General features: G+C 38.7%; 2 protein-coding genes and 1 long non-coding RNA gene across 6 annotated transcripts; 2 read left to right on the top strand and 1 right to left on the bottom strand.

The window, feature by feature from the left end:
* The first annotated feature begins 18,735 nt into the window (after positions 1-18,735).
* Positions 18,736-36,276, top strand: SERINC1 (serine incorporator 1). Its single transcript, XM_036380933.2, has 10 exons — positions 18,736-18,867; positions 24,503-24,664; positions 26,146-26,339; positions 29,150-29,229; positions 29,418-29,555; positions 30,816-30,985; positions 31,094-31,184; positions 32,489-32,630; positions 32,738-32,968; positions 34,725-36,276. Exons 1-10 carry the CDS (start codon positions 18,829-18,831, stop codon positions 34,861-34,863), a joined length of 1,386 nt encoding a protein of 461 aa, XP_036236826.1. The 5' UTR covers positions 18,736-18,828; the 3' UTR covers positions 34,864-36,276.
* A 685-nt stretch (positions 36,277-36,961) lies between these two features.
* HSF2 (heat shock transcription factor 2) lies at positions 36,962-52,050 on the bottom strand. Of its 4 annotated transcripts, none has more exons than XM_036380930.2 (13): positions 51,830-52,050; positions 48,440-48,548; positions 48,108-48,235; positions 46,584-46,708; positions 44,557-44,632; positions 43,344-43,405; positions 43,145-43,229; positions 42,148-42,317; positions 40,582-40,860; positions 39,883-39,988; positions 38,939-38,998; positions 38,274-38,340; positions 36,962-37,900 (listed from the first exon to the last, which is right to left on the bottom strand). In XM_036380930.2, the coding sequence occupies exons 1-13, from the start codon at positions 51,989-51,991 to the stop codon at positions 37,611-37,613; spliced, it is 1,719 nt and encodes a 572-aa protein (XP_036236823.1). In that variant the 5' UTR covers positions 51,992-52,050; the 3' UTR covers positions 36,962-37,610. The 4 variants fall into 4 exon arrangements, with proteins under 4 accessions (XP_036236823.1, XP_036236822.1, XP_036236825.1 ...); XM_036380929.2 differs by having other exon boundaries at positions 38,256-38,340; XM_036380932.2 differs by lacking the exon at positions 38,939-38,998.
* Positions 52,051-57,689: 5,639 nt separating this feature from the next.
* On the top strand, positions 57,690-187,374 carry LOC118685177 (uncharacterized). Its single transcript, XR_004979939.1, has 5 exons — positions 57,690-57,798; positions 71,253-71,359; positions 121,456-121,545; positions 183,523-183,698; positions 186,979-187,374. It is a non-coding gene; the product is annotated as an uncharacterized LOC118685177 (long non-coding RNA).
* Positions 187,375-288,358: the final 100,984 nt, after the last annotated feature.

Consider the following 288,358-nt stretch of genomic DNA (forward strand, 5'->3'; position numbering starts at 1 on the left):
CCTTCTCCAGGTTATAAGGAAGGTTTATTCAGAAGAATGATTCTGCAGTTATTCTCTCACAAAATTAGTATTTGTGCTATAGATTTGCATTCAGCAGAAACTGAAATCCAGTGTGCTGGTCACCTTCAGGGCTTTGTTTACGTGAGAACACGTGAGCTAAGGAGAATACACAGCAGATATTGGTGCCAAGGTCCTGTCCTGCACTTAGCAGGGTAACATGGAGGCCTTGACATCCTTCTAGCCCACCTGTATCTCTTCTGAGGGAGAACCCAAGCCATGTATTCCTTCAGGCTGAGGCAGTGGTAGGAGTTGTGAGGTAGCAGGAGATGCTCCTCACCTTTCCTGCTGCGGCTGGCAGATGCTGTGTGCAGGTGGGACACCGTGCGTGGGGTTTGGAGTGGAGCCCTGCAGACACCTGCTCTGAATCAGATCCAACACGAACGCCTGGAGGAGCCACTGATGCCTAAAAGTGAGATGATTATTCCATGACAACAAGTTCTTCAGGGATGTGTGTGTCCCCAGTGTGGCACTGAGAGAAAAATCCTTTCTGCAAAGGAGTGAATCAGATACCTTAGTGGTGTTCAGCAGTGGAAAACTGCTTTGAAGCAGCTGGGATCAACTTATTTTCTGCTGTGGGCATGCCTTGACAGAAATGTGGAGCTTCCCTACTTAGTTCCACAACTGGGTATCTCTTTCATTTCTTTATTATAAACTGCTATTTCTTTATTTTAATTTCTCCTTTCTTGTAGGAAAATCAATGTCACTTGAAAAAGAGGTTTTGTATTTGTAAGTCTTGCTGAGAATATTTTCATATTGTAGCCCTGTGCAATTTCTGTATTTTCAAATATCTGCAGGATTAGGAAAAAATCATAGTGTACTTTAATCATAATCATGCCAAATCCACAAGAACTAGGAAGTTCTGCAGAGCTGAGGGATTACCAAGGACTAGAAGGACCACAAAAAAGGCCGTGAAAGAGATGCTAATGTAACTCTTTCTTTGCAGTTTCTCTACCAAAGAGCTTGGAGACATTCACATCCATCCACTTTCTTTACAAAAATCAGATCTGCTGAGTTTTCCCATATTGAATGGCTGGAAGGAGGAAAAAAAAGCTCATATAAAGAAAATGGATAATAAAACCAGCTTGCCTGAGTCCTATTCACCTGTAAGTATCTTGAGAAGTCAGGTATTGAACAACTGTCTCACTAACTTTGAGGTAAATTTGCCATTCAAATACTTCTTGAACTCAGCCAAATAGAAAGGTACAAAATCTTGAGAAGGGCTCCAGAGGGTATTTGTATTTGAGATAATACACTTAAAAAGAACCTAAAATATAGTATCACTTGGCATATGAATAACTGAACAAATACCATCCTGGCCTGTATCAGCAATAGTGTGGCCAGCAGCACCAGGGCATTGATTGTCTCCCTGTACTCAGCAGTGGTGAGGCCACACCTCAAATTCTGTTTTCAGTTCTGGGCCCTTCACTGCAAGAAAGACATTGAGATGCTGGAGTGTGTCCAGAAAAGGGCAATAGAGCTGGTAAAATTCTGGAGCACAAGTCCTGTGAGGAGTAGCTGAAGGAGCTGGAGTTGTTCAGCCTGGAGAAAAGGAGGCTCAGGGGGACCTTAGAATTCTCTACAACTGCCTGAAAGGAGGGTGTAGCTGGGTGGAGTTCGATTTGTTCTCCCAGGTAACAAGCAGTAGGATGAGAGGAAATGGTCTCAAGCTGCACCAGTAAGATTTAGATTGGACATCAGGAAAACTTTCTTCACCATTGGAAGAAGCTGCCCAGGGAAGTGGTTGTGTCCCCACCCCTTGGAGGTGTTTAGAAGATGTGTAGAAGTGGTGCATAGGGACACAGTTTAGTGGTGCACTTGGCAGGGCTGGGTTAATGGCTGAACTCGATGATCTCAAAGGTCTTTTCCAACCTAAATGATTCTGTGATCCTATTGTATGATTCTATTGTATAATTCTTGTGAGGAAGCTGTGCATCCTCCCATCTTCTGGAGGCTTCATCAAGCTCCTTCATATCTAAATGATCCAATTTATTTAAAAACTCTTATATTTCATTAATACTTCTGTCTAGGTCTTTCAGGAAAGAACTGTGAAGACCTTTATAAGGAGTCTCAACTACCTTGAGATTAAAAGGATTAATTACTACTTAAAGGCCCATCACAGGATATTAAAGAAAGTCATCCAGATTCAACTTCTGTCTCACAAAACAAGAATCACTGAATGAAATCCTTAGGCATTATGTTTGAAACAAATAAAAAAAAGTACTTGTTCTATGCCACACATTATTAAATGACACTTTGCCCACATAATCAGAAAACAAAAATCATAAATGCTTAAAAAAGTGCAAATTATGGGAGAAATATTTATCAGGTGCAATTAAACACAAAAATTGAGATTCCCAGTTCTTTATATATATAAGAGGCCTCTAATAAATGACCCAAAACAACAAGGCTTATAATAGTCTACAGAAACAAAAAAGCAAGTGCATCATTTGTGTCTCAGCATCTTGCAGCTTTAATACCTGTAGTCTTTCCTTGAGGAAAGCTCAGACTCTGGAGACATTCAGAAATCTTCTCAGAGAGAATGTTAGTTGGGAAAGGTGCACACTAGGAATACTACTTTTTAAAATTTACTTATTTACTAATATTTCCATTAAAATACCAGCAGCATGAGCAGTGCATGCTCCCTCCCTAATTTGCATAGCACACTTACTCTAAATGACAGATCTTGTTCTTGTTACCATCATACCCTCACATGGATCCAAAGCAGGACAGGGCCTCCACTATGCTGGCTTCCAGCAACTGCCCTCTGAATTAGCACAAACCAAGAGTGAACTCCACAGAAGTTGAAAGGAACTGTGAAGCAAAAATTGAGCTTCTGAGATTGATTACATGCATGCATCCAAATACATGGAAACTGTCGGCCGTGATACAGCATTAAGCATCACGTCTTGCTGTGACCTTGAACAGAACTGACAGCTCTAAATGCGCTTCCAGTTAAAGCACTCTAAAGAGAAGGGAGAAGATGACATTGCCCAGAGGATCTGCTGCTGAAATGTGTGTTTGCATCAGAATGACAAAGCCAGGGTTTGAAAGAGATGCTGCTTTTTCAGCCCAGAGTTGGCCCTGACAGGTTGCATGTGCGATGTGCTTTGCAGATATCCAGTTCCTGCCTCCTGCCCATCTTCATGTCCAGGCTTGCACATGAATTCATAAAAGCCTTAGAGGATTTAAATAGTCTGGTTACAAAATTGTATTGAAACATAGATACTGATGCAAATTGTACAGCCTGTTGGCACTGCATGAATCACGCCAGGCCTAGAAAGAGTCTACATTAATTCCAAGTGTATTTCCATTTCCAAACTGTTCTCTTTTCATATTCATATTGTGTGTTGCCTTCATTTAGATTATTTTCTTTCTTTTTTTTAGTTTTCTTTTGCATCTGTTAATGTTTTTGCCAAGTCTCTGTATACATAGCTAATTTCCAAAGCTTCCCTCATCCTGTTCTGTGTTTGATCTCCAGTTCTTCCAAAGAAATATATACAATGGCAATCAGAAATTGAGATAAAGAAAGAAGTATCTCTTGAACTAGTTGTTACAAACAAATCCCTATTATAAACAGAACAAAAAGAATAAGGAAAGGATCTTTCCCACTATAAAGTTGTTTTTTTGCATCCCATATATACACGCAGTGGATTGGTGTCCTACGATTTTGGTCACCCTTACTTCTTTTGTATGAAAAATTTATGCTACCCTTTGAAGGCTGTTTCTGGTTTCCAAGGGAAGGGGAGCAGCTCCCAGGTCACTGCCATGGGGAACACAGGCACACAGGCAGCCTCACCAACAGCACATGCACCATGCCATTGACAGCAGTCTGCTCTTCAAAGGATGGAGAAGAAGGAAGCCCAGTCTGGCTGGGCTGGTGACACTGCCACTGAGCAGGCACCTCACTGAGATGGCTGGTGTGAAGCATGGCCACGTTCAGGAGATGCATTTGAGAGGGGCTGTAAAACACCTGCCATTCGGAATCTGCGTTTACAAAGTCAGACATAACTTTGGTGAATCTGATGCCTGGGGGGATTAATGGGCAAGACATGCAGCTTTGCATGCTGCAGCAGCTGCCATGAAATCACAACACTGCTGTTCGATGTTAGCTTCTAAAAATTACAGAAGCACTTGTAACAAATACAGTTGTTCATAAATCCCTGGAATAGCCTGCTGGGTGAAAAGTTCATTAAAAGTCACATTCAATTAACAAATGACTGTCACAGCCAGATGTGTATATCCTGAGGTCCAGTTTAATATATGTCAGACACAGGCAAAATGACAGGCTAAATGATGATTAATGCTTAACTGACAATTTCACAAAGCATCACACTAAGTAAAGAAATGCCTCTGAAATCAACAGCCTAATTTACACAGCGTCAGCTAACTCGGGTGAAAGCATGAAATAAGGAAAAATAGATTATATCCAAAAAAAGAAGGAGAAATGCAATGTGCTTGCAGTCATTCCCCAGTCTATCTTTCTGTTTCACCCAGCTGGGGATGAAACATTTCCCTTTCAGGTCAATAATTAGACAAAGATTTTGTTTAAAGTAATGAATCAAAGCAACAGAGCTGTAAGTACATTTCCCAAAAGACAAAAAAGGCAAGGTAGGGTGTCAAATGTGACTGGACTTCTGAAGAGAAGCAGCATCACACAGAGGCTCAGAAGACCCAAAGTGGATATGTTCATGAGCCTTTCCAGAGCTTTGTGAAACATCCTCCAGGCCTGACACATATTATTGTGATGTTACAACAGAAAGACAGGCAGCTGAGACTGTGCTTTCATTATCTGAATGTGCTGGTAACAACACCGAGTTAAGGATTTCTTCTGCCTACTTCACAGATGGTCACTTTTAGCTCCATGAAAAGGTGCATCACTTCCCACAAATGGCTGTGGGCTCATGCTGGATCCAGGAGCAGCAAATGGAGCATATAGGGTGGGCCACAGGCATTAGTGAATATTGCCAGAGGGTTATCAGGAAAGCATGGTCTCCATTTAAGCTCTGCAGCCATCAACATCAACATGTGCTTAATTGTGTGGGTCAAGACCTGGGCTGATTTGGCAGAGCTGTGTGTCACCAGCTAGAGTGTGTTCACATGTGGTTCTGCTGGGGTGGTGTCTAGTTTATGCATCATCATTTAGAGAGAAGACACTGACTCCTTTTGTCACACAGATCCAAGTTCCTAGTGCAACTGAAGCAGTGTAGAAAGGTTGCCAGGCCATTACCTATGCCCTAATAGCTTAGCAGCATGAGGCACAGAAAAGGCACAATGCAGGCACTAGAAAATTGCTGTCTGTTAGCTTTATAGCAGTGAGAAAAACAATCAAAATTGTTCTTGTTTTGTGAAATAGTTTCCTAACCATCTCTAGTGTTCACGATTTTGTCTTGTCTATTCAGTGACCCCTGAACTTCTGGTGACAGAAATTACATAGCAAGTTAGTTCAGTTGGAAGATTCACACAGTTCCTGATCTCTGGGGTTAGAAGACATTTACTTGTGTGGCTGTCTGGAAGGTGTTTCTTTACAACTAAGGTCAGTTCTGTCTTTCAGAGCTGCTAACACTGGCTGCTGCAGTAATGTCAGAAACTGTATGAATTCCTGGGCTGAATTTTTCACTTTTTCTGAGCTATCTGTCCTCTGCACACCATAGCAGATAGACAAAAGGATCATATGGGATGGGGATATGAACCAGTCCCAGGTAGAAATGTTGGGAAATTTTCCTACCAGGAGCAGTTTTCTCAGATGCCCAGAATAAGCTGTAGTTACTGGGAGAAAGTGCTAAAAAGGCAGTAAACTGAGAAAAAAAAAATAAGAGAAAGAAAAATAGTTGCATATGAAGAATAATTTTCAGTTTTCACAGTCTACAAGGTTCCTCTTGTTCATTTGTTTATGTCATAGATATACAGGCTGCAGTGACATCTCTGAGGTCTTCTCATGCTATTTTTAATCTACTTGATACTTCTGTAAGTGTTTTACAATATTATTGTCTCAGATTTTTTGGGGTTTTTTTAAGTAAAACAAATAATAAATTCTCTTTCAGCTATAAATGCCCAGCTCTGGGAATTTGCTTAGGAGAACTCCTTCTTTCAGATGGCAGTCCCAGCTAAACATGTGGCGTGTTAAGGTACTCAGCTTACCTTGGTTGTCTGGACAAAGCCAGGCTGATCCTCAGACTTCTGTTAAGTAGTGAGCAGTGTGTAAAGGATCTGGAGCTTTTAAAGGGACAGGAACAGGACTCTCAGTGGTTGCAACAGCTGGAAGAGCCAACAAGCACCGAGATGCATCAGTGACAAATGAAACACGAATCAGTAGACAGACAAAAGACAAAAGAAACAGCATTGGGGAAAATTAAGAGCATGTCATCACAAGGTGATTGGAAAACTGATATTACAGGCTTCTAAGCACATCACTAGCCATTAATTTGGTGTTAGCTGTCATTTAAATTTAGTATCTGAGTAATCTGGACTAAAAAGTTCCAGTTATAGAAGACACTAAATGCAAGTAATTTGGACTAAAATAAATCAGACAATAGAGTGGACTTGAATCTGAGTTTCCACTTCAGATGTAAGGATCATTATGTTAAGAATGATGTAAGCAGTAATAAGCTTGCTTTTTGTCTTCCTGGGAGGTACTGATTTCATGGCTGGTTGAGAGAAGTCTCCAGGGAGAGAACACGTGGATACTGAGATACCGAAAAGCAAAAAAATAAATTGCCAAGAGGGGTGAAAGGACATTTTGTCTTAGAAAAAAAAAAAAGAAAAAAAAAAAAAAGGACAAGAGAAGATGTTTCATGAAAGAACCTCTCAGAATGAATCAGCTCCTTGGAGTGCATCAAGTTAGCTTTACAAAACAGACTGTTTCTATGTATTCACCATTCAGGAACCTTCAGTGATTCAGTGAATTAATTTCTTTCAGGAAGTTTCTCAGAAGTGTCTCACCAACATTACTGGAGAATTAATCTTTATAATTCAGTTGTCAAGCAGTGTGACTGATCACCTGTAGTCTAATTCTTGCTCCCTCATTAAATGGTCTGTGTTTCAAAAATACATTTTCCCGTAAAAAAGTCATGACCTAGTCACAAAATTAATCTCAACTTTAAGCAGCCTTGAAGATCAAAGTTCTTAACTTTGTGTTTATTAGTCTCAGGAAGTGAACATGTCTAGGGCATAGACAATGGATTTGAAGATACAGGCTGACCCTCTAAAATAACCTTGTATAAGATTATCCAGGGTCTTGTAAGATGGGAGTATTAATAAATCAGAAAATATTTAAGATTTTTAAGAGAATGATGGATTTGGAGGTCCAAAATATCATACCAGGTAATGAGACTGTAGGGAAAGAGATTAAGGATGAAAATACCTGAGATTTGATCAGTTCTGAGGTAGGCAGTTTGAGCTAGAATCTATCCAACAGAAAAACCATCAATGGAGGGTTGGGGAGAGATAAGAAGTTTTAGAAATCAGAACAGAGATATGTCTCCCTTGGTGGTAATTAAAATGGGAACCTTTCCAACCAAAACTACCAAAACAGTTACAAGAAGAAATCATATTCATTGCCCTTATGCAGAGCCACTAAACAGGCCTATCTCCAATTTATTCATACATTATTGGGCTGCCAGAGCAGCACCTCCATTCACAGACTCTCCAGGATGGTGAGAACAGCTGCAGTGATTCACACAAAAGTTTGATGACTACAGAAATCGTGCATGCGGTCTTTCCGTAACTCAGACTTACAATGAAGTTCCTTCCTGCCACAATAATTTAGCAACAGTAAAGGGCTTGGTTTCTGTAGAATGCTAAATTTTCAAATCATCACTATGTAGGGGACACACAGCCTGAGGGTTTTTTCCACTTTCATAATCCCTGAAAGACACATTTCCTCTAATTGTCCACTAGAAAATATTATTTCCTTTTCAGATTTGTAGACATACCATGGGACAGTTTACAATGTGCAGAGATGGCTGGAGCTCTACATTAAGTAACCATATTATTTGAGGGGCTGTCACTAAAAAGTTCATTTGCTATATTGTCTAGAGTTTATGCAATGTTTACTCACTTGAATGTGCTTTTAAATTTAATAGAGCTGCTACTATAATTAAGTCTTCACATAGAGGACAGACAATGTGGTTCTTGCTACATGAGAAATGCTAAATATAGACTTATATATTTTTTCTGTTTTGGTTTCATGCAAGAGAACCGAGAATTTCCTCTGCTGCACTACAGATGTGAAATATGCAGCAAAAAGATGTTTCCCAATCAGAAAAACAGACACTTTTTTTCAGTGTGTGTGTTTTGGGGGGTGTTTTGGGTTTTTTTTTAGTTTAGTTAATTTAGAACAATACAACTTGATCATGACAGAATAATGTCTGGAATCAGAATGTGAAACTAACAAAAGAAAAAATGCTTTTCATTGAAACACTGAAACGGAGTGAAAAAAAAAAAATTTCCAAACTTTAGTCTTAATTAGCACCTATGAAAGTACAGCCCCACATCCAAAGCAAAAGTATGACAACATCTTATTCCGAAAAACCTAAATGGCAAGATATAACTTCCACAGGGGTTTTCACCATTTTAAGGATCTTCTAAGGATGCTTAAATGCACATGAACCTCTTAATTATTTTGCTCTTAAGCATTAACTGGGTAACCAGGTAATGTCATAGATATCAGGAGCAAAAAGGAAAAAATATGGTACCAAACATAAACAGTTTGAAGGTGAAACTACCTTAGACGTGGTTGTTCCAATGCACATTTTTATTGTAGACAGTTCTCCTTCAAATTCATTATATTCTTATTTCATCTAGGTTTTCTTTCTCTTCTAGATCACACAGTGCAAATTGAGGAGGCGTTGCTGCCTTAAGACTCCCTTCCACAAAATCCCCATGAGATGGTCACAGATGTGCCAGTGTAGGAGTACAATGGATCTATAGTTAGCTCCCTTTTTTTCATTCCCTGGAGCATGAAAGTTTCTGTGCCTGATCTTTTCCCTTTCCTGCAGTCACCTTTAAAAGCCCCACTTTTTCTGCTAATGGCACATCTAGTCTTGACATGAGAATGACAGAGTGATCCACAAAATGGTGCCAGCCTTCCCAGCTCTTTTGCACTTTCTATCTCTTGTGCTTTCTTTAGGAAATGTGCATAAAGACTTGTATAAACATGAGTTCCAGCATTTATACTGTTGCATATGAAAATACCTGCTACTACATGGAATGCTAGGAATGTTACCTGGTGATCAGGATAGCATCTGTCACTAGCAAAGCTGACAAGGATAAAAACATAACACTGTAAATTCAATTTATAGGCATGGTATAATGGAAAATATTCATTATGGGTTTTACATATTCCTTTTGCACTAATGTCTGTGTTTTATATGCAAAGATATATGCTGCATATTTATAGGCCCAAACTACATCACACATATTTGGACACCAGACTGTGCCTGCTCAGATGTGCAAATCCAGATTCATCCCATCCCCATCCCTGAAAGTATTCAATGCTAGGCCAGATGGAGCTCTGAGCAATCGGGTCTAGTGAAAGGTATCCCTGTCCATGGCAAGGAGGTCGGGACTAGAGGATATTTATGGTCTCTTCCAGCTCAAAGCGTTCCATGATTCACTCCAATTCACTGATCGTGGCCTTGTAGGCCGCTCTCCACTTTCATTCTCTATCATCTGTGTTAGGATATACAGACAGGAAAGAGATTGTCTGCCTCCTGAAACATGTCTCCAGTCCTGAAACTTGGGGTCCCGTCACCAATAGCCCAAAGCCCTCTGCCCCAAGTCTCCATCTTTAAATCAGTAAGAAAAACACTGGTGGGTTAACCACCATCTGCTCACTGACCATGTAGGGTGGGGGAGCTTGGGGAACCAGATGTTTATCTCAGGCACATAATTTAAGAAAGCACTGGGAAAGCTTTAGAGTTGCCTTCTATTTGGTATATTGCAAGAGATAGATGAGGTCATCCCTGGGCTTGTAATTTACCCAAGATGATGGATACTGGATAGTGTCCTTTAATCCAGCACCACCTTGACCACTACTCTTGGACCTTTCTCTTTCACCATCCTCACTGTCCTAAAACTGTACCTGACCTCCTTCAGGCCTGTTATATCATCTGCCTCACTTGACACAATGCTGTCACAGGTTTTACCACTTCAGAAAGAAGACAAATTCTATTTTATTCTTTTTCTTGGAGCACTGAAATTTAAGTCTGCCTCTGTTGTTGGGTAGCTTGGAGCTGGCTCTTCTAACCTCAATTTCAAGTGGGTAGGCAAGAACATTTTTATCCTCAAGCTCTGGTTCACTGCTCAGAGCTGGCAGAAAATCTCACTGCCTTTTTTACTGGATCTTGCATGCCCACCTGAAATAGGTTTGTTGCAAGGAGATAGGCCGTTTCTGTCTTGGCTAAAGTCCTAGAGTCAAAATTAGGAGTTAATCTAGTTCAGCATTTGGATGGTTCATGTCAGGATAGGTGTGAAAACAGTATGGCTGCTTGTGGCAAGACAAAAGAGAGTGCAAAGAGGAACTGGCAGAGAGTCTCTATTTAAAGAAGAAAATTACTGAGAGTCCTGTGTTTCTCATTACAAACTTCCACATGCTGTGTACTGAACCAGATGTGTGCAACAAAACCTTGCTGTGCTTGGGTAATCTCACAGACACAGAGAGGAAATCAGTGCTGAGCATATTCCAAAGCAGTCTCAGAAATACCAATGCTTCTGAATGCTTCCTCTAGCCAATGGCTTTTTCCATCATTGCTACAAAGTGACTGCTCCAATACCACTACTCCAGTGCAGAACACCACAAATTATGAAATTCAGATTTAGCTGATTTAAACACTGTTCCAGAAACCAACCTGTCAAGCCAGAGAAGAAAAATGGCAGAAGTATGTTTTTGTTGACCAGTGTGTGTTTTTTTTCTTTCATGGTATTAAATCAGTTTAACTTTGATTTCTGCAAAATAACTCAGTTGTCCATCATCACAAATAAGCGAGTGTTGAAAGAGAATTTTGGATCTAAACATTCTCTCAAGGGTTTTTTTTATCTTTGAATTAGGGACTCCAAATTAGGCATGATTGGCCAGAGTGATCTGCTAGCAGGAGGTCCAGAGAACCAGACAGTTCAGCTGAAGTTAACAGGACTGCAGAGGAATTTTTAACATATTAATTTATATTACTGAAAACATTGATTCTTCTTCTCCCTGTTTAAAAACTGATTCCATATGAAGTCGAAGTATTCTGAAAATAAACTCTGATTTACTTCCTTGAATGTTCCTTGATCAATATATCCATGGTGTGTTTTACTATTAGGCTATATTTGCACACAGGCAATTTGTTCCACTCCAAAAAATAGCAGCAAACTGTTGTTGCTGCCAAGAGATCATAGCGACAGCTTAACAGATTGAGAGAGCAATTTGCCCATTTGGTACACAGACATAAATCTTTACACCTAACAGCTTTGTTTTAGGGCCAAGACTGCTTGCTCCTACACCTGAACCTGCCACCAACACATGTATGGTTGCGCTGGGAGAGAAGCGGCAGTGAGAGAGAACGCTTGGATTTACAAATATTGACTTGAAGAGTGTTGCTTTCTCTTAAGTGAGTTTACACAGATGCAGAGCTCATGCTGTCATCCAAACTTTTTATATTCAGTCCTCCAGTGCTTGTGGCTGTGTGAGCTATACATGTCCAAATTCCAGCTTCGCCTTCCCCACACAAGTGCAGCTCTTTGGTTGAAGGATTATGGTCAACTTGTGCCCTTGACTGGTCTCTCAGGATTCTGCAGAGGAGGGATCTTAGTACAACTTAGCAAACTGCAGGTACCATGTTCCTTTCTCCAAAATCTTCTAAAAACAAGAGCAATGACAGATTTCAGCACTGCCCCCCCACAATATGCTCAGAGGGCTGGAGCACCTCTCCTATAAAGACAGGCTGAGAGAGCTGGGCTTGCTCAGCCCAGAGAAGAGAAAGCATCAAGGAGACCTAATGAGGTCTTTCAGTACTTAAAGGAAGCTTATAAAAAGAAGGGAGAGGGACTTTTTATATGGGCAGATAATGACAGGACAAAGGGCAATGGTTTTAAATGAAAAGGCAGCAGTTTTAGGTTAGATGTTAGGAAGAAATTCTTTACTCAGAAGGTGGTGTGGCACCTAAACAGGCTGCCCAGAGAAGCTGTGGATGCCCATTCCCTGGAAGTTTTCAAGGCCAGGTTGGATGGGGCTTTGAGCAATCTGTCTAGTGGAAGCTGTCACTCCCCATGGTAGGGGGCTTGGAACTAGATGATCTTTAAGGTCCCTTCCAACCCCGACCTTCCTATGATTCTATGTGAAAATTATTGCTCTATTTTTGACTAAAATTATTAAGTTACAAAAGGAAGAGTCCTTTTATCATTAAAAAAAAACCTACATAGTTGCTACAACTTGGTGCACAGTAAGACACTTAGCTAAGAGTTCAGTACTAGGTCAGGGTAAGTATCCTCTTGCCCAGCATTATGTCCCTGAATAAGACCAATAGCAAATGCTTCAGGAAAGAGTGTAGCTGAAGGACAAGCAGGTGGTGACAGCCTTGCCATCCCAGTTCCAGCAATTACCATTTTAAGGATTTTCTGAATAGAGATTGGAGCTGGACAATTATGCTTAATAGCCCTCAATGGATCTTGCTAGTAGCTATTAATCGTAAAGGGAGCCTCTTTTGTCATTTTGTGACTGATTAGTTGCTTTTAAAGCCCTTAGTGAGGACCTTGTGTAAGGCTTTTTTAGAAATCTAGGTAACTGCAGAAGCCAAATCACCCTTATTCATACATTCACTAACTTTTTGAAATAATGCTATTAGGTTTCTGCAGCATGTGTTCCCAAGGGTCTAAGCCGTGCAGGTGCCTCCAGAGCCTTTGTGGCACTACATTTGTTGCTCCCTGTTTTCTGGGACAACTCCCACAGCCAGTTAAATAACAGCTAGTGGTTCCACATGCTCACATTTTAATTTGTTCAAAATAGCTGGTAAGCTGCATCTGATCCCACCAATGTTATTAATATCTTCAAAATCAGCCACAGTGCCCAAAGTATCAGTCCTAACAGCAGAATGATCCCTAAGTTCCTGCTTTCTTGTTCCAGCTAAATGCTTTTATGGAGCAAATACTAAAATCCTATGTCTTTAGTTCCTCATGATTACCTTTTAAGAAGATCAGAATCTCTGTATTGCTGGCTCCTGACTGGCAAACTTTATTCTTTGCCAAAACTTGTAATTGAGGGTAATGTCTTCACTGCCTCTAAGAATGAAAGAAAGGTCATTGATAAAACACACCACTAACAGCTGGTGTGAATCAATGTAGCTTCAATAATATCCCTGCAGATATATAAAAATAAATAAAAATATTATCTTCTCTTTAAATACATAAATGTTCCCCAGTGGTTCTGCTGGCTGACTGGCTGGTTGGACAGACGAATGGATGTATTTTAAGGGTTATTAAAAAAAAAAAAAACTTATATCAGTAATCAACTGGCTTCAGATCTTGGCCACCTGGGCACACACTGGCTCATGCTCAGCTGACTGTCAACCAGCATCCCCAGGTCCTTTTCCACCAGGCAGTTTTCCAGCCACTCTTCCCCCAAGCTGTAGCGCCATTTGGGGTTGTGACCCAGGTGTGGAACCCAACACTTTGTCTTATTGAACCTCATCCCATTGGATGTGGCCCATCGATCCAGCCTGTCCAGATCCCTCTGCAGAGCCCTCCTGCCCTGCACCAGATCAAGATTCCCACCCAGCTGTGTCACCTGCAAACTAGGTGAGGGACTACTCAATCCCCTCATCCCTATCGTTGATGAAGGTATTAAACAGGACTGGCCTGTTATAGATGGATAATGAGATGATTGGCTCTTGCAATTAAAAGATAACTATTGTATGAATATTAAGAAAAGCTTTAGTGATGTATAGTTATGTTATTGTAGTTTAGATGTCCTCTGTTCTCCCCATAGTTCCCTCTCCCCTCCCTGTATTGTTGTCTAGGTCACATATAAAGAAGGTGTGCACGTGTGTCCCTTACCTGGGGCAGTTGGGAATGGAAAAAGCTTGTTGCTTAGGGGGTGTGTGGCATGGCAACACCTGATCTCCAATCAAGAAAGCAGTCTCCACAGATAAATGGCAAAGAAGAGCTGACTGACAGACTTTGGGAAGGGCCAGGGCTGGCTGATACAACCCCCAGGGGTATAAAAGACTGAGTATCCATCTTGAAGATGAAGTGGCTGTGTGGTATGTACAAGGGGCAGCTCCCAGCTGCCTTATGTAGTCCTTTGTTGTATTTTTGTTAAGATTTAATAAGCCTTTTTCAATTTTTAAAGTGAGCAGTTGTTTCTTACAGGCTCCAGCCATGAGCTGGGGGGACACCACTCGTGGCCAGCGTCCCTCCAAGCTCGTGCTGAAGGCTGCCTGCAGCACAGCCACTGTGAGGATTCTCTCTGGAGACTGGAACCTGCCTAATGCCCTGCCAGCCAGGCATCCTCAGGTACTCTCAGGCATCTCACCTGCCTGAACCTCCCAATACACAAGGCAGGGTGATTCTGAAGAATACAGATGTATTCTAAATTCTTGCTGGCTGATGAAAAATAAGGGTAATAAATCATTCCTTGATGAATTCTATTTGTTTCTTTAGACTTATGCCCAGGATAAGCAATGCAAACACAAAGCTTCTCATGGCTGGACCAGTAAGGAAGGTGGAATTAGACTGAAAGTTGTCAGTATTGGGTTTTAAAGGCATCCATCACACTCTGTTACAATGCTAGCAGCAGTCTCCAAAATGCCAATTATTTAGAAACCCTGAACCATGCTATTCTATACAAATTGAATGGGGCTGATTTTATTACAAATATTTCTGTCTTTTCCAATTAAGAATGTAGCATTATATAGTGATGTGAGACTGTCTTGTTAATTTACCCTCGGAGTGCATTTATTCCAGTCACACAATAACAGTAACAGAGTAGAAATTAGTTTTCCTCTCTCACTTGCAATGATTGTGATGGGCCTTAACAGGAACGTTAAGAACAATCTTGACCCAAGCTGCATCTAATCTTCTGCTGCTATAAATGGAGTGACAGCAGTTTGCACAATCTGATGATATTTTGTTCTTTGCTTCATGGCAGTAGCTGTATAAAAAAATTTCAGATTATCCACTCTTTTCTAAAGAAGGATTAAATCCATACATATTTACAAAAAAAAAAAAAGTTGTTACTCAATTTCTACTCAGTAATGTATTTTTCAGGATGATAAAACATCATTTTAGAAGCATACCTGATAATGCTTTACCATTTAAATCCATTTCATTGTTTGATTTTGATCTACATAAACAGGTTTTAGAAGAAAAAAATTACAAAATCCACAATGTTGTAAGAGGGAGATAAAGAGGAACATTTATTCTATACTCCTATCTATTTGAATCTATTAGATTTATATCTAGGTCAGTCCTTGAATAATATAGCCTCTGAATTCCATTAACTTTCTGATAGCTGTATTACAAGTCCTTGCACAGTCTATCAGAAATAAGAATTTTATTCTTTCGTGTTCCACTTCTCTCTCACAATAGAGATCAAAACCTGGGTATTACAATCTGTTGTCACAGACATTATTTCAATATTACTTTTCATTTAGAGGACAAAGAGGGGAAAAAAAGGGTGGGTTTTGTAGATTTCCCTTAAAAATTACATAAATTAAGTGAAATATAGAATCGTACTGCGTACACAGATTCATTCCAGAAAATACACCCCCGTAGAGTATTTTTCTGTGAACATTGTTGAGATAAAAACACATCTTCACATTGCCGATTTCCATTTGAACGCTGCCAGGAGAGATTTCAATTCTTTAAGTTGCACTGCCCTCTAGGGGAAAGGATCTTCAGCTGTCGCTCCGCGAGAACAAAAGCCACCCTGGCCTTTCTCCTTCAGTTTTCAAGGCTGAACACTTTGCTTCCTCCAAATGCTACGCTGATGCTTGGTATGAACTCGGCATGAGTAGCACAAAGATGAGCTTTGTACAGTACAGCCATGTTTATTTGCATTTTTATTCCCTTAGATGTTCTATTTGTGTGTGTGATGCCTTGCCCGAAGCATAAACCTGTTTAAGTAGTGAATCTTGCCCTGTCGAGCTCACCCTTCCTCTCAGTGGTCTGGGGGACAAAATGGTTACCAGGGTTTTTCTGCTGGAGGTTAAATCTTGTGTGGCCATGTTTGGGATGCTCCATAAGGCAGCTCTGGGCTCTCTGCAGATCTGGTGTGCACTGAAGGAGCTGATCACGGTTGCTTGTGCAGACCATGAAACTGAAAGGTGGTCTCTAGTTTGGAAAAACTATCATATTCCAACAAACAGCTGACAAACAGGCAGGTTTTAGTAAGAAGCTCCCAAATACAAACAAGGAAAAAAAAAACCCTTTTCTGCTATTTGAGTCCTGGTATTTTCTAAAAAGAAATAATCAGAGAGATAGTCAAATAATGGACAACTATGATTATCATATTCAAATTCAAAAGGGTCACAGGGAATCGAAATACCACACTGGGGAAGCCATCTGGGACATACATCTGGGTATGATGAATTCCATCCCCCTTCCGATGAAGTAAAACATGGAACCAACATTATGTTGGTATTTCACAATATAATTTAATGCTGTCAGGCAACTGTATGGCTTGAAAATGGAATACAATTCCAGAAGAGAAATTCCTATAGCAGATCTTTTCTCTTTTACAATTTCTTAGAAAAGATGTGTATTGAAGGAGGAGCAGGATGTGGTTCAGTGAAGCGTACATAATGCTTCAGTATCTTTCCACAGTGGATACTCCAAATAAGATAGCAGAAGTAATGACTGAATCAGAGAACAATGATTGGATTTAGTATTTGGAAAAAAAAAATAGATCAGGTTGGTATAGAGAGAAATAGGCTGCCATGGCTATCAGAAATTCTTGTAAGGAAAAAGAGCACACTGTGAAAATTGTGGGAATACTGAAGCAGAAAAAAATCAGTAACTAATGACAACTCATCTTTGAAGAAGATTAAAGGTTCCACAAAGGAGAGGGAAAGGAGATTATGCATTCATCACATGAAGCAAGCTGCAATGTTAGTGTGAGCTGATGTTGTGCCTCCAGCACCTTGTGGCTACCGTGGTGGTGTTATGTGGGAGATGAACACAGCACACTTCACTGGCTCAAATCAGTGCACAAACGAAAGTGAACATTAAGAATTACTGTTCTGGATCTACTGGCTGAAGTAAAGATAGTCCAAAATTTTTCAATGTCCACTTATTCTGTGTACTTACCTTTCAAACAAATAGCTATAACAATTTTATTAATTATTCCCACTTTTTCCTCACTAGACAATTGCAGCCTTAAACCTTCAGCCTGCAAAAATTCCTTCTCAGCCTTTTCATGTTTGATTTTGAAAATAGGATTGCCTTTAAAATCAATTAAAAGCGACAGATTTAGCAACATCCACAGATAAATCAAATCTGAGCTCAGCATGTAGTAGTGTAATAAATACACATTAGTAAGAAGGGAAAATTGTAAGAGACAAAAATGTTCTTAACTTGTAAAATAATGTATACTTCTAAGTATTTTATTTAAAAATCCAATTTCTTTAGGTATCCTTCTTAAGTGTCTAGTTTTGGATCTTAAGATTTTTTACAAATGAAAGAGTTGTACTGAGATGGTATCCTTGGTATTAATACCCTTATTATTAAATATTCTTAATAAATATAAGTATATATTATAATGTTTGTATTATTAAATATATAAGTAAATTTTCTGGTCCTCTCCTGATTGTTTTTAAAAGATTTTTAGGCCCTACTTTTTCTTTCAGGACTATTTTCTTTTTTTGTGGGCCTTTTCCCTCTTTTGGGGCTGTGCTCATCTAGTGTGATTAGTTGGTAATTTCCATACAGTCTACATAACCCCAGCTAACATCTGTGCACACAGAGGGTGAGGGTCTGCACCTGGCAAGGGGTCTTTGTGACCTGTGGGACTATTAGTATTGTAATGGATATAGTTCAGCTATAGGACGCATGGACATTAAATATTTTGCCAAGTTAATAATGTATCCATAGACGTGCATCAACACCTTGATTTATTACATCCTCAAAGTTTGTTAGCTCCTAGGTGTCCTTGGCTATCTGTTTTACTGACATACAACATTTTGCTTTACTACATCCAGTTCGCTGTACCTTGATTTGCTACATCCACAGCTGACAACTAACAAGCTTTAGGCTTTAGCTCCCTTGACTGAAGGATGCTGGCTGCTGCTGTTCCCCTGGCTGGATCTCCTTTCCTTATTACTGACAGAACAAGAGGACACAGTCTCTCTCTCAAAGCTACATCAGGGAAGGTATAGGTCGGATATTAGGAAGAAAGTTTTCACCGAAAGAAGAATTAAGTACTGGAATGCTCTTCCCAGGGAAGTGGTAGAATCACCATCTCTGGATGTGTTTAAAAAAAGACTGGACATGGCACTAGGTACTATAGTCTGGTTGAGGTGTTAGGGCATAGGTTGGACTTGATGATCTTAGAGGTCTCTTCCAACCTCATTATTCTGTGATTCTGTGATTCTGTGATTATTAGGCCTGAGGCGTACAGAGCCCCGATCCCCAAGAACACCCCGGCCCCACACAATCCCAGCGCATTCCCGTGCCAGGCCGGCAGTGACGTGCCCGCGCCGTCAGCCGGCCGGAAGCGCCGCTGGCAGCAGTAAACAACGGCGTCGGGAGCCGCCGCTTCCATCTTGGAGGAGCCCGAGCCCGAGCCCACCGGGGACCATGGGGAGCGTCCTGGGCCTCTGCTCCATGGCGAGCTGGGTAAGGTGAACGCGGACGGCGCGGGGGTCCCTCCTTGCCTTTCCCTGCCCGCCGCAGGCTCGGAGCCGGCGGCCGGTCCTTTCCCCCCCCCCTCCTTCCTTCCCTCCCTCCGCACCCGGGCCTCGCCCGCCGCCTCCCCACGCCTGTGCCACCCAGGGCGGCTGCGGCGCTGCTTTCCCTCCTGCTCCCGCGGCACGGGGAGGCTGGCGGGCCCCTGCCCGGCCCCATCCGAGCTCTGTCCGCCCCAGTGGCCGCGGCCCCCGCTCCGCCGGGCAGGGCTCTCTCCCCGCCGCGCTGGAGGGGGCGGGCCCCGCCGTGGTCCCTCTCGGGCTGCTCCCGGGATCCCCAGGGATCCGTCGGAGCCGTTTGGCCGGTGCTGTGGGGAGCTTCGTCCTTAACCCAGACAGGCCGGCCTGTCGAGCTGCTGGGCGCCGCTTAATCCGCGTTGCTGTGCGGGAGGTTCCGCGGTGTCCGCTGAAATCACCTCTCCCCGAATCTCTAAAGAGACCGGTCAAATGCTTTGAACTCAGCGTTTCTTTCGGGAAAATCAAAACCCGCACGTTTCCCCGATTCTAATATTTGTATTTAATGCCTCTTTATTACGGCTTTGTCTGTAGCAGCTCCACCCTTTGTAGCATCTTTGTCTCGCCGAGCCATCCTTTCCTGGCGGCACAGTAATCCGTGGTAATGTGTCACCACGTCAGTCAGGTGATTTTTGTTCATGGGAAGCAGTAGATTGAGATGGCATTAAGACTCTTGGCACGATGCAGGAAAGCGAAGAAGTTGGTAAAGAGTTCAGCTGAGACACTGCTTTTTTATCAATAAGGGATATCAATAAGGGATATCAATAAGGCATATGTCTTTCCAAGTCTAGTCCCTGTCTATATTGACACAGTCAAGTGGTTTGTGAGTTTTTAGATGTTTGCAGTAAGAATGTCACTGGGATTGTGAAAATCTGAATTTTTAATACCAAAAATAATTGTACCATGCATGAATCAAATTAAATTACTTATTATTAGAGCATTCGTGCACACACTTCTAGTGATATAACAAGACCTCATATTTATCCAGGCTCCTACATCTGAATGTATTGGTTTGGGCTCTTCTAGTACAGAGTGACCTTTAATTAAGAGAGATGATCCATAATCCCCTAATCTCATGTACAAATTATATGAAATTATCATAGAATTGGAAAATCTGCATAAATTAACCTCCAGGCTGATATGCCTGTAAATAATCAACTAGAACACTGATAATATCCTTTTAACTAATTACTGTCAGGGTTCATTTTGCTCTCATTAACATTTTAAATACTACTTAATGGTTTAGCCAGTTAGGCTTGAATTACTAACTGGATATAGTTAACAGTATTATTTTTAATTATTGTTAAATACTTCATGACATTGTGACTATAGACTTTATTTCAAATACTTGAGTTAATATATACTGCATTTTCAAGTTCATAAACAGCCTCTCTGACAACTGGGTGGTGTTTGTATTGTTTGAAGAACCCCTGTCTACTTGTTCTTGATTGTTTTTCTGCAGAGAAATTCAGCCTGTTAGATAAAATGATTTCCATGAAATCATAATCTTAAATCAGATTTACTGTGACTAGTTAACCCCTGTCCCTTCCTTTAAAGTGCCCAAACAAATCAGGGTGAGTAGATTTTGTTGGTATTATTTTTTACTTTCCCCTGGTGGCTTTATAGGGATCATTTTCTTTCCACATTTAAAACCACAGCTAATCAGCCCTTGAAGCTTGTACAGCAGTTCTGAGCAGGAGAATCTGTCCACGCTGCTCTCTAGGGATATGTCAGTACAAACTCAGTTTGTGGCTCTGAGAAGGAAGCACCCAGTGAGGGCGAGGGAGCCGCAGGACCAGATGCAGTGGGGTTGGTGTGGTGCGGGCTGTGGCACGGCCGGCAAAGCTGCCCTGCCCCTGGGGACGCTGCTGTCACTGCTGCTCCTCCGCAGGGCCCCGTGTTGTGCTGTGCAGAGCCGCTCTGCTCAGGCCTCCTGCCGTGCTTGTGTCTCCTGTGCTTTTGTGCTGTGCTGCTGCTGTGTGTGACTGCTCTGTGCTCCCCTGTGCTGATGAGGGAGTGCTTCACGTTAGCATTTTTAAGAGCAAGGGGAGCCTGTCAGAGATGAGGTTGAGGCCAAAGCCATAAGAGCAGAGCCATCTCAGCAAAAGTCTTCTGCTCCTGTCAGCCTAGGTTGGTAAGGCAGCACTGTTTTCCCTCTGCTGTGTCTTGCCTCTATTGTTCTCTTCTCTGAAACAGCTGAGCTGCTGTTTTGCTCTTTTAATATTCTCTGTCAAGGCAAAGATCTTGATTAATTCAGTGTCTATAAGCTTAAGAGTAGGGATGATGTAGCTAAACCTTGACTAGGCACATCAAGGGCTTAGTGTTTTTGCAAATAATTAATTCAATATATAATCATTTAGTCTTTACTCCAGTAGGAAGATTATGGTTAATATTAAAAACTTGTTCTGTGTGCATCAAGGGCAGTAAAGTTTGTCCTTCCATGATTTTGTGGGGTTTTTTGTCTCCTCTCTCCTTCAGTATACATCTTGTTAACATGTTCCTCATGCAGTTTCCACTGCCCTGGGGAATGAAATGACTCGTGTCTCAGGCATGAATTAACTTGTATGCCCTGCTGGCTGATCCCAGAATAGGTGTGTGGGTTTGTCTTTTCTTATTTTGCCTTAGTAAACACCATTGAGCTGCTTATTTTTCCTCAAAAATGTAAAGGGATATGAGTTGGTAGGTAAGTAAAGTTTCTGGAAGGCAATAGATTTTATTCAGTTGTGTCTGAGTAACTTTTGTCTAAGCTTCCTTATGGAAGGAAATGAAAAAAGTACTTGTGGAGTAACTTTTTGTCTGCATCTGTGACTAAGCTGAGTCACACTGGGGAGTTGAGCTTTGATCTCCATGGTAGTATCTTGCTGTGTGTACTACTGAAATTTTTGTGGGAGGCGTGCTTTAAATTTAGGAAGAAAGTGGCAGGAACTCACCTTGTCTCCTCTGCTGATAAGCTGAATTCCATGGGCTGAATGTTCCTTGGTTCCTGTTCTTTGTGAAGTCTGTAACAAGTAGTTTTGCTGTTAGTATACTGCTATTTTGTTGGAATGGTATGTATCTTATTCTCTTTTGCCAAAGGAAGAGAGAATTGGACTGTAATATGATTCCTTGTGTAAGGAGCCAGCTTGTATGAATAGTGTCATGTATCAACAGGTGTCTCTTGTTCAGAGGTGGATGTGCATGAGCTGTTTAGGGGCAAAACGTTTTAAAAGCTGGTCTTGGAGCTCAGACACTCCAGTGAGGTGTATGGCCTCTCTTGAGGCACATTGTTTCCCAGTGAGGTGGAGACAATCATCTTCATTTCAACTACTGCAAGTCTCTCCTGTCTGTAGAAGCATTCATGCTTGTGCTTCCACTGAGGCAAAGAGCAAGTTGCTTGAATTATTTAGGTATGTAGCAAACATTGGGATTCCTTACAGAAGTGAATTTTTGTAACCAGTGCTTCTGTTCCCATGTTTTCTGCAGCAGATGAGCTTAATTATATATTCTATTCTGCCAAACTCAACCATTTATTCAAAAGTATGTTTAGAAATATTAATGCAGACAGAATTAGTTCAAGAAAGTAGTTTTTTGAACAGAGAAGTGAGATATTTTTCACTGGAAAGGTTATTTGTGTTTGTAGGAAATAGTGTAAGGACAGTAGTACTGTAAAATTCTGATGCATTTGAAGACTATTTGCCATACGTTTCCTGCTTACGAAGCGTAGATGTAGTGTAGTTGCTTGCAGTCGTAGAGCAGGCTCAAAGGTCCACCTACTCCATCTTTTATGAAGAGGAGGGCCTGAGTGGGAGGATGTGCTACCCTGTCCAGTTGCATCTTGAACACCTCCAGTGATGGAGACTCTACCATATCCTCAGGGAGGTTGTTGCAGGGACTGGTTGCTCTCAGTCTAAAAAATTTCTTTATTATATTGAAATGATATCTCCTATAATCAATGCTTTCAAATTATTTGTGCTGCACTGAGTGGAGGAGAAGGTAAAAAGGGGCAATATAATAACTATTACATCCCAAAATACTTACAATGAGAATCTGCCTAGTTTCAGTGGTTTAGCAGACAAATGTAATGGTGAAGTTTGCCAATTTAAAGATGATTCTGTAGCGTAGTGGAGTGAAGATTGTTGGCTCCTTGGGAAGGAACATGTACCAAAAAGAATACAGGGAAGTTATTTAAAAGACAAAGTTTGTGGGTTCGGTGTGTGAGTCTGGTTGAAACTGTAGGAATGATAATCGGCCTTGTCCGGAGGGCTTCTCTGGAGTGTTGTGGCAGTCTGTCTGCTTTTCCCGGCAACCCCTGGGGCTCTTCCGGTAGCAGCGGACTGCTGGCATTTTTGGTTGTCATATGATTAAACTGCTGAGAACTCCTTCTGACACATGCCTGTCATACTGGGTGACTGGAATGTCCTGGTCATGTGGCCCTCTAACTACTGCTGTCCTTCGGTGACTGAGTGTCTCTCATACAGTGGTGGACACCTGTGGCTTTTGTCCCATGGTGGAGTTGTCCCTGGATGTGTGCTGGGGGAGAAGCTGGGTTTTAACCCTGTTCTGTATCTTTCTGTGTCATGGTTTGTTGTAGCTCAGAGAAGCCAGTCATCACACATTCTGATTGTAACTTTCCTCCTTTGGCTAATGTTTACTTGTGGGACCTTGCCTTTCTTTTACATCCCAAATTGTCACACTGCACGTGGCAGAGAATTGTTCCCTGCTTCCCAACCTTTTCCTGGTGAAACAGCTCCCTTTTTTTCTTCCCACAATTTTCTATGTGAGAATTAAACACAGGTAAATTTTGTCTGTTTGGTTTTCCCCCCTTGTAGTATTACAACTGTACCGCATTCCCCATGATACCATGATACTGGTATCAGTATCATACAGTATTGATATCAAATATCAACTTTTGCTGTTGATATTTGGTATCAATAAGACATGTTCTGCATATTTGCTCTGTTCTTACTGTTTGTAACTTTTACATTTCATAAGTTAATTTTGCAGACTAACAGAATCATGTGATCTGTGAGTAACTGCTAATATGAAATAGTTTGCAACCTAAGATTTAATCTCTATCACCTGTTTTTTTGTGTTTTGGAAATATTTGTGGCCCCAATGAGGATTTTATCCCAGCTGTGCCAGGTGCTGAGAGTGTACCTACATAGCAGTTGTGTCGTATCTTTTTCCTGTGGTGTGTTTGTTTAGTCTCTGCAGCTGTGGAAGGGAGGATGTAGTTGCTAACAAAAGCATTCCTTGCATGTCATTTGGCTGAAATGAAATAAAACTCAAGAGAACAAATGAGCCTGAATCCAGTCTTTATTTCTTCTGAATGGCTAAATGATTACTTCTAATCATTGAAAAGTATTAGAAATCACTAATTTCACCATGCAGCGGCGCATTGGGAAGCGCTGTTGTTTGGTGGCTGTGTAGCACGTAACTTAGTCTGCACCAATGGTGGGGTGCACAGGATGAGTAATTTTCCATCATATCTGATGATCTGCGCAGCCTGATTAAATATTGAAATCTAGTAATCCAAAGCTTCTTAAATAATTCATGTTCTGTCTTTTTGTCAGATACCATGCTTGTGTGGAAGTGCCCCGTGCCTGCTTTGCCGATGCTGCCCCAGTGGAAACAACTCCACCATAACGCGGCTGATTTATGCCTTCTTTCTGCTTCTTGGCGTGAGCGTCGCCTGTGTGATGCTAATACCAGGCATGGAAGAGCAGCTGAAGAAGGTCAGGTTATTTATTGCTAGCATTTTTGGGAGAACAAATGTCACAAATAATAGTAATTGACATCTTGAAAAGCATGGGTTTTATTTGGAAATATGTCATTTTACTACCAGCTGTGCTTCACAGTCACCATTAATTTGTTTGTGAGTCAAAGAAGTTGTGGGAAGATCCCTCTATAAATGAAAAGCACTCTTTTGAGGTAAAGCCTCTTCTTTAAGTGCTCAGAGCAGAAAAAATAAAATTTTGCATCAAACAAGAAAATTTATGTATGTGTAGTTCCAAATTAAGTATTATTGAGATGCTTGTATTTATGGCACTTAATTGATTTTTATTGTGGTTGTGGTTAAAAAAAATAACTACACCCTAAGATCCTTCTAGTTTTGTCATGCTGTACTAGTTAAAATTCTGTTTTAAAGTCTGCAGTGTGTAACAAAAATATTTTTCACTCATCATAGTAGCCTGTTTTCCACCCAGGGAATTAGGAAGACTTTGTAGGATCTTACAGTTTATTAGCTATATGAAGATGCAATATAAAACTGGAGAATGGTAATGTGAGTTCAGTAGAGCTTACAGGTTCCTTGAACTTGGGTTGCATGTACTTCAGTTCTGTTTTGCAGTCTTAAGTTTTTTTCAGTAGATAGTAGCTTTGGTTAGGCATGATTTTCATGGTTTTCCTCCCAAATTATTCACCTGTAAATGTGTATTGTAGGTTTGTATAGTTACCACTTTAGAGCTTCAGTGAGAGCCATGTTAGTCACCTAGGAAAGAAAATTACAGCCTTCTGGAGTATGATTTGACTTCTGAAAGATATTGCTCATATCCTGGTAGTGACTGGAGAGAATGTTCTCAGCTGTTTCATATGGAAATTACAGATACACCTAATTGATAGGGAGGGTACTTTCTTTGGGAAAGGCTGTGTCTGTTTTAAAGAGATGTAAGCAGGCTGCCACTTCCTAGCTATGTCATAAGCCTGATAGTAACTGTCAAGTCAAATCTACAAGTTCACAGATCTTTAATTATCTCTTGATTCAGATCAGCAAGGGAAAACTGCATTTCTTTGAGAAGTTCTGAAATTACTAATAACATAAAAAACCTGTTCATAAGATCCCTGTCCCACTCATGGAAACATTCAAGGTCAGGTGGGATGGGGCCTCAAGCAACTTGATGTCGTTGAAGATGTCCTGCCCATGGCAGAGGGGTTAGTCTAGGTGAGCTTTAAAGGTCTTCTCCAACTCAAACTATTTTATAGAAAGATTTATTTTATTTTATCCTGCCTATGCAGGTTTTTTTTTTTCCTTGCATGTGTTTGATATTCTAGTTGGACTGCAGCTAATGATGCAATCCTTCAATATCATATTTTCTAGCAGTGTTAATAGTTACATAATGTTACAATATTAATAAATTGATTATTGGAAATGTATTAATATTCATTTACTGACAGGAAGTCATTTAATGATGACTGATGTGTCTTGTATTTATCACAGATTCCTGGATTTTGTGATGGAGGGTTGGGAACAAGTATTCCTGGTGTGCAGGGCCATGTGAACTGTGATGTGCTGGTTGGCTACAAGGCTGTGTACCGCGTGTGCTTTGGCATGGCCATGTTCTTCCTTCTCTTCTCCTTGCTGATGATCAAAGTGAAGAGCAGCAATGACCCCAGAGCAGCAGTGCACAATGGGTAAGATGCAGAAATGAGTGCTGAGATGAGTTAGTGATTAATTTTTGTTTCATTCCACAGAGATTTTTTTCAAGAAATAAAAATATTTAGGAGCCTCATCTGAATTATATTCCTCTTAACTTTGAAGTTTGTAAGAACTTTTTTTCTTTTCTGAACAGTTTTGTTTTAAAGGTTATAGCAGTTACACATATATATCGATATAGATGTATAAAACATATCTTTTCTCTTTCTGCTATCTTCTCAGTTGCCCCTCTGCAAAAAGAAATGAATTATGTATCTAGTTTCTGAGCTTCCCAGTGAATTTTTATTTGTATTTCATTTTAGTTAAGATTATCAGATGGAAAAATATAGTGGAAATTCAGCTTATGTACTGACACAAGCGGTAGTTTTCATCCAAGTTCTGCCCATGTGTAATGTAGCTCCTTGAACCAGGAAAATGTAAATATTTGTGAGAGGACATGATGCAGAAAAGCCTAAAACCATTTGTGGTGCCTAATCTCGGTGGTCACAATGATTGCTTAGACTACTGCTTTTTAGAGGTGACCGTATTTAACAGAACCTATGAACAGCTAAGCCAAAAATTATATTTTATATTCAGTATAGTAAGATTAAACATGTCTAACATAAAAAGAGAAAAAGCTTCAAATTATTTCTGTAGGGGAAAATAATTAAGACTGAGAAGAATATTGCTTTGTTTACTTCTGGGTTTTTTTGGAAAAGAAAGAGTACATATTAAGATGCATTAGCAAGAGTAACTCAGTTCAGCCTTTCTCTCCACCCTGCTTTGTTCAGGAGAACATGCTTGTTGCAAGCAAAAAGAAAGTGGTTCAGCTACATTTGGTATCAGAGCTCTGTTGTTTTTTGGTTCTTTTTCAGAAAAAGGCACATGGTGATTTTTCATAATGAGGAATGTTCTTTTACCTAAATTTTTTCTAAAGTGTTTGGGATCTTCTTGATAACCTTATTTGGAGTTGTGCTCTCCAATACAAATTTAGGTACTGTTTATGCAACCCACAGCAGTATGCTCTTCTTAGCCAATCTAACCATCAGCACTAGGATAAAAGGAAAAATTTAACTGTTGCTGGTAAAATATTTAATAACGTTACTGTCAATACTTCTGTAATAACTCGTTGCTTCAATAATATGCATTACAGTGAGCTTTATGAAAAGCATTATGGCTTTTAATTTTTGAAATTGTCTGTATGTTCAGTAATATTTTGAGATGTAATCTTTTTGTCAGTAAATTGAAATATTCAGAATATTAAGTTTTTGCATATATGTGTACTAACTTTTTCATGCTTGCATGCAAGTTAAGCTCAATAATACAATTTGGTGCCAATGTTCACCTTCTCTGCTTTATTAATGCAAGTCAGAATGGTTTCTTGCCTCAGGTTTGTGATGACAATGGAAAAAAATCAATTATATCTACAAGATAATTGCTAGCTTGTACAGAATGCACAGCAGCTTTAGGTATTATTTCAGATGACTATTGTTTTCAATTGTAGAACAGGGGTAGAGCAGTAAGATCCATCAAAAAAGTCTAGAATTAGAGATTAAATATATATGAACTTGAACACATTTCTATTTCTATTATTGAGAATGACATTGATTAAAATACTGGATTCTAAAACTACTTTTAGTGGGGTTTGTATTGCACTGTAAATGTTACAACTTAATTCAACTTTCAGACTGGATTTTGTCACCTCTTTATATCCCAGGGAGTTAGTCCATTTTGGTTCTGTATTCTACACTCCTGTCATCTCACATAGTTCCTCTCCACACAACTGGAATTTGTTCTTCTGGTATCCATCACTTGATTGTAACAGCCAGCAGGAGAGAGTAAACTTGCTTAAAGTATGGGAATAAATGGGAAGGGATAGAAAACTTGAAAAACTGACAAGTGGTTGACATTGTGGGGGTGTGGTACATATCTTTGTGGTGTTATATTCAGTTTTGAAGTGCATGTAGATGGCATCATGCCTGTTTTTGGAGCTGCCTGTCACTGGGATCAGAAAAAATAGTCTTTACCTCTTACAGTTTTGTTGGCATAACAGTTTGAAGTTCTCTATGCAGGGTATATTTATACAGTTAGTGTTTGGGGTGAGTTTGTTATATCATTGGTGAAGGATATTCCCATGTATGCTTTCTGAAAACATCTGATCTCTTTTGATGGTCTGTGAGTTCATGTCTTTTACTGGAAGAAAAATTCCAATGACACTGCCCTGAAGCAGGGACTTGGAACTTGATTGTGTCTTTTCTGTGCAGGATAAGTGATTTGCTTTTGTTTTTGTGGTAAATCCTCATCAGCTCAGTAGGCCTAAAGAATCTGAAGTTGGATGGGAAGAATCTAGACTTTTGTATATTTCTCTCACGTAGGAAGTGAGCCAAGACTGGTAGGGAGCTCCAGCATAATATTTTATGTCTTGTAGGCATCAATGCGATCTTTGATATTAAAAGTACAAAGAGATTTTTTAACCCATTTTTCTGATATGCAGACAAACCAACAGTCTCACTGCTCTGGTTTAAAACATTCTTAGGAAGAAAAAAAGCAGCTCACAATTGGCCTAATTTGGAATTCACAAGTGAGAGGATACCTCTGGGAAATGTGTCAAACTCTGTGTCACTCTAGCACAGGTTAAGCATAATTTTTTAGAGAGCAAAAATCTTGGGCAGATAAAATTTTTATCCTGCTTCAATTGAGGCAAGTTAAGAATGAGCAAATTAAAAAAAAAAAACAACTCTTAAAGATGTGTATTTTATATATGAATTAGACCAGACTTAACAGTTGCCTTATTTTTATTTCCCTTTAGATTCTGGTTCTTTAAATTTGCGACGGCGCTTGCAATTAGTGTTGGAGCTTTCTTCATCCCAGAGGGACCATTTACAACTGGTGAGGGATTGTTGTCTTCCTCTGTATCATGGTGCAATCATACTTAGTTTTAAATAAAGTAAGTGCATGCTGATGTCATACAGTTTTAATTGTAGCTGTGTAACTGTAGTGCTTCTATGTGTTTAGGGACACTGTGATGGGGGGTAAACCTATGGTTCTTAAATGATTTTGTTTTACTTCTCTTCTAGTGTGGTTTTATGTAGGTATGGCTGGAGCATTCTGCTTTATTCTTATTCAGCTGGTCTTGCTTATTGACTTTGCCCATTCCTGGAATGAATCTTGGGTTGAAAAAATGGAGGAAGGAAACTCAAGATGCTGGTATGCAGGTATGGAGGGACTATACTACAGTCAAGTTTTAACTTTAATTTAATGTGCATTGTGTTAAATAAGTTACTCACTGAATAGTTCATTTCACCAATGCAGAAAGGGCTGCTTCATGCAGGAGTGTCATTTTCTCAGGTGTGTAGTTCAGCTCCATTGATGTCCTTTTGTTGTCAAGTTAAATAAGGGGAAGCAGGGAGAGATGCAGCAGCCTCTGAGTAATAAGATCTGTTCCCTGGGTGCAAGGCATGAGTTTCAGAGAATCACAGAATGGGGGAGGTTGGAAGGGACCACAGCAGCTCATCTGATGCAGCCTCCCAGCTCAAGCAGGGTCATCCTGGAGCACACATGGCACAGGATTGTGTCCAGATGGTTCTTGAATATCTCCAGTGAGGGAGACTCTTCAGCCTCTCTGGGCAATCTATTCCAGGGTGCAGTCATACAAAGTAAAGAAGTTCTTCCTCATGTTCAGGTGGAGCTTTCTGTGCATCATAGTATCAGAAAAGTGGCAACTGCAGCTTTTTGGGTTTTTCTTGTTTTGTTTTTTGGGTCAGTTTGGGGTTTTTTTTTGTTGGGGTTCTTTGGTTTTGGGTTTTTTGTTTGTTTGTTTTGGGATGTTTGGTTTTTTTTTTTAGTCATAGCTTTTGCTAGCCCTTCAGTGCTGATTAAAAACAAAGTAACTTGCTATTGCATCATGTTGAGTAGAATCATCTCAAACAATTGTTTTTTCTGGTTGCCAGTTAATCATTCTTTGAAGGTATATGCTGAGTGAAAGGTCAAGGTAGTGAAGGAGGGTAAAGTCATCTCACTGGAGAAATGTTATTTTAATAAAGTGTTTCAGATTTTATAATTTAGGTGTTTCAGAAGACAGTATGGCCTGTCTTAATTCAGTGGCTGCTTCTCTATTTAGTGTTTTTTCTAAGACGTAATTTGGCAATGAGATTTTGTGTTAGCTTCTCTGAAGCTGAAGTATTTCTTCAGTTTCTTTTTTTAAGCTGTTAGCCAAAGTGTGTCCAGTACAGCTATCTATGTTCCTTTATCCTCCTTGCTCTTCCTGGTTGCTGTTAGGGCACTGGAGAATCAAGCATGGACTCAGGATTCCCATGTATTGTTTCTTCACAGGCTATTTGAGAACTTCTTTTACATTTCAGTGCCCAGAATTCTGATTGTATATTGTATCCCACACTTGATAATCATGCAGTATTATTCCAATCATAGTAGTCTCTGTTATTAACCAGTTTAACTATGGTTTTGTTTCTTCACAGCTCTCCTCTCAGCTACAGCTGTCAACTATCTGCTGTCTCTGGTAGCTATTGTCTTGTTTTATGTTTATTACACTCATCCAGAAGGTTGTTCTGAAAACAAGACATTCATCAGTGTTAATATGCTCCTGTGCATTGGTGCTTCTGTAATGTCAATTCTGCCAAGAATTCAGGTACGATTTTGATTCTGTTACCTCCTGTATTATCACAATAATCACAATATCATTGTGCCTGCAACTTTTGATTGCCTAACTTCCCTGTTCTGTGACTCCTTTGTCTAGGAATCTCAGCCAAGATCTGGTTTGCTGCAGTCTTCGGTGATCACAATTTACACAATGTATTTGACTTGGTCAGCCATGACCAATGAGCCAGGTAAGTGTAGTAACAATGTATGTAGAGCATTTTGGGTAACCAGTTCAGCAGCAAATTGTACTTCCACTTCTTGCAGGGCAGCATTAGAGCAGGGTGACAGAATGTGCATATGGTAGGGCTCAGCTACATGTACTGCTAGGAGCCCACTCTCCTGAGGGATAGGAAGGGATGGGCAGCAGGGAGGGAGGGCAGGGTCTGTGTGGCGGGTCTGGGCAAGCTCCCTTGAGGGGGAGAGGGAAGCAGAGTGCCACTTCTTCCTTCTTCTGGGAGGTGCTCACCTTTTCCTCCCCCCAAAAGCCACGCTCCCAGCAACAATGTGGGATGTATAAAATAGCAGCATGGCCTTGCCCACACATCTCTGAGTTCCCCCCCCTCTGCAACCAGCATGCTAAAATCATGTCTTTTCCCCCTGCTTGTATGGCATGTAATTTCTGCTCTTTACTGGCAGAACTGCAGTATTCTAAAGCTTAGATTTTGCAAATCAGTGCAACTCCCCTGAGGACTCTAAGAGTTCGTCTCTACCAAGTTTCATGTTTCTTAGGTGACCAAGATGCTACTAATTATATTTTTCCAAACTGAGGATTTATAAACAAGTATTAATAAATGTTGTCAATGTTTATTGTGACTGGAAACAGTTGAATGTCTCTAAAAATAAACAAGTGCAGAAATTATGATGATTAAAATAAATCACCAGATATTGATTTTAGTGGTTTTAATTGGGTCTCTGACCCTTTTGTCTTAGCTGTGGACAATCTTCTGTGCTTCTGTGTCATGGAATACATGAGTCATCTAATTCAGGCAGTGATTATGGGAAAATAAGATTGTCTACTACCTTCAGCTGTTTCATCAGTGTTACCTGTGGATGCTGTGGGTTGGGAACCACTCATAATAAAAAACTGACTTACTGGCGTTGTTTTCCATTTCTGGGATGGCTTAGGTACCCCATCTGTAGAATATGTTTGTTAAACCTGTTTTCTAGCAGTAGAGTTTCTGAAGCTTATTATACAGAAATTTCTGTTTTGTTGCATCTAATGATGTCAGATGGAATAGTAAAGCAGTTGATGCATATCTTACATAAGTTCAGAATCCTTTTATCTGCTCAAAGACATAGATTTTTATGCCATATACTGTCATTTCCCTGCTCTAGAGAGATTCAGTAGGCTAAAATTAAATTCAAATTTCACTTAAAGACTGTCACAGTCACGACGTTCCTTTCTATTTCTGTGCATTCAGCATGGAAATGTGCTATTAAATACTTGTCCTGTTCTTGTTTTATATAAGCTCTAATGCAATTTCCCTCACAGACAGGCGCTGTAACCCCAGTCTGCTGAGCATCATTGGTTACAACAGCACCACCATTCCGACCCAAGGTCAGGTAGTGCAGTGGTGGGACGCGCAAGGGATTGTAGGATTGGTTTTGTTTCTGCTGTGTGTTCTCTATTCAAGGTAAGAGTCCTTCAAAAAAATACATTAATTTGTATCACTTCTTATTGTTGGATACGAAATTGTATTTATTTGGGTATCTGTACTATGTCCTTTCCTGTCATATCCAGCATCCGGACATCCAACAACAGCCAAGTTAACAAGCTGATGCTGACCAGTGATGAATCAACACTGATAGAGGATGGAATGCCCAGGAGTGATGGCTCCCTTGATGATGGAGATGATGTTCACCGAGCTATAGATAATGAGAGGGATGGAGTTACTTACAGTTACTCCTTCTTCCACTTCATGCTTTTCCTGGCATCACTGTATATCATGATGACACTTACCAACTGGTACAGGTATTTATGTTTGATTAGATGTGCTGATAATGAGCATACAAGAGGCCGTCTCTTGCTGGACAAGGAGGCACAAGTTGCATGCTCTGGAATGTAGGTGTTGAGTGAGACTTCTCAAGGGAAGTGTATCTGAAAACTAGCCAACCTTGTTCACAAGTGCCTGCCATATTTTCTAGATGATTCTTGTTATTCACTGGACTGCTGAAATACATCCTGCTAAAGTGAACAGGATAAAGTCCTAAATTATATAACAATTAAAAATTAGTAAACACTTGGCCCATGTCTAGTACAGAGAGCTAGAAAAAGGACATGTTATATCAACAGGTCAAGGGGAAGATGTTTCTTCCCATCTCCTCAAGTTCTGGAGCTTCCCAATATGAGAGAGACATGGGCATATACTGGAGAGAGTCCACAAAGGGCCACAAAGATGATTAAGGGTCTAGAGCATATGTGATATGAGGAGAAGCTGAGAGAGCTGGGACTGTTCAGCTTGGAGGAGGCCCAAGGGGTGTCTCACCAATGTGTATAAAACACCTGAAGGAGGTGTGCGAAGAGGATGGAGACAGGACTTCTGAGTGGTGCCCAGTGACACGGCCAGAGGCAAAAGGCACAAACTGAGACACATGTGGTTCCCTGTGAACATCAGGAAACATTTTTCCATTGCTAGGGTGACTGAGCACTGGTGCAGGTTGCCAGGGGAGGTTGTGGAGTTTCCATTCTTGGAGGCACTCCAAAGCTGTCTGAGGCAGCTGGATTTAGGTGTCCCCGCTGGAACAGTGGAGCTGGACTTGAGAACTTTCAGTGGTCTCGTCCAACCACAGCCATTCTCTGACAGGGCTTAGTGGAAGGAAATGATGGCTGATCCTTGGAAAAAATCCTAACAACAAAATAGTCCTCCTGTGTGTGAAATGTTGCTAACCAGCTAGATCAGATGTTCTTCAGAATTAAAAAATACAGCTTAAGGTCTCTTGTTGCATGGCAAAGAACAATTTGTATCAAAAAAGCAACACTAAAAGGTACTTCCTTCAGAAATAACTCTTAATAGATGGTCCTGCTGTGAAATTGATTTGTGGCCCTACTTGGGTCCAATATGACATTAAGATGATCAGTTTCTCTAGGTGGTATGTTGCCCTGTTCTTCTAAAGTTCTTCTAAGCCTTCTGATGTTTACATTTTTGTAATGGAGTTTCTCACACGCTTTTCTTGTAAATAATGATTGTTTTGCATTCCTTTCTGGAGGGAGGAGAGAATTGATGGACTGTTGGTTTGACCAGTATGGTTGGAGAGGTGGCAGTTTCATCCTCCAATCCATGGTCACTTTTGGAATTCTATAAATAACAAGGTCGGGGAAATAAATGCTCTGTTTTTTGCCTTGGACATCTCAGCATGTGAGTGTCATTCGTGTCATATTGTGACCGTGGTGTCCTTTGGCAAGACAAAATACATTCTTTTTGTCTCTAAGTGCTATCCATTTACTGCCTTTCTGCAGATTTGTTAGAGATTCCTTGTAATTCTGCTTTTTGGCAGCTTCTCATACTGAGTATTTTTTGTGCTGTTGTTGTTTTTCCACCTCCTGTGACATCTACATACAAGTGGTGTTCTTGTACAGACTGGTGTGAACTGCCTGGGAGAAGGGTCCTTTGATGTGTGAATTGAGAATGATCTCCTGTGAAAACAGTGTTGAAGGGTGGCTTAGAACACAAGTATGTTATATTGAAAAAAACTGCAAATTATCCTTTTTTCTTTTCCTTGGTTCACAGTCCGGATTCTTCCTACGAGACAATGACCAGCAAGTGGCCGTCGGTGTGGGTGAAGATCTCTTCCAGCTGGATTGGCATCGTGCTGTATGTGTGGACTCTGGTGGCTCCGCTGGTTCTCACCAACCGCGACTTTGACTGAGCTGTGCTGCTCTGGAGGGAGGCTGTGCTAGCGCCACGCGTCTCTGAAACAAACAGTATTCCGGGTAGTAGTGCGGGTGTAAATACATGTGTGTGTGCTGTCCAGGTAGTATTCCCTGCTTTGTCCTGCATGATCACCTTGAATCATGTCTTGTCATTTCAGTAAATGACTTTTTCTAGCTGAGCTCAGTGGTAATTGCTGTAACGATGGTTTTCAGAGGATTACTCCTACTTTGAGTGCTTTGGGAGCACAAGATGTAAGATTGAGAGCTTTTGGAAGTATGTTTTTTTCCCCTCAATTGCATTAAATGGTTGTAGGAAAAGAAGTGCAAGTGTTAATTAGGGTAATTAAACAGTGCTAGGTCAGGCTTTGCAAGTGAAGAAGGATCTGCCTTTGATGATCCCTGTTGCCTTGATTCCAAAGTAAGCCTTGAGAAGTGTTGTTAGACTCAAAGGAGCACGTGTGGGTTCACTGGATGTCTTGCAGCACTTAAGACACTACCAGCCTGACTTTTCCCATGCCGAGGGCAGCAGTACCTTCAGCACAGATGTGAGGGGGAAAACTTGCACCTGGAGCTCCAGAGGAGCCAGTCCAGTGTGTCCCATTGCACACAGGACAGGCACCCTGGGGAGAATACCCTGGTATCAGAAGCATGTTTTTAAGGCACCTGTTTACAATGTGCATCTACATAGTATTACTGGTTTTTTAAGTAGTTCAAGTAGCATAGATGTGCTGTAATTTATTGCTGTTTTGTGTGCCACTTTCTTGGCTAAGCTACAATCATGAAGTTTGCAAGGAGCTGAGTGGTAAAAGCTGTGTAAGCCCTTTGGAGGAATTGAGTATTGTGATTAAAAACAAAAAAAAGTGGAGAAAAAGAAGCACCGAAGTTACAATAACTAAAGGAGGAGGTTTGCATTTACTGAGGCTTCAACTGAAGGGTTTCCTAAAATATTTTGGGCTCTGAATCTTGAAATCTTTTACTGTATTAGGTATTTTGCTTGTTGTCCATTGCCAGAGATGGAGTTGAGCCTAGAAAGTCTAAATCTAGGCATAGTTCCTGTGCAGTTATGAAATCTTAAAATGCTTTTGTGCTTGCTGCTTTGTAACTGAAGTACATAAGCTGCATAATTTCTCTGTTACTTGCTACAACTTGAACCTAGAGCAGCCTGACTGGGAGTGACCCTGGAGCCTGCAGCAGTCATGCTCATCCCTTTCTGTGGTGTTTGTAACTGTGACTTCCTGTTGCTATTCTCTAAGCTTTTATTTTAATTCTGCACCTGAACACTGACATTTACTGCAAAAAATCTGACATGTCAAGTCAAACTTGAGACAGTAATGGAAAGATTAGTAAAGGCTTGTAATAATTTGGAATATGTTGTTACCTTATTAATAAATAAATTTGGATGAAGATGTCCCATGACTTTTGATGTCTCATGCTGCTGCCAGATGTGGCTATTGCAAGGGTTTGTGTAACCTTCTCATCCTCTCTTCTGTTCTGAGAACAACCAACAGTGCTGCAGAGCACACCTGTGAGTCCCTGGCTCTTTTAGGAGGTCACGTGTAACTGCCTGGGTGAAGTTCTCTGACAGTCCTATGCCCTTGGCAGCCATGTCCCAGTAAACACTTTGTAAACACTAACATGCTTTGCACCTGGAACTGCATTCTTGCTTTATCAACTGCTGCCACCTCACTGGATTACACCTGTTTAAATTCGGGTAAAACATGTGAACACTGCTTCTACTGAGTCCTGTAACAAAGTTCCTGAGCCCTGTAGCAAAGAACAAATTGCTGAATTCAGAAAATTAGCAGACTGCTCTGTCTATGGATTCAGCTCCTTGTACAAGTGGCCAGATTACTCCCTTGGAAAAAAACCTTGGATCCACTGCCAGAGCTGGGGAATGTGGTTTTTGTGTTGTATGTATGAAGTTAATGAAACCCAGTTTTCTTTCTTCTTTTGGAGGCTTATCAATAAACCTGTCAAGCTACTTTCCAGGAACTGCACAGCAGACCTTGCACAGCTACTATGATAGGAAAACAAGGTACTGTTAAATCCACAACCACCTGGCACACAGAATAAGAGACAAACTTTTGACAAGTATCACACTTAAGTAACATTTATTTTGTCAGCATAGATGGTCCAAGTTAAAAGTACTCATGCAGTCATGGGGCCTGGCAGCTGTCAACAACTTTTCCCCAGTTTGTGCTATATGTGAGCACTTCCACTGAAGTGAAAGTAAGGCAGAACCAAGATTTAGCAAGGTACAGGCACTTTGTTCCCAGTTGAAGCAGGGAAAAAAAAAGCCTACATCAGGTCCTGGTCCCCCCACCCCAAAAAAGCCTCATGTGTGTTAAACAAAATGTAAAAAATAAAAACCCCAAAATACAGAAAAACTCAGTGTTCCCTAACCATACACTACTAGTTTATGTCATCATATGTAAGACAAGAAGTATAAGAAACCATAAACCAAAGCTCACTATTGACAAGTGTTGGTTACTTGCAGTACGCGCAATGTGGGCAACACCAAGTGTTCACAGCAGTGCAGCAGGAGCCAGGCTCAGCAGTGCCAGCTGTGCCTGGTGGCTTGTCTAACTCCATAGCTAAACAACTGCTTGTATAAGACAGGAAAGGTACTTCAGATTCCACATATCTGGTTACATAAAACAGTGATGTACAAAAAACTCTCATACCAAACAATATTCTAAATAAATAGTTCATCTTCATGACTATATACAGAGCCTCCCTCACATCAGTTATCCAAGAAGGACATATCTGTGTCCATGGGTGCTGGGGCAAGTTCGCACAGGTAGAACAGCGTGGCCTCGCTCGCCTCTGCCTCCGTCAGTGGCTCCAGACGCACCAGTTTGCTCTGGGTGGGCTGCGGATCCAGGCTGCTCTCCAGGAGCTCATCCCCTTCCAGGGATTTTTCAACAGTGGAAAGAGTTTCAGCTGTGAAGCCCCCACTCTCAACAGCAGAGCCTGGGTTCCCATCGAGGAATGCAAGGAGTGGAAAAGCAGTGTAGTGTATCAGCTGCTTATCTGTGGGGAAAAAAAATTCCCAGAATATCAATTCATGTGCCTTTCTACATGCAGAAGGAAAAAAAAAATCCAACCCACAGTATTTATTTAAAGAATAATTATAAAAAAAGATAGGTGTTTGTGTTTTGAAAGAATTGTTACGTTCATGCATAACATTATTAGTGCAGATTCACCTGCAAAACATCAGTTTCTCTGCATCTAGTGCAGAGACAAAAATCCAAAAAGCAAATATACTAAGTATTGTGTTTTGGTTATTTATCAGCATAACATAAAATCAGATAAGGAGCAAATAACTGAGATGGCTTTTAGAGTAATGTTCAACTGTGGAAATGTTCAATAGATGACTACAACTAACCTGATCTGGGCTTAGTACCTTGCGTTTCCTGTGAAGCTGCTGGACCAGCGTTATTCTTGTTAGCTTCTTTTCCCTTTGTCTCCACCTGGGAACAAAAGCAAACTTTTAAAATACACTTTTCAACTTGTTCCAATGCCACTGGAGAACAGCTGAACGACTATGACAAATATTATTTCTTTATTTGTAATAAGATGCAGTGGCATAATCAGTATTACCCACACTAACATACCTTGGCTGAAAAAACATGAAATGGAAACACAGGCTACACAAAGCAAGAACCAAAACTAATGCTTTAAATGAACTGGACAAATTCAAAGCGCTACATCTTTGCTTCACTGCTTATTACTGGTTTCTCTTCCCACCAGAAATACAGATGAAACCATTCTGATAGAAGTGCATACCATGTTTGCAAATAAAAAAATCTCGGAGATACAAAAGTCAAGAGACTGGTATAATGTACAGGTAGTGCAAGTTTTAAAGGGCACTGCTAATTAATTCAGGTGCTTTTTACTTTGCTGTTTAAAGCCCAACAGGATGAACTCAGCTGCAGTCTTCCTATTCTCATGCAAGTCTTAAAAGCCAGAGCACAAAGTGCCATGATTCCAGTAAAGAGAACAGCAAAAGATGAGTGAATTTTGCATCTCTCACTAGTGCATATGTTGAGCAATGGATTTAAGACTTACTTTGGTATTAGTGATATGATCATGATCTGTGGGATTCATCTGCACAGAACTTGTAAAAAGCTGAATAAGACAAAAGACATCCAAGTTTTAGGTATCTCAGTGTTGCTATTAAAAATACAAGACCATTGCTTCTGTATGTGTGAGAAAAACCCCTGTACTTAGTCCACCCTCTATGAGGACTGAAGACTATGTGGAATTCCATGAACCCTGATCACAAAAGAAACAACTGTATGGCATCTAACATGGTTTGCTGCAGTCTTAAAACACCAATTTCTACTGACACTGCTGCATGGATAATTCTGTCTGCAAGATGGATGAAATTGCAAGTGACACCAAGCTGGAAGGAGCCATCAGTAAATGGAGAGCAGAGGTGCTTTTAAGAGGGATCTCAGTGAAGTGGGAGAGGGGCCAAGAGCACTCCAGCAGGTTCAGCAGCCACATGTCACCAGGACCCAGTAACCTCATGCACTGGGGCTCAGGTTAGGCTTAAGGAACAAATGGACAGGGAGCAGCACTTCAGAGGGGACATGTGAGTCATGGCAGACAACACCCTGCTACCAGCCAGCAACGTGGTCTTGCAACAGGGAGGAAGGTTCTTTTTAACCCCAGTTCATTGAGAAGACCAAAGATAATGTGCTGGGTTATTTCCGAGCAAGAGTATTAATTAATTGACTTGACATCCAAGTTCACATCACAACAAATATCAGCATTATTTCATTAAGAAAGCCACTGTTCAGTAAGAAACTTAAGCATTCACTTGAGCAGTGGTGTAGCTTTAAGACTTATACCAGTGCTCCAGAAACTCATAAAAATTTATAACTTTGCTTTGTAAAGGGAAGGAAAAAAAGATCATTTGTGATTTAAATCCATATTAAACAGTAACAATACACACAAATGTTTCCTATAGCCTATTATGAAAATACTTAATTTTAAGTCAAAATTACATCAACCAGGAGATCTGGATCTATGCTGAACTGTCGTCCTGACAACATAGCCTGGAAGTCCTCTAAACTGCAGTCGATACTGTCCAGATAATCCAGAAGTTCAACTCTAGAAAGCAAACAGTATTTTATTGCTGTATCCCTTAATAAAGTAAGAGAAATCCTTAAGTAAGCTTTACACAGATGTACTACATGCATCTAAAAATCTTTACCAGACCTAGAATGAACTAAGTCTTTCACAAGAAATGACCTCTGGAAAAATGAAGACTTTTAGCCTCTTTAGAAGAGAACCCAAGTCAGGAGACAGGTGCTCTGGAATAGGTATCACAGAAATCATGTCAACATAACATGACATATTAGCAGAGATGTCAACATATTACATGACATTGGCAGAGATGCAATTGCTGCATAGCCCTAATGGGTCTAATCCACCTGCAGGAATGACAAAAATAAATCCTGATGATTTCAACAATCTCCACAACATTACACTGCCAGATTAAACATCTCAACTCACTCACTTAACAATTAAAATCAGAGGTCGCATCTTAAAATACTTAAAATAGAAGAATCTTCAGAAACTGGCTGGAATATCAGTAGCCTGTAAGTCTAAAGTTCTCAGAAGAAACTGCTTTTCAGTTCTTTTTACTTCAGTCAAATAATCAGTTCTAATACTAGAAAAAACCAAAAGACCAGACTACTTACTTTCCAAGAAGATTTATATTCTGTGAAATTACTCCATTTTCATTGAGTATGGAATCCATCACAGAGACTGGGTCTTCTGCAGTTAAAGTTGACTGGTTATTCAGCTGTACAGCACTTGACATGAGTGGGCTTGTGCTGTCACTGACATGGCTGGCTGGATCATTACCTGGGACAGCAACTGATTCAGTGTTTTTATCCCCTTGAATTACAGGGGCATATTCATCTTCATTATCATCTTCCACAATTACAATATCAGGAGAATGGTAGCTACAGCTACAGCTGTAATGTGAGATAAATTAATTACAGCATTTCATACACATTTAAATGGGTATTATTCCACAGGTTTAGTTACCTCTCACTTTAGTCAAGCTACTATCAGGAAATAAACTTTTCTACTGCTTTTTAATACTAAACACGAGATAGATGAATAGATGAAATATCTATCTTCCATTGATACAGTTCTGTAATGATCAATACAATTAATGCAGCTCAGTTAGGAGACACTCTTGTGCCACACTACAGTAACCAACTGCTAAAGAGCTATAGGAACACTGACACTTTTGTCATTAGAACCACTATAAGCTTGCATATAAATGTGAAGTATGTACCAAATCATACAAGGCCACCAAGACAGACAAGACAGTATATATTTTGCCTATTTCCTGTTGAACAGCATCAACTCTGGAGCACCCACAACAAAGCATCCCAGTCAACAGGTTTGTAGTTAACCTTATTATGCATACCAGGAACAAAACCTGAAAACCAAGAGCGAGCCTCAAATGATTTGCTTTCATGCCTATTCTGGTTCTTAACCCTTAAGAAGCTGTTAGTTGTGCTGCCTCTCTATCACAGCCTTTTTTTCATGAAGCTTTTCTATCAGAGAATGCATTCTCAGGCATCAGCTGAGCAAGAACAATGGTGCCAATTCAAGTATAAGCTACAAATATTAGGGTTTTTTCCTTGAGGCATAATACAGGCCCTATCAGTCCAATGCTACTCAAGAAGAGAGTTGCATCTAAATCCTTGAACAGAGTTTCAATTTGCTTGTGGCTGAAAGGAGAACTTCTGTAGCACTGGAGTACAGACAGGAAGGAACACAATTACAAAAAACAACTGGACTGTAAAAAACCCAGAACCCTGAAATTAACTGGCTTAATGCAAGGACCACACCAAAACCTGACATACACCACATGTAAATTTTTCTCCACAAAAACCTGGAAAAACAAGGGAAGTCATTCCTATCTGTATACACAACCAAAAAGTAAAGAAGACTTCTCTTACTCTAGCTTTAGTATATTTAACAATTATGCAATAATACAGATTGCTTTCACCAGTTTCTATACTCCTGATATTAAAACTCCAACAGCCAATTAACTATTTTAGAACAAATCCAGAGGTCAATAAGTCAAAAGCTAGTGTGAATTCACAGATGAAGTTTCTGTATGTGCAGGAGTGCTGAATAATTCTAACCACTTCACTAAAAAAAATATCTAAGACATCTGAATTAGTGCATGTTATACAACACTGAAAGTCATTTATCAACACAAACATGTTGAGACTTCTTACTTGGAAGAATCTGAAGTGGTATCTTCACTTGTTTCTGGTGTAACAGGAAGATTTTCTTCATCAGCCATGGGATGCTCTTCCTCACCCACATCCTCAGTGACATCATAAATCACAATGTCATCTGAAATCTGTTCCCGTTGTTTTAAGCCCTCATTTCTGTTGAGAGGTACCTGAGAATTATTTTTAAAATAGTCAGGGCAGAGGAACAATGAGCTTCAGCATTTTGACAGTTATCACTGTATATTAAAATGCTTCACATCTAATGAAGTCTAAGAGCTTTTCTACACCTTGGAGATTACAAGCTGTTTGTATAGATCTATGTTTAATAGAAAAAAGCTATACAAGTAAATAAACATGCTGGAGAATAACAGCTACAGGAAAAAGAATTGGTAAATACTACAGGAGTAGAAATAAAATTATACTAGCAGTGTCAGATATTAGAACTAAAAATATTAAAACAGTGACTGCTGTTTTAAACAGTACTTTGTTATAAAGCTAATTCTAGTGCCACCCTACAGAACTTGTTTTAACAATTTCCTCACCAATTACTATTTGGACAGCTGAAAACAACTTTCAGTGGTGTGACTCATTCAAATGTAACAGGAACATGACATGATTTTGCTGGGCTGGATACTGCCTTGCAGAGCAGCACACTGGGCCCTTGTCCCTGTATGGGGCCAGGGATGCCACATTCCCGAGATAACAATGCAACATTATACGTGCTATTTCTAATAGCACCACTCTTAAAAGCAAACTGCTTTCAGCACCATCATGTATTTAATACAGAGATAACTGGTTTATACATGCTTATGTTGGAAAGTGAATGGTGATTATCAACCCCTTCAGATTCTGAAAGTAAACAACAAGGCCTATCACCTGTACAAGGTGACAGCTCTCAGTACACAGCTGTGTTATAGTCTCCATATGACAATGAATTTGATCCATGTGCCCACCTGCATTCCATCCAAACAGAGAGTACCCATAATAGAAAACTTACATGGTGGCTACTGTCAGCTGGTTCTTTCACAATTTTCTGAAATACATTCGACTTTGTAGGTCCATTAGTGTTCAGAAGTAGAGGCCTACATCAGAAAGAGCAAAGTAAGACGACCATTTCAAACCCACCTCTTTGGTAATTAGTCAACAAGGCTTGTCAGTTTATCAAGTGGACAGAAAGTGTCCAAGACCATATTTACCTTTTACGTTTTAGGCTCACTAGTTGGTTGTTCTGCACCAAGGTAACAATGAATTGTACAATCTGTAAGGGAGAGAACACTACTGTTGGTTGCTTTACTTTGTAACTGTTTCTCATAAGTACCAAGGCATCTTATAGCAAAAGACACCAGTAATAAAACCTATACATAAACAGCAAAACACTTTGTTTGCATAATAACTTTTATACAAAGCTGTTCAGAAAACCTAAAAATCAAGGTATAAACCAGTGCTGATAATCCCTAAATAGTTACTCAATTGTTAAAGACTTTTCACATAGCAGGTGATAACAGCCAGCTTTTATACAACATCATACAAGACACAGAAAGACATGCAGCAACTCAAATGATTAAAAGAATTCTAATTAGCAATGACAAAAGGCATATAGGGATGTGGACCATATACATGACCTGAATCTGTAAATACTGGTTCTGGTGAAAGATGTTTTTGACAGATTCAGAAAAAAAAATTACATGTACAATTAACAGTATTCATCAGCTGTCATTCCTTCTGAATGTTAGCCTTCCTTCTCTTATGCTTTAAATCTAAGGCTTTAAAGATGTATCTGGCTTGAAGAAACTGGGAAAAAAGTCACTAAGTCTCTGCTACAAGGCTACTTGCAGTGATGCCGTGATATGTTAAAAAATAGATCTATAAGCTCTACACATTTATATCAGTTTTAGCTGATCATAAATCTAACTGTTAAATAATCTAAGTTAACATATTATCAATAGGTTCCACTCAATTATTTATTCCTCTGGTAACTAGGAATATACAGTCAACAGGTCAGTTAAGTGGGGCAGTAGTGAACTTCCAATACAAAATCTTGAAATTCTTGCAGTGAGCAAGTTACTCCCAAGCAGCTGACAGAGAATTAGACATCTGATTCCCAAAGTAATAAAAAAATGGATGGACCATATTAAGGTTAATGTAATAACAGATGTAGGATGTTCTTGAGCCTCTTTCTTTGAAAATGTTCACAAGACTTTGTCCTTATTTTCTGCTTATGCAATAAAATACCCTGAATGTTTTTATTAGTAGGGTTTGTTCATCAGATCCCACCCTGCTGTTTTTTCTATTAAAGAGAGATCTGACATTATAAAAAGCTGAGTGAGGGCAAAGCCAGATAACATGGCAAAGCATTCCTGCTTCAGAAGCACTCACTCAAGCACACAGAACACTTGAATGAAGCCTTACCTTTCGAATAACTTGCTGCTGTTGCAAGTGTTTTGTTCTCAGTTCTGACACTTCCCTCCAAAGGGATTCATTCTCTCTGTTTAAAAATGATGATTTAAAAGTCACACTAAAACTAGTATTTAATTATTGTTAAAGATCAGTTGGCTTCATTAAAACACTTTCAAATGTGTTTCTAGATTGGGGGTTGGAGTGGGAGTGTCACACAGGCACCAAGCAGCCTTGGAAAGTAACTGTGAAACAAAGACCCAAACACAACAAATTCTGCTTTAAAGGAAAAAAAAAACCCAAAATTCCCAAATTTGGCAATAATCATTGCCCATACATTCAGCATTTAAATATTAACCATCAGCATTTAACAGTTACCTCCATTAGCTGCAGTAAACAGGCATGTTAGGTGATCAAAATAACAGGAGCATGTCAGAGGTAGCAGTTTTCACAAACCACTGTTTTGAGAAACCTTGGTTCTTCCAGTACTCACAGGACTCCAATTACTGAGACAGTGTAAAAACTGCCCTTTTTGCTTCCACAGTGTATGCCATGTTAAGAGGTAGATAATGAGTACCAAAAGCTTCAGTGAATATGGGTAGACGACATACCACCCTCCTCTCTTTTGTAGTTTAATTTTCAACACAAAGAAGCAAACTGCACTGGTATATGGGGTTTTAGGAAACCTTAAACTAAGTTTTCAGAAACAGCAGCTCATATGCAGTGTGATGAAGGGTACTACTCGCTCCTCAAAGTGCTCCTATGTCCAACATACAATTTAAGAGTACAGTTCCATCACAAAATTAACAGCAGAAGTGAGGGACTCTGAACTTTCTCAGCTTTTTCACTAGCTTTCTCAACATGTTTTGTAGGACCAGGTCTTCTGATTTAGCTCCAGTTTCTACTTCATTCACTTTAAACTGATGAGATGTCAAAGATTAACCCCTATGTTCTCATCTCTACTAACTGTCAGTTAATTAGCAGCTGGCTGTCATTTCGGTCAAAGCCAGCCCAGCTCTGGGCAGCAGTTTGGACCTGATGGCTTCTGAGGTTCCTTTCAACCCAAATTCATCCAGGATTTCAAAAGGGCAAATATAATTTTTACTCTAGACTGGCCAGATTCTAACAAAGACTATGCCCTAAGCAAAAGAAGTTTGCCGCTAAATATTCTACCACTCAAGTCACTAGAACTGAAGTCTAGAAATGAGAGAATTTACTTCTTAAAACCTGAACTAATTGGTGATCTCTGCCACAGAGGTACACCGTCATGAAACCATCTTCTAGAAGAAGAAATAGAAACTACTCTAATAGAGTTTCTACTGAGATGATGAGACTTACAGTGCATGACCTCATGCTTATGTATCTAGTCTGTATCTACATATTCTAAAGGATTAAGTAATTTGTGACACATATCTCACTGTTGAGAATAAATCATAATTTCTAAGCAGGCAGTAATGAAATTCTACAAAAACTCTATTTACATTTGGATTTTCAATTCTGTTTCTTTGTCAATAAGCTAACTAATGAATTTCCAAATCAGATTTTCTAAACACTTTTTCATGGGTATTAACACTTCCACAATTTTTAACAGTGAGGCATAAGGACAAAAACAACAAGAAAATAAAAACAATGAGCATAGACATCAATTGTCCTACAAAAGTATTATATGCAAGCTGCACAAACCAAACTCTGCCTCAAAACAAATACAGTAGCTATTTCAAACTTGAAGACAAAAACCGCATACTTTATACTAAGAACTGATTTAAATATTCAGATTCAGCATCTATATGGAACTATTATTAAAGGTGTTATCTAATTGCCTACTACTTGACAGGTCTGCAAACACCAACATTGCCTGTAACTTTTAATAATATCAAAAAGTTCAATTTTAAAGCAATTTTTCTATGGAAGTTTATGTTCCTAAAGCAATAACTGAAATGAGGCAACCAGAAATCAAGAGACACCTAGAAATATGTCTTTGTCCAATATCTAGTATCACAATTACTCAGCATCAAGGATCAGATACTGATGAAGCAACTTACCTCTTCAAAAGAGACAACTGGGATTCAATAGTCGTTTGCTTAATTTGCACCTTTTGAGCACTGCATATTATTTTAGAGAGATCTTCCTGACGGATCTTGTTTTCTTCAGGTCTCGAAGAAGAAACCTTTAAAAGATTAGAATCCAGAAACAACACTTCCCTTAACTCATGCTAAATTATTATTCTCTTTTGGTGATGAAGTATATTTTCTTACTAATGTTAACAAAATATACACTTAATTTAATAATAAACCAAGCATCCAAAAAAAAAACCCCAAACCAGAAACACAGCTGTTACCACATTAGCTTTAGTTGTTACAAATATTTGTGTACACTCCTGACTCTTCAGGCATTTTCCCAAGTGCTCTACTTCATCATAACTGCATCACAATAACCTGGTGATAACCAGTACATCAATCACCCTGTGCTGGTTTTGGCTGGCATGGGGTAATTTTCTTCATAGCAGCAAACACGGGGCTCTGTTTTGGACTTGTGCAGTTGTGCTGCAGTGCTGGCAATACAGAGATGTTTTTGTTAGTGCTGAGCTATGCTTATACATGGAGTCAAGGGCTCTTCTGCTTCTCACCTCACTCCACCAGCCAGTTGGCTGGGGCTGCACAAAAAATTGAGAGGGCACACACACAGCTGGGAGAGTTATCCCCACCTCACCAAAGGAGCATTCCCTACCATATGGTGTCATGCTTAGCACCTAAAACTGAGGAAAAGAAGAAGGAAGTGGAAGGGATGTTCAGAATGATGGCATTTGTCTTCCCAAGTCACCATTACACGTGATGGGGCCCTGCTTTCCTGGGGATGGCTGAACACCTGCCTTCCCATGGGGAGTAGTAAATGAATTCCCAGTTTGGCTTTGCTTGTGTGTGTGTAGTTTTTGCTTTATTTATTAAACTGCCTTCATCTCCACCCATGAGTCTTCTCACTTTTACTCTCCCAATTCACTTCCACATCCTGACATGGGGGTAGTGAGCAAGTAGCTGTGTGGGGCTGAGTTGTTGTCTGGAGTTAACCATGACATCCAGTTTCATTTGCCATATTTCTATTTGCTATCTATATGCACTTGACTCAGTAACAGCAGAGCACATTTCAGAAGCATAATTAATGTGTTTATATGTTTGCCCCATTCTCTTGGGTGTACAAGTCTAATGCTTACAGTAGCTTTATTCTGAAACAAGCTACATAAACAAGTAGTTTCTTACATTGATGATGGTAAAGTCAAAGTACGCTCTGCACTTCTAATACTCATTTGCAAATTGTCATATTACATAACTCACACTTTTTTGCCACCTGTTAAAACTTTACTACAATGACAGCAAAGTAGATAAAAAGAGCCTTGTCAAATCCCCCAAAATATCTTTACAAGCTCAAGATATAAATGAAAGCAGGGAAGTTTGTTTCCATAAAGTCTGAACTTATTTGCACTCACAATCCTGCATTAAAATCTGACATGAACTTGGCTATTTATCAATACTGAACAGTACAGGTTTTCCACACACTGGATTTTCACTAACCTTCCTTTTAATGTGTTCCAGCAAGTCCTCCCGGCCCTGCCTAAAATATGCATGCCGAAACTCTACTGGACCGTCTCGCTCCAGTTTGACAATTCCAGAATCAACATGGACAACTTTACGGAAGCCATCTTAAAAAAAAAACAAAAGAAAAATCTCAAAACCCACATTAAGAAATTCAAAATATGCTGTCCCCACTATCTTGTTATCAATTTTGAGAATAAGCAGTATCCTAGTTGTAGAGAACATAAAGCACCTGCTCAAAGGAAATGATAACTTAACTTTTGTGTACAGGATTTAGAACTGTGCTAGAATGCAAAACTCCAGGAACTTACACATGTTTAACTGTCTGACAAAGCTTGCCATGTTGTTATGCTTGAAGTACTTGGGAAGAATCTCTTTTGCAAATCTCTGTTCATCCAACACCAAGAAACTCTTTCCATTCTAAAATGAGAGAGACACATTAAGCCACTTAAAAACCATAGCAGAAAACACACTGGGCTTTTAGAATTAATCACCAGATTGGAATGTTTCCTTTGTGCACGCAGTACATTACTGATCTGCTTGCCTACAATTTTCCAAAACAAAAAGGGTACAAACCTTGCAGTTGCAAAGCAACTGAGTACTATCAATTTACATCATTACCTGTATCTGAAGGCAAACATCTCTACTGTTACACACTGCTTGAAGATATGAAATAATCGTTTACCAGCAATGATCACAGTTTCACTACAGGACAATACTCTCAATTTTGAATGCAGTTTTGAAGCCCTGGTAAGGAATCTTAACAAAGAACCTGAGCAAGGAAAAAATACCAACAACCAGCTGACAGTCCCATCTGCTTTTCAGTGTAAAACCATGATTGGTTTGATAGGATCTGTAGAGCAGATGAAGCTGTCAAAGAGGTGAGGGTGTCCACTGGGTTATGGAGTTACCAAAAAGGTAGTCACCTAAAGCAAGATTCCCCTTCTGGAATGCCAGTTGTGAGGGAAGACTGATCTTTTATTTAATCCACAGGCTTTAACTAAAATAGAAGGATCAGATCTTTGTTCTTCAATGACTGCACTCCATTTAAACTACAGGACAAGTAAATGGCAGAATGCAAATTACCTACTTCAAAATGGTCTAGGTTTTGTCTACACATCCACAATACTCTCACTCTGTAGTTAATAAAAAGTCTTATCTTTAACAAATGTCAACACTTTTCCTGCATCTTCTTAAGAGGCCTTTTTAGTTTAGTGAGTCACTTCTATTATCCTCAAATGCCAGCAGCTCTGTGATCCCAAGAAGCTTAAAGAACCAGATGTAAGACCATATGAAGGTCCTTGTCCTTGTTTCAGCTAGGATAGAATTAATTTTTTTCTTAGTAGCTGGTAGAGTGCTGAGTTTTGGATTCAGTGAGAGAATAATGTTGATAGTACGGTGAAGTTTTAGTTGTTGCTGAGCAGTGCTTACCCTAAGTCAAGGTCTTTCCAGCTTCCCAAGCACTGCCAGCAAGCAGGCACACATGAAGCTGGGAGGGTGCATGGCCAGGGCAGCTGACCCAAACTAGGCAAAGGGATATTCCATACCAGAGAACATCATGCCCAATATATAAACTGGGGAGTTATCCAGCAGGAGGGCCAACTGCTGTTCTCGGATGGGCTGGGTACTGGCCTGCAGGTGGTCAGCAACTGTATTGGGCATTTGTTTCTCTTGTGTTTTCTTTCTGTTTTATTACTGTTATCACATACTTTACTTTATTTCAGTGTTAAATGGTTATCTCAACCCACGAGTTTTACTTTCTCTACCAGGGGGTGGGGAAGTGAGCAAGTGGCTGAGCTGTACTTAGTTACCAGTGGGGTTAAACCCCAACAGCTTGTTCCAGCAAATCAGCAGGGAGCATCAGAAACAGGATGTTACAAATGGCTCTCCACTGGATGACTTAGGCCTTAACACTGAGAGGAAGGTAGGGAGATTAAAACTTCCCCTAATGCCTACCTACCGCCTGCTGAGAACCAATCAGTGGAAGAAAAAGGGGAAGCAAAAGAAATGCAAGAACAGACTATTTTAGCCAATGCTGTGTGTTAAATTCAAAAACTGAAGGTGCTGAACCAAGTGGCACTACCGTGACCTGTGACACCAAGAGACAACTTCCATGTGATGCCTCACTTTATCAGCACCTTGACATTGTCCAGGCCTAGCACATGAAAAATGTGGGAAACACATCCACAAGCTCTTGTTGCCCTGACAGTCATTTACAGCAAAGCTGCACAGACATTAAGCCTGTAAGCTTCACTACACAGCTAAATACGATTGTCAACTCCTAGTGCCAATGATTCCAGCACACAGCAGTATTCCAAGTGCTTCATTCGGTACTCCTCACCCATATCACAAGCAATCCCAATACCTCCTCACACAGGAACTGCTGGTTGTTAACAGTATCAACTGTGATGGGTGAACCTTCCCCTCTAGAAACAGCTTTGCAGAATCTCAATTATTTTTACTGTTTTTAATTTAAAAAAAAACACAAGGATACCTACACATGTATTGGTACATTTACTTTAAATAAACATTAAAATAGATTTGAAAATACTCCATTAAAGGCATAAGGCAGCAAAACAAGCATTTTTAATGTAGACAATATCAATCTTCATAAAGCCTTTAGTATCTTTCTTCCAAAAAAAAAAACAAACCCCAAAAATCACAAAAAAATCCCATCCTAAAACAAAACAAAATTAAAAAAAAAAAAAAAGAAGAAAAGCTGCCATAATCTCCTGAGGCCTCCTGCTTCACTCCTTGGGAAGTCTTGGCTGAAGGTATTGGTAAATCATTTTCGGTAAAATATTTAAGACATTTCATTATTTCTAGATCATTTAAAATAAGAAGCTCTCTATTGAGTTTAACTCAATACCACTTGAAGATATTGATACGATTTGAGAACAAGATTTTATTGAAAACAGCATAATAGGGAAAAAAATGAAGCACTTATTATTAAAATATGTGTTTAGAACTGTCAATGATGCTCACAGGATCAACTTGCCAGCCCTTCATTGCCCTGTGAGAAAACTGGCGCCCAATTCGACTTCCCCCGTGGCCCATCCCCTTCCCGCCACCCCAGCAGGTGGACACCGAGCCCGGGAAGCCCCCGGCCATACCACACGTGGCCGCCCCCCAGAGCCCCTGCGGGATCCGGCCCCGCGGGCAGCACACAGGAAACAGCACCGGGCCTGAGCACGCCGCTCTTCCCATCCTCCGGAGCTCTGCCGCAGCCCCGGCTAACAGAGGGCGAGCCCCGTTCCCGCGGTGGGAAATTTCGCAGATCCACGTTCCCCACACGCCGGCTCCTTAACCGCACGGCAAAATCCTCCGGCTCCCGGGCCCCTTCCCACCCCCACGGGCGCCCGAACCTGCTCAGTCAGAGCCGCCAGACAGACACCCCCACCCTCCGCAGCTGTGCTGGGGACGCGCCCCCAGGGCGGGCACCGCAGCTCCTACTCCACAGTTAAAAAACAAGGGAGAGGCTGAGGGCTGAGGCGAGCCGGCCTCTGCCGAGCAGCTCAGCTCAGCTCGCCGGCCCAGCCCGGCCCGAGCTCAACCAAGCCATGTGGCCGTGCCCTGATTTTCCGTCCTCCCCACGGGCACACCGAGGCCCCAGCAGGCCCCGATGCCCGGCGGAGCGAAGCGCAGGGTGATGGCGGGGGCTCCGCCACACGCGGACGGGGGGGGGGGGTGGGGCGGCCGACCTGGCTCCAGGTGATGAGCTGGTTGCTGGGAGTCTCGCCCAGCAGGGCCCACAGCTTGCTGAGGAAGGCCGGGACCCCCGGGCTGGCGAAGGGAGGCGACGGCTGCTGGGGAGGCTGCGGGGGCGGCGGTGCCGGCGGCTGCTGCTGCTGTTGCTGCTTCATTGTCGCTCGGGAGCCTCCGGGGCCTCTGTCCGGCAGGGAGCACAAGCAGACCGGCCTAGCCCCGCCCCTCGCCCCCACCCCGCATGCGCGGCGGCCCCGCAGCTCGCGCGCGTGCCGGCCCCGCCCCTTCCCCCTGCGCCTTACATAACGTCCCCACGTGTGCCGCCCTCACGTGTCACAACAGCGCCGGCACGGGGGGAACGGGGCCAATAGCGGCGCGCCTCGCGGCGGGGGGGCGGGGCGGCGGCGCGCGGGCGCACGTTCCCGGCGGGGCAGCGGCGCGTGGCGAGGGGCGGGCGGCTGAGGAGGCGGGCGGTGAGTGGCAGCGGTCCCGGTCCGGCTCCCGGGGAACGGCGGGCGAGTGCCCCAAGCGGGCCTTGTAAGGCCTTATCCCAGCCTGGCGTTTCCGAACCGCCTGGGAGAAAGGTGAAGAGTAGCTAGTCAGCTCTAAAACATGAGTACACAGGCCTATGCACAACAGGAACGTGCAAACCAACTCTCCCCAAAAGCATCTCAGGCAGGCCCTAAGCAGACCCCTCTGCAAGGCAACTTGTGTTTAGACTTCAGACTTATCAGCTGCTGAAACTGAGAAAAGAAACTGGGTATCTTCAAGGAAAACAGACTAATGAATGATGAAATACACTAATTTTTTTTTTATACACTACCAAGTATTTTGCAAAACTTAATCACATAATAACTGTAGATAGTTTTTAAGAAGTTGTTCTATTGAACTAAAATTAGTATTTTCACAACAAACCTTCATTGACTGGTAGTGTTACTAATATTTTTGTGGAAATTTCTCAAAAAATTCTCAGAGAATCTCGGTGAGTTTTATCTGCTTCAGCTTACAATGAAAACGAAGCACAATGGCAAAGGGAAGATAACAGAACCTTTAGCAGGGTAGGTGGCAAGAAAATGAAGTTCAATATTTCTGTTTCAAGCTGTGTATCACACAGCTTCCCTTTTGTCATCATTAACAGCCTTCCACAGCCTGTAACAAACCCTTTGACTGACATTCACTAGATCATTCCTGAAAGAAGTCACAGTTGCTAACTTTATGGCTCAGCTTTTCAGGGACAGTATTTGGAATGAGAAAAGTTAATGCCTTTTGAATTTAAACACAAATTTACAGTAATTTTCCAAGTAATTTTTCATCCTGACATGCATGTGCAGCAAGCTCTCACCAGATTCCATTTATCCAGATACAAATGCTAGATAAGCAGAGAGAAGAAAATGGTTGTGACTTAATCTGGACTCAGTATTGCTCTGCATCTTATATTTCTTGTTTACAACTTCCATCTGAAAAGAGAAGTTGATTTGCAGAATTGTTGGACAGTATTTCAAAAGGTAAACCCCTATATTGAGGTCTTTGGCTGAGACAGAAGTGGAACCACGCACTTAATTTTTTTTCATTTCCCTAGTAGATTGAACATCTCCACGGTGAAAAAGACTGCTGTGTAACTTGATTTCCAGTGTCTTACAGTTGAGGCAAGTCTTTAAAACTTTCTTTCTAAACGTCAGTTTAGGAAAAAAGTTTTCTTCTGAAGCCTCAAGGCTTGAGAACTGGAAGTTATTTATTAATACTTAACATAAAATGTTAGCAATGTACAACTCAAGTAAGGCTTCCATTAGGTTTTTATTTTACTGTCTTATGAAGTCTGAACACTAGGTACTTGTTTGTCCCTGTTCATAAAGCTTTTGGTCACATTATCTTACAATCCAGCCATTTTAAAACTCACTAGTCTTTAATCTGGGGTTATTTGACTTCCCAGTATCTTCATAAGCAGTCTGTAATCTTTTTCCACACTGCAGTAAATTTTTCCTCCAGCTAGCTTGCAGAAATCTGGTAATTATCAGCTCTGAGACAGGTCAAGCTATTTAAATCTTCCATGATGCAGTTCTCACCCTCCCCTCTCCAGAAAAACATTGCACTTTAAAACCTCTCAGGTACTGTGAAATGTTGGGAATTCAGATCTCTTCCCATATCTCTGAACTAACCCCTCAAGCTCCAGCAGATTCTGTTCCTCCTGAGCCTCATTCCCTCCTCCCCTGGGCCCAGAGATCCCCCAAATGTCAGAGTTCCAACTAAGACCTAGTGCTCAGGGACTAAGGGAGCACTGCCAACAGGAAGCATCTGATTTCCAGCGCTTTTTTTCCACAGCTTTCACGGAGAGGCTACATAGTTAGCAGCACCTCAAATCTGGGCAGGAGGCCAAAGAATAAAGTTAGATAGCAGTTCCTATCACTGTTTGTTTTGACATCCCAGATGCCTAAAAATCACATCCATCACTGGTCTCTTCCTCTCATGCTCGAGCAGCAGGCAGCCCCACAGCACTCCCATACTCTTATAGGAACTTTGACCACTAATAGTCCAGTTTTGATGTGCTTTAAGAAAAATAATTTGGGATGGGGACTCTGTTCCACAGCACATTTACAAGTAGGGGTCGCAAGGCAGCCCTCATGTAACAATACTTTTCTGATATGAACTTAATCTATCTTCTCTGACTTCCTATTTTATTCCCCTACAATGGGATATGCAGCAGGGGTCAACAGCCCTGCTTGTGCTGTTGGTCTGGCTCTTGTAAGTCTGAAGTGCAGTCTCTGTGAACTCCAGTTACAACAGACCCTGACTAAAGCCTGAGTCAGCTCCCCAAGGGATACCAGTGTGCAGATTTTCCTTAAGACAAACAGCATGATGCAAAACAAGAAACTTAAAATGACAGAGGAGAGACAAAGGCAGGGGGACAGATTTCAAGGCAATACTCTCCTGTTTTTGCTACCACTGTTTGTCCTGCCTGAATGGCCAGCATTTGAAGGTTATCTTTATTGATTCACTGTATTGATCCCTATGAAAGCAAGGGACAAATCAAGACACTGAGCTTGCACAAATGTTACCCCTGGAACAAGCACAGGCAGCCAGCCACAAGTAGGCCATCCTGGATCAAACACTGCAGAGCACCTCATAGCCAAATTTTATGCAAGCCTTCCACCTTTAAAAATTATTACACTACTTAAATAACTAAAAGTGTTCCTGGAAGTCCCAGCTCTACACATACTAGGATCTCCTTGAATCAAAAGGAGATTCAAGGCCCTAAGAGGCCTAGCTTTAAATTAATCCTCCTTGAACCAAGGATGGTCTGAGATATCTGTATTTGTAATGAAACCAGCTAGAGTAGGCAAGGTAGATGACATTTCAGAGAGCATCTATAGAGATTAATGTCATGGTTTAGGGCAAATTTAGGAGGAAACCTCCAAATGAGGTACCTCCAGAAAGCAAACCCAAGCAGGCTCTCCCCCAAGTGGCTGGGAAAAAAATTTCCTTGCAGAAAAATGGAAAAAACTTTTTGTTTAACAAGAAAAGTATGCACAAGCATAAAAATTAATAATATTAAAAAATAAAACCTCTCTTTGTTCTGAAGAGATGAGAAATTCAGCAAGTCGTTGTCGTAGGCTGTAGCTCAGCTTGCTCAGTCTCTCATCAGTCCCTCCTGCACTGGAAAAAGCCACGTCCCAGGCCCCAGTGGGCCACAAGTGTGAGCTGCTGGTGCTCCTATGGGTTTTCAGTCCAGAGCAGGTTTGAACAGTTCCAAGAAAAAGAAAAAACATAGTCCAGGGAACTTCACTGCCTCAGCTAGCTAAAAAACACTAACTGAAAAACAAAGGAGAGCTTTCTCCTGCTGTCCATCCATGCTGCAGACAACACAGTCCGGGAGAGAAAAATGCTGAAGCTCTCTATGTTTTGAAAACAACTGCCTCAGACATTCCACTGCTTCTCCTTCTCCCCCCACTTCACTCTCAGATCTAGTTTTAAAGGTGCAAAACTTATTTCTAGGCTAAACAGAAGAATGGGCATACAAGTCAGTATCATAAAGTCACCCTAAGACAATTATTCTTCCAAAGTAATATCTATTCAGTTAGCGATATGCCATCCTTGTGCATCTGATTCAATTGACACTCAGTGTTTTGGATGGCTGAGTGATTTTCCTTCTTAGGCCCTGCAGGAAGAACAGATGGCACAGTCAGCACACCAGACATTTAACAGACAGTGATAAAACAAAGGCTGGCATCAAGTTTCAAAATTAGGTTTTGATAACTGATCCCCATAGTATATTTAAAATTAAGCTATGATAACTGAAACCATCTTCCATTCATGATCAATGGTTTTTCTTTCTTGAAAGGAAAATTCAGACCTACATTCATATTGACTACAAACTGTTAAAGACAGCTTGCTTTGCAAAAAGCACAGAAATGGTATCCATTTCTTATTTGCTTATGTATGAGGAATACTTGAAAGAGACTTTTCCAATTAGACAAGATCTTCCATACACCTTGAATATGCTTGGTGTTTGGTAAAGACTGTTTTCTCATAATATGAGGAAAAGTTACAAACTTGGAAAACGTATATTTTAAACAAGCTATAGCATTGTTTAGTTGAAATAGCATTCAATTAAACTTACTATTCTTTAAAAAATTCCAGATTTAAAATGCCTGAAGCCATAAAAAACCTATCTTAAAAAAAGGAGGCAAAAAATATCTGAGTTGAAACCCATTTCTTAACCTGCTAACAATGAGTTCAGGCCAGATTAACTTTGTAGAAGATGCTGAAAATCAGGTAATCTTTATATTGAAGCTTTCAAAAATATGGTAGATTTGTAAAAAAGAGGGAAGGGGGTTTCATGGGCTGTACACCTGGGAGAAAACTTCATTGAAGTTTTAGAACAGCCTGCTGGGACCACGTCTTAGTAATTATGGAAGTTCAATGGTAAGAAAAAAACCCAAAGTATTTGTGTTCATTTGGTCATCGAAATGTAACAGTTTTACTCTAAAATGAAAAGTAGATACAAAAACCTATTAGCACAATTTTCTGTGCTTCAAAGAAGATTTTGTTACATAGAAGTTCAGAACATTGTGACAATGAAGGCTCATAAATCAGAGCAAAGCATGAAAAGAAACTTTCATCTCGCCGGAAGCTAGTTTAAAACCACATACTACATGCATGATTTACTTATTCTAAGGCCTCTATTTCACGCAATTTCACATTCCAAACATTAGGACCTCCATATAATAACTATTCTATCAGCTCAATTCCAGAGCATGGCAAAGCTTTCTTCAAAGCAGAATTGCATTGTTTTGCAGGTGCCTTGCATTGGTTTATTCTTATCAAAAGCACAGTGGAAATTCTTTGCAAAGTACCAGTGAGCAACCCTAAACATATATTTGACACAGAAAAGTAACAATGTTCTCATTAAGCTTTAAAATTAACATTATTTTCAATATTAAATTAGATTAGTCTGCTCTCAAAGCCATTCACAGATATGATTTGAATGGATAAAAAACACCTGCTCTGTGGGTGTGGAGTCTGTCATATCATGTCTCCCCATGCTAATCTCCATTTAAAAACTCTCTTCAGCCTGTTTAAACCCTAAAACACCGAGACTGAAAACAAAACAAACCAAACTGGCTAATTTCAGTGTAATTTACCTGAATCTGAATAGGTGGAACTGTAATATCCTATGTCTGTACCTGATCTACTGTTCTCATTGTTTGTTCAGGCTCCCATAAGTTTTTATGAAGAGAAAAAAATTACTTGATTTCCAGAAACATGCCCAAATTTACTAGTTTTCCTGTATTGTCAGAGATACTAGAAAAAAGCAATGATTTACTGAAGTTTCCACAGGATTTTGCTATTTCCTTTCCAGCTGGGTTAAAAGTACTGCTGAAGCAGCCACGCACCAGAGTTGAGTGGACAGCTGGTGACTGAAAGGCTATCTATGCTGTAACTGCAATTGCAGCTGTCATCACCTTTGGTAAGTTAGTCAAATGTAAGCCCTTATTGAATGTGCCTCAATGTTGTCTGCTGTGCTAGGCTGCTTATTCTTCCCCACACAAATTGACCATTAAGTTGAGAACCTCCTGCAACTGGTAGTTTTCTGTATTATGCAGACGTAAGAGCTCAACACAGAGCATCTTGACTCCACGGTTCTGGCAGATTCTGGCTGTGGTTTACACATATTTGGTGCCTTATCCTGGAATTTTAATGTAGTCTCAACACTGTCTCTTTCTCCTCTCCCCTGCTCTAGATAAGAGCTACAGTCATAGCACATCTATGGGTATGGGCTAATACATCTTTTGGGGACATAACAAATAAATATTCATTTGACTTCACTCTTCATCACTAGGGTCTGTCCTTCAGTGCTGGGGTACAAGTGTCAGGTGTTCTTAGAGCACCTTATGATTGTAGTCATAATTTGCTGTATGAGCAAAGCACTTGAAAATTAGAAAAACATGGAATCATTTAGGTTGGAAAAGATCTGTAAGATCATCAGCTCCTGCCATCAACCTAACAGTGCCAAGTGCACCACTAAAACATGTCCCTAAGCACCATGCTACTTGTCTTTTTAAAATCTCCAGGGATGAGGACTCCACCACTTCCCTGGGCAGCCTGTTACAATGCTTGACCACCTTTTCAGTGAAGAAATTTTCCCTAATATCTGATGTAAACCTCCCCTGATGCAACTTGAGGTAATTTCCTCTTGTCCCTTTGCTTATTACTTGGGAAAAGAGACTGACCTCCACCTGGCTATACCATCCCTTCAGGCAGTTGTGGATAGTGATAAGATCTCCTCTGAGTCTCCTTTTCTCCAGGCTAAACAATCCCAGCTGCTCTTCATATGACTTGTCCAGACCCTTCACCAGCTCAATTTCCCTTCTCAGGACATGCTCCAGCACCTCAATATTTTCCTGTAGTGAGAGGCCCAAAACTGGACACAGGACTCAAGGTGTGTCTTATCAGTCCCGAGTACAGAGGGGCAGTCACTGCTCTGGTCTTGCTGGCCATATTATTTCTTTCACAAGCATGACATTACTTGCAAGTATTATGAACCAGAATCTGTACTCTGAAAGCTGTATCCTATGTTCTTCTTTTACCAAGCCAGTAACGCACAGTAGGACATTCCACTTGCACATTTACTAGTTACATTCAAATAATCTGTCTTTTAAAGAAACAAAGGTTTTTCTCCATGCTATTGTTAAGACACTGCTGCTCTTAACTTCAACTAAGTGCCGCTCCTTCACAGAGAGAACACTGCAAGAATCCTAAGAACATGAAAGGCTCTACTTCAATAGCAATTTCTCCCCGCTCTGTCTTCCCTTACAATGCAGTGTAATTCAATGCTTTTCACTCCCTTACTGCTGTGCTACCTCCCACACTAGGTTGCAATAACTATTAGATCAAGGTAAATTGGATTAAAAAATACACACACAAAAATAATTCTTTAGACACCTGGGGGGGAGTGAGCTTTTATCCTGTATCAGTTCTATAGTCCAGTTCAAGTAATTCAGATCCAAAAGCAGTTGCAGCATCCCAGCCAAAACAATGTCCTAGCACTGGAAGTGAAGAGCTAAGAAGCTTGAGTTAGGGCACACTATACCTTGGGATTCTCTCCACCCAGCAAAGGATTTATGAAGAGAGGTGAAGCACAATAAAAGCCAATTAAAGACAATTCTATTTTCAAGTACTTAAAGTACTTGAAAACAGATCCTGACTAAAGGAGATCTCAGGCTTAGTAACTTTATTATACAGACTAATGCCTTTTCACAACTATTCAGCAGACTACTCAAAATCCAGCTAGCTAAAAAAAAAAGCAAAAACAGTTGAAAATTTTATTATTACTGCTGTAAAAGCTGCATTTTAAAGATAATAATGAAAATGCTAAAACTAAATTTCCTTTCCTGTGTGCATTTCTGTTGAAGCCTGTAGTAGATACTGTGGAAGTAAAATGAAAGCATTGTTTGTGTAATAGTCTTAACATTACCCTGAAAGCAAAACCAAAACACAAATCTACTCAAACATGCAGCCATAGTAACCATCAGCAAAATCTCAGGAAAGCATAGTTTCATTATTCCTATAGACCTGAAATTTTGAATTAAATTTTAAAATAAATACAAATTTAAAAATTTCTGTTAGATCTGTGGAGTTTCTTTGAAACAGGGGAGAAAATATATGACCATAGCAGATTACAACTATGGCTAGTTGAAAAGAGTAAAATCACTTGTATATGCAGTTGCCAGGTGGTCATGAAGTGCAGAGCTCCCCTTTGGAAGGCTTCAAGACAGCAAAGGCCACAAACGCAACTTACTCTAACTACAGTTTGCAGAATGGCTTTCTATGAAGTATTTTCTTACTCTCGTTGTGAGGAAGGGTATTTCTACTTAACATCCACAGGACATCATACATCATGTGTATGAGATCAGTACCCCCTGCTCCTGACCCTACATTACATGGCTGGCATAACCAATGCCATTCTATAAGCCAAGCAGCTGCTCTCTGTAACCAAGTAGGTAATGTATTTGTTCACTTTCCCTCATTATCAGGCCCTGAAGGTCCTATGAACCAAGCAGACAAACCAAAGAGATTTCTTCTTCCCCTCCCAACCCGCCTCAAGGTTGCTGGGTGCCAGGATAATTACTCCCTTGCCTGCCAGCCCTGGAGGCCCCAGGCACCCAGCCAGGGAGGTGCTGTTGTTGACCCTGAGGGAAGCCTAACAGCACACAGAGCTGTAATTGTAAGTTAGGTTGTATTATAAATGCTGTATTAGGATACGTCTTAATTGGAGTACCTTCATTCTCCTTCTAGAAATCCAGTGCCATTCTAGCAATAAATTCTTTGATATACTAATTTTAATAGTTTGCTAAGAAAATAAGCTTTAATTGCTACTACAGGTTATCATCATGATCATCCTTCTGCCTAAGATCCCTAAAAGAACCTGTCTGTCCCCTTAGCATTGGGGGACACAGGTATAAATATCTCAGGACTGAATACATGAATTCAGTCTGTGTGTATGTCATATATATATATATATATCTACCAAGCAGTGGGAATGCCCAGTTCTTAATGGAGTCTTCTCTGCCTGGACTAGACACCTTTCTTCAGACTCCAGGGGACCACAGACCAATCACATCCTGTACCACATACACATTCTACAAGTTCAGCATCTTGCCCCAAATGCCAGCGTCAGAAGTGAACAAAGCGTTCCATACTATCAGTCTCAGAAGTTACCAAGGTCATTGTTTCTACTATAGCTCAGACAGCTCAGTTCCCCTGGAAAATACTGTTTTTACTACCAGTGTAGAATAAAACAAAGGACAACAAGACATTCCTCTCTTCTCTGAAAGATGAAGCAGCACTCTGGAAAAGCTGCTGTCACCTCAGTAATACACCAGTCCCCATCCTGCTCCAAGCTGCCAAATCAGTTATGGCAACAGCTGAGCTTTCCACATTTAGGGCGTGTTAGTTGTAGGACTCCAGTTTCTGACTCATCCTCACTGACAGGACAGCTGGAGAGGTTAAAGACATCTGACAAAGGCATTTTGAGTCACCCCACTATCTAAAGGATAAAATCAGCATGATTTGAATCAAGAGTCTAACCCTTTAAATACTCATTTGAGATAACTCATGTAAGCCATCATTGCTATACTTATTAACTAGCACAAGGATTTGAAGAAAAGGCTGCATCATAGAAGAAAATAATATCAAATCAGTGAAGTAAGTGAACATGCTTTTTCAAAAAAGCTTGGCTAACCCACCAAGATTTGGATACTGACATGCCAGATATGACATATTATGCGCAGGTATTTAAGCCTCATTTTCCTGAGCATTCTTACAGGGAAGATCCAAATGTGGATGCAATGCTCATTTGAGTGTTGAAGGGTCCTAACACAGTATTTGCTGTGGTGATACAGATAAAGTAGCATCAGTTCTGCTGGTTCCTTCTTTCTTGATGTAATCTAGGTTTGTGCCAGTGACATGGTGCTCTGCTCATCCCTGAGTGGCTGTTGATGAGAACAATACCAGTGCAAAGCTGTTTATACTGACTTAAACACATACAGAATTCTCATTTCAAAACCTTTTCTACCATGAGGGAAAAGGAACTGTGTTAGAAGACACCAATACTAAATACCTAAGTATTATTACATTGAAGACTGTGGGTGTATGCAGCTCTATTTAGATACTGGTCTGGATCTGGTAAAGAATACAGAGATATTGCATTGAATCAATTACTCAAGACTTTTTTTAAAGCCATGCGTAGGCATTGTCAGACACCACAAATTTAACTACAGTGTTACTCAATTAAGCATGTCATACACTGACAACAAAAGTTTGGGTTTTTTTCAAGGAAGAATAAAATGTTTTGTTGCTGCATAAACAAGTAAAGGACCAATTCTTAATTTATAGTTTAAAGGTTTATGGCAAGAGTCAGAGGCTGACATACACGGTATATGCCTGGCCAGTTCTGTGTACTATTTTATCTCTTTTCTAAAGGGAAAGCTTCCTAGGGCAAGCTGTCAGAGCATTGGTAAAAATGGAAAGAGCCATTACATCTAGCCCTACCACCTGTTTTCTTTTTCCACTGTGGGATCACACGATCTATGACTTGCTTAAAAGCAGTTTAAGTTCAAGGCTCCACCAGTGGAAGCATTACTTGTGAAGTATGCTCAGAAATCCTTGGGAGCCCGCTGCAAAATCTGCAGTTTGTGAACTGCAGGCAGCTGTAAATTTGTTCGTATTTTTAGATCAATAATTACTGAGGTAAAGCAAGAAGTAGCAACCTCTGCTGCTTTGTAAATATACAATGCTTTATATCACGACATCCCAAAAGAACAGTGCTGTTTTGGATGAAGATTATCAAGTGAAAATCACCCACCTCTCAGAAAATATAACTTGCTAGCTGAACAGGAATATATCCTCTTTTAGGCTTCTTAATTTCTTAGTGTCTTGGAAAACACATTCAGATTCTCCCCAAGTCTGAGACATTTCACAGACATTATGCCTGCCCTAATCAGAAATAAACTTTTGCTCTTTGCTTTCCACAAACCACAAGTCATTTTAGCAGAAACAAAAATGTCCCCCACAGACATTATCAACAACTGTCACAAATGCTGATTTTAGATTAAAAGCTTCTAAATAAGATTTTTATTAAAAATAGAGGTTGGTTGATTTTGTAGTAGTAGTGGAATGTGTTTGGGCAAAATGAACCACAAAATTTTATGATTGATTTTTATTGTTAATGACTTCACACAACAGTATCTTAGCATCATCATTTGATGTAGTCTAAAAACATTTATAGGCAGATGAACTGTAAGGAATGTGACCAAGGAAAAAAAAGCCAGCTCATGCTGTAGGATGGAACAGATAGTTCTAGCATACTAAAAATAAAAAGAAAGCATTAACTCATCATGTGCTGTGCAACCCCAAATTATTTAGAAGTGTTCCAATAAAAGGTAACCATTATAAAAGTGTAGAACCTATTAAAAAAAAGCAACCAAAAGTGACTGAAGCCAGCCACATGTCTCCTTGCATAAAATAAGCAGAAGTTTTAACTAACAATTTAGTTTCTTTGATTTTATGCACACATTAGGATAACATTCATCCAGTTATGGAGTTTTTCTTGGTAACATGATTAGTAACCATGCCAGACAGGAGTTGAAATGCAAGTGATGAGCAAATTTTGGGTTGTACACAGCCCACAGCTGTGTTTTTCTTAAATGACTGACTTGTTTTGCACATCAGCTGTAGTAACTTCAATTTTAACCCCTGTGTTCATATTACTGTGCTGATGCACATTCTCTCTCAAACTGTATGAGCAAAGCTGTAAAAAAGGAGAGTTCTTCACTAAAGCAAAGGATCCTATCAGCAAGTCAAATTGTTTGATATCACAGAATCATGTCATTTCAACTATATGTTAATTTTCAGCATTTTTGGAAGTCACAAGCAACATGGTGTGCCTCTGTGTGCATACACAGTAAACAGTCAACAAACAAATAATTTTCCCCTAACTTTACACTGAAAATAGGAACCAGATCTGGATTATTTCTTAGAATGTTTCAGCTAATGATCTTGCAATTGGAGGGAAGCCTAAGGACACTTAGGAGAGGTAAATCTTTTAAACAACAGAAATGCTTCCAACCACAACAGAGTAGACAAATTCTGCTAACTCTAGCAGGGAAGTTGGTGAAATAATTTAATGACACCACAACCTTCTGCAAATCTTGATCTAGTTTTCACTTTGCTTATAAAGTGCTGGCTGTTTCATATACCCTGCAGCAGAGATGTGAAATCAGTTAGTTATACTCTGATTTCCTCAGAATTGGCAGCAAGCTTCTCAATCTCAGCCTTCGTGAAGTGCTCACTTGTACTATTTGGGTAAGCAGCTCCAAGAGCATACAGACTGCAAGCACTACATTTTCTTAAACTTTTGTTCTGTTCTCTTGGAGTCAAAACACAGTGGTTTGCCTATCAACTTATTTGGTCTTTTGATTCTAGCAAAGAAGTTAAAGCATGGCTACAAAATAGGACACATTTGCTCAACAACTTCTGAACACCAGCCCACCAGAAAGCATGGAGGAAAATTTATCCATGTAAAAAAAAAGCTTCATTAAATTACCATTCTACAAGATAACCTGACATCAGTAAAAACATATGCCAAAGATTAAAACACTCTTAAGCATATTCTAGACAGGCAGTTTTAAACCAAAAGACACCTGGTTCAAATTTGTCGGATTTTGCCTGGCACGTCTCAAGTATTACCTGAGCTGTCTGAAAGAACAGCAGTTGATTCAAAACAGCAACAGCATCATGTCTTTGTTTTGTTCAAGGAGGTGTATCTCATTAGCATGTCAGATGGTAGTTCCAGAGTCCACAATGTACGTTCATTCTAGCATACCCATATGCTGAATACTACTCAAATTCTCTTTTAAGAGCCTAACTAGAATACCTGTTCTTAACAGAGAAGTTGCACTAACAACTGGCACGTGCACTCCTTGGGTAGGGAGCCAAAAAAGCCCATTCCCACTTCAGACCAGCACTGAACCCAAGCTGCCATTCTGAGGCCTTTACTTTTGTACATGGCAGAACTCCATACTCAACAGCAAGAACTGAAATGCATCTGTCTCATGACTCACTTGGAGCAACTGTTTGACCACAACAACTTACAGTGACTGAACACACTGTCCTCATCACTGCCCATTTCTGCCTTAACTCCACTTACAACAAAAACAGAAAACCCAAGCAAACAAAAAAACCCCAAAATTCACTTTTCAACTCATAACTTACCAAATAAAAACAAGTAATACCCTGAGAACCAGCAGGTCTGTAAGGAAAGAGTCTCCACAGAGCCAGAAAAATGTTAGTGTTTCTCACCCTTGTTCTGTCGCCAGAAGGGACTCTTCCCAGCCTCCTTGTATCTTACTAGAACTAGCAAAAGCTCTATTTCTTGTTCTTATTCATGAATAAAAAGGACAGGTAGGGTTATGGAGCAGCACACTATTCTTAGCTATCTCATTACTCTTTTTCCACATTCAAACATATGTAATGTCAACTGATCCTTCCCAACATGCCCTCCTGCCCCACAGAATACTCGTCCTTTCTCCTACTACTAATTTTCCCCTTTTTAGTGCAAAATCAGTTAACTCAAACCAGCTGTGATCACAAGCTCAAAAATGCTGAACTAGCTGTCATGAATCAGGGCAACTTCAGCCACAGCTGAAGGCAAACAGGATACAAGAAGGAAGGACATTAGTTCAGCTTGGTTACAGAAAAGCTCTCTCCTCCTTGTTACACAATGCTAAACTTCAAGATCAAGCTAAGCTTCCTTGCTTAGCTAGATCTAAAAATTCTGGAACTGTTTTCCTCCTAAAATTAAATACACTGCTCTTACTCTTTAGCTGTCCTTTTCTGTGTTTGAGATGTGTCTGCTCCAACTCTTCATTTATCAAGACCACCAACTCCAGCTTCAACTTTGGCTCTGCTTCCTGTCCCATGACATTAATTTTCCGAACTCTGAAAGGAAAAAAAAAGGCATCTCAGTGGTTGCTTTTAGGCAAAAAAACCCTCAAACAGAAACAAACAAAAAAATCCCAGCCCCAAACTTTTCCCTGTACAAGGCTGCATTTTTCTTTGAAACAATTAAATCTTTATTCTGTGTAAAGCAAAATAAAAATAAAATTTATAACTGTATGGCCCTATTTAATTTATGTTGCAAGGAATTATTGAAGTTTAGCTTAGATTATACAAGAAATGGGAGGAAGACACTGCTACAGTCACAAACAGAAATGACAATATTGAATAACCTCTAAAATGGCCTTGGTTCAGCACTGCTTAGGGACAACAGAGAGGGTAGATCTTCTTTGAATGACAGAATCAAGTAGGTTGGAAAAGACTTTGGACACCATCAGTCCAGCCTATGACCTAATACCACCTTATCAACTAAACCATGGCACTAAGTGCCATATCCATTCTTTTCTTAAACAGCTTCAGGGACGGTGACTCTACCACCTCCCTGGCAGCTCATTCCAGTAGGAGGTTTGCTCTTAAGTGTAGGTATTACAGAGCATATGAGGGCTTTGAACTTCAGTCATTAATAACACAGATGAGTTGATCAACATCAACAAGGATCAAGAATGGGCTTCCTAACACTGTATTTCCAAATTCAGAAATTTGATTCATTGAATTTACCAAAATCCCTTTTTCAGAGAAAGGTAAATTTTCTGACATTTTGATCTTCATCTCTACATTTAACAATATAATTTTTGTCATCAGGGTTGTTTAGTGCTTTTACATGGTCCTCTCATGACTGCAGCTCTAATGCCACCAATTAATTTTTCTGCTCTTTCAGTAGGGCATACTATTTTTATACAGTCCCTCAAAAACCCTCTCCTCTCTGAAGACTCCAAACCCAATTTCTTTCAATATTTTAGTTGTATCAGGAGTTTAAAATAAATAAATCTTTTAAAATTGATTTTCTAGTCCCAAAAAAGGATCTGGCACTTTAAAGTTCAGTAGGGAAATGAGTGTTCCCAGGTGAAAATCCAAAGGATTTAAAAAAAAAAAGTACTCATTTAATTTAAAATTTTACCCGTGCTTGCTGAATTACAGCCCCTTACAACTAGCATGTAAAAGATTAAACTCAAGTTACATAACATTCTTGCTCAATAGTTCAGATATTAAGTAGCATAGCAAGACTTTATGTAGGATATCTTTCAGGAAGTGAATATTTTCCAGATGAGTCTAATAATAAAGATTACTCCTCAATTTCCAAATATTGAGATTACTGTGCTAACAGTATAGTGTGACTACTAAAACATTTTGTTAAACTTTGAGATTCTTTGTCTCAAGACAGAACAAATGCCAATTCAACACTTCATAATATTAACTTGAAGGTTTAAAAATAAACACATTTTCAAGAACAGCAAGTTAGAATGACCATGTGTAGGTAGTAAGAATTACTGTCATATGTGGCATATTTTCACAATGCCATGAAGAATATGCTTTTTTCAATCAGATATTTGACCCTGAAAAATATATAGCAGAACACATGAGAACTCTTCCAGTTAAGCACCTGGTTTTTCCTTTTAATTTAAACACCCACACCCCTTAACACTGAGACTACCCAAAAACTGCATTGGTACTATACAGAATGGAGTGAGAGCACTCTTACAGGGAGGTCACAAAAGTTACTTCATATTTTTCAGTGTATACACTCCTTGTTGTTTCATATTATTTAGATCCTCATTGGCCATAAGAAAAACAAACACTGCAAAAACTCCATTAGCTGCATCAGTATTAAGTGATGATAGTTATTACTAACCCAAAAAGCTAATGAGAGTTAGAGCCTAGGGACAAATGAAAAACCTCTGAGAGGAAGAATTCCTTCCTCAACATCTTTAGGCAGGATCAAGTAGAACTGACTGTATGAATTAACTACTATGTTAATTGTAACATCTATCCATAAGCTGTGAATTCAAATGCAGACTGAGTGAGCTGGAGGCATGACAGCACAAATTTGTGTTGAACATCACCAGTTACTCTAGAGAGGAGCTGTAGGTTCTTGGGGTTTGTGATAGAACAGTTACTGGCTGAGAATACAGGGAAAACAAAGAAACAAACAAAACAAATTTTATGGGAATAGAGACCAGTAGTTTTCAACTTCTATCTCAAGGATACGGATTAATTACTTTTAAGGGACCTGCAAAAGACATCTGGTAAAAACCAAATCTAAATCTATTAATATTACAAGTGCTGTATGTGTATGTTCTTACCTACCACTTTCATGACCAGTGACACTAATTGAGAAAATGGCATGAATCTGTGTCAGGGGAGGTTTACGCTGGATATCAGGAAAAGGTTTTTTACCCAGAGGCTGGTTGGGCACTTGAGGGCTCCCCAAAAAGGTGGTCACAGCATCAGGCTGACAGAGTTCAAGAAGTGTTCGGACAACACTCTTAGGCGTGTGGTTGACTCTTGGGGTTCCTGTGCAGGGCCAGGAGTTGGACTCAATGATCCTGATGGGTTCTTTCCAACTCCACATATTGTAAGATAACAAATTTTTCAGGAGTTCCTTTCAGAAATAGGCTTGAAATAGATTTAGACATAGAATTCAAACAAATGGTTTGGAAAAAAGTGTCTCTCATTTAAAAGCACTTGTGCAGAATTATAAAATTTAAGTCACTCAAATAGCTATGAAGCAAAAGGACTAAAACCCTGCTAGCCACACATTTAGATTACTTGACTATCAAGAGATGAAATTTCCTAAACTGGATCTGAAAAAACAGACTGAAATTTTAAGAGGAACCCATAGAGATACTATAGTAGAGATACAGACAATGCAGAACACCTGGCCAAATGTTTTCAGAAAGTGAAAGTTTCACTATTGCTTTCATTTAACGGTTTTGTTTGTTTGGTTGGTTTTGTGTCAGGCCAAGAGTTGGACCATAAGATTGTAATGTGAGGGTTTTTTTTTGGGGGGGTGGGGAGGAGGGAATGTGATCTGGAGAACAGACCACTTGCCACTCCAGTTAGTAAAAGTAATTTTTCCTACATCAGTTGAACTCCAGATGTTCATTCATAATGAAGCTAAGCAACATGTGAGTTATTGTTTTCAATAAGACAAAAACCTCAGAATCATGAGGTGGCATTAACTATATTAAATTCCTCTGTCCTAACATTAAGAATACTGTAACTTCAAACCAACAAAAGAGGTATGAATCAGAAGAGTACTGATACCCAGGCAAGGATAGATAAGGTAAGGATAACCTACTAGCAACTGACCAAAATTCATTTAATATATAATTTTCAAGAGCCATAATAAAAGCCAAAATAAAAGCCTTGGAGAAGGCTACAGCTGGAGGTATATATATTACTTATGAGAGTATTGTAATTTCAATAACATCGAAAACACAGAGATCTGACTTCAGATAATCATTAGAAGACTTGAGGAATGGTTGCACATTTTAATAGAAAAGTAAATGCACACAGTTTATGAAAATGTATATTTTTGGGCACTATGGCTATATTTTCCGCTCTTACAAAAATCAGTTTTCTCAATAACTAATTAGATCACAGTTAAAAAACCCCAAAAACTTACATAATGAACAGCCGTGTGCCTTAAATTGCCTGCAAAAAAAAAATACTGCTAATGAAGCAGAGGTACTACAGGGATTGTTGACAGTATGAAAACCACCAAAGCAAAGGTGTCTTGCTGGCTCCCTCCTCTTGATCATTTTAACTGCCCAGACAGGTATGTCATATTGATATATCTTATATACAAACACATTTATAAGATAGGGAAAGACATTAAATATTTAACCTGAAATACCTCAGAATAATCAGGTATAAGTAAAGAATTCTGAAGAGAAGCAGTATTAACCTCCACAATATTTTACCTGTTTAAGCCAAAACTTGTCTTGGAAATCCATACAGCTGGCAAACACAGGTGGACACCAGTATGCTCCTCTGTGTCAGAAGTACTTAAGTAAGCTGAACATAATGACACAATTTTAAACCATAGGAAGTTTTATGTTTCAGCATCACTCTGGAGCTATGGTTACTCACTGCCTCAACAGAGCTATTGATGCCTCATTGTTTCTGCATTAAGATCAATAATTTCCTTTCAAAGGGCTCTTTTTCCCTTGAAAGTTCAAGGGAAATATTTCAGTGGATCTTAAAAAAAGCCTAGCATTTACAGAAGAAAAGATGAAGGGAGATTGGAATGTTGTAAGCAACATTAAACTCTTTAAAACAATCATGCTCCTGTAAAGCCTATTTACATGAAAACAGAGATCTGTGGAGATAAAACAGGGCAAGTAAAGAGACCATTACTGACACATTCTAACACTTCATTAGTTAAACTGCTTTTAAGTGTAATCGTTATCTCAAACAGGAAATAATCTTGCATAAAGTAGACCTTGTAAAGAAGTTTCTAATATCCCTCACTCAGTAACTGGAAGGCAACAATAAATGTTGTCCCATGAAGCATTGTACTGCTGATGCACACAAATTAGTTTTAAAGCAAACATGACATGGTGATAGATTACACCTGCTTATACCTGAAACATGGATGACCTTTAGGTTCCCAGAGTTATAAATCTGGGTTTCACTTACTAAAAACGTGCTCTAAATTGATGGTGAAACACGCCAGAGGCACTGCAAAGCAAAATTTTCCACTTTAATTTAGACACATTTTGTTTCCCAATTTAATTACAATTCACATTGATTAAAGAGAACTTTACATCTCAAGTATAAAACCCCCTAGACCTGAAAAGAAAGGTGCATATGGCAAACAAGAGAGGAGGGAAATGGTGTGATTACATAGAAAAGCATGCTGTTCAGACTTGATAATGGTTACCATGTTGCTGTACATTTAGACCGTGAAAGCTCCAAGTCAGGCAGTGTTTCTATGGAGAGGTAATTCCTTTTATTAGATTAACTAATGTAGCTGGAAAAAAAACCTGATGAACGTCTGGGCACATAAGCCTTCTGAGGTCACCATGTGACCAAAAGCTTGTGTGACAGCCTGTCCCATTATAAACCAGTGTAATAAAAGACAACTACCTCCCTCCACAAACCTCAGCTGATATATATCATTTTACCACACTTAGTCTCTGCAAAGAGATGATAGTGAAAAATCAGGATACTGGTTTAGCAAGATTCATGTACTTTCATAATGCAGAATCTCTCAAGACTGTTACAGCACTTCATCAAAATGTCATGCACAGCAAAAAATCTAGGCCAAAAAAAAAAAAGCCTTGATATATCAGAAAGCGTTACATTTTTGGGAACTCCCTAGATTGAGAAAGCAGCACCCTTACACTCTTATGTTAATTTTGTACTGTGGAAAAAGGCAGCAGGAAGAAATAGAATCCCTGGGGACAGGGAAGAACTTCATTATTGTAATGGTGTTTAATAAAAGAAATTTTTGTATTACAGAAGCTGTTTCTCTTAGAAACCATGAAGATGCGTGGGAGAGGAAGTTGGCTAACAATCATCATGAACAGATGATTCACCTGAAGAAGCAGAAATTATGTACATCCAAGGTACTGACACTGACTGTCTCCTGAATTAGCTTTAAAGATCAACTCTTCAGGAAAGTGTTCAAAAGCTGTGAAAAGGTCTCAGTGAGGTACCAGCTCTCAGCTGGCTCCTTGGCTTTCACTACTAGGGGTTCTCCAAGAATAAAAGTTGTAGAAGAACATGCTATACAGTTCAGATTCCCTGACTTTCTTTTACAAGGTGTTAAAGTCTGCTTAAGAAATGTATTCTCATAAATCAGTTGCACATCAGACTTAACTGAGTAACTGCAACAGGCATAAGGCACTGCAGGCATGCTACATTTTAGTCACCTTCAGGCATCTCAAAAGATGACATCTAAGCTAATGAATCTGGATTCAGGGAGCCTTGAACATCTAAAAAGTAATTTATTGCATACTGGAAGAAGGTGACTTTAGAGATCTAATTTCAAGTTTGAGTTCTTCAGTTTAGTAGTTAGACTATTTCTTGTCTACCATGCTTGATATCTGGTCACAAAAAAAGTTATTACTAAGTTGGTTAGTATTGGGATCCTAGAGATGTTATTTAGGAACGTGGTTCAACATTGCTAAAAAAGGGCAGTGCTTTACATAAATTAGCTGCAGTGGCCCAGCCTATGAAATGCAGTACACAGTAAGCTGTTAGCTACCACATTTCATTAGCAAATCTGTCCAATCCCATTAAGCAGACCCCTGTGGCAATCAACAGTGGTGCAGTTTTATGATGGGATCGTTTTCCAGAGAAAAATTGGAATTACTGTTTTCCAGCAGTACTCAAACATACAAGGATTTTGACTGTTGAGGATGATGGTAGAGAAAACAAGCAACCTCCCACCTATAAACCAAGAAAGAATGCACATGCTCAGCTCTGAGAAATACCTACTTTAGAAGGCTTTAACATACTGTTTTAATGATCAAACTCTGGAATCAATTACATTGTGCTTTCCTTGAACCTGATGAACTAACACCTTGTCAATCTCCTCTAGATCATGCCTACCATTTTCTATGCAGGATAAAAGTCCCTAAAACAACCAAAGTGGTTGTTCCCACTGAATAAAAGCAGTCCCTAAAACAACCAAAATGATAGTTCCCATTGATTAAAAACAGTGGGAAAGAGACTAAACAAATGCTTAACAACTTACTTTAGTCAGTATCTTGTATTGTATTGAGGACAGCTAAATGAAGTAACACATAGACTCCCAAGCCTCAGAAGGTAAAAAAGCCAAGTTTATTAAAAACCACACACTTTTTTAGACAATTATGATACAGGTGGGCCTGGTCTTCAGTCAATATCCCTCACACCACTGGCTAATTGGACACACCACCCTTTTGTAAACATCCTTATGAGAAAACACCACCAGCTGCAAAGATTAGGAATTGTTTTAATTCCTTCTCTGAAATTTCCCAAAGCTTCACAGAGCAATGCTTGGGAAAGTTTATCTGACTTTCTTCTCTGTCCAGCTCTCAGCATCCACAACATCTCCCTCACTTTCTCAAATGGTTCATGGAAAGGAAAGCACGTATCTGTGGCCAGTGTCCCCCACTGTGATTAGCCTAACAGCATTTTGTAAGTCAAGCCACCGAAGCAGTCCAGCTGGAGGACGATGGTCCTTCTCGGGCGTCCCCGCCAGCTATCCAGCACCGCTAGCAGTACGGAGGCACTATCCCAAGCTCCGTGGTTTGGGACAGCACCTAAGGCAAACACTCTGTGCTATGACAGCAGCGTGACCTTGTGGTAGGACGTGGCTTGGCTTATGGCTACAGTCAGCAGAAACAAGAAGAAAGCGCTCGCCAGCTGTGGTGAACCCAGGTTCATTGGGTCCCAGGTGAACCAACAGCCAAAGAGGGAGGGGTTGCAACAGCTTATAAGGACGGAGGGACACAGGGGAGTCAGTCCTTGGACGAATAGAGTTTTAGAGGGGAGTGGGATACAAAAGATTGACTTAGGGAGAACACCAATGGAGATAACTTGAGGGTGGGGCCCTGGCCCTCTGCTGGAAGTTTCTAGAGAGTTCTAGAGAGAAGGGTGGGAGCATCGAGTGACGGACAGGGCACTGGGGAGGGATTTGAGAAAGGGTACATTGATCTCCAAAGCAACTGAGGAGGAGTTGGGATAACTGGCAGCACAAAGGAGGGAAGGGAGAACCAGGGCAGAACCATTACATGATAGGGGGAAACAGAACAGTCCAGCTTATAGAGACACAACACAACAAGCCACCATTCTCTGTGTCTGAACAGAGAATTCATTCCCTCCCCCCTCCCCCATTATCAGGTTCCAAAGGTCCAGTGAACCAAGCAGACAAAGCAAAGAGATTTCTTTTTGACCCTCCTGACCGTCTCAAGGTTGCTGAGCACCATGACAATTGCTGCCTCCCCTGCCAGCCCTGAAGGCCCCAGGCACCCAGCCAGGGATGTGCTGTTGTTGACTCTGAGGGAAGCCTAACAGCCCACAGAGCTGTCTGTAAAATCAGCAGGTTCTAAGTGGAGAACTTGGACCCAAACTGCTGCTGGACTGAGAGACTCAACACCTCCCCATGACTAGAGGTTTGAGGGAGTCACTGTATTCTTGTATATGAATGTGAGTCTAGATTATGATTGATATATTGATATAGCAAACCACATATTAAGACCTGACTTGACCTGCAGAGAGTCCAGGTGAATAGAAATTGTAAAATTAATTGCATTGCAAGTGTTGTATTATGGAGTTATAAATTGTACTACACTGATTCTGCTTCTAGAAATCCTGTGCCTTACTAACTGTAAATTCCATTCTATACTAATCCTAGTAGACTGTGAAGAAAATAAAGTTTTAATTGTAACTACAGGTTAGTGTTATCATTGTTATGCCCAGGATCCTTAGAAGAACCTGTCTGTCCCCTTTGTGTCATATGACAGAACAGCAAGCAAATGAGCTTGAAGAACCAGAACAAACAAGTTTGTGCACTTCTAACATTCACATTAACTAAAATGAGGTCTTTAAATTCCAAAATAAGAACACTGTTTATACAGCTCTTTAGACACAGCAGTTAGATTTGCATGAACTGTCAGCATTTCAGGGTCAGACACAAATTGTGCCAAGACAGCAATTTGTGCCTTTGAGCCTTTACATTTTTAACTGAAGATAATGTGTTAGGTGGCTCACCATGAAAAGTTTTTTTGTACCACAGTGCCAACAGAGGACTACAGAGGCTGTAGCCACAGTGTGCAACCAGAAAATCTTCATAGTAGCAATACTGACACTCTCCAGCAACACCCATAAAGGCCTCTTATATCTTACAATATGAATATGACTGACCAAGAATCCAAGGCTAGAAGATATCTGTATCTGATCTGTGAGATCGGATGCTCTAAGACCAAGCAGATGTGTAATATTTAAACCAAGGAACAAACTAAAGCTATTATTACCTAGAAGTAATAATAATAGTAGTAATTGAAGTTACTTTTCTTTTTATTTTTCACAGCAAATTTTCCTGACCTTTATTGAAAAAGGTGTTGCTGCTTTCTAGAACCATATTGCTCTTGCTTAGCAAAGCCCCATATTGTATATGTACATATTGTATACAATATGTACTCATATTGTATAAATTGTTGAAAGTAATTTAAAAGTAATGAAAAACACAAAGTTTAAGGTAAATGGCATGTCTTTGTGTGCAAATAAAAAGGGAAAAAAGAAAACAGTTAAGACTTGCATCAGCCAGGAGAATAGTACATTCAGCTGCTGAAACTGGACACAGATGTGGCCAAAGTTTTGACCTTTTATGAAAAAGAAAAAAACAAAACAGACTGAAGTTTTTCTCCAGAATATGACTAGGAGGTAGGGAGAGAGAGAAGGAGAGAAAGAAATCTCCCTTTGGAATCTGAAGGTCCTTTTCAAATATTCTAAAGTCTAAATGGCAATTGAGGTATCCACATTTTGACAAAGACCCAGAGTGAAAAAACCCAAACACCTCCCACTCACCACAAAAACCTGTCCCCACTAAAGCCTTTGGCCTATGTTCTTCACTTCTGTACAAAGATAGCACCTGGATTCTCAGTCCAAGTAAATTGCATTATGGATCCTGATACCCCTGAGGAACTACTTTGAACACAGTCTCTAATACATAAAAGTTCTTCAGCATAAGACTAAAAACTCAGTGCTTTGAAAAGAATGACACACCTTTACTCCAGCCAAGGACCCCAAACTGAACAACTGAAGAACTGAAAAGGACAGAGTTCACAGCAAAGAAAACTTACAGAATGTTATTTGGGAGCAGAAAACAGTTAGAGGAGAAAGTTAACAAAGGAACTGAAAGATGAACATATGACAATTGTACTCTGCCAAAATCAGAAGGGCTTCTGTTACATAATGTAAACATAAACATGTACATGCATTCTTTTTCCTCTCCCAGAATCTTATCTTTTAGTCAGTACAAAGTCCTTTTCAATTTATTTTAAGCTTTTTATATCTGTTTCTGAATTCTGCTGCTGAATTACCAAGCATAACATATAAAATATTTTTTACCTGTTAAGCTAAGATGAATGCGAAAATTAAGGTCAGAAGTAGTCAAGTGACAAAACACCCAAGAAAAACCAGCAACAATGAAAAAAAAACCCCAACATCAAAACCCAAAGACAAAAACTTTTTTGCTGTCTTAGGGTAAATAAAAGTATTTACAAAACTTGTCACAATATTTGGAACTGTTTTCTTGCATTAGGATGTGACAGACTGGTTGCTCAGACAATTTATGCAAAAAGAAAATAGAATCACAGCAGGTTCTTCAAATGTATCTATAAAATGTTAGTACAACATTTTTACTGTGTTGACTTGCAGCTTACATGTGTATGACATGCTCCTAAGTTTTACTGTAATCAACAAAGAGAAACTAGGTATGAAAACTAATGTGAAAGAACACTGTGAGAAGTTACCATAAAAAGATGTTTCAATCTTGTAAGAGGAGAACCAAAGTAGGAACAGATTCAGCAGATCAATAAGACCTCATTGAATACAAAGTAACCTGTAGCACATGAATAAATTAGACAGTACACATGATGTCCTGTAAGTGGAAACGGTGCATTTTTCTGCAGAAAAAATAAAAGGAACAGTCTTTTTACTGACAGGTTAACAACACAAGCCTTTAGACCAAAGCAAGTACTTTTTGTCCCAAGGGTATGTAAGGCTTTAAGGCAAGCCTTTAAGTACTGGGCTTTGAAGCTGTAAAGATTAATCCTGCCTGTGCAGCTAGTAATTGTCCTCTGTGCCTGGGCTCTGACATACTACATTGGACAAGACAATCAAGCAAATATACCTACAGTAAAGCTGATAGAAATGTGACTAAGACAAACCAATGTATTTATTATGGTAACAGTCTTTTATAAACTCCAAAATGCCAGATTTCAGCATGTAGGGGCTTAATCTTTGCACAGGAAAATAATCAGACCCAACTCAGAGGAACAGAGGATGCAGAGTAATTAGTTCGGTAAAGGCTAACCTATATAGAAGATAGAACAGAATCTACTAAGATAGATTCTTAGTAACTCTTCATTACTAGCAATTATTTGAAATAACCAAAGTAATGTAACATTTTAAATAATAGTAATCAGTTTTTAAAATCGAGCTAATTTTGTGTTTTCATTCTTGCTCTGTACTTGTCAGAAAGCTTAGCATGTCTTTCAAAACCTTATATTGCCTTTCCTGCCAGTGGAATGGCTGAGCTAGTAAAACAAATGGCCAGAATGGCACACTGCTAATCTAACAATTTGGGCCTTATATCTGAGATCTGGTTTAATAAACATATTCTGTTTTCAGCCTTTTGAGTCGAAAGAACAGCTTTAGGTTTATACAGTTTAGTTTCTTAAAAAAAAGCCAACCCAGAAAAACAAAAACCCAAATCAAAAACCAAAAAACAACCATTCAATCCAGTATCTGTCCATACAATTGCATTCAATTTTTCATTCCTATCTCTTGCCTTAGAAGACAAAAGGCAAACTAATTCTCACCTTTTCAATGTGAAAGTTAAATTACTAGACTGTGCTTTCAGTCTTCTTGACATTATAATCCAATTCTGGATGATTACTTCCACTTTGATGTAGTACTCTGATTGAGAATGATAGTGTAGAAGCACTGAGTGCTTTGGCTACTATCTTTTCACCTAAGAACACAGAGAGTCCTTAGCTATTTTAGAAAATGGTATGTTGTTTAAAAAGAATCATCAATGTGACATCATTACTCAAATGGACCGAAAGGTAATCAGTAGCCTCAAAAAGACTGTCATTTTCCCATATTAATGAATTTTGTTCTCTTAATACTGTTTCAAAAGCAGAATAAAATTGACAAGAAAAATTGGCATACATCTTTCCCAAACTGTTTGTGAGACTCAGTCAGAATCACTAAGTCTTTACTAGGAGCACTCTGTGATGCCTTGAAGTCACTGACATGATATGAATCAAGAAAAAGACAGTAGGCAAAGTATATCTGAGCCTTAAGGAGGTGCTGATGGTGGCTGAGCTTACTTGAAAGACAGATCTGATCAACTGTGTTCAAAATTACGTATACTAAGACTGCAGTTTTAGTACAATTTGTTAATTTGTTTAAAACAGAACAATTTGTGGGGTTTGGCTGTCATTGCTGTGGAGAATTTTTCCATTCAAATTATATGAAAAGAAATCTGAGTTATTTTCTTTCTAGGTCTCTTTATTTCAAGGCAGAAGATAAAAGCAAACAAAAATTCCTCTTTTTGTGATTAAAAATATTATGTTTGGTGAAGATGTTGGAGTACAATTTTATATATGAAATAGCCCCCAAAACAACTGGCCCAAGGGAGCCTCTTAAACTAAAGAGATATGACATAAAGGCAGTTTCAAATGAAAGTCTTTTTGGTTTAGAGAAAGACGTATTCAGGTTAGTCTTTCTAAGACTAAAAGTAAGCGTGTTTTTTACGTGTGCCTCTAGGTGGTGCTAACGCTATTCCAGTGGTTAAAACCACAGTTTTGGGAAACATTTCAAGCACCAGCAAAAGACTTCTGCCCCCAGCTTTTGAGTAGAGGGAAGTGCATCATTACAAGAGAGCGCATATTGATGATTTGCAACTAAGGAGAATACCCACAATTAATTTCTGATAAATGTGTTTAAATAATTTAAAGTTCTTGTTAGAACCCGCAGAAGCTTATTGTTTCAGAAATGGAGTTAAAAGCCCTTCTTTCAGCAAATGTCAAAATAAAGAGCTGCAGCATGCTGGATATTAGTTTGCTTGCTATTTGGAGCAGCATCTTACACAAGCACTAATCTAATGACTGAGTTCATGTTTATACCATATTACAGCTTGCATTTTGGTTTTGCCTGAAAGTAGGATAGAGTAATTCTCATGTTGTAGGATCTGTGGCACTAGAGTCACAGCTCTGTCTACCAACATTTTTAAGGTCTTTGAGAAACCAAGCCCTTGTAAGCCTTTAAGTATTTCGGTGAAAAAGCAAAGTAAAACTTTCTTTTTCTTCTTTTTGGAAGAGATTTGTGCAGAGTATGCAGAAAATTAAGAAGCCTTTTATGCCTGCAGTAACACAGACTCTGTTCTTTCATACTAAATAAGACATGATTATTCATTCAGACATGTTTCCTTTGGACTGTACTGTAAAATTTCTACATAGTTCAGGATACTTTTTTGTCCTCCTGCCTCATTCACACATACTTCCCTTGGCAGCCTAGGATACTTGGCATTCTGATGCTTACTTAATGGCTTTTGGATACCAAAATTGGGAACTCGCTTCTGAGTCACTGTTGTTGACTGATAATTTTCTTTTTTAGCATTACAGTTTCCAGTTGAGGCGCATTACATTTTCCAGTTGAGGCAAGGTTCAGAGATAGGTTGTCCTGTAACTCACCTCAATGCTTTATTAAATTAAAAGGAAATCTATTCAAAGCAGTGTCTCATTTGTGAGATGTAGGTGGGCTGCACAGCCTGGTGAGAGAGGAGACAGCTGGGTGGCAGCGATGTGCCTTAAACTCGCCCCAATCCAGTGCCAGCCAGGAAATGCTTTGTGCTTGGGGCCGTGCCTGGTGGAGCGCAGCATGAACAGGCTGTGAACCCACTGCCTTCCTGCCACACATCTGTTTCAGGTCAGGTCACAAAATGACCTTATGGATTCACCAGGGAGCTTGGCAGTGCAGTGTTGTCAGGGGAAGTTTTGATTTCATTGTATACAATATAGTAAAATTCCACAAATTTCTCCAAATTTAATCAATAAGGTTTATTTAACCATGGGTAACCAACTCTGTTGACCTACAAATTGCATGTGTGTTTGTATGACTGAAAACAAAAGACATGAACCAAATAAAGTTCAGAGAAACTCTGTGAATGTGTTTCTGGGCAAAATAAGAAATTTCTCATTTTCCTGAAGCCCCAGGATGGGGTGGGTGCAGGCAGGGGATGTTGGCATGCATATGGTCGGCAGCTGAGGCCACTCCAGCAGTAATGTTTGCCTAATTTCCTACAGCAGATGATTCCTGTGATTTCATGAATACTGAATAGACAATGAAGAAAAATTATTATAAGCAGAAGAACAAGTATTTAATTTTGCTGTGGTGGGGCTCATTTGCTGAAACTTGCCTTTCCTTTGCTTTTCTTGACACCATTATTTTCAAAAGTACCTTGTCCTAGGGCATCCCATCCATTCCACCACACATTTGTCATCCATTAGGAATCTCTTTTGGATTAGATGTTGTGCACTGTTGGAGCAACAGTAGGACTCAAGAACAGACAGTGCCTTGAAGGGTTGATCCTTTAATTTGTAGTGCAACACAGGCATGTGCAATCAGCATGGGTCTGAGTGTGGTGAGCTAACCACATAGGTAATAAAAATTACTCACTCCTTATGGGTAATTAACCTGCTAATTATTCACAAAACATTTTGCTCTGTGGCAGTCTTGTAGGTTGACAGGAATCACCCAAGCTGAAAGAAACCTTTAAAAAATCTTTTTACCATTGCCTCACTTCATGTCAAATCAAATCATCTCTCAGAAGAACATTTTTGTATATACAATGAGGTAATAGTGAAAAAAGAAACTCCCTCCTTCCACATGAATGCCAGTTGTCATTTCAAGTAACCAGAGATACCCATCTATGTGAGGAATAAAGGGATATAAAGAATGTGCCTTTGAAGACCCTTTACCTGTTTCTATTTCAGATTTTAGTATTTGGATAAATTTTAGATAAGGTCTCTTTTAGATAGGTCTCTTAGTTAATGTCTCTTTTAGAAACTTAATTGTGATTCTAACCTTTTATTCCTCAACGTTTATTTTTTTCTGTTGTTAAATGAGAGAGTTTCTTAATGTTTGTATTTTCTCTAAACTTATTTTGCTCATAATATTCTACAAAGTGTAACCTGTATGCCTTCTATCAGTGCATTCTTAGTACAAAAATGATGATGAGTACCTGAATCTTCTATATAATAAACAAGGTAAGTATAGAGCTGCGCCAAATATTGTGAGCTACACCGTGTTCCTGGGTGTGGGATCTTTGAGGCTATTTGGGCAGTCAGGTCCTGTTTTCTCAGGGCTTCAGACAGCTGCTTGCAGTGGCACTGGGCTTGCTGGGGCTTCATTTTATCCTTCATCTCAAGAGGAGAGAGACTTCTGTCCATCACAACCATCTCCTTTCTCCTCTCTGCTGGGATACAAACACTCCCAAAACCAAAGCTCCCTGGTAGCTTTCTTTTTTGAATTAAGGATACTCTAACCCACCAGACCTTTTCTGTTACTTTCCCAGAATTGCCATGTTTTCTCCCTACACTGCTGCAATATGTTGCACTTTCTCTAGTCCTGTTGCAGCATTTTAAAAGCAAGAAGGAGTGGTGATACTATGAGCTATTTTGAAACCCCCACCTTTAGGTTTATAAAGTAGATAGCATTATTATCTCAAATATGACAGTGCTTGACAAATAGCTGTGCTCTGAAAAACTCCATTCTTTCCCTTAAATGACAGATTGTGAATATCTCTGAAGGTTTCTAGACACTTAAATGGTATATGCACTGTAGCTAAGCTATAAGGATAACACAAAGGCTCCTTTCCAAAAGGGCAGGGTGGAGGACAAGGCAAAAGCCTTTTAAGATTTGTTAGTTCATACTAAACCATTTGTCCATCATTCTTTTGTTGCCTTTGAAAACAGCTATTGTTCTGATGTGCAGGAGTAGTGGCACTCATATCATAATGCCCTTGATCAGTTGTGAGTTGCAGTGAATTGTCAAGCACAGGGAGAAAAAACATCTTTCAAGACTCTGTGCTCATTACATTTCTTGTGGCAGTGTAAAAAGCACTAAAATTAGACAAAGTATCCTGAATTCATTGGAAGTACGTGCCTGCCTTATAGTGTTTTGGTATATCAGGCAAGTGATGGGGATCATATTAAATATGGGTTTGTTACAGTCATGCTGATTGAGTGGCAATTGCCTTTTATGAAAACATATTTTTTAAAGTGCTTTCCTTTATCCTAGATTTTTAATTGCTCTTCAATTAGTGATTGCCTTGAAAATTTCAGAATTATCACCTCTATGCTTTCTTCTTTTTGCCAGAAGAATTTCCATATATGAGATGGAACTGCATTTTAACTCTCATTTTGATCCTGTCATTCAGGTATTTTGTATATTTGTTTTTATGCTGTGCTTTGCTTTTTGTATTATGCATTCAGGTAGGAAAAGGATTTTGGATTACTGCTTTCATAAATAAATAGGGAAGGGGCTAATGAAATAACTGATGTTTACCATTCCCTACTGGGTTTCAGCATTAAGAATGTAGAGATTCACAATAGAAATGTTAAGACTGACAGGAATGAGAGTGTCTGTATATAAAAGTACCAGTAAAATTAATTTTAAAAAACCCCAAAAATCAAGAAGAAGGAATAAGAGAATGGCACATGTCGATGGCATCCAGATTAGCAACTGGTAAGTACATTTATTTCCATATTCTCAAGACATTGCAGGAAGAAAATAAAGGACAGGGTGAGATAAAGGACATGCTACACGGAAATGGAATCCAAAGCATAAGGAGAAAATCATCAGTGTCACCTTATGACTTACAGGAGTGCTACTTGGTGGAAAAGGCAAAATACCAGCATTCCTGTCAAGCCCTAACAGGCACAAAAGGTAAATCAGGGAACAAGCACACGCTTGATTTGTGATATCACCTAAGACAGATGATATCACAAATAGCCAGTGTCCCTTGTCTTGTCACTGAAGTGTCCCTAGCCAGACTGTTTGAAATGAGAATGGGGGTGTGGGAGAATCCATGTGAGTGAAATCAAATTTGTTTCTGTTACCATTGGTTATTATAAAATTGTATGCTGAGCTTTTTGCGACAAGAGTATTGCAAAAAGCCTAACTATTTTGTGGCTGTGCTCAGATCTATAGATATCCAAGAGGTAAATGAAGAACAGAAAGTATTATGCACAGTTATTTGTTTGTTAATTTTCTCTACATACAATGTGAGCTTTGTAAACACTGGTGTAAACTTTTCAGCTACTTTCTGTGTTAGAAACAAGTTATCCCAGAATATTACATTACCTATAGGATGGTGCTAAAGCAAAATACAGGTTGGGATCCAAACGTATAAAAGATCTTTTTACTTCATATTTGGTAAGGGTTTTCAAGCCTAATCCATTCAGTTTCACTTAATTTCTTTGATTGTATCTTTGCTTATATTCGTGTCACAAAGATGATAAAAAATACTGTAAATTTCACCATTTAGCATGCCAGAAACTGAAGGTGAAGCTCAACAGCAGTTTATAAGTGAGTCTATCAAAGACTTCACAAGGAGTCAAAGAGCCAAGTCAGCTGATAGCTTACTCATATACCTGGACTAGTCTGTCATGCACTTCATCCTAGACATGCTTTTCACCCTGCTGCTAAAGGAGTGCAAAATTTTCTGGAAAACATTACCACAGTCCTGCTTGAGTAAATTGGAGTCATAGAAGATTTGTTTGTTGTATAGACTACTTTGAGAACTTTGAAGAAGTTGTTGCCAGTAGGAGTTTGCAATTGCCAGGTGTGCTGGGTGCTATTTTATTGAATTGCCAGATTATGAGAAAAAAGTCACACCAATGGTCTCACCATTCTTTCATTTATGCACTATTTGACACAGAGTAAATAGGCAGGATGGGAAAGCTGGAAATTAATTTCTGCAGAGAAGCAATGGTTTTGTTTTGTTGGTTTGTTTCCTTTTTGTTATTTTCTTCCCTCCTTCAAAACACAGATGAAACTAAAAGATACCAATTTGGAATGCTCTGGGTTATATCTTGCTAGGTGGATGGCCAATTACTGTGAATGAGTGTTTTCAGAGATGGAAAACATTTCATCTTTTATTGAGGCCAAAATGTGGTCTTCATTTGATCTTCTTAATGGCATCTGACAATGAAGTTTAAAACGCAATATAGAGATAAAATGCCAAGCACAACCGTATTACAGTGCATCTACTGCCTTCTCTGTTGAATTCATAACAGCTAAAATTTTCTTTCCTTTTGTTTGGAGGAGTGATATTACCTTCAGAGCAGTCATGCTGCTTTCATGATTTATGACTTCTGTACTGTGTAATGGTGATTCTTACCAGAGTTCAGGAAGTTTAGTGGAACTCTGCAGAAGAGTAGAAAACAGAAGAGGTTAAAAGAATAATCAAAGGATTTACTATCTGACCTTTTTAGTGTAGCTTGTAGTACTTCAGTTTTTATTTCTTGCATCATTACTTGTGATGGAGTGAAATATTGGATGACCTAGGAGTTAATATTTATTTGTACTATGGGGGAAACCAATGTTATATTACTGCTAATTTTTACAGCACATATATATACACCTGCCTTAGTTGCTCACCCCTTGCGGAGGATGGAGCCGAGTAAATACTTCGAGTGCAAGTCATCTGATTTATTTCAGATACAAGACTTTTGGAAGTAATGGGGTATAAGTAGAAGGCACACTGCTCAGTATTTACTCAGCCTTGAGGTTTGTTGCCCACAGCATAATCTCTATGGCAGTCATCTTCCCAAAGAAAAGGAGATTGCTGTCAGAGGTGCCCAATGACATTTCAAATGCCCGATGGAATCCCTGAAGGCTTTGCCCATGTGGAACAAATCCTACAGAATGCTGTCCTGTACAGGCAACTGAGGCCAAGTGGGATACATTAGGACATGTAAAATGACCCTAGAGAATAAACTAATCATTTTCTGTTTATTTCAGTTTATTCTGCTTTTGAAAGATTTGCTATATCTTACCTCACCCTGTCTTCTAATTTTGTTAGCTTCCCTAACTAAGAGTGTTTTCTACTTCTCATTTTTCTTATTGCTCTGCTCTACACTTGTCTAGTTGTTCTTAATCTTCCTTGAATTTTGATCAACAGATACATTTTATAGAAAATCTCTTGATGTTGGATGGAACAGAAGGATCCCTTTGTAAATCTTGCAATCTGTAATCCTAAATAGAAATCTATTGTATCTTTTTTTTTAAATTTATTATAACAACAGCATGAAGTTATTAACTTGTGTTTCACTTGTTATCCTGTATAGCTTTCCAATCAGCTCCCACAGAACTGTGATGTTTTCAGCAGCTTATAATTCTGTTTCAAATAAATTATTTTATAAAATGTTTCATACCTGAATAACGCTTTCTTTTCTAAGTATTTCTGTATTGGGAAACGCAGATGAGAAAGACAGATATTTACTTTTCCTGAACAAAATAGTTTTTTTGATCTAACATGATTTCAATCCCTTCTAGTTTAGTGTTGCCAGTGTTTTTATTTAGTGTACTCTGTATAATATCCCCGAGGTGGCTAATATGAATACTGAACATATTGCATGCCGGGAAGACCCTTACAGAACTTTAGAATTTATTTGGTAGGAACAAGTAGGCAATAGATGCTTTGCTAAAGTCAGTTATTACATTGCCCTAGAAGAAAGATAGAATGGTTTAAAACAATGCATTCTTGAAAAATTCCCAGTCTCCTCTTTTTCTTCTGCATAGTAATTTTAAATTTCTTCATTTTTTTTTCTTTTTATTTTTTGTATCTGAAACAGAACAGAAGTTCTGTCAACTCAAACCGTTATCTTCTTTTAACGAGTGGCACAGTTTTTCATTTCTAAGGCCTCTGATGCCTCCCCCTTCTTTCAGGAGTTCTCAGGAATAAGTGCTGATATGGTGGCATCTTGGAAGCAACTCTACAAGGTCAAGCAGATTTGAAGACATCTAGCTTATGTGATCATAATTTCAAGGCTATTCTCCCCATCCCCTTTTCTTCCTTTTTTCTTGTACTGGGAATTGCTGGCTTTGTTATTTCTCATCTTATATACCAGACCTGCTGATCTGTGGTGTGTTTGATCTGATGATGGACACTTCATTGGGAGTCAGTCTAAAGTGGTTTTACTAAACTTGATATTTTCTGCTTACAATTGGAGTAAGTAATATTACCTTTACATTCTTCTGTTTTCAGACCTTTTCTTTCTTTCTGTTACCTGGATAAGGAGACTCCCTTGCTAGTTGGGCAATGTTCAGTTCCCAAAACAGACAGTATTCAATAAATCCTGATTCCTGGAAGGCAGAAAACTCTTTCCTTCAGGCTCCTTATAGACAAACACAAATAAGAAGTTAGCCTGAAATGTTTAAGTTTTTAACTGGAGTTACTGAAGGACAATTGGGGAAATTTGTTTTACCTCAGAAATGCAGCCTGTTTATATGTGTGTAGAGTTGGCCTCAGCACTTGGCCAAGGAACCCCACAGCCATTCGCTGCTGGCAGCAGGACAGGGGGAAAACAAGAGTGAGAACACTGTTGGTCAAAATATAGGCAAGGAAATAATTTACAACTTAATCTAAGTATTTCTGTATTGGGAAACACAGATGAGAAAGACAGATAATTAAAACATCCTTTTTCAACACCCAGGCTAACAGACTCCTGAAAGGTCACAGCATCCATTTCATGTCATCATACTTGTTTGCGCTGTTCTGAAAAACTCTACATGGAATTTTTGGGAGACCAAAAACTTCTGTTTCTTCTCAGTTCTGAAGTGCTGTGATTGCCATCTCTTTAGGGGTGACAGCTGTGGCTGCACTGGTCAAAATTGAGAGAAGAAGTAACTCATAATGCAAAAAGTGATGATCACAATATTCAGGGAGAAAAGGGTGAGAGGAGAGGGTTATATTGCCTGTAAAGACAACAGACTGTTAAACATTAAAAAGGGGAAAACCTGTGTAAGATGATCACTAAAGTCTGTGGAGAAGCACAGATAGACTCATCCAGAATGGAGAATGTGGTCTCTGACTGTCAGGGTCTGGAAGCTCTGGAATAACCTGCTAGGACAAGTAACACAGACCAAAACCTAAACTGCTTCAGATGGAATTTCTGAAAAGAATGACATGGCAGGGTGTGATAGCAGATGTTTGGTTCCTAGGCTTCCTTTCCCAGCTTTGTCTTTTATTGGCTTAAAAAATGAGGAGTTAAACGAGCATTCCATGTTTTTTTTTTTCCCCTCCACAAAATGGGGTTTTCATATTCATTAAATATAAGTAACTGTCTAGATAACTCCTTTCCAATGCAAGTTTCTTTTCTTGATTTTCAGTCCTGTCATCACAATCTTCCAGGTTTTCATAATGAGCAGCTGTTGCATTTTTGGCTGTAACTTTTGTGCAGAAAGTTTCTTCAAACTTAACGACTCTATGATGATTTTATCATAATGCAAGCTGCTGACCTCTGCTTGGCATTGGCAATGAATCCCTGAATGGCATTTAATGTAGGAAAAGTTTATTAAAAAAACCTGCTAGTTATTTGTTGTACTGGCCATCACACTTCAAAAGGGATTGATATATCTGTAGTCAATCCTTTCAAGTAGACTGGACTAAACCTGGACATTGTAAATAATGGGGACTGTTTTTCTGCTGATGTTGAGAGGACAATTTCCAGTGGAGATTAGAAGCAAGAAAAAAATTAACATAGAAGTCTTTGAATAGCTATAGGTCATACATGAATAAATTGTATTTTGGTTGCTGTTGTCATAGCTGAAAAAGGGGAAAAAACCTAAAGTTCCTGCAGATTCGACCATTAATTTCTCAGACCCATAAAAGGTAAATTATACTATCCAGTAACCAGACACTGGGTATAGCTGCACTGAGGAAATGGCCAGCATGCTGATAAATTAATTATACTAATTTCTTGCACTACAGGTAGCTCAGATTGGAAAAATGCATTTGAATTTATCCCAAGTTCAACGTACATGTGTTTAGGGCAAAAGCAATGAGAACTTAAAGGCTGATAAATTAGGTTTCATATATCCCAGAGCAATATTGACCAACAGCAGCTACATTCCTAAGTGAATTTCTGTTATAAAGTTTAGTTTCAGTGTAGACCCTCAAAATAGAAACATTGTATGGATATTAAATTCATTCTGGACACACTTTTATGCTGCATAGTTTTGCTTTAAAGCACAGGCCATAATTCAGTTAATTTTGTAGTTATATGACCTTTCCATATCCCTTTTGTTTAGTTGCCTGCCTTCTTCCAGGCCAAATGGACTGCATTTCAGTGATGATTTTTTTTCTCATTTGAAAAAGAAAATAAACCAAAAGAAACCAAAAGAAACCAAGCCCAAAACATTTTGGGTTCATTCATGCTGAGAAACATTGTAAATATGAAAGTGCTTTCATGACAGCTAGTTGGCTGTGACAAGAAGCTAAACAAAAACATTTGAATACAAAATATTGTCAGTGACATAATTTCCTCTCAGTATTTTTTTGAAAGATTTTGGAAAAAACCTAATTTTTGTGGTCAATTATATGCTTTTATTTTAAGTCTAACTGGATACAGAATTGTGCAACAGAAGTCCTTCTGTCTGATTCTACCCAGACCTTGGCAGCAATAACCTTTCTGCTTACCAATTTTCAGTGGGACAGAATACCCAGTGAATTGAAAACTAAATAATGCACCTATCTACTAAGCACAATGGATTATCAATAAATAAAATAAAGTAAAACTCCTTCCTGGGAAAATTATGGAAAACATTGAGTGTGATTGGCATTTCTTCACCCCTGTCTGCTCACTGATTTCAATGGAGATGAGCAGAGTAGAATGTGCAGTAGCCTAACTTACGATGTGTCACTCCTTCATCCATGAAAATGTAATATACGGACTTCCTCCAATGGTGCCCTATATTGCTCCTTCCTTCTTTTCCTGACTGCTCTAATTATCCAATACATAGTGATTTTCATCCTTCCCATGTTAGCACTAACCCATAATAAATTGCATCCCTCAGAATAATGTGGATTCACAATGTTTTTTCAGTTGTCCTGGACCTTCCTCAGAGCTGTGTTGCAAACCTTTCTCCCAGAGTAACCTCCAAACACCATTCAATTTATAATCAAGAAAAACTAGCATAGCTTCTTCTCCCTGTGATCTTGATGCTCTGGTCTCTCCAGCATCCTCTCATAGAACTTCCTCTCCTCTTTCCAAAGGATTTCCAGCCATTTGGTTCTGGTCTCTGTATTCCTCCACATGACTATCACTCTTACCCTGGCTTATGGTTACCACTGTAGACAAAGACAACCTCCACCCCCTAAGTGTCACTACTCAGAGCAAAGAGATAAAGAGATTGCTCTCCATTTTATATTCCTTGGCTGTGGGCAGCTGGGCTCAATGGGGCAAACAGAGCTCTGGGCATAGCTCTTGGTTCAATTTTGTCCTACCTCATAGAGGGATAAAAGCTGAAGGGAAGAAGCTGAGTGGACAATCAACCTGTTTATATCCTTCCCACAACAGGTTAAAACTGACAAATCTATCCCTTGGGTGATAGATGCAGCTTTGAATAAAGCAGGCACACCTTGACTTTGGATCTTTTCCTGAGCCCTCTTTAGATCATTGCCAATTTAAATGTCATATGGAACAAAAGTCATATTTGGGACCATGGTGTGAAATCTTTTTTTTTCAAGATGACTTATTTTTGGGAGAAAGGTGTTGAGGATAATGATGGTAATGCTTATCTTTATGAATTAGTAGCTTCATTTTCAGAAAAACAAAATTAAGATCCCAGAGAGGCCCAGCACATTGCTGGATCTTGATTGCCAAGCCCACAACCCAACTCAAACATCACACCCAGCAAGTCTGGTCATTGGAGTGAAGAATTTCACTGGGAGAGGAACAGCATCTTCTTGCCTTTAACTTCCTCCACTGAGCTTCTGGGATGGCTTTCACTGTTTTTGAAGGGCCAGGTTTAGGACACCAGCCATAAATAGCCATAGAAAGAAAATGTGCTTGATCAATTTTTTTTTTTTTTTTTACATGCGTTTTGGGTTTTTTTCTAAAACTAAAAGTGACAACCCAGACTCTCAGGGCAGTGAGCTGCTATGTAGCAGCAGCAGCAGGAGCAGCCATATTTTAAAGAACGTTAGGGAAAAACAGTAAGGCTGAGATTTCTTCCTATAGGCACTCTTGTTCCCTGTCACCTTCTGTTTCTTCTTATATAAGGATTGTCTGATCTTCATCCTGAAGTGTTCGTGCTTTTATTAAGGTTTTATGCTGACAGATCTCAAGAGTTATTGGATAACTCAGCAAGACATATGTACAGTTAATTAGAAATGAATGTGATATTACATCAAAAGGCTTCAACTGTTAAGTTTTAAATGGTTATAATTAACTTGCTCTTTGATTCTGAGCTGGAATGACTAAAGAGACAATGAAGGTCAATTTCCGTTCACTTGAAAAAATAAAAAAATAGAATAGCCACTAATTTAAAAAGCCCAAGCCCTTCAATTGTGAAGCTGTTCATTTATGCTGTACTGCCTTGATGTGAAGGCAAGGCAATGAAAATCCTCTTAATAGGCACTCCTGTTATCCTTTATTATAAAAATACAGAGTCCAGTTCATTTGATATGGGAAAGAAAGACGAGAGTCTGGTCAATGTTACTTAGTCAGCTTTGTGCATATTTAGATTTGAATTTAGGTTTCCCAAGTTAAGCTGTTGCTCTTTAAGAAATCCTTTTTCAAATAAAGATCCGTAATAAACTTCAGAATTTGCAAGCATATCTAGAGATAATGGATTCATTTTATTAAAATTATTGCTGTTCAGTACATAAAAACATGACTATTTTATTATCTAAATAAATATGTAAACTAGTTTTTAAGTATTTATGTAAGATTGGAACCCCTCCACCCTCAAAACCCTCTTCACCAGACCCTACATGCATAAAATTCAATTATTTCCATTAGGTAAAGCAGGATGCCAGGCCTTTCGAGTTTTTCTCTCCATCTCTTTTGGATATATTTATTCTCAGAGAAGTAGCTACCTTGGTTTGAGATTTGCTTACTGCTTTGTTGAATCCTGAGGGGATGCCATTAGTTCCTTTGGCATCACATGGAAAGGGCAAACACAATGCATAATCACATCATTAGGACAAATACAAACACAATTATCCCTCAACAGTGCAGCAGAAGGAAAGTACAGTGCAAACACAAAAGTCCTGACTGAGTGCTTATCAAAGTGAGTGGTTGGCTTTGGCTCTGGCAGAAGCAGCTTGGCTGTGCAACTTTCTTATTTACTCTTCTTCTCCCACTAGTGCAGCAGCAGAGTACCTCTGTGGGTGGCAGTCACACTGAAACCAGCAGCACAGGCTGATTGACTGCCTGTGCCACAAAATATTTTTAAGACTGTGTCCTTTAAAACAGCACTGATAAAATTTGTTTATTCTGCAACAGAAAATGTCTGCACTTGTGCCATTACTGTCAAAAGTAAAAATGAAGAGCATGGAGCCTGTAACTTCTGGCCTGTCCCAAACCCTACATCCCATGGTACAGATTTCCCTGTATATAGAGCTTCTTGCCAGCTAGGATCATGAGGTACTTGGAGAATTCTAGTTCCAGCCTTGTGTTGGATTTTGATGACCAGATTTCCCAGGGCTTGAGAGAGGGAGTTTTGGGGAGAAAAACCACTGCAGCCCCAAACCCTTCCCAAGAGAGGAAACATCCAAGTATGGGTTTTTTTTTGTCATGGCTTTTGGTATTGTGGAAAGGTGGCTCTGGATACAGAAGTTCATAAAAAGCTATGTTGGTATAACATTAAGATCTAGAAATATTTTTGAAAGTACATTATTAAAATTTGCTGCTAAAAAATGTTAAAGGACATGGAGTGAGACCATACAGCATCATAGGACAGTAAATAAACAGTGCTACTGTGAAGGAAACAAAGTTTTAGGAAAATGGAATACTGCGGTTTTCCAAACTTGAATCTTGCCAGGGCTAGACTTGACATCTGTGCAATGGGATATTTTATGACCACTAAGAAAAATTGCTTCAGTGCAATACTGTGTCCGTCGGGCAACACCAGGCCCTGGCTTGTACAGCATGTGTTTTGTTTATCTCAAATGTAAGGAAAGAATGTTGCTGGTGATTTCAGTTATGTTTCCTGTGATGATCCCATTCCAGTTTTGAGATTAGACAAGAAAGAAATCTGACCTAATTCATCAAACCATAGGTTTTTATAACTTCTTTAGATAGAATTCTCTCAATTCTTAAAACTGAGATCATTGCACCTACGTTGCAATTAAGATGCCTTTATTTGGCTATTTTGTAGATACAACCTGAGATTTATAGCTAGATCCTTATTTAGATATCCACTTTGTATCTCAGAATTCAGCAATGGGAAACTTGAATATTCAGTGCTGTTAATGCTGAACCTTTTCTGCATTCAGATCTGAGTCTGAGTGAGAACTCACTAACACCAGCCAAGTCTGACACCACAGAAAGCTGAAAAGATATGTTAAATATATCTTTCAGAAGCTGAAAAGAATATATGAAGAAGAATATATCTTTCAGAAGCTGAAAAGATATGTTAAATATCTGAGCATTCCCTTGATTCTCACAGGAGTGTGACTTTTGAGAGCAGATGAGACTGAGGGCTCCCCAGCAGTGGATCTGGAGTAAAGCTTTGATTTTCAGCTATGTGGCATCAAATTCACTTTGCAGTTCTGGGTTTGTGGCACATGACTCAGTAGGAAACAAAGCTCTCTGACTGGATGGGCAGCAAGCCTGGAGTAACTCCTGAGAGAATATCTTGAGAAATAGGGAGCATTAATAGGCAAGTAGATTTACTCTGGGAATAAATGTTTGTCTTTTTTTTTTCCTTTTTACTCACTCCACAGAAGTTTATTTCTAGGAAAATGCTTTGCAGTACTTGGCAGGTGAGAATGGCCCTTAGGAAATCTATCATCTGATTGTGGTGGCCACAAGTGAGTTTACATGTTTTCCTAGGAGAATCAGGGCTGGAAGGGGAAGGCTTTAAGCAGCATATTTGCATGCTTAACAGAGGGATAAGGCAGAATATTTGCAAGAGTTTCTTTATCAGCCTCATCATATTACACTCTTTCTACTTCACTGAGGAAGTCTCTTCTCACACGGAAGCTGGGGTTTTAAAAAAGTTAAAAAACAAATTAAGTAAGGCCTGTATTTAGTTTATCAAGCAAAACAACTTAAGAAGCTGAGAATTGACTAAGTTAACATCTTAATTAAAAAAATTTAACTAGTTGAAGATTTTAACTTTGCACACCATTTCTCCCCCTTTTTGTAAAAAGGTCGAAGTTCATAGAGCATCCTTTTGAATTTTTGTCATGCTTTTTGTGTATATGGTGTTTGTGTGTGTTTATTAATTTTAAAATGTAAATATCTGTGAATATTGAAAGTGGTAAAGAACTGTTCATAATTTATATTTATTTAAAGTCACTTTCTTTTTAGTTGAGTACATTGTAAAAGATTTTATTTCAAAATTTGTTTCAATACACTTAAATCTGAGGTAGCTGAAAATGATACAGTGGACTATATAGTGCCTAGTATATAGTGAGCTGGTGCTCTTTAGACAACACATATTTCAGAATAATAAATGAAATAAACTGTTTGAACTTGTACCCCTGTTACAAAAAATAATTTGGATTGTAAACTGTGCTGTAATTTAAAAATCAAATTAATTCCTTAATATCTCTGCTTCTTGTGCACCTCTTTGCATTCATCACTGCATTTACTGGACAGTAATTGTAAAATGCATGGGATTTTTCTAACTTTAGTCATAAATGTATAGCATACTAAATAGAAAAGGCTTTTTACATTTATTTTGTATAATGAAGGCTGTGGCTATAAAGTTCATATACAGAACTCACTATCTACAATAAAGTAGAGAACAAGGTAAGAGCTAAACTCTCTTTACCTTAAGATCAAATTCTCTTTAGGTTTATTTCTAAATGATATAAAACAAAGAGATAAGCCTTGTATAAACTGAAATGAGATTTTGCATAACTTTTTTTTGGTATCAGTTTAAATGAAATGCAAACCTTAAATAAAAGCACATAACTTTCCATCTAGACAGCTTTTGGCTGACAGTTTGGTTGCCTAATATGCTAGTAGATATTTACTACTTTTGTCATTGCTGTCCTTAATTTGTAGCATACTGTGTAAATGAAATTTATATTTACATATCATATAAATAACATTTGTGGTCTAGCATGGCATATACAAAGCAATAAGCATGCTAAAATAGATTACCCATGTGCAGCTAATTGCAAGAAGGTGCAACAGATATATCGTTGTGTGTCATTGTAATTAAAGATAGGATTGCAATGCAATAGTAAAAAAGAGTAAAGATATATATTCAACCTTGATTTTGTATTATGTATTCAGTTATGTCCTCTTAATATTCTCTAGGAACTGGAATCTGTTAAAGATAATTCATTTAGGCAAGTTGTTAATCCCATAAAATGCTGTGGGTACAATTTTTACAAGTCTTCTTTGCAAGCAAAAGCTTATTTTGAGGAAGATGATGGCTTAAAAAATTCTTTAACTACTGCAATTATATATCTCCACACCATGCCAGAACTCCATAGTTTCAGGTTGGGAATGATCATTCAGTGTTTCTGTGATTGTATTAATAAATAAATTTTACTTGTTCGGTTTTTTTATGTAGACTTAATTTTCTCTAGGTAGGACTTTACTCTTTTGCAGTGTTTTTATCTTGTTTCCCAAGCCAAGGATAGAAATCTTGAAAAAACGACAATGATAAAGTGGCTCTTTCCCTTAGAGATTATCAAGTACAGCACTATTTTTTCCTAAGGACTAGATTAATCTGCTTAATGCATAGAGAATTGCAGATAGAATTATGAAATTAATTGGGATCAATTATCACACTAACATTGCAGCAGAAAGATTAAAGGACAAGTGAACAGAATGTCTTGGCTGCCCTTTTTATATTTCTCTTAACAGTTTCATATTTTCTAGTAACCTGGAGTAAGAGGGAAAAAAAAAAAAAGGAAGAAAATCCTCCATCTTATTGTAAAATAGCTGTAATGATAGTTTCACTTGCTGCGACGCTTTTTAGCTGTTCACAGTTCATGACCTTTAGTAAAGCTGAACTATAAGATAATGCAAAGATGAAAAATTGATTTAGTTTTCATTAGATGAAAAACATGGTGAGACAGATATAAGTTCTATAATATTGGTCACTTTCATTAAACATCCCTCTGTTAAAAAAAAAAAAAAGGAGGAAATCAGTAAATCTTTTTTCTGCTTCTCTGAAAAATGTTTGGACAGCAAACTGTCTCTACGGTGGAGAGAGAGTTTTCTGTGGGAGTTTTGGCAGTCTGTGGTTTGTGTCACTCCTCTCAGCAGAGCCAAGTTTAGATGCTCTCTGAGCTGAAAAGTCCATTCTGGAGTTGTAGAGCATCATTCTGTTCTGAGAAGCTCCCCAGAACAGAAAAAGGGATGATATTCATTCACCCAGACCCAGTTGCTGTCCTGCACCTATGCTGTCCTTGCATATCATTGCTTTCTTCCCATGGCTTCACTCATCCTTTGCATGCATGGGGAAGACCTGAAGAGAAAACAGGAGAGCCTGGTCTCTTCTAGGGGTGCAGCTGGTGAAGGGAACATGAATATTTATAACACTGAACCTAAATAACTCATGATGAAGAAGCCCTAATGCATGTACAGCCTGCAGAACAATGCCGATAATGTCCCTCTTTGTTATTATCATTTTACCTTTGAGTAATCAGGTGGTTTTTTAATATTTAATTAGGTGTCCAGATGCTGTTAGATGTCTATTAATGCCATTTTCATTGTAATTTTGTGGTGTGTAGTTCAGCAAAGGAAAAATTGGCAGTTAATTTTACTATTGATGCAACCGCTAGAGTTGTCAATTACCCATCAGATAAAACTTTGTTGCCAGGAGAATTTTGCTAGACTAGATTTCAGTGACAGACAGGTGCTGTGTGTGCATGTGTAGAACGTACCATTGAAATATTTCAGCTACCAGGAGCTGCTGGTGCAGTTGGATGGCCAGAAGCTGGAACTTGAGCCAGAGCCTCATGGTGGGATTCCTGGGGGTAAATTATTTCAAACTCGGCAAAGACACATGTGATCTCAAAATACCTTCTCAGAGCTGTGAGTGTTATCAGTCAGTACCAGAAGGAGAACTCAGGAATTTTTACAAAGACAAGAAGCACAAGCCTTATGAGCAGTGGGCCAAGATGACACACTTTTGGTGACCCAAGTAAAACAAGAACAAAGGCTCAGATCAAAACCCATGAACAAAGGAAACAAAAGCTATACCCTACCCAGATATTCATTGTTAGGTCATAAAACTGCTGAGTAATAATGTTCTTAATGATTTTGAACAAGTATTTCCTCTTTAGCAGAAATTTTTTGGGGGAAGTAAAGGATTTTCCCAGTTGGTTCATTCAGCAAGAGAAGGGAAGTTATGGCTGTGTAGACGCACTGAGTAAATCTGCACAAGGACATTACCTGATTTAAATGCAAAATGGGAAAAAAATTCGTAGAGAAGACACAAGAAAAAAAACAAACTGATTGGATTAGGCAAAAGCCTGATTAAAAAGAAGTGGAGCACAAAACTGACTGGGACAGGCTAAGAATTGATGAGAAAGGGCAAGTAAGATCACAATTGAGGCATATTTTGGAAAAAGATTATGGAAAGATATCTGTAACTGGAAGTCTGAAGTCTGTCAGATGACGTTCAGACCAGAAGAATTTAGCAAAGGAGAGGGACTGGGAAAAGGCACATTTCTTGGAACAAGGGGACAGAACAAGGCTTAGAGCCAGAGAGGATGAGGCTCCCTTGTTGAAGAGACAGGGGTAAGGAGACCTGAGAAAACTGGAGCAGTAATGACAGGGATGCTCCAGATTATGCCTTGAGGAGCTGGTTAGTGGCGGATGTCTGTGTGGAAGAGCAAGAGGTTCCAACCCAGAAAAAGGCACATGTGGATCTGATTATGGGGCTGCACGCTGGAATTTGAGCTGGTTTCTTTTTGGGTTTTGTTTCTGGTGTGTTGTTTTTCTTTTCTTTTAATCTGGCACATTACATAAAAATAAACTGTCAAAAAGCATTATGGAAGTTGCAGTTTCCGCTAGCTCAGAGGTCTCTGGAGCATGAGTCTCTGTAACACGAGTCTCAGTGGCACAGTCCCTGTACCAAGGGACTGCTAAGGCTTTCCCAGGACAGCAGTTTGTGTCATTACTTGCTGCTGAATGGGTCCCAGGAACCAAGGAAAACCATGGCTATCACTTTTGCATGGATATACAGACACTGTACATGTATATACAGACATAGGTACACGTGCATATGTATATGTGTGTGTACATGTATATATGCAGAAAGGGGAAATGTGCGATGATACAGCTAACACAGTTTTTCAATTTCCCTCATATATAATGGCATAAAGATGTTTTCACTTGTTCAGATTAAGGACCTGTCTTTTGTATCAAGAAGCATCTGCTCTTTGACCGTGGCTGTAGCAGATGGCTATGGAAGAATAATCATCTCTACAGCCATTTTATTTTGTTATGTCTCCCTCCTTCACAGTTTTCAGTTTCCAGTGATCTATGGCTCAGAGATTTCCTGTGCCAGAGGTGATATCTTAGTGTTTAATAGCCCTTGATGATTTTTCTTCCCACCCACAATATCCCCTGGCAATGAATTTCAGTTTTATATTGTGTGTGAGAAAAGATCTGCCTTTACTTGTTTGTACCAGCTGCTTGATGTTTATTAGTTCCTGTCATATGAGGCACACTGAAAAATTGTTCTCTGTTGACTATCTTGCTGCCACGCTTAAGGATTATTTAGATGCTTCTCATTTTTCTGTCTCCATCACCTCATTTACAGGAAGAAAAGACCAAGTCAGTGACCTGCTTGGTATACTTTGATTGTGCTAGCCACACTTTTCTGGGAGATCCTATCATTTGACTCAGAAATAAAAAAATAATTACACTTGAATTAGATAGGTAGCCTAAACCCACCAATAAATACTTTAAGTTCTGCCCCAAAATCCTTTTTTTGAGTATATACCATGATGATAGCAAAACATGATTGGAGTATTCAAAACAATTTGCAAACTTTTTACAAAGCTTATTCACTATGTCTTTGCTAGGGTGATTCTACATATAAAAATGTGAAGGTTATCATATGTCCTCCTCCTTCTTCCCTTCATAAACCTCAGAATAATTCAGTAATATTTGAAAATGTGACAGCTTACAGGTTAGATATAAGAAACTTTGTTGGTCCAACGCAAAAAACTCCTGAATGTTTCTTTACAAGTGGGCTAAGCCTTTCTTAGCAAAAAGCTAATATTTTAAGTTATGGCTATATTGAGTACAGAAAAAAATACTGTCATTGTTATGGGAAAAATCTAGTATTTTTAGACTTTACTTACATGAAGACATAGATTTCATAATGGAAAGAAAGGATAAAATATTCCTAGCACCAGTTTGATTATATTAATTCATTTTTTGATGTATTCATTTTGGTGTTCACACTGTCTTTGTTAAACTGTGTATTTGATTTTTCCAGCCACAATTTTACTTAATTGTACAGGGTTGGCTGGTAGTAGTCTCATAAACACTTGGAAAACTGGAAGACTTTATGGGTATGGATAATTTTGGAGATAAAAACATCAATAAAAGAAGGGGAGACTACTATGATTATATCCCAGGAAAATAATAATAATCCTGCAAATACTGTGTATCTGTGGCTTTCCCATAAGATTTAGCACTGGTAATGCTGCCAGGATTTAAAAAAAAGAAGTGTTTTCACTAACTTAGAATCACAACACCTTCCTTTAGCATGCCGGTCAAATACTTTCCTCCCTTTGCTTTGAGGCAGTCCACTATTCTCTAGAGAATGGCAAATCAGAGCTATTACGTGTGATTTGAGCCTTGCCCCATGGACCTTGCTTTCATTGAAATATCACTGTGGTAATTTTAAAAAGTAACAGTAATGGTAAAAGGTCAGTGCATTAACTCTTGTAAAAAGTTGTCATTTGTCCTGTGTGTGTCAATTATAGTCTACGGTAATTTTATTTTCAAATAGAAAGAAGGCAACGTGTCCTATGAAAGTGTTAGGTCACTGGTCCCCCTCTTCATTTTCCTGTCAATAGACAAGGGGATGAAGAAAAACAACTTCACTGGAGCAGTTTGTCACCAGCAAAGTGTCTTCCACAGCTTGGCTCTGAGGACATGCTCAGAGGAAGGGCCCAGCAGGCAGCAATCTGAGACATGCTGGGTTTAGAGAGAAGGTACTCAACACACTGAGCAGCCAAGCCTGGAAACAATCTGTGAAGGTTCTTGTACTGTTCCTTGAGCAGGTGTGTTGATAAACCCTACAATATCTCTAAACTGCCTGCAATCTAGTCCACTTTTAAAAGCACTGGAAATGCTTTAAAGTGGACTGCTGGAAATGCTTAAATGCTTAGTGCTCTAGACCAATCACAGCAAAAACACTAAAAATGTTTAAGAATTAATTCTGATAGGGAAACAAATCAAATTACGTTTTTCTTTATGTGTTCTGCCTACTGATCTGGTATTCTGAGCAGTTGTGTAACATTGAAAGAAGCTCTATAAATATTTCTAACTTACTTGATAACTAGATGATTTTTTTTTTCCTGAGAAATTACTGCTTCATGTCTCTTTCTATATGTAAGTACACTTTCCAGCTAAGTGCTTGTCAGGTATTCTTGGTGATAGCACTTGTGGGATTAGACTGCTTTGTGGAAATTTCCTCTAGCTTAATTCTGATTTGCTTAGTCTCTGGCACATGAAACTAAAATAAGATACCTATATGCATACACCACTTATTTGGTTAAGTTATTTAATATTTTGGTTTCTATATGAATTAAAATCACATAGGATTTTTTCTATGTAGCAGGTAACAACTGCCAGCAAAATATGGTTTACTGTAAAGTACAGGGTGCTTTATGTTCTTTCTGCACTTATAGTACAGGCAGACAGAATTGAGTTATCATCCCACAGCAAAAAGGGGCATGCTTTCCCTAGGGTAAGTTTTACTACATCACAAGAAAACCACCCTTCTTCCTAGGCTGTTAATTCTTGTTGAAGCCTGGCATGCCATTACAAGATTAATTTATAATCATTCTGGGACATGCATAAGGCAAGATGCCAATATATAATTAGATGGATTTCATTCTCTGTCATCATGAGCTTTACTTGGTAAAAATGCCTGCTTCCAAGACAGATAAGGAACTCCTGACTAAGCAGAGTAGAGCACCACCTAATCCCACTTCCCATCCTTGGTGTACACTAGTCCATTTTCAGTGAGACGTGGACAAAGAGGATTGCAGCTCAGAAGTTGGTCTGTTACTAAGCTGAATGGTTTTGCTTAACTTGACTGTATTATCTCCTTATGACCTTCATTTGAAAAAACTCTGCAGTTTGGTTCATCTTCAATTAGCATCTGATAAAGGTTGCACCTCCCCAGAATGTGCTGATATACAAGAGCAGTAATTTTGTCTGCCTGAATGAAATCAAACCACTGTGTTTAGGTGACTCCAGATTTGGAGCTAAATGGGGCTGAAGGCAAAGAGGATTAAGCATAGCAAAGGAGGAAATCTTAAAGGACAGGTCTAGCAGCCATGAAGCTTTGGGGAAAAGTTTGGTTTTGTGCTTAACAGAGAAGGTGAACCACAGGAAGAAGTGTGTTTGGGAGGCATGTCCAACATATGTAATTTTTTATTTTTTAATTTGTAGCGGGATAAGAGTGTCACTAATTCTGTTGTACTGTTTGCCTCTGTCTTAAGCAGAATAAGCTGTCCACAACACTGATTTGTTTGTATATGTTCATCTTGTGTGTGAGTTCCTGGGCAGGGTTAATTGGGAATAATTAGGCCACCTATCGTTCTGACTTCCCATACAATTTAATTAGGTTTTCTTTTTTCTTGTACGTCAGAAGCCCTTTATGGTCTAAGTCCTTTGATGCAAGAAAAAAAAAATCTGTGATTGCTAAGGCACACTTTGGAATTTCCTAGTCTGTTCCTTCCAGCAGTGCAATTTTATCCCATTTACTGACAAAGGGTCTTTAGCCTGGGTTTGAGCAGCTACACAGCACAGAGCTATATTTGTGTGTAGCCATTACTGTTCTCAAATCTTTTAGTGTTAGGTGTCAATAAATGGGTTTTAATCCTGGCACCATTCCTACCTTTGAGCCCAACAGACCAGAAATTTGGAGAAAAGTCTTTGCTTTAATTAACATTTCAGAGTCACCTGGTGTGTGTCCAGACTTTGTCTTGGTTATTTTTGTGATGTCTCAGAAGTGCAGAGGTTGAGGTCTGTGCAGACATCTGTGAGGTTGGTTGTTGGCTACTCAGAGGAGGTCGAGGTACAGAGCATTATCAGGTACTGCACACCTGCAGCTTCTCTGGGAGGGCAGACTGGATGGAAAATGGGACAAAATGGGTTTTTTAGTACAGCAGACACGTCAGCTGTACTAGAAAACATCTGCAATGGTTCTTTGTTCAAGTGAAGAGCATTTACTACTCCTTGTGGGAGCTGATCATCAGGGAGGAAGTTCTTCATCATAAAGGGCACTCTGAAAAGATTCTTGAATATGCTGTAGTTGATTTTCAGGGTGGTTCTTAGAGGCCCATGTTAGCCTAATGCTATTCTTCTGAAGTTTATAAAAAGCATATTCAGTGACTGGGCCAACATGATATATTGATTTTGTTCATGTGTTTCTGTTTATGTGACTGACGCCGCGATTGTGGTGATATAGTGCCAAAGACTGTTAATCTTCTGGTATCCTTTTTATTCTTGTTCCCTCATGTTAGATCCTAGCTGTAGATATAGCTGGAAAATGGCTGTCAGAATGGAATACGATAGGGAGTTGCTGGAAAGGAGCCATTGATGTGCCTTGTTACAGATTCAGAACAAAAGCTTTCAAAGAGCATTCATCCAGCATTCCTGCAACCACAGTGTGTGGCACTCCTAATACTGTTTGGAAGAAGGCATCAGGCCCACCTACTTCACTTTTTAAACTGACTGTAAGGAAATGAAACAAGCGGAGGTTACTTTTAAGTTTTCCTGGATGGAATCAAAATAAAAAAGTACCTTTTGCAAAGTACTTTTTTGTAAGAGCAATTAAAACTCATTAAGTCAAACAAAGCACAATGAGGAGTAAAAGATCTGTTAATTTTTCAGTGATTTGATTAATTTTTTGTACGAAACTGAAATAAAACTGAGAATTCACTTAGAAAGTCAAGGCATTTAATTGTTAAAAAAGTTAACCATTAAAACAATCATGAAATGCACATATCTGTGAAGGACTCTGATTCTAATTACTGTGTGTATAGCTCCAGCTCTGAGAGTGTGAGATAAATTCAGGTGAAAACAGTGGCTCTGACTGGAGTGTTTTGATCCAGGTGTAAAAAGGCATCTAGAGTTATCATCTGTATGTTTCCTTGCTGATGCCTCTCACAGGGATGAGACTGCTGTCTTAGAATGCTGTATGACTGCAGCCTCAGGTAAATTACAATTTAGTTACTAATTTTTTGGTTTGTTGATCAATGTCATTGATCTAGAACGTGCTTTCAGTAACTATTTATATTTACTGTGTTGGTAGACATATGCTCATATATGCACATATGACATATGTTCTGTTCAGCTAAGATAATATCAATCTGTAATTAATACACTGACTTATTTATTTATAAAAAATAAATCCTGTTCCTTTCAGTGTTAATATTCACTCTTTGCTCTGAAATTTCATGAGTAATTTCATAAATCTTATGTTAAAGTGTGCTCTCAGAAAGCAAACAGCAAGGAAAAATTTAAACTCTTTCCTAAATTATGCTCTTTAGATAATACTGTAGTTAAAATTTTTTTGTGGAATGACTGGATGATGTTGAAGGACTCACATGAAGGAAACACATACATGTTTCATACAGCAGTTTGGTTATTTCTGTTGTTTGGTTTCATTACACATGTGGCAGAACGCAGCTCCAATCTCCTTCCAAAGTAATATATTTGGGACTTTGGAAAGCTCCTGGGAGTTGTGATTTCACTATGTGAATGGATACAGCTGGCTATGTGGCTGAAGGTCTGTTTTCTTCACACTTCATGAAATGATGCATCTATAATGTACCCAAATTCTCAGTGTCACCTCTGCTCATGGTGGCCGTGGAGGCGCTGTTACCGACGGGAGACTGGAATATGCTTGTCACTACTTGTTACTACTTGTAACTACTGCACCTAAAAACTGCTTCCTGCTTTTTACTGACAAGATCTTCAGGAGCTGTGGCCCAGGGGAAGGTGCTGTAATTGACAGCTTCTCTCCTAATATTTGGAATATTTCTATAAGCAAAATAAAAAATTACATCTCCAAGCTGAGTGAAGACACTTCTGCAGTGTCTGGTATGGCACATGCTGTTTCTAATACCTGCATTGTGACAGAACAGCCAGCTTGGAGTGAGTGGTTCTGAAATCTGTTTAAGAATCAATAAATATTCCTACATTCAGATTAATGGACTGGATCTTTTTTCCTTACTCTAAAACTGCTTTCATCTCCACAAGGAGTATTTTCCAATAAATAGGTTTGATGTATGAATACTATGGCAATATGGTGGAAAATGTGTCAGAATATATGACAACAAACTCAGATTCTGCAAACTGATAGGCTTTTATTATTGTTTACTTTAGGAAACTTCCCATAAAAAGACAGTCAATGCTTTGTTTTGTTTTGCCTTTACTGTAAGAATGGATAAGGGACAGAGGGCAGAGCTTGGCTTCCATGTAGTGGAGCTCTTTTTCTACGTCCTGTGTGAGAGAGAGGCAGGGCCAGTTCTAGATAGAGGTAAAGGAGTCATCACCTATGACAGCAAGCTCTTGACAAAATGGTTCTGGATCCCTAATTCAGCTTATCTGTGTTAGAGACAGGGAGGAACAAGTTTGCTGGTGTCAGACAGTGTGACAGAATGTGTCAAAAGGCAGGTACTTATGGAAACATCTATTATTCTCCAGCCAGGAACAGTAGGATCACAAGCTCAGTTTCCCAGAGTTCCCTGACAAACCTGTCTCACCTCTCACCTGCCAAGGCTGGAGGTACTATTCCAAGCAACTCAGTTTCAGCTGATAACGTTCAGTTTTGGATAAGAAACTCTGAAAAGATAACTTTGGATGATCTTTGGCTTCTCAAGTTGGATGTGGTATGAGCATGAGCATATATCTCATAGGAGTAGAAAAAATTGAAAGGTTCTGTTCATGAATAATTCTTATATATCTGCCTTATAAATGCAGGCAAAAGAAGTTCACTGGGTATGGGCAACATGAACTACTAGTCTACTGATAAAATACTTTTCACAACGCATTTTTTATAGCCAACATATCTGTATTCCATCCGTAGTCATCACAATGCATTAATTTCAAAAATCTATGTGTGTAAAGACATAAAAACTGCCATCTGAAAGCTGCCTATAAAGTGATATAAAGTGACTAGAATGCATGGTTTTTCTGTCAGAATGTGTCCATTAAAATATTTTTTCCAGAAGAATTCTGCAGAAAATGAAATTTTAAAAATGGGTGTTGAGACTGTATTTCAAAAATTTTTCTTTTTTTTTTGTTAAGAAAAGGAATCTCTGTCTTTCAAGTTGTTTATAGTAAAACTTCTAAAAGAATTTTCTAAGCACTGAAAAAGTTGACCCTAGACCCAAGTCTTTCCCTTTTCCACTTGCATGATTTTGAATGCAGCATGTTTCATACATAGTTCAGGTGCACATCCAGGACATCTCTGTTTTTACGAATGGAAGAAATATGTAAAGTGCTATTCAGCAAAGACTGTGGGGGCACTATGGGGATGTAGTGGCATTCCCAGCCTCCCAACCTAATCTGGCAGTTCCCTTTGGAACCATTACCCTGTCCCATTTGTGAGTTAGTCCAGGAGTTCCTTCTCTTCTCCACTTCAAAGGGTGTGGGATGTGTGTTTTAGAGATAATGATAACAACTGAGCTGCACAGTTACTGGCCTTGGAGTAAAAGGGTTTTTTTGGTACATGAGTTGTTCTGAACTTCACTTTACATACGAAATAAGCTTTGTTGAATCCTAATGCACACATTTGGTTGAGACAGCTCAAGATATTAGCAGAAATGCTGAACTGAGAAACTCAAGACTCACAATTTTTGCTTTGTTTTTCTTCAGCCAGGGAGAGAAAACTGCAGAAGCCATCCTCTTTCCTTCAGCTGACAGCAAAATGCATATTTCTTGATTGTGTGGAAAGGATATATATTGGTATGGTTGACGAATAATTTTATCTTCACTTGAGAGGGGATTCATACTCACACAGATTTCTTCTTGTTATGTAATTATGGAAATTAGCCCAAAGGATGCTTAATAAATGACTAAATACCAGGGCTGAAATTGTGGTAATAAGAGCACAATATTCTTACTAAGTGCGCACAGTCAGAGTGAAGCGCTCATATTCATCCGTTATAAACACGTGCTCTAGAGCACGACATCGCTGCACATTTTTGCATTTGGAGAAAGCAATCCCTTCATGTCCAAAATCAAAGATATAACAGAAGGAACTGTTCCTAAACTGCACACCTGGCATTACATGGCTTCATTTTTTGGAAATCATTCCAATAACATGCTAATTATTTCCTGTGGCGAGAAGGGTCTCAGTCCATTTATTTACAATGGAGATAGAAGTTTTAGTTTTCACAAAAAATCTTTTGTACATTACCCACCCTTATAGCCTTGTCTGCAAGTTTCCAGTCCATAGTTATGAATTTATTTCAGTCTACATCTGCTTATATATTTGTAAAAAGGTTATGTTGAAGGATTTCTTATTAGGAAATTACTTAAGAAAATAAGTCTTAATAAGGATTTCCAGATCCTAAAGATGTCTAGGTGCTATCAGATATTTAAGCTTTATGCCCGCATTGAGTAAATTCTGTAAAAGACCTAGAACTAATGAAGAGGTAGCTTCCAAAATGATCCAGTAAATATTTAGAGATCATTCCCATGTTTTGTACTGAGCCTCCTCTGCTGCAAATACACTGCCAGCAGTGTTGCATCAAGCAAGTTCAAAATTAGCCTCTGTCCATAAATATGGGCAGGATGTATTCTTGAGTGGAAATCTCCCCAAAGACTGATCATAAACTATGTTAAGGATACTTAGAAGTAAAATTCCCACTTCTGTCCCAGCAAGTGAGTAGAAGGTTTAGATGATGGAATTTGCTTCCTATATTCTGTTACACAAGAATAATGTGATTACATCTTAGTAGAAATTGTGAGTGCCCTGGGAACTATTTTAAATCAGATTTTACATGTTGAGGTTACTGAATGGAAAGCTATTTTATGCTATCTAAAGCTGAACAGTGATCCTTCCTAATTTTGTGTTCAGTCATTTTGCTAGGTACAATTATGTGCTGGTGAGCTACCACAGTTTTAAATGAAATGCCTTGATACTTTTATAGAATTTCCCAGATTATCAAAAGTTAATGGTAAGTGAACAATTTAGGCATTTGCAATTGTTCACTGTTAAACTGACTTCTGGCCTAGACACAGAAACTAAAATTACTCAGATTTACTCAGGTTTAACACCCTATATTATGCCTGCAGGAAATGATAAGCTACTGTGGAATTATTCAAGATGTGGGGTAATCTTTAAGCAAAAATACAGGAACAGGTTGGTTTCTTTTTTTTTAAAGCTTAGTTCAAAGAGTATGCAGGCATATAATTTGGGGATGCAATGCAATTACCAGAAATAATTTAAAATGGGTTACTTCACTTGACTATGACTCTTTGAAGAATAAATAGTAATTGTTTTAAGTGCATAATTACTTTAATATTGGCTCCTTTCAGCAAGTTGCAGACTTCTAGGTTAAGCTCTAAGTCCTGTGCATCTGTCCACTCAAATTCTGTTTATTCTTCAGGCTGTCATAGTTCCATTATTAAACCCCTTGAAGCCCTTTGAAGTGTTTCTGCACATAAAAAGACTGGTGCAGACTCCCATGCAGCCTGATCTTTGCCATGCTAACTTTTTTCAGCATAACTGAAGTTTGAGAACAAGTTAAAGTCATCATTAAGAAACCTTGCTAACAAGAAATACTGCCTTCTATAAATGTATTTGTGTCCATGTAAAAATGGGGTTTTTTGCAAGGCTTTTCTCATGCAGCTGCAGGTATATTTCTGATTTTCAGAAGGAAAACCAGTATTGGAACTTGGCTGTGTTTCTTTGGAAGGCAGAGGCTGTGCTGAGCCACACAACAGTGTGCTTTGATCTTACAGCTAAGTACCATGCTGTGACCCTGCAGGAAAACAGTGCTTGGGATTGAGGCAGCAGGTCCTTTTTGGGCAGTGCTGTGAGTACCATCTTGTGGACTCTGAGCTCCTGACCACCTGTGACATCATCTGAGCTCATCTAAACCACTGATGACTTCATTTTTGCCTGATTTGTGCAGGTTGACAGCCATACTTTCTGCTGCCCTCAACCTCAAGAGAGACTTGTCTGGGCTAATATACCAGAGGGTATACAGAAATCCCACCTCTGTGCAAATACTTAGCAAAGTAAATATAGTCAGAGGCTTCCTTCAGTTTGCTGTATGCCCTCTCTACTTTTCAGAATCTCATCTTAAGATGGCTCTGTAAGCCTCTTTTGAGTGATAAGCTGTTGAGGTCCTGACTCCAGTGGAGTCACATTGCCACGGAGCTGGCAGAGAAGGGCAGTGAAATCTCAAAGCTGAGAGAAAAGGCATTCTCATGAGTACTTCCAAGTTTCTTCTGGATCCCTAAAAACCATACAAATACCAGAGGATTTTAGGTAGTTCCTCTGAGGTGAGGGGAAAAAGAAAAGACAGCTTTTCCCATAGTTTATTTGGGAGAAAATTCCCTTTACATTTTTCTTCTCCTTGATCACGCTCATGTAATTTATATCCATTAAGAAATCCATGCTGGTTTTCTAATGAGCATTAAAACATGTTGAGCTCCATGTGTTAGCCCAAATCTGACCTGAACAACTAATTTCTAGTTTCCTGCAATTCTCCTGCTCATTTCTATTGTCTTTTACTTCAACAGAAAGTGGCAATACACAGAACCTACATGTGCTTTTTCTAAAACATTTTCTAAGCCTTTATTTCTAAGAAAAGAGCATTTTGAGGGACAACTACTAGTAAATAACTACAACTAAAGTAGTAGTTCTTAAGCTTTCGAGGAAGCATGGTCACCATTTACTCTGCTCTTTTCCTTACAACTCAAGGGTGAATGTTGAATGTAAATAAGTATTATTAGCACGTCATCAACACCTCTATTGTTTCTTGCCTTTTCCTTGCCTGCCCGTTTCTCGGAGCGAGTTTTGCTCTAACTCTCAGTTTGGTCCGAAGGTGGCAGCATCTTACTTCCGTAGAAAGTTTCAGGCTCGTTTGACTGCGCCGTGGCTTGATCCTGATGCTGTGTCGTTTCTGAACATCAGACACACCTTTTAGCAAAGCAAATGAAGACATTTTCTGTGCTTGCTTTCTGAAGAAAAAAGCTTTCAGTGTGAGATACAGTGTCCCCAGAAAGACTGCTAGTTGTCCACAGATAACTGGCAATGTATGGCAGTAAAAGTAGAGTCACTGAATATTTTGCTATTTGCATTTTAATGCTGTGGCAATGCTGTTCCAGAAGCCCTCTAAGAGCAGCTGTCACTCGTCCCTGGCAGTGTTGTGGCATGCCTGCTGTGAAAAACCCTGGGGGTGGGATGGTCTTTTGGGGTCTACTTTCAGCTGCACCATACCCCCCAAAGCTCTCTGAGTTTGGCTGCTCAGCCTGGGGGTCTCTATGTGCCCCCATTGCCCAGGAAAAAGCAGCCTAGACCAGTTACCTAGGCCAGTCATCCTTGGGTAAAGAGCTATCAATTTTGGGAGCTTCTGTTTGAAGATGGTTTTGTGGTCGTACTGGGGACTGAGACAACACTGGCTCCCAGCCCTGTCATAAACTTTCCTTGTGAATCCAGCTGCTTCCTTCAGGTCTGGGTGCCCCACTTGCCCAGTTTGGAGGAGAGATAACAGCAGGGTGACTCCACACCTTTTTTCTGCCCTATCATCTTAGGCTGGAGACTCTGGGGAGAGGAAGCATCTTCCTGTCATTTGGCCAGAGGCTAGCACTGGGACAGGAGCAAGGTTCCCCATCCGGACAGAGAAGGGCTGTCATTATCACTGAAACATAAATAATGATGCAACATCCACTTATCACCAGTACAGCCCTGACTGCAGCTTTCCACTAAGTGGGAGGCAGGGAGGAGGGAGGGGAAGTTTGCACAGCTGTGTGGTGCATGCAGGCTGTGCACCGGGGAGAAGCTAGGTTGCTAATGGTTTCTCAACCACTCTGGTAATTCTGTGTCTGTAACAGTCCAACAGTAAATGAAATAGTTTCTCTAGCTGCAATACATGTTCCTGCTTTTGATTTTCTGATCTTTAAAAAAAAGTCTCTGCTTCCCATCCCCTCCCCCATCAAAATGGCACCATTGAAGACCTTTGCAATGGTTGAATATATCTAAACAATATCTGCACTGGTCATGCCAGCTCAACAAGGTTGAAGCACACACAGCTTATGCTTCAAGCTCTGAGTACAGAAGGAGAGAAAGTGGGGAATGTTTTGTGCCTCTGACCTCTTAAGTGTCATCTTCTTAGCAGCTCAGATCACTCTTCGAAATTATTCTATTACTCATCTGGCTCCTTGACATCTGCTTTATCATTTCCTGTCCAGGCAGTAATCCAAGTAACCAAAATAAATATTTTTTTTTGAAGCAGAACACCTTTTCTGTAAGCTTGCAGAGATGACAAACCACAGTAAATATTCCTGATTGTGTGAAGCTCCATCTTTGCAACTCGAAAATCCAGCTGAGGGAAGGGAGTGTTTATAAGAAACAGTTCTTTGCTGAGCTAAGAGTTTGTGTCATACCACGTGTATTCCTAGCAGTGACATCAGTGGCAATGTCACTGATAGGAATATGCCACTGATTCCCACTCACCATTCTAAATTTGGATTGCACCTTTCGGATCAATAAAGACAAGTATGAGAGGATCCATAGTTTATCTTGATCATCTAAATTACTTGGGTGGTAAAGAATTGAAGCACACTGTCATTGTAACTCAAACTACAGACAGTCAGAACATAAACTACACTGGTAATTTTTACAATGCTGTGACAATAACACCAGCTGAGGTCTGCTCTGTTGAGAGGGCCTATTGCTGATCTCATTTGCTGGGACAAGTATAAATTCATTACTCCACTGGAGTTACTTGGAATATCAGTGAGCTCAGAATTTGGCTGGCTATCCATTGCTGATTTCTGAAGCATGGTTTTACAGCATTAGCTTCTTATTCTAAAAATCTAGGACTGTGGCTAAGCTCTCCACCCCCACTTTGCACTACCTTTTAGTAACATGACCCACAGATTACCTGTTGAAACTACTAGAAAAGATTATATTTCTTCAACAGCGTGAGGAAGTCCCAGAAGTGCTTTGAGTCACAGAAATTATCCATTGCAATCACGAGTGACCATACAATGGGCCTTTTGCTTGTGCAGAGCAGTCCTGAGACATACAGCCTTTCCTTTTGTAGACCTTCAAACACTTTATGAAGGCAGTTAAGCATTATAACTACACATCCAAGACCTATTTAAATACCAATAGGTCACAGTAAATTGAGAGTATGAAGTATAGTAACACATACTACTGGTGGCTGAATGCAAGACTGCTCATGATACACCTGATGGATATGCCAGTAAGTCTCACTACAATTTGACAGCTTATAGCTGTAAAAGCACACAGCAAATTAGATTCAGCCACAGTCATGGGTGTGGAAATTGCAGTCAATATTATCTGTTACAACCGTGGCATATCTTCTAATGGGGATCCAGCAGGCATTGGGTGTTTAAATTTAACACAGTGTAGTGTTAGTCTTGATGATAATTAACCTTTTTAATTTTTTAATGTGAGTTCAGATATAGGTTAGCACAGGAAAAAAAGGTCTTTGATAAACTGGAAGAAATTTCTGGAGATTTCCCTGGCAACATACAATTGACAGTGCCTTGTGCCCGCTATTTTACGTGAACAGTTCAAGAGGGGAAGGCCATTTAGGCTTTTTATTGGAAGGATGAAAACTGATTCTGTTTGTTCCCTGTGCTTTTATAGTATGTGGCTTCAGCTTGCCCCCAAATAAAGGGGTTAGTTTTTCAGACGGGCAACTATTTACAGAGTAATCATGGCACATGTGAAAATGATGACAGACAAACCACAGGCAATCAGGGACTGATCTGGCTCACTTAATAATGAAAAAAGTTTTGATGATTCTGTAAACCTCCAAGATATATGGCACATTTTGAGGTTTTTATTCCTGACCCTCAGCACCAACTCTCTTCCTGCTAGCTACAGAAATCCACTGTTCTCAGTGCATGAATGCAGCTTCTCTTGCTCACAGACTCATGGGATAGCTCTGTGGTCCAGTGCTCCCAGCCAGCAGCAGTCAGCAGAAATGGTTAATGTGGTTGCATTGCTCAGCACTACATTTCAGCAGAGCTTGTTTGTTGTGTTAAGTGTGGCTGCAGTGGTGCTCATGTTACATGGCACATGGTAGCCTTGGTTTGTGTGACTAACTTGGTCTTGTTTTTTATGTTCAGCTCAGGACAATAGACACAATCAGTGGGAGGGTGCCCAGTGAGACATGCTTAGTGGAGACAGAGAATAATTTCACTAATGTTGAATTAAAAACTAGATCTATTTCTATCTAAATGTGTATCTAAGTTTATGTGCATATGTATTGAAGGTAGTTTTACAAGGGGAAGAAAAGTTCAGTCTTTTTTTTTTGATACCTCTGATTTTGGTAGATTCTACTTTGGTTGATCATATTAATTGCATGTCTAAAGGATCCATGGTTGTAGCTGTCCATTTGACATTGAAGCAAGAATATTTGTACAGGCAATTTTACTCAATCTTCCTAAAAAATGGTGAGATGAAAAAATATTACTTAAAATACCTGAACAGACTGTACTGCTTTGCTCTATTACATTTTTCACCTTCTTCCAGCATGTCCCTGAGAAGAAAAGAAACTTTATATGAAGTATAGTAGTGAGATGAGGGTGCTGGAATGGAAACTTCGGGCTTTAATTTCCACATGTCACCATTTCATTGCCTGACCTTTGATCAGTCCCACAACACCTGTGCAATTCAATTTTCTGTCCAATGGCCTTGCCATTCACCTTTATTAGTTCCTGAAAGACCATTAATACTTTAGAATCATTGAAAGATTTTAAGAAACATGTACCATTGTAGTATGGAATAATAATGGTAATAAATATCTAGTTCATGCTTTTATATTTGTTTTTGATTTCTTGGTTTCTTTCTGAACCTAAACCAAACCACTTTAATATTTTCCCCTCTTCTATTTTCCTTTCTTCTCAAGCTCTGTCTCACTGCCTATCATCCAAAATGCCACTATCTCTATTGCTTATAGAAGTAAAGCATGCATTCCACTTTTATTTTACAATTTCTCTCATACTCCTATATGGAATTTACCTGGTACCTAGATGCATTTGATAATCAGTGTGCAGGATTGTGGTTTGTCACAAAAAAGTTACTATCCATCTGGGGGCAATCAACGTGTTTCTGTACATTTGTTTGCTGATATTGTTTATATAGATTTCTCTGCTTATATCCATGTACTCTTTTACATATATCATAGCTTTGCAATTATCTGAAGCAGAATATGGCAGTGGAAGTACCCTTGAAATTTTATTAGAGTACAAGAATTTATTTCCTTGTTGAGTCCTGCTCACGAATAAAAATTCCCTCTTTCAGTACTCATATAAAACTGGAATTGGAAAGAACTGCTCTGTGTTCCCTGTTGCAAAGCTGATGTTTCCTGATATTACTCTTTCTGTGGCTGTAGTTCTGGCATCCAGGGTAGCAGAAACCCTGGGAAGAGTCCAATAAAATCATGATTTCTGTCCTCAATGTGTTTTCAAAGAATTTTTTCTCTTGGTAATTCAATTCCTAATTATTTAATGGTTTTTATAACAACTTTAAAACAGTTTACCTGTGAGTGGAAAAATCTATAAATTCCAGGGAACTGTTGTAAAGTAGTTTTGCTCATAACCGAACAAAGGACTGGACCACATTAAGCTAATCAGGTGAAATTAATGTCATTTGTTCCCTTTTTAAAGAAGAAAGAATTTTTTTTTAATCTACTTTGTAAATTTATTTGTAAGCAATGCTAGAGACTGTATGTGTCCTCTGTGTAATACAAAGGTTTGTAATACAAACAGATAATATCATATCAATACATACAGATGCTATCCATCTTTATGAAAACCAACAAGCATCTTGGAAGTCTTTACAGTGATCTAAGATATGGAGTGGGTTTTCCAAAAATATCAATAAATTGCTCTCTGAAATCAAATTTAACCATAATTACATTTTTCCAGATACTTGTCTATAAAGTCTTTGCCTGCACACACACAAGAGCTTAACCACCCAAACATGATGGTCGCCTCTCTAATAATGTAAAACTCATGCTGTGCTTCTGGAGAATTTTGTACAAATATATTTGGCTTTTTGTATAGAAGTGTGAGAAGTGGTGCAAGTGGTTCACAGATTGCACTTGCCTTTTTAAGATAGTAGGGAAGAGGCCATTATGTAAAAGCTATTACATATTCTCACAAAAATCCAGATGAATGCATTATTTTTGTATATATGGCTATCAGAATATGACAGAAGTCTTGTCTTTTTGTCACCGCTGAACTGGTGCATTCACAATGCTGTTTTCTTTAGTGAAACAGGTTTTAGATGTAAAAGGGACTTGTCTCTTCACTCTCTTTCTTCAAACCACTCATCTGTCATAGCAAATTTTGCATTAATTTTTACTGTTACATAACTATTACCTTTGTAAATGCCACCTGTGAGCTGTTGGCTTGCCTAGTTGTACACTGAATTGTGGCTGAATCCTGCATATAGTCAGGAAACAATAAATGAAAAGGCCACAAGCACAAGCAGAAACACATTTCTCATTTTCTGATTTTTTTTTACAAGAAGTAGCATAAGAATATTTCTCAATAGTATAGGAAGAGAAAACTGTGAGCAAAAAGAAAGAAAAAAAAGCAAATTAAGTGTAAAATATGACTCTAATGAAAAATTGCTTTCTTTAGATGTACATTTGCTTTGAAATCCATGCTGGGTCTCCTAGTACCTGCTGAGCTTAGCTTTAAGCCCTGAAGCTGTGATTTAAAATAATATATATTTGCTCTTTCATCTCTGTGCTCCATTATATCAATTTCCATGAAAACACCTGGAAGGATTCTTCGAGCTCCTCATGAACTCTGACTCTAGAGATTTTCATCTTTAGGTCCTGCTGTGAACTGATACTACACATGCCACAATCTGTCTGTGGTTTCTTTCTAATCTTTGGAAAAAAAGGAAACATATATCACAGGAACCAGTACAAACACATTCACCTGGCTAGCAGCCTTCTAGAAATTTGTTTCTTTTTGAGATTGCAATCTGAGCTCATTTTTAGTTAGAAAACTGATATAAGATGCTGATCTCCAAAGACATGGAATTTCTAAATCCAGAAACTTTAGGCATGTTGATCCATCCAAAGTTGAGCACCTAATTTCCAAAAGTATTAAAGCTTTAAAGTATCTTTCACTTTTTCTTCCTGCTTTTCCTTACTTTTTTTAATGGTCATCACAGGGGCCTTTTCTGCCAATGCTGGTAACAAGGACCTGAGGCCCCTCTCTTTATCAGGTTTTTCCAATTTCAAGGCCTTCATTGACTGAAAACCCACAAAACCCTTACAGACTCATTTGTAAGTGAACGAGTATTGATTTCACTCAAATTAGATTAGCCACTAATCTTCTACTGTTATTTAAGGGGCAAAGATAAAAACATCCTTTAGGTAGTTCTGTGGATTACATTATGATGATTATGTACAGGGCCCTCAGTAAAAATAAAGCATCCTCAGATGGTATACAATGATAATAGCAGGCAAATGTTTGCAATATAATCCTGAATTTTAGAAGGGTGTTTAAATGCAATTTCTTTTCCAGAAGTGTTGAGAGATAGAAAAATTACGCAACGTTTCAAATTCATCAGCTGGGTCCAACAAAGAGCAAGCACTCTTTAAGACTTCCGTGAGGAAGATTGTTTCCATAATTATTATTAATTTTTCTCATGTAACTTCCAATCTTTTTCTGTTCTTCAGATTTTTTAAAAAAAGAATTGCACAAAGGCATTCTGAATTGAAACTGAGCTGTAGGTTGACATTACTGGGGCAGTGATGCTATCAGCCATATGACTCACCAGTAAAGCAAATTCAAGTTGTTAATTTTGCAGAGTGAGAATTGTCCTTTGAACACAAAAGATGCCCTGGCTTTGTGAAATTCAGGCTCTTGACTGCAATCTTTTGTTAGATATATTGACAAGACATGTACTGAAATGTGCAGGAAGAATCTGGAGGAGTTTTGAACAATGATGTGCACATCGGTTTTTCTCTGTATGTGAAGATAAGGCCCCTTGGCATTTCCTCCCTTACCCTTCATTAGGAGGAGTGCCACTGGCAGGTCAAAGAGGTGATCCTTCCCCTCTACCCAGTGCTGCTGAGATACATCTGAAGTGCTGGGTCCATTTCTGGGCTCCCCCATCAAGGGCAGAAAGGTATGTACTGCAGAGACCCCAGAAAAGGCTCAAAGAGACGATGAGGGGACTGATACACTTGTCATTTGAGGAGAGACTGAGAACTGGGATTCAGCACGGAGAAGAGAAGGCTCAGTGTGATTGCATCAATGCATATTAATAAATACCTGAAGGGAGGATGTAAAAAGGATGGGGACAGGCTCTTTTCAGGGATGCCTGGTGACAGGACCAGAAGCAATGGGTACGAATGAAAACTCAGGATTCCCTCTGAATATCAAGAAACACTTTTTCACCGAGAGGTTGACCAAGCATTCACACCAGTTTCCAGAGAGGCTGTGGAATCTTTGTCCCTGGAAGCCATCTGGACATGGTGTTGGACAAACAGCTGTGTGTACTAGTGCTTTGGACTAAATGATTCCCAAAGGTCCTTTCCAACCTCAGCCATTCTGTGATTCTATGACTCAGATCCAAATTTTGGACTAGAAATGGCACTGGGAGCTGAGCATGAAGGACTGTGTCAGAAAGTCAGTAAGGCATTTGGTCTCTGCTCTTCAAGGCAGGAGGGGCTGAGCTGGCCTTGCTTCCTTCCCAGGTGGCAGTCCTCCTGAGGCTGCAAACCCAGCAAGCTTCTACTGTTACCCCTTTTCTGCCCCAACAAACGTCACCCAAGCCATACTGAACCCAAAAGCTTTTCAGCTTTCAAAAATATGAAAGGATCCTTAGCATAGTTTAACAATTTCATCAGTTCCTTTATAACTGGCTTCCAAAAAACACTATGATTAGCCATCTTCCAGGAAACAGAGCCTCTCCTTCCCAACTACAGCTATTTCCATAGCTGAATGTCAGGAGGAGAGCAGGAAAAGATCCTAAAGGCCTTCTCTATTACCAGATCTATCAAATATTAAGGTGCCCTGTCTGGGCAGCCACTTCTGGGTCCATCCTTTACTCACAGGAGGAGCCCACAGTGGCTGTCTGTGTGGGATTTTTCTCAGAAAGTAACAAGCCAGGGCCCAGCTTTTAAATCTGTTTCAGTAGGAGATCTGTCTTCTCACACTTCTTGGTCAGAAGTACCAATGTGGCCACATTCACTTGCATTGTAATGACCTGTGAAATACCAGTATTATCTAAGCTGGTTTTTGGGGGCAATTTTTTTCTCTAGACCTTCCTAAACCCAGAATCACAGAATCACACAGAATCACAGTATCACTTGGTTGGAAGAGACCTTCAAGCTCATTGAGTCCAACCTATGCCCTCACACCTCAACTAGACTGTGGCACTGAGTGTCATATTCAATCTTTTTTTAAACACATCCAGGGATGGTGACTCCACCACCTTCCCAGGCAGACCATTCCACTACTTTATCACCCTTTCTGTAAAAAACTTTTTCCTAATATCCAACCTATATTTCTTTTGGCACAGCTCAAGACTGTTTCCTCTAGTTCTGTCAGTTGCTGCTTGGAGAAAGAGACCAACCCCCACTGACCACAACCACCTTTCAGGGAGTTGTAGAGAGCGATAAGGTCACCCCTGAGTGTCCTTTTCTCCAGGCTAAACACCCCCTCAGAGGGGGTGTCAGTCATTCCTCACAGCCCTTGTGTCCCAAGCCCCTCACCAGCCTCGTTGCCTCCTCTGGATGTGCTCCAGCGTCTCAACATCCTTCCCAAACCGAGAGGCCAGAACTGGACATAGCACTCAAGGTGTGGCTCACCAGTGCCAAGTACAGGGGAAGGATGACCTCCCTGCTCCTGCTGACCACACTATTCCTGATACAGGCCAGGAGCCATTGGCCTTCTTGGCCCCCAGAGCACACTGCTGGCTCATGTTCAGCTGGCTGTCACCAGCACCCCCAGGTCCCTTTCTGCCTGGGCACTGTCCCTAGCCTGGGCACAACATTCAACAAGGTAGACATGGCAAATTTGAGGCTGAACTTCTTTTGTGGGACTTAAAATTAACGTGGTCCCTACAAAAGGCCATGTGAGTTGGTTACTTAAAACCTTTTTCCAAATGTTTGCTTTAATCCTGGCAAAACCTTAGACTATCTTTTATATAGCCTCACAGAGAGTGTTTAGTCAAAACTGAGCATAGTGGCATTATGACTATTACCAGAATGTGGGGAGTGGGGGTTGCTATGTAGTTTAGAGATTTGAGTCTCATTCAGCCACTTGTCACCATCCCCATAGCCACAAATTCTCAGATCTGCTTGTAGAAACAGTGAATCTCCAGTGAGTTTTGTGGTAATGCAAAGGATATTGTGATATTGCTTTACACAATAATTAAGTACAAACTGAAGAAGAGAAACCTCTCTTTGTTCTGTGAGTGTTCAGATCAATTGTGGAGAGTGATCATCTCCTGTCTTTGTATCACATAGTCTTTGTTAACAGTCCAACTTCCCTACAATGCAGTTTATGAACTGTAAACAGGTTTGTCAAACAGGTAAACACTTTACAGTGTCTATTCTAGAGAAAAAGAGATACCCCAGCTTCTTCAAATGACTTACAGGGCACTGGAAATGCATATGCAGTGCTAGTTGAATAATTTCAGTATCTTCAAGCACACTTTCTGATATCTGAAGACAGAGTGCCTGGAAAAAGGAAAAAGCACAGAAGTCTATTGTCATTGGGACTGACTTAGTGTCTTTAGAGAGATAGTGAGTTAAATAGAAGAGTCAATTCTCATTTTTAGGAGTCAAGCAACATAAAGATACGACCTCTACATAAAAATTTAAAAGCTGGGGATCTCCCAGGCTATTCCTGCAAATGGCTGTTAGCAGCTGTAGCAAATGACTTAATTCTGGGAACTGCAAGTTACTGTTTAGTGACATGAAGCCCAAGCAGCTGCAGAGAGCTACCTTGCCTGGAAGTGAGATGCTTCTTCAGAGAATGTAGTAGAATAGGGATTTTTTGCTGTTGCAGTTCTGGAAGCCTCCTGGTCCTGTTCTGAGAAGATGTCTTGAGCCCCACCTCCATCAGAACAGTGTTTGCTAAGAGTAAAAGCCATTTGTTAAGTTTTCTAGATGTTACTGGCTTGACTTCCTATTAATGGCAGATGCAACAGTCATCTGTGATGTGACATGTTTTCCAGATATATCTTTGCTCTGCATACTGATGTACTTGGAAAGCCTTTATTTTTATAATCTTTTAAAAGAAAATAATTATTTAAAACATGAAGTTAACCACTGGGGAAATAGTGAATTTATTTCAAAGCCTTCAGATCTGTTTATCATTTGGGAAAATATGCTCAAACTGAAACACAGCAAATGCTTTAATCACACACAAGTTACTGGCCTCACAAAATGGTTGAAATTTGCTGGTGAAAGGGAGGCAAGATGAGTTGACCCTGAACTTCTTCCTGAACTTCCACTGGTTCATCCTGACTTCTCATTCTGCTAATAAATTCTGCTAATTCTGCTAATTAATTTGCTAGTAACATCTGTAGCATTACAAGAGTCTTCAGAGATTTACGATGCCCAGACTATTTGTTGTGCTAGTTCAGTAGTGTCCCAGGCTGGAAAAAAAAAGAAGTTCAGTTCACTTGATGTCCTCCAAGTATGGTAATTGCCTAATGTCTCTTGGATTAGTTCAACCCATGTAGTGATTAAAAGAACTTATGTGAAGCTCAAAGTTGTTTTTCCTTCAGTCTAGCAACCAGAAATCACACTAGTGGGCCTAATTCTCTGCTCTGTTATGTCGCAACCCTGCTGGTTTCAATAGAGTCATGCTGGTGTCGAAATGATTTAAAGGACCAGTGAGTGAAACATAGCAGCGGAAACATATCAACTATTTGAAAACCTTACGAAATCTGGGAAACTGATTGGCAGCTTCATTTTTATTTTTTAATTTTAATTTTATTTTTTTTTTATTCCAAGTAATGAATGCTCATGTTTTGGGTGTTGCAATAAAAGTTAACAAAAACTGAGGTCTGGACTTTTTTTCTCTTGGGCATCTGTTTATCTTCGTTTCAGTTCATGATTGTTCCTTCCTCTGAGGGAATTCTTTGGTGCTTTGTTCCGCACAAGGAGGCTCCTGCCATTTCCTCTGAGCAATGTGAACTTGTCTGGATTTACAAATGAGCAAAGAGAGTAATTTTCCTATTTTTATTTCACTTTGTATTGATTTTTCTCATTTGAATGTTTTTCCATATATTGTTTTTCATCTTCTCACACCCCAGCAAGATATTATCATTTATGATAATACAATCTGTTATGAAATACTTAGGGCTTGCCAGAAATTTTTATTTGACACTTTAATAATGTCTTTAAGAGAGAAGTGGGAATTGCAAAGAACAAAGAATCTCCAGATGTCCTAAAAATGTATGACATAGGATTTGCAGAATATTTTTCTACTTGAGAGATCACTAATTTTCATTTGAAACAGTACAATCGTTCATTACCTTTTCCTGAATTAATATGAATACAATTTCGTTTACAGATTGTCTCTTAGATTAACCCTGTATCCTGGATGTGTCTGGTTTGTTACTGAAACTGCACTCCTTGCTACTTCTTCTATTCTCTGTGGGTTTGCAAACCCACTTTAATAAAAATGCAACGTATAAACACAATACTTCTTGAAGACAAGGAAAAGAATGTCAAGAAATTAACTATGAGGTTTTGGCATGTGTCTTCTGAATGGCAGGCTAGCTCTCAGTGTCAGTGTTTTGTGCTGTTTGAATTGTGCTGTACAGAGTCACATGCTTTAAACTAAGTGCTACCGTGCAAGACTTCTAGGAAATAGAAATGTGAAGTTCCTGTGGCCAATTTTTTTTTTCCTGGGGGTTGAGCTGAGCCTAAAATAGAAAACTTTCTTCTCTACTTTGGTTTTCATCCTTAATTTCTTGTCATTTTTATCATCTTGTTTTTAAATCACCAGTAAGATATATATGAATCTAGTGGGTTCCTAGTGGGTTCCATTGTGTCTTCTCAGGGGTCAATCAGTAGAAGGACCACGCTTGAACAGATACTGTAGAGCATAGAGGAATAGCAATAAACAGACTATTTCAAGGAAACAATTTATAATTCCAACATTTTGTTAAAACTCATTAATGTAAGCATTGCTTCTCACATGTCACCAACTCTTTGGAGAGGTGATGGCTGTTGTTCTGGATGATTCTTGTAAGTAGAGTTCCACTGCTGGATTTATAGGATAATGAGAAAAAATGAAGAGAGGTAACAGATTTTTTTCTCTTATTCCTTCTTAAAGGCTTTTCAAGACAGGTTTGTCTTACTTTCCTTTGCTGAACCCCTGCAACTTATTTTCCTCACTTACATTTTGATTTTTGATAAAGCTGTTATTCACAATTAGTTCACATCTTTATCTCTTTTAATGTCAATTACATTCTTTCAGTTGTGGGCAAACAATCCTGTAACTCATCAAGTTAAACTTAAAGAGTGGGAAGGATTTCTAAGGTGTATTCTTCAGTTTTAAAAGATGTACATGTACTTAAACCTTCTAATAATATTTGTGGTAGTTTATTATATTTCTGAACTATGTTCTGTAGGGACATTCTTTATAAATAGTTTCCGTCATAATTTTTATCTTATTTATGTAGCTGTTAGGCTGTGATTTGACAGTGAGACATAAGGCTTTCTCTACTGCAATCACAGATTATGGCAGTCACAACAGTTTAAATTTCTGTTGTTCTAATTAATGATATTATAACTTTCTAGTTAACCCATAAGCTTATGGTCATTCATCTTCACTGTTGCTTGTAGGTGTTTTAAATAACAAGACTGCAGTCAGGAACCCAGCACTCAGTGTTATAAACCAGGATGCTGTTAGGAAGGGTAATTTTTTAAAGCTGCTTTCTGGAAGGTGCCCATCCCCAGTATATGTATGCACTGTTGAGAGGTTAGTCCCATCAACCTAGAACCAAACTCCTTGCTTTCCTGAAAAAGAAAAAGAAGGGGGAATTTCAGAACAGAGCAGTCTACTCAGATGAAATCAATATGAGTCAGGATGACTTCTTCCTTGGAAAATTGCTGTAGTTTTTAAAAAATTCAGAAAGTAGACTGCCTTTTGCTAAAAATGCCAGTTTAATCTATATTTAGGAGAGAAAGTAGGTAATTTTTAACTTATAGGAGCTTACTGAGGTTAATAGAAATTGTTTTGCATCTAAATCTCTCTGCTGGTAGCTGGCTATATACACAGAGCTTTCCTTGTTAGTGTTGTGTGTTTTACATCTACAGAAATGTCTTTCAACCTGAAGGACCCTGCTGTGCTTATGAATACTGGGATTCATTGCTGGCATGAATTGTCTCTTCAGAATACAGCGGGAGGTAAGTCTAACCAAAGTCAAAGTGGTAAGTCTGGAATTATCGCAGACAACAAAACAATGGGTTTTTTTTTTTCTTTCCTCATAGAAATGGAATTTCACTATTATGTTTGTTAAAAAGCACTTTGATGTACTGTTCTTCATGGGACTTGGTATGAATCGATTTTATTTGTGGCTCTGTGCTGATTAGAATGAAAGTTTCTGTGGGAGAGGGAAAGTGCAGCTACAAAAGGCAGCCACAAAAAAAAGCCTTCTAGAAGCTCAACTCTTGCTTAACTCATAATTAGTGGTAATTTTGTGAGTTAGTGAGTAAGGCTGGTAACGTGTGGGTTATGCAGGTGATATAATAATATTTTCTGGGCTTGTAAGGCATCACTTCTCTCTGCTCTTTTACTTTTCATGAGGTATACAACTCTGTTGAAGATAATTCTGTAGAGTTGTTTTTATATCCAGATGGAGATCAAGGAATGCTATGTAAGTTTAAAGTAGGAACAGCTGTAAAGAAATATCAGGGAAGAGAGTACAAGCTTGTTAAAATCTTGGGTGTGTGAGGTGCCCACACCCTGGAGACATGGAAATCTGAAGGTGGACATGGTGAAGGGTAGTGTGAGGAGGCTGAAGAAAGTCCAGGAAAGATGGGGAATATGGGGCTGTTTAAGCTGCAACATATTTTAGAGGTGAAAGAGATGCAGAAAAGTGCCTTTGAGCAGCTAACAACTTCTGAAGGAAGCTTAATGTTGCAAGGAGATCAGGACTCCTCGAATTCACTCAGAAGATAAGTGGCATGGACAGTCTCCTTCCTTAGGAAGGAAGAAGTTTAAAGATACTGAAAGAGGAAATTAAACCTTATTGTCTCCTGGGAAAAACCTTACTGCCTCAGGTGTGAGGTCTCCTATGTTTTCCGTGTCTTGATCAGGCTGTTCACACCTTGCTGGGGAAATATTGCTTTATGGTAGCATAGCTCCTGCGCTGTAGGGCTTCCATATACTAAACCTGTAGTTTAGAGAGCTAAGTCAGTGATGTCCTTGAGACATCTCACCTGAGATGACCATGATCATCACAAAAAACAGTGTTCTGTCCTTCTGTCCATTCATATGGGAAGTGCTGTCAGTTTTGTAAAATTCCCAAGCACAAAATACAGATCATTCCAGGTAAAAAAGGCCATTAATCCAGCAGTAATGGAAACTTCTGAAAACACTGGTTTGAAAAACACTATATCTTCAAAAGAATTTAAGAACAATTTCAACAATTACTAGCTTCTAAAAGATATTTCTTATGGTTTTCAGATAATCTTTCCCCCTTGGCCCTTATTTATTACTGTTGCATGAACATAGTCTTTATTGCTTTGAATGTGTATAGAGAAATTTACTGCCCTACTTGCAGCCTTTAGGCTATTACAGATATTGTAAAGGTTTACCATTTTTCAATAAGCAAATACTGCCCCCAGGGTGCTTAGTATAACTTTATTAATCATTAGATGGGTAGAAGGCTGAAATATTGGTGCTGCTTGAAACAAATATTCTAATAGGAGCCAGTGATCTCTGGAAAGAGGCAAGCAGGCCGGAAATATCTGCTGTAGTTCTTGGTTAGTGTCTTTGATCATGCTCTCTTCTGGAGGATCTTTTTCTTTGGGATGAGAAAGGAAACCATTTCAGAGTGGTACAGCTATGGCAGCAGTGTCCCAGCTATTCTGCTCCTGCTTCTGCAAAGGCTTTTTCCTGATGGATACTGGCCCCCAGAACCCTTAGTAACTAGCAGAGATGAACCAAAATTCCAAGCACAGTTTTTTAATTTCTAGAAAACTTCACTGTACCAAGTTTTTCATATCTAGGCCTTCATATAGGTGTTAAATTTCCTCATTATAAGCATGCAGTGGTCCAGGTAGAAGTAACTGAAGGCCTGACTTAGCAATTTAATAAAATATATGTATGTCCATGCTAATGACTGTCTCTCTTACTACTCATTGATCATTGATATGCTTTTTCTTGGGCTAATGAGTGTTTAGATGGTTGAAAGTCTGAGGGGGTGTCCTTCATAGTATCACCATTCATAGTGAGCATTTCAAAATCAAGAGCAGGATTGTAGGTGGACCTGACACAACAGGCCAAAATCAAGAGAATCTGTGTAGGTGGACCTGACGCAACAAAAACTTTTTTTAAGTCTTAAGAAATCCTAGAAAATGTTTTGTGCAGTAAAACTGCACAAGTATCCTGGGGTCTTCTGAGGAAGCCTGGGGCATCAGTGCATATGTTCAAAGTCTGCAAACCAGTCTGTGTGTTGGGCCAGTGTAGCACAAAAATTGCTTTTGCCAAACTTCAAACTTACTTTGAAGTTATTAATGTTATATGAGGAGATTTCTGTATCTCACAAAAATCAGTGGAGCTCTATAAGTTCACTTAAAGAATGATGACAGTGACATTCCATTTGTACAAAAACTGAGGACAGGAAAAGTACATGTTCTTTTGCAGAACTCTAATGCACTCTGTATAACATAACTTATTTCATGTAAATAGATATCAGAGGATAATGGGCTTGAGGGGCACTTTGGTTTTGTGAGGAAGGATCCTGAGTAAATTTTTTGCAGTATATTCAGTGACAAAAAGAAAATTATAGGGAAAACCAAAGAAAGAATTCAAGATCTTTTTTCTCCATGGAAATCCTGAAGATTAAAAGCAAAACTACAAAGCTTTTCATGAAAATGTTCAGGGTTTAGATGTGAGGGATTTATCACAGGAAAATAAATCATATTTTTGCATGAAACATTGCATCTGGCTTAAAATTGTAATGAATGATATGGACAAACCACTTGATTCATTAGGTACATAATTCACTTAGAAAACCATCCTGTTCCTGTGTTGCTGACATCCATGAAAACACTGTCTTTCATGTCAGCAGGCCTGGACTGAACTGTAAACCACAGAAATAATCTATTTATTTAGGAACTGTTAAATCTTCAAAATACTGAAAAGTTATGTGATATGCTGAGTACCATTGTTTCCCAGTGGCTTACAGAATTAGGAAAAACTGACTTTTATTTCACTCCTCCATTTAGGAATTGTTGATACTATTCTTTGTTGCTTATCAGTGGAAATTTTTTTCCTCAAATGCTTTTGTGCTTTGTTTCACCAACCCTCATGCACTGGAGGACTTGTGCACAAGCTGGGGCAAAACTAGAAGGGATGTGCAGAGACATTGTATTTGGAGCTCCTGGAGCAAAATTTACATATGGAACAAAGAAAAGATTTTGGAAGGCATCCTATTGTCCCATTCTCTAAATTAGGGTTGCAATTCCATCTGCTGGTGCAGCATTATGCTTTCAATGACCCTCAGAAACTACCCAGCTTCATCCTAGCAGTACTCTGGGTTAGGTCCTGCCAACATGGTTGCAGAATCTGCCCCTGCTGTGCTGGCTGGAGAATCTCTGCTGGCCTGCAGCTTGTCCTGTTTTCACATTCACCCATAATCTACTGCTGTCTGGTTGAATAGTTATCTTCTCCTTTATGTCTGTCCTCATAAGAATGTACATTTCAGGCAGCATGCATAGTCCCTCTAAAGTTTGTCTCTGCTCACCTAAACAAGCTAAAATAATTTAGTCCTTTTCTTGTAAACAGAACTGTATCAGTACTCTAGATAAAGCTTCACCACTGTTATGCACAACAGCTTTAATGCTTCCATATCTTATCTAAAAGTATCTGTTTAGAATAATTTTAAGGACCACGTTAGCATTTTTACAAGCACATTGCTTCAGCGATGCTGTTCTCCTTAAAAGGGAACTGCAGCCTTCATTGTAGCCAGGGATGATACACTTCTAACAGAATTGAGGTTTCAGCCACTGCCTTTACATTAATTTTCATGGTAATGTCATTTTACAGCTTCTGTTACATGTTTTGACATTCCTTAATGGACTTCTGACACAGTCACTTATGTGCTCTTTAATTCAAGAACCACCTTTTTCTTGAGGCCCTTCAGTACTACTGTGGCACTATGCAAACCCCCAAACAGTTCAGGAAGTAAATATAGAAAGAGTAACACAGCTCTTTGCTGCTGTTGTTTTTTCAACAGTGTCAGAAACAGAGGACTGTTTTTTTGCTAGAATTGGTCTTTGCTAGACTGGTCTGTGCTAGAATTCAGAAAGCAAAAGAAAGAACTCCACAATTTATACATTCTGGAACCTAAACATCACCTGAATTTGCTTTAAAACACATAAAAATGCTGCTTAGTGAGGGTGAGAAGTCAGTTTTCAGAATAAGGAAAAAATGTCAGAGACCACAGCTAAGTAAATACATGGAAAGAAAGACTAGACACTAAAGGAATGGACATAAAAATGTGGAGGTACCTCAAAGGAAACCATAATCAATGAACACAAAGACAGACATTTCTGGAAAAACTTTGCAGTTCCACGAAGTCTTAATAAGCAAAGCCACAAGTCTATAGTTGTAGGAGCTGCTAACTTCACAGCAATGAAAGACATGGCTCTTGAACATATGCCAATAAAATACAAAAGTCAAGTGTGTATCTACTCTAATAATTTTTTTTTTTTTAAGAGCAATACTTTACTCACTGTGAAAAGGTACAAGGGAGAAATGACTTTCCTATTTAGGCTCTGGGCACTCAGAGCACACTGGCAGAATGTGCTTTGTAACTCCTACTGCATAGTGTTATTTTACTAATGAAGTGAATCACAATGACACTTTTTAATTGATTGCTTCAGCTAATTTAGGATGCATAATGGTTCAGAAAATTTTAATTCAAGGAGGCTACAGACCAGCAAAAACCACACCTACCTGCTGTGTGCTTATTCAAGACACTGTTCCAGTAGGTCTTACTATGACAGAGGAGAAGGTTTCTCACTTAAATTTTCTTACCAGTTGGGGATAAATAGAATTTTAATAGTTCTTCGCTTTTTTGATAAGGTAACTACTCCAGTGGACAGATGTTTTGCATATGTCTGTAGTAGCAACTGAGACCAGCATTAAGATCAGTTTCTAACTCACTCTTTCCTTTCTTGCACTGGAACATTTAAACCCTTAAAGATGCACTAATAACAATTCCATCATGACTCTTTCCTGACTTCTGTTCCTTCTGCACTCTGCATTTACTGCCTACTCTCCATAAAAGAGTAAGAAAGTTGAAAACTGGTTCTTAAAAGAGCTTGTCAAGCTGATAGAAATGGCCTCTAAAAGATTGATGGAAGCTTCCTGCTAAGATGCTCACAGTGAAAGTGTCTCTCACCAGTTGATGATGACTGGTCAGGGTGGAACCTCAGTGTCTGTGGAAACTTAACTTGAATTGCTTAGTCAAAAGTCTATGTCTTGTAGTAGTGTTTTGTGGCCATTGTGGCATTTTTTGGATGCACAGTAATGCTAAATATTGTAGATTCAGTCTGTGTTCGTTCATTTCTATGCCAAGATGCAACTAAAATCATCAGTTTTCTGGAGGTGATCACTTTAACCTTAAAGTGAAAGTCTGAAAATTGTGAAAATAAATGCTGCAGTACAAATGGCATCAAGTATATCAAAGTCAGTTCTGCTGTTCAACAAAAGCAACATGCACAGGCTCTTTCATCATCTGACTGCTTAAAAAGGCCATGCTCTGTGGCTGAAAACTAGTAACATATTGAAGGTCTTGAAGCTGATGATATGAGGTAAACAAATTAAGTCTAGAAACAATACCCAACTATTTTCAGTTAATATTATTTCCTATAACACTTCAAAGACTGAATCCCAAACTGAAAATCAGCATATATAGCAAGGCCATCTTTGCAGAATTTCTCATTTCTGTTGGAGAAAGCACAACTGACTGAAGATACACACATTCTCTTCTGGACTACTTGCCACCAGATTTTGCTATTTGAGAATTTTGCAGGGATGTTGGTTGTCTGACTGATGTTTTTATTGTGTTTATGGCACATTGCTTTGAGGGTTCCCTCCTCCCCTGCTGTGCTGCTCTTTGAGGAAGCAATGTGACTCCAGGGCAGGCCCTTTGGGCGTCTCCTTGGAGCAGCTGGTGACAGCAGCATCACCTCTGTGGAGATTCCTGGGTTTTCACTAAGCTTGCAGAAGGGTCTCTAGCCATTGCTGTACCAGTGGCAACTGCAGTGACAGCAGCATCTCCAATGCCCTGGTGGTCTGCAAAACAAATATAAGCTTTTGCATCTGGGGACAGATGTTGTATAAGTTTGGAGGATATATATGTACATGTGGTCCAGAGGGGGAGAGTGGAACCACAGCAGGTATAGAAATATGATCAGACCTGTTTCAGATCTCCAACCGGTCTTTGTATTTCTGAGCTCCTGAAGCTTTGAGTCAATCATTCTGGTTTTGATCAGGGTCAGCTTAACTAGTTTCTTTATAGAGCACATATGGACCTGTCACTGGACTATTTAACTGACACATTTACAGTAATCACTTATCTGGCATGCAGCCATTAACATATAAAAAGCTAGGTCTGCAAAGTTAACTTTAATAACAATATATTAAAAATGTCCAGCAGACTTCCCCACCTTTTTCCAGAGAAGCAGTCTGTGGGGTAACACATTTGCTCATAATTGGGCACAACAAATGAGCAGCAGCCGTCTAAAGACACTCTGTAATCTGCTGGAGAGGAATGTTTCTCTCTTTATTGATAGGGGCACCTATTTAGCCCTTGTTGTTTCATGGAGTGGTGAATTGGACTGGCCAAACTTCACACCTACATTAGTTTAATTTCTGTGTATGCCACATGTGACTGATCATAACTAAAACACAATTACATTCCTTGTTCCAAGGCTCATGCTGGCACAAAGCTTTTGCAGTTCTGTGTAGGCTTAACTTAAAGATATGCTGTTTCCCTTCCAGATGCATTACCTGAATAGTTCTGCAGTGTTTGGCAACTTCCAGGGGTGCAATGCTGCATTTTTCCTGTGGTGTTTAATGGCTGCTGGAGAGGTCTCCTCCTGTTAACATTGTCATACGGGTTTCCCATGTTTCAGCAGAACTGTCATTATTTAGCACAGCAGAGAGATGCTCAATTTCCATTTCTTTCTTATACACTCAAGTAATCAGAAACTCTGTGGAGCAAGAAGAATGCAAAGTACCATACATAGAGTTGAATTGCATGTTGAATGCAGCTCAGTTGTACATCATCAAATGTTTTGATTTTAAAAGCTTCCAGTAGTACCAAATTGTGCTTAAGGTACAATAATGTAGGTAATTTAAAAAGCTTTTACATGCACTTATTTTGGCAAGCCTTTATGTGCAGAAACTAATCATAAAATTTCAGTGGCCTTAATCAACCCAATATATGATGTAATGGTGAAAAATAGCATGGGGAAAAGTGTTCATACAGAAATGAATTAGGCATGACCAGGAAAATTTTCTTAAAATAAAATAAATCTGATGTCAGAGAAATGTCAATTTTTTTTTTAGAAGTGTGCTGAAGCAAACTCACTTCAAACCGCAATCCTGTGCTCATTTCTCAAAACTTTGCCTAACTGGAGAAAGATTAGACATAAAAGAAAAACTTATTAGTCAATTATTTTAGTCTTGAATCCTTGTTCAGAAAAAAATATTGTTTCCCTTTTGCAGTACTACTTGGTAGCCACTTAATTAGTCTGTAACTGAAGATCTGCTAAAAGAGATAATCATTCAAATGCAGTAAGTAACTATTTCTGTATGAGCTGTTTTTGCATTTCTTCTATGCTCTGGTGACCAATGGAACTGTTGACATTTTAAGTGTCCTTGCTGCCATCAGGTCTAGTATAAGCAGAAGTAAAACTCTTTCACACTTGGGCTTGTCATTTCTTGTTCCCTACAAATTCAGACAGGCTGTAGGCTACATTTTTGAGGCTTTCTTTGTAAACATAACAGCTGTACACTGACTTGTTGAAAACAAGCACCCTTCTCCTCCTAAAGTAAAACAAAATGCAGCTAGCTGAAACTGTGGAGAATAATTAAGTTGTCTGAGAGTTAAATTTGCATGTAACTAAAAAGCTTTCTGACAAAAGATTGCTTATTTCTAATAGTGATTTTTTCTAATGCCTGGATGTTTTTATATTTTAAAGATAAGCATGAAATCACACTGCAGAACAATCTGTAGTGGTCTGGGGTCCCATCATGTAACATTGAAAGAGGTTATCTGGTACATGAAAAAGTCTAACTTAATTAGGGCCTATTTTGTAATTAAGCTCTGTGGGGACAAAACAGGACAAGATGGTAAGATGCTGCCCAAAAGGACTACTGGGTTACCATAAATAACCCCTGGAAAAATTAGAATTTGGCAAAAAACATACCCAACTAAAAGATATGTCTGTGAAGAATATTAATTCTCTGTCCATATGAAATTTTAAATTTCATATGAAAGTGGTAAAGTCTGGTAGATGTGTGTGTGTGCTCTTTTGGCCGTAGGTCTAGGCATAAGCCTGTGTCACCCTGATCACAAAGTCCTGTTCAGGCTCGGGGTGCAGCCAAGGGAAGTGCCATAGCTGCTGCTCAAACAAAACCCAATGGGTAAAAAACTGAGGCTGTGAGCACAGATGGTTTGGACCCTGTTTTGCCACCTTTATTCCCAATTTGAGGGAAAAGCAGTTGAAGGCACAATTAGTGTTTGACAAGGTGAGCATGATGCCTTGTGAAGGCTGACCTAGAATAGAGACTGGACACAGCTTAAGAATAAGGTAGGTATTTATTAGGAGGCTTCAATAGATACACCTCGGGCAGCACAAGAGCCCAGCCAGGGCTACACCCAAGATGAGCCCAAAATGGTCACAAAAAATGGATGACCAGTCATGGGGTCTCACACTTTTTAAAGTTCTGGTCCATTAGCATATTGGAGTTAATTGTCCAATTCTAGCTTTAGCCCATGAAGTCCCATCCTTCTTGTTTTTCTCTCTTCAGTCATAAACTGTTTATGCTCTTGGGCCTGAGATTTGGATTGCTTGTCCTTGGTCCCCAGCTAGAGAAGGAATTGTTTTGTCTACCTACTCTGTGAAGAGAGCTTACTATCCTTTAATATGAAGCTCAGAACTCTGCACTAAAGCAGCACAGAATCTGAAAAATAGAAAAGCTAAAACCTGAGGCATCAAGCAGGAAAAGGTATTTAGAAGGAAAAATGAGGGGGAAACAAAAATCTGAGAAGGTCCAGAGATATTTCCTGTTGACCTCAGTGAACAGTAACATTGAGAGAATGTTAAAGCGCGGTCAGAGATATTAAAAATACAGGTGAATTTGATCCAAAACCATCATATTAACCTTTAAAAACCTCTGTTCTCTTGGAGCAAGTATGCATAGCTTTGTTTTGTTAGCTGGAAAAATGTGATTTGCACTACTAAACTATTTTGCTCCACTGGTCTCAACTAATCTTGCCATGCTGGATTGTACATATTAAATGATTTTTGTGAATTTTAGAGTGCCTAAGGTGGCAGACACTGAAAATAGGGTATAGATACATGGGCAAGTTTGCAGTCAAGTGTGAATAAAAGTTAATTCTAGAGGAAAAAAAAAGTAAAACTAACCCACCAATCTGTTAAATCATTATCTGACCATTATCTGACGCATCTAATAAAATTTCACAATAGTAACACTGAGATTTGATCTATCAACTGTTATTAACTGTCAGATTGAATGAAAGCAATCAAACACTAAAGGTGTGAAACTCTGAACAACTTAGCAAAGAACAGGGCTGGCAGCACTGCCCTAACATGGCTGTATTATTTCTGAAAGAGACTGGTTAGTTTATATGTGTATCTCTGCATGACATGGTTTTTGGCCAGAAAAATAACCTTTGCTTAGAAATTATGGTAACTCTGGTTTGAGCAAGAGGGGCAAACAAGAAAAATAGTTCATTAAATAGATGCTTATTTTTTTTGAAGAATACAAGTTTTTACTTCATGAGTAATGCCAAGAGGCTTATTTCAAAGAGCAGGACAAGAAAAGTACAGAAAATACACCAAGTGTGTCAACACAGCAGGTCCCTCCAGCATTTTGTGCAGTGCTCAAAATACAAAGAAAACACAAAGCAATGAAGAAATAGGGTCTGACTGTCCAGCTTGTCATTCCTGAATTTAAAACAATAACCTGGGGCAAAGATGAGCAAAGAAGGTCAGCTGGAGGGTTGGAGACATCTCTCTTTCCCAAAAGCAGCTGAATAAATTCTGGTGTGCCTCTGACCGAGCAGCAGGGATTTGAGTGGGGTCTCTGAGTGCTGCTGAAGCAGTGCTGACTTTTCAAGCCAACAGAATGCTCATAAGCTTGATCACATTTGTGAAAGGGGAGGTGAGGTGGCGTGATCACTGCTGGAGAGCAAGGGAGAGCAGAAGGGAGGAGGGGGAAGGATGCTGGGGTCTTCTGCATGGGGGTGTCGAGGGCAAGGGATGAGGGCGCTGAGTCAGCACTATATGGCTCAGTCTCTCACTCCATAAAGGTGACACGTATTCTAGACAAATTGGTATTTGGCTAACACATCCTTCCTTACAGAAAATATTCTAGAAAACTTGAAAATTTCTATTATACTTTTTTTTTTTTTTTTTTTTTTGCAACTGTGGCAAGTGCTGACAGATCAGAGGAGCAATTTTTCTAACACTGAAATACTTTTGGCAGAGTACAGTGTGGACAGTATGCCTATTCTTAGAAATTATTATCCTACTAATCATTGTTAAGTACTTTAAAACAATGTATTATGTGCTAAATACAGGCAGGGAGCTCAGTGGTGCCCAGAAAGGGAGGAATATACAGATTGTGTCCTGGAGTTTACAGCCTAAAACATTATTGTTGCAAGATGCAAAGAAAATGGAAAGATTAAAGGATTGAAGGCTTCACTCCACAAAATCAAATTACTGCAGCTCAAATCAGCACTGCAGCCCATTAAAACCAGTAGGAGTCTTTCTGCTCAGTCCACGTTCCTGGGATGGGACCCAGGGAATGGCTGGAGGGATGGGAGCTTTTGAGGTCACTGCTCACCTGGGTGGCCACCTGCCTCCTTGCTTGGCTCCTTGCTCCTCACAGTTCCAGCTCTGTGACGGTGGTGCAGAGAACCAGGCCAGCTCTGCCCAGTGCTGGTGAGGCTTTGGGAATTTTGCTGTCTAGGGAAAGAATGTTGTTATGTCTGATGTTTAATGCAGTGCTGGCACCGGGAGGTTGCAGGCAGATTTGTTTACTTGACAGGCTCTGCTAGCTTGACTTTCTAAGGGTAAAAAAACCTACATTCCTACATGGAAAGACTTCCATAGGAGCAGATCAACTGATTGCATCAGTCCGTGGTTGCTCAGAGCCAGCAGGGCCACTCAGGTGTGCCTGGTAGGGTTCTCTGCTTCAGCTTAACAACAGCACAGCACAGGACTGACACAACAGCTCGTTTTCATCTCTTCCTGCAAGGGACTCTCAAGGGCACATTTTTCTGCATTAGGACTGGTTTCTGTCTTTCAGAATTCTGTTGCTGAGGTTTGAACCTTCATGGAATCAAAAATGCAGTAGCCTTCATGATTAGCTTATATTACATGAAAGCAAGTTCTTGTTTCTTCTTGTGGTGTGGTAATGGTTAAATTATGTCTTAAAGTGAAGAAATGTTTGCAGAGATTGTTGATGACTCAGATGGTTTCTAGGACAAACCATTGTTTTAAGAGCAGCATGTGCTTGTTCAGTAGACACCCTCAATGCCATCAAACATAACTAAGAGCAGTGACCAAAAAAGGTATTTGTCTTGAATTTGAGAAAGCATAAATATTTAAATCAAAGCAAAAACATAGCTGCTGCCTCAAAAGGCCAGTGGAAAAATAGCAAGAGCCCTCATATCTGGAATTGGGACTTTATAAAACATTTTTAAGGCAATAAATATCCATCCTATTTGTTGAAACGAACTACATGTGCTGTATCTCTACTAAGGCCAGCAAGGAGAGCTGTTATGAATGGTTATTTCCATGTAATAAAATTGTGTTCAGCTCTGTATATTTTTAGATATATGAAAATATTTTGCATGTAAGCACATACAGAAAAGGTCCTGTGAAAAACATAATGTGTTTTATACTGTATGTATTTGTTCTACATGAAATATTTTCAGTTGTATTTTTGATCCCTATGCTTAAATGAAAAAAAATATATTGAAGAATTTTAACAGTTGGTCTCAGATTTGTCTCCTCAAATTTCCTGAAACATATAAAATTGCAACTGTAATCTCATGATTCCTATGCTAAATTTATTTTTGACCACAAGCAAATGGAAATAAAGTTAATTTAAGTCAAAGATTGTGAGGATTTTGTCATATCTAAACAGTATGAAGGGGTTGAAGTCTCAAGGATTTAGTCTGAGACAGCATGTAACTATTTGTTCCTATTATGTTATTGGCACCCCTCTCATTAAAAGCAAATAATTTTATTAGTTTGTTTAAGAATTTCAAGCTGCTAAGTCTTTCAAAATGAAACTTGCTACTAACAGCTTGTCCCAGAAAGTCAATAAAGTAAAACAAACTTTGTAGTTTTTCATATCTGATTCTACTGAAGAACAGACATGTAATGTGATTCATGCACAAACTACAGTAGATGCTGAACTCCCAGATCCCTTAAAAATTAATTAAAACTTCAGTATGCCTTTGAGAAGATTTGTAACTCCCATCTATCATTTGACTCTTATTCCTTCCTTTCAAGAATAAAAGTAGCAGCTTTGCTGCTTGCTTGTCATTTTAAGTGACCTGACTCTAAAGTGCTGCTGTTTTCTCCTTTTTCACAGGACACAATCTCTAAGCTTTTCCTGTCCCTTTTATTGATTAGCTATCAGATTTATTGCAAAGTTTTATCTGTCCCATGTTTTTGTGGCGTTTCCTGTTAGGTGAATTTTTCTGTGTGGGAGCAGGCTGTGCAGAACAACACAGCTCAAGAGACAGATAAAGTGGTGATTGGGTTCATTAGATCCTCTGGGCATGGGCACTTTCAAAAAGTGCTCCATTTTTTTTTAGTAGGATAATATTGGCTTAAGAGCTTTAGTATTTGCTCAGATTTAAATCAAAGATTTCCCTAAGTGGTCCAAGGTCCATGTTCAATTCAGCAAAATCTTTTGATGTCAAGGAGTCCTGAGTTAATTTTAATAAAGCATATAGTGAGAATTTGCTAATTTTTTCCCCCCAAAGACATGAAAAGTTATACCAAGATAAAAAAGATAATACTCTAAGTTGTGATGTCAAAAGCACCTATTTTTGGTGTAGTTATGTCCTATCAAACTTGCAATAGTACATTGCAATTGTTGATCCTCATTGCAATCCAGAGTAAAATTAAACCCCTTTTTGGATGGAGATACAGAAGAATACCATGCAGCCTGGAATTTGGACATTTGTTTAGACTAGCATTTGTGCTTATCACAGGTACCAGTTAGTATCTAGTTCCTTTGCTTCATGATTAACTTCTTGGATTGAGCTTTTGACCTAGAAATCATAATTCCACTTTTTATGGTCTGCATCTCAGCACTTGAAGTTTGAGGTACATAATTCACAATACTCATAAGCAAATAGTAAGAACATTGTTTGAATACTCTTGGCTATCTCATACCAAATTTCCATTAAGAGTCACACAATGCTGTCGAGCTCACACAGAACTGAATGCAGGGTAGTGCATGGGTTTAACAATAATAAGGCAGCAGTTGTGAAAAAGGCGTAAAAATTAAAAAGCTAAGGTCCCAGCTGAAGGTAATTTTTTTTCTTTAAAAAGCATATATTCCTGTTATGATTTATGGCTGACATACTGAGTTTTTCAGGATCCAATGTCCAAGTCAGTAGCTGGAATGGAGACTGAGTCCACACCAGGAAGTGATGCTAGAGGGTGGCTCTGCCTGCTTACAAAGCCACAGATGCCTTGAGGTAATAAGGGATGACTGGAAATTGTACAGGCACACAACAATTCATTTCTGTTCCTTAGTGTTTATTATAGAAATGTTCAAGCTGGAGACTTGGCACACTGCATGTTAACGATATAACAGCTTCCACTATTGTTTTACAACAATAAATACTTCTGATAGTAAAGACACATATTTTACCAAGAGATTCCATGCAGTATGACCCCATGCACTGCAATATTTCTTGAGAGAAACATCACTCACAATATCCTGGAAGTTGCTGCAACAATCGTTCATCTCCATGAAAAACGTCAAGGTCAGGTGAGGGAGTGAGAAACCTCCTGGCTTTTTAGAAGGGCTCTGCCATATGGTTAATTTTGATTCAAGGAACAAAACTAGAAACCATGGTTCCTCTCATTTTATTAACAATCTGGTTTCTGACACTATAATAAAATTAGTTATGCCATTCTAGGTCAAGAAAATTGATTTCCTTCTTCTGGGTGCATTCTGATGTTGGACTTGCCATCTCAGTTGTAGGACAGAAGACACCTTTTATTTAACACCTTCTCAGAGAATGCAGTAAATGTGGGTAAAAAAGAGGGAAGAGGTGGAAAAGCAAAAGGGAGGGTAAACAAACACTATTTTACTAAATACTTTCCAAAAGGTTCTGTGATGCAGATGTGGGTTAAATTGAAACTGGTTTTCATTTAACATGTGGTTGAGGTTGAAAGTGGATTTTCATACATGGTGCTGTGTTTTTTTCTGTCATCATATTAGTATTTATTGATTTTAATTTACTTCTTTCCAGGGCTAGTGGAGCTTTCCAGAGTTTTCCCTTGCCTGATTGCCTATATATGCATGACCTGCTTCTCCTTTTGTTTTACAAAGTGCTCTTAGAAAAGAGTGAATAAATGCAGTTCTGCACATGTTTTCTTATCTTCCTTCCAGAAATAAATATGTCCAAAAGCTTGGCAACAGTAGTCCAAGGATAAATCACCCTGTTTGACAGACTTTGCAGCAGTAGCTGCCTTCTAATGGACAGCTTGATTGAAGCATTAATAGGCAAATCCCAGATGCTACCAAGAATTCAGGAAAACTTTTTCATCAGAAATGGTGCAGACTGCATTTTACTGAAAAACATCTTTGTCTTTAATGAAACAAGGGCAATATTGCAAAAAATAGGTGTTCCAATCTCTAGTAAAATATTGTCTTGGGTATCAAAATCAGATATAAATATGTAGGTGTTTGTATTAATCAGCCTCTTGCAGGACAACAGAGTTGCCACAAACAACATCAAACTCAGTATATCCAGGGAACCTGTGTCAAGAAAATTATAACTCTATTCTAAAATAGCAGATATCACATCTTCATCACTGAAATGTCAAAATATTTGAACTAAGAAAATGTAAACATTAACGGATTAAACTAACCTGCCAAGTTGCAGTTGGAGAGTGTTCCAAGTAGGAAGACGGTGAGTTTCACCAAAGAGAAAAGGCCTGAATTAAGGACTTTTTTTAAAAAAATTAATTTAATTTGCTTGTTCAAAATTGAAGTTTTGTGCTGTGTATGATCAATTTCTGGTTGTATTTCATTGCACTAAAGTGCTAGGAAAATTTCTGTCAGCATTAAGATTATCCTGTAGAATTTATACACATGGAAATTTATTCTTAAATAACTACTTTTGATTAATTGTTTTCAATTAGCTTCCTAGGTAGGTGCTGCTATAGGAAATATATGTCTAATTTTGAATGTGGTAGCTATTACACACATTTTACATGTCTTACCCCAGTACAGACCAACTTTCTGTGTTGACAAAAGCATACTTTCTATTTTATATCATTTAAAAGTAAACTTAATGTCTGAATCACAATGCTCAAAGGGGGTAGTAATACCCACCACAAGAGATGGAGTTGGAAGAAACAGAAAATATTTGGTGTGCATGTGCTCTTCTTCAGATCTCAGGTGCCTGAAAACTCCTAAATTTGCTTTCCCTACAAACTGTATAATGTTTTTTGCCTTAAAATGACAGGCACAAGACCACTGCTGTGTATAAACTCATTTATTTTCTTCTCTTCATAGTGAAAAAAATAACCTCATGTTAGAAGACAATGGTGTTCATTAAATTACATTTGTCTTATTTTGTTTGTAAGTTGTATTGAATTCCTATGCAACAACCTTATATCATTTTATAGGCTAAGAAAACTGATTGTGCTTAAAAATATGCTTTTTTATGGTTTGAAGACTCTGATGCTTAGCCTTTGAAAGTTTCTGAATGTCTTACCTACCATTGTCAGTTATTTTTTCCTTTTACTGTATCTTGCAAGAGCCATTACAAAGTAATGATTCAGAGCAGGGGATATAAACCAGATTTAAATACTCAGCATTTTACTTCAGGCATCTGGCTCATCCCGTCATATTTAAATATAATCAAGAAATTCTTGAAATACTTTAAAGTTTATATTTCAGGGAAAAGGCAAAATAAAAATTCCTTTGAAAATAAAACCAAACCAACTTTGCCCATATCTGGATGCTATGTCTCCTCCCTGCTTCTTCTTGCTTTTCCTGCTGTAGAAAGAAATTTGTTTGGGGTCATCTTAGAATGGTTCCTGTCCTTTCAGCATGACATTGGCCCACAGATCAGCATACTATTGTGAATTTTACTTGTATTTCTGTGGGCATTAAGTAGATCTGTCAGAAAGTTCAGCAGCAAATTTTATATATCACAACATTCACAATTCAATAACTCAATTTTACTGAATAGAGACAAGTAAAACTTCTAGGACATAACTCCTTTCTGTGGTTATTTAGACAATTTAATATAATTTTGTTCTGCTGGTTTGTTGTTGTTTTTTTTTTTAATTTTTATTTTTATTTTTAATTACCAAGCAGATGTTAGTATTCATGAGATGTAATTGTAAAAATTCAGTGTAGAAAAATAAGAGAATAGGTGTTGAGTAATAGTAGCACTTCAGGTGTCCTGCTGGGAGTCACAGTGTAATAATCTGTGATCTGGCAGCGCAGCTGTTGTCATGGCCCCAGGACTATGCAGCATCCATCTGCCCTTGGGCAGAGTTCCACTGGAAAGTGGGGGCTTTCGAGGGGGGTGGAGTGAGATAGAATATCTGACTGACTGCAGGTGCCAATGCTCAAACATTGTTCCTAAGTGGGTAGCGCTTAAAAAGTGATCTGAATAAATAGTTATGTTCCATCCAAGTGAGCAAGTCAGTAGATGGACATCATGATTCTTCTGAGAAACCACTGTGTGACCCTAGTTGACACAGAAAGTGATGATTTTCTTGTCTCATTTGGTGGACAGCTGGCCACACACCACTTTGCTGGGAATCTGTTCCTTTGGAAGCAGCAATGAGTATTAAATGATTTGGGGTTTAAAGAAGTGGAAAGGAAAATACTCTGCAGGTCATAGAGGCTTATACTCCATCACTGCATCTTGGATCTGGATCAGTTGCCTACAGTCAGTTTCTGACTGGAAGAAAAACATTAGAACTGGAAGGTATCTCTCTGCTGCAGAGAACAAGGTTTGGTTGCAAAACAAATATTTATTTCACTTTCAGATTTGTGATTTTAAATGCCCTGGAAGTAACGCTCTTAAAACTCTGTCCTGTCCTGGACAGAAGAAACACAGAACAGGAGCCTCTTGGGAGTACTGATCTGCCAAGGGTATAAATGGATTTATGCAGCAGTATTTAACAGCTACTGCCCGGAATATTGTTAGGAGCCATAGATCATGGTTGCAACACTAAGAACTCTGGAATGGAAACAAAATTTCAGTTTTGTTTTCCTCCTGTCTCCAATTGCTTTATTCCGTCGGTGCTGTTTTTTGACAAGTCTGTGTAAGCAATAGAAATATTTTGCCTGCGGAGCTCAGACGCATCATATTATGTTCAAGCTTTATCTGGGACACAGCTTTTAGAGATAAGCCTTCCTCCTCCCTCCCTGTCTCCATTACTGGAAGCTTTTTACCCCCCCAATAGCTTTGTACCTTATTAATATTAGAACTGAAAAGGACTCACTCCACCCACCAAAACATGACAAAGACAGGATATGTCTTTAGTACATCTAGATAATTCAGTTCTGTTTTAAATAGTCAAATGAAAAGGATTCTTGTATATGCCCAGAGAGACTATTTCCCAGTTTAACAAGACAGTTTTATTCTGATTGCAATTCTGCATTTTCCACATTTGGAAATGAGCACAAATGACCATTGTGATCTAATCGTATTTTTACCCTAATACAGTCCTCAGAACTTTCTGAATTAATCTCTGTTTTAGTCAAACTGCTTTCAAGAAATGGACACCCAACTGCTAATTTGGTGAAGTATTCCATTTTATTGTTTTTTCTTTTAAATGTAAGTTTAGCTTCACTTTCTAGCTACATTGCACTACTAGTAACAGATGTCCATATTTTTTTCTGTTTTCTTCCACATTCTTTGCTTCCTTATAAAAGAAATTACAAATTAGCCACTATACTTATCATACTTGAATTACTGATTTTTGGGTGTGTAAATCTTTGCAACCTATACCCACAATGCCTGCTCTTTTGAAGTTTTAAAAGTAGTTTATTTCTGCCTTTCTACTCCTATCACTGGACTAACTCCTCTGAGCTGTAATGATGGCAGGCAGATGTAAATCTCTGAAGAAACTTAAACTCATGGAGTTGTCATGTCAAAGCAGGTTATTGTTGGACCAGGTTCCAGGCTCACCTAGTACAGAGGAATGCTTTTTACTTCCTATGTAATGAAATTTTGGAGGTCTACTAAGGTCTACTATGAATTAATTTTAAAATTATTTTTAGTTTTTTTCATACCTCGTGGTATGGAGGAAAATGAGGATTAAGTGGCATGTTCAGACTAATGTTAAACTGACTGGCAAGAGGAATCCAAGAATTAAATCCCTATCCAGCTGCAAATAGATGAAGTTTTGCCATTCATTCATTCATTCATTCATTCATTCATTCATTCATTCATTCATTCATTCATTCCCAGTATCTTTCTGAGCAAGAGATTTCCATAGGTTCTTCTGTTAGAAATTTCCTTCTTATTTTTAGAAATCTCCAAAACTCTCCACTGAAATTAAAAGTAAGTTCCTGAGGGTATGAAGAGATTGTTGGAACATGGTGACAGGTTCCCCACAGAAACTGTGGAGTCTCCTCCACCTTTGCAGATGTTGAAAACTTGATCAGAGATGGTTTTGAGCAACCTTCTGTAGCTTTGAAGCTGGCCCTACTTTGTGTGTGATGTTAAACCAGATGATCTCCAGACCTCACTTCTGATGCCTTAGGATTCTGCAATTCTGCTTTTCATTTTTTATCAGTGATTTCTAGAACCAAATCTTCTAAGTTTCTAGTTTCATTGTCCTTAGATACCACAGTCACACAGTACTGGCAACCTGGAGACCCGAATCATGTGAAGTACCTACATTGTCTCATCAGATTTCTGCATCAAGTGTGGGAGATTGAACACAATGTTTTCCTGGAAACTCTTGGTTCTGGGTAAAATCTTGAGTAAGCACAACCTTTAGGTTTTTTCTTGGCATATCATGGTAGAATGACTTAAACTCAGGAATGAACGAAAGGCTATAATATGCTGCTATATCTTATTCCCAGACTGAAGAGAGAGAGTCTGGTGCGTGTCTTCTGTGATCTGTTACCATGGTTAATGGGGATGTCAAAAAACAGTGAGAGGTCTCACTGACATTTTTATGTTCTCATAGTTCTAGGAGGAAAGAGAGCTCAGGACGTCCCAAAAACACCCAATTAGGCAGTAAAAAAATTTGGAAAGTGTCTGTTAGAAGACAAAATCACTGTGTTGTGTTTCCACACCTCCAACACCCACCATTCTGAGTTTTCTATGCTTTATATTTAAATTTTGCAAAGTTGCAAAAACCATTTTTTTTTTCCCATTGGATCTTCCCATTTGTTCAGTCTCTTCAGCTGCTTTGGTGGCCTTCATGAAACTCCAAAGCTCCTTCTAAAGCAAATGGATTAATTATTAACCAAAAACTGCTACAAAAATCTGCTTGGTATTTATACCTAAAAGAAGATATATATATATAATGAAGTGTATGAAAGAAAATAATCCATGCCAACAAAACTGTCTGATGGTGGACTCTGCATTTCTTTTCAGACTTCCATAAGGGTATTCAGGATCCTAGGTACTAGAAATCAAATTTCAGAACATTAACTTGCTTAGTAGTTGTTTTGTGATAGTGTACCAATATTTATTTATTGAATGGGACTGGAATTAGAGGTAAGATTTCCATTTCTTAACCTGATATGGAACATCTTGAAAAGACAGAAGAAAAATATCTCTCCTATCATAACAGGAAAATAAAGTTGAAGTTGTACTCCTTACTGTTAGTCTTTTTAAAATAGGAATTTCTTTTAAACCCCCCTTTAGACCTTCACTAGTCCTGGGAGAGAGAGAGAAATTACTTCCCAGTAGAAGTAATTGAATAGGAAATAGATCCTTGAGAAAAGGTTGTTTGCTCAGCTTTAAAATAAATTTTTGGTTTTGTTTCACTGAGGAATGGCTGAATTGTTCCTTCCTCCTCCCACAGGGACATAACTTGTGCTGGATTGCAGCAAATATTTTTCATTTGTAAAGGTAGTGAAGGTCTCTGGAGGATGAAAGCAGAGCTACTAATTCAGATTTCTGTGGGATGACTACTGTACTTTCTGAGGATCATTGATGAAATCAATAGGGATTTTCATGTATTTCTGCACTTCTGCAGAAATATCAACCACTGCATAGGGAGTATGTACCACAGGGGTATCTACAGCTGCATGCATATAAACATGAATTAAAAGCTTATAGGTTTAAGTTTATGCATATAATGTAGTAATGGAAAGTAAACTCCTCTGTGAGGGAACTGATGACCATTGGGATCAAGACAGAAAGGTAAAAATCAATATACTTCTTGTCTAAGAATAATGCAAACATTGATGTTTTCAATCTATTACTAAATTATCAGTATAATTTAACTAAATTTTGTTAATTTTGTGGCTGCCTGTACTTGACAAATTCTTGCTTTTGAGGTTAGTAGAACATCCTACATGAGATAAGGAACGTAGGACACAGTTTGCTATGGGAAAAGCCCCCATTGGCTTTACCCATATGATGACAGATTCTTAAGAGTAATGTTAATTACTCTATATCTGCTGCTCCCTAAAAATCGACCTATTTTGTCTTAGAGCATGGGTTCAGGTCTGCAATTGAGCCCCATTTGTTTCAGTCACCAATACTGGACAAACCTGTATGCTGGAAGCTGACTTTTATAGAGGCTGCTGCACACCCAAACCAGCACCTCCCAGTTCTTCTGACAAACATCCCCAGATGCTGCTATTCAACACCTGGCAGTTACCTTGGCCAGGCTCCTTCCCAGCTTGGGAAGGGTCCGTGGGTCCGTCCTATGGTCTGAGATGTCATTAAGGGTGGCCAGATGTAGGACAAACATTCTCCTGCTGACAAACTGGATGTAGAAAGATTCTTAAGGCAGAGCCAATGCGGTCTTTGGGTGTTTTCTGACTTCCCATCATTCATTTGCCACCCCACTGTGAGTTCAGGCACATTTCAGTTTGCTGTCCTCATTCCTGACCCCTCAGGTTGTTACTTTTACCAATGACTGCTGCAGTTTTTATCGCCCATCATTAGGCTGAAATTCTACAGTCAGCAACTGGGTTTTAATCAGTGGTGCTGAAAGTATTACAGTATTAAAAAGGAAATATAGCCTATTATATATATATATGCATCAGATGTATATCCTAGGTGTTCCTTCAACATGCAAAGAATATTTGTTTTATATATATAAAATTGCTAACCTTTAAATTAACTTCAGTATCACTACACTTATGAACTAGACTACTTATTTTGATTTCTTCTGCTTAATCTGGGAGTGTGTCCTTTAATAATAAGGCTTCACCCTTAATGACTGCAGTCATCCTGAGCTGATGCCAGAAAAAACATTGTACTATAGTGTTCTATCATGTGTTACATTCATTATCTGGCCAAAAGGCTGCACTCCTCCACACAATTACACTGAGTTTGGGCACAAAAACGTGTAAATGTGTGTACTTGTAATAGGAATGTGCTTTGACGATTAGATATCTTTAAACAAAGACAGGCATTATCTCATTTATTTTGCCTAATCTCGATCTCTTCTTAAAACAGGTCAACATCTAGCAGAAAATATCCATGGCAGCTATCATAATAAATTCTCTCCTAAAACAGTGAGGCAGACTTCAAGATCTGCTCTGAATCTGGATAAAAGCAGGAGACAAGAACAGCCAACAATTGTAAAGTATAAGACAAACAAATTAAAACTATGCAATATAGGAAGTCATAATATCACAAATGAACTACAAATGTTCAGCGCATTTTATTTTTTTAAATATAGAAAATAAATCAGAAAAGCACATTTTGGCTTGTTTTTCTATCCTGAACATTTGCAGCTGATTTCTGTGTGTTGAGGGTTTTTTTTTTTTTTTTAATTTAGTTGAATAGGATCTGTGTTCTCCTAGGGATGTCCAATGTCTTGGCAAGGACACAAAGGTCTGTAGGGCAGGAAGGCTGAGGAGCTGGGACTGTGAGCTGATATATGCACACTTATGCTGAAAAATGCAGTGACTGGAGACCATCTGTGCAGTGGGATGCCTTGGTGTTGTACAGATGCAGCAAAGACGTTTCTCTAAGCTCTGCACCACGTAAATGTGTTTTGGGCTCCAAGTTCAAGGGAGTCAGCAATAATGGAGTCAGAGAGCAGTTAGTGAATCCAAATGCATATTTCTCTCACTGTCTGAACTTGGTAGCTCTGTGCAAAGCTGAATGAATGTGTTTTTCATGTTTGCAATTGCCCTGAGTATTCAATTTCCAGTCTGCAGGTTTGCAAAGCAGCTGCAATCAAATCCTTCAACCCTCTCATCAGAAGCCAGCTATGTTCATAGCTGAAACTGAATAAGCTCTGTCTAAGTTCTACCCTGACTGATATCATGGGTGTCACTGAAGTTTCTTACAATGCACATTCAATGGAGGGGTTCAATCCATCTGCCACAAAATAGGTTTGTGCTAGTAAGTTGCACAGTGCCAAGGAGTATTTCTGTTTATTGAAACTAGCTCTGCTTTTGGCATAGGAGGGTTTGCTCACATGGATCAGGGGTCTGCTGTGATGGTTGGCTGAGATGCCAAAAAAAGGTCCAAGGAACATTTGATTCACTAGTGTCAACAGAGCAATATGCTCCAATTAAAAATATAAAAAAAAAAAAATTACCTTTCCATTGAGGACAAGCCAGTTCTCATTCTGAGCAGAATGAGTCAGTCAGCATGCTGATGGTAGAATTCATCCTGATACACAACCCAGGATTGGTTTGCATGTATTTCATTATCTTTCACAGTTTAGTAAGTATTCCCACAGTACATTTATCAGTAAAATATGGAATCCTATCACAAGTTGCAAATATGTGCTCAGCATGCCCACAGTCCTTTGGAGGATGAACAATTGTCTGACACCTCACAAAACCCAGCAGCAGACAGCATTTGGGGTTTCTGGGCATCCCAGCAATACAGATCCATGGAGGAATAGGTTCCTGCTGCAGTTTCACTCTTTGCACACCCCAAACAACAAAAGGTTGTAATTTTAGGGTTGAGTGGGAGTTATGTGACTTAGATGAGAGCTGCCCAGTGTGTTGTGAATTTGTGGAAGTGTGCTTCAAGACATGTTGGCATGTCGAGCTCTTAAATGAGAAGTGTGTTTTACTGCATGCTCTGGGGGAGCCTTAGAGAAGAGCAGTCAATCTCAATTAATGCGAAAAGAATCTGGTCACATGTGTATTGAAAAAGGTTTGCTTTCTGCCATCAAAGTTCTTCCCAGCTGGATGCTGTTAATAAATAATTGTCTGGTTCCACTTACTGCCTTAAAGTTCAAAATCTTCACGCTTTATGGGTAGTCAAACAAAGTAAAGAGCAGAAAGATTGGAAGATCTGAGTTACCATTCCTGGATATTGTGAGACATTTCATATAACCTGATGATATGGGAGATAATTGCTACAGTCATGCACAAAAAGTTTAAGTTCTGCAACTGCTGCCTTTCTTTAAAATTTTTTTCTAAGGGCAATTTTGGAAGTTTACACTTGTATCTTTATCAAATATTTATTGGTGTCTCTTTTTCTAAAATTATCTCATAACTATCATTCATGCAAACAAACATTTCACTTCGGTGCATTTTATTTAGTTGAAAGCTAATGGTACATGGTACACCTAATCTGTGTTTCCTTCAACCAGAATAAAATCCAATCAGGAAAAGGGAAGTAATGCAATTAGCATTGGTCTGCTTCATTACATTTTACACATACAAATATACATTGCATTTATTTTAGAACACCTGTTTGTTGTGAAAAATGTTTTCATCACAGTTAGGATATCCAAAGATGCCTAAAGGACTTGGATGCTCAAATCCTGTTTGCTTTTCTCCATTTGCTTCTGCTCACTGGAGAAGTTTTCCAGTGGAGAAATGTCTGGGAAGCATTTAACAGAGATCTCACCTCAGAAATGTTATGCTAATTTTAGTCTGCTCTGAGACTCCAGGAGTTCAGGATATGGAATGAATTTGCACATGTTTAATATTTCCACGGTTTTATTCTGGAAGTCTTGAGCAATTCCTCCTTAGTATGCTTGGACTTTCCTTTTGGGAAGCCGGCTTCCTAAAAGGATATTTAAGAGGAGTTCTAAGAGTCATCCTGAATCCACATTTCCACCTCAGTATGGTATACTAAGATGGTAATTAAAAGTCAAAACCCAGTTTTATCAGCTGAAATCAGAGCTCCAAATGGTTTTCATTTGAGGTCAGAATTCATTTAAATCAAGTCCAGCCCTGGGCATTTGTGTTATAAACACTTCTTCATTTGCAACATGACTGATCTTCTGAGCAGATGAAAAAGCCTTAGGAAAGACAGGCCTCAGCTTAGCTAAATGGTCAAGCAAAATGCCTGCCTTTAAGGTGGCTTCATCTGCACTGTCATAGCTAAGGCTTTTGTGCCAACATGACATGACAAAAATCACCTTCTGTATTCTACACAGCTACAGACTGGTTAGCATGCTTGCCTCAATAAGATGTTTTAGGAACCTTCCAGTAAAAGAGGAATGAGAGGATGGTAAGAATAACATTAAACAGCAGCAATTTCCCCCAACCCTGTCCATCACTCCCCTCCCCTGCAAATCCTTTTGATGTTTTAAAAACACGTGATGTAATTTCTGATGAAATATTGGGGTTTTTTCTATAGCCTGTAGGTGTAGGTCTTTCCACAGAGTTGTCTAGCCTGATGTAGACAATACATTTGAAGGCAGTGAGATGTAAGTACCTGAATGCTGAAGGAGAGGGCCCTGCAAATAGGGTTCTGAGGACATAGGTGTCAGCAAAAAATGTGTCAAGGAATGGCAAGTAATGATATGAGGCTTAATTTATTCAAAATAATGTACAGGTTTTATGATCTCACTTATCACTGCATACAGTGATACACTACATACTGCAGGTTGTTCCTCACCAGCAGGGACGCATTGGAGATTAAAGATCTTCTTGTGGAAGGACTGCAGCTCAGACAGAGCTGCACTGCCCACCCTGAATATTCTTTAACAATGAGATTCATTACAGGCAGCAAACAGCTTAAGCTAATTAATAGGGATGTGTTCCTGGGTGTGCCTAAGTAATGACTTGTGTTAGGGACTCATTTCCTGAGTGGAATGAGAGGGTTCATAGAATCATAGAACAGCCCAGCTTGTGAGGAACTGCAAAAGATCACCTGGTTCCACTTCTTGTAGGAAAGGAAGCCTAGATAAGGTTATGTAGCACCTCGTCCAGCTTCATTTGAAAACCTTTGGTGATGGTACCTCCAAGAAGTCACTGCAGCAGTTGTTCCTGTTGACTCATCTCTTTGGAGATGGAAACTGCACACAGATAAAGAGGGGAGACTTGATCTTGTTACCACTTTTATCGTGGTACTCCAACGGTCAAGGCATTTAGCTAAGACATCAGAAATTCAGGCCAAATGATTTTCATGAAAGCACAGCAGCCTTGGAATAGGAGATGTGACTAATCACATCATTGTACAAAATCACAGAATGAGATGATTTGGAAGGCACTGCACTGCACTATCCCCAAAAGCCTCTCATGCCTCTGCAGACCTCCCTGGACAAGAAGGCGTTGTTGTTTACCTATATAGACCAAGGCACTATTTTCTTGCCTAATTTAAATTTTAGATTCCAATGTCCCATTTTATAGCAGGCACACAGAATATAGTAATCCACTAAAAGAGATAGCATGCCTAGTTTAAAATACACAGATAGTAAATTAATACCTTCTTTGAAAAAAGTGAAACATTTCCTTCCTATATATGCTCATACAACATATATTTAAGCTGTACATGTAAAATATGCATTCACTGAACTTGGTCTGCAATCATTTATACCCTTCTGGTAACAAAGTGTTATTGCTTGATGAGATTACTCTGCCTGATAGCCAAATATGAAGATGAAGAATTAATTTGAGGAATTTATCTATTATTTTGGATGAAAAGTTCTGGCAGTTCAAGGCAGTAAAATTCCTGTCTTGCAGAAAAGAACACAGTCCAACCTCTGTCAAGAAGCAAAATTTCATAGCTGATTTCAGCAATGAGATCCCAAATTTTTTAAAAGAGACTTAGTTTTACTAAATATTTATCTCAGAAATATGCAGCTAAAGACCAATTGCTTCTCTGCAGCAAACAGGAAGTTTTATCTGGTTCCTGGTTTTGTTTTTCTTCTCCCTAAATTTTCTTACCACAAACATTTGCTGCATTAAATGAAGTCTGACTTATTTGTGTTCATTCTGACTAATTTCAATAGCTTTATAATTGATCTTTATAAAAAAAAAATAGGAATTCATAGAGCTGGGAGCAAAATGAAGGGATCTTTGTGGTTTAGTATATGAAATGAGCTGATGTTTTCAACTCAGTTCCTTAAGAAAAAGTGCTGTCTTTGAAAGCAAGTAAAAAACCTGGCATCTTTTACAAAAAAGCATATTTAATTCTGGAATCAGGGAATGAAAGAAAAATGATGTTTGAATATGCTCATTTAGTTATTCTCCTACATCACTCTCAGGTTTTTAACAACCACGTTCAGTAGAACATTTGACAATTTTGAACATATTCATTACTGATTGTTGCAAATTTTAATAGTTGTTTCCAGTTTATTCGCAGCCCTTTTGCTGATAAAAAATGGGAAACAGAAGTACATGATGTATGATCCTGAATTTAACAGTGCACATTTTGAATGGAGGTCAGTCACCTCAGTATTAGCAAATCAGACCAATCTAGAAGGATAAGGCATTTATAAAACAACTACAAAGCAGATGATTGATTCATCAGAGTTGTGGGTAACTGATTAATATCAATATGTTTATTTTAACTGTTAATAAAAAATGATAAACATTACACAGACAGTAATGGAAATGAATCTATCTGGAAGAAATTCCTAAGTAACAGTTCATGGTAAGGCAATGGTTTTTTTACACGACAGGGAACAAAGCTGTTGTCTGATTTACAGACTTGATGTGGTTGAACAGTGAAAAATGTTTTCTCCTCAGGATAATGTACTGAATTTATGTCAATAATAATTCCAAATATAACTAGTCTGCCTCTAGGTAATTTAGTTTGGTCAAATATCCTGCTCAATCTGATCTTGCCCATTTTCATCTTCCCCGGACACGTATCTAACAACATGCACCTGTTAAAATGTTTGTAACATCTGCACTTATTAAGTCAATATATACACTGTCACCTCATGTTAGTACACTGCTCCAGCCAGGTTTAGTTTATAGAAATGAATGGCCTTGTACTGTTACCAAATGTGTGTTACCCCAAACCAGTACCTGTTCCTATGGTTTAATCAGTAGCTCCCCCCGCCCCCTCTTTATATTTTGAACAAGACAATTTTCCTTTGAGGAGGACACACTGAAAATAGTGGTAAATCCTTCAACACACTGTATGATTTTGTGCATTTATTCCTTGATCCTGTCCTTGAAAGGCTTCTAAGTCAGTTATAGGCCAAATGGGCTATGTTAAACAGCTGGGTTTGAAGGGTTACAGATAACAGAGTAAATCCAATCTCTTTTTCTTTATAATAACTAACTATTGAATGCACCTTTTCATTTTTTGATCAAACGAGGATCTTAGTGTGTTACTTTGTTGTTTTTAAAGAAATTTGCTCTATCAGGGCTTATTTTTTTCTTCTCAAAGCAACCATGCCCCTTTTTTTGTGTCCTGAGGCATTTCTTGGGCTACTTCTGTGTTTCTAAGTGATGGATAGAATTGGACTCACCACTGACAGGGATCCCAGCAGTCATGTGTCCCTTTTCTTGTCTCCAGTTCTCTTCTCGTAGAAATGGATGCAGTTCAGGGTGTGGTACTTTATTTTCCCTTTTGTGCCTCTTGACCACTGCCTGGGCCTTTAACTCACACTGCTCGCCAGCTGCTCTACTTGTGCTTCTTTCCTCACAAACCACTGCCCAGCTGGGGAGAGGTAACAGCTGTGGTTTGGGCAGAACTGTAAGGGGCAGCTCTGGATGTGTGCTGACCTGTGGCTCCATCCTAGTGCCAGCTCATGGAGTGGCGGAGAACACCAGTGGGACACCAGTGGGATACCAGCTGTGGAGATTTCTATTACACAACAGACAAAGATGGAACTAACCCCTCAAACCAGTAGTTGGTACTGCTATCCTTCCCACTATGTATGGCAGAAATGGCAGCAGTGTCTGTCTTTAGACTGTATTTCCAGCTACACAGCCCACACTTGTTCCTTCTCTCCTTTCAAAGTGCAAGAGTAGGCAGCCTTTGGTCCTCACCTGTGGAAGGCAAAAATACAATTGTAAGAAATCTTGAATCCAAAGTTGTGACTAACTGCAAAGCAGCCCTCAGGACAGCTAAATAGTAGCTGACAGGATAGTCCTGGATCAGCCCTCCTAAAGAATGTGTTTTTTTCACTCAGTACCAGCTAAAAGAAAATGTTATACTTGATTAATCATGGTTAATGTTCCACTAAAGCACACAACATATTTCTCAAAGCTACTTTTCTCAGTTTCTTTGCTGTAACCATATGCAGAAGCCATGGCATACAGGTACAGTTTTCCTATAAGCTTCTTAAGCCTTATCAAATAGCACTAAATTGAGCCATAGCATTTTCCAAATGCTACATGAGTAAGAGGGGGCCCACTTGCAAGCAGAATGTTACACGAGTATTGCAGAACCTGGTAAGTAGGAAATGTTTAGCAAGGAAAGACATTGCAGTGGCAGGCCTTGCTGGAGCTGAGCAAGGGATTCCATGTTGGATTCTATCTGACTTGCAGGTATATAGGTTTGCAGTATGATTTTTAGACATTTTGAATTAGAAAGCATGGTCTAAACAGGAGAAAACCTGTAGATCTGTGAAAGAATTATGTGTTAAGGGTTGTTAAAATGTATTTCTACAAGTTTACCCACCCAAAGTATGGAGATTAACCACTCCATTTGGAACAGTCTCACCTGTTAGTGCATAACACCATTAAAACCTTTGTCCCTGTGTTACTCAGTGGAATATATCCCTGAGCCTCTTCTATGTGTGTTGCCAGAGGGTGCAGATACCACCCTTACTGCCCCATATTTGCAAACATCACTGGGGCACCTCAGGACTGCCCAGGGCAAGATCTCATTCCTTTGTCCCCAAGGCTAGATGGCCTCCGTTCCCTGAGATTTCCCTGAACATTACTGATCCCTTATGATCTCAGAAAAACCTCTGGTCTCTGAATCAAATTTTATCATCTCAAAGATGAAGATGAAATAGGGTAAGTTTTGTCAACACTGAAGACAGACTGTGAGTCGTAAAGCACTCTTGGCCTTATGTGGGAGCTGACTGCTCAATTCACAGGGAAGCACAAGTTCCAGGAGGAAAACATAAATGTGTAAAAAAGGGGATATGAAACAAAATCATGTTCTGTTTAGAGACAGAACAAAAAGTTTGGCTTAATCTCTGAAACACAGGTATGCTTTGCTATTTCCTCTGAACCAGTAAAGTTTATGTGTGCCTGTGATGAAGATAGTAATTTAGATATTTTCTCTCTTGGCCAGCTGCAGGGAGCAGAAATACTTCTTGAGAAACTGGTTGTGCTTGCGGCACTCAAATGTTCCTCTCCTTCCCCCAAAACAACTTTTATGTGAAGACTGGGATTTTGAAAACCATGCAGAGCTGGCCTGACTTTCCTCCTAAATGTCACAGGAAATGCTGGAATCCACTTCTGTGGTTAGTTGGCGACACATACAGGCTTTGGAAACTGTGTAACGGCATGGATTTCCCCATGAATCAAAACCAAATGCAGTTGTCCTGAGAAGAGTCTCAAATGTTGGAGGGACCTTGTATGTGAGAGCTGAGCATCACTTAGGGTAGGTATAAGGTGGTACAGGCCCTCTCTTCTTCCCAGGAGCACAGAAGACCTGGCAGTCTCTTTTATACATTGTGCATTGAATCATGACCGCACTGACGCTAATGGGAGTCGTGCTACTGGCTGAGATCTAGCCAGGATCTTACCCTCTGTGTCTGTGTGCCATCCAAAATTGGAGATACTCTGAAGAGTCTCTCCGGTTTATTGCCCAGACTTCCATGTAAAGACTTTCTTCTGCTCCATTCTCAGCACATATTTCCCATCTGCATTTTTCTATGGCTTTTAATATCTCCTAAAATTGCATCACTTTTTGTCTGTATCTGTATCATCTGTATATGTGTTTGTGTTTTCATAGTCTATTCTGTCAGTTTCTGGAAAGGGTTTTGTAAGTTAATATGAGAATTACAAACAGGAAAAAAAATTAGGAAATTGAGGAGAAATATGCTGTTGAAGGATATTTTCATTTTTTGGTTGTGGTTCATCTGAAAATCACTCATTCTGAGAAGACCACACAACATGAATGGAAACAAAAGTCTAGAAGGGACTCCTTATTCATCAGGTAGAGAGTCTTGGGCACAAGAGATGATCAATGCCTTTCTCCTACACAGATTTCAGTCATAATGGCAAACAAATCAAGGAAAAGTGTTATTGTATTTCAGGCTTCTTTCCTGAGTTAGGAGGTATGTGAAATTATTTAGGTCACCTCTACATCAAAAGACTATAGAAAAATTGTGACAGGTAATAGACCATCCAATAGTTTCAGTCTTCTCAGCCATCAAGGTTTTCTTACTTATATTTTTAATAATGTGTGACCAAAGACTTGCAGGTGAAAATATAGTGAGATAATACAACTTGTAATTCACCAAGGATCTGAGCAAGTTAATTAAGTGCAGAAATGGTTTAGAAATTTTTGTCAATATTACGCCAAGGTAAAATAATATTTGAAAGGAAGTAATGAAAAGTGTCTCAATGCTCTTTATATGTATTTTTAAAAGGGTCCTAATTGAAAATTAATTTTCAGAATGAAGGTGAGAAAAAATGATGAAATATGTTGGCTGAATATCCTCAATGAGAATAATCCTCATGTTCCTTATTTTCTTCTTATTGATCCCACTTGCTGCAAGATGTAAGCTGATGGTGTCAATGGGGTCCCTCAAGCACTTCCTTTCCAGTTGCCATTTTTGGATCCTGGAATTTGAAGCATTAATGACTGTTTAAAGCACCCTGAAGAAAGTTACATTTAGACTCTAGATCAAGTCACATAACTCTGAAATGCATTAAATCAGTTGCTCTTTTGCTTTAGCTAAAAAGACAGAATTCCTCATTTGGAAAAATTATGGTGCACTTGAGAATTTTAAATTATAAGCACTAATTTAGTGAGGGAAATGACTTGTTCTGCTGCAATTAGGTTATTTGTATCAACTTCCCTTTTCCTACAAAACCCCCTCCAAACTGGCCACTAATCTTTTCAGGGATTCTCACTCTCTTCTTTTTTTTTTTTTTTCCCCAGTATCCCTAGAAATGGCTACTGAGCTGCTGAGGAAAAATAGTGGTGGTTCTTGGTGTCAGTGTGCATGAAGAGGGGTGCCAGAGTGCAATATTGCTGGCAGCTGCTTCTAACTGGGAGACAGGGGAATGCAGGAGCCATAGAAGTGTGATTATGCCTTTCTCCCTTTCTTCTTCTCCTCTCCCATCACTAAACCTCCCCATCTCAGTATCTGCTGCTTTTTTTCTTGGTTTCCCTCTCTCATGTCTTTATTCTGCTCTTCTCCAGTTGGCCTCAGAGTCCTTTGCCTGCTTTTCCTATTCTGGTTTTGTTTAACTTCATTTTGTTCATCCTGGCCCAAGCAGCTACCCAGTTATGACTGTGCAGACTTTATGTGCCACAAAGAAAAGTTTAATAATGATCACACTAAGACTTTTTTGTTTACTACATCTCCCAAAGATTTGCTAGATATGTGGGAAGACATTGAGGATTCTTCTAATTCAATGGCAAAAAAGGAACCATTTTTTGGAAAAGGAACCAGGAATTTGATATAAGGTGTTCTTGCAATAGACATGCACAAAGACTAAATTTTTTGCATTGGTGGACAGCCTGTGTGTTCCTCTTTAATTTCCTGTGCATTGCTTTAGAGCGACATACTGAGGATTCTCATCAGAACATAACCTAATAAAGAAACTATGATGACACCATCAAGGATCCTTAAAAAAATTAGGTATTTTTAAGGAATGTCAAAAAGTCCACTTGCATGTTAAGAGAGCATGATGAGGTATCTTTTTCCATAGAAAGCAGTGAAATCTCAGGATCCCACATCCTTTACTGTGTCAAGTCACAGCTGGTCTCTGGACTACTTGCACAGCTCGGAAGAAGTGAATCAAACCACTTTAGCACATCCTTGCCTTCTGTGTCACAGATGACAGTGACACTATTTTAAAACTTGTGCAATTAGATAAAAAAGGAACTGAAAATCAACTTGTGACCAGGCTGGTTAAATTGGCCCTTGCCAAGAATTTCAAGATGTGCAGAGAACAATTTTAGAAATGCTATAGATGTAAGTTGTGCTTAAAATCCTTTGCAAGCCTAAAAGGATGTTTGGAGTTACAATTTAAAAACAGTGGGATTTAGTGCAGCAGGTTTTGGCAAATGGATCACTGCAGTTCCTACAGCCGACAAATTAATGCAGACCCGACAGACTAACATGTACCATGTGTTTACTTTGGCAGCAAATATGGAAAAATCATTTGGAGGAAATTTGTATTATTCAACAGATTTCTATTTTTGTTTTGTTTTGTGCTTTTGCCTTCCTTTAATTGAAATCACAAAGGTAAGGTTCAGAAAAACTTTCTGATTGGTACCATATTTATCATGGTATATGAAACTAATGATGCCATTGCATGATTTTTTATGTATTAGACTATATGATCACAGTAATTATCTCAACTACTAAAATGAAACAAGATCCCCCACAACCCAGCTTGTAGGTAAATGGAGCAGGTAGATGTCAGACCAGAAGATGCACTGCAATGTTTCATGGTTTAACATTCATTTGCAATGTGAAGTTTCTGAACATCTGATTTATGAAAATCCAGACATATCTGTTTTTAAGATAGTTTATGAAAGAATAATCCTGTTTTTCACTGAAGTATTATCAAACTCTTTAAGTTAGTGTTATGGAGAGTAAAATACTCTAATCACAAATTTTTTATTGTAAGTCATAGGTTTAAAAATTTCATTCTACTCAGCTGCACAAGTTATGGTCCTGCATGACTTAAAGGATGAAAAGGACAAAAAACCAATACCATGCCTATATGGAATTTGCATGTTCACTGTGTCTTTTTCGAACCTTGTAAACCCTTGTTACACACTGATTTTTGTACTCAGAAAATGCTGAAAAAACTGTCTTTTTTCATTGGCATTGGACTGTTTTTTTTTTTTCCCTGTTTGACTCATTTTCCTTCCTTTTTTTTTTTTTCCTCCTTTTTCCTCCCTCCCTCCCTCCCTGTCTCTCTTCTTCCATTCACCCATTATAACAAATTAAGTGAGATGCAAATGTAATATCCCTAGCACATCAGTTCTCTCTTTTCTACAGTTTGGGGTAGAGCAGTACTTTGTACTTCTCCAAAACGCCTCAATTCTTTTGTGACCGTGTCTGCATACCACAGAAGCTACAAGGCTATTCTTGTACACATGAGTGTTTAAATTAAACTGGATGTGTTTCAGGAAAAAAATAAAAATTTTCCAACCCAATTGTGAGAATGAGGTAATTTTATGGATGGCATTCTATGAATTTGAACCAGTTCTGTTAGGCAGGAAGTAGACTTCATGTCATTAATATTTTTCAACCCTAAGATTTCTGACAGATAGCATCTTGTTAGGTTACCCTACCCTGCTGGGCTTTTTTTTTTTTCTTTCTTTTTTCCTTTTTTTTTTCCTTTTTCTTCTTTTTTTTTTTTTTGAAAGTTCTGATTACACACAGTGAATAAATAACTAGTCTTTTCCATCTGCATGGAATTTAAAATTAGATTTCATTAGTGGTTGGGAAAATATGCTGTGGAAACTTGGGGAGGAGTGGAGGAGAGTGACCTTCAGTGACCATCAGCCCTGAATTCTTGTTGTTGTGTCTTCTTTCCTCTAAGCCCTTCAGCTCACAACATCTACAGAGGCACTGTCATACCATCATTTGTTTGGATTCCTACATCTGTGTCCTTCTCTTTCCACCCTCAAAGATGGAGAGGGTTTCTAGTGTCTCTCCTTTTCCTGGGAATACCTTATGGAATGAAGGGCCAGTAGTGGACGCTTAGGGAAAGATTCTGAAAAATTAGCTAAGTGGAAAGCAGGCTTTCAAATCACCACCACTCTTAGATCAGGATGTTCATCACAATCTCTACTTGCTTTTGTAATATCCTTTTTGTTTTATGTCTTTCTTGACTTGAGTCTCATGATGGTAGAAGTAAGTTGTCAGGTACAATGAAACACTGACCTAACTGTGACACCATGGTTAGAACGACCAAATCCATGAAGAGCAAGACCAGTTAAGTCATGGTGACATCCAATATTTTATTTGCATTGAGTTTGAAGCAGAGAGCCATGACAGAAACGCTGATCAGTATCCATGAGTGCCTCTGGTTACCAAAGAAATAGCCTCTCCTGAACATCATGGTGGCTGCTTGAGAGCTATCCCTGTGCCAGGAGATGTCTGAAGACATTAATTTCGGAAGGCTGGTTTCAGTCAAACCTTTCACAGCCTTGTAACAATCTTGCTTAATTTAATTTCCTTTTGTGTAATATAATTTCCCCTCCCTTAATTTAATTTCCAATGTTGTGTTTTAATAGAAGATGAAATGTAAAAATTGAAACAAAATATCAAGAACAGGGATGAAAGGAAGACATATCCAAACATATATCCATGCCCTTAAGATTTAGGTAAGCTATAATTGACATATTTGATAAGACTATGGATAAAAAAATGCCATTTTTTACATCTCTATTTCTGTGTCTCTGGCTATGGATTTAGATAGCTCAATGAGAAGCTCTGTGCTTGATGGACATATGAAAGAAATGCAATTGTCTTGTCCTGTAAACCACTATATCTTTATCTCTGACTAATGAATCAATGTCATGGACACATCCCAGATGGAAAAAATGATCTTGCTAAGTTTGTGCCTAACTCATTGTCTTGGCTGCAGTGACAGGTGTTGGGACAGTGCTGGTCACAAAGAAGTGAGGGGTTTCTGTGTGTCCCTTTCAGTAGTGCTCTGAGTGGGAAAACCATACCAAAGACAGCCAAAGAATATTCTAATTTGCTAATGCAATAAGAAAACAGTTATAAAGACAAAACCAAACCAAACAAAAAAATCCCTCTCACTTCACTATTCCCTATAGGTATTAGAAAATGTTTAGACTTCATCAGAAAGATAAGCACAGTAAGATAATTTTGACATTTAAAGATCTGATTTTAGAAAGGATCTTGCATTCCTCAGGATCCAACAGATTGGCAATACTAAAAAGTGAAAAATTATTTCTGGTTATTAATTGGTTTTCAGCTGGTAATTTTCCCATCCCCTTTGGCTTGTTTAGCCCATGCATTGGTACGTAATTAAAATACTCTTAAATGTCAATTAACAGCTGTCTGTAGTGAAGGCTTGAAACATTACAAGTATCAGGGGCTGTTTCTAAGACATTATTGCCTGTGACCATAAGGCTTATGGGAGTGCTTAGAGAAATTTCTGCCTTTAATTTTTATTTTGTAGCCTGGCCACAACACTGGCCAATTAATTGAGGCTCATAAAAATTAAGACCTCTTTAAGGTCTTGGTTAGAATTATTTGGGGAAATCTCATTAAAACCACTCTTCTGCTGAAATGAAACCTGCTGCACCAACTTAGATCAGTTTTTTCCTTAGGAAGTAGTTAATCTAAAAAATATATTCTTACTCCCTGGCTTAAGTATTTTTCAAATAGTTTGGAGAGAGGAAATATAATGTTGTGAAAAAAAAAATGGCAACAATAAATATCTGTGCTCTTATATTCAGGAAATTATTCTTGTCTCTGAAAAGGAGGATGACAATTTGGAATGCAGTTGGAAGGGTATAGATGATTCAATAATTAAAAGGACTGTGATACCAAAAGCTACTCATACTGCCATTTGTGACAAAAGTAACTGGCTGAGGAAAAGTATGTCTTGGCATTAGAGAGCTCTTTGTAATATATATGAATTTTTTTCTAGGAATTCAGCATAACTGACTGTACAAATAAAGGTTCAAAGTCTGAAATGAGTGGAAAATATAAGGAATTATTGAGATAACTTCTGAGCATATGTCTGTGCATGTTCCTCCTGATAATACTTTCATACTGTTACAGATGGAGAGGAGCATCTGCTAAGCACACAAGAAGCAAAAAAGGTCTGGTGTTGACAAGTTCACCCAAGACAATTAAGGATAAGTTATTGCTTTAACAACATAGCCCCAAATGAGGGGCAGGGCAGAATTACATCACCTAAAGAGGAGCATCTGCAAAATTTCTCAAAGCACAGCTCCTGAGGGCATTTCTCCCTGGATAGGAAGACTGGAACAAGAGTTTCTCTTGTGACTTGGTGGTCTAACGTCCCTGGCACATATAAGTCTGGGTGAGTCATGTCCCAAGAAAGTGAAGATGATGTTTTTCCTGAATGGCTCTTGTGAAAATGTGTGAGGTGAATGACAGCAGCTGGTTTGCCCAGGCACAGCAGGTCCATAACTAGCTGAAGATTATTTGACAATTTGACTGCCTACTCATAACCTTTTATGTGTACAAACATTGTAGAGGGCCAGATTCTCAGCTGATATCAGTCTACACATTAATATGTCTCCATTCATTATCTTAGTCTTGCATTCAGTGTAGATTGCCTTGATATTTTTGTTTTCATTTCCAGGGTTTAGTACATTGTTTGTAACCAGATCTGATGTGTCCTTCCAGTTTTTCCTCTTTTACTACCTTACCTTTCAGTTGGTTTTTCAGCTGAAGAATATGCTGCAACAAGCAGACCTCAGTTGCAACTGGGTTTGAGCAGCCTGGAAAGGTCAATAGCATCTGGCCTGCAATTAAGGAGTGTCTGAGCTTGTCTGTGGACATCAAGCCTTACTTTTCTAACTCAGGCTGGTTGCCACATGACCCACACAAAAGTGACTTAAAAAAGAAGAAATAAGAAGGGCTAAATGAAATATTTTCTTGAAAATCTTTAGGAACAGTAGTGAAGTAAAATGTCTGCCAAGAAAGCTTTATTAAATAGCCATTAAAATTTAAAAAGAAAGTTCTTTTAAGAGTCTTGGCCCCAGTCAACTTTGTGGACTTGGCATACATTCTAGAAATTCTGGGTTTCTTTTAGTTCTTTAATTTTGCTCTGTAACCACTCTTTGACTTCAGTGCCAAAGGCCTATCTGCTTGTTCAAGAATAAGTAGCTCCAACTTCTATCTGAAGAGTCACCAAAAGATTTGTCTAAGTTTTTGCAATTTTATGCCCTTTGGTAAATGCCAAAAAATGAAATTTTTCTCTACCATGTCTTCAGCATAAAATTGATGAAATCTGGCATCTTATTTGGTGATATTGACTGCTGCCTCAGTAATGTTACCAGTAGGACTCTGTGCAACATTGAGGTGATCCCTCACTGTAAATGATTATTTCTTGCTGTAAATAATAAAACGACTTTAATAGTCAAATATTTCTGAGTACAGCATCCATAGCCTATAGAAGGGCTAAAGGTTTTCTGTGCAATCTCTGCTTTATTCTGATTTCTTTTTTTTATTTTATTAAGGATGAACTCAAAGATCCAATTTGTCATCACAAAACCTAATGGTAGGCAGCTCAAATGAAACCTGTTTCCATTGCTATGATTGAAACATTTAGAAAAATATGTTTTGAAAGCCCTTCACTTGGGAAGCTAACAGATCAGCTTGGGTAACCTTACTCTGGAAGGTTTTTATCGTGTTTCTGCCTCCAGCTGTCCACCTCATGCTTATGCCAAAAACTATTAAATGATGCATCTTTTTTTGGCTGAACAGATTGATGCCACTTCATGTTTTTCCTACTCCTTATTTGACAGTAGATGATAAATTCTGGTAGGGTGGCAGAGCAAACAGCTAGGGGCTTTATCATCTTAAATCGTTAGAGTGTATAAAATTCTCCAGACTTGCAAATACTACATTTCTCTCACAAATCCTCCCTCATCTGCTGCAGAAAGAGGGTGCTATCTACCTAGTCAGTTAAATGGCATTTACTTTTCAGAAATTCCTTGAATAATGAAATTTTTAGCTTGAAGCAAACTTCTGGGTTTTTTTTTGTTTGTTTTGACGTATGAAAAGGAGAAATCAGCAAAGTACTAGACCTGCCTGAATAGCAACAGTACTTGCTAGTGTGACACAAATGTTCACATCAGGGTCCTGCACATGTTAAACAGTAGAAGCAGGAAATCTTCCTAAAACACATCTGATGGATTTCTGGTGGCTGAATGAAACCAGCTCTCAGTGTAAGCTAACCTTTCCAAACTCTGTGAATTGCTATGAAACTGAATTCCAAAAAATGTACTGCAATTACACATGGGCATGACTCCACAGGAAGCCTTTTTTTTTATTCCTTCTCCATTAAGAATTCTGATCCAGAAGCACAAACTAGCTTAATTTGGCACCAAGTTTTTCCTGCCACTATTCTCTCTATTCTGTCATCCTATGATCTCAGCTTCCCAGGAAGACAGGGCATGGTGCAATTTGTCAGAACAAAACAACATGGAGCTCACTTTTCCAGGCTGAAATTCATTGCAGTTCAGTAGTTCCTATGTGAGACGTGATTGAAGAAGAGGTGGGCAAGGCATTACATAGCATTAGAGAACAGCAAAAATCCTAATATAAGCTGCTCCCTGACTTGCATGGGAGCACAAGTAAACACAGTGCTAAGTATTGAAATTTTGGCACCTTAATTCTGTTTTGATGCTCCACGGGCTTTGATTGGCTCAGTGCAGAAAAGCAAATTTGCACTGGTTTTGTACACCTAGACTTACCTTATTCTTTGTTTACACAGTGAAACAAAGACATGATTGCAACATGGACTAGAGCATAAGCCCTCTGGGCACCAAGGGCACCACATATCATCAGTGTTCACATCTAGCCTAGGATGTCTTCATTGCTATCATTACCTCTGGGAGTTTAGTTTTGATTGGTTTTGCTCCATAATAGAGTTGCCAAGAATGGCAAAACAAAGGCGTTTTGTTGCTCAGACCTGTCCTAAGGAAATTTAATCTAGTCCTGACAGCATCATTGTGTGGGATTCATCTCACCTAATTTTAGCTATTTAGTATTTAGGCAGCAAGTTGAACTAGTTAACAGTCACTGGAGGGGTATGGCTGTGTCCAGAGAGTGGTTTGTCCTGGCCTGTCTGCAGTGAGTCATTTTCTGTAGGCAGCCATCTCTTCCTGTTGACTGCTGAGGAGTCTAGATGACCAGCTGAGATGATGACTGTAACTTTCTGGTAGCAGAAGTTGGGTAAGAGGAAACCCTCCAAATAATTTTTATCAAGGCAAGGCAAGATTCCCATCTCAAGGTACACTGTACATAGCCAATGCTTGACGTGCAATGTCTACAGAAATAGCTGCAGGAGCTGTGAACACAAGAAGTGTGATACTCTCTTCAAGCCTGGCCAGAGAACAGAGTGTGTCTTATGCTTTCATTCTCCTTGTTTGTTATAATTAACCTTGAGCGGCCTTTTCCCAGTGGGTCATTATAAAGCACACACAAAAGGGAATTATATCACTGCTCTTCATTTATGCTTACACAGAGCTTTGCAAGCCACAGAGAGCTAAATACCCGTTTAGACCATCAAGAATTACAGTTCTGGGCCTTGTGCATCTTGTCATTCTAGCTCTAAATAAGAAAAGGGCAGTTCTTGCTTCAGGGAATGAAAGCAATTTGACAAGAGATGTCCAAAATATTCTGGAGGTGACCAAGCTATGAAATGGACCAGTGGTATTGAGCAGATTCATAACAGGCCTAAATTTAATGTTAGGTGTCTAATGCTAGGCTGGCTCAATTATGGTGATCCACAATGTTTTCTTGTAACACATAAAGATAGAACCAGCCAAATGTTTGGAGAAGCCTGATTTCTCCAGACTTGTTAGACATGTAGTTTATTTCTGTTCTGAGGAGATGAGGGAAAAAGACCCCTGCTAACAACCCTCTACCCTTGCCTATAATGGTTTTGTTCAGCCACAACCAATAACCTCTCCGTTGCATCAGTGATCTTTTGTCATGCTTTCTTTTCCCCATCCAGCTAACTCAGATACTAAACAGGGGAAAGTTGAATTCTTTGTTGGCTTTAAGTAGTTTTTCATGAAAACTTTCTAATACATGAAAGGAATTAGTTTGAAAACACCATTATTTTTAAGCAGCTAACAAAGATATCTTTTTTCTCTACATTTTTTTTTTTTAATTGCTTCTTAGGGAAAAGAATCACAGAAGGGGGTTAATTTTTTAAATAAAACCTTCTAATTGTAAGAGACCTTTACATGCTTAAAAATTGAAAGAAATATTGAAACTTTTGATACACTGACTATTCCTTCACATGAACATCATTGTATATCACTGAAATGCTGTGTAGTCTTTGTGCTGTGATAATCTACTGCATGAAACTAAGCATTCACAAAAGTAACCATTTACACAAAAGGTTGCTATTTCATCTGGCAATACAGTTGTTATAATAACAGCATGAGAGACTTTAAGAAAAGTGTAGACAAAAAGAACTTTAAATCAGCCAGTGTCTGTTTCCATTAAGCTACTAAATCACCTCTTATTTCAGACCAAGGTATATGTTTCAGTTTCCATCCAAATTCTAATCCAGTGGCTTTTAGCTAAGCTAGTATCTGCGGCTGAACTGGGTCTGCTTTTGGATGAAGGTTCCAGCAGTGCTTTTTTCTTAATTGTGCCAAGCCACTTGGCGAACTGTGTGCATACAGAGGCAAGGCACAGAACTCTCTCTTCTGCTTCAGGTTAATATATCTTTTTATCTTTCTCCTTGTGCTTGTGACACAACATCTGTGGATGAAATAATCTGTTTTAGAGAATGCATTATCATTGTAACACTGTAGTGTGTCATATTAGTAGAACAATGGCACACTTTAAAATGACTCCTACATAAGTACACAGTTGAGCACTGTGCCAAGTACACACCCAAAGGGTTGATATTCACTATTCCTAACAGGCACTTTTTCTTGGGCCTTCAGTTCAGTGCTTGCTCCCTCTACATAGTGAAGCACGAGAGACATTTCCAAAGGTTAATTTTAGGTGAAGCAAATGGATTTCTAGAGGTGTGTCCATCAGTGATAAGAACAGTCTGTATTGTTGCAGGCCTTAACCAGGATGAGTCTAATTTAAAAGGCATTTTCAGCTCACTCTTTGCAAAACATGAACCCTCTCTGAAAGGAAACAGGAACCCGATTGCCCAGGATTTGAAGAATTCTGAGGTGCTTAATCATATTTTTGCTTCATTTTTCCCCAGCACATGCTCCAGTCACACTGCCCAAGTCACAGCAACAAAGACAGGGACTGGGAGAATGAAGAACTATCCACAGTAGGAGAAAATCAGGTTCAAGAACATATAAGGCACCTGAACATGCACAAGTCCATGGGCTCTGATGAGATGCATCCGTGGGTTCTGAAGGACCTGAGGCAAATGAAGTAGTTAAGCCACTATCTATCATGTTTGAAAACTCATGGGAGTACAGTGAAGTTCCACTGAAAAGGGAAAACAACCTCCATTTTTAAAAAGGGGAATAAGGAAAACCCAAAAAACTACAGGCTTGTCAGTCTCAACTTGGTGCCTGGCAAAACCATGGAGTAGCTCCTCCTCGAAATGTGGCCAGCAATTGAAGGAGGTGATTCTCCCCCTCTACTCCATTCTTGTGAGACTCCCACCTGTGCTGCATCCAGCTCTGGGACATCCAGCATAAGAAGGATGTGGACAGTTGGAGTGTTGGGGTTGTTCAGTTTGGAGACGACTCCAGGGAGATCATGTAGCAGCCTGCCAGTGTGTAAAGGGGGCCTGCAAGAGAATTGGAGAGGAACTTTTTATAAGGGTATGTAGGGGTGGGGCAAGGGGTCTATTTAATGGCTCCAAAATGAGAGTAGATTTACATTAGATATAATGAAGATGTTCTTTCCTGTGAGGGTGATGAGACACTGGAAAAGGCTACCTAGAGAAGTTGTGGATGCCCCATCCCTGGCAGTGTCGTTCAAGGCCAGGCTGGATGGAGCTTTGTGAAACCTGATCTAGTAGAAAGTTCCGCTGCTGTGGTAGAAAATTTGGAACTAGATAATCTTTAAGATTCCTTCCAGCACAAATGTCTATGTTTCTGTGATTGCATTAGTATCTGATTATCTGTATGAGAACAAAATCTTAGAGTGCAGTGCAATCAATGACTGTCTCTAGAAACAAGTGAGGTGACTGAAGTAGTAGATCTGAGGACTTAGATGCAAGCATTATTTCAGCTCTATGGAAGATTCCGGGGCTTTGTTTTGGTCCTCTACCTTTCAAGAATTTTGCTAATATTGAATACATAATATTTGATGAAATTGTTCTCCAGGGACTGAAAACACTTTATATCAATGTGTACCTTTACCATCCATCTGTAAAAGAGGAACTTTCTAAATTAGGAAGGTTCTACCAAACTACTTTAGAGTCAAGACCTTTTATTCTTAGGAGCATTAACTTCCCCACCTGGTGGGAAGAAAAGAAAGCTTGTATAGCTTGTAACATCTTTGAAGTATAAACCTAGACAAATAAGGACTTGTTCTTTCCGGCTATGTACATGCAAACAGAAACAGTGGCAGATGGATGATAACATTGCCATGGATGGATGATTACAATTCCATTGTATTTGTACGTTGTGATTATAAATAGGATCAAACTTATAAAGTGTTATTAAATGCAGAATCTCCCTATTGAGCAATAGATTTCCCTGACCCCCCTCTAACTCTATTTTGAAGCAAATAAACTAGTTATAAAAATTTCAGGACAAAATCTTTTGATCTATAATTCTCTTTGCCTTCATGGTGGCACAGAGAAGATCTATACAGTCAGGATAATGTATCTCTCAGGGGTTTGATCAAGCCACTATAAAACTGCTGCCAATAAATCCATTTATAAACTGCTGCCAATAAATCATTTATGTAACTCAAAACATTCTGCCATGCTTAAAAAAAAAGTTGACTGCAGAGCACCAGGATTTCTAAAACATTTTGATACATTGTATCATGGATTTTCCTGTGTCACTTATTTTACCATTTAAATACAATACCATATGTCCCTGAACAATTTTGTAATGTGGCCCATATGTTTGCTTTTCTTGATGAAAACCAAGAAGGTAGCAAATTATCTGCAGCACTGACACACAAACTGTATTTTTTTTTACTTCTGAGTTTAGATTATTCTTTAATTTTTCATTTTGCTGGTTAATTGCTCTCCATTGAATGTCCATACTGCATGAAAAATTTTGAACTACACTTTGCTGATGGAACATTCTTGAATGTTCCTAAATAAGAAGTGTCACAATATTTAATTTTTAAGCTAGAGATGGTATTTATGAAAAATGTAATCTAAATATAGTGTTCTGAAAAACAAGATCTAATTCTTCCTGGTGAGCAGAATTATGTCAGAAGTTAATTTGGCCAAAATAGAAATCTGGGTCTCAGCTGTAAACATGGAAATGAATTTAAATGTTTACTGATGAAACTCTTACCAGGCTTAAGATGAGCAGGAAAAACTGAATGCAATGAGAAATGGCTAAAAGGGACCCAAATCATGACCCTTTCCACCTCCTGGAGTGTAAGCCTGTGCTTTTGTGGTTTCATGTGAAAATAACTATGTAGCTTTGGTCTTTGGACTTTTGGTAGCATAATGTTTTAATTTTGATGTAGTCCAACTAAGCTACATCAAAATTAAGCATATAAGCTATGTTTCTGCTCTATATGTATCTACATATAGAGCAGAAACATAGCTGTGACATTTTTTTAAAGCAGTAAAGTTTGATTAAAGATGCAGATGGTCTGCTTAAGTCCTCTGCTGTGTATGCTTTATTGACCATTCCAGTTTTCACAGGGTTTTTTCATTGCTTATGCTTATTGTTTAAACTTCTACTAAAATTCTTGATAATTACAAATTATGGTACAGATCCTCTATTTAGGGACATTTGGAAAAAACTAACATAAGCAAGTTAAATATGTGAATTCAAACCATATTACAAGACTGTGTGGACACTTGATCTGGTAATTAAGATATCCTTCATTCAATTTAACTTGAGTCCATTCCAAGCCAAATACAAAAAATCATGTTAAAGTCACAAGTTCAGCAGAAGGATATCCACAAGGAGATTAAGGCAGAGCAGCAAGCCCACATAGAAAAACCTATTCAGCACAATTTGTGTGATGCCTGGATTTACAGTTACAACAACTACAAATATAATCCCAGCTGATCTAAATATTTCTGTTTCCTTACTCTGAAAACCAGGTAAAAGAAAAGTTAGTGTAAAAATTTTAATTTATCTACTAACTTTTTAATGCTTTTGAATGTTTTTAGTATGCAAATTCCAAGCATTGTAGCCTGTTTCCTACCCCAAGAACTGCAGAGAGAAGATGGAATTAAAATTTAATTTTCAGAACACTTAAAGAGTTAATGCAGACTGTAAATGCTGTTTAACAGAGTTAGTTTGTGGTTTTTTGCAGGTTTTGGTGTTTTTTTGGTGGGTTTTTTTGTGTTTTTTTTTTTTTTTTTTGTGTGTTTTGTTTTTTTTTTTTTTTTTTTTTTAACGTTTGAGAAGATAATGAACCCTTCCAGGCTGGTTAAGCCCATTGTGTAATTTAGCAGGATGTATGGATGCTGCAGTGAGGACTTCTCCTGAGGCCCATTACTTCCTGATGTCCGCTATCAGATCAGATCAGATTTATGATATGCCTAAAGAGGAATTTGGGTCCATTTAAGGTTTACTGCTTATTGACCTCTAAAACTGCTAAGGTGATTTCTAGCAGCAGAGAACATTAAACTGGAGGATTTTGCAGGGCCTTTTTATCTCAGGAAGTGTTGATCTTTCCTAGGGCCTATCAGTTTCTGGTTCTCTCTGGGGCAGAGCAAAGACCATCCCTGTCTCCAATAGGACTTTCTAGTTGAAACTCATACCTGAAGACACTAAAAATGCATAAAACAGTTTACTAAGCCAAGTTAATCCTAAAGTAAAAGAAATCAAAAGATTCAGCTGAATTCTTTCTGCTTTAAATTCAGCAGTTCTTAGAGGCTGCCTGTCAGGCTCAATGGAGACAAGGCTGATGGACATACTGGAGTTACAGCACAACTCTGTGTGTTTGTTTCATACTTTCTTCAAAAGGGCACAATGTCCACTTTTTCTTAGTCCAGAAGTAGGAAATTTCATTTTCTGCTCTCGTAAAGGAGAACTTTTTTCTGCTCTCATTTGTTTGTTTTTAGCTTCATCTTCTTTCGCTAGTTTAGTTTCACTAATCTTTCACAGATTTATGTTTTTAATATTGTTGTGACATTTTGGTATCACATCCATGCACGCTCTATACTGAATTCAGGGTTGAAAACAAAAATCTTGAAAATTATTTCATGTTTCTGCACTGACAGAGCTCTACTTTCCCAACATTACTATTATGAAATTAACTCTGAATACATAGTATATTTTGGATAGTCTTCCATTTAACTACTTCTTCATGGCATATATCAAAACCTTGGGTTGGGGAAGTGCTTTAGAGTCAGATGAGCACCAAAATAACTAAATGCTTTGAGTTTTCAAAACTGGGCTGAAAAACAAGCTTTCCAGTCTATTTCTGCTTTAGTTTGGCCTGGGAATACTGCATCTTCAGCACTGGAGCAGTATTCATTTCTCCATCTCGTCAATGAGTGGGCACTTCTTGCCGAAACTAGCCCCGGCCAGGCCTAGATAATTCTGCAGGACTGTAAAGGGAAGTAAAGAGAATGTACTCTAAAAGTAATAAAAAAGTGAGGAAAGCCCTCTGAAGATGGAAACATGAATGCATTTTTAGTGTCAGTGGGAAACATTTCCAAATGCAGTCAAACACCTTCACAATGTAGTCAAGGTGATTTTGAAAAAAGTTACCCAGCACCAGAAAAGTTACAGTCTTTTTGCTTCTAAGTTCTGAGTATTGTGCTATTTGCATTCTGCTCCAAAAAGCATAAAACAATTAGTAGAAAGCTAAACATCAATTAAAACTAAAAATTATTCTCTCAGGTTAAGTTCTAGTGTTTGGAAATTATTCAGTCTACTGAAAACAAGACACCTGCTCTTATTTAAAAATTGGCTAACATTATCATTAGAGGTAAAAAAATATCGCAAAAATGGGTGAATGACTCAAAAATCAGCTCATTCCCACTTGAATCAAGTTTCTCTGGTATTGCATGAGCTAATACCATGGCTAATTTTTTCACTCAACCAGTTTGGGATGGTTGGTTTCACCAGCAAGAGATTCTAATTCTGGATGAATATGTTTTAATGAGATCTTACACCAAGAGTTTTCCTATTGGGCATACTAGCAAGAGTCAAAATCTGTCCCCTCAAAAGACTGGCTCATGAAAATAAGTTCCTTGGTTATAATATTTAGTCTTCCACTAGTTTATACTCTGCCATATAAAGTGAATTCAAAATTAGCACTGGTTTTACTGAAGCTGTGATGGTTCAGATGCTGTTTCACAGGTATTTCAGCTGTCAGGCAAGCTATGGTAGAGAGGCTGAACATGGATGTATATAACCAGAGACTGGCTCTTTTCTATCCATATTTAATCCATGTTAGACATTATACCCAGGAAGCTTGTTTCCTGCTATCCTCTGACATCCTGATGGCTTGGCTACAAGAAGATGTTTGGGGATTCCTTTATATTTGAGTTGTTTGGGAAACAACTCAATAGATAGAGTTGTTTGGGAAAGCAACTTTCCAAATACTGTCCTTAGAGGGGGCATCCTGTTGGCCTGAAGGTGTCCTTTTGTTGGCATCCTCAAAGACATTTATCTATACTAGCAGAAAGATTTCTTGCTGGAATGGTAACCATAGTTTACCAGTTTTTTTGATGACACAGGTATTTTATGTAGGACTGACTTTTTAACATTTGTAGCTGCTTCATTTATACTTAACAAATGTTTCACACCTGTTGATTCACCAAAATCTTACTTTCTTATATTTTTAATCATTCCTTTTCTTGAACTCTGGAGGAGAAACTACATCCCTGTGCCAGATACCACGGTGGGAGTAAAGAGCACAAGACTTTGCAAATGCCAGTAACACAAGTAAAGATTCATGAAGATAATCATAGCATCTCAGTGCTTGAGGGAAATACCACTTATGTAGCACAAACCCATTCTTGTCTTTTCCCTCTTTTATGGTAAGACTGATATGTGTATTATGATACACACTATAATTATGTAAGAATTTAGAGGTTTTTCATCTTTCTACTTCTATTTGGGCATGAATCTATCCCAGAGCACCAAGTCCTGTAAGTAATCATAAAGGACCTGAGATAGAGGGTTGTTCTGCCATCTGAAAACAAATAATAGTCTCACAGCATAGTTTTTAACCAGTTTCCTTTGAAGAAGCAGAGATCCTACAATGATGCAAATCTAGTTAATCTGCTGACCAAAAACAATGGGATAATTAATGGAATTCTTCAGCTTTGAAATGGAATTCTTATGATCTAAGAATTATGAGTTGGATGGTAATCACTCCTTAAACTGTTTGAAGGATTTGGACATAATTTTCACCCCATAAGTCAAGTCATGGAGCATGTCATTACTGACTTGTCACATAACTACAGAGAGTTTGCTCAGGGATAAATGTTTCATAAAACTGAAAATATTTATTTTCATTTTATTATGTATCTTTATTGTTTGGAATTTTCTTCATCAGAGTGTTTGGATGTTCTTAGGCAGAGTTTAAGTGCACTTGAAAAGTATATTTCTTTTCAGGTTACGTGAAAAAGCACTTAAAGCAATGGCTTTACTTTTTTCTGGACAAGGTAAAGGAAAAGCACATGATAAGGTGTAAGAGTTTTGGTTTTTTTGGTATGTGCAAATGCCTCCACATTCTGCAATTATCATCTCTTGCAACAAAGTAAAAACAGGGACTATTTCTCATTAAAACTTCAGGGTTTTTCCACCACTTGGTGCAGGGAAAATGCTTAAAAGAAAATGCAAATGTAGTGGTTGATGTAACTTAGATTCCCTTCAAGAGGTCTGCGCACAACCAGGTTGATACAAATCAAACAGGGTTAATGAGCTTCAGATAAGGCATGTAGACAAAAATTTCAATACTTATCACTATCTTAATAGTATATTCATTTTGATAATACACACCTCACTCCAGGGGTGTGGTAACTAAGGCTGAGTTTATTCTTGGATTGCTTTACTTGTAAGCTGATGGATATGTAAAGCTTTCCTCATATGGGTGCAGTTAGCCTGGCATTGTTCTACCATAGACACACACCCTTCCCTAAAAAGAGGACAGTTTGATGCTATAACTGTCTGAAGATTAGGAATTTCTGTCAGCATAGCTATGCCATCCAGGAATAAATCCAATACATGAGTGTCAGAAGTCTGAAGGGGGAGGGCAGACCTTAGGAATGGCGCAATATGGTCCCTGTGCTGAGAATGATGGATATCACTAATTGCCTGGGAAGAGGCTTGAAGTATATGCATATTACTTCAGATTACTGCCTGTTCTATTTCCATATCCAGTGCCCCTACCAAATGACTCGCTCGGTGTAATAAAAAAAATGTATTATATTTTATCTGATGCTTTCTCTACTGTTCTCAACCACCTCCCTATCTTGTATTCTTTCATCTGTATTACTCATCTTCTTTCCTTTAAAACAGAAAGCATGTCAGGGCATTCAGGATATAGTAGAGAAGGTAAGAACCTGGTGAATTTGTTTGATCTCTTTTCCAGGCATTCTGTTGGATTAAAAAAAAAAAAAGAAAAAAAAAAGCAAATCCTCAAGTGGAATATGAATGGACATGTTTGGACTATCAAGAAAATTAGGTTCACAATTCCATTATTCATTTTCTAGTGGGATTTCAGATACATTTACTGCATTTGGTTATGAAAATTTGGATTGATGCAATATCCTACCCAGGAACCTCAGTCACAGTTTAGAGGACACTGTGAAGCTCATAGAAGCAAACAGAAAAGTCTTTTATGTCCTAAGGAGTTTACAATCTGAATGGAAAATCAGATAGCATACAGATAGAGTCAGATAGAGGAGAATACAAGGTAACTGGTAATCAGGTTTTTTGCAATGTCCAAACAGATATAGGGAAACCTGTTTTGTGAGAGAGACGAAAGTGAAACGAGCTACACTTATTTTGTCTATCAAAGTCAAGGTTGAATGTAGTATACAAAGATACATTTTGGAGATAGGAAAATATCAGGGAAAGTGAAGAGTTATTGAAATATAAGGATGGTTCAAAGCAGAATGCACAGGTTCTTTCTGAATGCAGTTAGCTAGATCTGTATCTCTTAGAAGCACAGAAATGACCTTCCGACATGTGAAGTGAAAGGAAAGAAATGCAATTGCTTTTAGATAGAGAATAAGGCTTTTACAGCAAGACAGGGAGGATCCTGAATTTAGATCTACAAGTTGGCTGTTCAACTTGCTGATATCTGCAAGAGAGGATGGATGAAAACTTGTTTGATGATCCCGTCTATTTGAAATTAATTGAAATTAATACATTGAAATTAATTAGCTCTGTTCTTCAAAGTTTCTGCCAGGTAGGTGAAAAAACAAGGAAGAATGTTCTTTTTTCCACTCTTCAGTGCAAAATATCGCTTCTGAGAAAGATGGAGTTTTGCTTCCCTTTCATATGTCAGTGGCCAGTGAGAAGTCCATGTGGTACTTTTTTGGCTCATGTGCTTTGATCATGTCCTCAAGGCTAAACCCAGTCATTATATTTCAGGATATGTACTCTTTTTTCTATAAAACCACTAATGGACTGGTATTTGGATTTTAATGGGGAAATTGCCTTCTTCTCTTTTATTTTCATCTAACAAACCCCTTGCTTATGACATGGACCTCAGATACTGCATTTCTCCCTCTTTTCCCTGGTTGGTTCCTTTGAGAGGGCTAGATTTTGGCACTTTTGTATGTGAAGCTTCTAATAATGTTCTAAAGATTTCAGGGTGGGTTTTTGGTGGTTTTTTTTTTTGTTTGTTTGTTTGTTTGTTTTTTTTTGTGTGTGTGTGGTTTCTGATCTATGGGATCATGTAGTATAGAGCTCTCTGGCTCTATGTGAAATGTGAAATACTTCACTGCCTTCAATTACAAAGGATTTAGCCTTTTAGTTTTGGAAGAAAGAGGGTGAGGTAACTCTGTGGATGCTTCTTTTGTATATAGGGAAAGGGAAGACAGGAGAAGGGCATGAAAATGCTTGTCTAAAATACCTGTACATGAATGCTGTAGGCTGACTTCCCAGGGGCTAAGTTTTGGTAATTAGAGAGCTTATATCCTTGTCTTTCCAGGGCAGTAAATCTGCAAGTACAAGGGAAACAGCTTTTGTGAGGTGGAGGTCTCTAGTGAAGGAGAGGGAATGATTGGGGAAAAGGGTGTGGAGCATTGTATCTTCAAAGAGCATGCCATGGGGCAAGGCATGAAGCCATACTCAGAGAGATTTGCTGTGAGAAGGAGAATAAAGCAGGCATAGGGAAAACCTGGATTTTTGCTCCCAGAGCTCAGAAGACCCAAGGCACCTGTGTCTGATCACCAGAGGAGTTCAGACCGGTTGCTGCTGCTGGCACTGGCAGCAGAGAAGTTAAATTAGCAGCAGTTTCTTAAATTCATATATGGAATCTGCATGAAGTTCCCTTGAAGTGATTTTACTCTATTTAATAATCACAGGAGAGACTGTTAAATATTTCTGTAGCAAAATCCACATGACACCTACATGACTCTTTATTAATTGAGGGATTTACCTGATGAACAAATGAATGTAGATTGAGAAGTGTTCAAGAATTCATGGGCCCAGTAAACTGAGACTAACAGGCTGCAACGGAAGGGCAATTGCTCTTGGCACTATTTTTATTTTTACTATGCCATTCAGTCAAATGTTTTACAGTACTGATAAAAGTCAGTCAGGAAATAAAAAATAGCAAAAAAAAAAAAACAAACAAAGAGCAATTCAGAGCATATAATTCCAAATTCCACTATAACTTTAGGTTTTAGAAAAACTGTTTTGCTTTGGAGATGCCTATATTTTATTTAAAAATTTTACAATATATCTACTTTTGACATCTTTTACTTGAGGCCAAGCAAATGCAGGCTGCTGGCCTACCACTGAACAGAGAAGTCATTTTCAGACTCTGGCATTCAGGTAGGGGCTCCCCAGATGCATCTCAGGGATTCAACAGCTGTTTTTCAACAGAAGCTCTTCTAAATAAATCAATCTGTCTGAATATACCATCACTTTTGGATAATGTATTACCTCATGTAAGCCTTCCCATCTAGATCTTACTCCAGCACTGGTTCAGAAGAGCAGGCTGGTGTCTGATGCAGACTTAATCAAATTCCCAAAAGCAATTAGGAAATAAACTGCTGAAAATTTCTTATCAAGGAGGAAATGAAATTTAGGCCCCTTAGTGGAATGACTACCTTTTGTTTCAATTTTAAATTGTTGTAGTGTTATCTAACTGCTGAAAGTCTCATTTTCCGAATAAGAGTCACTTTCCCATCTGAATTCTGCTAAGTTCTTTGCCTCAGATAAACCTCATGATACTGAATAAAACAGATTAACTTAGTGTATAAAAGAGATTGCATGCAACTGCTGCCTTCTATCAGCCTTAAATCAGTGCCTTTCACATTCCTTCCTCTTCTTTTCTGGTGAGAGAAATTGAAAATATATTGACTTTGCCATTCATTGCCTGATATTATCTCCAAGATTTCAAATAAATTTGTTGATATACACAACATTAGATCCTGATATGTGGATGTGAATCCATTATTTGTGTGAGAAATAAGGCATTTATTTTACATTTTTTAAAACCATGCTTAAAAATACCTCTTACAGGAAGGGAAAGGAAGATGCAGAAAACTGTGGTGTGGTCACAGTCCTGAAACAATACTTTTACTGTAAGTTCTGATGACAAATATAAGACTTCTGTGTATGAAGAGCATTCAGAACTGGAAACTGCATTCTGCAGAAGTAATAATAGGTAATCATAGGGAATAATAGGGAATTCTGACAGCCATTAGAAATCAATCACTCATGAGGATTTAACAGCTGATTTCATTGTTGATCTTAAACCATAATTAAAAAGCATGAAAGCCAAGGATCTGCAGTTTCTATCCAAAGAGTAAGATTAATACTTTATAATGGAAGCATAGACTTTTTTTTTTCAGTGACTCTACATGATCACAATAGCATATTAATATTGAATCATGCCCTTACTAAGCCTTTCTCAAAACCTCACAATTTACTCTTGAACTTTTTTCATTTGTATTTGACACTCTGATGTTTCCCTCTTTTATGTTATAGAGGGGGAAAAAAACCATCCCTCTTGAGAAGTGTTTCTCATCTGGTTTCCATCAGATACCAAAAATTCTTGTTTGTAAGGTTGGATTTTAATTGTAAATGCAAACCCACCATTTTGGAAACTTTATGAATTTGAAAATAGATGTTGAGTAAATTTTCAGTGCTTGGAAACAGAACACTTTTTTTAGCAGCAGCTGACACTTGGTTCTACATATGTATAAACTTAAACATTTAGCTTCATGCTGAGAATATAACCCAGCAACCTGCTAGCTTTCAAGCTATCATTGTTACAGCCTTGATTGTCTCCACACTGTTTGGCTAAGGGAAGGAGACTTGAAACTTCTTGAAAGTCACTCCAGGGAATTCTTCCATCCCCTCTTCACCAAAGAGCTGGGTATTGATGTGGTTTGATACTGTACAGTCATGCACTGCATTGCAAAACATTTCACTTACATGAAATTAAGCCAAATTACAGAAAAGCAAATCACATAGCATCAGTAAGCACAACCCTGATAGAAAAGTCTCTCTCTCCCCAGACTAGCAATATTGTTGCAAGCATGTGGCTATATACAATGTTTTGGGAGAAACAAGGTCCCGCCACAGACTTCCTATATAATTTGGGCAAGTCAGTGTTTAATGTCTCTCTCAGTTTCCCATCTTTAAGGGGTGGACCACAATACTTTGATTGTCTTGCCTGTGAGGCAGTTTGTGAGGGTGTTTGTGGTGCAGACTGTCTCTAGTTTAAAAGCACAGCACTTAGTACAGTGGAGCTATGACCAAAATATGTTTCCCTAGGGACTTTTGCAATAAGTATGGCATGTATTTGTCTTCATCATGGCAGAGCACATCTTTTTTAGCCACACAGGCAGAGTCTGGAGCTTTAGAGATCCATAGTACTGGTATGATAGAGATTTTTTCTCACCCTCTCTGTAGAGAGCAGACTGACAGCAGTTTATAAGTTTATTTTGCTCTCTTGATTGCCCTTGTGCAGGGGTCAGAAGGTCCTCTAAGTCTAAAGGCTCTTTGAGCAGGCAAAGGTCAGAGGCTAATAACAGGATACTGAGGTCCCTGCTGTGACCTGCAGAGACCTTCAGATGGAATAATCTTAATGAACTTCACGTGTTTGTAGTGTTGACATTTACTTGAGAGATAATTTCCTTGACTCCTTTTATAGTCATTGCAGCCAAACAGCCACTTCCAAGATGGGATTCATTTGCCCTAGTTAAAGTTACTATTTTAGGGTGACATAAATCATCCCCTGCAGTTTTCCCTTTTCTCTTCATTGACTACAAAGAGAGCCCAAACAATTACCTCATGTGCAAACTTCTACTCTGTAGATCTGGACTTCAGCTTGTGGTGCTCATACAACATCTATGGGGTCACCATCCTTTCTCAACAAAGGCAGTTGGGAAGTCCATTTTCTTTTTTCTCTGTGGGGAAACTGAGGAGCAGTGATATGATCATGGTGCAAGGCCACCAAGGAGTCTGATATTGAGCTTGTTACACAGAGTAACAGTGCAGACCCAGAATTTCTATTTTGTAAATCTTTGCACCACTTGGTTGAGACACTCTAGGTTGAAACTGCTGGATGCTTGGATCTAAAGATCTTAGATAAATCTGCCTTCAACTAGAAACACAAGTTGGGCCTCATAACTGATGCTTATAATTAGTACAATGAATTATAAATTTTAAGAAAAAGAAATCACCAAAGACACAATAGCAGCTACAAACTGCTATGCCACCTGAACTATTTCCTCAGACATGTGAAACCTTATGTAGAGTGAGACCCCTTCTGAATCGTTTCAAAACCAAATAAAGAGCACGCTATGTCTGCAATAGCTGAGTACCATAGCTCTTAAGATAGAAAATTCTCATGGTTTCAACTCATTTTGAATTTCATGGGGACAACCAGAAGGAGTAGTAAAAGTGGTGTCATGCAGTATGTGTTAAATAAAAATGAGTGGAATAATTGTTAATAACTAATTCACAAGTTCATCAGCAGCATGCTATCTAGCTGCTGAATAATCAACTGCTTAAAGCACAGTGTCCATTCCTTGGGACAAGGCAGAGCAGATCAGCCTGTGGGAGAGGCGTTGTCAAGTGGTTTCTCTGAAATACTGGAACTGATGTGGCTAGTTTCACCCTTTGGTAAAGTCTGTCCAGGAGAGGAGATTAAGCATGCATAATCTTTGCCACCTATTACACAGCTGTGTCAGAGCATGTTTTAGTCACTGGCAGAATGAGTCCCTTTGTGCAGACTGCTAATGACAAGTGCCAGCATCATGCAAGGCTCAGGTATGTAAAATCCATTTGAACTCTTCTCAGATTTCTGGGGGCCAAATAATGAACCCTACTGGTTCTGCAGACGTGCTCCACTGTGAGTGCTGTTGCCCACAATCCAGTGCTCAGTTGTGACATAGTGATTTACACCCTGAGCTCAGAAAGGGTCACTGAAAACACAGAGAGGTCTTCAGGGAACACAGCATCTTTAAGGAGAAGGCTGCAACCAGTTTAGGGACAGTTACTGCCCTCCAAGATCCCTGCCTTGCTCCTGGTGCTTCCTCCATGCTTCTCCTTTCTGGCAGGCCCTACTTTCTTGCTTTTTTCCATCACCATTGTCACCTTACCTCTCATGCAGCAACCTCTTCTTACTCGCTGCCAGCTTTCTGAGCATGATTTTAAGGCATTCCTGGACTAATTCTAGTAAGAATAGATAGTCCTGTAAGGTTAGTATCACAGATAAGCCAATGTAGGGGTTTAGAGTGGAGGCATATTGAAGTTTTTTCCAAGTTTCTTTCATCTTTTCATATTGTCTGAACTTGTCTATGTCAAACTCCCTAACTGTCCATAATAAAGTCAAATAAGTACACCTAAGGAGTAGATCACAAAAGTTTCTTGGCACTAGGATGGCTGAGAAAGGAGAGTTGCTCAGAGACCATCATCTGAAGAAAAACTTAAATGTAAGCTCAGATCATTAGAGTAGAAAAAACAGAAGCTGTTATATAACCAAATTGAAATTTTAAATTTTAAAAGACAATCAAACATCAAACATAAATCTATAGGAATCTATAGGCTGGTTCTCAGCCTTTTGGCTAAGATCACGTGTAGTGTAGTGTAGAAATTGTTAGTATCAAAGAAGCACTTGTTCACATCTTCAGCAAGGGAAGGAACAAAAAAGGGAGGGAAGAGGAAGAGGAAGAGGAAGAGGAAGAGGAAGAGGAAGAGGAAGAGGAAGAGAAGAGAAGAGAAGAGAAGAGAAGAGAAGAGAAGAGAAGAGAAGAGAAGAGAAGAGAAGAGAAGAGAAGAGAAGATTTGGTATATGAGGCAGAGTAGTATCAAAAGGCACTCTGGAGGCATGATGCCTATTATGTAAATGAATTTCACTTTTTGTCTGACTTGATTGATTAAATGTACTATGTAAATCAATTAAGGACATTGCTTTCTGTAGCTGTTTAAAAAGCTAATTTGTAATGATGTAATCAAATATGAGATTCCGTATTAGAACCACAGCATGTTAGTATAGGGAAAGGACAGGGGCACAGAAAGGGATTCACAGAAGTTCCATTTCAATATAAGTTAAGAACTTTGCTGTGTGGGTGACTGCACCCTGGAACAGATTGCCCTGAGAGGCTGTGGGATCTCCTCACTGGAGATACTCAAGAGCTCTCTGCCTGGATACAATCCTGTGTTCTCTAGGGTGATCCTACTTGAGAAAGGAGGTTGGACCAGATGATCCACTGCAGTTCCTTCCAAACTGACCCACCCAATCCGACCCATTGTGATACTGTGAGGGAATTAAACTTCTATACAGGTTTTAGTTTTGTTTCAAGGACTGACCTTGCCAGCACAATATTTTAAATGGGTATTATCCTAATCACGTAATGTCGCCTTGCCATAGAGACAAGAAAAGCTGATAGCCTATAGCTGATGTCCATCTGGGATTCAATTAAGACAGTTAAGCCAATATTTCTTTATGACCCATTTTGTCAATTACTTTCTCCCAGCTCTTCCATGCAGCTGCTACATCCACGTACATGCACTTCAAGTTAACTCTTAAGTAATAATATAAATACAATACCTTTTGTAAAGTTGATTTCTGAAGAGTTAAGGTAAGGCTGGACATCAGGAAGAATTTCTTCACTGGAAGAGTGATTAAGAATTGGAATGGGCTGCCCAGGGCAGCAATGGAGTCACCAACTCAGCTAGTGTTCAAGAAACTACTTGGATATTCAAGAATCCAAGAAGGATGTGGTGCTTAGTGCCATGATTTAGTTGGCATGGTCATGTTCAGTCAAAGGGCTGGACTCAATGATTTTAGAGGTCTTTTCAAACCTTAATGATTCTATGAATTAACAACATATTTTGTGTGGTTTTAATTAATTCCCAAGATGTATGATGACACTAATTATTCAGAGCAGCTTTGGCTCACTCAGTTCTTATACTTGCTTATTTATGCTGACTACTCATGCTTTTATTCTATTCTAATTAGTTTATGCATTTATAGTTCTTTAAAAATCTGATTAACAACATACTTGTCAGATTTTCATGTGGATTCCTCTTTTTCTCATCTTTACTTGAAAATGTTCCCAGATTTCAAATACAATGTTAATATTTATGGTGGATTGACCTTGGCTGGCTGCCAGGTGCCCACCGAGCCTCTGTGCCACTCCTTGCCTCAGCTGGACAGGGGAAAGAAAATATAACTAAAATCTTGTGAGTCAACAGAAGGACAGGGAGATCACTCCAGTAATTACCATCATGGGCAAAACAAAATTGACTTGGGGAAATTAATCTTATTTATAGATAAAGCAGAGTAATAGCAAATAGGAATGAACCTAAAAATATCTTCCCCTCATTCCTCCCTTCTTCCCAGGCTCATCTGTACTCCCAACTTTTCAACCACCTCCCCCAAGTGGTGCAGAAAGGATGGGGAATGGGTCTTGCAGTTAACTCATAACACTTTACATTTGCTGCACCTTCCTCACTTCCTGTGCTTCAGTGTGGGGAAAAGCTGCTCCAGCATGGGTTCTCCACAGGCTGCAGCTTCCTTCAGGGCACATCCACCTGCTCCAGTGGGTGATCCTCCAAGAGCCACAAGGTGGATCTCTGCTCCACTCTTGATCTCCATGTGCTGCAGCGGCACACTTTCCTCATCATGCTCTTCACCACAGGCTACAGGGAAATCTCTGCTCTGGTTCCCGGACCATGTCCTCCTCCTCCTTCTCTGCTGATGTTGGTGTCTGCAGAGCTGTTACTCACATGTTCTCCTTCATCTATCCTGTGTGATGCAGCACAGCTTTGCACAGCTTTTTTTTTTTTTTTTTGCATTTTGTAAATGTGCTGTCCCAGAAGTGCTACCAACACTGCTGATGGGATTTACTTTGGTCTGTCTTTGAGCTATCTAGGCCTGGCTCTGTTTGGCATTGGAGCAACTTCTGGTGTTTCTTCTCAGATACCATCCCTGCAGCCCCCTGACTACCAAAACCTTGTCATACAAACCCAAGCAAGTTTTCCTTTGTTTTCTCCTGATGTCTTAATTTTCTGTCCCCAAACTATTCTTCTATGGTAGTTCTTCATTCAAACTTGGTTGGTGGACTCCTTCACTCCACTCTCACCTGTGCTCTCCACTATATATTGTTTTATCTGTTCCCACTGCCGTTATGTGGGCTCATCAGCTTATTTCCCTCATCTTCATAATGTCATTACAAGCAACTCTAATTTTTCAAATTGGCCAACTCTCTCCTAGATGTAAGCTGGATGCCAGCAGAAAATCACTGCAAGACCAAGAGAGTCTGGCATTCTGTTTTCACCCTGCATCAGGGGAGCTAACAGCCCTTCATGAACCTTCAAGCCCTTCATGTTGTTCAAACAGTTTTTAGTTTTTCTGGGTTGATGCTTTCTTTTTTCTTTAGTGTGGTCAGCAGGAGAATTAATGGGAGACTTGAGCATGGTTGGGCAGATTTTTGTAAAGACATGAATTATGCCTTCCCAGTCAGAGGGACCACCCCACTGACTAGGACTTAGAGTTTCAAATCACAGAGGAGTTAAAGAGTTACAAAATGAAGATGTCAAGAGCTGGAACAAACTGTCTCTTCCCCAGTAACTTATCTTTTGGAAAATGTTGTTTGGAAAACAAATTTATAGCAGCCTGAGGCAAGCCCAATGCTTACCATTGGTTCATCAAGGAGTCTGAAATAAGAAATGAGAGGCAGATGGAGGGAACCAAGGCAATGCTCCATCTGAGAACTGGGAAAGAGAAATGGTAGCAGATTGCCATGAGGATACCTGCTGTGGAAGGATGAGCTCTGAGCTCAGATGAACTGGCTGAAGTCTGACAGACTTGTGAGCAACAAAATTGTTGGTCCCTCTGTGAGATGATTGTGTCAGGGGTCTGATGTCAGGGTGAGGACACTGAAGGTCTGAGGAGAGCATATCACTGCTGACAATGTGCTGGAAGGCAGTATTTTGCACACTCATCTATGCTTCCTGTTGGTGGACACCTGGTGACCAAACCCTCCTCTCAAATGCTTCTTTCTGTGGAAGGATTTGTGTATTCCCCTCTCACCTGCAGACCTTGAACAAAGTGGGACCTGCACAAAACTGCTAGGACAGATAAAACCTCTAGCAGGACACAATTCCAGCAACCCCCTCAGTTTCAACTGGCTGTATCATGTTATCGACTCCCACACAAAATTGATATATTTTTGAAATTTTTATATGAGTCATTGATAGATCTCTTATTAAACTTAAGGTTTAATTCATGTTCAAATGCTACAAGCAAATGAAGGAAAAGATGTGTTGTTCATCAATATCATTTTCTTCACGGTCCTGTGACGTTTTTACATCTGAGTATATAGTTGTGTCTTTTTGGTTTTTCAGTGGGCATAAGGGTCAAGCGTAAACTATATCTTTCCTTAAATCAGTGTCCTTTGAAATTTAATGGCAGAACAACTGTCTCTTAGAAGCCTGTTCTACTGAATCATGTCCATTCAGGCAGATTTAAGTGTAGGTAACCTCAGATGAAATGAGAGCAGTTTCCACAAGCACAGTTGTTAAGCAAGAAGAGACAACATGCAAACTAACAAAGCATGTAGGGAAAAGTCACAATCTAGTCTGGGAAGGAAGCCTGCTGGTGTTTGTTTTGGGTGTGGGAATTCCCTGGAGACTCTGCAACAGAAAAGTGTTGCACAGACAAGGAAAATTGTGAGTCAAGCCCCGACAAGTTCCCAGCAGGAAAGCCTTGCTCAGCCCGGCCATGGGACAGCAGCTGCCCAGCACGGCGCACCAGCTGCAGCCAGGTGTGGGGTGAACTCCTTTGCCTGTTCCCCCCTCACCTTGGTGCTTGTCCCACCACTGCCAGGCACAGGAGCTCAGGCTGCCATGCAGCAACTCCTGTGAGTGCCGTGGGGCTCATCAGCAGTGCTTCCTATGTGCTGGGATGGTGCCGTTCACCTCAGCCTCTATTCAGCTTTTCTGACTTCCAGGGACGAGCACAGATGGGGTATTCAACATCTGCAGAATCTAATTAAAGATAAGGGATACCGAGGGATGTGCCTGTTTTGAGAAGCTGAACAGATGTGCTAAAATTGAGCTGTATCCCCAGAAGGCTTTTCATGTTGATTTGTTTATTTTTTGGACAATATCAGTCTGGCTGAATTGAGCTATTTGGACTTTATGTTCCTGGGAATCAGTTTCATTCACAAGAGCTAATGCCAAAAATTAAAAATTATCTAAAACTAAAGGTGAATTCTAGAAACCAGAAAGATCAGATGTCCATAGGTCTACCTCCTCTTCTGAGAATAGAAGAAAGAGCCTGAGACTGTAGAAAAATTGGCTCTACTTCAGAACTCATTCACTGGAAACTCTTTAACTAGCCTTGGATAATATCACAGTAACTCAGAAAGATGGAAAGTCAGGCTTCTTGTTGTGATAACTTGCTACAGGAGCCATGAGATGATCATTTTGCAGGACTTAAAAAAATTCCTCTGACTTGTGGGCTGATAGTCTCAGAAATGAAATTAAATATGTAGTCCTAATTAATTTAACAGAGACAATGGGAAAAAGAGCACCAAGAATGCTGAACATTACATATTTCTTGTGGAAGTTCATTCAGTAGGAAAGTGGCCAAAAGGCAAAATTGGAACATTGGAGACATCCAAGTGATGAAGCCTGCAAATCAACTGTATCACACACCATAATCTGTTTAACTGCAACACATATCCTAAAAAATTGAATTGTGACCAGAAGACCTACTTAGCTCTTTGCTTTCTAGTCATCCAAATCTCTGCTTATGTGAGTATTTTGATCCTTTCTCCAATAGTATTTTACTCAACCTTGACCAGGCTTCAGAAAAAACATTGTTTTTAGGGTTTTTTTTTGTTTGTTTGTTTGTTTGTTTTTTGGTGTGATAACAGTAATTTGATTTTTTCATAAATATGAAAAAATCCTTTTTTATATACCTTATATACCTTTACATACCATTAATCAGAAGTATTTGCTGAGGTAACAGGTTTGGTAGAAGGATATGTAAGTCTTCTGTATGTTGGCTGAGACACTTTGCATGGCACTGCATGACATATTAGAAATGAGAAAATATTTGATCTTAATAATTGACACAGGCTGCTGTCAGTTTTACAAAAGAGTAAAAATCTTGAATATGGAAAGTTATTTACTTCTTCCGGACTGGAAGAATCACTTTTTCTTATAGACTTTTCTTTCTTGAATTTATGAGTAGGACTTGCTGGGATTTTATCATAATTCCCTCTTTTATGTGCTGTACAGTGCTGTCTTTGTTCACTGAGGTTAGCGGGATGATGTGGGATAAACAGGTTCTGACCGAGTTGTTTAGCTTGCATAGCACCTTCAGTTCACTTTGAAGGAAAAGCACTACATTTATTGTATATATTACATAGACAGTTCCCTTCTCACATATCCCTTTTCTGAGGTGTAAATCTGCTGGCTTTTTCTAGAAAATGTATAAATTACAAGTCTAAACTGCAAACGTGAATTTCAAGTATAACTAATACAGACATCAGTATATGAATATAGGAAAGTAAATATTATAACCTCGGTAACCTGAATATTTTGAATAGATGTCAACTTTGCAAATGAAGGAAAGGAATGGTGTTGAATTTTGCATCTGATCAAAGTCTTTTGATTATCTCTTCTATGTACTTTGTTTCAGACCAAAGAACAAGATCAGAACACTCCTGAAGAATTTGACAGCCCAAGACTCCAACAAACACCTCCTACAGAAACTTTCATCATGTGATTTCTTGCATTTGGCTCTTCAAAGTTGAACCGGTAGTCCTCCAAAAGCTGAAGTGACTACATTTGATTGAAGTCTAATTCGCTACATGTGTAAGCATGTTTTACAAGTCTCCATGCATAAGCAAATAAATGATCATCAAATATTTTGATTCTACAGAATACTTTTAGAGGGAGTGATTTTTCCCTTCCCAGCACTTGCAACATAGCTTTTTGTGATGCAGTAGCTCAATAGCTAGGAATGTTCATTGCTCATCTGTACTGATTTTGGCTGAAACAGAGTTATTTTCTTTATAGGGGCTGGTACAGGGCTGTGGTTTTTGATTTATGCTGGAAACAGTGTTGGTAATAGAGGGATGTATTAGCTACCTCTGAGTAGTGCTGGCAGAGAGCTGCCTGTTCTGCCTCTTCACCTGCCCCACCAGCCAGGAGGCTGGGTGTGCACAAGGAGCTGGGGTGGACCACAGCTGGGAAAGCGGAGCCCAACTGACCACAGGAACATCCCATAACATTTGGTATCATGCTCAGCATATAAAGCTGGGGAAAGATGGAGGAGGTGATGTTTGGAGTTTGCCTTCCCAGGTATCCATTACCCATGAAAATGCCCTGCTTCCCTGGAAACTGAGCGGCTGTGTGGGGCTGAGCTGCCCACAAGGGTTAACCAACATCATTCAGCATCTCTGCTGTGGAAGACGAGTTACTCTACATATTGAAGTATGATTTTCATAAACTTATTTTGATGGAATTATTCTTTAATTCTCCATTAGTTCACTGTTTGGGACATGACTACACCCTTCTGTTTGGTCAGCTCAACTGAATGAAACTGGTTGATGGTATTTCTTCAGAACAGGAAGAGTTTTTTGGTGCTTGCTGTGGGTAGAGCTGAACAATTGTTGGTGTACAAACTGAACATTTTGTAACAAAAGTAACAAGAAGGACACATGCTCCTTGAAATATCTCCTTGTCCAGAAAGTGTAGTAACTAGAAATATTTTTTCCTTTTGAATATTAAATAATTATTTTTTTTTTGTGTTTGCACTGCCATGTACAGACACCCTGTATGCTGTATTTTTTTCAGTCTTAAAAGGAAGCGATACTGCAAATTTTGTCTTTAAAGCTGAGTTTCCTGGATAGCTTTTATTGATTTTGGGCCCAGACAGAGACAGTAAGCTTTTGATCCCTTATAAGTTCTTGATTCTGAGATCACTGACAGTGATTCTCCTACATAATCTGATACTAGACTGCATATTATAGACCCCAGATATTTATTGGGGAAAGCCTTGGAGCTTATGGTCCCAATACTCAAAGACCCACACATCTAGAGTTTCTGAACTCACACTATCAATACACAATTAAAAAACCCAACAAAAAGCAAAAAAAGTATAAAGTCAGATTTTCCAACTATTCAGAATTTTCTATGCATTTAACTGGTTTTGGTGTGTGATTTTTGGAGTAGTAGTTTGAGATACTTGAAAGGAGTCTTTATTCATGGGAAAAGATGTTCAAAGCTATTTGAGGAACAAGCTTCCTTTGTGCTGCGTCGAGAAAAACAGTATTGAAGCTTGAAATTCTTGATGGATTGCTTTAGGTAAGTCTTGCATTTGCCAAAAAGGAATAGAAAAATTAAGAAAATCCATTCCTAGAACTTTCCATCTTTTTTTTTAAGTTGAAAAAGATCTCTCATTCCCAGTTCTTAAAAGTCCTTTTGGATTAACTGTGGTGCAAATGAGTTTAAACCAGGTTTTTCTATCTATAATAATTATACAGAGCTGCCTACAAGATAAATTGAAGAATTCAGTAACCTGAGAGAAGCCTGAGAACCTACAAAATCCTGAGGTGAACCTTACTGTAGGTGGCAAAGTTGAAAAATATCTCCATGCCTAGAAAGTCTACCAGCAAAGGGACAGTCTCTTTAAAAAATGCCCATCAAGGATAATGCTGTGCCTTTTTCTCCTCTGACTTTAATGACCAGCTTGTAAAAATCAAAAATACAAAGGAAAAAACACGGGTGCAGAATCAAGTTGTAGATCAGGATTAACCCCACCCACCGAGTCACAAGCAATGAAGCACATGTGTCACACTGCCCAAGGCTAGATGTTCTCTAAGTGCTTAGCACATGTCCTGAAAGGGCTCAGAACGCCCGGCCAGACATAAGTTTTCCTATAAACTGAAACAGTGCTGGGGTGTAACAGCTGCTCTGACATCTCTTGAGACCAGTTCTTCTTGCACTGTGTTGAATGTTACACTTGCAGTGTACTGGACGTCCTGTCAGAACATTCCAGTAATTTGGTGGCACAGCCAAAATCGGTAGAGAAAAGAAATTGTACAGGCAACAATATGAACTTGTTAGTTAACTTATGGCTCAGGATGTTTCTAGACAGGAATGCTGGCATCAGTTCCCTAAAAACTAGTGTAGCTTTGCCAACACTCTGGAAGTGGTGCATGAAATTTTAGTATGAGGGCTGTTCAAAGTAAGCTTTTTATTCAGGATTAGGAGCAGTGAATGCTAAACCATGGAACACCCCTGCAGTGTGCCCTACTCCACACTCAGAAATACACTCCAGTCAAATAGAAGTCTGGGTGAAAAAACCATGGCTTACATGATTTCATCTCTTTCTGAGATGATCTTGATTCTCTGAGGCAAGGGTGAATGTGTCTTTTCTCAGTGACACACTCTACCTATCTCTGTGCTCCTATTGCCAAGGAGACTGGGCTGCTCTGAGTTTCAATGCAGACTGAAAGAAAGAGCAGCAAGTAAAGTATTATGGCTTCAGGACACAGCTCCTCATGTGGCAGATCCCAGGAAAAGAATCTCAGCCTATTTAAAGCAAGACCTTATGTCCAGAGTCTGATTAATTTCAGCAAATTTCATGTCATGATTTGGTGCTCTCTCCTTGCCTTATCACCATTTGATTAGGAAAACTGTAGTCGGGTATGCAGTGACTTAGGATGCTGACAAAATATTGCCCTGGAGATAAAATCCAAGAATATCCTTTTTTTTCTTTTATTTCCCAATTCAAAGCACATCTCAAAGTTGTTCTGGCTCTTTCTGTGAAGGAGGTTAACGCAGATTTTCTGTGCGAAGGCTGTTTTAGTTTTACAGGCACAATGAAGATTTCTTCACTTCTGGGTGGAAAAAGGAAGCATTCCAAAATGTTTACCAAAGAATAGCTGTTTACAAAACTAGCATCTTGCTTTTTGTCTTGGGTAACTTAGCATCCATAAATGGCAAGAAGATTGTTCTAGTACTCCAAGTCCCCCTGCATTATTCATTAGAGAAGCTCAAGCTGAATAATTTTCTCTGGGACAAAGCTGTTGCTAAGCTTAAAGTTTGGGAGATCTAGTAATGCAACTTTGCTTATCCTTCTTCCCAGGAAACTCTTCCACTCACACGATGTGAGGATATCGTGACTTGGCAAAATCCTGCTTTGTGCTACTTCCTGGATACTGGACAACAGGACAACTGTGTGAACTGAAGAGAAGATTTATTAACCCTGATACTTCAGCAATCAGTTGAAATGAAAGGAAGAGAGGGCAGAGAGAGTGAATGAAAGGGTGGATAAAACTAGTTCTTCATGGAAAATATGGTATGACATAGTTTTTCCCAAAATGATCAAGAAGAGAAAGCCATAGGCATATTTACATTTTGTAATATATATCCTAATTTCCATAATAAATGTAACTTCACCTCTGCCAATTAAAGTTCCACCTTCTATTTTTCTTATTACAGTGTGGGACACAATATTCAAGATGTTCATTGCTTTTTTTTCAGTCACTTATATGCAGACTGATGGAGTGCACTATTTCCTCTGCTGCAATTTCACTTTAAGGAAATAGGGACTTCATTTTTAGATAGCCAAAGAAAACTTCACTCCAGTGGAAAGGGCTGAGGTTCAGAGTTGAATGACAGCTTTTGCTGATGCTTAGCTTCTGGTCACAGTGTTAGCAGTGTGATCATGGGAGCACAGTCTCTGGGCAGAGAGACTTTGGCAAAGAATGAAGGGTGAACTCAGCTGGGGAGGCTTACAAGAAAGGTGAAAGGAAAATAAAATCTGGAAACTGATTTGCAAGTAAGACATGTTACAGAGACTTAAAGCATTTCTTCAAGATTATAAAAAGTAGAACAAGACTGTCTGTCTCTGTGCATCAGTCCTTCAAGAAATGACTCAACTTGTATAAAAGTAGTAGAAGAAACAGTCTGGAATTATGTCCAGCAGCACTGTATTGAAAGAAAGCACAGAAAACAGTGAGTTAATTTGGCTGCAGTGTTATGGAACATTTGCCAAAGTACTACTCTGGTGCATTTTTCTTAGCTCTGACTCCCTAAGGGTGTTCTATCCCCCTTCCATCTTACACTGCAACTCTGAGAAATTGTTTCAAAAATTCTATTCAAAGATTAAAGGCTCTTGGAAATATACTTATTCCAGCACCCTCTGCAGAAAAATCATTGGCTGAGTGAGCACAAAGACAACCTGTTGATACCTAGAAATGGTTCCTTCATGCCTGTGTGGAGATACCCTGGTGGACTGTTTGGAAGAAAGCTAGCACCACTTTCTTCTTCACCAGGCTACTTCTGCAGATAATCATATCAATCATATCATACCATATCATATCATATCATCATATCATGTCATATCATATCATCATATCATATCATATCATATCATCATATCATCTGCTTTCACTTTTGTCTGGAATGGGACTAAGGTGTGAGTAATGTCTTTGAGATCAGGGGAAATCACACTCCTAATGCTACTCAGATATACCTTTTATTATACTTATATTTATTATACTTTAAAACCCCAAATATTAAAAAAAGGCAAACCAAACCCTTGGTTGTCTGATTTTCATAGCATGGCATATATTCTTGTTTTTATTTTTATGTGCTTTTTAGAACTCACTGTTAATTTTCACATGGATCTTGTGGGTAACAGCTTATGAGGTTCTGATAGGGGATGAAATTGGACTTTTTCAGTCAGATATCTTCCAGTAGCTACATTTTTTTGGCATGAATTAACCGAGATTTAACATATATGTTAAAAAAGTAATTTAATAGTTAAATTAATTTTTGGGCTCTGCTCTGTTCACTATAGGCTGAAATCTTTTCTGATAGGAGTTTGATTCCATAGTTGCAGTTACCTATCTTAGAGTGGGTATGAAAATATTTCTTATTTCAGCTTTATTGAACATAGAAGATGTTAAAATTCGCTGTCAATGATTAGTATAATTATTATTATTGCATTTTGAATGTAAACATTAATAAAACAGTGAGAAATTAACAAACAAACCTCAGCAGCAGGTAACTGAATCCTCTGTTACTTTATCTCTGTTTAAAGCCAGAGAGTTTCTTTGCAGAACAATTATTGACACACTGTGATTTTTATATTCACTTGTCATACAAGTTGCCTGCAGTATGTTCCTATTTATCTTAAATATCCACATGTTCTTAACACATAATCATATGCTGAGTGCCCACAGGGATACTTGCATAAAATGGGTGTGTTGCAGGAGCACAGTGTTCATTCAGGTATCTTTATTTTGGAAAGTGTATTTTGTATTCAGACCTGCACAGTGTGCTTTGCAGCTCAGTAGCTGCAGTTCATCGGCACTTATTTAAAATGCTGATTTTTAAATAATCCGTCCACAGGCATTTGCTTCATTGATTATAAGTGATTGTAAGTTATTGCTAGGACTGCACAGCCAGTGGAATGCACATGTATCAGCTCAGAAGAACTTCTAAACACGTATTTGTCTTCAAGGCTCACAGTGACGTAAGAAGACTGGTCATGAAGTGAACTCAAGGATCAAAGTGACAGCACCGAAAACCCAGCACTGGGATGAAAATTGGGTGACTCACGTCCAGTCCAGCTGGGACAATTATTCTAGCATAACTTAGCTTTACAGCCATCACCAAAGGGCCCAAAGTCAGAATTTGTGTGTTTAGCCTCCCCTGACCCCACGCAAAAGATGATGTCACTCAGGAATGAGGGAAAAAATTGTTTGTGTAGGTCTGCTTTTAAACAGAATTCTTTTCAAACTTTTCCATGCAGCATCAGCTGTTTTTCAATGATAATATTTTTATTTATCACTAATCCAGTCAAGACAAGACATAACATTCTTGTTCTGTTACTTTACTGGAATTCTTTTTTGTTCTTATTTTCCATCATTTATTTTGGTGTCCCCACATCACTTCTTTAATCCAATTTCAATCTGACCGGCAGTGCAGCAACTAGTTTATAGTCATGAAAGCGGCTTGTGCCAAATTAGAAAAAACACATTGTTGTTATTTTTGCAAAGTTGAACTTGTTAGGCAAACTACAAGGATAATGCTATGACAAAATCAACTGCTGAACCATCATTCTCCTAAGTCCAATACTAAGGCACTTTATATGGGCACTCAAGGTCTAAAAACTGTTTAAAAACCTCACTGAGAAGGAGCCAAGGGAAATATTAACAGAGACTAACAAAAGGCTCTGAAGAGTGAGTGTGTTTTCATGTGTCCTTTATAGGAAATTTCTTTGGTAGGTTTTTGAAGCTTACCACAGAAAAGGAGTAGAGATATTTCAACATCCAGGGCTTCAGCAGTGGCAGTTGTCCCTGTCCCTCAGTTTATTCTGGTTTCTCAGTAACCCCTTAGTTGTCTTTCAGAAGGTTTGAATCATTCTAATCCAAAAAGAGCAAGGTACTTTATTACATAGTTTCTTTGGAGAGTAGAGATTACATTTGAGCATTCATAAGGTGTGTTGGGGAGAATGAACATCATGAGAAGGGAATTTAGACTCTTACAGTGAGATATGGAGCATACTGTGAATCTTGGACATACCTGTGCTTTCATTGATCTTAATTTCTGGTGGGATGGCGATTTCCTCAAATAGATTGAATTCCAGGGAAAAAAAAGACAAACAAACCAGATGCAGAAGTATGTCTGTAGAAAAGAGTCTAGAAATCTGGAAAAAATTATAGTGAACAAAGAATTATGATGTCAGAATGGATTTCTTTTTAATTTTCTTTTTTTGCAAAAAAAAAATAAAATTTCTCATTTGAATAATGAATTGACATAAAAATGAATTTACATTATTACTTAATGCATATAAATTATTATCTATAGCTGTGTTATTCTACTGTTCACAGAAGGAGTTTGCATATCTGAAATGTGTGTAAAAATGTGTAATCCTTCTTGACAAACATGACATTTGTGTGTGTGTAAATGTGTGTGTGTAAAAAATGTGTGTATGTAAAAATGTGTAATCCCTCTTGACAAACATGACATTTGTGTGTGTGTAAATGTGTGTGTGTAAAAAATGTGTGTGTGTAAAAATGTGTAATCCCTCTTGACAAACATGACATTTTAAGCTGCTTTTGGAAAAATGAGATCTTATATTTTTATGTGGATATCTTCCTCCCTGATTTGAGATACCATGAGTTCTGAGATAAGTGATTTATACCAATGTGAAGCAGAAGTAGCAAGACTAGGACATAACATGATTTGAAAAGGAAGATGTTTATGTTTGATATTGTAGTAAAGGAGAGCAGAGACAGTCAAAAAATACAGCAAGTGAAAGGATTCATTAGATGTGCAAGTAAAAACTGCCTTCATTTAAAGCAGAAAAAGAGATACTGTGCTAGCCAAGGCACAACATGAACCAAAATGCTTCCAAGAGGTCATAAAGGAATTCTCACTATGGCTATCCCTACATCAAGCTCTGGTCATGGATGCAATTGAAGCTTGTGCATGATGACATGCCAAAATGAAAGACTAAATGGGGATATTTTACATAGAAACTTAGAAAAGGAACATTGTGAAGAATGTTATGTGCTCTCTTTTAATAATGACAGCTAGACAATGGAGCTGACAGCTAGACATTCCTCAGAAAATGTCAGAGGCTAAAATTTGTGTTTGCATGGGATCAAAGAAGTTCAAGTAAAAAATATAGTTTTGTGATATATTCATTTGAGATGTTACCTGAATTTGTTTTGGTGGAAGAGATTACCAGAGAGCAGAAGAGGAGGTGATGAAGGGCAGGAGAAGACATAGACAGCAAAGGAAGAGTGAGAAGATGAGTAACACCAAGGAATGTAATGAAAAACTGGGAGTAGAAGGGCAGCTAAACAAGAAAGGAGAATGAAATCCAAGAAAGAAATGGAGCTAGGAAAGAAGAACTGCTGATGTTAGTAACAATATTGGTGGGTCAGGAAGAGAGAACTATGCATTCTTTGTTTTTTAAGTGAATTTTGGTAGCAAAATTTTGAGAAACTACCAGACTGGGAAGTATCTAGGATTGAAGAAATCCAGACATTGAGATGAAGCTTGAAAGGTAAAAGATGGAGGTTAAAGCTGATGATCTAAGTTGTGTTATATATGATATTTTTAAGATACAACAAGAGTAATGGTCTACTGCTACATGATAAAGAAAAGGAGGGAGACTCAAGGGTTAAAGGGAAGAATATGGAACTGTTGGAAAATATCTACTACTTTACTTGTCTGATGTTTAATGCAAGATATATATCACAAATAAATAATAAAAAATAGACCTGTAAAAAATTGGGTAATTCTATACAAGAAAAAGATCATAGTTTCACAATACAGCTGTTTACCAGTAGCATATAGCTGATTTCCTTTATTTTTCGTGTCCTCTTTTACTGCTTTCCCCCTCTTCTTAGACCTGACCACATGTTATACACCTTATTTTCCTTAAAAACTTATTACTGGAAGCCCAGTGGTTTATCTGCAATGTTAAATGCTGATGCCATCCTCAAGCTAACATGTAAACATATAGATAGACTGCTCTCACCAGGACCTGCAAACTTGACTTTGGCTCCTTAGCATCTCTGGAAATCAAGTCAGTTTTTCCAGTGGCTAAATGTTGATTTATCTTTCTAACTGTGGACTTAAAATTCTAGCAGCAATTTTAAGTAGGCTGAAGAATAAATTTTAAAAAACAGTTTTTAGAAAACTAAAGGAAAGATTAGATTAAATTTGCATATTTGATTTCAATGTGGCTACCCTCTCCCTATCTAAACTGTGCAGTTGGGTGTCTGAGAGCTTTATATATACTTGGATGGAATTAGCTCATCTGCCCACGAACTTAGCATCTAAATGCATATTTTCTGCCTTTGCATACTTTGTTGTTTAGAAATCTGCTAAGGATCCAAGGATTTCAGGCCAGAGTTGGGTTCAGTGGTTGTGAATGCCTTCTTACAGAAGCAGGGTCAAAGAGGAAAGATTGGTGGCAGAGCTGCTGTTATTCATTCTGCTGCAAATAAAAACACTAGGAAAGAGTTGCAGGCTCCCTGAATTTTTAAGGCCATTTACTTTAGACAGGCACTGGACAAGGCCCAGAAATGATTCAGAGCACCAGGATTCCCTATTCCCAGCAGTATGCTCTTAACACCATGCTCCCTCTTGTTTACTGTTGTTCTGGCCTCATGGCTCCCTTAGTCCCAGATACTCTTGGCCACATTTGAAAGAAACAGTTGATTTTTGCTTTCACCATTAAAATATTACCTAGCTTTGCTGTTTCACAGGTGTTGTCTATTTGTTACTTCACTGAAAACTTTTTAAAAAACCTTATGCACCTCCCCTCTTCTCTTTTCAAACTCTAAATTTGGGCTGCTAAATTCACATACTTTATGCAGCAGGATTTATAGAGGATTAAGAGCCTGAAAGCCTTCAACCTATTCCTGCGGAAGAGGAGAGGTTAAGAAGCTTTGGAAACCACACTGGAGCTAGATTTAGTTTATGTGCATTGAGATTTAGTTTAGTTTATTTTGTTTAGTTTATTCAACTTCCTGCTCCTGCTTTTTCCTTCTAGCCAGATATGTAGCCAAAATGTGTACAAAGCACAAGTAATTATGCAGTAATTAAAAAGAATTAGGAGCTCCTCTTCCATTCCTCATTAGAAAGCTTTAAAATGAAAGCTCAGGTGTTGTTCCCAGGAGCTTCAAACCTGAATGTGTTCAGCCGAATAGGATCCATTTAATTCTGAGCTGTTTTTTACTTATCAGATACAAGGGTCTTCTCGTGGGTTTGTTCATATACAGGTTTTATTAGCAAATAATTCTCTGTCTCAGTTGTTTACATTCCTATGTGGCCTGTTTTGTCAGAAAATAGGCAAACTTTGCCAAATGTACTTCCTGGAATTTCATAATTTTACTCTGATTTGTTTCCTCTCATATTTTGAAGTATTTTTTCTTCAATTTAAAAAACAGAAAGCAAAGAGCTAAGTTAAACATGAGCTAAATTAGAAAGGGCCTGTTGGTATCAACATCTACACATTTTGGGGTTATCATGAAACTGAAACTACATGATATTAGGTGGAGTTGGTTGCATTCTTGACCACTATATTTAGACAAAAGTGAAGGAAGTGTCTCTCCTCAGCATTGTGTGGACTTCACCTGCAGAATCCATTACCGCAGGAAATAGTTCCAGTCAAATATTATGGCTAAAGTTTAAAAAGGATGTGTATAAGTATTGTCTAAAAATAACATCTGTTGTGACAAATTTTAAAAGAAGAGTACTTCAGTAGACCGATCTCATTAAAAAAAAACCCCAACATTGCAAACAACACTTTTGCAGCCCAGGAGGGCTGTGAGTTTGTTTTGCTTGCTGGCTTTTGCAGTGAAGGACTGTCCAGCCTTGGGGAAGTGTTCAGAATCAGAGGACAGTTGAGGAGGAAAGGCCCCTTGGCAGTTATCCAGTCCAAATCCCTGCTTGTCCAGAGCAGGCTGCCACAGACTGTATACAGCTGGGTTTTGAACATCTCTGAGACTGGCGTCTCTATGACTTCTCTGGGCGACCTACGGCAATGCTTGGCCACCCTCACTAAAAAAAGGAGTTTCTTATTTTGAATGGAATTTCCTGTGTTTCTGTTTGCACCCATTGTTTCTTGGCTTGTCAGTGGATACCACAGAGAAGGGCCTGGCCCCAACTCCTTTAGATGCCCACCAGGTATCCATACACATCGACAAGGTACTGCTGTGCAGGCCCCCTGCTGTCATTCCTGATCATGGGAATGACAACTCTTGAACATACAGGAAGTGATTATTGAAATTATTAATTGGTCTATGTGATTCTTCCAAGCAGATCCCTAAAAAGGCTAAGATCTGCTCTCCTGGACTCCAGGGTGGTGATCCTGCTTTTTTATTTGCAGTTACCTTTCAGGATGCTGAATTCTGCTATCTCATGGTCATTGCAGCCAAGGCTGCCTCAACCTTGACATTCCCAAAAAGTTCTTTCTTGTTTGTATGAAGACCAGCAGAACAGCTCTCCTCACCAAGTCCTCCAGCACTTGGTTAGAATGTTGTCATCAACGCACTCCAGAAACTTCCTGGATTCTTTGTGTCCATTGTGCTGACCTTTCAACAGGCCCTCCTTGCAGGATCTGTGAGTGCGAGACTGCTTCCATTTGTCCGAAGAAGGCCTCATCTAGTTTCTTCCTGATCAGGTTGTAGTAGATGCCCACCATGACCTCACTGGTGCACCAGTCCTGACCCAGAAGCTGTCATCTGGCTCATTACCCAGCCCTAGGCAGAGCCCCACGCATTTCTCCTTTCATGTAAACAGCAACTCCGTCCCCCACCCACTCCCCATCCTTTCCTGAATTCCCTGTATGACCCTGGGCAGTGGTCCAGCCATGTAAGCTACCTCCCTATTTGTTCCTGATAGGATTGCAGCCATGTGACCATTCACAAATCTCAAATTCCTCCTATTTGTTCCCTTTCTGTATGAGTCAATGTATAGAGACTTCAGAGAAGCACCCAAAAGTGCTGATTTTGAAGAAAAAGTGTGAGAGCTTCCCCAGCTCTATCAGCAGTTCTTTATTTGTTCTGTTGACACTTGGGATGGGCTCCCTTTCTGCTGCTTTTTTTTTGATTATGAGATGTCTTCTGGCCATATTGGCTGGCATCATTTTTTTGCCAGCCCTGTCCACCATTTCCTCACCTGACTGAGGGTTATCATCTTCATCCTCTTATTCCTAACGTCTCATCAGTTTGGCCAGCTTGTTGGCAAAAATGCTTTGCCTCCCTTGGTCAGGTGGATCCTGTCTATTCCTCATCCTTCAAAGAGCTGACTATTCCATTTCATAAAAATGTAATAGTCATAAAAATGGAATCCCTGTTGCCAACAATAACTATGAAGTGAGTTACTGTTCCACAGGATCTATTTATTGCTCCTAAATTTTTTCCTTCTCATTGGTAGTATGAAGGAGACTTCGTAGACCATTTTCACGATTCTTGGGTATTTTTTAAAAAATGAAAAACTTTTCCAGGAAAACAACATACCATACCAGGTATGAAGAATTTGAAGTATTTGAAGGATTGAAGGTTTGAAGGATTCCCACCGGAATATGAGGAAAAATAGGTCAAGTACTTTGAAAGAAACTGGATTATTACAGATCTTCAGGCCCCAATGCTGGTAGCTCCTGGCAGACAGGGACCAAGAGGGACAGCACAGACAAGAGGTACAGAATATGTAGGAAGAGTGTCTTTGGAATAAGCTCCTACAAGCACTGTACCTGTGGTCTTGTTGGATCACCAGCTAATTTTCCATGTTGAAATTTTGGAAACACAGGAAGGTAGTAAATGATTTTTAATATCATGCCTCTGTGTGATCCTAGTCTTTTGTCTTCAACAATCCCAGCTGGAAACAATGACTCTGAGGTTCCTTGAAAAGGGTCAATGGAGGACACAGAGGAAAGGGAAACTTGAAAGGAATAGATAGCCAAAGACATGATCGCATTCAAAGAGGCTTAATAAGCAGTGTGGATGGAGCCATAGAAAATAATTTCATTGACTTTATGCCTACAGAATAGGCTTTTCAGGGTTTCCTTAGTCTAAATTTGCTCAACCCATTTGCATTTTTGATAAGAAGCAGAAAATAGTTATGTTTTAAAAACACTTTAAAGTGTAGGATTTTTTAGCCCATCAGAAAGATTTTGCATTTCACATTGTAATTCCTGAACATAAAGGGAGTTTTTGTTAAAAACACTTGGTTTATTTGAACAAAAAGTTGTTTAAAAATTTGACATGAAAATTACCTTACAGATCCCTGTTTACTAGTAAAGCTTTTCTTTTGTTTCTAAAGTGTATTTTTTGAAAGTCCCAACTTTCTGTATCCTACAGTGTCCTGTGTGCTCAAAACACAGTCTTCTGCCGTCAGACCTGGTGATAATCTTAAAAATTATGTGCAGAAAATAGATACTCTTAACTGTTATGAAAATTTTCACTTTTTGCACTTTTGTGTGAAGTCCAGGTGTTATTTATAATGTGGCATTCTTCCAAAGGCAGCTTGGGGAAAGCAATGCATTCCCTGTTAACCCTCAACCGGCTTGCTTGGGACCTTCCTTATTTCCTTCTTTCTTGGGAAATTATTTAAAGCCAGAATAAGGGTAAATTTATCATTAGTAACAATGAACTTGCATTCTCTGAGATTATGAAACCATGGAGAGACTGTTGAACAAGAAACAGAATCCTGATCCTGCAGTAATTGTGTGTGGTTTTGACTACTTCTTCTCAGGCCCTTTTTTTGTTTTTACAAAAACAATGTCCGGCCCCAAATAAGAGCTTGCATGAGCCAAAGATGCTTTGTAGATAGACAAATACCACATAGTAATAAAGTAAAATAATTGGATACAATAATTTTGAAAAAGAGTCTAGGTATCAGATTGATGTAAATCCAAGCTGGGGTAATCCAGTAAAAATTACGTTCACATAAATACAAAATTGCTTTTCAGGCCCATTCCTAGGTCAGAGGAATGCTTAGCCTGCTGATTTAGCCAGTTGTGGAGCAGCCTGGTCAAGACTGACATATCAGAATACAGCTGGAGAAAACACCTAGGCTTGACTTTGTATTTTCTGACATTCTGAGGCAAGGTAGAGCTAGTGTTAGTCCAGGACATCAAGAGCAGATTTACTCAACAAGAACAAAACACTGGAGTGAATCTCTTTGGATCAGTTTAAGTGCTCAGACAGAGATGCTAGACCATCCTAGAAACTTCAAGAATCTTTCCTGGTCTCTGTCTGCTACCCCAGAAGGTTTTCTGCAGGTCATATGTCTATGCTGGTCGCGTGAGGATGTCTCAGATAAGTCTAGCATGTCAACGATGGCATTTACTACTTGTGGCAGGGCAACTGAGTTCCTCCCTTTAGGGCATGACATCCAGCTGAAGCTGCTGTCAGACATAATTCAGTTCCTAAGCATCCTCAGACTCATCTAAAACTATCTAGCTTTTCTGACTGTTCTAGAGATTATTCTGTGGTCCTGGTGGCTCATATAATGGAAGGGAACATACACTTAAATTATCCTTATGAACTTGGACTAGTTTCCACCCCAAAAATTCTTTTCTTTTTTTTTTAATCTTGAAAGAAAAAAAGCTTTCAGGTCAATTAATATTTGACTGCTACCATGAACAACTCAATTTTCAACCAGATGTTTACATCCTTCTCAATGTGACCAGAAATATAGTCAAGAAGGTGAGCTTTTTACATACCAATTACATTTACCCCAATTTTACATTACCAATTTATATTTACCCCAATTCACTTAGAGTGCATTAGCCTTTTCAACAGTTTTCAGAGCCAATTTTTGTTTTCTGTTTTCTCTAGCACTAAAGGTTCAAGTGGTACATATTACTGACAGAGTAATAAGTGGGTTAGTTCTTTACAAAAACTGCAGGAGGAGTAATCTGAGACATAAAAAATCAGTAATTAGAAAGCCTTTCCTAACTAATATTAGAAGTGTTAAATGAAACTATTTGGAGGCTTAGCACAGTGAATTTAATGATATTCAGAAGATATTTCTTTTTAAAACAATAATATTTATTGTGGTAATAAATATAATTAAGCCCTTCCTCAAAGTTCCTTTTAATGGCTGGCCTGTGGTACTCCAAGAAATAGTTTCATTCATTTTATATAATATATAACAGTTAAGTTAAAATTGAATATATATACATATATATATTATATATATGTATGTGTGTGTGTGTGTGTGTGTGTGTATAAATTGAAATTATATAACACTAACATTTAAGGGGTTATTTTTGTAGGCTATTATAGCAGTGTTCTGGGAACTTTTGGTCTACCTACCTCATTGGAAAGACAACTGAGATGCATTGTATATTTAGGTTTTACATGGCTCAGGAACACTGTATAGTCAATGGCTGGCCACAGTAATTGATATAGTCCTGTACTGGCCTATATTTTTGAACAGCTTTGGAACTTGCTATGAATTTTTGACAAAAAATTTGCTTCTGCCTACATTGAACTTCAAGTGGCTTTTTGGTGTGAATATAAACATTACTCATTCAGAAGTAGCTCTCTGGCTTTGAAGAGAAGCCTTAGCTATTTTTATAATTGTTAAACTTGTGTTTGTAAACAGATATTGATATTTTGTCATGCAGATACTCTGCATTGCTGAAATGCCAGTCCCACTTGTACACTGTGCTCACAGCTATTCCAGCACTTACCCATGGGATTTATAGGCATTGCTGTCTGACATATGAGCTTTCGAGGGGATAATAATATTGCAAATTGCCCTGTTCTATAATCTTGCTAAGACCCAGACTGAGAGAGTTTATTGACCCTTAAATGTATAACAGATTAAAAAGTCTGGAAGTGGCCATAAAACTGATAAAGTATCATAAAATATCATCTTGTGCCATAAAAAATATGTCAGAGAGCAAATTAAAGTCTATTTAAAATCATGTACTTAGTCACCTGTAAGAAATTTTCCTGAACCTGTGATTTTTATGTATGTCTTTTGGTGAACTTAATAGGACAAGGGAATAAATATATCCAAAATTTTGATCGAGAGATAAACCAATGAAGGTATTCATGCTATGTATGTTCAAGCAGATGTTATATTCTGTCTTGTTTTTTATATTTCCTTGTTTTGTATGTGAACTGTGTGCTTGTAGCAGGGTAAGTCAGTCTTATCCAACACTCCTCAGGTGTCCCCAAATGGAGACTTGCAGTAGTAGTGTTCATCTGGCCTAAGAAATATGCTTCCATATTTCCATATTTCAAATTTTGTTGCCAAAAGCACTAGGGCACTTCAAGCCAGCCTTTTTTTTTTTTTTTTGGGCATTCTCTGGCCTTGCTAGTAAGTGTACCTCTTTTACCACTATAAACCTTTTTACTGAGCGTGAAGATCCCTTTTGACAATATTAACTGCATGTTAAAAAACGTCAGTTGGTGGAGAAAGATATGCTAGAATTTGCTGTACATTAGGGATCAGTCCTTGTGCAGTACTGGACTCCTATGAGACTTGAAAATTTTGACTAAAGTAAAATTATTTAGATCTCAGTATGTGATAATTGGAGGGATGCAATTTCTGTGGTTTGAAGGCTACATTTCCTGACTGCCTTCTGTTTTAACCTGCAGATATCAAGCATTCAAACAGCAATCTATGTACTGCCCAACTTAACAAAATGTATTGTTCTATCTTCCCTACAAAACCTCTGCAAGTTCTGTATTTTTGTGTACTTTCTTTTTAGTTTAAAAAATGTTTTTCCTAGACCACACAGCTACAGTGTATACATAAACAAAGCCTTTAAAATGCAGTGGTCTTCATCAGCCTGAGATAGTGATTTGATATATTGGTTACATAGTTTTATACCAATGTTGCAAATGTCACATCTATTTTTTCTGTAAAACTAGTCTCAGTAGTGAATATAGAGACAAACATAGCAGGAAAATCTGTGACTATAGTGGTTCACAATGCTCTTGGGAAGAAAAAAACACAGAGAGAAAAAAAGAGGAAAAACAGAGAAAGGAACAAAATAAGGGTGAGAGGAGAGGGAGACAGAGGCACTCTCCAGGCAAACTACTTGTACTCAAGCACAACCTGTCCCCCATTGTTAGGTGACAACTGCAGCACAAATAATAAATAATTGGCATCTAAGTCATACAAAATCTGCCTTTACTCTGTCCAAACATCCCAGTTACATCAGTGGGACATTTATTGTAAGCTTAGGCAAGTCTATAGGTCAAAATTTATATTCCAGCTCACGGAATGCAGTTCTTTCCCTGAGTCATTTTGATATACCCACTGTGGTAAGAAACATGGAAGGCTGTATTTAGATTGGTTAAAAATTCACAGCTTCTCTCTTGGCCAGTCTTTGACTATTGTGAAAATTTTCATCTACTCCAAATCCAGGCTGTAATGTACTTATGTTAGCTTCAAAATAGAAGGATAATGAGTGCAAATTGTACATTTGCCCATAGCAAGTAGCTTGCGTTATGTTTTTTCACGTGTTCAAATTTAAATCTCACATAATCTGAATGAGCAGCCAGTGATACACCTGACTGTTGTACCTTTATTGAAAAAAATACAAAATCACTGTATAACTATGAGGGACTGGACTAATTATGGGAATATTTTTAGACTTCCTATTATGTACCATTTTCTTATGGTATATAGCTCTACAGATACAGGCTGACTACTCTTGATAGAATGATGAAGGCAGCAGAAATTATAATTTCCTAAAAATAAAAGGTAATTAATAGCCAAAGAAAAATTAGGATGTATACCTGTTATTAGCAACAGGTATGCAAGGCATCAGAATTTACTGAAGAGAAAGACATCTCAAATAGTCTAGATTAAATTTACATGAAGATACCCTCTTCAAAATAAGTGCTAGGCTAAGTGTTACATTTGCCTTGTCTTGTCTTGAAATTTTCTTCTGCAATTTCCATCTTCCTCCAACAGCCTGAAATGAATTTTATTCAGGAAGAAATAATTACAAATTGTACTGCCAATCTGCATTAATACTTTATCAATAAAAAGAGATAGTCTCATATTCTGTCCTTCAGTCTCATATTCTTTCTTTCTCCCTTTCCCCCAGAAGTCAGAGACTAAAGTAAAACAAGACAAAGTTAAGCAAGGAAAAGAAAGGTTTAAGTTTCATACTTAAAGTTTCATACAAAATGGATTTTCTCCTTAAAAATTTCCTAAATCAGTCCAAAAATAAAGTATTTTCCCCATTTCTTCTGTCAAAGTATTTTTTAAAGTCAACCAATGCAGGTTATAAATCTATCACAGTAAAAGGTTGAATATAGAAATGTATTCAGCCTAATGATGCAAAGATAAAACTATGACAATCAACAAATGATAGCATCAAGATGAAGAAGCAATTATTGTGTGCAAGCTGAAATTCCCACTCAACATGAAAAGGTGTACAAATGAAGCATAATAATTGCAGCGTGAGTTGCTGTGATCCCAGATGCTACAAATGCATCTGTGTGGGTGGCTATCAAAAATAATATTGTATTATTCCCAATTTCTCAAATTGCTTGTCTGGCAGGTGTTCAGCTTTTCAGACCTCAGCTGGTGCTGAGTATGATGTAATGGTTCTGCGTATTCTTCCATGTGAAGATCTATCTCTCTGATATTAATATCCCCTTACACAGATGAGGAAGTGCCATCTTACACAAGTAAACTTCTAACACTAGAGTTATACCTGGAAAACCAACATCTTACCAGGTTTTGGAGGTAATAAAGTAAAGAAACACTGCTGTGTGACCATATTTTGACTCTGAACAATCTGTGCCATATTTAATTGCTATAAAGACTATTGACTTTAATTGCTATAAAGACTATTGACTAAGTACAAGATTTTAGCTACTCCCTCCTTTATCAGACCATTTTTCTTATTACTAAATTATTTTTTAGATTTATCAGATATTGCAGATCTAGACATATGTGACATCAGCACTCTAATGGTTTTCAGGCTTCTGACAGGACTCCAGCCATAACTCTCAGGCTTTTGTGCAAAGGTGCATTTATATTTTTGAAATTTTTGAAGGCTCAGCCTCTAGGCTTAAAATCCCCTTAAGATATCAAAATTTTTCTCCCATATGGAAATAATTTAAGCTTGCCCACCTCCTTCTTTACTGCACTGGCTTAATCCACTCAGCTATAGAAAGCTGCCAAGTCCAGTTATGAATCTTTGCTTGTACACGTTCTTCTTGCCAAGTATCAGCAGAAGACAAACCACACAGTGTGCCATGACCATTTGCTAAAGATGTCTGAATGCATCAGATAACCCAGGACATATTCCACCTCACATGCACTTTAAGTCCCAGTACCTTTTGCAAAATTAATATTATTCTCATTAGCTGCTGACTTCTCCATTAATACAGTTAGTCACAAGAAAAAGGATTAAATTTTCAAAAGAAAACTTTAAAATTAACTGCCATCCACTTTTTTCCTATTCTCTTTCTCTGCCTTAAAATACTAAGCTCCTGCCTGGTGTGTTTTGAAGTCCTTGAACGAATGCCCAGTTTCAGGAACATAAGGGCAGAAGTGCTATTTAAAGGAAAAGATGATACAGGAATGATTAGGATATTACTAAATTTAGGTTAATACAGAGAGATAACAATCTCAATGGCAGGCAGAGAGTCAGGTAGAAGAGAGGAAAATGGATCCAAAATTTATCTTGATGAGCCAAAGATGCTGAGAAAGAATAACTAAAGATGAAAGGAAAATAAAGCCAAAATTATTTAGTAGCAAAGACTGGAATAATGTCTTGAAAAAGTAGCTGTTATTAGGTAGGGCTTTTTCAGTAGCAGGTTTGTATTGGTTTGAGGTTTTTTTTTTTTTTTTTTTTTTTTTTTTTTTTTAATATGAGATTTGATTTTTCATTCAATACAGATGTAAGTTTACCTCCCAACACAGATGTAAGAAAAAATAGTGAATTTCTGCTGAGAAGAAGCCAATAAAGAATTTTAAACAGAAGGTGGAGAATACTGGAGTATAATACAAAAGGGTGTCTACTAAAGCCTTCTAAGGGAAGACTTTAATAAGCATTCTATGAATCACATCAGACTTGCTGACAATGACTGGCTTATTATGTAGTTGCTGAAAGAAATGCAGCTTTGTGCAGAAGACAAAGGAAGACACGGATAGGGAGTGATTTTGGAAAACACGAATGATTTTTCAGACAGCAGGGAGACTGTATAAAGTAATGAAATAGTATCCATGATATGCTGCTGGGGAAGAGGTTGATGCAGCAAAAAGAAACAAATAATAAGAACTAGAATATGCTCAAGCAGAGAGGAGAAAGACGTGGACATGGAAAAGCACAAATTGTAAAGATGCTGAGGAGAGGAAACAGGGAGAGAACATAAAAATGTCACTGAAACTGTAAAATGACGTGGACTAGGGGAGGAGGTTCATTGCCAGGAAACAGAAGAAGACTGGTTGGGAAGGAGTTTGGTTTTCATAGTACTGTATTTGAAACAGAGATAGGTAGGTCTGAGGATGTAAGCAAAGAAATATACAAAGATTTGTCTGACTGCAGAAGCACATACAGGACATTTGGACAAAGGATAAAAGTGTAGAGGAAAAAGGGGAAAATACTAGACACAACATTTTGCAATGCTGAAGAATATGAAGCTTTTTCAGAGTGTTTAATAGACACAGGTCAAAGCCTAATGGAATGTGTGAAGCCTAACAAACGGAGATAAATTATCTTGTGCTGGATACCATGCTGCCGCAGATGGATCCTTATTAATATAAGATGTAGGTACATTTTTGGTTTTTGTTACAGATCAGTGACATATGCAAAGTGTAGGAGGAAAGAAGAGATAAAGTTGTGAGAATGGAACAAATGAGTTATAAGTCGAATATCTGTATATTAGGTTGTGCTACTGAAGGTTAATCATATTGAGCACAGAAAAACAGTGATGGGTGGTGGAACCCCCATTATCTATCCTGTTCAAACAGAGTCCCACTTAATCTGGCCACTCCCAGAGTTCTTTAAAAAGGATCAGACCATGGCCTTCAGGAGGAAATCCATGAAAAACACTGCACAAACTGGCCAGGATTACTGCCCTCGGGGGCACATGGCTTGTTGTGGGCTCAGGGAATAGACAGTTGTGGGACTGAGTAAAACTTGCTATTAGACCTTTTAATGGGATTGTGGGAAGGTGCAAACCTTACTTATAGATATTTAAGGGAAGGACCAAAGGAAAAGGGAATGATCAGAATGGATTCAGGAAGAACAAGCATCTATCCTATCCTTTTACTTAAATCCCACTTCTAAGTGTATTCCACATGGATGTGCTTTCTTGCCTCAGAAATATTCTGTATGTGATGTACACATACAGCTATATCCACCACAGATGGTGGACAGGTAGATATAGCTATATAGATATATATTTTATATGCATGTATATTTTAATATTCACATTTATGTTTACACTTATGTTTATATATTCTCTTCATCTGGGTCCTGAATGTTCATTTGAAAGCCATTTTGCTTCTTTCAATTTGTAAATGGTGCCTTGGCATCATTCTTGGAGACTCTCTAATTGTAAATAACTTTGTGTAGAGAAGAAGATGTTAGCAAACGACTGGTTTGTTTTCCTGGCATATCTCCAAAAATCAGTGATTTAGAGTCAGTGCTAGAAGAGCTGGCCTGAAGAGAAGCTGATGGGATACAATAGAGTTCTGAACTTCTATTCATTTTTATGAAATGATGTTTTCAACATCTGGAACAATTCTAAACTCTCAGTCGCATTATAATGCTCAAAGCATTTAAACATCATAAAATTACCCCTTAACACTTTAATTAATTGCTGCTTGTCTTGAATCTGCCTCCACCAGAGTAAGTATAACTGGTTTTAAGTGTTAAGAAAGCCACTGGTTTTGTTTAATAGTTGTGTTTCTTTAACTGTGTGTCCCCATGGAATACCTATACTTAAAGGGACTGTTAAATGTCTATTTGTGCGGTATTGGAAAAGAACACTTGAAATATTTTTTATATGTCAGGGGTTGGAATGGATTAATACTTGTATATTTTTTTAGTTTCAAGGATGTGTCAGAATAAGGTAATATTACACCCTGCTGTTTTACTAAAATGACTGAACTAAATCCTGTCAAATTTGACAGGGTTCCTTGAAGATTGTGCAGAATGTGCTTGAATTGAATAACAATGAATTAGTCGTGCTGCTCACCAGCAAGCCCAGTGTATCATATAACCCTCACTGCAGCATGTCACAAATGTCCATAGTGATAAAGTTTCTTATTTACAAACCCTGCCTTACTCAGATATACTCAGATATTGCATAGCATTTTAGGTATGGTTTTCTGTCACCCCTTCTAATCTTTGTAGGAAACAATGGTAAAAAAAACCTATAACTAAGTTAGGTTGGTATATTCTGAATGCCTCAAATTAGTTGATTATAATGGCACCCTAATTATGGAAGCTGGAATTTTCCATATTTGCTTTTCCTTTCAGGCTAAATTTCTTTGCAAACCTAGAAAATTCAGTTTTGCCAGTTTTGATAGGATGAATAAGGGAGCACAGCAGAGTCTTTTAATACCATTTAAAATAATTTTCAATTTTTTCTGGAAAGGGCTTATGCTGTTGGATTCTGCAGAAAGGGAAGTTTGGACAATTCAGCTCAGGATTCACTCTCTCTTTGGTTTTTAATAAATCTGTGTACATCAAAGAGTTCATAACTGAGGGAAATCTTAGAACATTTAATTAAGGACATCAGGAAGTATGAGTCAGATATTTGCTAAAGGATATAATTAAGCAAATTCCAAAAAGCTGTCTGGAAGACTCAGAAATAGGGGGAGCCAACTTCTTCGTCAGCATGGACAGACAGTTCATGTTTTCAATGGTAGAAAATAATAACTTTGTTTCAAGAAGAGTTACTTTGGTATGAAACTTAAATCATGAATTTTCAAGCTGTCTTTTATATGTATTTATATGAAAAATGACCATGTCAGAAAAAATTCTCAGATATTGCAGTAATCTTTCCATAGTCCATAGAAAAAACAAGTATTGGAACCTTAAAAAAGCTGTGAGATCTTCCAGCCTGGGAAATAATATTTATCTAGAAATTCCTTCAGAAAAAAATAGTAAATGTACTATTTTAAAAGTACTGAACATACTACTACCACTCTACACTTTAAACAAATAATTATGAGTAAAACATTATGCAGACACTTTCAAAATCCTTCACAGAATTCCTAGAGATCTTTTTCACTTAACATGAGTGTTTTCATACTTTAACCGAGGAAGATTTATAGAATATTGCATCTTAAATCCCTTAACCTGAAGGAGAAGGCCATATTATTATAATGTATTCATCAGTGTATATGTTTATGGTCGAATCTATACACCATCTGTATTTGTTGTAAATAAAAGCTGGTGGTGAGAAGACTTGTGAAGTATTTGCTGATCATATCTCCTGTGTAAGTATAGCATAAGGGCTCTCATGCCCTACCAAACAGGTTGATGATGCTCACCTAGCATCCATTAGTCGTAATCCACACAGTAGTAGAGCAAGAGGAACCTGACATTTAGAGGAGGGATACCTTTGGTGGAGCTGCATAGGAAATGCAGCTGATTCCTTGCTAAGCCTAAGTTCAGTTTTTGAAGTTGGTGTGGAAATTCCAGCACTATTGTTTGGAGAATGTCGGTTTATATTCTGAAAAATGGCTAAAAATTTCTTTTCTTATTTAGGTACTTTTCCTCAATTTCACATTCTGATTTTTCCTGAAATGCTAGTACCAGTAAAATTCAAGCATACACGTAATTTTCTGTGTCAGGGTCTGATGCATCTTACAATTATCCTGTAGAATACTAATTAGTTTGCTGATCCAGCTCATGATGGAGCCACTGGAAAGCAGAATCAGGGCAAGAAATGCAGCGGGAATGAGACCACCCCCTTTTGGCAACAGCTGCTTCTTACGTCAGTGTAGAGTGATCACTGACCTATAACCAGAGTGAGCCAAGGATTTTATTTCACCCACCCAGTCTGTCAATGGCAGAATGACAAATTAATGCAGACAGTTGCAATAACTTCTATGCGACACTGCATGAGCCCCTGACAGTATTTATTGTTGCTCTAAAAATATTCCTCTTTGAATCAAATATTTGCAGGTAGCAACATTTAAATTCTGCTCTAGTTTTCACAGTGATAAACAAAAGGTTGAGAGGGCAACCCACACACATTTTAAATCTGGAGGAACACACAGGTTAGTTTAAAACTAAGCTCATGATATTGATTTTTAAGACCACCTGGTAATGGCTGAATGGTTGAAAGAGGCATTATTGTGAAGAACAGGGGAGACTTGGAGTCATCAAGAACACAGCAGGAAGAAAATTGTTTTTTACAAGGCTGAACAGGGCCTTATTTGATTTGCAGGACTGCTGATACTGCTGTTGATGGATGAGAAGGAATGAACTCAGACGTGAGGGCCAGGGTCCAGCCTATGATGACAAAGGTGATAATTAGAAAAACAAAACCGTATTTTTGCTTGTGTAGAAAGTACACTGTGCTTCTTGAGAGACAGTAAATATAGGGCACTTGTGGTGACATTTATTGTCTGAGCTTATAAGACCTTGCAGACTGGCATCTCTGGATGTTTGGAATTGGTACAGTAACTTTGGAACTCCACATTTAGCCACTTCTGTGGAATGTTCTTGTTTCAAAGGGCTGAAACCTAGAGGTTTGGGTGGAAATCAGAATGTTAAAGAATGAAAAGGGAGACATGCAGAGTCCCTGGCATTTGGTTAGTTGACAGAGCAGCTCTTTAATTGTCTATAGACGAAAGTCCTAGTCTCAGAAGACTACTATCACATTCCAGTAAAACAATATCCCTTGTTTTAGCTGTTCACTGTGGTTTTTCAACTATACAGTTGAAGAGAAAGAAAAGTCATAGAAAATACAATTATGAATGGTAGATGGAGAGGAGATCTCTCAGAGAGCTCAGAAGAAGGGATATGGGGGAGCTCTAAGCAGGGTGTAGGCTCTGGAAGAGGGTACTGAGGAGGGGAGAGCAAGTGGGAAGGTTTAGGATTGGATCTAGAGAGAACAGGGACCAGGGATGAGAGGGGAGAGTGAGCACTGGGGGAAAGCAGGGCTGGGGAATTAAACGCTGTGGTCTGGGCATGGGTGTAGCTGCAGAACAGGGAAGAGAAACAGGCTTTGGCCTTACAGAAAGAACACACACAGAGATCACAGTGTCACAGAATGGGTAAGGTTTGAAGGCAACACAGTGGCTCCTAACTCCCTGCTCAAGCAAGATTATTCTAGAACAAACTCCCTGCTCAAGTAAGATCATTCTAGAGCACATTGCACAGAATCATAAACAGGTTAACCTTGTGCCACAGCATAGTATCAGATATGTTGTGGCAATGAGCAACGCAGGGACCCCAGGCAGGTACAAAGGAGTGCTCCTTATTGCCAAAAACCCGGCCTTTTGAAGCAGTTAGCCACTTACCAGTTTACACAGTTTTAAGGCACAGCAAGCCCAAGTCAACCAACCACCATACACCACAATGCAGACAGGATGTGGACATGTGGCAGTCACACAGCACGTCTCACATCTCTCACTTATCATCTCTCACATTTCTCTAACCTTATTCCAGCTGAATCACCCTCCCATAGTTCCCTTCTACATAGCCTAAGTAACAGGCTGGAGCCATGTTCCAAGACCTTCCCTTTATAAAGCCTTACCTATGGGTAACAGAGATACACCAAGAAAAGGAAGAAATGCTTAAAAAAAAGGGTACTGGTAAAAAAAATCTTGAGCGACTACGAACAACAAAATGGACTTACACAAATAATGGCATTGGATGGTAGAAACAGCACTTCCACAACAGCAGGAGCTTCACCATACAAGAGAAAATTGTCTGTATTTCTGCTTATTTCGTACTATCCTGTTATTTCACTGTTTAAGGCCTGATCGGAAATCCATTTGGCATTTGACTGGTATAGATGCACACTGGATAAAGGCTTCAAAGATGAAGAAATTTGGCCTAGTTTGTTCCTTATTGTTTATAGCAAAGAAGGTAAGAAAAAAATATACATCAGTTTTCAACATTAGAATTACCTCTGCTTCAGCACATAAATCACTGCTTGACTTTATTGCATTTCTGTTCTGGAAAACTTCTTAGTACCAGAGAGCTAAACTACAGAGAAAAAGAGAACCACAAGAAAACGTCCAGAATATATAAATGCCACTTCCAATATTATAGGACTAAGCAATTTCCTTTAAAGATCCCAGCTTGTCAAACACTGATATGAATTACGTCCTATTGCATTAGGAACTTAAAGCAGCAACTGGCACACTCTATCCTTGGCTTCCACATTCATTCAGATGTAAATCTGAATTAAAGTGATAGCAGAATTTTCTATGGAAGTAATTCAGGCAGAAGCCCTCACAATTTCTCACTCAATCTGGCTGGACGTGATCCCATGCAGTTCACACTGAATGGACAAATAGTCACTCAAGGCCTGTGCCAGGGTTCCTAGTACTTCCAGACAGTATTGGAATTAGATTAGAAATTCTGAATTTTATTTAAAACAAGGAATAAACCTCAAGTGCTTATGTTTTGGAAGACAAGTTTGAAAAGTTTGAGTACCTGGCTTAGATTCACTCAGCACCTAATTTCAGACAACCATGTTCCTTCATAGTAGAGGAATGCTGACTTTAAGATCTACACTTTGCAGGGCAGAATGAAAAAACTTTTTAAGTCAGAAGGCTCTACAAATTCTGGTCCCCTGTAAAGGTGTTTTACATAAGTAAATTATCAAGCCCACCTCCAGTGATCCTCCTGTTCCCCATAGGAATAGAAAGTTAATGGCAACATACTTCCTGGTTACGTGATGGTAGTGCTGTCTCTTGGGGCATAAGGAATCTCAGAGATGTAAGGGTGGATAACAGAGAGGAGTCACTGGGGTAGGATTAAGCTCCTAAATTTGTGTTCCAAAAAGAAACCACAGTCTGATGATACTTTCATGGAGAATGTTGACAAGAACTCTGATAACTTAATGGCCTAAGAAGGACTGCATGGGCATCTAACCAAAAAGAGAAGGCTCAGATCATTTGCCCTAACTCTCTGGGACAAATGAGAAGCTCTGACCCCTGGCAAAGCCCAATGTCATGCATGCAGTCCCCAGTGTCTTAGTTATGTGACATTGCAGTTCCTTTGATGAAGCATACATTATTTTAAGGCAGAGGTAGAGATGAGATGCTGACAGATCTCATTCTTTTGGGATGAAACTGCACATGGCTTGTGAGATATTCAGCCCCTGAGAGAGGTTCTTCAGCCCAGTCTTCAGGAGTCTTCTGTCTCTGGCCTAGACAGAGTCTTCTCTTTTACCATTCTACAAGGAACAAAAATATCAACCTCAATAATATTGAGGGTTTTTTTCCAACAAAAGCTCTGTGGGCTAGAATTTGAAAATTTCTTATTTCTATAACATAGCATAATTAAAAAAAAAACAAACATTGAAATGTTTGCAGAAACAGAACTAAAGATAATTTAAGTTTTCCCAATAATGTTTTATGATTTATTTCTTCTTATAATCAAAATAGGAAAGGAAAGCATCCCTGACAGAAGTATATTTGTCCTTGTTAAAGTAAATGCTCCTCAACAAAACAGTTTATCTTTCTCTGTCTGGAAGTCCATTATAATAGTCATTCTGTGGCACATAAAAGTAGTGAACATCCAGTGGGCATGCCACACTGCAGAGACATAAGGAATTTATAATAACTGAATCCCAAATAATTAGTGTAAGAAATCATGAAGTGTACGTAGGAAAAAGATAGCCTGAAATGTATTGCAAACAACAGGGGGCCAGGACATTAACAGACTGCTGTTCCCTCAGGGGTTTTCTACAGATGGAGTTGAAAAGAAAAATTTCTTTTAAAATTTTGCCATTATGTCGTTTGAGTTTTAATTCTTACATCTGTAGTCTTCAAGGGCTAGGCAATTAGTTTGTTATTTTTACCACTACCTCATTTTGCAAAAGCTCAGCCTCTTAAAGCTCAGCTTTCACTTTAGAGAAACATCATTTTGTTACTGGGCCACAGCAACACCCACACACAGAAAATTTAAAGATAATGACAGCTGGAGCAAGAATTAAAGAGATAAGCAAAGGATAGCAATAATTGAATATACAGAGCCCTAGTATTTCCAAATAAGCTGATGTATGCCTCAACATGGGGCACTGCAGAGAAAGCGAAATATCTGTTTGGAACTCCTCTATATTGTATCCCAGAACAGCTTTTATTATCCGAATTTTTTATGTGATACAAAGTTTAATGTTTCCAAAGGATTTTTAATATTCACTCTTAAGGTAATAGCAAACTGCTGCATCAAGTAAAGGTCTTAGGAAAGAATTACCTATAACAAAAATGAAAGAGCTGTCCAATGTTCTTTGAGATCAGTTGATTTACTTATTTTTCTACCAAGGGTACATTATAAAAAATTCTTGCTGGACAAAAAGCTGTTCTGAATTTCTGGCAAAGCTCAAGCCCCATTTACTGCTGTGAAGTCAATCCTTCCTGTGGAGCACATGGTTTTCCAGATTAGTACTGCAGTTACTGGCCCTTGAAGTCAGGCTTGGACAAGCTAACACTATTATTCATCCCATGTGGTGCTGATATGAAAAGAAATAAAGGTGAAATGTTTATGAGGGTGAATTTTTAAATTGGCCAGTAAATGAATTTAGCACACAAAAGTTGATAACATTTACTGGACCACAGAAAGGCAAAATAAAGCTATGAAGCATTAATAGACCACCCTTAAAACTTTCCTTTCTAGTTCTCTTAAGGGCTGAAAAAAGAAACATCATTAAAAGACCAGTGAAATCTGAGCATGGTAGACTCATAAGAGAAAACATTGATGACGCCATACCTCTACACATTCACATTCTCACAGGAAAACATTTCAGAGAAAGAGTAATTTAGCAACTTGAATCCTTGGGCTTTTTTGTCCAAAACTCACCCAAACCCTTTGAAAATGCGTGAATATTTCTTTTTAAGTGATGGTCATTCTACATGACTTATGAAAGTCATTCTTATGACTTTACCTAGCAATATTCTTGTTAGGACTCCATAGGGGAGCAAGTTCCTTGTTAAGGCCTGTAAACTACTAGGTCAAATTTTCCCTCTGGCATTTGTTGGGGTCCTGATTTAAAACCAGTGAACTTGAGGCAAAACCTCCTTTTGGCATCATAAGCCAAGTTCACTGAGTCAAGCATATGAGAGACTTTCTAACCTGGAAGAATAATTTCCTCTTTAAACAAGCTCACTTTTCAGGAAATATCACTTATTTTCAGTGAATGTTTGGAGGTAATTACAGCTGATATGTGATTAAGTAGCACCATCTGCCAAGGTTGAGATTTCTCAATCAAAATATATATGTCTGTCTGTCCTGCAAGGAGTATGGGGCAACTAGGAGGCATCAGACCTTTTGTTCCTGTATTGAAAGAGAGCCACATATGTCTTATATGCCAAGAGTCAGGTGTGAAGCCTGTCATGCAGTTTGCCTGTGGAAGAAATACCTTTTCTGCTGTGTTGATGAAAAGTTAAACATGCTCATTGATGCAGCAAGTACTGTTCATTGAAAAAAGACAGGCAGAAAAATATAACTAAGCTACCTTCAAACTGCAAGCAGAACAGATGATCCAATTCCAACAGTATTATGTTTACTGCACAGTGCTACTCCTGAAAGACTTGCTATTCTGGTTTGTTCTTTTCTTGATGCATAAGAAAGAAATTTTGGTCAAATCCTTCTAAAGATAAGTACAGTAAAAACTTCATTTTAGATGGTAGGTATATCAAAAATAGAAACCTGAAGTCTTTGTTTCAATTTGATATTTGGACAGTGATGCAAAGTGCTAGAAATTCTTTGCTGGAATAAAGATTTTTTTTTTTAATTGTCTTATTTTTAAAACCGATGAAATTAACTTTTTAGTGTAATTCCAGGATGCAGTCATGTAGGAAATTAATGCTCTGATGACATGGTAAATGCCTCTGAACTGTATCAGATGTATTTGATCTACTTGAGCTAAGACAATAAAGAGTTTTAAAATAAATCAATATAGGTAATTTTATTTAGCTAGGGATGATTCTTCATATAGCAGCATCTCTTTAGCATGGCAAAGCATGAGTTATTGTTTGCAAGACAATTTTTTCTTTTGTTCCAAGTTCTAAACCAAGAGCCTTCCTGCCTCTCTCTGCCAGCTTAGTACTGTTTACCTGCAGGTGAGTTCAAGGCACTAAAGAGAAGATGGTTAAAAAAACGTGTAGCTTTTCACCATTTCGGTGGAGAAGATTTGTGTCCTGTCATCCTTCAACACAAACAGTCATGACTTGCCTGTGCAGTGTGCTATAAAGAGTAAAAGAGAGTCTGAGGGTCTGAGGGAAGACAGAAATATGCCGTAAATTGTAAAAAAAAGAAATCACTAAACCAGAAGAAATACCATGGCAGATGTGACAATATGTTTTGCCTTATTTCACTTCTTTGAGGTTGCTCTTATAACTTGACAGTGAGGAACTCTCCAGAGCTGCTCACATGCTGTGAAAAGTGTGGGAAGACAAAGAAACAGAGAAGCAAGATGTGGGAATGCAGCTTTATTTTTGAGTACATGGAGAAGCAGTTTTTCTGAATATCAGCCCTTATACATCAGAATTGCATTTCCAGAGAGTATAAATGAGGAAATTTTGGACATATCATAATTTCTTCGTATTTTCATGTGTTCTCCTCAGGGCAAGAATGTTTTCACTGTTATATTTTGACAGCCAAAACAGACTTTCTGTAAAAGAATAGTTTATAGACTTTTCCATTTTAATTGAGATAAAGCCAAAACCAAAACCTATGTCATGTCCTTTTGTCTTCAGAAATACAATTCTGGGGACTGGTGTGAAATACAATTTTGGTGGACTGGTTTAATACTAGATTCCCACATGAACTCCAAAATCAGCATCAGATTAAGAGATTTCATCTCTTAATTGAAAAACAGGCATCAGATTATGAGATTTCATCTCCAATATTCCTACAGATTGGTGGATTCTTTTTCTTTCTTGGAAAATAACAGGAAACAAGGAGAAAAAAAAAAATGAGGAGCAAGGAAATGTGCACAAAGCTGCTGACACTGCACTGAGATGCTGCCCTTCTTTAAATGTGGCTTTGAGTTTTGAAGGGCCTGGGCATCTACTCGAATGCCAGGCCCAGATATATTGTTCTTCTAGACTCATTCAGTCTCAGTTTTGAAGCTAATTCAGAGCTTTTATGATATCTTGGATCATATACTCTATAATATATTCCAATTCTAATTTGACAAGCAGCTCCATCTAAGCACAGACAAGAAGAAATTATTTTTGTGGCTATAAGAATATGATCAAGATCACAGCCATAATGAAGACCTCAGAGATCATCTCCCTGTACAAAGACATTTCTTTTCACACTATTTTTAATTTAACATTAAACCTATAATGCTGTTTCTTCAGCAAAACTTAACATGCTAAGCAGAAATACATATGTTTTCCCTTGTGTCCTTAACTCAGCTGGTTCTGTGATGAGATTCCTGGACTATTCTGAAATTCTTGGATGTACTGCAGATCACTAGGATGCATGCTGAAAAGTTTGTTTGTATGAAAATGCATTCTCAATGGATTTTTTTTTAATAAGAGAAAAAGATTTTGGGAAAGAATGGGGAGAGAGAAAATGTTAAACAATAACTCTGAAAAAGTTATGATTTGATATGAAGTGCAGATTAAAGCCCCTCCCTTATCATTTCACAATGTGACTGGATTTCTTTTGCAATTAGAGACACTGTTAAAATTTAGTAAGTAAATAGAATGCAGAGAAACAACCTCATTACATCTTTTGTCACAGAGGAGGGAATTGGGGCCTATGTTAATTATTCCTTGTCCAATCCAAGTAACAGAAGAAACACATCAAATATTAAATTATTTTGAACTTTGGCACTTTTTTTCACATAGATAATTTTTTAATTGCTGAGCAATAAAGTGTATAACAAAAATGTTGGCAACATCAAAGTTTTTGTGACTTAAACCTCCGAAGTTTAAAAATTAAGTGTGAAATTCCTTGATGATGCTTTAACTTGCATAGCTCAATAGGAGAACAATGTGCAAAAGGGAGTCAACAAAAAAAAGTTGCTTGTTTCCATGTGAAATTAATGGGGAACAGCAGGCTACTCATTAATTGCTCATCTCATGATGACATAGTGACTACTCCTTCAGCATGGGAATGGGCTAGCAGATAAGTTGCTCTCTACTGAGCAGGCTCTTTAGGAGACGCACAAGTGTACTCATATTCCACACCAAAGGCTCTGGAATCACCCCTAAAAATGCCTAAGGAAGACAGATAATTCAAATGCTACATAGACAAGAGGTTGAAAGACATATAAAAATTATCAGCCAGAGAAAATGGCCCAGATCATCACTTCTGAATATACCAGAATATACCAGAAGCAGAGACAGATTCCTGCTGAGAAAGGTGTGTTGGTCTATTGGGACACAAACTCAGACCAAGATATGTCATAAAAGATAACTGTGATTCTTCTCACCATCGCCAGTCAAAAACTTGGATTTACAAGTGGAAAATATAATTTTATCGGAACAGAATCTCCAGTTATTGGATTATATGACATGATAGCTTATTTATGCCTTGCTTTCCTGATATATATTTCCCCTGGACAGATTCCAACCAGGAGTTCAGAGAAGCCTCAACCTATGAAAGAGCATTAGGTTGGAAGGAAAGAAAGGTCTGGAGCATTTGTTTTTACATCTCTGAAAGAAGCTGTCCTATGTCTGACCACAGATGAGAGTTGTAGTAAGTTATGATCACTAACCAGAAACTGCTTTGCTCTGATCTCTTAGAGGTGCCAAATGCTACACACCCTTTGCTGCATAGCTGGTGCTGATAATACATGCAGCTATGTCATATAGATAAAATGGTCCAGCAACTGCAGTTTAGTTCTTCTGAGAGCAGGAAGGTTTGTCCCTCAGCTTTGTCCATACACGTGCAAATTGCACCAGTAAAGATGCTTCTGCACATTTGACACTCTGCAGAAGAACAAAGGATTGAGCTACCCACTCTGCTTGGTTGCTAAAATCAACATCAACAATTGTATGGTAGACACAAGCTCATTGAACTGGGGTCTTGGCAAATAATGCAGTTCTTTGATTCATTTTTAACTGGATAACTGATGCAGAACATCTCCTATTATAAATTCAGTCAAGTTTCACGCTACAAAACAGAAACAGTTTTTCAGGATGGATGGGTCATTTCTTACAGACAATGAGTACACTGAGAGTAAATTAAGCATATCTAATTGGAGAAGCAAATCTCTCACAGTTTCAGAAGACTTTGGTCTCACTAAATAAGCAGCCCTCCCCATGCCAGAACTAGCAGTATCACGACGAAAGGCTTCTTATGCTTTATATAAGCCAAATGCCATCAGTCCCAGTATAATCACTACACCTGTTTTTATCTAGAATAGATGAATAAAAACCCTTTATATGAATTCCTTTTCCAGTGCTTGTAGCTGTGGCTGATGCTTATACACTAATTAGTCCTTTAGTAAACAGTCTTTTGTAGCTATGCAATTCTTTTAGATGCACAGCATAATTTGTCTTTTAAAGTATGGGCAGCAGCAGTGACATGATCCATTGGAGAGCCAATAATTATTGGCTAAACACAAGGATGGCAAAGAATCAGAAGGTGGTAATGAGACAATGCATATCCATGCCTAATGCTTCCATACAGCTTAATGACCTGAAAGAACCACATTCATCAGAATTCCAGTTCCATTACTTTTAAGAAAAACTTTTGCAATCCTCCTTACACATTGCTATGTGTGAAGAGGATTCATCCTTACACCAGCTCCACATAAAAGGGCTTTTAGGCTTTAGTTTCTCATTAAAGCAGAACAATTTCCATACCTCACTAAGCAGATGCTTAAAAAATTATGGTTTTAAACTCTTAGATTCACTCAGCTCTTCAATGACACTCCATTCTTGCATAATTTTGACACAGTTCTTTACTACAATTGTTTTGCTTTTTTTCTAAAAAAGAGCTGAAGAGAAAAAAAAGTGATCAAATTCAAACTGAAGAGTCAGGGGTAGGAGATGTAATAATTCAGGTTCTCAAAACCATCTTAATCCAGTTCTACTCTGGTACCCTGCTCTGAGAGAATCATGTCCAGTGTGACTGAAGATAGGTAAGGCAGAGAAAGTCTGGGCTTTCATCAGTTCCCATCCAATATTTTTAATAAAGCATATCAGCAAATGTCTTGAAAACATAAAAACCATGCTCTGTTTGTTTGCTACACACATTTTTTCTTCAATGAGGCAAGGAATTTGTGACATAAGTGTTCCATGATTCTGGAATTAAATCTTTCACTGTAAAATGAAGACGATGATTTAAGATTGCATGGGTAACCCACAAGCTGGCTTTTCTAACTTGATGTTTTTCCCAGTATTGTACAAAAGATGTCTAATAATTAAAACAATAATAAAAAACAAGAAACCCCCCTGAACCCAAATCCAAAAAAGTCCCCAGCCCCCAGGCAGTACAGTTGCAGTGGGTCTCATTGTAAAGTAAAACCTTGCCTAGAGCAAACTTACTTAGGACAATTACTGTCTTTTCTCAGAGGTAATTCTTGGCAAATATGTTGACTATACAAAGCACATATTGTAAACATAAGTTGTGGACTGTATTTAAGCACAGATATGAGAATTTTTTTATGTCCCCTTCCTTTTTCAGCACTTGAGATATAAAGGCAGATGTGAGGAGATCCATGCAGTTAGTTAGTTTGCCTTTTTTGATGCCCCAAGTTGCCTTGCATGGCTTTCAGATTCTAGCCCAGAATGGCACTGGCCTCCCATGCATCCTGGCTCTTTGTTACCCCACTGTAGATGTCATGGATAACCTATGGCACCAGACATATCATGGCAGATCTTTGTCATGCTCTATGGGTCTGGATATACACAGTAACTTGTTTTCATTTCAGTGAAATATTCACTGAAGTTTCCATGACAAATCATTATTATTCCATTTGTGATTTCCTGTATCTTTTTATAGAATGGCAAAATTCACAAAGCAGTGAGAAAGAATGTTCAGACTGGTGAAGGCATTGGTATTTGAGCTGAGAGAGGCATCCAAAGTATTTATCTTCAATTCATTGTCTGTGTGACAAAGTCCAAACTGCTTTTCAACTGTGAGCTTCATTTCCCCTTTCATTTAATGAAAATGTTAAACAGCTTTTTTCAGAAATGCTTTGAACGTAAGCCATTAGGGCATATAAAACCCTTATAGAAAGTAGTCCACACATAGTAAAATGTGAAAATATAGCAAATCAAAAAGTTGACCCATTTTTTCTTTACAAGCATTGACAGGTTTTGCTCCAGGTAGCTGCAGTAGGTGGAGGAGAAAGAGGTCCCAGCATGCTAACTGAGGGTTTGGCAAGTTTTACTTTCCTTCTTTTTGAAGAAATGTGAGGGATGGAAATGGGTTGAGCAGAAATTGTTTGCCAGAAGCCAGCAGTAAATGAAGCTCTGGCTACAGGCAGCTGTAAAGATTTTTTCTGTTCTATAAAACAGTGAGTTTGGACTCTAGGCTGCCATTCTGATTGTCCTTATGAGGGTGAACTGAGCCAACAGCTTCTTGTTTTAAAATATTTTTTCCAAAACTAATGAAAATCTGCATCATTTCTCTAGAATTGCTGCTGCAGACTGATATTAGTGGTGTTGCTTTGAAGTCAGAAAACATGGAAAACTTCTGTCAGAGCCAGCTTGACAATGTGTTTGTGCTTTTTGCACTGCTATTCTGCTTAAGATGTTTCTCTCTGGACTGGCCACAATTGGCAGTGCTGCTGAAATTGCAGATTCAGGTATGTCTTTCAAAGATCACTCCTACTTGAAGTAATTTTGTTTGGGAAATAGTGCAATATACTTAGTGTAGCATGGAGGCCTCTATGTGGTTCTGAAATCTTCCACCAGGATGTATTCAGTAAGTCAGGTTTAGGACCAGCTCTGATTGATTTGAGCAGCAGAGATCAGTAATAGGCAATAAGAATTTGTTTCCTTCTTCCTTGTCCAAGAGAAGCTGATTTTCACGATCATTTTTCCAGAAATTGGTGATGTCTAGTATAGTAGTGAGAATTACTAGACCCCAGAAGGGATGCCAAAGAACAGAGAATGTAGAATTTCTGTGTGATTACAATTCTGCATACCTCTCAGTAACAGGCAGGAGTTTTTCAATCCACAAGGATGGTAAATTAAATCAGAGCTACAATTTCATGAGGCCAAATCAATTCACTCAGCATCCTATACTTCCCAATCCCTTCTGCTTCTTTTCTTGCTCCCTGCTTTGAGCTCTCTGCCTTTTATGCATCAGCTGCAACACTGACAGTCCACCAAACAGCCTATGATGAAAGGCTTAGGGAAGATACATGTTCCATACATTCCATGTATTCTTTCCTGTAAATGGGGTTTGCCCCCTGTCACAACATTGAGCCCACAGGCTCTGGTAAATGGGAATCACTTCTGTACTGTAATTTAACTCCGTGTTGCAACTGATGTATTGTGTTTGTATTGTGATTTCAGTACCACTGTGCTGAATCAAAATCCCATGCCATATCAAGCACATGCAAATATATAAATTTGTATTAAAAATTAAACTCTCTTCATGTGGAATATATAACAGAGCTTAGTCAGAATGATTTGAACCCTGATGTACACACATGACATCCCACCACAAGCAGATTTAGCTCACTAACATTGCAAAAAGGATCCCAAATGAACACAACTTTTTATAAAAAGAGATTAATGTTTTTCTGTCAACTCAGTGGTGTTTTCTTGGAGTTCTATGACAGTCATGACACAATAGACAAATGGGAGAAAGACAAAGGCAAAAAGATGGTAAGACAAGTCCCCGTAGCTTTAGTGATTAATTTAAACTGATTTAGCTGCTCGTGTAATCATAGCCTAAAGTTTTGGGTTTTTGCTAAGACTATGCACCCAGGTGTTTACTGTTGATATGTGGTAACTTGTGGTAACTGGACCCCTAAACCTTGAGCCCTGAAATAAGATCTGCAGCAAGTAAAGAAAGGAAAATATGTCAGAAAGTATTGGACAAGATTTTGCAGGCCACGTCCAGTCCTTTCACAGCTGAACCTTGTGAAAATAGAATATTTGTGGGGGCAGTTAAAGTCATATCTGGTCCTTGACAGGCAGATGATGTTTACTCCAGGAGTTAAAATATGGACATTCTAAGTACAACCATGTGAGAAATCACAGTGATGCTCCCAGCTCTCTCTTGAGACTGGTCATTCTGGCAGAGTCAGGCCCCTAGGCTCACATTTGTAAGTGTAGAATCAATAATTCTATTGTTCATAATCAAGTCCAGACAAGGCTTAAAGAATGAGAAATAAAATAAATTGATGAAGGGAACACTCACTCTAGCAGATTTTACATTCAAATGTATTCAGTAATAATCAGCCAACATCTTGATCGTGTTTTTATTTATAACATTTCCTGCTCAACACAGGTCTGGCTCTGGTCTACATTACAGAACAATCCTGGCAGTCTTTGTTGCAAAGACACAGTTCTTAACTGCACTGAGGACTATGGACCCACTGAAAAAAAATGCAAGCACATATTAGCTACTGGACAAATATTGTGCTTAACACATGTAAGATTGCTTCTTAAATATCTGAACAGAAGAGCAGATGTGAGGCATACTTAGGAGCAATGTGGTTGTCACCCTTGACGCAAATTCTTTGCAATTTGTTTTGCTTTTCCTTTTTTCCTCTTTCTAGATCTGTGCTGCTGAATTCAGAAGGCTTTCTGTGTGCATTACATTTGACACAAGATTAAGCAATCATAAGACACTAACCTCACGATTACATTGTTGTTCCTGATGTTGCTGCATTACATTCTTCATTCCATGATGATTTTTCTTCATCTTTTATATGCAACTCCCTGAATCAGTTTGAGAGCTCCATTTTCTTTTCCCTTCTCCTAAATAAGTGACTCAAGATTTGTTTTTTACAAACAAGCTAACTCTTACATCCATTATTAGCCCCAAACCAGAAGTAGACAGGACTAATTCTTCCTCAGGCCAAGACAGATGAACTTATAGGATCCATGTACATGTTCTTAATTTTCAGGGGTGAGGAATAGAGACGAAATGTCTTAAAAGCACATAAAAGAATTTCTACATTGAATGATAGCCATACCATGATTATAGTCCTATTCTAAGTGAATGCTCCAACTACAAGCTTGAAACTCCTTTCCTCCCTGCATTTTTTTAATTGTGAAAAAATCATGGAATGCACAAAAAAAAATCCTTAAATCACTCAGTGCTAACTACTTCATAATCAATAGCATACTGACTAGAAAACATATAAGGCACATAAAATATTATTGAAAAGGGAAGTTCTGGGAAGTTTTGGGAAGTTTTAGGAAGTTTGGGGAAGTTTGGAGGAAGTTTTGGGAAGGGAAGTTTGGGAAGGGAAGGGAAGGGAAGGACTAAATATCCTTCAGTATTTTTTTCATAATGTAATGGATGTTTAGTCACAACACGCATTAATATTTTTTTCTTACCATCTTAGCTGATATTGTTTCCCTGAATTATCTGTAAAAGCTGATTAAAAACAGAAAATAATTTATTTAACTATTTCTGGATTAAATGAAAGAAAATGAATTCTCTTCTTTATAACTGTTTAGCTTTATATCTATAATAAAAAAGACTTTTAAAAAATTCTGATTGCTAATTTAAATTCTAAATACCTCTGTCTACTCCTGTTACTGACAATATCTTATTAAGGTTAATAATGTCATAACACAGTAGATATATTTTACTAATTGCAGTGGCATGGGAAAGATGGGAAAATATTATGTGACCTTTAATAGACAATAGATTCCTATGATAGTGAATAAGGATTCATTAAAATCTCCTCCTTGTTTCCTGGGTATGAAGGAAGCTCAAATTAGCTTCCAGATGTAAGGTTTGTAGTTCATTCTATTTCCTCAGGAGAACAAATATGACTCTTGGCACAGATAAACCATAACTCCAGTTTCTGATCCAACAATGTGTGAAAGCATATGCTTAATTTCAATCTTGTGAATAATCCCATAGATCCTATAGTTCACAGACTAAATGTGAAGCATGGCTTTGTGGGTCAAGTGTATTCCAAGCTGAATAATCAAATCCATAATCTACTCTTCTTCATAGATGAACTATTCAAAATGTATACTATAATAGATTCACATAGAGAAGCTGAAAATCTGCCACAAGATGCCAAACAAAATTATAGTAACAGATAAAAATATATCTGTGAATGAAATGAGTAGAGGAATTCACACAAAGAATTATGTAAGGGGTGGTTCACCTCACCTATGTGCCTGGTGTCATAGGACTACAGTCTTCCTTAAGACAGTAACATTTCCAAGTAGATATGTTTTGGCAAGTCTAGAGTGAAGTCCTCTGAGAGGAGACAGTGCAGCCTGAGAATTTTGATTCCCTGTCTGCTTTGGAGGCCTCCTTGCATTCCTTCTTTTCTACTGAGAAGAAGATCTGAAAGTTGCTGAGGCAGCTTATGGCAGTCCCTCTGTGTGAGAAGGAGGAAGTGTGTGCTCGATTGCCAGAACACTGGAGTCAAGAAAACCACTTGACTTCAACAGTCTCAATAGATTTAACTTGTCCACCTCAAATTAATAATTTATCCACTCTAATACCTTCTGCCTGAAAGTGAGAGAGGATCCTAATACTTAGCTGAAATAGTTGTAGAAAAACACTTTGTACATCCCCCACTTCCAGTGAACTTAGTGGAATACTGCTTCCAAAACAAATCCATGGTACCTTGGTTGCATCAGTGCATAGCTGAAATTCCTTCAAGGAAAATTTGATTTTGTAAAATAGGGCAATTTAAAATCCTAAATGTGTAAAAAACCCAACTTTTAAAAAAGATTCTAAGTGTAATTAATTGAACTGCTCCTGTGTTTTGTGTTGAAGCCTTAGCAATTCTGCAGTTCAGGTGATACCAGAAGTGGACAACATTTGAAATACAGCAAGGGAAGGGTGCTTGTATGAGACTTTTAGAGCAGTGCTGTGTATCCAATGGATTGATATCCAGAATTTCAAGTGTGTATCTGAGCAAATCTGTTAGGACAGAGATCTACTACTTTTCAAGTACAAGTTTCCCTTTTCTTTCTTCATCTGTTTATGAACTATTGAGAAAAGAACATCTGTTTTAAATTAGTAACCGGACCATTGTTCTGAAGCCAGACCATATAATTCCCTTTCTTATTGTTTTTTCCCCTATTCTCTAAAATTTGTCTTCCAGTTTATAACAGCAAGATATTCTGTGAGAACCAAAGTTAATGAAGTTCAGTTTCCTATGAACTGTCTTTTGTCCTGTGGACACTTCAGTGGTCAGAGACAGCATGTGAAACTATTCATATGTGGTATGGCTCCTGGCAAATGTGTACAGTCTCTGACCATGAAACTGTATCTGAATAAAACTAATTCTGACTGCCTTTTCTTGGTAGAGACATGGAAGTTTGGATCTTTCTCCCTAACATCACATTTAGTTTGCAGAATTTTTGAGTCTTACATGCCTCCTTTAAATAAATTTTTCAAAATGTTGAAAACACATTTGAAAATAGGGTTTGCTGGCAGATATCAGATAAACAATTACTGTCATGTCTTTTGGAACAAGGCCTCTGCCTTCTTCCTCCCCAGTCCTCCTGCCCCCCAAAAAAAACCCAAAAAAACCCAAACCACAACACTGGTACTGCATTCAATAGATTACACAGGTACATTCGTCTTAGAGGGTTACTGACAACAGACAAACCAATTTAAAAGGCAATTCCTGGAAGTTATTTATCCTTCCTTCCTTCCTTCCTTCCTTCCTTCCTTCCTTCCTTCCTTCCTTCCTTCCTTCCTTCCTTCCTTCCTTCCTTCCTTCCTTCCTTCCTTCCTTCCTTCCTTCCTTCCTTCCTTCCTTCCTTCCTTCCTTCCTTCCTTCCTTCCTTCCTTCCTTCCTTCCTTCCTTCCTTCCTTCCTTCCTTCCTTCCTTCCTTCCTTCCTTCCTTCCTTCCTTCCTTCCTTCCTTCCTTCCTTCCTTCCTTCCTTCCTTCCTTCCTTCCTTCCTTCCTTCCTTCCTTCCTTCCTTCCTTCCTTCCTTCCTTCCTTCCTTCCTTCCTCCCTCTCTCTCTCTCTTTCTCTTTCCCTCTCTCTTTCTCTCTTTCCTTCCTTCCTCGGATATGAAGGATGTCATAAAGGAGGATGAAGAAATCTTTATTTTTCCTTCTGTCCTTGTCAAATCTAGAATCTTGAAGGAATTTAGTACAGTCTGCACCAGTTTTGTTAATCTGGAAAATCAGTCTAAACCTGATGTATTTCTGCAGTTGAACTAGGCTATTAGAGTCTACTTATAAAGACTGGTGTAAAGATGGAGCAAACACTTGGCAGCTCATTTGTTTCAGAAAATATCTGTTCATCTACTTTAGACCTGTACTTCAGAGTGGACTCTGTTAGGTCCACAGGTGATCTTTAAACAGAGATACTTTAGAAGTATGCTTCAGTATGCTGTGGCAGCTAAAAAGCTTCTCCATCAATTCCAGATGTGGAGATTTCATCTCTTGAGTCATCTGCCAGCAAAAGGTTGATGTGCTTAAGACTCAAGGCTTCCCAAGAAAAACCAACCCTTTTTTTGCAGACTACTGTCTGTATTTAAAGTTACCCCAGAAAGAACAACTCCATTTCTTATTTTCTGATTGAATCCAACTTTGAGTACTGGAAGAATTGTTATTAATAAAGCAGGAAACTAAATTTAGTTTCATGTACATTTCACTTCTAACCTTCATGGCTTTCAGTGACTCTTTTCACTGCAGTGAAGTCTATCTCTAAGCTTCCTAATCAAACTCTGAACATGGCTGGTCTCACTTTACTGGAGGGCATAGTGCCAGTCAGAGTTGCTGGGCCAACTGAGTAAGGTGGTCAAGCACTTTCTCAGCAGAGATAGTACAACACTGACAGCTCTTTTGCTTTCACTACCTGAACAGTACCTGAATTTTACTTATCCATTACACTGCCAACTATGGCTTAAGTGTTAATAACATTTCCAAATTGTTAATTCTGGTTCAGGATTGTTTACAGGTATTGAACATCATAAACTAAAGGTACAGGAAGCACAGCTAAGCAGTCACAGATACTTTTTTATCTCCTGAGGTTTTTTCCTTCTTTTTTTGTTTTGCTTTATTTTTTTTTATCCCTAGGCAAAAGAATGAATTCAGTGACTATAGCAAGGAAAATGGGCTTCAGCAGAGCAAAGGTATGTATCAGCTGAAAATACTGGCTTCTGGAAATGAGTTATTTTATAAGGTTAAGTCAGACTTTCCATCTACGCAACCATATTTTTGTCAGTAAATCATAAATACTTTCCAATTGATGCTACTCTACAATTTGTTTGGAATTTACTCAGCAAATAATAGAAAGTCAGAAGAGAATGACTGAGCCTTACTTCATTTCATCCTATTTCTGTTTTTCCACATTTCTGAACTGTTTTCAGTTTCAGCTTATTATTTGGGACATAATTCAAGCATAACTTCTGATAAACAGCAGCACTGGACCATAGACTTTCTATGCCTTTACTCTAATACCATTAGGTTTATACTAAAGCAATGACATTTCTGTGCAGGGTATAAAAACACCCTGATTATATAATTTTCACTTGTGTATCAGCACGAGGGAAGAATTTTCAGTTCAGTGGAAACAAGCAATTCTGCCTGAGATGGAGTGGGTTCCAGCTCACACAGCCTTACTACTGACATTTTTGGGGGTGTAAACCAATCTCCGGCCTGTCTTCATTACCCCCATATGCCTTGATACACAGATTGTGACTCTGGTAATGCTGTGAGTCTTTTTTGTAAATGAAAAAAATCTTATGAACATAGGATTGAAGGGTTCTGACTAAAATCCTATTGTAGCACTTGACATTTGTGCAAGAGGAAGTGCTTTTTTTAGAGAAATCACTGCTGTGTATAATATTGGGGTACACATGTGGAAATAAGGCAAAATAAAGACCATCTAAATAATGGAGCAGTTTATAAGACGTGAGCAGTGGGAAAAGAGAAATAAAATGGCATCTTTTCATGAACCATAACTGAACATTCAGAGGACAAAATAGAAGAATTATTGTTTGCAGATGTGATTGTGGCAATAAAGGGACATAATAAACTGACAAACAAACCAACCACTCTTATTGAAAATTGTTACAGAATTCCTCAATTATCATCCCCAACACTGCACTGTACAATTGTCATATCACAGAACCATAGAATGGTTTGGGTTGGATGAGATGTTAGAGATCATGTTCCAACCCCTCTGCCATGGACACCTTACACTTGACCAAATTGCTCAGAGCCCCATCCAATCTGGCCTTCCACACTCGCAGGCATGTGGCATCCAGAGCTTCTCTGGAAAATTACCCTGTATTGATAGGGTAGTTACAATAACTCTGGTAGTAAAACCTTTTGAACAACTATGCTTTTAGAATGTTATTGCAGAAAGTTTTAGACTGTGATTTCACAGGGAATGAATGAGACTAAAGTGGAATGGCTAGTCTGGGAAAGCAAATCAGTGCAATAAAAACAAATGCAAAAATTTTGGAAGACAGTAATGGAGAAAAAGATGGCTGTAGACATTCAATTAAACTGCACTATGCTGTAGGAAGTTAAATCATTACAATGAAGGAAAATGAAGGTACCCTGTGCTATTGTACTTTGGTTAACCTAAACTAAGCCTGCAGAGCAGCCCTTAGATGGTAGCTGTATAGACGTGGCAGTGTCAGCTCTGGAACATGGTAGCAGCCAGCCTATGAGCTCTCTAGGAGGATCTAGGCCAGTGGCATAGGTAGTTTCAGATCCTAGCTCCATGGAATGTTGTCTTCTCTATCTGTTCTTACCTGGCCAAGGTTTGGCTTGCTAAGGCAGGCATCTGCCACTGTCATGCATCGTTTCTGGGCAAGCATCGTTTCAGCTTCTTCACCCGTGCATAACTCTCTGAAGGCTGAGCACATAAACAAGTACTTTAGGTTCCCTCTTTAGTCAATGGCGAGGATGTGTCTTCCAGACAATGATTTATTTAATCCCAGAACAATTGTACTGCTGGGGAAATGATCCAGATTCCTAAATATAGGAGCTTAGTAGCCTTTGAGGTGCCCCAGATTATCCAAAACATCATCATGGGGCTGGCAGGCATCACACAGGACTTATGAGAAACCTTGGCCTTCTGGGCATTCAGTAGCTGGAAGCTGGGCTCCTGTGGTGTCTGAAGCAGCACTGGATGCCTATGTTTAGGCAACGGAAGCAGACCTGGAGCATAGCTTTTCTTCAGCCAAGAACCAGTTACCAGGAAGATCTGTGCCAACAGTGCGGCACAGTCTTTGAAGCTGTTTGCTGTTCATTTTCTGCAGAGGGAGGGTAAAGAGGTTTTTATGGTGCTAGTTTTCTGATTTTATTTCCAGAGAATTAAAAAAGAAAAAAGTTCGAAACAGAAGCCTGTCCTGAACTACACTTTGTCCTGCTGTGTTTCGGGTGAGAAAGAGACTACAGAAATAGAATTGTTATGGGGAAAAAAGTGTTGTTGTAAAATAAATTAAATTAGATGGGAGAAGAGAGAGAAGAAAAGAGAATGTTTGACAGAGTGAGAAGAAATCCTTACCCAAAAGAAAGAAGTTAGGTGCCGCAGTTGAGAGAGGTGTCCATAAAGATTATGTTACTATTGTAACACTGGAAAACTCAGACTCTTGGACAGGAAAGACTCACAATAAGACCATAAAAGGGACAGAAACCTTGAAGTGGTAGAGTGACCTATAAACTGAACTGGCAGGTTAGCAACTCAAATGGAAACAAGACATCAAAAAGCAAAATTAAATTAATTAGAAGGATTAAAGACTCTTGGAGGTAAGCCCATCTTGGTTAGATCAGGTTTTGACAAGGTGCTTGAATTCTACAATATAGTATTTAGGGTAGAATAGGGACAATGACAATGCAAATGACTATAATATACTCTTGTGATGGCCATAAAAGCCCCGCATTCATCCTTGATTGTGAAATGCAGAAAAAACCTCCGCATCTCCAAATTTAGCATTACTGTTAAGATCAACAGGTGAGATAGCTGACATGGTATGAGCATGCTGCTGTAGAGTATGAAGGTTAATGCCACTTCATCTTGAGGTTCACTGTCCACTGGCATCTTCAGATTCTCCATTATGCAATTCTACTTTACTCACATCACCTAGGTGCTGTGATATGATTATTATTCTTATTAATAACATTTTGTCCCAAATTCTTAAACGCCAATGTGGGCCAGCAACAGGGTCTGGCTGGAACAGCCATGTTTTAGTTGTTTTGCAATGGCAATCCAAGTGTGTGGGTAGGAAGGTTCACTTTCCATGATTTTTGGTAAGGAGTCAGTACAGGCTTACTAAAACAGCTTAACCAAATGGGAGCTCAGGGTCTGGAGTTGAAACCATAATGAGCGCTGCTAATCCCACATGATTTCATAAAATATTCCTATAATCTTAAAAGTACTCTGACCACCTAGAAGGTCATAGGACTCCGGGCAGAGATTAAGGCCTTAATTAGCTACATTTGCAAAAAATTCAGCGTGAAAGTAAAAACATATGAAAGAGGAGAAAGTTCCTCTTAGGAAAAAAGGGCAGATAATATCTGCAGTTTTTTAGGGGAAATGAGAATACATTGCCCACCTCCCTAAGGGGTAACCAAGGACAACTTTTTTGTTACAAATAATTTAGAAAATATAGTATCAGTATGGAAAGGCTTAAGTTTCCCAAAACCTGAAAAACACAGAGTAGAGCAGAATTCCTGGTGAACCTCAGGAGAAAGCAACTTCAGAACTCCAGCTGCTGGGGAAAACTGGGTGTACTTAACAGAGATAATTTTGAAAGAGAATATTCCCTGGTAAGTAGTAGTTGGTAACTCTCCAGCAGGGCCTAAGTGCGATGCCACAGCTGCAAGGGACTCAATATTCCTTAAGCCACCTACATCAGAAACCAGACAAGAATATCCAAGGCCTCTACACTCCAGTGGACATCTGGGATATGAAAAATCAATAGGGCTATTCTCTGAGACACTAAATGATGAGTTTAAATCCACTGGTGAAACTAAGAGCAGAATCTAGTGCTGCATTTTAATTACATCTTTAACTACATCTTTAACTACTGTGACCTATACAGCAATTATATATGTGACAACATTTCAGATAATAATGCCTAATTCACTATTGCAAATTGTTTGAGACCTCAGTACCAAAATGAAGAGAAAAACCTCAGATAAAAATCCAAAAGGAGTGTGCAGTGTGACAGGCAGGCCAGAGCTTAGTTCTGTGTGTACCTTCTGTTTATGACAACCTAATTGAAGATGACTAAAGAAGCCATTTTTATTATAATATCTAATAGAATTATTAGCTTTGTAAATAGACCAATCTCAAAGTAATTAGGACAGATAGGTCAGAAAGAGGAAGCCTACATACTCTGCAAGCAAATACCTTTTTAAAAGCTTGGTTTTAATTGACTCAGTGACTTTTTGAGTCTCAACAAGTATCCTCTCTGACCAGGAAAAAAAGCAGGGAAGACCCAGCCAGATCCTAAAGCAGATGGAAATGATGCTCTTTGGGCCACTGAGGGGGGGGCCACTGAGAATGATATTTAATTAGTCTGATTATCAAGTTTGTTACTTTATTTCTCTCCTGTTCCAATATTGCCTTATAGTCCTAGTACCTTAAGCACCATGCAGACATCTGGTGAGGCTATACTCATACCCTAAGGATTTATAAAGAAATTTATGTGGCTACCACTCATGGAAGTTATCACCTAAGGAGGCGTGGTCTTCTAACCTGAGGACATAAGTTAGATATACCCCAAGGAACACAGAGCCCTAATGGCTTTTTGCATCCCTCCCACCATCAGGAGCAGGGGTTGAGAGCGAGGAGGTGGCTGCAACAAAATAGTTGTGTGGTGGGTTGGGAAGATGTGTCAGCAGAGACATGTCTCTGTATGCAGCCACAAAATGCCTACAAAACTTGTTTTGTTTTAATATATATGATCATGTCTCAGTCCCCTGGATACTCCTCCTGTTACAGGAGAATCTTATTCCTATTTCATAAAGCAAAAGGATTTGTTATTCTGCCAAGTGCTATACATGGAGTGTAATGGTGGAGCCGGAAAATGAAGGCACAACTTGTGAATTGCCATGTGAATTGCCCAAAGAGAATACTATACATTTTTTTTGTGAAGGTAGAGAGCAAATCAATGAATTAAACAAACTTTATACACCACTAGGGTACCTTCACTCCAATATTAAGAATTTTAAAAGTGTGCCTTAAAATATAAAAGAATTTAGGCAAAACCATACTTTGACATATAAAACCAATTCCATATACATGCAGTGTATAGATGTATATGTGTGTGTGTGTGGTAGAACACATTATTTTAACTGGAAGGAAGCTCATAAAAAGAAAAGCTTTTGGGGTTGGCTCAAACTTTGAGTGCACTTTAACATGCTGGTTGTACTTTATGAAGAAATCTCAAATGTATCCCATATGTTACAAATGTTTAAGAATGGGCTCAGGATGAGCTTTTGTCTGCCTGAGACATACAACTATTTAAAAAATATCTTTCTTCAGGAGCACCAATATTTATTTTAGTGTGCAAGTTTTGCAGTTTGAATGCTGGATTTGAGTTTCCACATAGCAATCAAAAAGTGAAAAAACCAAAACCTTTAATAAAGCTAACAACAGAATTTGGTTTCAAGACTATTTCCCATGACTCAAACTTTTTTTTTCAGAATCATTTTTCTTAGAACAGTTGATATATCATTATTGTTTTCCTTGTTTTAGAATATTGGCTTCCCAAAACTGTCCAATCCATCCTTGAACTAAAAACCCCCCATGTCTTCAGAAGTCTGGCTTCTTTTTTAGTAACTATAATGTTCTTTTCCCTTTTCCACCACCACTATTGTGTTGAGTGACTGCAGGCTTCTGGGATGGGAATAGAAATGGAATGAAAATAGAGAAAAATTCTGCCATAACTACCTGATTGTTCCTCAGCTGTGTGAGAACAATACCACTAGGTGCAACTTAAGTGGTGAACTCCCTTATTATCCTCAGTGGTCCAATTCCATGCTTTGAATTCTACTCAGTTTTTTGAAACTGATTTCTTTTGCTGGATCTTTTTTGTGTCATCTTGTCTTCATTTTCTTATCTGCCTTCTCTGTCATATTCTGCGAATTTTTTTTATTGATGACTACAGTGTCATATCCCATCATGAGTTAGTCTTTCTTAAGTGACTTTAAAAAATGCTTTCATGACATGACATATGGCCCCTTGTTTTCAACAGGATTTCAAGAGTGACATATTTTTGTTCAAAACTCAAAAATGGACTGAGGAGTTTAGATACTGCTTTTCTGTTTAAGTTCTGCTTTCTCAAATGGAAATTAAAAAAAAAACCAAAACCAAAACCAAACACTAAAACAAAACCAAACAACCAAACAGAAGAAGCAGTCCTATCCTACAAGCAGCTGCTTCTCCTGAGCAAAGAAACATATTAAATAAAACCCCAAACAACCTCTAAACAATAAATAAGTCAACAAACTATGAAAAGTTTAATACTTCTACTTCACTTTTTCTAAATTTGGTAACTAAAGAAGTGACAGGGAGGGCTCACTGCACACTTTTTAATGTTTTAGCAGCAGATGGTTGATGTTTTGTTGACAAGAAGCCCAATTGTGCACATCTTAACTTTTCAATAGCTCCACAGAGGTACATAATCATTGTCTTTAAATGAATTAGGGCTGAAAAACAACAAGTATCTGTGAAACACCAGGTCAGAATCTATGCTTTTGGTGGAAGTTAGGGACATGAACTGCATTTTTAAAAGTTTTTAACCGAATTCTCAAATACTTCTTCAGAACATCTGTGAAGCAGCTCATATGAGAAATTCAGTATTGAAGTAACAGATAGAAGCCCTCCAAACTACAGACATTTCACTGTGATTAAGAAGAAATTCCCATGGCAAAGGATTATGAACACAGAAAGAGAAAGATCACTTGGGAGTACAATGTGAGCTAATGGTCAAATTGCAAGGAATAAATATCAACATTTTTAAGTCTCCCTTTTCAGGGATTCCATAGTTCACAATCTTTCTATGATGCTTCCTGCTCTTTTGGAAAATAATTAAAGCTTTATGATGAATAGTTCAAGGAGTGCAAGTGAAAAACTGTGGTAAAGCATCCATTTTGCCTACTTATGGGAGCTGCTGCAGGTGCAGGGTCACCCATCTGGGGGTCTCCATTATTTTATATAGGGAATATAAGTATTTACATTAGAAATGCCTTGGTAGGTCTTTAAAATCTGAGTGCATACCAGGTGCCTAAGTCAGAATTTATTTCATGAGCTCAGCTCAAGACCATGTGTGTGCTGTCCTCTCCCACTCTATCACAGGTTTTCCCCACACTGCTGGCAGTGGTACCACACTGGCTTACAGCAGTCCCTGCTCTACTGCTGGAGGTCTCTTTGGACAGGCTGACATTGGGGATAAAGGCTGGCATCCCATATTGACTATTAGAATATAGAGTTCATTTTACACATGCCTGGTATGCCTGAAACAGAGACTTTGGTTACTGAGTTTTCACACTGGATTTCTATATCTCTCCTTACATTTCCAGGACTTCGATTCTTCTTATGGACTATGGGAGCTGAGCTGTATTCCTGACAATAGCAGTATCTGTCATTCCTATATTTTCATTTTCAGACCTTACTGTGCTGTGTGTTCTTGTTTAATCGACCATTCCACAGTGTAACGTGATTTTTTAAAATTAGCTTGACATTTTATGTGCTTTTTTTACAGCTCATCTCAGTTGTTAATGAGCCCTTTGCCAAGTATCTTCTGTACAGATCTTTATAGACCTTTACTACTGTCATTTGAAAGATAATACCAATGAACAGAAAAATTACTCAGCAGAAGGAACGTAAGTGTTCTATGTTCCCAATTTTTAGTTTGCAAAGGTTAGGCACTATTCAGTAAAAGGAAGCTTTTTTATTTTTTTAAATGTAACAGTAACCAATTAATGTGATTTGTTCAAATGGGCATAATGAGTTGTCCAGATGCCAAGCCTGTATCATTCCAGCCCTGAAAGACCTGTGCAGATACAGCTGTGGGCTAGTCCTCTCTCTGTCACAAGCAGGTATCTTTTGATGTCCTAGAGATCACATAAATCCTGTCAACTGAAGGGTATCATAAGGAAGAGGAGAGCCAGGCCATGGCAAAGATTTGAGGCTACCCGGGCACATGCTGAGATCAGAGAACGTCAGAATAAGCTGAGTTGGAAGGCACCCACAAGAATCATAACTCCACCTCCTGGCCCTGCACAGGCCACCCAGAAGAGTCACACCATGTGCCAGAGAGCATTGTCTAAATACTTTAACTCTGTCAGGTTTGGTGCTGTTACCACTTTTCTGGGGAGCCTGTTCCAGTGCCTGTTCATTTCTTGGAGTGAAGAACCATTTCCTGATATCCAACCTGAACCTCCCCAACAAAATTTCAGGCCATTCCCTCAAGTTCTGTCGCTAGTCACCACAGAGGAGAGATCAGTTCTTGTCCCTCCTCCTCCCCTCACCAGGAAGTTGTACATGCTATGAGGTCTCCCCTCAGTCTCCTCTTCTCCAAACTGAACAGGCCAAGTGACCTCAGCTGCTCTTCATACAGGTTCCCCTCCAGGCCCTTCATCATCCTCATTGCCCTCCTTTGGACACTCTTATGGCTTAATGTCTTTTATATTGTGGCACCAAAACTGCCCCCAGCACTTGAGGTGAAGCTGCCCCAGGGCAGAGCAGAGCAGGACAATCCCCTCCCTTGCCTGGCTGGCCATGCTGTGTCTGATGCCCCCCAGGACACACTTGGCCCTCCTGGCTACCAGGGCACTGCTGACTCATGTTCCACTTGCCACTGACCAGGACCCCCAGGACCTTTTCCATGGGGCTGCTCTGCAGCCTCTCATTCCCCAGTCTATAAACACAACCAGGGCTGCCCCTTCCCAGGTGCTGAATTAAGCACTTTCCTTTGTTGAACTTCAAATCATTGGTGATTTCCCAGTCTTCTAATTTATTAGGGGTCTCTCTGAAGGGCCTCCCTGCCTTTGAGGGAGTTGACAGCTCCTCCCAGTTTAACAAATCTGACCTTACTAACAAATTCTGCTTCTGAGAGTAGGAAAAAAAAATGAGTTTCTTTTAGGACTTTTTTTTTGTTTGTTTGTTTTGTTTTAATTTTAAAGTTTTTGGATTACTTTTTCCTAGATAGTCATAAAGCTTGGATAACAGTAGATGTAAATAAACAAAGCCCTGTCTGCTTTTTCCTACTCTAATAGCATCCTTATATGGGCACACACCAAAGACAAAAGTGATTGATCTGCTAAGTCTGTAAGGGATGATTCACAATTTCAGGAGAAATGGATGTTAAATGTCGACAGCTTATGCAAGGTCATAAGTGCAAATGACCAGGCCAGTGTCAATTTGCCTGTAATAACTAGAGCTCCAAGGCTGTAAACATGCATTTGATGCCTCTTTTGAATGCTGGTAAGAACAAGTACTAAGATGCCCTTTAGTATGCAAGGAGGCAGGAGCTTAACTTGAAAAAAATGTAACACTGCAGGGTGCTGGAAAGTCGCTTGTGAAAGACTGGGAACTGTGGTGGAATGGTTCTCCATTGGTAAAAAGATAGCCAAACTGTAGGATGGATGCATTAAATTGCACACTGACCATAAGGCAGACACTCAAATACTAACACATCTTTGACTATGAGAAATGCTGACTTGTGAGGGTACAAGAATAAACAGACTGGCTATTCTGTAGAAAAGCAAAGGATGTCAGTGTTGTAGATGAGAAGCCACAGAACATGGATGTGTAAAATGTGCCTTGTGTGAAGCAGCAGTCAAAACATTTTTTTTTCACATATAGACGAATTATCAAAAATAGAGAAATCATAGCCACTTATAGGTCATGACTATGTCTAAATCAGCATAATTCTCTGTGCAACACTAAGAGCTGTTATTAAGTTAAAATAAAGAGATTGAAAGTCTCACAATGTTAAAAATGGTGGTTAAGAAAAGAATCACGGCAAGCAGTCCCAGCTGACTGTTGTGGTAGTGCATCAGAACTCAAATGCACGGTTTTCTCCTGCATTATCCTTGAAATAAAGTTTCAGAGGAGGTCACCTGATATTGTCAAAGCCTGAATGATGTTTAAATAAAACAATGCCTGGAGTAGTACACAATGCATAACTTTAAGAAAACAGGGTTGTTCTTTTTTTACCTCAGAAAGCTGAAAAGACAATAAGTAAAAGTCACAGCTTTTCAATAAATGAAATAATGCTACATGGAGTTACAGAAAATTCTGGTTAAAGGCATACTGGCCTGGTTTTAAATTATTAGATGCTCCCATCTGAAAACATGTTCTTGGGAACAATAGTATTGGCTCATCTGCCACTGATTTTAATAGTGTTAGTTATCCCTATTAAGTAGAATAGCTGGTTCTATTGGCTTCAACAGTCCTGGGAACATAACCAACCATTCAAACCTTTAATGGCCCAACAGAATTAGAATTGTTATGTTTGGTAGGTATGTGCACAGCTAATGGTAAAACTGATGGGATAATGAATGCCCTGATGCCAACAGCAACAGCCACCAAACACCCCCTTTATATGAGTTCTGCACAACATTAAATAAAGAATGGTCTTAAAGAAGACAAGAAAAAAATGCCTAATATACAAGTAAATTTACACCATCTCCATCATAAACAACTCATTAAGATGATGTAATCATGCCACTTAGCAATCCCATTATTGTAATTTTCATTGTTACATGAAACTTGTTAGCATATATTAAGATTGCAGCTCTCATACAATTTCATAGATGTAGAGATTTTAAAGAAATATCACTAAATATTCTTAAGGACAGAAAAATAAAAAAGGCCTAGAATTGTAAAGTCCTTTACAGGTAGAGAGTCAAATTAAAAGGATATTATAATCGTTCTCAAGCATTAAAATTCCAGGAAATTCAGACATAAGTCTATGTAAAAAAAAATCATTGAGCATTTAACAGAATGAAAATGCAGATTTAGTTTTTCTGCACAAAATTGTCTTTGTCCCAAAGTGAACCATGGTGGATGAAAATGAGAGAATAAACCAAATGCTCCTTCAAAAAAAAGCAGCTAGTATGCTGTTAAAAATTAGCTTAATTTAAACTTAATTATTGTGAGGAGTTTCACTGCACTGAATTAATGACATAATTTACTTTCTGGAAAACATTACAGGTCCTTAGTTCTGTAGCTCAAACAACTATTGAGCTTGTTTTCAGTTCTGTAATAAAAAGTTTTGCTTGAATGTGGATTGTAGGATTTGATATTATTGTTCCCCTGACAGAAGCTTTTAACAGAAAGACAAGTGAAAAAGTGCTGGTTTGTGAAAGAGTATGATACATGCAGTCAGATCCTCACCAGGAGCAAACTGAACCAGCTCCCTTGGTTTCAATGGGTCTACAACAGCTGATGATACAGAAATGTCTCATACTTTGAAGGATTTCTTCAAAACGTAAATTGCCTTTTACTTGTGCTCAGGGAATTTCAAGAGAAGAAGAAGCAAACTGGTGAAACTGAGGCTGTGGTTCTACAATACAGTAAATCATGCTCGATGTCTTCATGAACCAGATTAAAACAGGTGTAACTATAAGAAAGAAATGGATGAATCAATATAAACTCAATTTACTGGTTCTATTTTGTTCCAAATGTTGTGAGGGACCATCCTACTATAAGTAGCTTCTGTGCTGGATCATATATCATCTGTTTGAAATACTATGCCCCTTCTGGTATTAGCTCTATCATGCTGAGCAAGAAAAAAGTTTAACTACAGCATGATCTCTGTATCAGATACCCTGGGCTAATTCAACAGCAAAGCAGTGATGTACCCAAGATGGATCCTTACCACATTTCTATTGCGGAATGCACAGACATAGTTTAAGGATAACAAACCCATTGCTCAAAACCCTGAAAACTCGAGGTGAGATGGGAATTCCTCAGGATGTCAAGTGGGAAGTGTAGCAGTCACCTGATCTAGTAAATACTCATGTGGCAAAGTTTCTGCACTGCTAACAGAGTCAGGATCAGGAGAGCCATGCTGTGCTTGAAAGTGTTTGTCAGGAGGCTCTGATCCCTGTCTGCTCTGAGGCAGAATCAGAAGTGAGTCTGCATTGTATTTTCTAGTGTTCCTCATGCAAAATATGCCAGGCCATGGCTGCTTGCTGCCAGCAGCCTTGCTGAAAGGAAATGTTGAAGAGGATCCTGCAGATAATGCTGCAACTCATGTTTGGTCCACAGTCAAAAAATGAAGACACAATAGAAACCAGAACCTTTGAACACGAGAATTAAATGCAACATGGGTCTAAGGCAATAATCCAATACATAATTAATAGCAACTTGCCAAGTGGTGTTTTCAATTATGATCATTTTATTCTGTGTTAAAGTAGCACCAGACGTCAAATGATGCAGTCAGTTCTGATGCTCTTTCCTTTGTGTTAGACAATATAGAACATTTCTGGGTGCATTTTCTAGCTAAGATGAAATATAAAAGCAGTCTAAAAGGAATATAGCTATTCCAGTGCTTAAGTCCACAGCTCTGCAGAGTTTTCTGTGTTGAATTGCACTCCACTGACAGGAAATGTCTTCCAAGTGCAGCTGAACCAAGCTGATTGATATCTCTGGAATATATTCTTAGTGCTCATGCATTATTTCTTTACTCAGATTTCAGAGGAGTGTTTGACCTTTACTGTGAAACCATAAATCACTACCATTTTTGGCATCTCTGATGTTTTCCTCAGTTAAACACAATGGGTTTCCTCCAAGGGAAGAAGGAACAGTGCAAACAGTATTCAAAATGTGTTACTAATTTATTGGAGGGTCCTGTTGGATATAATTAATTCAAATGTTTTAGTATATTCCAACAGAACACATACATCTTTTGGTAATACATGTACTTTGAGACCCCTGCACATTATGCATGTATTTTAGACCAAATATTCTTACTAGAGATGGCAGATACATTTTAGCAGTAGCGGTTGTGAAAAATGGCCCAGAGTTTTGTTGTCCTTGTTCATTAGTCTGTTAGGAACTATTTGTTATTGTAGTGAAAACTAAGAGCTTTGCTCACCCTTTTCTTTCACTGCAAATGTATGTAAAAGAAAAATATAACAAAGAAACATTTACAAGGAAAAGTAGTATTTGTAGTGACATAAATTGCCTTGGCAGACTTTTTTTGGCGGCAATTATATTGAAAAAATGTCTATGCAGACTTTTTGTATTACTGCCTGTAAATATTGCAGTTTTCTATTAATATGCATTAGGAGAGCTACTAGTTTTGACAGCTCTTTGGCACACTTTGGGGACAACTGCTTTAAGAAAAAAACAACTACTTGCTTCTATCTGACCAGCATCAAAAAAGCATCATCTACACTGTTCACTGAGTTGCGGCAGACTGACTTTTCCTGACAGTGGTTGTTCTGCAGCCTCTTCTCCATGCTACTACTTGTTATCTCTTGGTGTGTGCTATTCCAGAGGACAACTTCAATTTTTAGCTTTGTCTTAAGTGCCAAGCAGACTGATGGTTTTCTGCAAGTACTTTATCAATTCAGCATTGATTTTAGAGAAGCCTGTAACTAGAGCTATGGAATGTGACTACCATTCTGCTGTAAATTTGAGTGTGATTTTCTACTTCCTCCAGAGAGAAAAAAAGGGATGAGGAATTCTCCTTACTTTGTTTATCTCAAGGTTAATGAAAGGATACACTTGTAAAATGTTTTCACTAGTACATTTAGGACCATACTATATCCTGGTGTAGTAGCAGTCCCTTTTTAGTTGGCAGTTTTGAAACATTTGTGAAAGCCAACAAGTGATGGATTAATACAAAAGCAACTTATGCACAATTTTCCTATCATAATAAATATGCTAAAGGAAACTAAGATTTAATGGCATCCTTATTTCATTCCATTTAGCAATGATGGAAAGGGAAATGGTAATGGTTAAGGTCATCCAGGATCTTTGATTTGGGCTGCCATGTGTTTCATCAGACATGGCTACTTCTCTGACCTTAACATTTGAGACAGATGGATTTTTGGCATATGCAACTCATGATTTTAAATCTCTACTGGAGAAGGAGCCAGGATTATTTTCCCTTTGAAAGAAACCCAACATAAAAACCTCAGGTGGGTCTTCCAGCTCCGCCAGCTGCAAATGGTCTACAGAGGATCTGTGGTGGTTATCAGCCAGCAGTCAAGCAGTCAAGGTGTGGAAAGAAGAGTGAGAAAGGACTCTCAGGCACACTATCTGAGCATGTATAGACAGAGGGAGTGGAATATAAACAAAGTGAATTTCAAGATTTTTTGGGAGAATTAGGCAACCTGGAATTTCTCAGAAGGAGATGAGACACTTCTGGACACAAGCAACTCTAGGTTCTGAGGAGTCAGCTTGCTGTATGGGCAGACCGTCCTCTTTCTTGTTGTGCTGCCATGAACAGGACTGCCATGTTCTCTCTTCAAACTCATATCCTTGCTTTTCTGCCACATCCCACAGTGTCCTCCCACACTTCTACTCTACACCTCTCTTTCCTGTTGGAAATGCTATGAACTATTTTTTACTGCTTATATTCCTAACAAGGCTGAATGGAAAAAGTATTTTAACATGGCTGAGTGATGTATTCATATGCAATTGTCTCATAGGAACATTTTGAGGATCACAGGACATATGTTAAGTGATTTTGAACCACTTGATGAAAGATATTTTTCTGAGCATTATTATTATTTTTATGTAAATGCATCATGTATTTAATGTATAATTAATGTTAGAAATGCTCATTCTTCATAGTTCCTCATTGTGTAATTTTTATTTTAAAATATATAAATATTCTATCTAGTATTTGTACTTACACATATATTACATTTAAAAGCTGTTGATTTTCTATGAGCCAAAAAAGGATTAAAACAAAACTTTGGAAAAAGTTGAGATGTTGCTTTTGCTGAATAATGTTCATATACTTTAGGAAAAAAATGATGGAATCTCTACTCTGAATCCTCAAATGTGCTTAAGGTAATCCTTTATTGTCAGAAAGAGGGAAGTGGTTCAGAATAAAACCAATTAAACTTCACCCAGAAAACTTTGAAGATACAGTCTCATGATCAAGGTGTTGTAAAGCATTGCATTCAGAACAAATCTGGCCTGTGCTTCAGGGAATTTGCCATTAGCATCTTTTGCACAGTTGTTCCTTGAACCATTAAAGATGTGAGGCTTAACCCTGATGTTAAAGAACCATTTGAGGTCAGTATTCTGATGTGAAAGTTTGGTTTTGTATATCTCTTAAAAATCAAATAGTTTTACAGCATAGCGTATGAAGGCTTGAGATGCTCTACAAGTTTTCTGACATGTAGTAAACCACAAAACATCCATTTAATTTGTGAACATTGATGATGTGGTGGAAAATGGCATTGCTTCTTTGATGTTCGTGGAGTCGCGCCAATTTACACCAGTTCAGGAATTTGCTCTATTGTTCCTGCAAACATCCTATGACATTTTAAATTATCAAGATGATCATCTTGCAAAGACAAGCAAAGTATTAGAATAACAGTTCCCTGGCAAATACTCCTGGGAGATTTAAGTTATTAGAAAAATAAATTACATGTGTTCTTTTTGTATGAATTAAAACTTCTTTCATAAGAACGCGTGACTTACTAGGAGACTGAAGATGTGATTTCCTAGCTGTGGATGCAACTTGGTGAATCAGAAAGGCTGACATCTCAGTGAAGCAACTGATGTTTGCTCAGACTTGTAGGGCATAAAGATTTAATGTCCTCAAATAAAGGCATCCTGGAGCTAATCTCCTGTTTTTCAGTTTCTTTTTTGGGGTTTCTCCCTGTTGTTTCCATCTTGTCTTTGTCATGAAGAGTGCATGTAAAAACACATATGAGAAGAAAGGCAGCAAATATTTCGTCTTGCCTTTTTTATCTCTATCTTTATAGAATTAACAGCTTTTTACCCCAATGTGGTGTTTGATCCTGGAGCTGATTTCAAGCAAACCAACTGAAAATGGGCACTTCATTTAGAGGAGTGGGAAAGATATCAGAAGGTACAGCTATATTCTAAAGAATGTCATGCAGATACCCACAGACATTTCTGTGTTAATCTGCAAGGGTCTACAGGATGTGTCAGTAAAATTTTCTGTGGCCAGTATTAGTTGGAACCTTTCAGAAAGGAGAGAGAAAGGACGAAAGAAATGCTCAGAGCTAGAGCTGTGCCCCCTCTCTAAGAAAAATAGGTTAGGTTGGTGGCAGAACTCAGTAGCACTAAGAATTCCACCTGAGATGATTTCATGCTCCCCAAGGGAGAACACATGGATATGGATTAATGGGGCTTCAAAAAAATCTAAAGCAATCTGAAGATGTTTCTAACTCTGTCACAAGGCTCACAGATGTAGTTTGGTGAAAGTTTTTTGCCAAGACATCTTTTATGGTAAGAAAACGAAAACATCAACCTGGTTTTTCTAATAATGAGACTCCTCAAAAGGAAAGAAAAAGCAGTCAAAAAAAAGAGCTAAAAGATTCATGGAGCTTTTTCTACATAACTATACCTGGAGATACAATTTTATGTTTTAGGTATTGCTATGTCAAAATGGTAAAATTCATGACAGGCTCAAGTAGTCCAGCTTGGAAAACCCTTTTTGCATGAGAATATTAATATACTTCTGAATACATTTACCCTAAAAATGAATACACACTGACTGCTTCACTGTTTGGATAAACTTCAGCTGGCAGGAAATATAATTTAGGTGAATTCACTCATGTTTTTACTTTCATATTTCAGTAATAAAAAAAGAGTACTTTGCACAACACCAGAGATGAACATTTTTAGGAACCAAGCTGGAAAACATCATGCTGGAAAAAAAGGAACAATTAGACAAAGAATATTTATGGGAAATAGGTACTTTGCTAGAAATTGGTGGAAGTGTTCATCCCATGTCATGGAGAATTTTTGCTATTTTGAGAATAGATTTGATCTCAGTATGGAGTGAAAAGCAGCAGTTTAGACATTCTCAGGTTTGGGGAATGGAAAACTGTATGTTCTGATCTGAATAAATTATTTTCCTTTTAAATATGCAATGTTGAAGACTTTGCCTCTCAAATCCAGGTGCATTTTATTTATTTAGTCTGAAGTTACTGAAACAACATTGGGAATTGAAAGGATACATTTGAACTGACTCTGAGAAAGCCTGACACTTTGAGGGAGACACACATTAAAAATTAGGGGAATTCCCAGAGGAACAGTTATTTTTTTATAAAAGCTATAGTAAAAATATATGAAAATGAGCTCAAACTGAACAGATACAAGCAGCAATATTGAGAAAAGTAGACTGCTCACCAGATTGATATTCTGTTACTTAAGGTTTATGTAGCCCTATGTGCTGCTTGGAAAAACTGGATTTCTGGTTGAACCAAGATGACTGAGTGCTGGATTTGGAAATGCTTTGTCCTGCAGTATCTCTAGAGCACTAGAGACACTGTGTCAAATGGTCTCTGTTTTAGGACACCTCAGAAATCATGTATATGTTTGGTTTCATTTTTTCTTTATAACAGAAGGAAAACAGCAAGTGAACTGTACCTGAATTTGGAGGAAAGTTCTTTACATCACTTAATATTTAAAAGGAGATTTTATTTGACGCAGCTCTTTATTTGACTTTCCTTTTCTTGCCGTGTTTGCTAAAATCTGTTGGCTTTCTTATTTTAGAGGAAAATGACATTGAAGTTTGTAATGGAGTTGTGGAGATTTAACAGTAAACAGCTGAGAGTGTTGTATTATCAATTACTAGGTGTAAGTATATGGTTTCATGGGTTGTATCTAAAGGAATACAAAGGTATTATTTTAGATTTGTGTACAAATACCATTTCTTTATCCTAACATGCCAAATAAGTTTATATGTTGATCCAGTATATACTTGGCAGATCACAGAAGTGAGCTTGAATAGGACAAGGAGAAACTCTTTCTGGCACCTTGTAATGATATTCTAACTCTGGGAAGAGGCCTGAATAGGCCAGTTGTGGCAGGAAAGCTGGAGTCATAGGAAACAACTGAAGTTTTATTTTGAAGCCTGAGGTGCCTGCCAGGTGCAACTTCTTAAAGCATAAAGCTGCAATAGTTATTTTAGGTTTAAAATTTTATTTAGCTGACTGAGTATGAGGCCATTCAGCAAATACTTCATGTTGGGGTGTGATTTTCACCCTGTTGGACTATAAAGTCAATAAGGCATCATTTCTCACCCTGTGACTATGTTTTCCTTGTTCTTATGCACCACTACTGACTGTACAGCACAGAAAATAATGCAATGATTTCAGATGAGGTTAATCAATTTATTATGATGCACTACCTTCTGTTGCCAAACAAGAGAAAGTTTTAGCTTCAACCAGTTAAACCATGGTATTTAATCTTATTCACAGATATTTATATAGTGTTAATACAAATGTTGTAACTTTATTGTGAATCTGGGATTCTCCCAAAGTCATAGCTACACTTACAACTTGTGTAAACTTCCTTTGGCTATGTTGCATTCACTTATTCTCATACAGACATAAACCAAACAGTGCAGTAACCCAGTTTCCATTATAAGACTAATTGTGGTTGGCTACCTGTATAGTGATGAAGACTGATATTGCAAGTCTTAAAACTAAGGGAGAGATTTGTGAACTATTTCTGATGAAAAAAACATGTTTAAAAAGGAGTAATTCTTAATAAGCAAAACTCTGCAGTAATGGTCTTAGTGATATTTTTCTTTGAAAAAGGAAATATATGACAGTTATAAAAATATCTAAGTGTCAGTTTCTGGATTCCATACAGAAATTAACTTGTAATATTTGAACATCCATGCTCTTGGTGTGATTAAATGTATATTGGTGACAGAAACACATTCTCTGCCCCCTTCTCACTTGTCACTGCTGTGTCAATATTGTGACATATAGGATTACAGAGTCACAGAAGCTTTTATATCATGAAGGACTCCTGTAGATCATTTGGTACAAGCCCTTGCACTCAAATCAGGGATTACTCCAAAATGGGTTTTTAACATGCTGGTTTGAGAGATATTGGCACTCCCTGTGCTGCATGAAAGAACTCTGCTATGCAGCCAGTGACTGCACACAGTAGCCAAAGCTGTCTTTGAAAACAAGTCTGATTCAGTGGTCTCTCCTTTAGCAGGGCTTATAATGAGAAAACAATCAATGCAAACCAAAGCATTCTTGGCATAGATTATGTTGAATCAAGTTTAGAGGAAAACTGTATTGGGAGATGTGAAGGGAGTCAGGAAAAGTAATAATCCCTGCTTTAAGTCCTTCTGGAAATTCTTGGAGAGAGTATGTTCTAAATGTCTGTCTGTAGGTCAGTAATGGCAATTATATACACTTTAGGGAACTGGTGATGTATGTGACTACTTTCTGTTGAAAACTCTGCTGCCCCAAGGGGCTCCTGCAGCAAGCAGCCTAGCTCTCAGAGAGAGACTGGAAGCATAAATTGCTAACCTTGAGTGAACAGCACACCATCCAGGCAATAAAATCCAGCCATAAACACGGGGAAAGGCCACATCTTTGATAGCTTCCTGAAATGACTGCAAGTTTCTTTTTTAAGCCTTCCTCTCAGTTATGCATTTCAGAAAGCTAAGGTGCAGGTTACTGTGGCTTCCACTTTTAACATGCTTACCCCTGTCACTCTTATTTTGCTGTGGCTATTTATTCACTTTTCTCCCTTCCACTCTTCACGTGCTTATTCCCTTCTTCATCCGCTTAGTTATATGAGCCCCACTATCCACTCAAAATGGGAATCAACCATGAAACCCATGTGATTTTTAATTTCAGTCTAATTTCTTCTTCATGGACTCAAGGAATTATTATGCAAGATCTCAGTTTTATTCACAGAAAGATTATTATTTTCTTGTTTATTTTGCATTCTTTGCCTTCTCTCATCTATTCACATATTTCACCTCTCCTAATTATTTTTTTTTAATCTGAAAAGATTTGGCTGTTGTAGGTCGTTTATGCCTTTTCTGGATGTGTCTATATCAGATCATTTGTTAAAGGAAAAATGTTTGGCTAAATAAGAATAATGTTGTAATAAGGGTGGAGTACATTTCTTGTTTTTAAAAGTTCCTTCCAAGATTTTCATCTTCATTTTTTTCTGCAAATGTTTGGCCAAAGAAACAAAATAAACAGAAAGTCACAGAGAGTAAAATTGGTGTAAAACACCACTAATTTTTTTCCTTTGCTAGATACTGACTGACTCTTAACTGAATTTAAAAAACAGGCCTCTTCATGTCTACTATTTATAAACCTTTCTTGTTTTTCTCTTTTTTCATTAAGACTTAAGACCAAAGTGCAATCAGAAAACAAATCCAAAGAAGGCCAGATCCTTCAGGATGTTGTGTTGTCTGCATGCCACTTTCTCTGTGTCCACACCAGTAGTTACACATGATCTTAAGGTCACCTTAAAGCCTGAATTTACTTAAAAACTGTAAGGCAAAACCTATATAACCTTCCTCAGCAGTCCACTCTATACAGATCTGCAGGCTTTCTGGCGACCAGGCAGCAATCCTGTACAAGCATGGAGCACCACAAGCCCATGCACAGCAAATCTACCTCTGCTGTTAGATAAGGCTAGACAGATTGGAAACCCACAAATGGTATCCTAGGAGGTCTGAGTGAGGGAATTTTGGAGATGTCTTATTACTGTGGTCTAAAGGGAATCAGGATGTTGTTGACCTTGGTGAAACTTGGTGATTTATCAGCGAAAGGAAGTAATTTGATTGGGCTAATTACCCTGGGTCCAGCCTTGTTGCTAGTTCTCAGCAGCAAAAAACCCCTGGGCTTTACTTGAATGTTCAGAGAAGACTTTGCTGCAGAGGCAAAGCTTTCAATGGTCCACAATCAATGTGCCATCTTTTCTTCCATCTGCTGTGTATCAAAGAAAAGGAGAATGAATTAGTCAAACAGGGACTCTGATGCAGTCACCTCTGAAATATGCTAGTTTGTGACTTTAATTGTTGGCCTCTTGGGGCCATTGCTAGTTGGGGAGCTTTTTTCAGGAATGTTTACGGAGAGAGCACATTTTAAAATGACAGGGAGGAATACTTGCCAAGTGGAAGCATTCTTACCCATATCTTGTGACTAATGCATCCAATCAAAGCAGTTCTGTTTCCCAGCCTAGGAAAATTAAACCAGATGCTCTTGAATAAACTACAGAATATTGCAAAACAATTTTCCTGTTTAATTAAAATGATAAACATTTTCTCTTAATACAAAATTCAACAACAAGAAAAGACTTGGGATTTGGCTGCTGAATTATTTGCTGTGGAACATTTGCTGTATTTCATACTGCAAGGTGGTCATTTGTGATACTGCCACATTATTTTAGAACCAACAAAAAAGGTTTAATGAACATAAGAGCTAATAAAATAAAGGAACATCTGTCTTACCTACCTACCTGTCAATTTGTCTGCTAGACCTAGATAATCAATTAGATCCACAATGTTGAAATTATTTTTTGAATGCAAAAGGGTAAACCTGAAAGGTCTTTAAATTTAAGACCAAGGAGAAATGTTGAGACAATTTTTGAGGGATAACTATTGGCCGTATTTTGCATAGCAATTATATAAATATATATAAGAAGATCAGATTACCTAAATCTTTTCTAAAGTCATAATCTGGCCCTAGCAGAATATGCAATAATCAGAAATTAAAGCTAAGTTTCTTCTAAGTCCATTGGTATAGTTAAACAAAAAACTTGCACAATCTTGGGGATTGTGCAAGTAAATCTTGGGGATTTACTTATTTATAGTATATGGTATATTGATAAACAAAAATAATGTGGTTGGTTCTTTTTTCCACTGTCAGGTGCAGAGGATTTAATTTCCATTAAATACAATGCAGCAGAAGAAGGAAAATGTGCAATATCCCATGCTCTTCTAACTGGCCATATTTGATTTTCTGTTGATTATTTTGATCAGTAAAAAGATAATAAATTGAATTAATCAATCTTTTTTGCTGCCTATTGCCAAAATGTAAAAATTTTCAAATTATGTATACATTTGTATGCTTATTCTTTTACATGTTTTGCTTTTATACAGTAGCTTGGTCACTTTAGCAGATAATATTGTAAGTATGTGGTGTAGTTAGATGTGCTAAATAGGTTAATTATGTGATATTGTTTCAGTTTCTTGGCTAAAGCTGTATCTTCTAGTTAGGCAGTCTTGAGAAAATTGATTAAATTCAAAAAAAGTTGAAGGTATGGCAGTACCTTACTTGAAGATGATTCCAAAAGAATATGCATCTGTTGACATGTATCCGTCTTGTTCCATCAATTCTTAATCCCTCTAGAGTATTTTCTTACACTTTTAATTTCCCTCTGCCATATGTGCTCCATTGTCTGGCTGGCAATGCATTTGATCCAAATTGTCTAGACCCAGTGTTCTCATTCTTCGAAATCATTGCAAACTGAGCATGAGCAAAATCGTGTCCAATATTTTTGCAAAGTCTCCTACCTGTTTTATGCCACAGTTTTCCTGAATCTGCACAAATATTTCTCCCCCACTTCATGCCTCTCTAAGGACCTTTATATTTCATTAGTTGCTTCACTGCAAATCTGGTTTGAGAGCACCTTCCAGAAAAACAAGCGGTGCTCCTTCCCATGATATTCAAGCAGTTACCCTGCCACATCCTTATGACTTTTGGCCTGACATTGTCCCTTTTGGCAAGGGAAGGAGGATGAACATGTAACATCCAGGCCTTACAGGACTGAGGTGCTTCTAGCTGGGAAAGAGGAGAGGTAAAGTTTAAATCCTAATGCATACCTAAAAGTTAAGGCGAAATTTTTTGAGTCACAGATTTTGACTTACATGTGGATATCCTGCCAAAGTCCAGCTTTGAGATGGAATAGGGTTTATTAGATAAGGCAGGCAATGAAAAAGGATTGTCTATTTAATTTTGAGTATGTTCTTGACACATTGCTGTTAATAAACATCAGACATGTAAGTGCAATTAGCCCCTAGATATTCATGTAACATCACTATCCTCCTAGTGGTATGGGAATGTGAGTCAAAGATGTGAGGGTAGAGAAATGTTTAAATAGATTCAGAGGTCAAGGATTTTTTACCTTGAGAGAAATTTAGAATTGTGAAGAAGAAATAAAGTAGTGACAGCTGGTCCCTGGTCCCATTTCCACACAGCAGTGGACAGCTGTCTTCAGATGCACATGAATATGGAGACAAACAACTATTTCATTTTTAATAGTTGCCAGAAGTTGCCTGAATCTAAATATGTCTGGTACAAGTGTGTGAAAAAAAAACTGCTATGGGAAACCCTCTTATTCATTTAAGTTTGAAATCATGCTGTTTATAGCATTCATAATCTCTAAACAGTTGATTTACTTCAAATTAAGATGGAAGATGACTGTGCAAGTTTGTTTTTCATATAAAACAGTTATCTGCCTCATGAGCTGTCCCACTTTAGAGTTCAACAAGCAGAAGATATGTAATCTTACTCCCTGTCATTGAGTGGTAGTGCTTTTTCTCCCACTTCCATTCCAGTCATGCCATACTTAAGTTAGGTAGACATTTCCAGACTGAAATATCCTGGTAAAGAATTAACAACATTGCTGACAAGGAATACTAAAAAATCATTAGAAATTATAAGGAATTCAGTGCAACCAGTGAAAATTGCAATTTTATTTTAAAATGTAGGTGCTAATTTCTTGTGACAGATGTGGTGGACAGAAGCAGCAAATGGCTCCCTCAGGGCTACTTATCTGCAAAGTCCCTGTCCACTTACAGAATTTCTTAGAGATGAGAAGGACTTTTGAAGATTTGTAAAACTTAACAGAAAGCTATATACCATTTCCATGTAGCTATTGGAAAATGATTCACATTTCAGACTTGTATAGTGATGCAAAAGGAATCTATAACTGTGAATGCAACAAAGCTTAGCTTTTCTGAAAATGCCTTTAATGATATACTCTAGGACAGATTGCTTTTTATGAATAATGGCAGCTTTCAAAGTTCAGGCAGAAGTGAATTTGACATTACTGTAAGTAATGGAGTTAGTATTAGGGATAGAAGGAGAACTGAGGAATTCTGCAAAACTGTGCTTAGGACTGAGGGGAAAACAAACTGCCCCAGTAAACAAAATATAAGGCATGCTGGAAGAGTCTCAAATTCACAAAGGATTTTTCTGTTTTGTAAGAGCTACCTCACTCTAGATGAGTATGTATACTGTAAGTGGCCTCTTGCAAGAAACACCTCAAGATTAGGCATTAAGCCAGAAAATGCAGCGCAATCCATCAATCATCTTCTCAAATTAATGATATGGGCATCAAAAGACAGTAGGAAAAGGAAGGAGTAAAGAACTTTCTTATTGTGCAGAATGAAATATATGCCCGAAAGGAAAGAAAGTAGAGCCTTGCCAACTAGTGACATACATAAATAATTGTATACTCAAAATGTGAAGAGAAAGACTTCCATTTCACATTTGTTTATCAGTTAATAGGGGTGTATGTATCAGCTGTACATAGCACAGCTGATCCTGCTCACAACTGTAATATTGACAAAAAAACCCAAATTAAAGAAATGCTAAAACATGCTTTAAAATAGATAATAAGATAAAATTTTGAAGAATATCTAGAGCAGAGAATTTTTCAGTCCTTTTTGTGTTCAAGGGACCAATGTGAATTTCTTGAGCAGAAAATTGCATGTAAGAAATTAAATGGAAATTGGGGCAAACCTCTAAATGAGAATCTACCAGACACTGAAGACTGACATAATGATGTTGTTGAAAGAGGTTAATGAGTTGTGAAGACCAAGATTTGTATCTAGACCAAAACATATGAATACAAAGTGAGTTCCTAAGATCCTCAGAGAAAACCTGAGGTTAAATTAGAGAGTCTAGATGATAGGCCAACAACATTTCACCGTTGTAATATTATGAATGAACCTCCTCTTTCATTAAACCAGACAAAATTATCCACATCTGAAGAGGCTATATAAAAGCTAGTGACTAATGTCTAAATCTTAGGTAATTTATGTGTATAGAGAGAGAGATAGCCAATGGAGTTGGAAGACGGTTGTAAGAAATATATATTTTAGACATTCAAAAATGTTTGTTTATGTTGATGTAGTAATTGTTAAAGTGAACTTTAATCATCTTTCAGAATTTCTAGAGAGATGATTTAGCAAGTGCTGTTTACAGCCTCACCTCTAGCAGAGGTAACACTGATAAGCCAACAAAGGCACTTCAAACAAAACATCACAGGCCTTCTGTAAAAGAAAGCACATGCTTAAACTACAGATAGGGATTTTGATGGTGGCAGAATAGAGGGTGTCCATCTTGCATAAAACATTGGATGAACAGTGAAAGGAGTCAGATTTTCTGAACATAACCTCTAAAAGCCCGTGTACCTTCATTTACCTTTTAACAACATTATTTCTCTTTGCTCTTTAGCAGTTTCAAATTATTTACATACTTTGTTAAGAATAAGCGCTGTGTCTGGTACTGAGAGAGAGAACCAAATATTTTAGAGTTACCCTGGCCCTCCATTCTGCTTACTTCTTTTGAGCAAGAATTTATCTGTAATGGAAGAGAAGGGATTATTCTGATCCATACTGTGACAGTCTCTGGAGAATGGTCAAATGACACAATAGATTTACTGCCAGTTGGAGACAGAAAGTCTAACTTTTATCATTGGACTTTCATGTGCTTTCATAATTGCATGGGAAACCTCTTTACCATTTGGACAGATCACAAACCACTTGTGGGTTTTGCTAGTGAAACTCAATGCCAGCTGTAGCAACTCTCTGGCTGCAGCGTTGGGCTTTGACCAAAGCCTTCAAAAGTTTTGTTGGAGTGCCATCAACCACTGCTGTTATCACAATATGGAAAATTTAGAGTGTCTATGTTATTTATGAAATACCTGAGGTAGTTGCTAAGGAAATTTTTCCAAATAAGGGAGTCTTCCTGAAGAAACCTTGATGATAGCTACTCTTTCTGAGAGAAAATAATTTTATCTCCTGGGTTGAGGTAAGTAATTTAAAAACACTTCAAGTGGATTGAGTTTGGGAGATTTAGTAGCAAAGGATGAGAAAAATTGCTGGTAGTGTATATATAGTTTAGCACAAATATCACTGTGTCTGTCAAGAAAGAAATAAAACCCTGGCAGCATTATCAGAAGCTCAGCCTGTTAATCCTTGCATAAATCCTTGGCTTGGGTCAGCTTTTAGTGCTGAAGAGAGATGGTACTACATGGCCAGAAATGGACACTGAGGTGTCACCACGGCTATTGGTGAAGAGACAGATGGCAACTATATGCAAGTTTGCTGAAGGGTGCCAAGTCTTGAGTAAAAATTTATTTATTTTCACCTGTATTTTCCAACTGCAGCTGAGCTGACCTCTATTAGAACCTGTGAAGAAGACAGACATAAAGTATACAATTAATGGGAGGTTAGGATATTTGGTCAAAACTTTTCTGAAATGCAGAAGAGGGGAGAAAAATACTCATTTTTACTTAATTCGGACAGCATGGAATAACATTAGAGAACTTTGATTCCAGGAAGCACTGCAAAACCCAAAGCTGAAAGTGTCATTCCAAAGAGAGGACTGGACTCAAGAACTTGTTTATACCATCATTTCCAGTGTCTAGCATCAGATTTCAGCTTTCATCCTAAAACCACTGCAAATTTAGTTATTTAGAAGTATACATTGGTAATGTACACAAAAAGTGGCTGGATAACTTTAGGTGCTCAAAATGGTGTTCCCTGGGTGATTCTGAGTATTTTTAGTACAGACATTTTTCATCTCTTCCTTTTAACTCATTTACTGTGTAGGAAATATTCTCCCCATATCTGTCTGAAATAAAGTCACCAAGTCCAACATGAAATGTTGTGAATAGACAAACACTCTTAATTTTCCAGCCCTGTTTTCTTGAAGTTGAGAGATCTGATTTGCTCAATTATGACCTGGATGAACAGGAAGTCCCAGCTGGTTCTAAACAAACTTTTAAGCTACTTGAGATTTTGTACATCATTAAGTACACATCATTTTCCATTTATAAAGTATTACTTGATCTGCTTATCTCTACTGTGTGGGTGATTAAGAAGCAAACATGTTTGTATGTGTGCCCATGCACATTATTTTCTTGCCTTTTCCTGCATGTAGAAGAGCTAGACTGGAAGTTCTTGAGGACTCTGTTGGACACTGCATGACTCACATGAATATCCAAGAGCCTGTTTAAATTCTATCTTTTCAGAACTGTTAGATGGAACTACATAGACAGCCACTGGATTGCAATAGTTTTTTGTTTTGGAGATTTTTTTTTTTGTTGTTATCCCATTTTTTTGTTATCTCAGGCCTGCAAATGCAGTAGAAAGTAATTAAGGATAAAAAGCTTCATAGAAGACAGGTGTGTGTGTGTTCAACTTTTGAAAAGAGAGAAGTGTAGAAGAGATATCAATTTTGCAAATTAATAATGGTCTGGACCTTTAAAAATTTTTAAAGATACAAGCCTTTTTAGTATTGAGGTTGCTTTTTTCCTCTTCATTAAAAAGACCACAGAGCACTATGACTTGTTGATTACATGATTCTGCTAAGCTTTCTGTTTTATTTTGCGTCCCCAGGCCTTGAGCTTTTAATAGAGTCCCCATCAGCAGGAATTGCATAAGGTAACATTATTGTAAAAACAGTGAAGTTCTGCACGGAGAGGGATGTTTTCCTAAGCCATGGATTTTGTATCTACTACATAGCAGAGCTGTTAGAAGGCAATTTGGCTCAAAAGTCTGCGTGTGCATGTGGTGTATGTGCAAGAATGAGCCACTGCTCTGCAGCCACCCCCTCCTACGGCTGGCAGGCTGACAGTAATGTCACTCCTTGCCTTCCTCCCACGCTCATTTGGCTGTGGAGAGTGACCCTGAGCCACCTCTGCTCACACGCAGGATGTGCGTGGCAGCTGCAGGATACTGAGCTGTCACCTTCCAGCCTGAGGTCTGGCAGCAGCAGCAGCAGCAGCAGCAGCAGCAGCAGCAGCAGCAGCAGCACACGGGCTTGCTGCTGGGTCTCTCGCTGGCCTCTCAGGCTGGCACACAGCCTGTAGAGCAACGAGAGTTGTCTGCAGCTGCCTAGTGCAGGCTCAGACTGCAGAGGCCTCTCCTGTTCCTGGGTGATGAGCTCCTTTGTTTCACTTTGGACTGGAAGAAATCTTCATCCCCAATTTCTGTTGTTAACATAAAAGAACATACAGTGCAAACCACTGTGAGAGAAGGGGCTGTTTTCCCATGTGCTCATTTATTTAGGTGCTGATTGACATTGGTAAAGTTACCTACCACTGTGTCATTGACTCTGATCATCACTTAATGGCTAAGGTTTTTTCTATCAATTACAAAGCCTTTTCTTAGTGGTTTTACTTATTTATTTATTTAGCTCTTAAACACATAGTGCCAAGTCCTTGCTGTATCTAACTGGCCTCAATTTTTTTTATGCTGATGGTCCAGCCAAATAAAGCTTCCATCACTCTCACAGTGCAATCACATTATTCTTAAAGGCATGACTATATGAAATTGAAAGTACTGGAGAAGATCAGATTGACCCAGTGTCCATTTAAGTCAACAGAAATCATTAAACCAAGTCCATTTTGGATCAAGCCTCAAATGCAAGGGATTGGACTCCTACTCCTTGAGATTCCCACTTAGAGGACTTTAACATCTGTCTCACCTGATATCAGTATGATAAGCCACAAAGATTATTAGCTTCCTTGTCCAACAGTCTCTGTGGTTAACTTTTGAAGATTCTAGAAACAACAGCATTGCTTTTTTTTAGCTGCTTACTGTTTAGGGATGGCTCAAAAAACTCAAAAATCAGCAGTCATGAAAAACTTTTATTTCCCTGTTTGAGTACATTCAGACTTTTTTCTTAAAAAATGTCTTGGTTATAAAAGCCAAAGTAAACAAAAGCTCCAAAGCAAAGTTTCTTATTATTACATTGTCCCATTAAGTCATTTATTAATTACATTTTCACCAGGAATAATCATTAAGAAATGTCTTGTCTCCTAGTTTTGCTACAAACATGTCAGATAACAGTGGAGGCTTTCATTAGAAGAAAGCTGCCCTTTCACTTCATTGTTCTCTTGGTTTTTTGCTGCGTACTAAAACCTGTTTGCAAGACGCCCACTCAGACTAGGAAAAAAGTATCCTTTGTAGGCAGGTGGTCTTTCCTTGAGCATTTTCTGATTAGAAACACATGTCCATGAGTGTGAGGAGGCTTCTGTAAAGGGACAGTGAAACAGAAGCCAAGGAACTGGTGGTGCTGCACAGGCAATGCAGTTGAAGTAGATAATTCATATTTGATTTCATCTGTTGCAGTTTTCTGCTACATACTGCAAGTTATATTGATAGTTGAGAGTTTTTGAACTCACCCTGAAAACCCTGGATACAAGGATACTGTTCCAGGGGTTCATGGAAACTCCTGTGGTGTGCGTGGGCAAGGTGGAACAATGCTCCAGAAGCCAATGCTTTTTTGCTTTCTTTCTCTAAATCTCAGTGGCCACATCAATGTGGCTGACCAATGGCCACATACTTTCTTAAGCAGAAAACACATTTGTCTGAGAATAAGAAAATTTCCCCATAGTGACAAATGAGTAACAAGAGGAACACAAAATTGTGCCTCAGTCAATGAGCCAACCTCTGCAAAGCTGAGATTGTCTCCAAGCACCTGGTCACAGGGGAGCTCTCAGGACCCAAGTGAGCAGGGTCATGCACAAGCAGAACATGAGGAAGGGAATAGGAGCCTGTGCTTGTTCCTGCATTGGTGCTACTGTGCCTGCTGCTCTTTATCACCTTCCCACTCAGAACTGCCCTGAGCCATCATCACCATCACATCATTTACTAGCACTTAGAGTGTTTAGAAGGAGATATAAGTCATGGGAAGAGAAAACACTGCTGCTGTAAGTGGCTGGAGGTAGCCAGTGCTTTCCAGTGCTGGAAAAGCACTCATGGGCTGAAAGATGTTGAATGGAAGTAGGTACCAATGAGGAGCACATCACACAGGGACTGTGGCTTGCAGCTCTGTGTCTAAGGTCTTCAGTGAAACAATATGAGTTATTGGCATTCCTTCCTCTTCAAACTTCTTGCTCCAACACCTGGGCGAACATATTTGCCTATCTCCAGTCCTCAAGTGCTCCCTCTCTGTGTGCCAGAGACAGAGAGGGTTTTCTGTTTTCATCAGGAAAAGATCAGAAAATGTCCTCTCTCCTTGTTGCATGAAAAGTCAAGGGATGTTCCCTGAGATGTCAGAAAGACTCATCTGTATAAAGATTACAGAGATTATTCAAAAGGTATTTTCTATTAATACGGTGAAGAATTGATATCCTGGTGTTCAAAGTCAGGAGCCAACAACCCAGCCTAAGAGAGATAATATCACGGATTACAAGACAGATAACATCTTTCTGTTTCTGCAGTGGTGACTCTGAGATGTGCAGACACTGCTCTATAATGGCTGGCACTTCTCATAGCCATTTAAAAGCTAAAAATCAGTGGAACCACCTTGATTTTGGCTTTTTAACATCATGTCCTGGGTTTGATGTTTGCAAGGCATACGAATCAGCTATTTTTCTCTTCACTGGGGAACCCTCTTTGGCAGATGGATTCTTAGCTGTCCTTAATGTGCCAATATCTTTCCATTTCTCTTACTGTGGCTGCACAGAGTACTTAGTTCAGAGGAGAAACTGTATCCCAGTGTCTAACATGTAAGTTTCAAATGACCAAAATTCAAATATGAGTAGACCAAATAGTCATCATAAAACATGTTGCATACTAATCATGGAAATGACACATTTATTAAGTTCACACAAGGACAAGATACTTGGTTGTAGTCAGTAGCAAAGCTCCCCTTGTCTTCAGTAGGAACAGTGCAAAACTCCTTGCATGCACCATCAGGCAATTACTGCCATTTATTAGTAAAGATCTGGTGCAGCTGGATGATGACACATTTTTGTTGCATTGCCTGGATAAAGTAAAAATAAGCTAAGTCGTTAGAAAAATCTACTTTGTAGAAAAATCGTTAGAAAAATCTACATTTTATTCTCAAATAAGATGGGGTTTTCATTTAATTTTGTTATATGTCCGCAGGGTGTGCTCACTGATTAAGAGGATGGTTTCCATTCTGTCAGAGCAAATACATTGAAGATTGATAGACTCTTGGTGGGTCATGAGTTTTCAGTGGAGCTGACCAACATGTTCCTCATAAAACAGCACAAGCTTTAATGGCACGTGTTAAAGATAGACTTACTGCTACAAAAAGATTCCAATGGAACATACTTAGAAACATGCTAGAATTTTCATGGCTGATTTCATGCTGAAAAAAAGACTTAGCATCTTTTTGCAGAACAATCTCTTTGTTGATTTAAGGCCAGTCTGGAGAATGTGTTTAGGCAATCAAAAATGCAAATAGATGCTCTTGTGAGATTTTGTTGTGTCCAGCTATCCTAACTGAGGACATCAAGACCTCTTCAAAGTTTGGAGATTGAGTTTTCTTGGCTTTCTGGGTATCTTTGTCAATTTTGAGGCCAAATCACCTTTCCAAGCCAAATAGTGTCTTATGTGGAAAGCTAATAACCACCTCAGTGCTGGAAAGTGTTTGCTGACATAAACAGTGACTTGGAGATGTTTTCTGTGAATGAAAAAGTAGATATGTCAGCTTGACATTCACATGATACATCCAGAGTACATAACATATTTACTTATTCATAAAACTGATTTTCTTGTATGTACAGTTGTTCCAGTTATTCCTCAATGAAGATACACAGATCACAAACATTTATACAAGACTTGAAAAGATTGAAATGTTTGCAAAGTTTTCATTGCAAAGGTGCAATTAATTACTTCAACATAGGAATTCAACTGAAATGGGAAAATGCAGTCTGCATTTGCAGGCATTTTCTGTAATTATGTAATTATTTTGCATCTCTTGCAAAGAGTCAAGCAACAGCCTGTGCAACTTCGTTAGATGTCACAGGCTCTTTCGAAACTAGGTATTAAATTGTACTAAAAAACCAGGTGTTTAATATGCAAATACTTAACAGATGGTTTATATGTTTATAAACACAGACAGACCTCCTGCAAGAGATGTGCAGAAATTGACGTTTGGTTCGTATATATCCCATAATTTATGCGCTTGCAGCAAGGAAGACATAAACAGGATCTTTTCCCAGCTTGATCAACACCCCTGCCAGATACAGGCAGTTTTGGACGATGTTTCTGGATAATCTTTGAATTCCATCTGCCTGCAGGAGGACTTCCTGACCTGAAGGGTGAATTTTATTAACACTGAGTTCTTACAAAAGCAACAGCCCAAGCCAACCCAACCCAAAGCAAAACAGAAATGCTTCCCTGTCTGCAAGACAGGTGGAATTGGAAATCTCTGAGACTTTAGCATAATGAAGGCATTTAAATGTTCTTAACAACTAAGAAACAATCCTGCTCCTAACAATCCTGCTCCTACAGGTGGGAACTGAACATCATTTTCCCATTTCCTGCCTTGCTGAAGGCATTACTATGATAGTATCGTAATTAACAGCAATTAATAAAACAACAACGATGATGGCAGTAAACAATTAATGTTCATGAGAGCCTTCTGAAGCAAATTGATGAGTATTTAATGAGAGAACTTATCTGGAGAGAAAGGGTTCTCCCTCCCTCCCCATCCATCAGGCATCACATATTGCACAATGCATGAACAGGGATCGTTGTTCTTTTATATAACCCTATTCCTCATCCTCAATGAGGTTGCATTTAGCACCTACTATTATCTTAGAGATTAAAAATGGATGTTTTCTCTTGCGTGAGACTTTCAGAATCAGAACTGAGACAAGTGGACACTGAAAAAGTTCACGGAAGTAAATATAAAGCTTCTTCCTGGTTATGATAAACCTTGAATTGGGCCCCACACCAGTTTAAGAATGAGCTTATTCAGTGGCAGAGATATGAATATAACAAAGCCTTTGACTCCCATGTCTTGTTCATTGGACTGCCTGGGAGATCTCAATTTATATCCGATTATATTCCAGACAAAAAACATTGGGGCTGGAAATGAACTTTGACAATTACCCACTGTAGTAAAATCTGAGCAATATCAATAGTTAATTTAGCCAATGTAAAACTATTATGAGAACTGATAGATATACTCTCTGACCTGATGAAGAATATAAATAGCTCCACCCAGTATTTTGTCATTTCAATTCATATTTTGCTTGTGTTTAAACATGCTTAAAACAAATTAGCATGCAAATAGTATACAAAGTTAATTAGGAATGATATTACTTCTTAACAAATGATCCCCTCTATTTCCTGTACCTACTTAAAATACTAAAAAACATTGAAATCTCATTACACTGGGATTTGGTAATAACATAATGAGAAAAATGTTAACTACATGGCAGAAAAAGGAAGCACCTGCATTGTTTGCTACCATGACAGTGAACAACAGAATCATCCAATAATCTATTCTGTCTGCAGGGGCTGTCTGGAGGGCATCTGGTCCCAGCTCCCACTCAGAACAGGGTCAACTTTGCAGCTGTGTTGGCTTGCTCAGGGTGTTGGCCAGCTGAGCTGTAAACACTCCTGAGGATGAAGACTCCACAGTGTCTCTGGGCACCTGTTTCACTGATACATATGTACATACACACTGTAAATACAGCTCAGGAGTGAATGTAATTTCAATGAAAACATTTCCAAAAATAATACAAAGGTCAGAAATAAAGTTAACAGCCCTCATGGTGCAGTGATTTCTTGCAGCCCTGGAAAAGTCTTTAAGCAACACTAGCAGTGCTATGACTCAGTAACACAGGATAAGGTCCCATAGCCAGGATTTTCCTGCTGATGTGACCAGAGGTTTTTGCAGCTGGAAAATCAACCATTTGCTTCCTCCTTCCCTGTCTCTCTTAGAAAGTACAATGACTGGAACCTAGGAATGGTTGGCAGTTTGTCAGGTCTTTCAAAATAAGGATGGAGTCAATTTTTTAACTCAGACTGCCTATGGCGTTTACCATAAATGGCCCAATTTGTAAAAATTTGAGTATTCACCAATATTCATGATGTAGGAGTGGCAAATATTCAGTGGATATGAAAGTCAGGCTGTATTTCTAGCTGGATAACTTTTCTGGATTCATAGAGTTAGCCTCAAAATACTCCAGAGAGAAATCAGGAGACAAAGGCATGGGATTTTTTCAACCAGTAGTGGAAAAAAAGTTTTGAAAAGGTATTTTTGAGTGTAAAAATCCAAAGGATCCATCTTAGTGCAAAAATACATCACTAATGTGGTGGTTTTTCAGATCAGGAGAATGAAAGAGTAAATCTTCTGATGTCAGGGTGCCAGCATGCAGATATTTTCTTCATTCTACCAGTTCATGGTTAACAGCATGTAGTGCTGTAACATTGCAGCAAATGATTTTTCAGGAGTCTGTAGACAATTTTTTAAAGGCTTTTATCAGATCAATGCATATGTATGGTCTATACAAAGATGTAAGAATACTGTTATATTTTTCATACTTATTGTAGCATGTGTGTTTCTAAGACAGTGAGGTGAAATTCAATTTACATCTTTTCTGAAATCACTCATCATAAGAATGAAGGCACACATTCCGCTTAATTCTACCTGCTTCACTATAGTAAATGGCAAAGTATACTTCTGGGGAATATTTATTTCAGATAGTTTTGAAAACTTATGAAAAGAATAAAAATAAATAGGGGAAAGGTTAATTTTTAGTCTGAATTAGTGTAACTGCACTTCTTTAGACTGACATTGACCTTGAGATATGCATAAGAACATGAAAGTGCTTGGAGACACAATGATAAAGATTTTAAAAACAAGTCCAAGTCACAACTAACCAATGCAAATACAGTAAAACTTTGTCATGCTTATTATTTGCAGATGAAAGTATATTTGCCATCTTATTTTTTTATTTTATTTACTCCTATAGGGAAACAAATGAACACATTTGCAGTAATGGTAGGCCACAGAAGAATCACAATCAGAATTATATTTACCTTGAAAGCTCCTTGGTGGCCGCTTGGTAACATAATGCTGTTCATGGAGTGGAAAAGAAAAACAACAACATAGGTTTGTGGGTATAAAAATTTTTAAATGATTTTAAAAAGAGGATAATTTCCCTCAATCCCAATTTTATCACTATTTTAAAAGTATTCCAGATTTTTTTTGAGCTCATGTCCTGCAGCAAAACTGTGAGAAGCTGATGACTAAGATGTGTAAAATAGGACAACTTTTAACCTCATGCTCTCTACACGTTGTTACTAGCTTTTGCTAGGCTTTGTGCTTGTCTCTTTAAAAAAAAATCACACATTTAAAATCTCCTTCTAGTTGTGTAAACTCTTTCTGGGGGTGAGAACAGAGGGCAACTGAAGATTTCAAACAACTTAATAAGAAGAAAAATATTTACAGAATGTGAATCCTTGTGGCTGCTTGACTGTAAATAAGGTGTGAGACTTTCAAATGTCAAACTCTACAAAAAATTTTTGTAAATTTGCACTAAATAATGAACTGGTATCCTCTAATTAGTGTGAATCATAACTTTATATCTATTTTCTATAGTACAGCCATAGTACTGAAATGCAAGAGTTCTGCTTTTGTTCTTGAACACTGTTGTATTCATGTTCATGAATTTCAAAAGAACAGTCTTATTTGACATGGACGTTCTTGCTAAACGGGAGTGCGGTGTTTACAATCGTTTCTGCATACTCTCTGCTACACACCAGTGGTGGGTGTACCAGCCTTTATTTTTTAGAAAGCAATTAATAATCTAAGGATCTTCAGAATTAAAATTATAAGATTGTCATGTTTCCTGGTTGGGATTCAGCTAACTTGAGGTTAGCTCAAAAAGGATGGGAAGGCATGCAGATGATGGTTCCTCTTGTCTCTTTAGGCAGCTCTATCATCCGTGTTTCCCTGGAGAGAGCAGTTTCATCTCAGTGCTTCCAGAGACATCCTAAACTCCAAGCAACATGGAACAGCTGTGAGGTCCTTAATGCCAGGTGGCAGTTATCCTGTCCAAAGTCCTACCCAAATCCTATCAGCTCATCCAGCTGAGGGTACAGTAAGTAGTAAGGGGAGTTGGTGCTGGGCTGTGTTTTCCTGGCAAGCCAAGGTCTGTGGCTGGGAATCCTGAAAGATCCTTTGGCCAGCAGTAAATGCAACAGTTTACTGCTGTACACTCACCCTTCCAACCCCCACTCTCCCCAGCACTTTTTTTTCTTTAAGTGGCATCTGTCCTGGCACTCTTGTGAGAAATAAAAAAGAGATATTTTTTTTAGGGAGTTAGGGAGGGCTGAGCTCTTTGCCTCTGCTTGACATCAGGGAAGTTTTGGGTGTCCTGTCCTGAGAAACATTCAAGGCCAGATTGGATGGAATTTTTTGGAGACCAGAAATCTGGTCTTGGGGACCATGTCCTTGCCCATGGCAGGAGGATTGAAACTAGAAGATTTTTAAGGTCCCTTCCAGCCCAAGCCCTTCCAGCTTTGGGTGCCTGTGCCCCTTAGCAGCTCTGCAAGGCTGTCAGTGCTGCCCTCTGTGTGCATCCTGCTTGAGGAGGCTCCTCTTCCTGATCCAGAATTACTGCTTTCCTGGCCTGACTCAAGCACACCAGTGCTGCCCCTGATGGGTTGGCCACTGTGATGGGGCCACACGCCAGCTCAGCAGAGTTCAGTTTCCTCCATTGCTGTGAAAGCTGGAGCAGGCAGCATTTCTGAGCACTCCTGGCCAACTGAGGGCAAGCTGTTCACTCCAAGGGGACTTTGATATATTTTTTATCACCCTTCTGCATGCTGGCATTTCAGGGAGGCACAGAATGGGCCTTTATATCTTTTTTGCCTCACACATCTTACAAGCATTCTCTGGATTGATTTTGCAGTCACAGGCTGAGAGGAAAAGCATCCACTGAGGGTGGGTATGGGGACACTGATATTTCCAACTTTGCCAGTGTAATGTCCATGCAAAGCAGCTATTTTCCCCATAACTCGCTTTCTAGAGCTGTGAGAAGAAAAAAATCCTAGGAAAAGAAAGTTGGAGGATTTTTTTCCCCACAAGGAAGGAGGACAGAGGGAACTCAAAAGAGAGAAATCCCCAAGAAGATGCCTTTGAACCACACATGTCCCATCTTGCTCTCTGGATGATGTTCAGTGCCTGCTTTCTGCTCACCTAAAACTCTGATCTGTAACGTGTTATAATCTCCTCATTATCAAGCAGAAGAGAGTGTTCTATTTCAGTTTTACACCTGCATGCCTCATTTGGAATAGCAATAATGTGGTGATCAGTCTAAGTGAAGTGTATTTTAAAGTGGCTGATATGTTCTCTAATGACAGGCCAAGCACCTACTTTTTATCACTTATATCTGTCTATCTGCAGCTCATTTAAATTGCCATACACAATGCTCTCTGTCATAGGAAATATATTATTATCTCATTTAACTCTGTGCAAATATCTTCACTTTGTGCCAAGTCATTTCTAATGACTCAAAGAAAAACTTTACCTCACCTACACTGTCGTAAGTCTTCCTTTCTAACAACATGAAAAAAAATACTGAATTTGATGTCAAATTTATATTAGCAGGGATAGTTTGCAAGGCAGAGCGAGTTACAAAGCGCTCTATACTTTAAGCTTATAAATTAATCTTGACTCCAGCTGTGTTTTCACTGTTTCAGACTCATTGTTACTATTTCCATTCCAATAGGTGGTGCTGTGTTGAAACCTAAATGAATTCCGAAATTTATGTTAATCTGAATGCCTTCCTTGAAATTATTATCAGATTCGTGCAATTTCTAATGTACAGTCTGAAGAAGATGTTCCTGTTTTGAGCAATAAAAATAGCTATTTCTAGAGGACAATTCTTGCTGCTCAGTGAATTTTAGACTTCTTTGCAAAGGTTTTTTTGTTGTTGTTGTTCATTTTTTGGGGTTCATTACTGGTTTTGGTTTTGGTTTTGTGTTTGTTTTGGTATTTTTTCCCTAGCACTTGCTGTAATTGTGTTTTTAAAACCAAGCAACTCAATCTCCCAGGAAAGGAACATTCTATGCTGGTGAGACCCATTCCTTTATGTTACTTGTAGCTCTGTGATGCAATCCTTACACAAATTTATAACTGATCGAAAAACAACTTGTTCCAAAAACCTAGTTCAGGAAGGATAAATAATCTCATCTCCATCCTAAATTTATTAACAGCTTGTTTTTGTCTCAGCAGTGTCTATTAAAAAATGGCATTTTCTTTCCAGGCCTTAGATTTGCTTAACATGACAATGCAAAACTCTTTTAATCACCTTTTTTATTTTCAGCAGTCTTTCATTATTCCTTCAGTATGTTGGTTCCAATTCAAAATCATTCTTCTCAGAGGACTGAATGCTTTATTTCACACTGTGTAGTCTTCTACAAGGGAATCGTGTAAGGTAATATCCTTGTATGTCTCAATATCACATCTCTTATTATGGAAGCATCTCTCTGTAAGTTCATTGTTACACTGACACCAACTTGAAGACCCAGACCTTTTCATCTCAGTGCTTGTTTCTGATGAACGCGTCAATTATGGGATAAGTTCATGATGGCAGCTCCCACAATTCCCTCTGCCAAACTTCATTCTGTTGCAATGTCATGTCCACAAGTTCTTCTGGTTTGTCTCCCTGGTCTTTCCCAAATTAGTGAGCTCAGCAGGTTTAAACAGAAATTTTCATCTCCATGCTTCTTTCTATTCCATCTGAGACAAAAATGGATTAAGGCGTGTGTCTGTGTTTGTGCATGTGTGTGTGTTTGTGTTCCCAATAAACCCAAGATGATGTCAGAAGTGTTTATTGCAAAATAATCCTTCTTTCAGCTGAAGGTCTTAATCCATATCTTTTGTTGTTGTTGCCCTTTTAGCAATTACTCAGTTACCACTCTTCTTCAAAACTAAAATCTATGTGAGTTAGTTGATTTATCTCTCAAAGGAGTAGAGACATTGAAATACCCAAAGCTCCCAGCGGACTACATCTTTCAGGTTTTGAAAAATGTGTTTTGTGTTGGTTTTGTTGGATTTTTAAGTAAAAAACTCGTTACCTCACTGTAGACTTGAACTGTTTTTCCTGAAATTTGATGAAGTTTTTGTCATTGATTTCAATTGTACTTTCGGATTTGATGCTGTCTCCAAGGAAATAAAAAACAATGCCCAAATAAGTAATGCTTAATGAGATTTTCTATGCAGTTATGAAGACAAAAAACATTAGATACTTGATTTATCTTGTTCTAAATTAAAAAACTCAATTGCTATCTATTTGCATCTTAGAGACAAATAGATATCCCCTCTCTCCACCATGTTTTGAAAAACAGACCTGAAGAACTATCCTTTGCAATTAGGTAACCAAATTAATCTCTGAAGTTTGTAGGAGGCTTATGTACAAGATCATATCTGTGTTGTTTTTTTTGTTCCATGTTGCGACAGCCTGTGCCGTTTCCAGTGACCTCAACATTTCCAAACCCAACTGCTTTGGCTTAAAACCTATGTCTGCTTTTATTCATTAAATTTTGGATTAATAGGATGCAATGACTTTTAAAGTAATTTATTAACTTTTGAATGCATTAAATAAAAGTAATTAATAAACTTTTGAATAAATGAAATTAATTAGTTGATTTGTGCTTCTATCTCTGAATACCATATTCTTCATTTTACATGTAAAAATGACCAGCAGTTTTAGAAGCTTAAAAAGGCTGGATAACCCAAAACATACTTGATTTCTAAATTATTGAATAAAGGTCTTTTAAAAAGCAGGTACCAATAAAAAGAACAACCAAGTTGCTCTGGAACACCCTAATACATACAATTTACAGTTCCAAAAATTTGCTTTCAAGATTCTGCCTCACTATGTATCATTTTTTATCATCATTCAGTGCACTTGACCTAGTTCAGTACCTTTATGCATGAAACAGCTGCTTCTCTGTTTTGTCTTCGCTCCTGCAAAGACATAACATTTTCTCTTCCACAAGGTATGGGAAAGTTACTATGTTGTTAGCATAATTTGGACTCTCCTGAATGTTTCAAGGATAGAAAGAAAAAATTATGCCTGTAATTGCAACAAGAAAAGAAGAGGGTTTCAAATTGCTTTACAAAATGAGTATATTCCAATGACAACTTAATGCAAAAATAGTAATTGTGGGTATGTGAATGCTGAAGGCATGATAAAAAAATTGTGTATTATGCCTGACCGATGTAGGGATGGGAAACCAAAGAGGCTTAGAGGAGGATTTCAGCCTTATTTCTGTCCATTCACAGTGAATTATCCAAAGATCTTTCCCCTTTGTGCATGCTGAATAGGCTGATTGATGCAGTGTTGAGTGAAGTGTCACAGTTACCCCAGAGAAGGAATTCAGGAGCATTTGCCTTCCCTGTAACAGAAGGGGAAAGAGGCCAAAAGCATTGCTGGGAATGGGGTTGCAACTATGGGTGGTTCCTCATTTGGTTCTAGAGACTTTCCACGCTCAAAGACTTTAACTGCTTAAATAATTGGAAATTACTAGCTCAAACAACTTTAGCTATTGAAATATTATCTTTGGGAACTCCTGCTCAATTTGAGGACATTCCTGTATGTATTCTTCCTGATAGTTAGCACTGAAAATACCACAGTGGAATTCTTTCACCTACTACCCCCAACACCTGGTTCCTCAGTTTCAAGGACAAAACCTGGCTAAATAACAGGGGGTTTGTGTGAAGGGAAAACATAGATTTTTTGATTGTTGTTAATTTGGTTTTTATCTGAGCTCACTAAAAGTTACCCTGAAAAAACAAAAGAGTTCTCACAGCTAGCTGATTTTCATAGATCAAAAACAAGAATCTCCCAAGGGTCCACAAGTTGAGGCAGAAAGGTTTCTCACCCACTTGTGGATGTTATCATTTGCAATGCACATTAGGTTTCCAGCATGTGACTCCGCCTTGTCCTACCCTGATTGCATCATTGCTGGTGTGTGGAATGGGAAGAAAACTTCACAAGCTACCATTCCAGAAGAAAGTTGTCAACATTCCCAAAACACATTTATGAGCCTTAATAGGACTAACTTTAATAAAGTTAATTCTAGCCAGAATTGTGTGAGTAAAAGGGTGAGGCTTTGAGAGATCCTGGTAGTCAGATGAATCAGAAGTGGGTTCCACCTGGCCTTTTTCCTTCCATAAACATGAAAGATATGGCTTTGTAATTATTCTCTCACTGTCCTTTGGACTAGTTGCATTCTGTGTCCTAAAAACTCTCACATCAGGGCTGAGTTCTGATGGATGCCCATATGGAGGAATAAAGCACTCCTAGATAAGTCTGTGCATAAGCAGACAAAGTCATTATGACCTTACTCCTGTGCCTCAAATATCCACACTGCTTTGTATTCTTTCTCACAGTTTCTGCAACCCATCAAGGGTGGTATGAACTAGCTGGAATAACTGGAATGGATAAATACCATCCAGCTTGCTAGGACAAGTAAAAATCTCATGCCTTCCAAGAAGGGCTGCAGGGAGTTGGAATGCAGAGCTTCCTTTCAGATCTGAAAAGAGCATTTCCAGAGACAATATCCACACAGAGCCTTACTTATTAATACGTAACACATTTAAGATAATTGTGGTCAGATTTTTTGATTTCAATTTAACAAATGGTCTGTTTTATCTACTCAGAGGAAAGAAAGTAATGATAATGAAAAGATGATCTGAACTTTATTTTTGTTTGAAATTTCTTTATACTTCTTGTATATGGCATAGTTCCCAGATAATACTTTTAATGCTTTGTTCTAGTAAGGCATTGGTTAAGGGCATTAATGATAATTTTCATGTTTTTCTAATTTAACATGCCTACACGCATGTTTGCACTGCTGCACATTCATTCTGGTTTTTCTTGGTTGTTCAGTGGTCGAATTACAACAGTTTTTTTAACCAGGTCCATGTGTATAATTCTCATATATTTTGTATTCATCTTCAGCTTTAATTAAGGTCACTTGAATGTGGGAAGGAACTGACTGCTGGCAGATCAAGTAGCTCCACTCAAATTGACCTACCATGTCAAGGCATGGCAGGCAAAAAGTAAAATCTCCCCTGACACTGTTCCTTTATCAGCTGAAACTAAGACACAGACATGAGAGAAATATGCATATCTGAAACTCTAAAATTATGGGATGGAGGGTTTGAGTCTAGGAGGGATTTAAGTCATGCCTTGGTAATGTACTTTTTTTTCCCACTGAGTGTGAATTTTGTTTGCATAAAAAAGAAGAAAAACAGCATACTGATGTATTTACTGTTGTTATTACTGGTGTAATAATGATGAGCTGGCAAAGCTGGCAAATGTTTGTGGTTTACAAAGCCTCCTTTTTCAGTGTAATCATAACTGCATCCCCCTGGAATAAAGCACAGAGCACAGAGAGCACTCTTTTCAATTCTGAAGACTCCCATAAGGAAAAATAATTGAGAAAAAAACCCCAAAAACTAGTTTATTTCTATCAATGCCATGTGTAGCATTTGTGTTTTTGCATCTTTGTGATATATCAGTTTTGAAGAACAGTAAATAGGCAGACAAATATGGATATAAATCTTAAAGTGATACTGACAACGGTAAAATTACTTTCATTTAATAATATAATCATCACACTTCTGTCATAGGGTCACTATGATATGAAGTAAACAAAAGAGCCAAACCCCAATGTTTAAAATTCTTGAGGGAAAAGGTACGATCTTCTGTTTTATGAAGGAATTTATCTTAGGATCTCTAAACCCCCCTGTTTTATTCTTTTCCCCTTGAAAAAATAATCAAGAGATAAAATAAAAATTTAAAAAATAATTCCAAACATGTCTATTATTCCAAAAGGGACAATTGCTAATGTAGACTAAAAAAATTTGACCATTTGAATAAATGGGATTTTAAATGTCACAGTGTGTAAACCTTCATTTCAAAGAGGGGAACTAGATGGATATTTTTTAAAACACAGGTTTATTGGTAGAAGCAGAATGCTTTTGTTTGGGAAAGAATTAATTATACAGAAAATATAGTGACTTCATTCCCCCATAGGCCCCCTATAGGAATTTATGTCAACATCACTACAGGTTTTTATAATACTGCTATAATTCTCCTGGTCTACCAGCATATGTAGGCAAGTGATAAGAAAGAGTTAGACACCTAAACTGCCTTAAAATCAATTCAAAGGTGAATGACTTTCCATTAATATGTGGTGGTTCTGAACTATAGCACATAGTACACTAAATTAGCAAGCCCTGGGCCTGAAATTGGATGAAGTTTTAAAATATCCTACTCCTGGATCATAACATGTCCGTTTCTTTGGTTTCCTGATAGCTCCTGAGTGGATGTGTGGGTTTATTTCAAATACTGTCTCTTTGAATCATCTGTCAAAGGACTTGTTGCACATCACATCAGACCCTCTTGCCATCATCAGCTCTCCAAATATTAAGTATGTCCAGTAAAATAGTGTTTAAGTAGCTCATGGTTTATTTAAAACTGGAATTTACCAGAAAAAGGAGAGCTTGCAATTTAATTAAAAGATGAAAATAAAAGAAAGAAGAACAAAACCCCCAATCACAAAACCCAGAAGTGCTGGACAAAGAATATCTATTCCTGTCCTGAGAACAGACCCATCACAGTTGACATCCTTGCCCTCGGTGACCCCCTTCTTCCCAGATGTGGGGTAGGATATGTACAGTCAGACTGTGGGATTTGTCACCAAGCCACACAGGCCTGCTAATGCTGGCACGGGACACAAGACTTGGTACCACATTGGTGCAGCTGGCCCTCCTTCACTGTCCCAAAGCCAGGGCCAGTGACAGGGTGAACTGGAAAGGAAAGGTAGGATCAGTTTTTTGGCTGCCTGCTGGTGACATGGTAAGAGAAGCTGTGATCCTAGTCAATCTCCTTAATGAAATCTTTTTTTCTCTAACAGGACTGTAGCAGGGAAAGGCAAGATTGGTCTCCTCAGCCTTTGGTGACCTACTCTGGGGAGAATGGTGGTAAATTGGATGTGGGGGAAGACTGGCAAACTCCCAGGAATCAGAACAGCTGAATGGGAACTTCCTGAAATGAAATGCTTCTCTTGCACCTCCAACAGCTAGAAGACAGGGTAGAAAATTGAGATCTTCTCTAAGTATGAAAAGGGCATCGAACTACATGAAGTATCTGCCCTGGCTGCAGCTCTGCACCCAGGACACAGGGGGACAAGGCATCAGAAAATGGCTGTGCCCCTCATGCCTCCCAAGCCAGCAGCTCCTATCTGTGCTGAGCCTTGGAGCTCTCTCCCTTCTGTTTCAGGGCTAAGCTCATGGTGAAAGCAAGGTACAACTTCTCAGATGAAACAGTCTTTGTATCTCTTCTCTACAAATAGAGACCAGTATATGTTGTGCAGATTATTAAGCAACCATTAGATTTATACCATGGTGGTGACAGGAATTAATTCCCAGAGACCTCAAGGAGAGCAAAGAGAACACATTTTGTAACTGTCAAGTATCAAGCAATCTTTTTCCTATAAATGTAACTTTTTTCACTCTTCTGTCAGTTTCAGAAAAAAAATCAGATTATTTGCATAAGAAGTTCAAAATGTTAGTGCCACTATGTCTTAAAGGGTTTGAATAGCTCTAATGAGGAGAAAAGTCATTCCAGTACTTCTGAGCAGAGCACAATGAAAGCATATTGAGAGCAAATGCATTTCTCAAGCTAGTTTTGCATACTCATAAATGTGACTAATGCAAGATACAGTAAATGGAATTAATATTGAGAAATCAATTGAAAAGCGTATACAAAGCTCTACAGCTTTCAAATGCTGCAACTGAAATAAAGATCAACATGCAAAGATTGCATAAATGATTTTTAAAGTAATTTTTACAGCTGAGTGCTTTCAATATGCCATTGCTATGGAGCTAATCTCCATCTAAACATGTTGGATATTCCAGTACTGCATATCAGTTAATAAATAATTTCAGTAAGCACTGCAGCTATAGGAGCAGGGTACTCTTTTTTTCCTGTGGAGGGTCAGATGAATCATAGGAGCAATAGCTTCATTGTTTGTGGTTTGAACTTTTAGAGTCAAATCCTCTACCACTGAGATCAGAAGAAGCTTTGTCTATGTCTTTGGGAGAACTAAATGTCAAAAAGATTAAAATAAAAAAAAATCTTCAATTCTTATTTTATGTCTGGTGTTTTATAGATTTTTGGTTTTTTGTTTGATTGAGGTTATGATGCTGTCAAAAAAAAAAAAAAAGAAAGGCAGTCAGCATATAGAAATACATTTCTATTATTCTTAGGCATCTTTCCTGCAGATTGCAAAAATTTGCTTTTGTTTTCTCTACGTGCCTCGGCACTTCTGGTTCCATCTGGAAGTGGAGATCAAAGCGCTGCAGTCCCACAAGCAAGCGAGCATTTGTCTCTTGAACTGCACAAGGAAGCCCTGGAAGGCTGACAAGGAATCACGCTGCTGCAGGGCTGGGGCCAGAGCGCCACAGAGATGCATTGCCCCAAATTGATCCAAGGGACACCAGATCACGTTTTGGAAGGCACATGTTTAGGTGAGCTGCACAAACCTACCTGGACGGCTTATGGACTGGCTTTTTACTTCATCATAATACATATGTTTTAGAAGGAGGTGCCTCTTTTCAAGCGATTTATTGTAGTAATCAGACAGAAAACAGAGGAGAAGCTCATTCAAGTTAACTGGCAACATGCTGTGCACATTATGAGACCTCACTTTCAGTAGACTCATAAATTCCAAAGTATTTTGAATGGGACTGTGTTGAAGAACAAAGCAAAATGTGCTGTATTTAAGCACGATTCTATTCCTGTTCTTCCCTTTTCAGAAGGTTGGTAACTTCTGAATTAGAATAATTACTATGGCTTCTGGTTTGCTGCAGTTAGTCTCTGTCCTGCTTTCACAACCACAGTGTTGAAAATGTTGGGTCAGATAGACCCACTCCACATTTGTAACTGTCCACATAACCCTCTCTTTGTACATGCACGTCGAGCTATAGATGTGAATTTGTCTTTACAGAAGGGACCAAATATAAATATCCCTTCAATTTTTTTTTTCAGGAATTCTTTAGGAAATGTTTAAACCTGTACTTAGCAGAACTTGCCCATTAGTTTGTGCTTAAAATACAAACTACATACAGCTAGCACTGCTGTTGTTGATCCCTTTTTAAAGGTATAAAGAAACATGAACTATAAAATGTGGGTACCAAATTATATTTTAAGAGTCAATCAATAATTTAACTAATCTGATAATTTCAATTCCCATGCTACAGATGTAAAGATAAAACACAAAGTTTCATCTGGTAGGGAAAGAGAGAACTGTATGAAAACCAGCTTTTTCAGTTCACTTAGGGTTTGTACTAAAGTTACCACTGTGAGCTGAACTAGCAGCTTGCAGCTGCCAAAAGGGGGAAGTCTTGCTCTCTGCACTTTCCTGCCTGAGCCTTTCATTGCTTAGCCACCAGTCAGCCAACCCTGCAGACAGTGCTGGCATCCCTCTGACCAGGAGAGGAGCTAGCTTCATCCCTGCCAAAAAAATTTCTTGTTTTTCTTTGGGAACGGGAGGCCACTGCATTTTTTACCCTTTCTTTTTTTCTTTTTTTTTTTTTTTCTTGGCCCTTTTAGTGAGTCAAATGAGCTTCCTCGGCAGGCAGAGAACTGCTAAAGCTGGCAGCTGGGTAGAGGGGACCTGAGAAGATGGGGATGAACAGAGTAGATGGATAACAGGGAAGCAGGGTTTCCTCCCCTGCTGTGGTGCAGAACCATGAATTCTACTTTGGGTATTTAGAGAAATCATAACCTTACAGCACTAAGCAATCAGAACAAACAGTTTCATTTTGGCTCATCCAAACCCCAGTTTTTGCTTATATGTGGCTTTTGGAACAAGACAAATTATTGAAGTCAGATCTCTCAAAATCTTTCTTTTACATGAGAAAGACATATTTTTTTCTGAAATGATTTTTAAGTTTTTATTTTTGAATTAAATGAACTCAGAGTTTCAGACAAAATATGATCTAGAAATTTAATGTTTGAGTTCAGATGCATCATCTGGTACGTGTACATGTGAGATTGCAAAGAAATTTTAGAGTGACTCCGGGGCTTTCAAGATCTTTGTAACATTTACTTTCCTCTCCTCTGCTGTTCTCTTTCAAGTGATTCATTTGAATATGATCCTGGGTCCTGGATGGAGGCTAGCTTATGAAGTCCAGCTAAGAGCTAGTCTCTTTCCAGATAAAACAGATCATAACTATCTGCTGGTCTTGACTGACTGTATAAATCCAAAATGACTCCAATGAAATTGGTCAGCTGAAAGATCTGGCTTTTCTGATGCTTCTATGTAGTATAGTAACTTGGACAAAGCCCTCAGGACCAATCCCTCTCTGTACTGGATGCGATACAAGTATGTTATGATGGGTACAAAACTCATGACTGCATTTCTGTGAATTTTGGCTGCTTGCAGTGAATGTCTACACTCAAAAAAATTGGATTAAAAAAAAAGTTAATCCAATCTCCAGACTTACCTGTAGTCTAATGCAAAAAGAGCAAAACTGATCGGTCTGAAGAGATTCTCAGTGCGGCGTGTTGTATTAAATTCAAATTGGTGTTGGCTGAGACCTTCTGGCCCTGAGCTCTGGCACAGAAAAGCTGTACCCTGCCACCAGACAGGGTCTCTGTAAAGGGGTGGGGAAAGGAAGCAAGTGAAGACGTGGGACTAAAAACATTTTTACATTGTTTTGAAACTGAAGTGAGGTGATTATTAAGTTTCCATGAGTCATTTGGCTTTGCTAACACAAAATTTTATATAGCACTTTACTCTTTCATTTACCCTTTCTTACTCTTCCATACCAAATTTTCTGTTCTCAAGCAAGGTGGGTTATTTTGCTCATAAACAGATACTACCAGTGGATTGACATTCTAAGCCTGGCAGCTCTTCCTCTTGGAAGGTTGGCTGAGATTGCATGCTATGAGAACAAGGATTAGAGCTTCCCCTCCAAAGCCATGTCACAGCTCAGGATTCACAAAGGCAGGGAACGCAAGGAGCTGCCTGTAACAGAGCAAACCTTCACCACTGCTGATGCTGGTGGCTCCTGCCAGCACTGCTGTGCCAGTGACAGTAGCCAGCAGAAGCAGCACAGGTACCGCCACTTATTCTTCACTTATTCTCCACTGTTACTGTTGAAGAGCCTTTTGGCTCAGTACTGAGCCACTTTGGCTCAGTGGTTCAGTATGGACATACTATTTTCCCTAACTTAAATACCTACAGGATCTCTCCCTTTTCTCTTTCTCAGAACATCTCTCTCTCTCTCAGTGCTGGCTGTTTGGATGCTGCAGCACTGCTGGTATCTGTCTTCCAAGTATGCAATCTCCCTTGTAAGGAAAGGGTTTTATCAAGGCTCCCATAAGTGAGGCCATGTCCTTTTCCTGCTTCCAGGCTGTGAATATCTCTTTCTTTCCCAATTTCCAACCAGACCTTTAAAGTTAATGAGCTGGGCATGGGCAGCCCCAACCTCTACTCTCCCAGATGCAGAGCCTCACTGGACAGGAACCTCACTGGACAGGAGCCTCACTGGACTGAAGCCTCCAGTACTTGCTCCAGAATAGGTTTCTGGCTTCTTCCTAACCCTAGCCTTGTAAAGATAATGCCCAATGTCCCCAGTTGCCATCTCCTTTATATTCTTAGATATCACACCTAGGAAAGTGATGGGAGAATATTGTGAACATGATAAGACAGGGAATTTCATTCAGTCCAAATACATCCAGATGAGGCTGTGCAGCAGGACCTATAGTCCAGTCTGTCACTTCATGGATGATAGGGAAAGAAAGAGTGATTTTTAAATTTTTGTGGCCTAAGTATATAAGAGAGGATTTAAGATGTGCAGAAAAGTTCTTACTCTGTTTTAGAGCAACAGATATAATTTGAAAGGACAAACTTTTCTGGATCATCTTTGGGTGGTATAAGTCCTCTTGAAGGAAGGAGATTGTGCATTACTTTGGGTAACCAAACTACTGTCACCATATGAGCTGGTGTACTGGGTGGAGCTGGGAGAGTTAATTTTCTTCACAGCAGTCTGTATGATGCTATGTTTTTGATTTGTGACTCAAGGAACATTTTTAACACACATTTTCTGTTGTTAATGAGCAGTGCTTGCACAGTGCCAAGGTCTTCTCTGTTTCTCCTGCAGTAGGAGAGTAGGCTAGAGGTAGGCAAGAGACTGGGGGAAGACACAGTCAGACAGGGAATATTCTCTGCTATGTAACACTGTGCTCAGAAACAAAACTGGGAGAGAGTTTATCAATGGCTGCCATTTGAGTGAGTGAATTGTTGCTTTTTTCATCCCTTGGTTTTCCTTTTAATTTTTTTTAACACATTAAAATGTCTTTATCTCAATCCATGTGTTTTCACACTTTTACCTTTCTGATAAAGGTAAAGGCTGCCAAGGTTCATACACAACAGCTGGGTAATGAGTTCTTGAATACATAACTCCCTGTGAATATCTATGCCTGTGTTCCTTGAAGACTAGACTGTGACCTGGCTCCAACAAAGGCAGGGATGTGCTGGTGGGACAATACCTGATGCCTGTGGAAAATGTTCAAAAGGGTTTAAGTCATCCAAAATGGTTTTAATACATTCACTCTTTTCACTGTATAAACAGAACTGGAGCCACCAGGATAAAAAGGAAGTTCTGATGGGGGAAAAGGCAACAGAGGAAAGGCAGGTATATGAGAGAAAGGCAAAGAAAAGTAATGCAGAGTTTCTCTGGGGAGCTATAGGTCGGCCCATAAATTTCTGAATGATGATTTCAGAGTTAAAGGTAACAAGGGAGTCTCTAGTGCTTCATTGCCTGGAGAAAGAAATTCTGATACCTCCTTCATTGCACAACGGAGACCAAATAAATCTGTATGTTTCATGCAGGACAACAGGCCACTAAGAAAAAGCAAAAATCAAAGTATTTCCTTGTAAAGACACTGACTGTGACATGGAGCTGTGGTAGGTCGTCTTTCCTGCTCTACACAGCCATTTGCTAAGAAATGGATGCTGGGAGGTGATTGCAGGCTCTTCATGCTTTAGATGTATCCTGACTCACCAATTAACTTCCCCAGCAGTTTGCTATCACAACTGAGCTTGGAAAATGAAGCATTTGCTCATTTAAGCAATGCTTAGGGAGCACTCTCTGCTGATGATTCCACCTGCCAGGGAGTGACATCTGTATGTTGGCAGAAGAATAGAGTTCACAGAAATTTTGCAGCTTCTGTCAAAGCTGTTTTTCTCTTTTCTGACAAGCTGCTTTTCTTCCCATCCACATTCTTTGCACAGTTGCTTCTCAGAACCAGGCCCCCAACAAGGTATTGTTTGAAAGGGATAAACATAGCAAGGCTGGATTGTTAAACATTTGTCAAGTGTTTGTGATATTTCACAGCTGGCATATAAAATACCTTGTGGAAGGACCAGGCTTAAACCTTATTAGCGGTTCTCTGTGGAGTGAAAAAACACTTTTTGTTCTGAATTTGGCTTCCTCTTTTTGGTCACAGGAAGATAAAATCACAGACACTCAGGGAAGGTAATTTTTCATTCTTCTCCTCCTTCATCCACACTCTTTTTAAAAATTTGACCTCTTCCCACAATGCACAACTCATTCTTCAGCATCTTTCCCATCCACTCCTGCTCTCACTCTGCTCCAGGAAAGGGCTCAGATCCCAGTAAGGCACTCTGAAGGAGAAATCCAAGTGTGGTCAAGAGAAATGAAGGTCTCCAGCTGCTCTCAGCTGTTCTCCTCAGTTTTGGCACTGCACCACTGTTGACTTTGAATTATAGATAAGGTTTTGTTTCCTTTTGATCTGTCCCTATTTCTTCAATGTCAGCACTGGCAGATGCATGCTGTGCTTAGTCCCCCCTCTTGTCACCATATTCGCTCATATGGATTGTACCTAACAGTTCACAATACATCCCTCCATCAGAGGATAGATGCTGCTACTGGCTTTGTCCCTCTCCTACCCCTTTTCCGCATGGAGAGTGATAAAATTCCTGATAAATTGAGCAGCCCATCTCTTCCTGTCCTCAGTGGCTGTAGTGTCAGCTCCAAGTGCACTCTGCAAGGTGGCAGGTATTCCAAGAGCTTTTACTCCTTTGCAAGAACTGTGTTTACTGATCAGACAAAATCCCTGCTTTTACTCTCCCACTGTTTTTTGTGGGCCAAGAACAGTCTGACCCTAAGTCCTCTCCTGTGCTTACAATTTGATAAAATAGAATATTAGATGGTCAAAAAAAGCAGTTTCCAATGTGCTTATATTTCCAAATAGCTGGCACATGGTGAGTCCTCTGCCAAAGTGTGCCTACTAACCTGTTAACAATATGAATCATGAATATGAGTGACTTGAGAATCAAATATTTATGGTGGAGCTGAAACAAGAATGTCCAGGCCTACTGCCATGCAGAAAAAAAACTGTAAAGCCATTTTTGTTGTTTTGTTTTGTTTTGTTTTTTTAAGTTTTCATGACTGGAAGCCCAACAACACACAGCAATTTAATGTTTGGGATTTGGCATGAGATCATGAACACCATGAAGGTTTCTTCATAGTTTCATTAGCAGCAGTAGCAGCAGGAATGCTGCAGAGTGAGTGGTTTCCTTCTTCTCAGCATGCCTGCTATTAATACCCATAAAAATCTATGAAAAAACTGCAAGGAGATAAACCTAAGACACAATTTTACTTCCTCCTACCCTTCTATTTTTCAGCCTGGGCAGGAATCTTGTGGTGTTTTTAGTGGAAATACTGAGAGACGAGTGCTTTCAGAGGGATTTCCATCAGCCTCACAAGGACAGGAACATTGCTCTGGCTATTTATCAACAGAGAAAATAAATCCTAATATCTTTGCCAGTCAAAGTACTTGGCGTGGGGCTGCATTAATCCAAGAATCTGTGTTTGAGGGGGATGGAACTGACACCAGATGGATTTGCTCACTACTAGCACTTGTTTGCTATTCTTGACAGCACAGAGAAGGCAGGGGTTATGTACATAAGAAGTCTAAATTGCTGCTCATTTGGACTACATGATCTTGTCTCTTTCATTCAGTGAAACTGGCTTTCTTTTGCTGTTTCTCTGCTCACTGGCAGAGCATCAGGGACCCTGATAGGCCTTGGCCATGTACAGAGGCACTGAAGGCTGTGTGGACTGTGCCCTTCCTCCCACCTCAGGCAGGCTGGGAATCCTGCAGCATCACAGACTTTCCCATTACAGCAGAAAACAAAAGAGAAGACTCATTCTTCTGCCCACTCTGTGTCTCACGCAGGAGACTGGTGGCAGTAGAAGCATACCTTTGGGCATAAAGCTGTCAGCTGGAAACAGAAAAGTGGGACAACTGGAAAATGTTCTACCACAATGAAGAAATCTGGGAATTGTTTACTGTTGTCTTTTGCTGGACTATTCTGTGGAAAGCTTGGAGAGATATGAAACAAACAGAAGCTTGTCTTCTCGCCTCCTTTGGAAGGTTGCTTAAAATGAATGTTCTCATTCTGCCTGTGGCTCCCAGGGCTAGGAAAGGCATTTGCAAATGGCTTTTATAATTTTAACAGGTGACTTACTCTCCATGAGATTTACTTAGAGGAAAGCCTCAAGAAATACAGCCTTTGAATAGGATAATAGTAGAGGAAAATCTACTTCCTACAAAGAATTTATAGCTTTCCAAATAGCCTCAATTTAAAAGAAATGAAAAGGGAATATGGTCTATTGGTTACAGCATGAAATTAATGCCAAGAAAATCCTTTCAATAAGGGTCTATATATCTTTCAGTTAGCTTGGGCTTAGCTTTCTGTTGATACTGTCCATTGGTTGTCATCCTGTGAAGATTACAAGATCTATAACATGGAAAACTTGTAGGAAATTTTGGAGTAAGAGTACATGCTTGTCACCTTTGCCTGTCAGTGCATCTAGTCTGAGAGCCTGTTTTACTTTGCAATAGGCTTTCTGGTGTCTAATAAGGTAACAGCTTAAAGTAAAACCTTTCCAGCTGTTGAAGTGCTCTGACTGTCTGCTACCATCTGTGGATTTTCTGGTGTTCAAAAGCAGATGGATTGTTACAGTATAATTTACTTCAGTGGAAGTGCTAATAGTTTTGGGGGCTTGGCTTTTGGTTTTGTTTTGGTTTTGTTTTAGCTTTATTTTTCCTGATGGACTTCAAGCTTTTAGGACCCTCACTGAAATATTTTGACTTTGAAACCTCTATTGTTCTCCTGATTCACTCCAGAAAATAAAAAAACTATTGAAGAATAAAGACATGTGATTTATAAGTACACAATCACACAATCATATAAGCCTCATTTTCTTAAGAAACAAGACTCAAATGTGTCATATTTGTACTTGGTATTCCATAGTTGGCAATACACTTTCAGCTTCCTGTTGTAATGACAATATTAATACATTTTAAATTTTGTTGAAGACTTCTTCCATCTGTTGTCCATTCCCAGCTATTTTGTATTATTTCCTTTCATCCAAAAAACACCTCCACCACTAATCAATTCAATACCCACATAGATACTTTTTTCAAAGCTCTGCTTAGGGAAAAAAAAAATATTTTTCTTCAAAAATCCACTGTTAAGAAGAAATTATCCTAGGCATAAGCCATGCAAAAAAAAAAAAAAAAAAAAGTGAAATATACCTTCTCATCCAGAAAATATCCAGAATATGTTAATTCCACCAGGAGTAACATAGTCATATGACACTTGGATGGACATTTCAGAGACTGGAGATCTAGCAAATATAAATGCATATGCTTTCCATGGATGAACTCATCTGCATGACAGTAGTTCTTGTTCTCCTGGGTCAGTCCCCAGAGACAGTAGACTGCAACATTCTTTATTCTGTTTTGTAAGAACATTGTGTGAAATTAACTTTGTAAAATTAAAGAAGTCTTAATCCTTCCAACCATAGATACATGAAGATGGTATGCACAGGTACAAAATTCCTTTGGGCTTTTGTTAGCTGCTGTTTTGGTTGCCAGCACCTATTGCTGTAAAACAGCAGCAGTAGGCTTGCAGGCCTGGAAACAGATGCTCTTACAGATCTCTCCTTCCCAGGAGAGGCAGCAACTTTAGTCTGTTCCTGCTGGTAAGGTCAGAAAGCAGCAGAGAGGGGATGCCACTGTACTGTGAGGGGCAAAGGCCTAGTTCAGCAGAGAGGGAAGCTGCTGGTGATGAAGAGGTCAGCTATTACTGCTCAGGTGATGAGAAATACTCTGCCTGTCTGTGTGAGGCACAGGCATCGACGTGAGCTGAGCTTTGGTTCTTCTCCCACTGTGCTCTGTAAGAACAGGTAGCTGGAACGTGACTCACACATGTAACAGGAAAAGTCCTGTCTGTTACTGGAAGTTCAATTATTTCTAGGCTGCAGTATAGAAACTATTTAACAGAGAGAAGATGCAAAGTAGACTGTTGTGAATGGAGCTACAGTAACTTTATAAGAGCTGAAATTTTACTCCTTAAAAAAACTGAAGTGGTGCAAAACCATAATTCCAGCTGCTGGAAAAGGAAGAGACAGAGGCACATTGTCTGTTCTTCTTCCACAGAAGTCCCTGACGCAGACTTACAGCATTTCTTGGGGGTGAGTGAAGTAACTCGGCAGTTCTGGATGGATTAGTCAGTGGTTTAAAAATCCAACAGAAGAGCTCACCATTTGTTTGTTAATTCTTGAATTCACTAGATTTTCACACAGAAGTTCTGAGTAGCACACTCAAAGCAGTGAGGGAATAACATGGTTCTTACCAGGACTCTAAATTTGGAGACTAAAATTTGTTTTAAATGGTATTTTGTATTAGCAAGGGAAAAAAGTTTTCTGGTCTGAAATTTTATATGGCAACTTTCACCTCAAGGTAATGAAAACAAGCTGCGCTATAAACTTTTCAAAACTGGGGTTTATGGAAAAGCTGACAAATCCTTTACTGGAGTGATGTGGCTGGGAGGACGTTAAAAGATTCCCATGGAGCATTATTGATCGTGATCACACACTCCCGAGCACTCACACTGGAGACTGCAGGCAGAAGTCGTGCTGTTTTCAATTACTGTGCCGGCGTGTCCGGCCGATGGGGCTGTATGTCAGAGCCTGGTCATCTGCTGGGTGGGGGCTCCAGAGCAGCCCGAGGCTGGTGTGCTTCCCGCCCTGCTCTCCGGACACGTCATGTCCCAGGTATCCTGGCTGGAGCAGCAGCCCTGAGCCCCGTCATTTCTAGCAAAGTCTCTTTACACTGCCCTCGAGGAGAAGGAGGTTTATTTCAGGAGAATGAGAGGGAGGGGGAAAAGAAAAACACACAAGTTATGGGTTTGTTCCTCTTTTCCCTGGAATTAAACATCATGCAGAGATCATGTAAAAGGAAAGGGCTTTTAGTGGGAGAATATGGCTTCACTTCTCAGCCTCTTTCCTTTGGGTTTGAAAGTGAAGCTATGTGATGATGACGGAAGCACCAGCAAAATCTGGTGATTGGACCTCAGGAAATTCACAGTGGTGTTTTGTGCTTCTAAATGAGCAACACTGCTGCTTGTAAAGAACTGAGGTAAAATACTGGCCCCACTGAAGTCCTTGGCAAGCCTCCTACCGCCTTCAGTGGGGCCAAGATTTTACCCTGAGTCCTGTAAGCCATTAGGCTTTTGAGTTTTTAATGGGTCCACTCCTGCACAGACAGACTGCTCTTGTAAGCAAGGGTTAGCTAGATTGGCTCGGATACTACACAATTTAAAACTTAAAGGAAAGCAATTTTGTAGTGAAATTAAGGGACTGTAAAAGGAATTTGGCTTTAGACAACTTGCTTCTGTTTGGATTTGGATTAGGCCGCAATCTCTTGTCTGTTTTTAGAGCACGTGTTCCTGCCAGCATCAATAATCTATTTTCCTTAGTGCAAGTGAAAGGCTCTGATGGCTCAGAGGTGTAGTCTGGTATCCAGTACTGCTCTGGATTTCTTCTTTGGTTTAGGAATCAGGCTACAAATAGTCAGAGACTGCAAGCTGCTCCTTAACATTTATGTGCTGCCAACAGCCGATTCATTGACACGTGGGCCATTAACACACTCCTTCTTTCCCGTTGCTCTTCTTACAGTCATTCCTATATTTTTTCCTGATCCCCTGAGTTAATTCAAAAGCCTTTATGTGACCATGCAGACCATCCCAGCCCAATATAAGCATTCATTTGCACTTGGCCTGATTGTGTTTTCATTGGCAATATTAATTTTATCCTGTCCAGCAGCATATTAATCAAGAGCTTTCTTGAACTTTTCAGGTTGCTTCAAATACCTCTATTTCCCCCACGTACTCCAAAGTAAATAAATCAGGACTTTAGATAATGAACATCACATATAACATTTCACCTCAGGTCACCATATCATGTGCAGGTTAAGCTTATAAAGGGTAGAGGTTGAAGGTGGAGACTACAGAGAAAGTTGTGGAGGGGGACTGTGTGGGGGTAGCAATCACTCCAGAGAAGTCCATAAAAGATCCAGCAGTAACATTAGGAGGGACTCTGTATGGGGAGGCCCAGCTCTTGCTGCCGTACGCTGCTGCCCTGGGGAAATGTGTGCTGCAGCCTGCCAAAGCATGGCTCAACTTGTACTCTCCAAGCACACTCTGAAGCTCAGCTTCTTTCCTCTGAAGGCATCTTCTCTGCTGTCCTGTCAAAAATGTTTCCTTTTCCCTTTTCTTTTCCCCTCTCTCAGCATGTGAGAGCCTACATTTTCCTCTTACAGAAACTCTACTTCTCCTTGGCTTATATCCCAAGTGGTAAAGCCGTAAGGCATTCCTGGACTTCTCTGAGCCTATGTATGTGCAAAGTCTGAGGTAGGTCCAGCAGGCACTTGTCTGACATGGCATTAAGGATACAGGGCTGCTTGAGGGCTGCCTTGCAGAAGACACCTCGCAGCAGAACCCCGCAGCCTGTGACAATCAAAGATCCTGATGGTGTCACACAGAGTGTGACAGAGCAGCTCCTCACAGAGTGCTGCCAACTGTTTTCTGCTTGATTTAAACAGTGATTTTTTAGTGGAAAGAGGATCTCTAGAGAGTGGTCTCTGATATGAAATTTTTGTTCAAAAGTGGGGTGAAATGAATGCTTTCTTGGCAAAATTAATGGATTATAGAAAACAGAGCCTACTGTAATGGGAAAGGACCATCAGCTACTCCCTCCATGTTAAATATACATAAATTAGGGATTTCATTTGGAATATCCCAGAAGTTGCATCTATTTCAATGCAGGTAAACCTAAATATTTAATTTAGCCTTATCTGAAAAGCCATCTGTCTTCTTTAACATTCTTTAGCAATGTTAACTAAAGTGGCTAATGATTGTGCTGAAGTAGGACACAAACTTCCCCTCTATGCCTGTGTTGGAAGAGTGGGTTGGGAGAGAGAAAGCTACAAAATGTGCTTCTGACAGGGCAGCTAAGTATGGTGGAAAAGGTGAGGACCTTAATCCATGGAATTCTTGATGTGTTCAAAAGCTGAGACTTAATCAGCACGCCATGGATTTTGTATGAGCGTAAGCTCCTACTCTAACATCCTAGTGGTCATACACCTTTGTAACTTTGCTGTCATGGAGCGCGACTCAGTCAAACATTAGCAGCGATTTTACAGAGCTGACTTGGTGTAAATGTCAGGTGCTTTATCTCTGCTAGGATTTTGCAACATAATAATTATTGCATGCTAATTTAAACCCTCCCACATTTTGGCAGTGAAAAAATGTATGGGAAAAAGTATAAAACCAAATGGAGTGATTGCCCTAACATGTACTGCAAAATCCAGACTGGAATCCACCTACTGAACATGCAATATAAACACAGCCATTTAAGTGCAAAGAAAGTTTACCTTTTGTGAATGCATCTATGTTTGTCATGCAAGGAAGAATATTTGAGTCAAACTCCAGCAGTGATCATCAGTATCAGAGAGTGCCTGGCCTTTTGTAAGGAAGCTTAAAAAACATCTGAAGGTTTCTGGAGACAAAAAAATGTAAAATGTACCACTATATCAGTCACAGCTTCTTCAAGGTTAATTTCAAAATCCTTAGCACTCTGTTCTCCAAACACTAACTCTCTTCCCAAAGAGCCCAGAGCACCTGACATCCAATAAGTTCTCACCCAATGGACCTTTGCACCTTGGCAAACTGAGAAAAAGTGCCTCAGAATTTGTAGCCTGCACTGTCAGGGAGTAGTGCATGAAGACTGAGGAGAATTAGGAGGAGTTCACTCCAGCATTTAAAAGAGAACGGAAAGAATGTTGCAAGAAATTTGATCCACTCTAATATGTGCAAAAATTTCATTGGTCTTTAGAAAAAAAAAAAAAAGATTAATACAATTTGGAATGTGTTCACTATGAACCTTAATACATTTCCTCATGATGACAATATTTTTCCTTACACTTTCAAATGCAAGGGACGGCTTTGGGAGCTCAGAGAATGTTGCTGCCATCAATAGACAGGGCACCAGGAAGAAATGCAATTGTCACAAGCTTCCTCCTTCTCCCCACTTAGTCAAGAACTTTCCATGCCTGCTGTGATTCCCAGCCTCACCACGACAAGCAGGGAGAGTGACTGGTGAAATGATGCATGTCCTAGCTTACTCCACGGCTGACTGCTCCGTTTCCCTCGCATTTCCCACTTGCACCGACTGCTGTACTGCAGCCATATAGATTGTATGACAAGTCAAGTTTGGGTTGAATAGAGTGCTGCCATCTCTTGGTTATTTTGGGCAGATCAACTCACATATTTTTTTCATTTTCCTGCCACTCAAGAATGGTAGGAAGGAAGTAACACAGAAAAACAACTATTCTGGATGAAAAAGCTTAGGCACTTAGGAAGCATAATTGTGGTTTTTATATATTTAAGCATGTAGAACAGAGTACATTTGCTGGTGCATTGGACCTCTGTGTAACTTCTATTAAGCGTTTTAAACAAAACTATAAACCATGAACAGTTGGAAAAGTTTATACATTATGTGAACACCACAAAGAATGGAAAGTGATGTAGTTTTATAGATAACTGTTGGCAAGAAAGACATTAAAATGAATGCATTAAAGAGTACTGGATTAGTAAGAAATGCCTATCTTATACTATGTCATTTCACAGTCATGAGAGTTTATTATTTATACTCAAGACTTGTCAAATAATTTACTTGAAAATGCTTTTGCAATTACAAATGCTTTTCCTTCCTTTTTCTTTCTGACTGTGACTTGAGCCAAAAGACTTACTTTAAGTACTTTTGTGGTTGGAACCAGGGCCATCTTCTTCCTGGGCTTCTCCAAGGCTGGAGACAAGTGTATGACTGTTTTCTTCAGTAGTAGCAGGAGCCAGATGTTTGTTTGTTTGTGTTTTTTAATTAAAATATGAAAGTCTAATTGAATTCACAATAAAAGACAAACACCAGAAATGTTTGCTGCCACAACCTCCCTAACCCAACTCCCCACCACAATGCAAAGGAGACAATATATGAGAAGGATTTTGAAATAATTAATAATGGAACAGATTATACAAATAAGCAGGGACATGTCTTCTATGAGTAAATGCTAATATTATAAGAACAGGGGATTGAATTTATGATTACTGCTGCTATATTCTGGATCAGGATGATGATTCATTGGGGTCATCCTACAGCTTCCTTGGGGAAGAGCTATCAGCCACTGCCTGCCTCCCTGCTTCTGGCACTGAAGCTACAGGGCACTTCAGAAAACCAGAGGTCCCACATTTTTTGATTAATGCTGGGGATGGAATTTAAAAACCATAAGCTTTTTCAGTACTCAACCACCACCACTGCATCTGTACTGAGTCATCTCACTTCATATAAGGGCACAAATCCAGTAGCGAATGCTCAACAGATCATTACCTCAGTGCTGCCATGTGTAGGACAGAAAAACATTGACTCTCGTGCAAGCACAGAGCATTCTGTGTCTGAGACCTGGAAAGGCCTCCTGGCAAGGATGCATGTTCCTGGATGAGCCAATGTCATCTGCTCTTGCTCCTGCTCCTTCCTCTGCTGCAGCCTCTGCTGGCTTCCTTACAGTCCTTTGTAAGGAGCACACGAGTTCTCAGTAACATCAGGAACTTGAATTACTTTTGTTCTCATGTTTGTGCTTTCTGAGAGAAGAACCTGTCCCAGCTGCCTTTAGAGAGTGCTCTCCAACAAATCTAAATAAAATGGAGGAAATCCCACTTTGTTTTGTCCAAACTTTGAAATTCTCATCTGAGCAATAAAATATTAGTTATCTGTATCAGATATTTTCCAGTTTGCATCTTTGTTGTGCCCCCCTCTGTCCTTCATAGACAGGGAGAGCAGAAGGTGCTGCTTGTTCCCTACCCTTCCCACTCCCTTGGGAGCACTGAGGCATCAATTTTTCTTTAGATATAAAAGGTGCAAAGACCTCTGTTTAAGTGGACATGTCACTGGTTCTCTGAGGAGCCTAAGAGGATCAAGTTTCTCATTGAAGAGTGGAAGCAGGAACATAAATCTGACTGCTCAGAAGCTGCTCAGCATAGGGGTCATGTCTATGGTATTGCTACAGCTCCCTGAGCCATCTTCCACCCTTATCAGTAACATGATCTGCACAGCTGGTGCATGAAGTTGGCATGTTTCATGGCAATTTTCCTAATTCTTCTACCTAAAACTTCATCTCTGAGCCAGCCTAACTTAAGTTTAGCTCCAAAAGCACGTGTGGTACACATTGGCTCCTGCATGGACTCCTTAACCTCCTGGATTCCCCCCTTTCTCATCAGGCTGAAAATTCTGTGTTTGAAAGTTTATTCTTCTGTTTTCTTCCTTTTTTTTTTTTTTTCCCTGTTTGAAAGCAATCACTTCTGTCTTTAGCCAAGATTTCTAGCAATGTGTGCAGTGCAGCCAATGACTGAGTGGTTTGATAACTATCTCTTGCTAAAGGAAGATTCCCTAGAAGGTTTGTGACTGCAATGTGTTTACAATGTTTGGATACACCACCGTACATAGTACATCATACATTCTCTGGAAAAGTAAACTTTTCTTCTAGTAATCATAGAAAAAATAACAACTAATTACTGAGCTGAATTCTAGGGTCACCTCTCATCCACTTGCTTTTCAAAAAGCCACTTCCTAAGAAGTTTTATAGATAAATATATTGAGAAGTGAATTACAGGGAAAGGCCTCAGTGTCTCACATAGTAAAACTCATTGCAAAGTGGTTCCTGTAACATCAGGCTGACTTAATGAGACAGCTGCAGAAATCCTAGTCAGGCTATTACATGGTGTTACCTCTTCTACTTTCTCTTGAAATAAATTTTCACTTCTGCAGGTTATTTTTTTCACTCTGGGAAGTGCTGTGTGCATTCGTACACACACATCAACTGTACATGAGCAAAGAAGGATTGTGTATAATGCCAGAAACTTTGACAAAGATGAGATGGCAGATCACAAGCTGGCTTAAGGCATCCATTACTGACTGTGGAAAGAGTAGTTCAAGGCATTAGGTCTGAACAAACTTTTATCTCCTTTTTGGTGGTGCTGACTGCAAACACTACTATGGAAATCTCTGGGTGGCAATTTCCTGGACAGCCCTGAAGAAGTTGGGCTGCACTTGCATCAGAACTTGAGTGTGGGTGGCAGGGTGGAGGAGGGAATGGAGTTACGTGGCATAGCTGCACTTATCTTCATGGCTATTCATCCACCAAGGCAGTGACAGCGTATAAAAGTGGCAAAGTGATTTCACAGTTCTAATCTGGTTTATCATAATTTTTTCCAAGCACTGCCTCAAAGCAGGCAGGGAAACGGAATACACATTACTGCTTTGTTCTGGTTCATGACTAACCATGTTCAAAATGTGCCGTATTTTCCAGAAGTGAAGGTTTTATGACTTATTATCTTTTCCATAGCAGTACAATATTATCTACAGCTGATATAAAGAGAACTTCTTTGTTGGTTCGTTGTTTTTTTTTCTTTAATAATGAAGATGCGCCTAGTCACAGGAAGAAGTGATTCAGACACACAAAAATACACACAAAAGTTCTGTCTTCCTGTACAGGAAGTTTACCTTTAGTTATGAAATTCACATTTCTTTCTAAAGCCACAGATAGTTAGAAAAGAAAACTCATTTAATAGGGCAGGGTTGGAATAACATATTCCTGTGTGGCTGCATTTGATCTGCACTGTGTAGTCTAGCACAGATAAGTTAGGAGGTATACTAAGGTAAGTATGAGTTTTGGCTGAAACTGGTGCTTATTCAGGATGGAATTTGTTGAGAAATGTTCAGATCTACAGCTTCAGAGACAGATAAAATTTATTTATCCTGCAGCTTAACATGCTGGTGCTCAGCTTGGCAGCAGTCTTCTTCCTGACAAAGACAAATGTATGAAAATCAGGAAGTGTGTGCTTTCATGAATCAACTGCATTAAAGAGCTGTCAAGCTGATATTTATGGCTGGCTCAATCAAATTGGTATAAGTAGAGTTATCTATTCTCTTATCCAGGCTCATCTTTTGACCCTCTAACTTTCATCAAAGATAAATTAACTATTGTAGCATTGCAATAACGATACAATGGATAAAAATGGGTTTTCCTGAAGACAAAAAATATAAATAAAGCCAAGCCATGCTTGGCGGTGATCTGGAATAGGACATAACCAGTAATCTTTAGAGGTAGGTGTTAGCAGAACAACTCCAATGTTATTTCAGGGTTAGGATGTTGACATCAAGAAGAGACATTTCTAAATTAGCTCTAGAGAGCTTTCAATCTCCTCTGTATACTTGGCATGATGCTACCTCACAAATGCTTATTAGCTGTTTGTGTCTTAGCC

The sequence above is a fragment of the Molothrus ater genome, chromosome 3 (genome assembly GCF_012460135.2).
Source record: "Molothrus ater isolate BHLD 08-10-18 breed brown headed cowbird chromosome 3, BPBGC_Mater_1.1, whole genome shotgun sequence".
Classification (NCBI taxonomy): domain Eukaryota; kingdom Metazoa; phylum Chordata; class Aves; order Passeriformes; family Icteridae; genus Molothrus; species Molothrus ater.

Excerpts from the sequence above, each read along its gene's own strand:
- HSF2 (XM_036380929.2), bottom strand. The coding sequence starts at position 51,991 with ATGAAGCAGCAACAGCAGCAGCAGCCGCCGGCACCGCCGCCCCCGCAG. Across the intron at positions 48,236-48,439 it reads TGTCAGACAGTTAAACATGT|ATGGCTTCCGTAAAGTTGTC; the intron begins GTAAGTTCCTGG and ends TTTTTTTTTAAG. Across the intron at positions 38,341-38,938 it reads ATCATATCACTAATACCAAA|GTGGAGACAAAGGGAAAAGA; the intron begins GTAAGTCTTAAA and ends TTTTGTTCCCAG.
- SERINC1 (XM_036380933.2), top strand. The coding sequence starts at position 18,829 with ATGGGGAGCGTCCTGGGCCTCTGCTCCATGGCGAGCTGG. Across the intron at positions 24,665-26,145 it reads TGGAAGAGCAGCTGAAGAAG|ATTCCTGGATTTTGTGATGG; the intron begins GTCAGGTTATTT and ends TATTTATCACAG. Across the intron at positions 30,986-31,093 it reads CAATTCTGCCAAGAATTCAG|GAATCTCAGCCAAGATCTGG; the intron begins GTACGATTTTGA and ends TCCTTTGTCTAG.